The sequence below is a fragment of the Mobula birostris genome, chromosome 9 (assembly GCF_030028105.1).
Source record: "Mobula birostris isolate sMobBir1 chromosome 9, sMobBir1.hap1, whole genome shotgun sequence".
NCBI classification, from domain to species: Eukaryota; Metazoa; Chordata; class Chondrichthyes; order Myliobatiformes; family Myliobatidae; genus Mobula; species Mobula birostris.
In genome coordinates this window covers 65,887,210-66,121,691 of record NC_092378.1, presented here as the reverse complement: position 1 = coordinate 66,121,691, position 234,482 = coordinate 65,887,210, and the positions used below count along the sequence as shown (strand labels likewise).

At 47.3% G+C, this 234,482-nt stretch overlaps 1 protein-coding gene across 2 annotated transcripts; it reads left to right on the top strand.

Annotated features, from left to right (window-relative positions):
- Nucleotides 1-802: 802 nt before the first annotated feature.
- pawr (PRKC, apoptosis, WT1, regulator) lies at nucleotides 803-232,698 on the top strand. 2 transcript variants are annotated; one of them, XM_072268193.1, is made up of 7 exons: nucleotides 803-938; nucleotides 2,387-3,011; nucleotides 104,663-104,782; nucleotides 205,979-206,010; nucleotides 220,743-220,890; nucleotides 222,878-222,982; nucleotides 227,898-232,698. In XM_072268193.1, the coding sequence occupies exons 2-7, from the start codon at nucleotides 2,496-2,498 to the stop codon at nucleotides 227,982-227,984; spliced, it is 1,008 nt and encodes a 335-aa protein (XP_072124294.1). In that variant the 5' UTR covers nucleotides 803-938; nucleotides 2,387-2,495; the 3' UTR covers nucleotides 227,985-232,698. The 2 variants fall into 2 exon arrangements, with proteins under 2 accessions (XP_072124294.1, XP_072124293.1); XM_072268192.1 differs by lacking the exon at nucleotides 803-938 and adding an exon at nucleotides 2,148-2,280.
- Nucleotides 232,699-234,482: the final 1,784 nt, after the last annotated feature.

The window sequence follows — 234,482 nt, the reverse complement described above, 5'->3', positions numbered from 1 at the left end:
GATGAGATTTTATTAATCTGAAGCATGGAGCTTGAAAGGGTGATGATATCAGATTAATTAAAAAAAAGAATAAACAGCAATTAAATGCAGGGAATAGTCCTTTCAAAAGCAGGCTATGTGATCCTTTGAAAATGCACTGCCCATTTGTGAGAAGTAGTCCTTTGCTAATAACTACCTGTATACAGCCTAAAATAATTAATTAGACAATCAAATAAAGGGTATATGCCCAGTCAATGAAAGACCGCACCCAACAGGGCAGACAACAACCAATGTACAAAAAGAACACACCGTGCAAATACAAAAAGAGAATAATTATAAACAAATAAGCAATAAATATTGAGAACGTGAGATAAAGAGACCTTGAAAGTGTGTCCATGGGTTGTGGGAACATTTCAATAATGGGGCGAGTGAAGTTATGAAAGCTAAAATAAAATTGATTTAATTTGGAGATATCGAATCGCCAACAGAAACAGCGCGGCGCTCCCTCGGCAGTGCCTCTTTTAAATCTCCTCCATGTGAACTCGCGGCAGGCGAAAAACTCTCACTTCCCTGAATTATTGTTCCTGTGATCGTCCACGCCACCCTCCAGGGATACTTCTAAAGCGCAGCCCTGAAAAAGTTTTATTTTAACAGGAGTGCAAGAGAATTGCCTGAAACCGGATTTTAAAAATCGCCAGCTTACAACGTGTGCAGGCATTCCAGCACCGGAGAGCTGTTTTAGAGTTGGCCAAGTTCGATTGTTGTTTCAAAAACAGAGATTTAACACTTCCTTTTTTTTTCCTAAAGTTATTTTTCGTGGTGGGTTGGACCTACAGGGCAGGGGGAGGGAGGAAAGGAGAGAGAAACCCTTCGCCTTCCCACGGCAGCACCGGCTCTCAGCCGGAATCTCTTTGTCGACCCGGGCGGCACTGGTTCATCGGGCGTGCGGGTGCAATCAGGTAGGGAGGGAGCGCGGCACCGGCACTCCTTTCTCCCTCGGGGGGGGGGGATCCTCCAGTTTCCTCCCTCCCCCTCTCCTCACATCTCTCTCGACAGCACACCCTTAAAGGGAGGGGCTCCCCCTTACTCCCCCATCGACACGACATCTCCCGCCCCCACCACTAACCACATTCACTTCCCTCACCCCACTTCACCTGTCACCATCCACACACTCCACCCGCTGCCTTCCTGCCCCCACTCCCCTTCATCCCCTCCTCTTCCACCCCACCCCCACACACCCCTCCTCCCCACACCCTACACCCCGCCCGCTGTCTTCCTGCCCCCACTCCCCTTCATCCCCTCCTCTTCCACCCCACCCCCACACACCCCTCCTCCCCACACCCTACACCCCGCCCGCTGTCTTCCTACCCCCACTCCCCTTCATCTCCTCCTCCCCACACCCTCACCCCCCTCCTCCCCACTCCCTACACCCCCACCCCCTCCTCCCCACCCCCCACACCCCTCCTCCCCAAACACACCTCCCCCCCGCACACACACCTCCTCCCCACACCCCTCCTCCCCCCTCCCTCCCACACCCCTCCTCCCCCCACCCCCCTACACCCCTCCTCCCCCCACCCCCCCACACCCCTCCTCCCCCCAACCCCCCACCCCCCTCCTCCCCCCACCCCCCCCCACACACACCTCCACCCCCCCACACACACACCTCCACCCCCCCCCACACCCCCACCCCCCCCCACACCCCCACCTCCACCCCCCCACCCCCACCCCCACCCCCACCCCCCCACACACCTCCTCCCCCCACCCCCCACACACACCTCCTCCCCCCACCCCCACCTCCTCCCCCCAACCCCCACACACCCCTCCACCCCTCCACCCCCCACCCCCCCACCCCTCCACCCCCCCACCCCTCCACCCCCCCACCCCTCCACCCCACACCCCCCCACCCCTCCACCCCACACCCCCCCACCCCACACCCCCCACCCCTCCACCCCACACCCCTCCACCCCTCCACCCCACACCCCTCCACCCCACACCCCCCCACCCCTCCACCCCACACCCCCCCACCCCTCCACCCCACACCCCTCCACCCCTCCACCCCTCCACCCCACCACCCCTCCACCCCACACCCACACACCTTCACTTCTGCCCTCCTCCTCGGGGTGAGACGCTACTGCAACTGCCGCCTCTCTTATCTTCGGGGAGGGGCTGCCGGTCCTTGGGCTCCAGGGTGATGGGGCGGGGGGGTGAATGTTCGGTGAGGTGGCGGCGGCTCGGTGACCGGGAGCAGAGGGAGAGGGAAGGAGGGAGTTCGTAAACGGCACCTGCCGCGGCCCAGTACAGGTAGGCGGCGTGTCGCGGGGGGAGGGTTAGGGAGGGGAAAGGGGTGGGATATCCCGGGTAAACTGGCTCTGAAGGACTCGTCTCCTTATTTGTTTTGTCTCCTCAGGTTGCTCTGGGCCGCCAGAGGCGACGCTGGAGTTCTCCCCAACTTTTCCCAAATCTTGTGGAAGTTTTTGTTCTGTGTGCCAGCGAGAGGAACGTGCTTGTTCCAGACGATGGCGAGCGGGGGTTACCGGCCTCCCGGGAACACTACCGACTTCCTGGAGGAATGGAAGGCCAAGCGGGAGAAGATGCGCGCCCGCTTCGCTGCCGCCACCGGCGCGAATAATTCCGTCAACAACGCCGATGCCGGGTCCAGCCGTAACGGCTCCTCACCGCCGGTGGCCGAGCTGAACAACAACGGAGGCGGCGGTGACCGAGCTGCGGTCCCGCCGGGAACGGTGAGCACCGGCGGCAGGGCGGCAGCCCCGGCAGCGCGGCGCAGCGACGAGGAAGGGAGAAGCGGCGAAGGCGCCGCCAGGAATCCGGTGGCGGACGGTGTTGAAACGGAGCCTCCGCCTTCTTCTGCTCCGCCCGCCGCCGCCGCCGCCTCATCGCCTCCCGTTTGCCCAAAGAACAAGGAGAAGAAAAGTTCGGGACCGAGCGCCCGCAAGGGCAAGGGGCAGATCGAGAAACGGAAGCTGAGGGAGAAGAGGAGATCTACAGGGGTCGTCAACATCCCCTCGACGGAGGTAAGGGCGGCTTGCGGGTTCTCCCCGCGACAACCCCTCTGGCTCCGACCCCCACCCCCACTCGCCCCGGACCCCCGTGTTTCTCTAACTGCATCCCTGTGAGCAGTGATATTCCACAGGGACCTCTGAATATCTGTAAATTGCAGGAAAATATGGTTTGGTTGGTACAGGTTTTTAGCTGACACAGATATTGGTAAAGATGTAAATAGTGGGGAAAGTTGTCAAACGATGCATTGTGATGTACATCGTTTTGGAAATGAGGGCAGATGGAGCTTGGGCAAGGGAAAGGGATTGCGCTTGGGAGGAATGTGTGCAGTTGACAGCAGGGATGGATGGATGGATCTTGGGAGTTGAAGTCAATACTGTTGGAAATGGGTAGGATAGTAAAAAACTCTTCAGTCAGGGCATGGAGTTTCAGATCAACTTTATTCACCCCATATACACTTACATGTACTGTATTAGAAATTTGTTGTGTTGGTCAGGGTGGATGTGAAACAAAACACATCATTCCCTTGTTATAAAGAATTTTATAAAACATACTTTTCATTAAAAAAAAGTTAATAAAGTTAGTGGTTAAAGTACTATAAAGAATAAAATATGCATCAATACAAAAAGTAGTTTGTGTTTACAAACAAGAGAAAATCTGCTGATGCTGGAAACCTGAGCAACCCACACAAAAGGGGAACGAACTCAGCCGGCCAGGCAGCATCTATGGAAAAGAGTACAGTGACGATTCGGGTTGAAACCCTTCGACAGGACAACCCTTCGAGTTTCAGTCCGAAACGTTGACTCTGCTCATTTCCAAAGATGCTGCCTGGCCTGCTGAGTTCCTCCAGCATTTTGTGTGTTGATGTGTTTGCAGTGAGATGGGTAATTGATAAAGGGAGGTGTGGGGGCCAGCTAGATTAACTGTCTGGGGGAAGAAATAATATTTGGGAAGTCACATTGCAGTTGTATTAAGCTGTGGTTAGGTCACGTCTGGGGTAATGTGTGCAGTTCTAGTCACTGTATTACAAGAAGGTTGTAGAGGGTGCACAAGGGTATTAGTTATAAGGGTTGTTTTCTCTGGAGTGTCTAGGCTAAGGGACAACTTGATAGAAGTTTATAATGTTATCAGAGGCATAAATAGAATAGATAGTCTTTTTTGCCCCTGTGCGGAGATATTAGAAGACATGTATTTTGGGTGGGGGAGGGGAGGTTTAAAGGAGATGTGCAAGGCAAATATTTTCTACACAGACAGCGAGGAGGGACAGGAATGTGCTCTGCAGAAGGTACAATAACAACATTTCAGAGACTTTGATAGGCTCATGAACAGACAGCGAATGAATGGATATGAACCTTGTACAGGCAGATGGGTTTAGTTAAATTAGCATAATAGTTAGCACAGACATCATGGGCTGAATGGTGTGTTTCTTTACTGTACTGCCCTGTGTTTATGTTGGTTATGGTGTTCCCAGCTGAGCCCTGTCCTTGCACCAGGTGAGTTCCTTTTTAACACACACAAAATGCTGGAGGAACTCAGCAGGTCAGGCAGCATCTGTGGAGAGGAATAAGCAGTCAATATTTTGGGCTGAGAGTCCTTTCCGGATACATTGACTACTTAATCCTCTCCATAGATGCTGTCTGACTTGCTGAGCTCCTGCAGCACTTTGTGAGTGTGACTCTGGATTTCCAGCATCGGAGGAACCTCTTGTGTTAATGAGTTCCTTTTTACCTGTTTGCTGTGTTTTTCTGGGTTCATTCTAAAGCCAATGCCATGTATCCTGTTCCCAGTACTCTTTTTACAAAGCATTGCTCATGTGTCTTTTATAGCTATACAACTGTGTTCTGAAAGTTTGTGCTGATCATATTATTTCTGTTCACAGTGGGTCTGCACTTGGTCTTGACCACACACACTATTTAGACTAGCATGTTCTCTTAGATCCTGGGTGGTGGTCTTCCTGCTCAGCCTGTCTGTTACGCAGCCCCCCAAATCCAGCTGACTGGTTGAATTTACAACATATTGACTGCCTATGCATTACCCTGGCTGGTTACAAACTAAAGATTTAAAAATTACCGCTATTTGTCTGTCACATGTACATCAAAAAATACAGTGAAATGAGTCATCAGCGTCAATGACCAAAAAAAGTCCAAGGTTGTGCTGGGGGCAGCCCGCAGGTGTTGCCATGCTGCCAGCACCATCGTGGCGTACCCACAGTTTACTAACCCTTGTCTGTATGTCTTTGGAATGTGGGACGAAACTGGAGCACCTGGAGGAAACACGTGGTCACAGGGAGAATATATGAACTCGTTACAGCTAGTAGCAGGAATTGGACCCCAATCGCTGGTACTGTGAAGCAGTACGCTAGCGCTAGCTGCAGTATTTCCAAGGTGGTAGCTGGCTAATGTGCAGTTTGTTACACTCTGATTTGGAAAGATGTATAAATATCTGTATTAATTGAACTTTCAGCGTGGCAGGAATAATTTTGCAGCTTCATCTCTGATTGAAGTACGAGACTGCTGATGCTGGAAACCTGGAGCATTACAGAAAACGCTGGAGGAACTCAACAGGTTAAGCAGCATTTGTGGAGAGAAATAGGTAACATTACAGGTGGAGACCCTTTATCAGTCACAAAATGTACTCCCCTCGGTCCCCTCTTTCCTTTTCTCACTGACCCCCTCATCTTCTCTTCTTTCCTGCCCTCTCGTTCTGCCCATCACCCACATTATTTCTCCACCTCATCCCTGTTATTTCATGGTCCACTGTCCTTACCAGCTTCATCAGCCCTTTGTTATTTCCACCTATCACCCCTCACTTCGTTCCCACTCTTTCCCCTATCACCTGCTAGTCTTAGAGTCACAGAGCACTATAGCACAGAAAAGACCCTTTGGCCCATCTAGTCCATATCTAGTCCATGCCAAAATGTTGTTCCCATCGATCTGCCCTGGGACATAAATGTTGAAATTAAACCCGCATTTACCACTTCTCTTGGCAGCTCATTCCACGTTCGCACCATCCTCTGAGTGAAGAAGCTCCCCCTGAGCCTTTAACCTTTCATACTTGAGCCATGACCTCTAGTTCTAGTCTCACCAACCTCGGTTGAAAAAGCCTGTTTGTAATTTACCTGATCTATACCCCTCATTTTGCTTTACTCTTTCTCCCCCCCCTACCTCCTTGTACTGCCTGTCTCCCCTACATCTTTCCAGCCCTGATGAAGGGTCTCCACCCTGAATATCGACTGGCCATTCCCCTCCGTAGATGCTGTCTAACCTGCTGAGTTCCTCCAGCATGTCTTGTTTGCTCTGTCTTGGATTGGGGACTTAGGTTAGTAACATGGCAAATCCACGTTAGTGATCTGCTAATTCCTTGTTGGTGATGCTGCTCTTCAAGCATCTTTTGCTTGGTTATCTTCAATCCATCTATTTTTAAAATTAAAAGCAACGCAGATGGTGGAAAACTGAAATTGAAAACTGGACTTTGTAAATTGTTTATTATTGTCACATATACCAAAATACCCTGAAAAACTTGTCTTACTTTTATTATCACAACAGTTCATAATCATTTTATCCCAACAGTGCACTGAGGTAACGCAAAGACAAGTAACAAGAGAATGCAGAGTAAATTGTTATTCTGCAAATACGAAAGTTGCTGTGAAAGTGCTGTAGGTGTTGCAAATAAAAGACGCGAGGCATTTTATGTTTAAGAAAAGCCATAACAGCTCATTTTATGTACTCCAGATACTGAACAGAAAAAGCGCGGAAATAGAACTTAACGTAATATATCATCATGTCCAATCATCCTTTAAAACTGAACCCCAACTTAATGTTGGTGGTTGTGAATTCTGTACATTCCCACAGATTACATTCTACACAGGCCCCACCCCTCCCCAGAATTCATCAGCATTATGAGCCTATCTGGAGCCTGCATGAGCTGTCCAGCTCAAGTCCTATGTCAATGGGTGGAGGAATGGCAGAGGCCTCTGATTCGCCCAGAGGTGCATTGACATGTCATGGTCATGTCATGATGGCAGGGCTATGGTAGTGGAATCCTCCAAGTTCTTGTGTGCCAATCTACTGAAATATATTCGGATTTGCTTCTCTTATCTATGATAAAGGTTTTTTCTCTCTGTTCCAAAATGTGGAATGGGCCATTGTGAGGGGGGGCTTAAGGGGATGTTGATGTGTGTCATGACGGATGAAAACCAACGAGGTGGATTGTAGGTCAATAGGATCCCAAGAGTGCTGTACGCCATGATGGGAAATAGGAATATGTGCAAAGGAATTGAATTTACTGAGGCGTGTGGAACCCTGCTGAGATGCTGACCAGGCAGTCGGAGTGTCAGGAATAAAATCACGTGGCACTTGTAATGGCTACCCATATACCAACTCAATTGTGGCCGACTGGAAGGCCTCTTTTGGTGTGGTTCTGAGCCCTGGAGGGACCTATGGGAGATGATCATCCCAATGTTCATTCGATGAGGAAGCCCTCAGAGCAGCTTTTAAGGGGCGGTGATCCATTTGTATAGGCCATTAAACAGTGGGTGATACGCCTTGGTGTGATGTAGCCTAATGCTGAGGTTCTGGGTCATCGCAGCCCAGAGGTCTGAAATGAATTGATGACCGCGGTCAGGGGAAATATCAGATAAGGTACCAAACTGAGCAACCCAGGTGCTAATGAACGTCTGCAGTCTTCGCTGATGCTGCCTGAGGCCTGGTGGTATGGTCCACCATGGTAAGGAGGTGCGTGAGACTGTGAGAGGGGTGAAGAGGGCCAATGGGGTCCACATTGCCATAGTCAAACCATTGCTCAGGGACCACAGTGGTGACTGAACGTGACGTGGCACTCCACACGGGTGGCACTCCAATCACGCACATCTTCTCAAAGGCTGTGCCACACAAGCTTTAGTCCAACCAGTTGCTGTGAGACCTTCCGGCCCGGATGTGAAACTCCATGTATGGAGTCTGCTTCCAGTTTGCAGGCAATATGGGGCAAGGGCGACCAGTTGAGACATCGCACAGGAGAGAAACCCCCATTTCCCTGAACTTAATGTCAGCCACATGCCAGTGACTGCTGTTCGGTAAGCCTGGACCTCTGGGTCAGTAGCTTTGGTGGCTTCCATGCCGACATAGTCAACCCCTAGGTGTACAGCATCAATGGCTTCTGTGAGAGGCAATCGGCCACGGTATTATTTTTCCCCTTGATATGTTGTACATCAGTTGTGAACTCAGATATGTAGGCCAGGTGGTGTTGCTGCCGTGCAGACCAAGGGTCTGATATTTTGGCCATCGTGTATACGAGGGGTTTGTGGTCAGAAAATGCTGTGAAATGACGACCCATAGAAGAAAGCAAAAATGGCGGACAGCCAGATAGAGACCTAGAAGCTCACGGTCAAACGTGCTGCACTTCCTTTCGTGGGGACGGAGCTGCCGGCTGAGGACGGTGAGTGGCTGCCAGACACCTCCGAACAACTGTTCATGCACAGCACCCACAGCAGTCTGAAGCGTCAGTAGTAATGACTATGGGTGCATTGGGGAGCGGATGAACTATTAGAGTTGTATTGTTTGGTATCATCAAGTGCCTTGGTCATGTCCGTTGACCAGTCAAGCACTTGATTAGGGGTATTGCCTTTAAGTGCAGTATGCAGGGGGAGCATATGGAATGAAACGGTGATAGAAATTCACTATCCCTAAAATCTGTAGTTTTTTTAGTAGCGTGGGGTGGTAGGAAATCTATAGTACTGTCTACTTTTGATGGGAGGGGTTTCGCACCTTTTGTGGAGATGTGATCACTGAGAAAGTCAATGGTTGACAATTCAAACTGGCATTTAGCAGGGTTAATAATCAACCCATGTTGGCTTAAGCACTAAAAGTGTGCGGTGACGAGGTACATGTTCGGATTTGGGTGCACTGGTGACAAGTATATCATCCAGGTAAACAAAAAGAAAATCTAAATCTTTTAATACGGAGTCCATCAGCTGTTGGAAAGTCTGCGCTATATTTTTCTGCCCAAGTGGCACGTGCAGAATCTCAAAAGAGGTGAAATTGGGTTACCACAAATGGGATGTTTGGGAATATCCTCCGAGCACACAGGAATCTGGTAGTAGCCCCTAACTAAATCGACTTTGGAAAAAATTAACTTTCCGGCTAAACGTGTTGCAAAGTCTTGGATGTGTGGACCGGGCAACGGTTGGGGGTGGTGGCCTCATTAAGGCATCTGTAATCACCACATGGGCGGCAACCACCATCAGAGTTAGCAACTATCTGGAGGGGCAAAGCCCAAGGGATATTCAACTGGCGTACAATGCCAAGTCTTTCCATGTTGGCAAACTCAGCCTTTGCAGTTGCCAGCTTTTCTGGGTCCAGTCTCTGCACTCCAGTCTACAGTCTGTTTTGTGATTGTAGTGAAGAATGTGGGCTTGGTGTATTTGGGAGTTCACCCAACCATCGAGTAAACTCACGTATGGTGGTGCATGCGCTTGACAGAGTTGTTGTGGGGAACTCACTGGGGAGGCAGGGTAATGACCCAAAGTCCTTGACATCCACAAGTAAGTTGGTAAGTTCTTAAGATTGACCAACAGTCCTTTGGTGCACGGGAAATCTGCACCGAGCAGGGGTCTAGCCACTCTAGCGGGGACAAAGTCCCATGTGTAACGTCACCCACTGAAGCAGAGCATCGCTGGTTGTGTCTCATAAGCCTGGATCCTGCTCCCGTTGGCGGCCTCCAGTGAGGTTTCGTCACTGTGACTTCTCATCAATAGGTAATGCCTGAACCACACTCACTTGAGCACCCATATCACACAGGAAGTGTCACCTGGAACGGGTGGCCATAATGAACAGTAGACGACCCTGGCAGCTGGAACTCAGTGTTCACTGACCTCTGATGTCTCGATGTGCTGGCACTGTCGAAGCTGCAAGGCAGTTGGCACATCCTTGTGTTCATACCAAAGCAAGCTTGGTAAAAACATAGACCCGATGTAGTCTGTTTCGCAGCATTAGTTTTGTGTGCTTTTGTTGGAGGCCTTGCTGACTGGGCTTGTCGAGGCAGGGAAAAGAGGAGGAGTTATCACTGCTGCCTGGCTGAGTGTAGACTATCAGCCATTTTAGCAAACTCTCTATAGCCCTTCACAGGTGTATTAGTGAGGGCTGTGTGAACTTGATCAGGCATTGCTGCATGAAGAGTTCTTTAAAAATAAAACAAGAATGGTGATCTCCCAGGAGTGACAGCATGTGGTCCATTAGCACCGATGGCCTAGCAAGTAGGGAGAGTAACTGTTTGGCACGCTTAGACTGTGATAGTCCGAAAGTCTATAAGAGGTGAGTTTTCAGCGACCGGTATCTATTGTGTTCAGTCGGGTGTTCTGGTAGACTCTCCACTCTCACTGCCATGCTGAGCCATGCTACCACATAGAATTCTATGGCGTCGTTGGCGGAGATTTCTCACAGCGCAAATTGGGCCTCGGCTTGTACAAAGCAAGCAAGGGCATTTTGCTCCCAAAAGTTTTGGCAGTTTCAAAGCGACTGCATTGGCCGACTTGTTCAATAACTCCAGAGTCGCCCAAGAGCATTGGGGTCACCAATGTAGGTTTTCGCAAATAAAGCGACGTGAAGCATTTTATGTTTAAGAAAAACTGTAACAACTAGGTAATTTCTAAAGTAAGTACATATTCGGCACGGCATTATGGGCCTAAGGGCCTGTATTGTGCTGCAGGTCTTCTATGTTTTTTTACTAACTCATCTATTGTACTCCAAACACCGAGCACAAAAAAACACGGTGACAGAACTTCACACAATACGCCATAACGTTCGGCCAGTCTCTTACAGTGAACCCCAACTCAATAGTGGTGATTGTGAATTATGTCTGTTTCCTCTGATTACACTACCCTACAGTGCAATTTAGCTACGTGGACAGTTGCAGAGAAAGTGCAATGTAGCTATGTAGATAAGGTGCAACACTATAATGAGGTAGATTGAGGTCAAGAGTCCATTTTATCACTCTAGGGAACCATTTATTCATAAACAGCAAGATAGAAGTTGTATTTGAGCCTAATGGGACGTGATGGGCTTTTGTATCTTCCCAGTGGTAGAGGGAGGAAGAGAGAATGTCTGGGGTGGGTGTGGTTTTTAATTATGCTGGCTGCTTTACCAAGGCAGTGAGAATATTGTTCACTGTGCTTCTCTCTCCACAGATGTTGATTATTCTACAGGGTGCTTCCAGCATTTTTTGTTTTGGACACTTTAATTTGGTGAGACGAGTGATCATCAAACTCATCGATACTGAAATTCAAATAGTTTCAAGAGAGTGCTGTAGCAGTTGGATAATCTCCATCAGGGTTATCTTCAGGCTCCAGGAAGTTATTAACTTTTATCAGTTCTGTGCTGCAAACCACTACAGTTTAGGATACACAACAAAATAAGAGCTTTTCAGTTACTTTTCTATTTCCTAGAGCAGAGGATTGAAAGAAACCAGCAGAGAATAGGCAAAAAAAATGTAATAAAGCTGTGAGCAGTAAACGAGCAAGAATTCAGAGAAGATGCACATTTCCTGTGAATTTATGAACTCTCTTTGGGGAGAGATTTAGAAGGAACCTGACGGACAACTTTTTCATCCAGAGGGTGGTCAGTAGTTGAGGCAGATACAGTACATTAGAGACATTTAAAAGGTGCATGGGTAGTAAAGTTTGAGAGGAATATGGTCCAAATGTGGGCAAATGAGGCCGTCTTAGATAGGAATGTTGTTCAATAAGGATCCTGTTTCTGTGCTGCAAGGCTCTGTGATAGATCCTCTCTATTTTTAATCTTAATGATACAGCACAGTAATTTGCCCTTCTGCCCAATAAGCTTGCACCACCCAATTATACCCATGCAACCAATTAACCTACTAACCTGCACGTCGTTGGAATGTGGGAGGAAACCAGAGCATCTGGAGGAAACTCACATGGAGAACGTGCAAGCAACTTATAGATAGTGGCAGGAATTAAAGCTGGAATCACTGACGTTGTAATAGTGTCACACTAACCACTGCGCTACTGTGCCACCACAAAAATAAAAGAAGTGAAAAGTGAAGTGTCTTTTAGGAATGGGTAATGGGGCAGCTGTAATAGACCATAAGACATAGGAACAGAACTAGGCCAGTTGGCCCATTGAGTCTGCTGCCAGTATTGGGAATGAGGAGGTGCCTAGTAAATAATTTGTGGCTGTTTTAACATGTGCAACCTAAAGAGCTAAAGTAATAAAGAGCTGATGACAGAGCAGGGCATTCGTAATTGAAATTATCAGGAGAAAAAAGACTGGAGAAGAGGTTGCATCCTTGGGGATGCATCTTGTACACCACTATTAAATAATCTTTCATCCTCCTTGAAGGGGATTAAGTGGGTGGCCAGGGTGGTGATGGCTAATATAATGGGGGCATTATTTTAAGGTGATTGAAGGCAGATATCAGACAGAGCCATGTTACACAGAGAAAGGTGGGTGTGTGGAATGTGCTGCCAGGGTGCTGGAGGCAGATACATTAGGGGCATTTAAGAAGCACTTAGAGAGGCACATGGATGATAGAGAAATGAAGGGTTATGTAGGAGGGAAAGGTTAGATTGATTGTGGAGTAGATTTGAAAGTCAGCACAATACAGTGAGCTAAAGGACTGTACAGTGCTATGTGCTATAAAAACGTGCTCAATTTTGGAGCAGTCGCTGTAGGTCAAAATCTGACCACTGCTGTTCAAGACAGGAAGAAGAGAGGGAGGAAAAAAGGAAAGTGAGGCACTATTCAGAATAAGCTGTGGGAAGCCTTTCATCAAGAAATGGTGATAGAGTTAAAAAAGGATCTAGTGGTAGAGTACTTGGAAAATCACAACCTAATTTAAGCAACTTTGTTTATTGAAAGCAAAATTGTGTTTTAGTAAGGAGGAAGAACCTGGCTTGTGTGAAATGGAAGTCTTCCAAGGATGTGGCCAATCTGAATTTTTCAGGACCTCATTTGGGAGTAGAATTTCATTTGATTGGAGAATTGATGGAGGACAGAAAACTGAAAAGGATTGAATGTTCTGCTTGGTGGTAGCTGGCGGGAGTTAAGTGAGTGGGCTAGTAGGTGTTGGATGGGCCAAAATGCATTAAAATGTAAAAGCCAAGATAATATTGTACCTACCTCAATCACTTCCTCTGGTAGCTCATTCCTTATAGTCAGCACTCTCTGCGTGGAAAAAGTTGCCCTTAAGGTCCCTTTTAAATCTTTCCCCTCTCATCCTAAACCTATGCCCCTAGTTTTGGACTTCCCTACCCTGGGGAAAAGACTGTTACCATCCACTTTATCTATGCCCCTCATAATTTGAGAGGTGACATTACAGAATTATTCTAAATCTCCTATGTTCCAAGGAATAAAGACAGTGTCTGGCCAACCTCTCCTATGGCTCTGGCCCTCTAGTCCTGGCAGGGGAGGGGGGGGGGGCAACATTCTCCTAAATTTTACTTTTTAAAAGTTTCAGCTTTATTTGTCATGCGTACATTGAAACATGCAGTGAAATGCACCATTTGCGTCAAATCTAATCAACAAGGATTGTGCTGGTCAGCTCGCAAGTGTCACCACATTATCTGTGCCAACACAGCATGCCGACAACTCACTAACCCAAAATTGTCTGTTTTTGGAATGTGGGAGGAAACCGGAGCACTCATGGGCACCCGTGTGGCCACGGGGAGAATGTACAATCTCCTTACAGACAGCAGTGAGAACCAAACCCCAATCCTATAGCTGGTGATGTGAAGCTGTGCACTAACCACTATGCTACCGTGCCGTGCGGCCCATAATACTCATCGGGAGAAGCAAATTGAATCCCTTGAACCTTTTGAGTTGGTTTGATCGATTGAGCATGGAGGGTCTTGGTGAAGGTTGAGACTGTGGGGCTGGGATTGTAGTCCCAGGGTTAATGGTTGGCCATTGGAAATGTTGACTAGAAATTCCTTGACTTGATGGTTGTGGCAACTCAATAATTGGCTGTGTCTGAGGGTGAAAGTGATGTCATTTTTGAGGGAAGGGGTCAGATAGGATTATTCTGACAAGGCACTTAACATTACCAATGACCCCTCTCATCCATCTCACTATCTCGCTGACCCCTCTACCATATGGCAGGTGGAACTGTAGCATTAGGGCAAGGACTGTTAGGATGGGAAACAGCTTCTTCCCCCAGGCTGTGAGATACTGAACTCCTTGCCACCACTGTGTGCCCATCACATATGAAGTGCCAGTAGCTTTGTACTGTTTACTTTTTAACGTATTGCAAATGCATCTTATTCTAAATATCAATCTTCTGGTATTGCAATGTGGTCCCAAGGAATCTTGTTCCATTTGGCACTATACGAGTGTAAGGCTGAATGAAAATAAACTAATCTTTAACTTGACGTACACTATTAGCCGTGATCATACTGAAAGGCAAAACAAGCCTAAGAAGCTGAGGGGTCTAACTTCTAATTCTCATGTGGCCAGGGCTGAGTTATGGAGAGAGGTTGAGAGGCTAAGACTTCATTCCGTAGAGGGTAGCGGAATGTGAGGTGCAGAGATGTATGAAATCATGAGGGGCATCGCTAGAATGCGTGCAGTATTTTTCCAGGGGTAGGGGATCAAGAGGTAGCATCTGACATATAACTTTTCCTTTGACTAAGTATTAGTTTTGGCCTATTATTGTCACATGTACCAAGATCTACTTAAAATAGTGGTCGCTAACCAGTCGATCTTTGAGACTTTCCCAGTAGATCCTGAAAAAAAAAAGAAAAAAAAATACACAAATGCATTATGCCTGATAAACCTTTTGATGCAAAAGCAAATTTTACCCCTAGAGCACATATGTGAGTCATGTGTAGTAACTTCTACTTTGAAAAAGGACCACTCGACAACTTCATATCCAAAGGAACAACTTTATCAGGGATGGCAAAACCAATGCGGCAGAGGGGCTTATACACACATGCGCAGAAAAGACCGGAAGTAAAACCCTGCAACCCCAGAAACAACCTCTGTTTACAAACAGCTTTCTGTAGCGGGAGTATTGCTATATTACCATTATCCTAATTGGTATTAACTTATCTTTATAATGCTTGCATTACAACACCTTTAGTTCTAAGTTTCATTATTTAATTTTATTTCAACATGAAAAATAAATGAATAAAAATTGACCGTTGCACTCAGTGTGATGACTGGGGCTGAATACTTTCTGCTAGTTCCCTGAAATTTGGCTCATAACTACAGACAGCCAATCTGAGACAATCTGTGAGGTGTCTGTCAGTAAGATAGCTCCTGTACTTAGATTTAGTAATTTTCATCTGTGAAAATATAATTTCACCCAGATAAGTTGACCCGAAGTAGGCACTGACTTTTATTGCACATGTGGTGAGTCACCGTCCCTTGATTTTGCTTTAAGTTTGATGTCATTTTGCAAATCAATTATTTCCATTTCAATACCACTTGGCACACCAAATACTTGCTGGAATTTGGCTGCTATCTGTTCTATATTGAACGGCAGAAATGGGTTTGAAATAAATGCAACAATATCTTTCATGACGTTTAACTCCCCAAAACACCGATCGAGCTCTATTGCCAGTTTGTCTAGGTGAGCACAGTGCTGCTCAGGGCGAAAAGCATTTTTTTTTTCTTGTTGGCCTATAACAGTTTTTCCAAGTTGGGAAAGTGTGTCAGCCAACCGTTCTTTAAATTTGAAATCCAAACACCGAGCGTGGCCTTAAATGCATTTACTGCGCTTATCATGTGGGGCAGGTGTCAGTCTTTTCCTAAGAGCTCGCTGTCAAGTGCATTTAATTTAGCTGTTAGGTCTGTCAGAAAGCCTAAATCCAGAAACCATGCATCATCTGACAGTTCCTCGTGCTCCTTGTTTCTTTATCTCAGGCAGCAAGTCAACAAACCGTTGCAGCACAGCGCCCTCGCAAACCTCCTGACAGATTGAATATTCGAATGGACAGTTTCCTTTGTTAGACTGAATGTTGAATCTGCCACGTTTTTCGGGTGTTTTGTATTGGTAAACTGTTACTGAGACACTAGTATAAGTTTCAGGGGTATGCAAGCTAATGACACCACTGTTTTTTGTTTCCCAGTTCTTTTACATTTGGGGAGTGTTGGAATTTAAACGGGGAGAAGTATTGTAACGTGAGCGTGATAAAGATAAGTTAATACTAATTAGGATAATGGTAATATAGCAATACTCCCGCTACAGAAAGCTGTTTGTAAACAGAGGTTGTTAACGGGGTTGCGGGGTTTTACTTTCGGTTTTTTCTGCGCATGTGTGTATAAGCCCCTCCGCCGCATTGGTTTTGCTGTCCCAGATAAAGTTGTTCCTTTGGACGTGAAGTTGTCGAGTGGTCCTTTTTCGAAGTAGAAGTTACTACAAAAGGTATTGAGTATTGTAATATTCTTAAAGAAAGACAACTATGGCCTGTTTGATATGATAGTTACAGTGTTTTCTTGGTTGAATTAAGTTGAAAGTTTGACAAAAGCATTTTATGTAATTCAAATACAATTAGCCCTAATAAAAGGTCTCAAGTTGGAAGTACAATCTGAGTTGTTTTTTCTCTAAACGATTTAGTAGGTAGATCTTGCCTTTCACTAAGGCCAAAGTAGGGGATCTTGGGCTTAAAAAGGTTGGCGACCACTAATTTAAAAGCTTAGGTAACACAATATGCTGGAGGAACTCAGCAAGTCAGGCAGCATCAGGCGGGGAGTAAATGGTTGACATTTTAGGCTGTCACTTTACTAGGACAGTGTAAAGCTTGTCTTGTATACTGTTCATACAGATTAAATCATTACATTAGGCATCAGAGCATTACAGAGCAGTGAGCTAGAATAAGTTAAAACAATAACAACACAATAAAGCGCAAAAGCTACTGGAAAAAGTGCAGAGCAGGTAAACGATAAAGTGCAAGGTATAAAATTATGAGGAACAGAGATAGGGTGAGTGTGTGCAGTCTTTTTCCCAGGGTTGGGGACATCAAGAAATAGATGCCATAAGTATTTGGAATTGGTTTTAGGCCAAGGTACGGTGAAAAGCTTGCCTTGTATACTGTTCATATGATCAGAGCATTACATAGTACATTGAGGTAGAATAAAGTTAAAAATAAAAAAGCAGAATAAATTGTAAAAGCTACTGAAAAGTGCAGTAGAGTTAAATGACAAAGTGCAAGGTCAAAAGGAGATAGATTGTGAGGCCAAGAGTCCATCTTATCGTATAAGAGGTCTGTTCAAGAGTCTGATAACAGTGGGATAGAAGTTGTCCTTGAGCCTGCTGGTACGTGCTTTCTGCCTGATGGGACGGCTAAGCGAGAATATCCATGGTGGGTGGGATCTTTGGTTATGCTCAAACAACAGGAATTCTGCAGATGCTGGAAATTCAAGCAACACACATCAAAGTTGCTGGTGAACGCAGCAGGCCAAGCAGCATCTGTAGGAAGAGGTGCAGTCGACGTTTCAGGCCGAGACCCTTCGTCAGGACCTTCCTTCTGCTTGGCCTGCTGCGTTCACCAGCAACTTTGATGTGTGTTCTTTGGTTATGCTGGCTGCTTCACCGAGGCATCAAGTATAGACAGAGTCCATATGGGAAAGATTTAATAGGAACCCTAGGTGCAACTTTCCCACACTGAAGGCAGTCAGTGCGCAGGAAGAGCTGCTAGAGATGGTTGTTGAGACAGGATTTAAGATACATGGGAAAGTACATGGATTGGAAAGGTTTGGAGGGATATAGGCCAAATGCAGGCAAAATGGGACTAGTTTAGTCAAACAGAATTAGCGTCTTAATCAGAATTAGGTTTATTATCGCTGATGTATGTTGTGAATTTTTTTGTATATAGAACAGAGCAAGACATAAAATGTAATATAATTTAAGAAAAATAAATATTGCAGAAGAAGAGTAGCAGGGTAGTGTTAATGGGTTCACAGACCATTCAGAAACCTGATGGCAGAGGGGAAGAAGCTGTTTTTGAAACATCGAGTGTGGGACTTCAAGCTCCTGTACACCTACCCGGTGGTAGTAAGGAGAAGAGGGCATGTCTGGATAGTGGGGGTCCTTATGATGAATCCTCACCATCTAAGACATGAGGGAAACAGAGTTACAATTAATGGGTTACTATGAGAAATATCTGAAAATATAATAAGTGGTACCAAAAAAAAGTACAAAATATTGTAGTTTTTATGGACTGTTCAGAAGTCTGATAATGGAGGGAAAGAAGCATTGATGTGTCTTCAGGCTCCTGTACCTCCTCCCTGATGGTAGTAATGAGAAGAGGGAGTGTAATAAATAATAACACCTCCTCACATCTTGGTCGGCATGGACGGGTTGGGCTGAAAGGCATGTTTCCTTGCTGTATGTATATCTCTGACTCATGATGTTAGTTAATTATGCTGTAAATGCATTGTGCTTAAGAATATATATAAAAAAATTAATCACTGTTTGCCTGAAGCTGTCTATATCCTGGTGGGGCCGTGAATTCTGCATATTGTTTACCATTGTAATGTATAATTTCAGACTAGACTGTGTGCATGTATGGCTGTACAGCAGAAATGCACCTTCTCCTGGGGTTGTCATAAGCCAGCTTGGTACACTGCTGGATGGAACAAGATGTGGGAAACAAGTATCAGTGATGTGCCGACAAAGCCATACACTGAATCACCAGCACTGTGGCCAAGATGGCTGGCGTCTGGCAGACACGTTTGACTGAGTTGGTACTTGTTCAACACGTTATTGGTGGTTTGGCAGTCTCTCTTCAACAATACTTAGTTGTAAAGAGAAATGCAAAGATAAAGACGAGGAACCATTAGCTATATTTGATCACGTGTAAATCAAAACATGCAGTGAAATGAGTCATTTGTGTCAAAGACCAACACAGTCTGAGGATGTGCTGCGGCACCCTGCAAATATCAAACTAAATTTATTGTCAAAGTACTTGTATGTTACCATATGCTACCTTTAGATTCATTTTCTTACAGGCATTTACTGGGCAATAAAAGAAATATAATAGAATTGATGGAAAACTTTACATTTACAAACAGCCATGCTTCTGGCTGCAACACAGCATGCCCACAATTTACTTACCCCGACCTGTACATCTTTGGAATGTGGGAGGAATCTCTCTCGCTCTCGCTCATATTTGACGTTGGTCTTTTCATTGAATCTCTCCATCAGGATCTGGACGGTCTGTGGGAGAAACTTAGACCATAAGACATAGGAGCAGAATTAGGCCATTTGGCCCATTGAGTCTGCCCCGCCATTCCATCATGGCTGTTTACTTTCCTTCTCAATCCTATTCTCCTGCCTTCTCCTTTGATGCCCTGACTAATCAAGAACCTATCACCCTTTAAATATACCCAATGATGGCCTCCATAGACAATGAATTCCACAGATTCACCACCCTCTGGCTAAAGAAAAATTACCTTATCTCTGTTCTAAATAGGCGTCCCTCTATCCCGAGGCTGTGCCCTCTGGTCCTAGACTCTCCCAATAAGGAAGCATCCTTCCGACATCCACCCTACTTGGGTCGTTCAATATTTGATAAGTTTCAATGAGATCCCTCCTCATTCTTTGCAGATATGTGTGCCGATCGTAGGAATATTTTACTCAGCACGGCTGACAGGGTCTTTAATCTGTTGTGTCTTGAGGAAAGTGATTAAGCATTGACATTTGTCACATGTACATCGAAGCATGCAGTAAAATGTGTCATTTGATTTAACGACCAACACAATCGGGGGTGCGTTGGGAGCAGGCCGCAAGTATTGCCATGCTTTCAGTACCAAAGTAGCATGGCCACAACTTCCTACCTGTACATCTTCGGAATATACATGGGAGGGAACCCACGAGGTCACGGGGAGAAGGTACAAACTCCTTACAGACAGTGGCAGAAATACTGATCATTGGTGCTGTAAAGTGTTACGCCAACCACTGCACTTCTGTGTTGCCGGTGAAGCTGAGTACTGACACAGTTGCCAACCTGAGCCCATAACTGGTGTCCTGAGCAGTCTGGTTTCATCACTGTAGACTCTCACTGTCTGCAGCATGTTCTTTTCTCGTTATGACTGACTGCAGGGAGCTACAGGATACTAAAAACCCACACTCAGCATTGTTGGAACAGCTTCCTCCCCTCTGCCATCTGATTTCTGAACAGTCCTTTGACACCACCTCACTATTTATTTTTACTATTTATTTTGTAATTAATGGTAGTTTTATATCTTTGCATTGTACTGCTGCTGCAAAACAGTAAATTTCCCATTCTATGATAATAAACCTGATTCTGATTCCTATTCTCCACAGATGCTGCCTGGCTTGCTGAGTGTTACCAGCATTTTTGATTTTCAGTATCTGCAGTTGTTTTTTTTTTTGATTTCCACAGGACTTTTTTTTGCCTACCCACAGGTAGTTGTAACCTCTCTTTGAACCTAAACCAGGGTTGTGGTTGTTGCTACTTGTACCTTTATTAACTGGCTCCTGTTTCTCAGCCAGATTCTGTTCTGCAGAGACTGTGATTCTAAATTTTTGGGAATATGCTGGCATGTTATCATAGGGTATTGTCTCGACATTGTAGCTGAGGATTCAAGATTGAACAATTAGGTACTGGAAGAGACATTAAACAAAGTTCAAAGTAAATTTATTATCAAAGTACATATATATCACCGTATGCAACCATGAGATTCATTTTCTTGTGGGGATACTCAATAATTTTATAATAGAATAATAATCATAACAGGATCAATGAAAGACTGCACCAAGTTGGGTGTTCAACCAGTGTGCAAAAGACAACAAACTGCAAATTTGATAATAAATAATAAATAAACAATAAAATATCAAGAACATAAGATGAAGAGTCTGTGAAAGTGAGTCTATAGGTTGTGGGAACATTTCAATGTTGGGCAAGTTTGGATTAGATTAGATTATGAGGACACGCAGTCCTCCTTTATTGTCATTTAGTAATGCATGCATTAAGAAATGATACAATGTTCCTCCAGAATGATATCACAGAAACACAAGACAAACCAAGACTAAAAAAAACTGACAAAAACCACATAATTATAACATATAGTTACAATAGTGCAAAGTAATACCGTAATTTGATAAAGAGCAGACCATGGGCCCGGTTTAAAAAAAAGTCTCAAAGTCTCTTGAAAGTTCCATCATCTCACATAGGCAGTAGAAGGAAGAGAAACTCTCTTCCTGCCATGAAACTACAGCGCCACAAACTTGCCGATGCAGCACCCTGGAAGCACCCGACAACAGCTGACTCTTGAGTCCCCGTCTGAAAATTTCGAGCCTCCAACCAGCCCTCCGACACCGAGCACCATCTCTGCTGAGCGCTTCGACCCTGACCCCAGCAACAGGCAAAGCCGAGGATTTGGGGCCTTCCCCTCCGAAGATTCTCGATCGCACAGTAGCAACGGCAGCGAAGCAGGCATTTCAGAAGTTTCTCCAGATGTTCCTCCGTGCTGCTCATGTCTGTCTCCATCGAATCAGGATTGTGCACGGTGCCTACTTAACAAATACGATATCATTTTGGAGCGGCCGCGCGCGCTGCATCGTGCTGCCATCTTCTCCTCCCAGGCCAAGTGAAGTTGAATATAAAGGAGAACAAAATAATTGTTCCTCCAGATCCGATGCAGCACAAAAAACACTAAGATAAATAACACAATAAATTAAAAAAACACAAATGTACATACATAGGCTAGGTTATTTACATAGATTGATTTTATATCCATAAAGTAACACTAGGCACTGGAGTGTCTGTAAATCAGGTGACTCCGGCAGGAAATGATAAAGTGGTGGTTGGGGGTGTGGAGGGGTGGGTTGGTGACTGGAGGTGTTGATCAGCTTTACTGCTTGGGGAAAGTAACTGTTTTTGAGTCTGGTGGCCCTGGTGTGAATGCTATGTGGCCTCCTCCCTGATGGGAATGGGATAAACAGTCAATAAGCAGGGTGGGTGGGGTCCTTCATGATGTTCCCGGCCTTTTTCCGGCTCCTTTCTGTGTCTGTGTCCTTGGTGGTGGGTAGACTGGTGCCGGTGATGCATTGGGCAGTTTTGAATACCCGTTGTAGAGTCTTCCAGTCTGCCTCAGTGCAGTCTCTGTACCAAGCAGTGATGCAGCCTGTCAGGATGCTCTCTACTGCACAGCTGTAGACTGACGTGAGTGTGAATGTGCACATTGATGACATCTAGCTTTATTTTATATCACTCCTTATCATTGTTGAATGTTGTTTTTTGTTCCATGTCGTGTCCTGACCAACACACCACAGCAGATTCCTAAAACGTGTAAATGTATCTGGCGAATAAAGTTGACCCTTGATTCTACTGTGGATAAAGATACTGGATTCATCTGTAAGAACTGGTATCTATTGATAGACTGCATGCTATCTGTTCCAAGATTATCACTCTAGGTTAAGTATTCTGTCAGAGAAATGAAGTTTATTTTTATAATGGGTATACCATTGTGTACTTTATTTACCTTGGAAGTGATTTCATATTAACTTAATGCTTGCATAGCATTTGCTTTTTTGGAGGTGGTGAAATGCATTTACTTTCTCTGCAATCTTTAAATGGTTGTCATTAATAATTGTTTGGTGTCATCACAATTCCTGTGCTGCGTGTAATTGTCCATATTGCTGATGCTTCTCAATCGCACTTTGTGTGGTTTGAATGAGTGCACTGTGTATTGCTGTCAGCAGGAGGTAGATTAAGCCCAGATTTTGAAATGTGTTTTGAAATAGCTGCTTAAGATCTGGAAATATCAGTTCATTTTGTATGGTGTACTGTTACCAGGTGAATTGTATAAGGATTAGGCCATTCGGCCCCTTAAGCAGCTCCCCACTTCATCAAGTTGGCTGATCTCCCTCAGCCCCATTTTCTTGCCTCATCCCCTCATCACTTGATTCCTCTTTGGAGGCTGAATTTATTGAATCATCTGCCAAAGAATTCCAAACATTCACCACTCTCCTAGCTGTTGAATTAGAAAGTAGATTGACAGCGGTGTCGCAAGATGATAAGAGGCATAGATCGAGTGGATAGCCAGAAAGGAGGCAAAATGTGAAGGTGTTGGGAGAGAAGTATAAGGGAGGATGTCAGAGGTAGGTTTTGTCTGCACAGAGAGTGGAAGCTGGGTGGAATGCATGGCTAGGGTTGGTGCTAGAGACAGATACAAAAATTAAGGACATTAAAGAGACCTATATTTTATTTATTATGGATGATAGAAAAATAGAGGGCTATATAGGAGGAAAGGGTTAGATTGATCTTGGAGTTAAAAGGTCAACCGAAGCGCTTGTTATTTCAAGGTGGGCATTGATGGCGGACCCAAATGCAAGACACAGACACTGAAGAACTAGGAACAGGACTAGGTTTGTCGAGATAGCAAGGTGAGTAAGGAAGAAACGACGTTGGTCATTGACACAGGCCCTGGACAAGACTAGGATTCAGGGCCTGGGCTAGAAGCACGGGACCCGGACGTGGAACAAGGAACAAGGAGCCTGGACTAGGAACACAGAACTCTGGAACCAGAGCCTGGACAAGGACCCGGAACATGGGTCTTGGTTGGGACTCGGAACCTGGGTCTTGACTCTGAACCAGAACCCGGGTCTAGGCTAGGACTTGGGACTAGGATCTTGGCAAGGACAGGATGAGGTACTCCAGCACAGAATGAGGAATCTCTAGCGCTGGGCTGGGCGAGGCACCAGAATCAGATGAGGACATGAAGTCAGATTTGGACAGGGCTGGAACACGGCACCTGGACTTGGTCTTGGAACACAGGAACTCGGAGCCTTGGACGTGGGCAGGACGAAGCTCTTGGACTAGGTTTGGCTTGGCTCTTGGACTCGGCTTGGTTAGGCTCTTGGGTATGGAGCCGGGGCTCCTCCTTGGAGCGCAGGGCCAGGATGCTTTCTAGGATGCAGGGCCAGGATGACTGCTGAGGTAAACTGCCAAGGATTAGGATGGGGAATCTCCAGCACAGGACAAGGAATCTCCAGCACCGGGCTGGGCGAGGAACATGGACTGGAAGAGGTCACGAAGCTCAGACTTGGACAGGGCTGGAACACGGCGCTTGGACTTGGTCTTGGAACACAGGAACACAGAGCCTTGGACTTGAGCACCGGAACACAGAACACAGAGCCGGGACCCCTCCTTGAGGACAGGATGTAGGGCCAGGACTCGTACACGGAACACAGAGCCAGGACCCCTCTTTGGGAACAGGACTTAGGGCTGGGGCTCTACACAGAGTCAGGACCCCTCCTTGGGAACAGGACCTAGGGCCGGGACTCTTCTTTGACACAGACACTAAACACAGGCACACAAAGAGACAGTCCAAATTCAACGATAGATAGTTCCTTATCTTGGCGTGGCAAGGCTCCGGTCTCACTCCGGTGGTTGAACTAGATGGCGATGCAGGCGAGGACGCAGGGGAAGGTAACAGACGAAGATTACAGATGAAGGTTAGTGCCAAAGTAACTGTTGAGATAAACTGCCAAAGTAACTGCCAGGGATTCAGATGGGGAGGGGAAGTGAACAGTCCAGCCAGGAGTCCTTGGTTTGAGAGGTATTTGTGTGCCAGCCCAAAACGAGAATCAAGTGCCTCAATTAAGGCACCCAGTGGACCAAGGGAAAATAGGAAAACCCGGAATAAGGAATCGACGGACTGGACCGTGAACTGGCATGCGGACTTTATGGACCAGACCATGATACCTGTACTGTTATATGTTCTTGTAATTTAACTTTGTATCTGCTTGTTTTTTATATATATAAAATCACCTACATGTGTGTAATAGTGGTGTATTGTTCAGTGAATTTTCAATACTGTAGTATAGCTGATTCTGTAATTTTCTCTGAAGCCTGCATAATGCTACTAAATCTACTTCATAGGTTATTTCTCTCTGGCTTGTCTAAGATGAACACAACTTCTTTGTTCTTTCTTCATATAACATCTAATTCAAGAGCCGTAATTTCCAAGTGTTGTGCTTCATTCTTGGCTTCCAAGAAACCTCTGGATCACAACGTCTCCAGATCCACCAAAGTGAAGAAATTGGCTTGTCTGGGCCTGATTTGCTTGTGTTTTATTTTTGAGGCTTTGATCTGGACTCCCTGGCTGGAGGGGATATCCTTCCTGTCTGAGTAAGAGATCACCTCATGTGTTCCTAACTCCAGCAGTACAGCTGTAGTCCCCTTGGTTCTGGTCACCTCATTACAGGAAGCATGTGGAAACTTTAGACAGGGTGCAGAGGATATGTACCAGGGTGCTGCCTGGGTTGAGAGCATATCTTGTGAGGGTAGATTGAGCAAGCTCTAGCTTTTCTCTTTGGAGCGAAGGACGATGAGAGGTGACTTGTTGGAGGTGTACATGATGATAAGAAGCTTAGATTGAGTGGATAGCCAGAGACTTTTCCCAGAGTAGAAACGGCTAATAAGAGGGGTCATAGTTTTAAGGTGACTGGAGTAAAGTATAGGAGGGATGCCAGAGATAATTTTTTTTAACAGGAGATTGGTGGGTGCCTGGAATGTGCTGCCAGGAGTTGGTGTAAGGCCAGAGATAGGGGTTGGGAACTTGATGAGACTGGGAGTTGGCTTGGATGGTTTTGGAAGGTGTGCAACCCGGACTGAGACAGTAGACAGGAGCATGGACAAGTTGGGTGGGTGAGGACGGAGGCGGCAGGCAAGAGTTGCCTTATTGGATGAGGTATTAAATGTAGCACAGAAGGGTGGCAGGGTAGCGTAATGTCCTCATGGCCTGCCCATTGCCTCCCTCTGGTTCCCCATTTATTTCACTGTTCTCTTCCATCAGATTCCTCCTCCTTTACCTCTTTGATTCTTCCACCTATCCCCTCCCAGCTTCTCACATCATCACCCCTCCCTACCCACCTACCTTGTCTCATCAGCTTGCACATCCCTTCCATCCACTTTATTCTGGCCTTGCCCTCTTCCTTTCCAGTCCTGATGAAGGGTCTTGTCCTGAAACATGGACTGTTTATTCCCCTCCATAGATGCTATCTGACCTGCTATTCCTCCAGTACTTTGTGTGTTTTGCTCAAGATTTCCAGCATTGCAGAATCTGTTGTGTTTCCATCTTTTTCTGTTTTTGTTTCACACTGATCCCAATTTATTCTCTCCCACATTACATGAATTCTTCTCCTTCCCCCCGCTCCAATTCTACCACTCATCCACACACCAGGGCAATTTACAGTGGGCAGCTAACCCACTGACACGGATGTCATTGCAATGTGGGACTGGGCCGGAGTACCTATGGGAGAAAGTTCATGTCATCAGGAGAGTGTGCAAACTCCACACAGACAGTACTGGAGGTCAGGATTGAGCCAAGGTCACTGGAGCTGAGGGAGCAATGTTAATGGTTGTTCACTGTACTCTCCCTGCTGCATTTGACATCTTATCAGGTGACCATCCAGTATAGGGGCTCCCTGGGTCAGTAATGACTTCACTTACAGATATCCAAATTTGTACATATTTTCCTGTACGTTTTTAAAACATTTTGAAGCATATGATACTGTTTCATGGTACTCACTAATGATTGGATACAGTATATAATCAATTAGTCCAATTGTGGGTAGTGTTAGTTGTTGGAATCAGAAGGATGCTGAGATACATACTAGGATGCGCTGGGACACCTTGGATCACCGGGTGTTTTGGATCCTTCAACATCAGACACCCTCGCCCAGGTGACCCAGCCAGGGTCGATCAGGTCCCAGCTTGTGTCCCAGTAGAATTGATCCATGGGTTGCATCTCTATCCATCGACATCCGGAGGCTTGCTCAGCAGCCTCTGTGACAATGCTGACGGCTCTTTTCTTTGCAGCCCCCGTATACCAAGAAGAGTAGGTTCTGCAGAGCGAGCAACCAGTAAAACCTCTGCACCTGACATTACTTCTATGACATGAAACCTGTTGACTTGCGGCAGCACTGCAGTGCAAAATTACTATAAATTACAAAAATACATAGTGTAAAAGAAAGGAACAATAAAGTCAAATAACAGGAATTCTGCAGATGCTGGAAATTCAAGCAACAATAAAGTCATGTTGTTTGGTTTGTGGAGCCATTTAGAAATCTTATCGTGGCAGGGAAAGAGCTGTTCCTGAATCATTGAGCGTGTACCTTCAGGCTCCTGTACTCCCACCCCCCCCCCCCCCCCCCAAATGGTAGTGATGAGAAGAGGGCATGTCCTGGGTGGTGAGGGTCCTTAGTGACTGATACCACCTTCGGGAGCCACCAGCTCTTGAAGATATCCTCGATGGTGCGGAGGGTTGTGACTGTGATGGAGCTGGCTGAGACTACAGCCCCCTGCAGTCTCCAGCAAACCGGTGTATTGGAGGTTCCATACAACGCTGCGATGCAGCCATCAAAGTAAAGAGTCAGGGTAGTGCAGTGCTGAGAGAGAACACGGACATTTCTGACTCGTGGAAGAATTGGTTTATGAACAGTTCCAAACTGTTCATAAATAGAACAGTTATTTTGTTCTGTTCTACAAAGTAGCTGTAGAACAGAACTACAGTTCCACAGAAGAACTGTGCAACAGAACGCTTGTGTCACCTGGAGGCCTGACCACAGTTTGATAGCTTCAATCTTAATCACTCTTAGATTCTCCAGAATATAGATATTTTGTTGACTTAATTTGTAGCCAGAGTGTCTGTGTTTTGTGGTTCATGAATCTTTAAGCTAAAGCCCTGTTACAGCAGTTAGAAACTTCTGAAAATCCCTGGGACCACCTTAAATTCTGCAAACTTCTCTTGGGCTTCCAGCAAGGCCCAGGTGTCGATTTTAACCTTTTCAATGACAGACTCTGCCATCTTCATCAGAGATGATGCCTAGGCATGTCTAGTCTGGTAGCCTTGTCGTCTGTCCCTCCTGATTGGTTTCTGCTGTTGTGCCTTGTTTAAAGAGGAACCCATCACTACCACTTGTCTTCCCTATATTTCCACGGTTTCTGGAAGGTTTGCCAGGATCCTGAAGAAATACCGGATAAATATCATCCACAAACTGATAAGGAAGCTCAAATCCCAGTTTATGTGGGTCAGAGATAACCTGGGACTCAGGATGACTGGCATTTACAGGATTCCCTGTGAATGAGAGCAGCGTATATTGGCCCAAGGGGGAAACCTGCATCAAGGGCCATAGGAGGTTTATCTGTTTGGGTTACCCAGGGAAATTGGCGGCAGCAGAACATTGCATTCGCAATTACCAATGATTGACTTCAGCACAAAACTACTGTGCTATACCAATGGCTTTTGGGACCACCAGGTGTAGAAAGCCATTGAAATAAGACTAGAGAATAAGAATTTCAACAAAGACGAAGGTCTCACTCTAAGTAAGAAATGGTATATGATTGTAAACAAGGTGGGACAGTAGAAGCCTGATTGATTGACAGCTAACCAATCAGGAGGGACAGATGATGGGAGTTGTGTGTGTGTGTGTGTGTATATGTGTATGTGTATGTGTGTGTATATATATATATATATATATATATATATATACACACACACCTAGACATGCCTAGGCAACATCCCTGATGAAGATGGCAGAGTGTATCACTGAAGCATTATATACTGGGGAAGCACGAGATGCATTGTTTGCATTCCAGTTACTTTCCCCAAGTAAGGCTGATCAACACCTCCATCCACTAACCCACACTGCACACACTTTCCACTCCCGCCCCCGCCCTTCTTTATCATTTTTTGTCTGGGTAACTTTGCATATAGATACTCCTGTACTTAGCATCACTTCACGGGCATGCAATCAATCTATGTACATGAGGTATCTTCTGATTGTGCTTTTTAAAATTATTATTGTGTTCTTTACCTTATTGTGTTTATTTTGAGCTGCATCAGTTCTGGGGTAATAATTATTTTGTTCTCCTTTAGTGTACTGGAAATGACATTAAGCAATCTTGAAAAACCAACCCCATCTAAGGATGTGCTGGGGGCAGGCTGCAAGTGTCGCCACTCATTCCGCGCCAACGTTGCAGGCCCGCAGTGTTCAGCAGAACAACACAGGCAGCAACAAAACAACTTCAAACAAAATCCCTTCCACCCCCCCCACACACACACACACCCCACACCCCAGGACAGGCTGCCTCTGAGCCTTCAACTTCCCCAGTGGGCTCACAGACTTGCATAACTGTAATCCTCGTCCAGCTGATGTAGCACAACCCATACAAAGTGCTGGAGGAACTCAGAATGGCAGACAGCATCTATGGTTTCGGGCAGAGACTCTTCTTCAGGACTGGACAGGGAGAGGGAAGACGCCAGAATAAAAAGGTTGGGGGGAGAGGAATGGGGATAGTTAGCAGGTGATAGGTGAAGCCAAGTGGGTAGGAAAGGTAAGGGGCTGGAGAAGAAAGAATCTGATAGGAGGGGAGAGTGGACTATAGGAGAATGGGAAAGAGGGGGAGACCTGGAGGAGGTGATAGGTGGGTGAGCAGAGGCAAGAGGCCCGAGTGGGGAATAGAAGGGGGGGTGGAGAAGGGATTTTTTTTACTGGAAGAAGAAATCGATATTCATGCCATCAGGTTGAAGGCTACCCAGACGGAATACAAGGTGTTGCTCCCTCAACCTGAGAGTGCCCTTATCATGGCACAAGAGGAGGGATGAACTGATATGTCGGAACAGGAATGGACATTGGAATTTAAATGTTTGGCCATTGGGAATTACCGCTTTTTGTGAATGGAGCGGAGTTTTAAAGTTTAAAGTGGTGTTTCTAGAGTCAAGCTCTGGTTGTTTATATAGCAAGTTCTTACTGTTCTGGTTTAGAACATAGAACATAGAAAACCAACAGCACAATACAGGCCCTTCGGCCCAAACACGTGCCGAACACGTCCTTACCTTAGAAATTATCTAAGGTTGCCCATAGCCCTCTATTTTCCTGAGCTCCATGTACCCGTCCAGGAGTCTTTTTAAAAGACCCTATTGTATCCACCTCCACCACCGTCACCAGCAGCGCATTCCACGCACTCACTACTCTCTGTGTTTTTTTAAAAGAAAACTTACCCCTGACACCTCCTCTGTACCTACTTCCAAGCACCTTAAAACTGCCCTCTCGTGCTAGCCATTCCAGCCCTGGGAAAAAGCCTCTGAGTATCCACATGATAAATGCCTCTCATCATCTTATACACCTCTATCAGGTCACCTCGCATCCTCCATTGCTCCGAGAAGAAAAGGCTGAGTTCACTCAACCTATTCTCATAAGGCATGCTCCCCAATCCAGACAACATCCTTGTAAGTCTCCTCTACACCCTTTTTGTGGTTTCCACATCCTTCCTATAGTGAGGTGACCAGAACTGAGCACAGTACTCCAAGTGGGGTCTGACCAGGGTCCTATATAGTTGCAGCATTACCTCTCGACTCCTAAACTCAATCCCACAATTGATGAAGGCCAATGCACCGTATGCTTTCTTAACCACAGAGTCAACCTGCGCAGCGACTTTGAGTGTCCTATGAACTTGGACTGCAAGATCCCTCTGATCCTCCACACTGCCAAGAGTGTTACCATTACTACTATATTCTGCCATCGTATTTGACCTACCAAAATGAACCACCTCACACTTATCTGGGTTGAACTTTATCTGCCACTTCTCAGCCCAGTTTTGCATCCTATCAATGTCCCGCTGTAACCTCTGACAGCCCTCCACACTATCCACAACACCCCCAACCTTTGTGTCATCAGCAAATTTATTAACCCATCCCTCCACTTCTTATCCAGGTCATTTATAAAAATCACAAAGAGCAGAGTCCCAGAACAGATCCCTGAGGCACACCACTGGTAACCGACGACCATGCAGAATATGACCCGTCTACAGCCACTCTTTGCCTTCTGTGGGCAAGCCAGTTCTGGATCCACAAAGCAATGTCCCCTTGGATCCCATGCCTCCTTACTTTCTCAATAAGCCTTGCATGAGGTATCTTATCAAATGCCTTGCTGAAATCCATATACACTACATCTACTGCTCTACCTTCTTCAATGTGTTTAGTCACATCCTCAAAAAACTCAGTCAGGTTCGTAAGGCACGACCTGCCTTTGACAAAGCCATGCTGACTATTCCTAATCATGTTATGCCTCTCCAAATGTTCATAAATCCTGCCTCTCAGGATCTTCTCCATCAACTTACCAACCACTGAAGGAGATAGAATTGTGATCACTATCTCCAAAATGCTGTCCCACCTAGAGATCAGACACCTGACCAGGTTCGTTTCCCAATACCAAATCAAGTACAGCCTCTCCTATTGTAGGCTTATCTACATATTGTGTCAAGATACCTTCTTGGACACAAACTCCATTCCATCTAAACCCCTCGCTCTAGGGACATGCCAGTCCATATCTGGGAAGTTAAAATCTCCCACCATGACAACCCTGTTATTATTACACCTTTCCAGAATCTGCCTCCCTATCTGATCCTCGATGTCCCTGTTACTATTGGGTGGTTTATTTAAAAAAAAACACCCAGTAGAGTTATTGACCCCTTCCTGTTCCTAACTTCCACCCACAGAGACTCCATAGACAATCCTTCCATGTCTTCCTCCTTTTCTGCAACCGTGATACTATCTCTGGTCAACAGTGTCACGCCCCCACCTCTTTTGCCTCCCTCCCTGTCCTTTCTGAAACATCTAAAGCCTGGCACCCGAAGTAATCATTCCTGCCCCTGAGCCATCCAAGTCTCTAATGGCCACAACATCATAGCTCCAAGTACTGATCTACACTCTGAGCTCATCCGCTTTGTTCATAATACTCCTTGCATTAAAATAGACACATCTCAATCCATCGGTCTGAGCATTTCCCTTCTCTATCACCTGCCTATTCTCCCTCTTGCGGTGTCTCCAAGCTTTCTCTATTTGTGAGCCAACTGCCACTTCCTCTGTCTCTTCAGTTCGGTTCCCACCCCCTAGCAATCCTATTTTAAACTCTCCTGAGTAGCCTTAGCAAACCTCCCTTCCAGGATATTGGTCCCCCTGGAGATATTTGGAAATATCTCCAGTCTGGTGATGATATTGAAGTCTTCGACCTAGTAGCTTTTAAAAATGAACAACTTTGTTGTGTTCAATTCAAAACAGGAAGAAAGTTTGTAAACAAACTACTTTTTGTTTAGAAATGTGGAAAAGCAAATTCTTTGTCCCAACACACGCAAAATACTGGAGGAACTAGGCAGGTCAGGCAGCATTTATGGAGGGGAATAAACAGTCAGTATTTCAGGCTGAGACCCTTCATCAGGAATGGAAAGGAGGGAGGAAGATGCCAGATTAAGAAGAGGGGGGAAGAGAAGTACAAACTGGCAGGTGATACGTGTTTCACTTGAATCTGCCTGCCTGAGGCATGAGTACTTTTTTAAAAAAAACACTTATCTGTGTACCAAATAACCTTGATGGGGTGGGGTGGGGCAGAAACTTTTTTTTTGGATGGACTTTGACCTATTTTGCCAATCAGTCTTGTTAGCAACCAGAAAGACATGCCTACGGGTGCTTGTGGCTTCTCCTGACCTGCACATGGTATCCTTGAGGTGGGGTTGGTCTGCCTGCTCTCCTGTTGTTAGTGTCTCAACAACTGGGCTCCCTGCTCATCTTTAACCGGGCGTGATGCACGAGAGTGCAATACTGCTGTATCTTATCTGATAACATTACACTTTGGCAGCACACATGCTGAATGTGGTTTCCCCAGCTGTTAAGCTGTTGAAGCTCTTTTAATCTTGTAGTTAAGTACAAAATCAGTAATTGGTTTATCATTGTCATGATATCCATATTGATGATTTCATTACATAATTCATATCAAATACTGAAAGGCCTGAATAGAGTGGATGTGAAGAGGATGTTTCCTGTAGTGGGGAGTCTAGGACCAGGGGACACTGACTAAGAATAGAGGGACATCTATTTAAAATGGAGATGAGGAGGAATTTCTTTAAGCAGGGGGTTGTAAATCTTTGAAATTCCTTGCTGCGGCTGGCTATGGAGGCCAAGTCATTGAGTATATTTAAGGCGAAGGTTGATAGGTTCTTGACTAGTCAGGGCATCAAAGGTTATGGGGGAAATTGGGAGAATGGGGATGTGAGGAATAATAAATGAACCGTGATGGAATGGCAGGGCAGACGCAATGAGCCTAATTCTGCTCCCATGTTTTATGGTCTTATTACAGCAGTGCTTCAGAGTGGTAGATGATAAAATAATAATCAAATGCAAAATATACTCTCACGTATGCAAAGTCAGGATCAGGTATATCATTACTGACATAAGTCATGAAATTTGTTGTTTTATGGCAGCAGTACAGTGCAAGAAATAACATTTTATTACAAATTACAATAAAAAAAAGTAAATAGTTTGGGAATAGTGAGTTAGTGTTCACAGACTGTTCAGAAATATGACTGCAGAGGGGAAGAAGCTGTTTCTAAACCAATGACTGTTGGTCTTCAGGCTCCTGTACTTCCTCCCTGATCTGTTGGATGGCGATCCTCTGTCCTGAGGTGCCCTTGATGGTGGACAGAGTTGATAATCTGAGACTTGCTTAGTGGTTCTCCCTCATGAAGTAGGAAGAGGCCACTTGGCTCATTGCATCAATGCCGGCTGTCCCAGAATTCTCGTCAGACCTGTTCCCATCAGGTCTGACTTTCTGAATTCCCCCAGCACTTTGTGTGTGTGTGTTGCAGTGGGATAATTATCCTTCTTGTGTTTGCTGTTCTCCTTGCTGGAGATTCGGTCTCACTAGAAACTGCCTGTTTGATGCTGCTCACATTTATTACCCTTCTCCAGCTCCACTCCTCTTGGCTGTCATCGATTCTTTTTTGTGTATTTTATTTTTGTTGGGGTGGATGGGAATCCCAAGCATGGCTCAGGTACACCATCCACCCATTAAATTAAGCTTGTATGTAATCTGAAGCTAAATAGCTTTTGATATCTGTGGTTTTCTGTGGTCCCAGTTTGGGCCAGGGCTTGCTGGGCCCATTCTGGAGCATTTATTTACAGGTTCCTAAGATCATGGAAGTACTTTGTTATCTACAAGGATGCAGCATCCATCATCAGGTAACCTCGCCATCCATGCTCTCTTCTCACTGCTACCATCGGAAAGCAGGTACAGGAGCCTTAGGACCCACACCGCCAGGTTCAGGAACAGTTATTACCCGACAACCATCAGGCCCCTGAACCAGCATGGATAACTTCACTCACCTCATAATCTTATTGCATAATCTGTGAGTCCATAGAACTCTACAACCGATGTTCTCAATATTATTTATTATTTGTTTATTATTTTCATTTGCACAGTTTGCCTTTTGCACATTGGTTATTTGTCCTACTTTGTGTGTAGTTTTTCATTGGTTCTATTGTATTTCTTTGTTCTACTGTGAATGTCTGCAAGAAAGTGAATCCCAGGGTCGTTTATGGTGATGTGTACGTAATCCGGTAGAAATTACTTTGAACTTGAACATAATAAATTTGGACTGTATGTTTGAAATGTAGGACTTTCACTTCTGAGTTTTCAGATAATAAAAATGACCTATTGTTTGAAACTCCATGGTTACAAAATCACCTCTGTTGAAGCTTAAGTGTTTCAGGAACTGAGCGGCTACCATTGTGTCCCTGGACGTGGGAGTTAAGAGGCTTCTGCCGGCATCGCTTTTCTTCTGCTTACTTTGTGGTGTTGCCTCCATGTCTTGGCTATGAAGTACTTGAAGTCTGTAAGATCATAATACATAGGAGTAGAGTTAGGCCATTCGGCCCATTGAGTCTGCTCTGCCATTCCATCATGGCTGATTTATTATCCTCTCAATCCCATTCTCCTGCCTTCTCCCTGTAACCTTTAACATCCTGACTAATCAAGAACCTATCAGCCTGTATTTTAAATATACTCAGCTACTTGGCCTTCACAGCCGTTCATGGCAGTGGATTCTGCAGATTCATCACCCTCTGGCTAAATAAATTCCTCCTCATCTCTGTTCTAAATGGTCGTCCCTCAATTCTGGGGCTGACCCTTCTGGTTCTAGACTCTCCCCCACTATAGGAAACATGCTCTCCACATCTGTTCTATCTAGGCCTTTCAATATTTGTCCTGTGCAAAAGCTACACCTGATGTGGCTGAAGTCTGCTAGAGAAGAAACGCAATGGTTTGTTCATTCTTGTGTGCGTGTGGATTCCAGTGGTTGTGATAATGACTGCCCAAGTTGCTCTCTGGCACTGAAAACTAGCTGCAGCAAGCAGGAACCCCTGATCCTTTACATTTTAATGGAGTCGGCGTCACTGAGCATGTGGGGAGCCACATTAGCGTAGCTCTTGGTGCGATCCTGTTACACCATGGGGCATTGGAGCTTGGAGTTCAATTTCGGTGTCTTCTGTAAGAAAGCTTTTTGTTCTTCACATGTGCATGTAGGTTTACTCTGGGTGCTCCGGTTTCCTCCCACAGACCTACCGGTTAGTAGGTTAATTGGCCATTGTAAAGTGTTTGTGATTAGGCTAGGGTTAAGTTGGTGGGTTGCTGGGCAGCACGGTTTGTTGGGCTAGAAGGGACTGTTCCTGTAAATAAAATTTTAAAAAAAAGGTCCATCAAACCACCATGCACATGCTGAGCCATTGGTATTGCACTATTTTTCAGCAGAGAGAGAAGACACCGCAGATGCTGGAATCTGAAGCAGTGAACAATTTGCTGGCTGAACACAGTAGGCTGATCAGCATCTGTGGGTTATAGAGTCATAGGACTTGACAGCACAGCACCAGTCCATCCAGTTCTCGCTGAACTACTATGCAGCCAAGTCCCATTGACCTGCACCGAGCCATAGCCTTCCATCCATGTACCAATCCAAACGTCTCTAAAATGTTGAAATCAACCCTGCATCCACCACTTGTGCTGGCAGCTTGTCCCACACTCTCACCACCCTCCCAGGGGTTCCTAACCTGGGGTCCACAGATCCAATGCTTAGTGCTATTGGTCCATGGGAACCCCCCACATCTGAGTGAAGAAGTTCCCCCTGAGTTCTCCTTTGATGGTGATGGTTAAATGTGAAAAGGTGTTGATTGATTGTGTAAAAAGATCTGGTTACCCCACTTCACATGGGGTGTGTGAAATTTGAAGTTTCTTAATATGGAATGACCAAGTGTGCCAAAGGATAGTTGGAGAGTCTGATTGAACAGTAGGACTTGAATTGATCTGTGTGAATGGTCTACAAGACAAGTTTTTCATGCCTCAGTAGAGTCACATGTACATCAAGACATACAGTGAAATGCGTTGTTTGACTCAATGACCAACACAGTCCGAGCATGTGCTGGGGACAGTTGGCAAGTGCCACCACGTTTCCAATGCCAATGTAGCATGTCCACAACTTGCTAACACTAATCTGCACATCTAGGAAATGTGGGAGAAAACCAGAGCACCCAGAGGAAACCCCCGCAGTCAGAGGGAGAATGTAAAAAATTCCTTACAGACAGCGACAGACGATATGCTAACCGCTGCACAACTGTGTAGTGTCACGTGACAATAATAAACCAATTTCAATTAACCAGTTTGTTATTTTTGTTGATTCCCCTCAATCAATGCTGCCTGACCTGCCGAGTTCCTCCAGCTTTTTGTATGTGTTACCAATTTGTTTGGTATGAGTTTTAAGGATGTGGGGCAGGGAAGGATAAATGAGTTTAAGGGGCAGAGTCTAACAAAAGCATGAGGCCGAATGCCTGTTTTACAATCCCGACCTTAAGAAAGGGCTGTATTTTAATCAAAGCCTGCCAGCTTTTGGCAACTGAAGACTTGGAGCGAAGCCTCTCTTAGTCTCAATGTGGGGCTCATTTATTTTTAAAACAAAAGGAATGATTCTGTACAGAATGATCCTGTTGGATTTGTTGCAACCTCCATTACTCTGTCTAATTCCAAATCGGCTGCTATCCAAGTTTGTGGAGTTGAATTCTCCTCAGTTAGTTGTTTTATACACTGGTCCAACAAAAATACTTCATAAGAATTGTTCATCAGGCAGGAGCTAAAAAAAAATCACCATTATTCTCAGCTTCTCAGATTAGATCCCGTTCTTACTGAGCTAAATGTGCAAGCATTTTGACCTTGGCGGCAGATTTTCTTCATACAGTTGCTGGATCAGACTGTATAATTGTTATTTTCTTTGCAGCTTTACTTTAATGTCTGCTTGTATTTTATATAGCTACCCATGTACGTGTAACCTTTTAGTATGTTCCCTAGTGGTCACAATATGTATATGTAATTGTTCAGTCTGTCCCAAATGGTTACAGTTCTTTGTATGATTCTGGAAGCTTCTCTGGTATTGCATCATTTGAAAAGGAGCTCTCTGATTAACTCTTATTTACAAATTTGAATGAATGTCTCTTATCTGCCGTATAAAAAGGCTGTCCACGTTGGCCCACCATCTCTTCTTTGTCTTTTTCTGCTCTTCGTTCTTAGCTACTAGACATGCACTCTTCTACGTTTCCAATGCCTTTGTTCTATTTGCTCTTAATAAAATAATTGTGAAGCAACAAGTTTTTTAGATTATGAGGACACTCAGTCCTCGTTTATTGTCATTTAGAAATGCATGCATTCAAAAATGGTACAGTTTTCCTCCAGTATGATATCACAGAAACACAAGACAGACCAAGACTAAAACTAACAAAAAACACATAATTATAATATATAGTTACAACAGTGCAAAGCAATAACCGTAATTTGATAAGAGCAGACCATGGGTACGGTCAAAGTCCCGATAACCCCAACATCTCACGCAGACGGTAGAAGGGAGAAAATCTCCCTGCCATGAGCTTCCAGCGCCGCAAACTTGCCGACACAGCATCCTGGAAGCACCCGACCACAGTCCGACTCTGAGTCCGTCCGAAAACTTCGAGCCTCCGACCAGCCCTCCGACACTAAGCACCATCTCTGCTGATGCTTCGACCCCGGCCGCCAAGCAACAGGCAAAGCTGAAGATTCGGGGCCTTCCCCTCCGGAGATTTCGGATCACACAGTAGCAGCGGCAGCGAAACAGGCATTTCAGAAGTTTCACCAGATGTTCCTTCGTGCTCTCACGTCTACCTCCATCAAATCAGAACTGTGCATGGCCTCGTACTTGACAGATAACAGATATTCATCACCGGAGAGGCCGCGCGCGCTGTGTCGCACCGCGTCGCACCGCCATCTTCTCCTCCCACCTTTTGTGCCTCTTTCTTGCCTGCCGAAAGAACCTTGGATCAAAAGCATCAGAATCCAACACAGTAAAACTCCAACCATTCGGAAATGCTGATGGTTCAGCACCAGATAATCTTTGTTCTTTCCATTTGCTGCAACCCCATTACCCACGTTCTCTTTCACCCTCCTGGCCTGCAGCAGCCCCACTTCGTTCCTACTCACCCAGGCCCCTTTGCCCTATTTCCTTCTGCAGGCCGTGATCTCAGAAACGTTTCTGTTACGAATGCGCGGAGCAGTAGGATTAAACGTTTTTACAAAGTTATGTTGGTCATGGTACTCATGGCCAGGTAACAGTGGCGGAAGTGACAAACTGGGCCAACTGAATTTAAAATAAAGTGCATAATTTATGTTTTTCCTTGTGAACACTGCTTGTATAGTGTTTCTGCACATTGTTTACTACTTAAGCCCATGACCCCTACTGGGGATAGACCACAGACAGCAGCTCGCCAGAGTTCTCTGTCCTGGGCCAGTCTTGCAAGTTGTCCCCAGATGTAGGCCATCTTCGAAGATCCTTCCTCTCCCAGGGATGAGGTCTTCAGAGCTCCTGTTGGTGTTTCTGTAGCTCTGGGTTTTTGTGGGATGGGGTTGCTCGCCCCATGCCCAGCCCTCTCCCTTTCACAGCCAGGCTTGGGACCGTCCGTGGTGGTCCATGATCGTACATGTTTCCACACTGGTTATATGTCAGTCTTCGTCTATGTATAGTTTCTCATAAATTCTATTGTATTTCTGTATTTTCCTGTTAATGCCTGTAAGAAAATGAATATCAAGGTAGTATATGGTAACATATGCATTTTGATAATTTTAGTTTGACTTTGTCTGTGTGCCTGTGATGCTGTAAGTAAGCTTTTCATTACACCTGCGCATACCTGTCATTGTGCAGTTGAAAATAAACCAAACTTTGACAGCCACATACCCTGCACTGAAAGTTAAAAACAATTTGTGATTGACCATAGAGCACACCTTTGGAAACTAGTAAAGTGATTTATCATTATCAACGGACAGTGGAAAAACTTGTCTTCAACATCGTTCATGCGGATCAATTTATTACAACGGTGCATTGAGGTGGTGCAAGGGAAAACAATGTGGAACGATACTTTGATAATAAATTTACTTTGAACCTTGAATATAGGACTAGAGCTTTACTTGGAGTGAAGCAGGATGAGAGGTGACTTGATAGAGGTGTACAAGGTAAGAGACATATGTTGAGTGGACAGCCAGAGCTTTTTTCCCCAGGGCAGTAATGGCTAATATGAGGGGGGGGGGCATAATTTTAAGGTGATTGGAGGAAGATATCAGTATTCAAGATTGTTTAATGTCACTTGCTGTATACAAGTGAAAAAGAGAAGAAAATAATTTTTACTCCGGATCGGGTGCAGCACAAAACCCCCCCCACAAAAGATAAAGAACCTAATGATAAAAAAACAGTAAATATAAATACAATCTATGTATACAAGGTAACCTGTGTATGTCAATAAAGTGACAGTAGGTTGTACATAAGGTTTCTGACAGGAAGTAATAAAGTAGTGGTGGAGTTGGTGAGTAGAGGTGTTGATCAGCCTTACTGCTTGGGGAACGTGAATGGTTTTGAGTCTGGTGGTCCTGGTGTGGATAGTATGTAGCCTCCCTCCTGATGGGAGTGGGATAGTCTATGAGCAGGGAGGGTGGGATCCTTCATGATGTTACTGGCCCTTCTCTGGCACCTTTCTGTATAGGGAGAGTGGTAGGTGTGTGGAAAGCACTGCTTGGGGTGCTGGTAGAGGCAAATATGATAGGGGCATTTGAGTAACTTAGGCTCATGGATGATAGAAAAATGGAGGTTTTTGTGGGAGGGAAGTGTTAGAAGGATCTTGGAGTAGGGTGAAAGGTCGGCACAGCATGATGCTATACTGTTCTGTAGTGTTTAATGTGATAAGGAAAAAGAACATTATTTGGAATTCTTAGGAGGCATAGTAGAATGAGACAAGAGTAGAATGCTTATATCAGAGGTAAGGAGTGGCTTTGCAGGGTTTGGCTTGCAATGAGGAGCCACGCTCCAGTGATGGGTTGGATTGTGGGATCAAGTCTCTGGAATTTGCCTTGTGTACACAGCCAGATTGCTGGTGACCACAGATATTTGGACTTTCCCAGTGCACACTGTTAATCTGGCACAGCTGGTGATATCAAAGAGATTTCCTAGTCTATCAGATGTTATTTTGAACAGGAGGTAACTAATAAAGTGGCCACTGTGTGTAAATGCTGACCTTGGCTGTAATTCTACGCTCAGTAAGACAACAAGAAAACAAGTAGGTAGATAGGGTAGGTAGGCCCCCTGCATAAAACCACATCACTTCAGGATAAAAAGCAAAATCATATTAAGGCTACATTTTGCTGAGTGCAATTAAAACCTTTGGAAGAATTGTTGTTTTTAGTTTTAATTGAGATGAATGGTCAATAATTTTAGAGCGAAGGGGGAACGGATTTTGTATTTTTCCGCTGGGCATTTTCCTTCTGCAAGGTGCTTCTCGAGTGAGCAGTAACTTCTTCTGGTGTGAAAGGGAGAGAATGCTTGGGCGTTCTCGATGAATGCTTTTCGTTTTAGGTTTCCCTTTAGTCTATAATTTTGCAGTCCTTTGTATCTTGGGCGTACATAGATCCATTATCTCTGAGGAATGCGGAAATGAGTTCTGCCCATTATTTTCACTGAATATGTTCGCCCAGTGAACGTTCCACGTTATTGAACACATTTGAGTTTATTATACACCTTTCAAACGACTATCGTATTCTACCACAACACTGCTGGGTTTCAGTAATTAAATTCTCTTTGGCTGTTTAAGGCTCCTGTTTATGGGTCAGGCGTCCACGCTAGTTCAAAGCTGGTTAGCAAGTAAACTAAAGTACTGGGTGGGGGAGGGAGCTGGATAATTGGGAGTGTGCAAGTTTGCATGAAGTTTCTGCTCTCTGCTCACTCATGCGTCTTTGGGTAGTTGGTTGTGGTTCAATGAGGTTGGAATTTGATGTGGGAGCAGAGAATATGTCGTGCATTCCTCCTGCTTGGTTGCAGCTAGTCATTGTGTGGTTAAATGGCTCTATCTGCTTGCTGGTATCCAGTCCAGTAAATAACTTTGCTTTCTAAAAGCTGTGAGACGCTCTGAGGGAAGATGTTGATGTTCATTTGTACTTGGTCAATCACGGAATGTTCTGTCTGGAATGTGCTTGACCTTTCACTTACTCAAAATCCTTTGCCGTGTGCACTTCTACTTGTCATCCAGCTCAGAAACTGGCCCTTCACCCCATCAAGTTTGTGCTAAACATTAGGCACCCAGTAAGATCATAAGACATAGGAGCAGACTTGGGCTGTTCGGCCCCTCAAGTTTGCTCTGCCATTCCATCAGCACAGATTTATTATCCTTCTTAATCCCATTCTCCTGCCTTCTCCTTGTAACCTTTGATGCCCTCACTAATCAAGAACTTATCAACCTCTGCTTGAAATATACCCAATGACTTGGCCTCCACAGCTGTCTGGCAATTTCTATCTGAGGCTGTGCCCTCTGGTCCTAGAGTCCACCACTATAGAAAATATCCTTTTTATATCCACTCTCTCTAGGCCTTTCAACATTCAGCAAGTTTCAATGAGATGCCACCTCATTTTTTGAAACGCCAGCAGGTATAGGTCCAGAGCCATCAAACGCTCTTCGTATGTCAACCCTTTTATTCCTGGAATAATTCTCGTGAACCTCCTCTGAACCCTCTCCAATGACAGCACATCTTTTCTTAGGCATGTAATTATATAAAGTTATATCAGACATGGATACGATATTCTAACAATAATTTTATTTTTGGGCATGTGGGGTCTGTCAGCCTTGGACAGCAGCCCACCTAGGAGAAGGAAATCTCTGATTTTAGACCTCCGCTGTCTTGGGACCATACCACCCCCCTCCCCCCATAGGATAGGCTTTGGGAGTAAACCCCAAGGAAGAAATCCGGAGCTGGAGTCCCTAAGGCAGTTTGATGTTGTTTACAACTTCACTCTGGCAACCTCTGTGACAACACTGGTGCCAAGCTGCATCGGCTCTTGCCCTTCCCTTGGACTACATCAGTGACGTGGAGAGGGGGAACCCGCTGCATGGGCAACAGCCGGTTCTTCTAATTTTCCTGCCCAGGCTTGTGCCCTGGAGAGGACACGGTCCACCAGAGGCGCAAACTCATTGTTCCCTGGGATTGATGGCTGCCTACCTAATTCTATTTTATTTTGTCCACCAATTTGATGGTTGATTTCAGGGTAGTATATGGTAACATATACAGACTTCGATAATAGATTTAATTTGAACTTCCATGCTGTTTCATGACCCCCCCCCAAACCCATCTCTTCCTCTGTCTCCCTCAAGCTCCTGTCTTCAACTCCATGACCTTCCCTGTACCTCTCTCTCCCCCAGCATAGTTTTTCCCTCTCTCTGCATCCTATACCTACTTGGCAAACCCTGCTCTTCCCTTGCCCCCACTTCCCCACCCTTCTCTTGTGTGCCTCACCCTCCTATTTTGTCACTCCCTTTTTCTGAAGCAGTGTTACCAGCTTTAGCTAGATGGACCTCTCTGGATGTGGCAGGGGATTGCAGTGTTAAAGCGGCTTCAGTAATGTTGAGGTAGCTCATAGAAATCAATGGGGCTGATCCCACGACAGCCGTAGTAATCACAAGGGGCATTCTGTTCTGCGTACAAGGAGAATCGGGTTTATTATCACTGACATAATTCATGAAATTTATTTTGTGGCTGCAGTATAGTGCAATATGTAACATGCACTGTAAGTTAAAATAAGAAATGTATATTAAAAATTAAATATGTAGTGCAACATGAGAGGAAGCACAGTGTGAGAGTGTTCAATTATTCTTTGTACGTTCAGAAGTGTGGTGGCAGAGGGGAAGAAGCTGTTCCTGAAATGATGAGTGTGTGTCTTTGGGCTCCTGTACCTTCTCTCTGATGGTAGCAATGAGAAGTGGACATGCCTTGGGTGATGAGGATCCTTGATGACGGATGCTGTTTTTTTGAGGCATCATCTTTTGAAGATGTCCTGGTTGCTGGGAGGCTAGTGCCCATGATGGAGCTGGCCGAGTTTACAAAACTCTGCAGCTTTTTCCCGTCTTGTGCAATAACTACTGCATACCAGATGGTGATGTATCTAGTCAGAATGCTCTCCACAATGCATGTGTAGAAATTTGCCAGCGTCTTGAGTGGCATACCAAATCTCCTCAAACTCCTAATGAAATACAACTGCTCTCACGCTTTCTGTGTAATTGCATCAATATGTTGGGCCCAGGATAGATCCTCAGAGATGTTGACAGCTAGAAGAGCTAGCCTGGGCCAGCTTTTAACTCAGTGCGAAGAAGAGAGGCTCCATTTGGCCTTCCAGGCCTAGATGTGGTTGAGGGAGGAGTGATGACGCAAGGCAGATATGTTGGCTCTAAGACAGACCCTGGTTTGATCCCAACCTCAGCTGCAGCTGTCTGTGTGGAGTTTGCTCGTTCTTTCTCCCACCTCCTAGAGGCGTGTGGGTTGGTAGGTTAAAATAAAATATAACTGCAGATGTTGCAAGCAGGAAAATAGATTAATGGGCCACTGTCAAGTTGACCCCTTGTGTACAGGGGATTGGTAAATTATTGGGGGAATTTAGTCACAGGGCAAGTGGCATCTATGGAGGGGAATAAACACTGAAGCTCAATTTTTGGCCAAGACCCTTTATCAGGCACAAAATGTTGACTGTTTATTCCCCATAGATGCTGCCTGACCTGTTTTTGTGTGTTTTTCTCTGGATTTCTAGTGAAGCAGAATCTCTTGTCTGTGGTAGAATATTAAGGACAGCAGAGGTAGTAATTAGTGAGAATCTGTAGAGGATAAAATGCCTTTTGTGTAAATGGGTCCTTGATAGTTGGTACACACTTGATAGGCCAAAGGGCCTGTTTCTGTGCTCTATGCTTCATGGCTCTTTTATGAGGTGAAAACCACAGTAAGTGGCCAAGCATGTGTGTGGTAGAGTGTGCAGGGGAACTCAGTGTGAGAATGCATTGAATTACCTGAAAGCCACACAGTTTGTAAATCTGGCTTTCAGCGAGAGGCAATGTGGGCTGGGAGGCCCTCTCGCATGGAGGAGGTATTGTTCCCTGCATCGAACTTCCTGAAAGTGGACACCAGCTCCCTGCCAACCCGAGAACAGACCAGGCCAATGAGATTTTCCCCACTTTGGCCACACTCTTGTCACCAGGCTGATTGTAATCCAGAACTTCCTGCTGCAATGCAAATATCACTGAGCTTGGCACCAAGACAGACACATGTTTACGTAGCTGAATGATCCTCAACTGATGTAATGAAAATAGAATCTGCCTCCTTAAAAAAATTAAGGAATATATTTACCACCTCCTTGAAGATATTTAAGAACTTGGCCTCCTCTGTTCAAGGTTTATTAAACGAAACGGCCTTCCTCCTCTCCACAGTATGGTACATATAACTCACACAATGTATAAAGTAAATACATTAATAACAAAATATATTCTGGAAGATTGACATTTAGAATAAGGTGCACTTATGTCACAAGTCAAAAAGTGAACAGTACAAAGCTACTGATGGTTCATGCATGATGAGACCTCGGAGGTGGCAGGGAGTTCAGTAGTTCACGGCCTGGGGAAAGGGGCTGTTTCCTATCCTAACAGTCCATGTCCTGATGCTATTGTACCTTCTGCCTGATGGTAAAGGGATAAAGAGATTGTGGAACGGATGCCTTCCGTGTGTCTCTGCCTTCTTTGGAGTGAATTCCATAGGTTCATCCGTCTTCAGATGAAGAAAGTTCTCCTCATCTCCTGAGTTCAAGGGATATACAAGTCCAGTCCAGATTATTGTCATATGCACAAGTATGGTGAGGTACAGGTACTGCGGAAAAATTTACTTGCAGCAGTATCACAGCTACATAGGTACAGTCAACACAGAACATAAATTAGGCAAGGTAGTGAAGGTACTGGGACACTGCACAGGATTGGAAAAAGCTGCAGAGGCTTGTAAAGTCAGCCAGCTCCATCATGGGCACTAACCTCGCCTGCATCGGGTCACCTTCAATAGGCAATGCCTTAAAAAGGCGTCACCCATCATCAATAACCCCCATCACTCAAGACAATGCCCTTGTCTCATCACTACCATCAGAGAAGGAGGTACAGGAGCCTGAAAACCCACACTCAACATTTTAGGAACAACTTCTTCCCCTCCGCCATCAGATTTCTGAGCAGACAATGAATCCACAAACATTACCTGATGACTTTTGCTCTTTTTGGGTACTAATTATTTAAAATTATATATGTATTTCTTATTGTAATTTATAGTATATGTTATGTATTGCACTCTACTGCTGCCATAAAACAACAAACTTCACTGTGCATATCAGTGATAATAGATATGACTCCAATTCTGATTGTGCAAAACCTTAGTGTAAAAAACCACAGCTAGGGGAACGAATGGTTGTGCAAGAGGTGGTCCATAGTGTTCCAATGCTGAGAACTGAATAGTTCTTGAGGAATTTCTTCAGCCAGAGGGTGGTGAATCTGTGGAATTCATTGCCACAGATGGCTGTGGAGGCCAAGTCATTGGGTATATTTAAAGCGGAGGTTGATAGGTCCTTGATTAGTCAGGCTGTCAAAGGTTACAGGGAGAAGGCAGGAGAATGGGATTGAGAGGGATAATAAATCAGCCATGATGGAACGGCAGAGCAGACTCAATGGGCCAAATGGCTTACTTCTGTACCTATGTTTTATGCTCTTGTGGTCTATGGTTGAAGGAAATTAGCTGTTCCTGAACTAGGTGGGGTTAGTTTTCGGGCTTCTGTACTTCCTGCTCACTGGTAACAGTAGAGGAGGGCATGGCCTGGATGGTGGGGATCCTTGATGGTAGATGCCTCCTATAGATGTTGTTAATGGTGGGGAGGGCTATTTCCATGACAGACTTGGCTATGTCATTCTGTGACCCCTGGTTCTACACTGTCCAGTCCTTAACTCTATGTCATTCTGTGACCCCTGGCTCTACACTGTCCAGTCCTTAACCCTAATGCAGCTTCTGTGCATCTTATCGTGGAAGCTTATGATGGTGCAGGGCAGGAGAAGCTCAGGGCACTGGTGACCTGGGGAACACTTCACATTTGATCCCACCTGATTCAGACCATCATCATCATGTACTGTGTCCTATCATGTGGACAATCACTGTTTTTCATCTGTCTTTAATCTGCTAATAAGCTCTTTATATTATTTTCTCGATCCATGACCATGATTGTCCTTGGCAAATTTTTCTACAGAACTGGTTTGCTATTGCCTCCTTCTGGGCAGTGTCTTTACAAGACAGGTGACCCCAGCCATGAACAATACTCTTTAGAGATTGTCTGCCTGGTGTCATAACCAGGACTTGTGATACGCACCAGCTGTTCACCACCTGCTCCCAAGGCTTCACGTGATCCTGATTGAGGGTGGGGCGGGGTGCGAAGCAAGTGCTACACCTTGCCCAAGGGTGACCTGCAGGCTGGCAGAGGGAAAGAGCTCCTTGCATCTCCTGTGGTAGAGACGTACTGTATCTCCACCCCACCGCCCCTGATTCAGTCCAGGTAGCCAATGAGAGGTGGCCAAGGTTATGTGTAAACTGTGTGGGAGTTGGTGTGTAACTTAAGTACGACAGCATGGGTTTCCTCCCACATTCCAAGGTCAGGCAGGGTAGCATTAGTAAGCTGTGTGCAGGCCAAGTTGGTGCCAGAAGCACCGTGGCACGTGCGGGCTGCTCCCAGCACATCCTTGGATTTTATTGGCCCCTCGTGCAAACTGCACCTTTCACTGCATATTTCAATGTGCATGAAGATTCACTTTATTTATTTATTTGTCACATATACGTGACTAAACATGACAAATAAAGCTAATTTAACCTAATAGATCAGTACAGTACAGGAACAGGCCATTTGGCCCACAATATTATGTTGAACCAGCTAAAAAGCAGATCAAAGATAATAAGGCAGCAGTCCCTCCTACCTGCACAATGTCCATATCCCTTCATCTTCCTGACATCCATGTGTCTATCCAAACATCATCTCTAATATATTTACCTCTACCACTATGCCAGGCAGCACATTCCAGGCATCCACAACTTACCTCTCACATCCCCCTTGAACCTACCCCCTCTCACCTTTAATGCATGCCCTCTGGTATTAGACATTTCAACCCTGGAAACAGATACTACATGTCAACTCTATCTATGCCTCTCATAACTTGTACACCTCTATCAGATCTCACTCAGCCTCCAGCGCTCTAGAGAAAACAACCCAAGTTTATCCAGCCTCTCATGATAGCACATGCTCTCTAAACCAGGCATCATTCTAGTAAACCTCTTCTGCCTCCTCTCCAAGGCCTCAACATCCTCCTTATAGTGTGCGACTAGAACTATATGCAATACTCCAGGTGTGGCCCAACCAGAGTTATACAAAGTTGCAACATACCCTCTCGACTCTTGTACTCAATGCCTTGACTAATCAAAGCAAGCATTCCATAGCCGCCTTAACCATCCTATTGACCTGTGTAGCCACTTACAAGGAGCTATGAACTTGGATCCCAAGATCTATCTGCTCAGCAACACTGTTAAGGATCTTGCCCTCAGCAGTGTACTATCTCCTTTCATTTGCCCTACCAAGGTGCAACACCTCACATTTATCTGGGCTAAACTCCATCTCCAACTCCACCAATCTTGGTACCATCCACAAATTTACTAACCCACCCATCTACATTTTCATCCAGGTCATTAATATACATCACAAACAGCAGAGGTCCCAGCACAGATCCCTGAGGAACTCCACTAACTACAGACCTCCAACTCGAATAAGCCCCTTCAGCCACTATGCCCTGTCCTCTATCTGCAAGCCAATTCTGAATCCAAACAGCCAATTTTCTGTGGATCCCATGCTTCCTGATTTTCTGGATCAGCCTCCCAAGAGTGACTTTGTCAAAAGCCTTACTAAAGTCCAGCTGGACAACATCCTCAGCCCTACCCTCATCAGTCTCTTTTGTCACCTTGTCAAAAACTCGAATCAAGTTGGTAAGACACAATCTGCCCTGTACAAAGCCATGCTGGCTCTTCCAAATTAGGACATGGGTTTCCAAATACTCATATATCCCATAACTAAGAATTTAGTTAAGAGGAAGGAGGGGAAGATGGCGGCGCAACGCAGTGCGCGCAGCTGTTCCGAATGAATATAGTTCGTGTTAACTAGGGGGCCGTGCACAATCCGGATTTGATGGAGACTGACGTGAGAAGCACGGAGGAACACCTTGACTAACTTTTCAAATGCCCGCTTTGCTGCCGCTGCTACTGTGCGATCGACAAACTCTGGGGAGTGGGGGGGGGGAAGGCCCCAAATCCACGGCTTTGCCTATTGCCGGGGCTGGGGTCGAAGCGCTTGGCAAAGATGGTGCTCGGTGTCGGAGAGCTGGTCGGAGGCTTGGAGTTTTTGGACGGACTTGGAGTCGGACTGTGGTCGGATGCTTCCGGGATGCTGCATCGGCAAGTTGGCAGTGCTGGAGGTTTACCGTCTGCGTGAGATGATGGGACTTTCGAGAGACTTTGAGACTTTTACCGTGCCATGGTCTGTTCTTATCAAATTACAGTATTGCTTTGCACTGTTGTAACTATATGTTGTAATTATGAGGTTTTTGTTAGTTTTTAATTCAGTTTGTCATGTGTTTCTGTGATATCATTCTGGAAGAACATTGTATCATTTCTTAATGCATGCATTACTAAATGACAATAAAAGAGAACTGCGTGTCCTCATAATCTAATCTAATCTCCAGCAATTTCCCTACAATTGACGTGAAACTCACCGGTCTATAGTTCCCAGGAATTTCCCTTGTTTCCCTTATTGGAAGTATAACATGAGCCACTTGCCAGTCCTCTGGGACCTTACCTGTGGCTAGACAGGACACAAGGATACTGGTCAAGGCCCCAACAATCTTGTCTCTTGCCTCCGACAATAACCTGGGGTAAATCCCATCAGGCCCTGGTGACTTATCTACCTTAATACTTGACCTCCTTGACCTCTAAATGCCCTAACATATTTATACGCTCAACACTGATCTCCTGGTCCTCCATATCCTTTTCCTTAGTAAATACTGAAGCAAAGTACTCATTAAGTACCTCACTCATATTCTCTACAGCTAAGCAAATGTTCCCCTCTTTATCCTTGAGTGGTTCTACTCTCCCTAGTTATCCTCTTGCTCTTGTTGTATGCATAGAATGCCTTGAGATTCACTTTAATCCTACTTGCCAAGGACTTTTCTTGGCCCCTTATGACTTTCCTGATTGTCATCTTTAGTTCTTTTCTGGCTTCATTATACTCCTCATGTGCTTTGTTTGATCTTAACTTCTGAAACTTTGCATACTTTTCCTTTTTCTTGACTAAATTCATCACCTCTCTGGACATCTGGGTTCTCTTATCTTTCCATCCCCGTCCTTCCTTCTAACAGGAACATACCTTTCCTGTACTCTGTGCAATTGGTCTTTAAACAACCTCCTCATGTCTGATGTGGACTTCCCAGAGTAAAGGTGTTCCCAATTAACTCGTCTTAGTTCCTGCCTAATGCTCTCGTAATTTGCCCTACTCCAATATAAAACCATACCTATACATCTATAGCTACCCTGAAAGTTGAGGAGTTGTGGTCGCTGTTCCCTAACTGCTCACCCACTGAAAGGTCAGTCACCTGGCCAGGCTCATTACCCAACACCAGGTCCAGTACAGTCCCTCCTCTCGTTGGACTGTCTACATCCTGATTTAAGAAACCTTCCTGGGTACACTTAATAAATTCTGCCTCATCTAAACTCCTTGCACTAAGAGGGTCCCAGTCGCATCCGGAGTTTCTCCGGTTAGCAGACGATTTCCCTCCATGCCTCCATGAGGCAAGTTACAGCACTGGTTTGCCATTGCCTTCTGTCGGGTGAGTTTCCAAAGAGATCACCAGCTCGTAACCCAGCACAGATGGAAAGTGTGCAGGGGAGCTGGCTGGATTCAAACTCTGGACCTTTCATCCCGAAGTCCGACGCTGATGCCACTATGCCACCAGCCAGCTCCAGTTTATATTAGAGAAGTTGAAATCCCCCATGATAACAACCCGATTATTTTTACACGTTTCCTTAATCTGATTACATATCTGTTCCTCAATGTCCCGGTGGCTATTAGGGAGTTTGTAGTACAATCCTATCAGTGTGATTGTACTCTTCCTATTCCCGAGTTTCACTGAAATGGACTCAGTATCTGACCCCTCCATTATGTCTCCCCTAAGTGCAGCTGTAATATTGTCCCTGATTAGCCGTGCAACCCTTCCCACCCCCAACCAACCCTCTTTTAACCATAATACTCTAAGCATTAAAATATGCACACTTCAAACTACCCGACCCATCATACTTACTATTTCGATTTTGCCTTTCAATTCTTTCCCTGACTTCTACCTTCTGGTCTGGTACTTCCCTTACTGATCTGGGGCTCCGGTTCCCAGCCCCTGCAAAACTAGTTTAAGCTCTCTCGAGTAGCACCAGCAAACCTCCCGGCCAGGGTACTGGTTCCCCTCCAGTTCAGGCACAACCCATCCCTCTTTACAGATCACCCCTTCCCCAGGAAATCTTCTACATCATCTGCAAACCTTATCAGGCCACCAACAATTCCATTTAATTGTTTATCTATATTACATGGCTGAGTTCTCCAGTAAGAAAGGTTACAGGGAAGATAAATCAGCAATGTTTGAATGGCAAAGCATACTCGATGGGCTGAATGGCTTATGTTTTTAGTGTCTTATGGTCTTATTCTTTGTCTTATGTGGCCAAGCTAATTTTGAATACAACCCCACAATTGTGGATTGAATGTGATTTAGCATTATGGACTAGCTTACCGTGAGGGACCATGCATAACGCTTTACTCAAGTCCATAACCCTACCCTCACCAGTCATCTTTGACAGCTGCTCAAAAGGCCCAAGGTCCTGCTGATTATCCTTTGTGCAGCCAGCGGCCTCTTTATTAAGTCCACCTGTGCACCTGCTCATTATCCAAATATCTAATCAGCCAGTCATGTGGTGGCAACTCAATGCATAAAAGCATGCAGGCTATAGTCAAGAGGTTCAGTTATTGTTCAGACCAAACATCAGAATGAGGAAGAAATGTGATCTAAGTGACTTTGACCATGGAAGGATTGTTGGTGCCAGACAGCTGGTTTGAGTCAGATCATAGGATCAGAAACTGCTGATCTCTTGGGAATTTTATGCACAACAGTCTTTAAAGTTTACAGAGAATAGTGCAAAAAACCCAAAAGAAACATCCAGTGAGTGGGCAGAAATGCCTTGTTAATGAGAGAGGTCAAAGGAGAATGGCCAGACTGGTTCAAGCTGACAGGATGGTGACGGTAACCCAAATAACCACACATTCTAACAGTGGCATGCAGAAGAGCATCTTTGAACATACAGAATGCTAATATTGAAATGGATGGGCTTCAGCAGCAAACAACCACACTAGGTTCCACTCCTGTACCTAATAAAGTGGCTACTGAGTGTATATCCACGCTTTTCCAAATGTAAGCACATCCTATCCTTAAGAATCTAGCCAATAATTTCCCGACGACTAATGGAGGGATAGGATGGAATTTAGCCAAGTCCGTGACTGGTGTTAAATGAAACGTGACAGGACAAGACCTTTTTCAAAGGCTTTAAAATCCCTTTTTTTTTCCCAACTTTAGTTAATTTGTTTAAAAAGAAGTTATTTGTTTAATCTTGCTTTCATTGCCTGCAGGAGCAATGGAAACATTAAGCCGCACAGTTCATAAGGAGGTTTGGATATATACCCGAAAAAGGAAAGGAATTTGCAAGGTTTGGAGAAGGTGCAGGGGAAATGGGAGAACTGTGGAGGGCTTTACAAGAGATAGCATGGTTTCAAAGGGCTGAATGGCCAGGTAATTTGTGCCATACTATCAAGCACGGGGTGGGGGGGAGGGACAGAGAGACTAAAAGCGAAACATTAGCTATAATTCATGTTCTCTGTTATTTATTTGTTTTTATTATTTGCACAGTTTGGCTTTTGCACATTTGTTTTTTCAGTTTTATTTATAATCTTTAATAAATTCTATTGTATTTTTTTCCTGTAAATAGCAAGAAAATGAATCTCAGGGTAGTATATGGTGACATATACGTACTTCAAGAATAAATTTATTCTCACCTTTGAAACATTAATGCCCTAGTGCAACTGATGAATTGGGTCAGTTTGACATGCACTTAGGGGGCCAATGAAATTACTTAAAATTAACTTATTCTTGAGTACTTTTACTCGCTTTATTACAAGATATTTTAAATTAAGTGCAGTAAGTTCTTATAAAATCAGCATTAAGCAACTGACTGTTCAATACATTCTTACGTAAATTATGTCAGGCTGGATGCCAACAATAACCCCTTTCATTAGTACCATGGGAGAATATATACTCAATGGCCAGTTTATTAGGTACATCTGTGCACCTGCTCATTAATGCAAATATCTAATCAGCCAATCATGTGGCAGTAACTCAAAGCCTCAAAGCATGCAGACATGGTCAAGGGGTTCAGTTGTTGTTCAGACCAAACATCAGAATGGGGAAGAAATGTGATCCAAGCGACTTTGACTGTGAGTGTTTGTTGGTGACAGATGGGGTGGCTTAAGTATCTCAGAAACAGCTGATCTGGGGATTTTTATGCACAACAGTGTCTAGGGTTTACAGAGAATGATGTGAAAAGCAAAAAAAAACATCCGGTGAGCAGCAGTTCTATGGGCAAAGAGGCCTTGTTAATGAAATAGGTCAAAAGATTGATGCAAGCTTACAGGAAGGCGACAGTAACTCAAATGACCATGCGTTACACCAGTCGTGTGCAGAAGAACACTTCTGAATGTATAGCATGTTAAATCTTGAAGTGGATGGGCTACAGCAGCAGAACACCATGAACACGAACTCAGTGGCCACTGAGTGTATATCTATTTAAGAAGTTGGAAGGAGTGTTGGTCCGAAAGAAAGTGTGTTCATCGTTGCAGCATTCTTTCTAAACCGAGATGGGAGTATTGGGTTGGATTCTGTGCTTCTGGGATGGGAATTGAACCCACAATTAGACTTGGAGGGGAGTGGAAAGAGTCAGATTGTAGGTTTAACTTGGGGTGGGGGAGGGAGAGAACAACCAATGCACTGAACCACAGCTGGACAACCAATACTTGAAAGTTTTATAAAAATTTCTTGGTCTGCCGTGAGCATGTGCACTATAACATTCGTTCCAAAGTGAATGAGTCTGTTTAAGTTTAGAATTATGATTTATGGTGTGATCAGGTTATCTGCTTCTTAGATGCAGTATCTTTAATTCCCCACTCTGGCCTCTTCTCACCTGCCTATCACCTTCCTCTGGTGCCCCTCCTTCTGCCCTTTCTCCCTATCAGATTCCTCCTTCTCCAGCCCTTTATCTCTTCCACCTATCACCTCTCAGCCTCCTGCCCACACTCAACAGGTTTTACCAATCACCTTCTAGCTTGTATTTCTCCTCTCCCACCTTCCTATTGTGGCATCTTTTCCCCTTCCTTTCCAGTCCTGATGAAGGATCGACTGTTTATTCCTTTCTGTAGATGCTGCCAGACCTGCTTAGTTTGTCGAGCAGTTAGTGTGTGTTGCTCCGTAAATCTAATGTTGTGCCATAAAACATAGAAGAGTAGGGCACAGCAGCAGGCCATTCAGCCCACAATGTTGTGCTGAATCGGCTAAAAAGCAAAGCAAAAACACCCAAACACTAATCCCTCTGATCTACATCCTGTCTATGTCCCTCCATACTGTGTCATTTTAACCCTGGCTGCTGTCATGTGGGCGATGCAGATATCTAGCAATAGCTCTAGATCAAAAGTTCATTTCTCTTCACTGAGTAAAATCATACAGCATGAAAGCAGACCATTCAGCCCATCAGCTCCATGCTGACCAGTGGGCACCCATCTGTATTAATCCCATCTTTCAGGTGATGTATTTCCCAATGACTCTTGTTTCCTCCAGTCTTTCCATTCCATATACTCGCTGCTCACTGGGTGACAAAGACCCCCTCTCAATCTCTTGCACCCTACTCAATACCTATGGCCTCTTATTCACCTGCAATAACAGCAGAAGTTTCCTGCAGTCTACCCTCTCTATACCCCTCGTAATTCGAAAGAGGTTATTAAAGATTAGCTGTATTTGTCACATATGCGTTGAACCATCCAGTGAAATCCATCTCTGTTTGCGATATGCTGGGTTGGCCTGTCGCCACATAGCACGCCCACCACTCACTAACCCGACCCTGTACATCTCTGGGATAGAAACATAGAAAATAAGTGCAGGAGTAGGCCATTCGGCCCTTCGAGCCTGCACCGCCATTTATTATGATCATGGCTGATCATCCAACTCAGAACCCCGCCCCAGCCTTCCCTCCATACCCCCTGATGCCCGTAGCCACAAGGGCCATATCTAACTCCCTCTTAAATATAGCCAATGAACTGGCCTCAACTGTTTTCTGTGGCAGAGAATTCCACAGATTCACCACTCTCTGTGTGAAGAAGTTTTTCCTAATCTCGGTCCTAAAAGGCTTCCCCTTTATCCTCAAACTGTGACCCCTCGTTCTGGACTTCCCCAACATTGGGAACAATCTTCTTGCATCTAGCTTGTCCAATCCCTTTAAGATTTTATACATTTCAATCAGATCCCCCCTCAATCTTCTAAATTCCAACGAGTACAAGCCCAGTTCATCCAGTCTTTCTTCATATGAAAGTCCTGCCATCCCAGGAATCAATCTGGTGAACCTTTTTCGTACTCCCTCTATGGCAAGGATGTCTTTCCTCAGATTAGGGGACGAAAACTGCACACAATACTCCAGGTGTGGTCTCACCAAGGCCTTGTACAACTGCAGTAGTACCTCCCTGCTCCTGTACTCGAATCCTCTCGCTATAAATGCCAGCAAACCATTCGCTTTTTTCACCGCCTGCTGTACCTGCATGCCCACTTTCAATGACTGGTGTATAATGACACCCAGGTCTCGTTGCACCTCCCCTTTTCCTAATCGGCCATCATTCAGATAATAATCTGTTATCCTATTTTTGCCACCAAAGTGGATAACTTCACATTTATCCACATTAAATTGCATCTGCCATGAATTTGCCCACTCACCCAACCTATCCAAGTCACCCTGCATCCTCTTAGCATCCTCCTCACAGCTAACACTGCCACCCAGCTTCATGTCATCCGCAAACTTGGAGATGCTGCATTTAATTCCCTCATCCAAGTCATTAATATATATTGTAAACAACTGGGGTCCCAGCACTGAGCCTGGCGGTACCCCACTAGTCACCGCCTGCCATTCTGAAAAGGTCCCGTTTATTCCCACTCTTTGCTTCCTGTCTGCTAACCAATTCTCCATCCACATCAATACCTTACCCCCAATGCCGTGTGCTTTAAGTTTGCACACTAATCTCCTGTGTGGGACCTTGTCGAAAGCCTTTTGAAAATCCAAATATACCACATCCACTGGTTCTCCCCTATCCGCTCTACTAGTTACATCCTCAAAAAATTCTATGAGATTCGTCAGACATGATTTTCCTTTCACAAATCCATGCTGACTTTGTCCGATGATTTCACCACTTTCCAAATGTGCTGTTATCACATCTTTGATAACTGACTCCAGCAGTTTCCCCACCACCGACGTTAGACTAACCGGTCTATAATTCCCCGGTTTCTCTCTCCCTCCTTTTTTAAAAAGTGGGGTTACATTAGCCACCCTCCAATCCTCAGGAACTAGTCCAGAATCTAACGAGTTTTGAAAAATTATCACTAATGCATCCACTATTTCTTGGGCTACTTCCTTAAGCACTCTAGGATGCAGACCATCTGGCCCTGGGGATGTGGGAGGAAGGTGGGGCGGAGCACCGGGAGGAAACCCGTGTGGTCACGGAGAACACGCATACTCCCCACGGACAGCCGTGGGAATTGGTGACACTGTAACATGATTGCACTAACCAGTAGGCTGCCAAGCGGCCAACGTGTATTTTATGTACATCAATCTTGTGCCCCTTCAACCCCCTCGACTCCAAGAAGAACTCTGCCATGGACGGTCTCAAGCCTGGCTGTGAAAGGGGGAGGGCTGGGCATTGGGCTAGCAGCCCCACGCAGTAAAAACCCAGAGCTACAGAAACACCAGCAGAAGCTCCGAAGACCTTGCCCAACTGCCCATGTCACCGCGTAACCTGCTAATCCGTGCATCTTTGCAATGTGGGAGGAGATCAGAGCACTACAGACTCGGGGAGAACAACAGACGGCAGCAGGAACTGAACCCTGTCACTGGCCCTGTAATAGTGTTAAGCTAACCTCTCACTACCATGCCACCCCAGTTTAGAATGTTCCAGAAGGCATCATAGTCTCTACACAGTCTAGATGCACCAGTGACCTTCAGTCAGGTCCTGGCCCGATTCTGACCTCGGGCACCGTCTTCTGTTAACAGTGTGGGCCCCCCCAGGGTGCTCCACGTTCCGCCCACATCCCAAAGCAATGTAGATTGACTGGTCTCTGTAAATTGTCCCTGGCATGTAGTTGAGGGGGGTGTTGATGGGAATGTGGTATGAATAAAATTAATTATTGTCACATGTACCAAACACTTGGACTGAAAAGTTTTGTTTGTGTGCCATCCAGGCAGATTGTTCCAAGTGTAACCACATTGACGTTGGGCCCAGGAAAAGAATTACAACATGTCAGAGGCAAGTTCTTTACATGGAGCGTGGTGGATGCATGGAATGTGCTGCCAGGGCCAGATATATTAGGGACATTTAGATAGGCACGCGGATGGTGGAAAAATAGAGGGCAATGTAGGATCAATGTTAGCTTGATCATAGAGTATGTTGGAAGGTTGTGGGCCGAAGGGCCTGTACTGTTCTGTGTACTGATGTAGAACACAGTGTTGCAGCTGCAGAGGAAGTGTATGACAGGTTAGACCACATGGATAGTCAGTGTGGGCGCGGTGAGATGCGGGGCGAGTCAGTGTGGGCGTGGTGAGATCCGGGGAGAGTTGGTGTGGACACGGTGAGATGCGAGGTGAGTCGGTGAGATGCAGGGAGAGTCGGTGTGGACGCGGTGAGATGCGGGGCGAGTCGGTGTGGACATGGTGAGGTCTGGGGAGAGTCGGTGTGGGTGCGGTGAGATGCGGAGCGAGTCGGTGTGGGTGCGGTGAGATGCGGAGCGAGTCGGTGTGGACGCGGTGAGATGCGGTGCGAGTCGGTGTGGACGTGGTGAGATGCGGGGTGAGTCGGTGCGGGTGCGGTGAGATGCGGGACGAGTCGGTGCGGGTGCGGTGAGATGCGGGACGAGTCGGTGCGGGCGTGGTGAGATGCGGGACGAGTCGGTGCGGGCGCGGTGAGATGCGGGGCGAGTTGGTGCGGGCGCGGTGAGATGCGGGGCCCATTTCCATGTTGTATCACTCTATGACTCCACGTCTGCTGTGGAAGTGGAGTCATTGTGCTATGTGGGACACAAGCAAATCCCTGCAACCTGCCTCTGTGCGGTTCCCTTAGGACCTCGCAGGGCTTGCTGCCTCTCTGGTGTTGTGGTTTGTGAGGTGGCTGATGAGACCGTGTGGAAACCACCCGGGTGGGGCAGGCGGTGACAGACATTACAGCTGCACTGGTGGTTTGGGAAGTGACACTTGCCTGGGTGACCCAGTACCACAGCGGTTGGTGCAACGTACTACAGCACCAGAGGTCAGAGGAGTGGGGTTCAGTTCCTCTCTACAGGAAGCCTATATGTTCCCTGCGTGACTGCAGTGGGTTTCTAAATTCTGGAAAATGTTTATCTTCTAATTATGGTTGCGTAGCAGTTAGCATATCGCCTTACAGTGCCTGTGGTCACCGATCGGGATTACATTCCTGCTGCGGTCTGTAAGGAGTTTGTACTTTCTCACTGTGACCACTTGGATTTCCTCCAGGTGCTCCTGTTTCCTCCCACAGTCCAAAGATGTACCGGTTAGTAGGTTAATTGTTCACAAGGGTGTAATTTTGAAGGTTAGTTTTATTTGTCCCATGTACATCAAAATTTGCAATGAAATGTGTCAAATCAAATCAGCGTCAACATGGCATGCCCACAACTCATTAACCCTACTCGTATGTCTTTGCAATGTGGGATCTGTGACCGTAGACACTGTAAAGTGATGCACTATCTGCGCCAGTACCATGATCAGGAGATAAATATTTGCCAGAACTTGCATGCTAAATGCCCTTATCCATACCTGGAATGTTATCCAGAAATTATATAAATGGGCAGACAGATTCAGGAGATAACTAGTCTGGTGATGCTTCACCAGTTGATGTTGTCCTGTTGAGCTTTGCTGGAATTAGATTTGTACTCTGGGCCTTCTGACCTAGAACTGGTGATTAGGTATGTGCTGAATGCACATTTGGTTTTAAAAATAGCAAAATGCATCTAGTCTTACAATGGTTAAAAAGCACAGTCCTTGGATTTGTTTCCTTATTAGGACTTCTGTTCCCTGGCAATTTCTTCTGATCAATGCCAAACCCATTGATAGGAAGTTGGAATTATTTGTATTATTGAAGCATGCATGACTTAGGTTGGTGTTCTTCCAGGAATTTTATCCAGAGCAATGCTGAAAAATAAATTCCTCCTCAATTACAGTAGAATATTTTTAAATAAGCAGAAAATAATTTTATTCCCAAGTATTGGGATTGTAGAATTAAAGAGAAAGGAGAAAGACATGTACATCTCACGTGTACATCGAAACATTCAGTCAAGTGTTGTTTGCATCAAATCAAATCAGTGAGGATTGTGTGCTGGGAGAGCAGCCCGCAAGTGTCATCATGCTTCCAGCACTAACGTAATATGCCCGCAACTTACTAACCCTAACCTGTACATCTTTGGATCGTGGGATGAAACTGGAATATCTGGTCATGTGGTTATGGGGAGAACGTACGTACGCCTTACAGTCAGCAGTGGGGATCAAACCCTGATCAGTGATTGCTAGCACTGTAAAACAATGTGCTATCATACTGCCCTGATTGGTAAGGGTGTTAAGGATTTGTATTAAGCTCCCTTAGAGTTGTTTATCCTGATGTCAAAGTTGAGAGTTGTGGTTTATTGTCATATACAGGAAAATGTGTCTGTACAGGTGCAATGAAAACTTCACTTGCAACAGCATCACAGGCACAGAGCACAGGTAAGCAACATTCACAAGAAAAACTATTGATTAAGTGCAGATTATACACTATTTCTACAAGAAAGGGGCACAATTAGAACAGAAGTCCATTTTAGTGCAAAGGGTATTGCTAATCTGTGGAGGTGATCAGGGTTTTGCTGGTCGGTTCCAGAATCGAACGTTTGTGGGGAAGAAACACAAAATGCTGGAGGAACTCAGCAGGCCAGGCAGCATCTATGGAAAAAACGTCCAGTTGACATTTCAGGCCAAGACCCTTCGACAGGATTGGAGAAAAAAAGATGAGTAGATTTACAAGGTGGGGGTGGGGGGGGGTGGAAATGAAGTAAAGAGCTGAGAAGTTGATTGGTGAAAGAGATACAGGGCTGGAGAAGGGTGAATCTAATAGGAGGCATCCCCTTTTTCCTCTCGTGCTTTATTTCCTTGACTGACCATTACCTCCCTCTGGTGCTCCTCCCCACTTTCTTCTATAGCCTTCTGTCTTCTATTAGTTTTAGATTAGATTAGATTATTAGACTCAGTCCTCATTTATTGTCATTTAGAAATGCATGCATTAAAAAATGATACAACGTTCTTCCAGAATAATATCACAAGAAAACACAGGACAAACCAAGACTAAAACTGACAAAACCACATAATTATAACATATAGTTACAACAGTGCAAAGCAATACCATAATTTGATAAAGAGCAGACCATGGGCACGGTAAAAAAAAAGTCTCAAAGTCCCAATAGACTCATCATCCCACGCAGGCGGCGGAAGGGAGGAACCCTCCCTGCCATGAACCTCCAAGCACCGCTAACTTGCCAATGCAGCACCATTGAAAGCACCTGACCGCAGCGGACTCTGAGTCCATCCGAAAACTTCGAGCCTCCGACCAGCCCCTCCGACACAGACTCTCCAAGCACCATCCTCTGCCGAGCGCTTCGACCCCGTCCCGGCTGCCGAGCAACAAGCAAAGCCGAGGACTCGGCCTTCTCTGGAGATTCTGGATCACACAGTAGCAGCAACAGCGAAGCAGGCATTTCAGAAGTTTCATCAGATGTTCCTCCGTGTTCTCACGTCCGTCTCCATCAAATCAGGATTGTGCACGGCACCCTACTTGACAAATAACAGACATCACCACAGGAGTGGCCGCTGCGAGCTGCGTCGCACTGCCATCTTCCCTTCTTGACAGAGAACAGAGGACAGAGATGAGAGCAGGCTTGATGGGCCAGGTGGCCTACTCCTCCTATTTCTTATGTTCTTTGTGTGTGTTTCTCTCTCCCTTCCCCCTAACCTCGCCTTTTAAATCTACTCATCTTTTTTTCTCCAGTCCTGCTGAAGGGTCTCGCCTTGAAACGTGGACTGTACTTTTTTCCATAGATGCTGCCTGGCCTGCTGAGTTCCTCCAGCATTTTGTGTGTGTTGCTGGGATTTCCAGCATCTGCAGATTTTCTCTTGTTTGTGTTTGAAGGGAAGTAGAACTTGAACCTGGTGGTGTGGGACCTTAAGCTTCTGTACCTCCTGCCTGATGGCCACTGTGAAAGACTTGTCATTATTCTTTCAAAGTTCAAAGTAAATTTATTATTCAAGTGCGGGAGGAGAAGATGGTGGCGCGACGCAGCGTGCGCAGCCTCTCTGGTGAAATGATATCATATTTGTTAAATAGGGTACCATGCACAATTCTGATTTGATGGAGACAGCCGTGAGAAGCATGGAGGAACATCTAGAGAAACTTCTGAAATGCCCGGTTTGCTGCTGCTGCTGCTGCTACTTTGCAATTGAGAATCTCTGGAGGGAAGGCCCCAAAATCTTCGGCTTTGCCTGCTGCTGGCTGCCGGGGCTGGGGTTGAAGCGCTCGGCTGAGATGGTGCTCGGTGTTGGAGGGCTGGTTGGAGGCTCAAAGTTTTCGGGCAATTCAGAGTCGTACTGTGGTCGGGCATGGCAGGGAGAGTTTTCTTCCTTCTTCCTTCTCCCGTCTGCGTGAGATGTGGAACTTCCGAGAGACTTTGAACTTTTTTTACTGTGCCCATGGTCTGTTCTTCATCAAGTTATGGCATTGCTTGCATTGTTGTAAATATATGTTATAATTATGTGGTTTTTGACAGTTTTTTAGTCTTGGTCTGTCTTGTGTTTCTGTGATATGACACCAGGGGAATATTGTATCATTTCTTAATGTATGCATTACTAAATGACAATAAAAGAGGACTGCGTGTCCTCATAATCTAATCTAATCTAATAATACTGTGTAAAAATCTTAGGTACGTGTAAAAAAATTCTGTAAAATGAAAATGCTTTCAAAAATAAGTTTCTAAATATCAAAAAAAATTTACTGTAAAGAGCAGTACACAGTTTAAAAAAAAAACTAAAGTCAACATTTGGTGTGACCCCCCCCCCCCCCCGTCCCCCTTGTCTTTAAAACTGCATCAATTCTCCTAGGTACAGTATACTGTCATACAGTTTTATAAGAAAATTGGCTGGTAGGTTGTTCCAAGCATCTTTCAATAAGTTTCAGTAGGTACATTTAACGTCAGAGAAATGTATACAGTACACATCCTGAAATTCTTTTTCTTTGCAAGCATCCATGAAAACAGAGGAATGCCCCAAAGAATGAATGACAGTTAAATGTTAGAACCCAAAGTACCCCCCTGGCTCTCCCCACCCATGCATAAGCAGCAGCAACGCAATGATCCCCCCGCCCACCAGCAAAAAAAGCATCGGTGCCCCCCACCAAGCACTCAAGCATGCAGCAAAGCATCCATAAAGACACAGACTCGCAGTACCCCAAAGTCTACTTGTTCACCTAGTATTCGATATACCACAGGCGGCTCCTCCTCCTCCTCCTCCTCCTCCTCCCTCCTCCCTCCTCCCTCCTCCCTCCTCCCCAATAAGGGAAAAATAGGTTTCCCCGTTTCATAGCGAGAAGGGAGTCATAACAAAACAACTCGCTGATTTATGGTGTTAAAAGTCTGTTGCGTCGCTTTTTCTGAGCTCTGTGCAGCTGGGCACACAGCTAGCAGCCAGCCCGCTGCTTCTGATCTTCCTTGTTCTCCCGTGACACATCAGTCGACGGTACCAGCCTTGAATCAGCCTGCCTCCAGAGCCACAAAAATCCAGCACCCAGAAGGAGCGCTAGACCTCCTGGCTGCGCCCTTGGGATATCGAAAAGCGGTTGGTTGTGAGGCCCTGAGAGTGGGTCTCATTCCCGCAAAGAACCAAAGTCAGAGTGTAACTCCAGGTCAGGGTCCTCAAAAGAACCTTGAAAGGGAAAAAAGAGATATTAAAGATAGAAACAGAGCTGTTTCTGGAGATGCAAGCAAAGGAGACGCCACTTAGCACCATCATGACTAAACTCCACCCTCTTCTTGGAGAACTTGCCGCAGATCTTCTGCAGGCTTTGGCTGTGTCACCTCTTCTGTCTGTCCAGGTAATTCCACACAGTCTTGTTGTTGTTGAGATCAGGGCTCTGTGGAGGCCATACCATCTGAAGCCATACTATAAAAAAATCTAGGGTGCCCAAGTCACTTTTGCAGAGTACTGTATATGTCACCATACACACCCTGAGATTTATTTTCTTGTGGGTGTTCACAGTAAAGACTAAGAAACAAGATAGAATCAATGAAAAGCTTTACTCGACAAAGATGGACAAACAACCAGTGTGTGAAAGACAACAAGCTGTGCAAATACAAAAATGAAAAAATAAATAGATAAGCAAAAATATCGAGAGCATGAGTTGCAGAGTCCTTGAAAGTGAGGCCATGGATTGTGAAATGTGATCACTGTTGGAATGAGTGAAATTATCCTCTCTTTTGCCCATGTCAGGAAGATACTTCAGAATGAAAGTATTTATTCTGAAGTATTTTCTTCCCAGTTTATCATCTTCATCCCTGTGTTTATGTCAAAAGTCTCTGATTACAAAAGCAAATCTTGCATTTCTACAATTCCTTTGACAGTGAAATGTTTCCAAAGTGAAATCAGGCTATTCTGTACATAGTGTGCTCCCAACAACAATGGTAGAGGTGGAATAATGATGGCAGTACGTCACAAAGACATAAAAATTAGTATAATTTATAAGAATGAGTAAATGGTGCAAAGAACAATGAAGTCGTGTTCATAGACCATTCCAAAAATCTGGTGACAGAGTACGAAGCTGCTGCTAAATTGCTGCGTGTGTGTCTTCAGACTCTTGTACTCCCTCGCTGATGATAGTAATGAGAAGAGGGGATGTACTGGGTAGTGAGGGATGCTGCCTTTTGAAGGTGTCCTGAATGGTGAGGAGGCTCGTTCCGGTGATGGATCTGGCTGAGTCTACAGACCTCTGCAGCCACCTGTGCAATGGTACCTCTGCACCTGGATTAGACCTGCGTACGGGGTGGCGAGTCCTGGGGTGTGCCAGTCGTGTGCACTTGTGTGGCCATCAGATTCAACACCATGTTTAGTGTGAACAGTTGCATGTGTTTGTGTTCAGAATACAATGATTTTTGTCACAGAGAATTGGTGAGAATTAAGCAGTTAAGATAATTCAGAACTGTTTGCTCACCATGGTTTCAAGCATTCAGGTTTGGAAATGGTAGAAAGGGCTGTTAGACATTACGAGTGAACAGTTTTTAAATAGCGTCAGTTGCGTATACTTGTGTTGTTATCCATTTTGGCTGACAGACACTGATTCAAAAGACAGTGATATCTGATTTTGTTTTTTATTTTGACTGCATGCAGGAAGACAATGAAGACAATCCATTATCTGCACTAGGTGTCTGCACTGATTTTGCTCATTTACAGTCAATCAAAAGTTCACGGCAGTGATGAATTCTTCCATCAATAACTATTAGGAACTAATACACAGTTTTATAGTACTTTAGAAGTGTTCTAATTTGTTCTGAATTTCATTTAAATACATAATTTGTTACCCAGTCTTTATTATACCTTTTTATCTATTTCCACAAAACTTCAGCTAATTGGGACATTTGCTTAATTGGGCCAAAATGTACTGGTCTCAATGTGTCCCAATTAACTGGAATCCACTGTACATGCAAATGTATATGTGAATGAAGTGGATCCTTGATCAATGTGCAATTAATTAAAACAATGTTATTGTTTTAAGTTCTATATGCAGAATAGTATTTTCCTCCATATTCAGCACTGTTCTTGCTAGGGTTATACCTCCATTTATTCTGTGCATGTTTTGGATTCCTTAGAAATCTGCCTACGCCAGATTCTTCAATTTATCCAGATCCTGAACTGGTTAGAAACAAAAGACAAATAATCTGTTTCCATCGCTAAGATGCGAACTTGCATTTGCATAGCACTTTTAAATCACAGCATTCTTTGCAGCAAATAACAGAATTAGATTTGTTATCAGTGACTTGTATGAAGTAAAGTTTGGTTTGTTTTGCAGCAGCAATACAGTGCAGAGGTATAAGTTTGCTGTAAATGGCAAAAATAATTACTGCCAAAAAAGATTATTTGTACATTGAAACATACAGTGAAATGCGTCGTTTGGTTTAACAACATCCGACGATTGTAGTGGGGCCAGTCTGCAAGTGTCGGCATGCTTCCAGCGCCAACATAACATGCTCGTAAATTATTAACTCTCACTCGTACATCTTCGTACCGTGGGAGGATTCTGGCGCACTTGCAGGAAATCCACGTGGTCACGGGGAGAATGTACAAGCTCCTTACAGAGAGCAGTGGGGATCGAATTTCGGTTGGTCATCGCTGGCGCTGTAAAGTGATTGCGCTAGCCGCTGTGCTGCTGGAGTCACGAGAGTCTGGGTCACTGGGACCAGAGGACTCTGCGAGTCTGGAAGCTGAGGCCTGAAGCTCAAACCTCTGACTGGTGAGTCCTGGGGTGAAGTCAGAAGTTGGAGGTCTGGTCTGCAAGAATCCGGCGACTAACAGGGGGTTCATGGACCATTCAGAAATCTGATGGCAGGGGTAAGATGCAGTTCTTGAGATCTTCAGGCTCCGGTAACTCCTCCCCAACAGTGGTTACGAGGGGGCATGTCTTGCAAGGTGAGCGTCCCTCATGATGAACGCTGCCTTTGTAAGCCGCTGCCTCTTTGCAGGTGTTCTCACTGACGGGAGGGCTAAGACCCTGACAGGGCTGGCTGAGTCTGCAGCCTCTTGCGATGCTGTGCATTTCAGCCTCTGCTCCAGGCTGAGCTGCAACCAGTCAGAATGCACTCCACTGTACAGCTATAGGAATTTCGAAGCCTTTGGTGACATACCAAATCTATTCAAACTCCTAATGAAGTGGAGCTGCTGGCATTCCTTCTTTGTGACTGCATCCATATTTACATGATCTTTGTGACACACAGCTAGATTCTACAAGGGAGATGGACTGGTTTATAGAGAAGCTGGGACACTGTTGTTCATTGTTTACATAGGCAATTTGGACTGCTGAATCAGACAGTAATACTTCATCCTGCATTCTGTTACTGATTTCCCTTGTACTACCTCGATGACATGATCTGTACAGATGGCATGCAAAACAGATGTTCACAGAATCTTGGAAAATGTGATCTAAATAAATTATATTCAAGTTCAGGTTTAATTGTCAGTCAACCATATACGTGAATACAGCCAAACGAAACAGTGTTCCTCTGGGGCTAAGTTGCAAAATGCTGTACCAACTATTACTCAGCATACAGCACATATGATTATGATAGCAGAAAAGCATAGTGTTACAAAAAATTATTAATAAAATAATATATCCCAAGTTCCTGAGTCATGGTCTCTAGATTGCCGGTGTATGAATGTTGTTCTGCAGCCATGTTTCTGCATGAACAGCTCACAGCAGTTCCTCATATCATGCAAACAAAGGCAAACACTGAGCAAACACTGGAGAGCAGCACCCACAGGACGGGTCAGCCCGCAACCCAGTATGGAATCCAGCAGCGCACAGCCAGCTCTGGCATCATCTCCTTGGCAGCCGTAACAGGCCTGGTCTACACCACAGCCGAGGCCCTCACCGTCAGCCTCGCCAATGAACTGGTGAATTGAACTTGCATTATTCTGCATTGCCAATATCCAACAGGGTCTTATAATCAGAACAAAAACATCCTACACTGCTGCAGACACCTTCTTCCCTGGGTGGCTGAAGCAGGCTGCAATGCGGTGTATAATGACCAGCTCCACCACTGTTGAGCAACTTGCTGGATAACGGGCTAGACTGCTGTTCGGACAGACCTGTGGTAGTTGGCCTTCCGAATATCCAGCAGTGTCCTGTAATTGTGTAAAAGACATAAAGGATGAACAATCATACCTTTGACTGGACCCAGAGAGACAGCAGCGTCTGAGCACAATGCCGTCTTTTTGGAAGCATCAATTTACCAGTTTAGAACAGTGGATGTGTTCTACCAAGAAGAGAAGTTTAAATTGGCTGTTATTCAAATGGAGTATTATGTTTGGTCGTGGTTGCCTCATTTTAGGAAGGGAAGGAAGGACAGCACAGTAGCGTAGCTATTGGTGTAATTCTGTACAGTGCCAGTGACCCAGGTTCAATTCCCGCCTCTGTCTGCAAGGTGTTCGTTCACTTTGTGTGGGTTTCCTGTGGGTGCTCCGGTTTCCTCCCACGTTCCTCCCACAAAGATGCATGGATTAGGTTTAGTAAGTTGTGCCGTGCCATGTTCGGCTGGAAGCATGGCGACACTTGTGGGCATGTCGTTGGACTGTATTGGTCATTGATGCAAGTGGCACATTTTACTGTATGTGTTGATATTCATGTGACAAATACAGCTAATCTTTGATGTGATAGTATGACTTGGAGTTGTACAACATGGTTCCAGTCATCGTGATAGCATTCCATACTCCCTGTTTTTCTGCTTTGGGCTCCTGCCCCTCTAGTCCTTCCCTATCCAAGTATCTGTCCAAATGCCCTCTTCTCATGACTGGAGTCTGAAGACTCTTACTCAACATTTTGGGAACAGCTTCTTCCCCTTTACCATCAGATTTCTGAACAGTCCATCAACAGAACCTCACTGATTTTTGCACTACTTATTTTTTATATTTCTTTTTGTAATACAGTCTTTTTTATGTATTGTACTGCACTACTGTCCCATAACAACCAATTTTATGCCATGTCAGTGATAATAAACCTGATTCGGATTCTGCTGTTTTAATATCATAATTCCACCCCACCCCTCTGGCAGCTCATTCCTCACCCACCACCCTCTGTATGGGAGAGTCTTATTACTAAGATCTCTACAGTTCTCCCATCTTACCTTAAACCTGTCCCCTCTTTAAACCAACATACATAAAAGTTGCTGGTGAACGCAGCAGGCCAGGCAGCATCTCTAGGAAGAGGTACAGTCGACGTTTCGGGCCGAGACCCTTGGGCAGGACTAACTGAAGGAAGAGCTAGTAGAGATTTGAAAGTGGGAGGGGGAGGGGGAGGGGGAGATCCAAAACGATAGGAGACGACAGGAGGGGGAGGGATGGAGCCAAGAGCTGGACAGGTGATTAGCAAAAGGGATATGAGAAGATCATGGGATGGAAGGCCTAGGGAGAAAGAAAAGGGGAGGGGTGAAGCCCAGAGGATGGGCAAGGAGTATAGTGAGAGGGACAGAGGGAGAAAAAGGAGAGAGAGAAAAATAATATATATATAATAAATAAATAACAGATGGGGTATGAGGGGAAGGAGAGGCATTAACGGAAGTTAGAGAAGTCAGTGTTCATGCCATCAGGTTGGAGGCTACCCAGACGGAATATAAGGTGTTGTTCCTCCAACCTGAGTGTGGCTTCATCTTGACAGTAGATAAAACCCATGTTTTATGATGGATGTCTTGAGGTTTCGGCTTTTCAAGATGTCCTCGGTGATGGGGAGGCCTGTGCCCATGCTGGAGATGGCTGAGCCCACTACCTTCTACAGCCAGCTTTGATCCTGTGCAGTGGCCCCTCCATTCCAGGTGGTGATGCAACCAGTCAGAATGCTCTCCACTGTAGAAATTTGTTAGGGTCTTTGGTGACATGCCAAATCTCCTCAAACTCCTAAAAACACATAGCTGCTAGTATGCCACCTTCATGAGTAACATGTATCATTAAAGACTATCACCATCCTGGACGTGCCCTGTCATTGCTACCATCAGAGAGGAGGTACAGGAGCCTGAGAATGCACATGCAATGTTTTAGGAACAATGTGCAAAAACCTTGAATGTAATCATAGAGTTTTACAGAACATGGCAGCCACTTTGTCCCAGCTTGTCCATATTGGCTTGACCGGGTCCCTTAACTGGGCTAGTTCCATTTCCCTGCATCCTTCTCAAGCCTTCCCATTCTCGTACCTGCCCAGATGTCCTAATTGTACGTGCATCTACTACCTCCTCTGACATTTGTTCCAAATATCTGTCCCCCTTTGTGTGACTTGTCCCTCAGATCCCCTTTAGATCTTTGCCCCCCTCAACTTAAATCTGTGCCCTCATGTTTTAGACTTGTCTACCCTGGACAATTCACCTTTCTATACTGCTCCTCTGTGGGGAAAATGTTGCCCCTTGGGTCTCTTTTAAATAGTTCCCCTTGCACCGTCAACCTGGGCCCTCTAGTTTTAGACTCTCTTACCCTGAGAGGTCTTTTACCTCCAGACTTAGTATTAGTTTGGAGGCATGAGTAAGGTGAGCCTTCAGGCAAGAGGTCCAGGAGTCTCAAGACCATAGGACATTGAGTAGAATTTGGCAACTTTGCTCTGCCATTTGATCATGGCTGATTTATTTTCCCCTCTGTCCTGCTTTCTCCCTGTAACCTTTGATGTCCTTAAGTTCCTACACTGCCAGGCTCAGGAACAGTTGTTACCTTCAACCATTAGGCTCCCGAACCAGTGTGGTTAACTCCACTCACCTCAACACTGAACTGATTCCACAGCCCACAGACGTGCTTTCGATGACTCTACAATTCATGTTCTCAGTGTTAGTTATTTTTTATTGCACAATTTATTTTCTTTTCAGAGTTTTTCATGAATTCCATCGTATTTCTTTAGTTTCCTGTAAATGCCTACAAGAAAATGAATCTCAAGCTGTACTTATTAACATATACATACTCTGATAATAAATTCACTATGAATAGCAGAATCAGGTTTATTATCACTGGCATGTGACATGAAATTTGTTAACTTAGCAGCAGTTCAATGTAATACATAATATAGAAGAGAAAAATAAATAAAATAAAATAAATCAAATACAGTATATGTATATTGAATAGATTTTAAAAAGTGCAAATAAAGGAAATAACAGTACGTTTAAAAAAAAAAGTGAGGTTGTGTTCACGGGTTCAATGTCCGTTTAGGAATCGGATGGCAGAGGGAAAGAAGCTGTTCCTGAATCGCTGAGTGTGTGCCTTCAGGCTTCTGTACCTCCTACCTGATGGTAACAATGAGAAAAGGGCATGCCCTGGGTGCTCGAAGTCCTTAATAATGGACGCTGCCTTTCTGAGACACTGCTCCTTGAAGATGTCCTGGGTACTTTGTAGGCTAGTACCCGAGATGGAGCTGACTAGATTTACAACCCTCTGCAACTTCTTTCGGTCCTGTGCAGTAGCCCACCCCCCCATACCAGACAGTGATGCAGCCTGTCAGAATGTTCTCCATGGTACATCTATAGAAGTTTTTGAGTGTATTTGTTGACATGCCAAATCTCTTCAAACTCATAACGTACATCCAGTGAGTCACAGGAGGAAACGGTAGAAAAAGCGACCAAAAGCCTACTTTGGAGGTCAAATTTAAGGATCTGAAATGAAGGGGAAGCGATGGAGATGTTTAGGGAGGAGATTCCACTGCTTGGGCACCTAGGGGCAAAGGGGGAATGATTAAACTTGGTGACAAGTGAGAGTGTACAACTGTGGGAAGTCTTTTGGGAGGAGTTCTAGACTGGGGGACAATTGAGATGGAGGGGTGGATGGCAGGATGCCAGAGGTATTTGGAAACAAGGGTGTGAATTTTAAAATGATGAACATGGTTGAACTTGAGGCTTATTCAGAGTAAGCTGTGAAAGCCTTTGAGCAATTGCCCTGCCCAGGGTGTGACAATGACTAGCAGTGGAACAAGCTTACCTTCCCTGTCATCTGATCTCAACTATCACCTGCTAGATCCTCACACCTTATTTTGTTTTCTATCTCCTATCTTTCCAGTCCTGCTGAACAGTCTCAGCCCAAAACATCGACTGTTTAATCCCCTCCTTAGATGCTGCCTGACCTGCTGAGTTCCTCCACCGTTTTGTGAGTATTTCTCTGGATTTCCAGCATCTGCAGAATCTCTTATGTTTACGCTCTCTAATCTAGGCAGTGTCCTGCTAAGTCTCCTCTGAATCCTCTCCAAGGCTTCCACATCCTTCCTATAATGAGACGACCAAAACAGAACACAATATTCTAAATGTGATCAGAATGTACAATTATCCCCCATCAAGTGGAGGCTAGCTTCTTCCTGATGAGATAATGAGAAGCAAGCAGGGAGATTCAGCGTTCCTGCGGATTATAAGACTCTGTTCCTGGTATTGGAATGTTTCCCGATGTTACAAAATCATTGGCTTGAAGAAATCCTGAACTTCTAGTTGAAGCATTGGAATTCTGATACCTGGGCATTAGTCCAGATCAGAAAATCATTTTAAGATGTTGACAATATTTGTCCATGCAACTCTTTCCAATGCATGCATCCACATTTCTAAGTGTGGTTCTAAACTAACACACATAGGGCAAAAATCAAAGCACTGACAAAAGTTTTATGTGGAATCTGTCAGTACGTTTGGCTTGTGTGGCTTTTTTAAGCGCCAGTCAGGTATTCCCATTCTACCCTGCTCTTTCCCTGCAAACTTGCACAACTTGCTTTCGTAATTATTTCTGCTTCCTCTCAGCTGCCTTTTTCAGGAGGCGCATTCCAGATCGCAAACAACTCACTGTTTTTTTTAGTAAAATAAATCTCCTTTTGCAAATTATCTTAAATCTGTATCCTCTGGTTCCTGAGATCGCTGCCAGTGGAAACAGTTTCTCCTTATTTAGACAAAGGAAAACACAAGTGATTTTTGTAGCCTTGTTCTCTCTTCTCAACCCTTTCAAAGTTCAAAGTACATTTATGATCAAAGTACATATATCACCATATGCAATCCTGAGATTCGTTTTCTTGCAGGCATAGTCAATAAGTCCGTAATAGAATAATAACCATAATAAAATCAAGGGAAGACTGCACCAAATTTGGTGTTCAACCAGTGTGCTAAAGACAACAAACTGTGCAAATACAAAAAGAAAGGTGTAATATTAATAAATAAGCAATAAATATCAAGAACATGAAATGGAGGGTTCTTGAAAGTGAGTCCATAGTTTGTTTGAACATTTCGATGATGGAGCGTGTGAAGTTATCCCCTTTGGTTCAAGAGCTTGATGGTTGAGGGGTAATAACTATTCCTGAACCTGGTGGTGTGAGTGCTGAGGCTCCTGTACCTTCCTGATGGCAGCCGTGAGAAGAGAACATGCCCTGGTTGATGGAGGTCTGTGATGATGGATGCTGCTTTCCTGTGACAGCACTCCGTGTAGATGTTCTCAGTGGTGGGGAGGGCTTTATCTGTGATGGACTGGGCCATATCCACTGTTTTATAGGATTTTCCATTCAAGGGCATTGGTGTTTCCAGACCAGTCTGTGATACAGCCAGTCAATACACTCTCCACTACATATCTATAGAAGCTTGTCAAAGTTTTAGATGTCATGCTGAATCTTTACAAACTCATAAGGAAAAGGAGACTCCACCTACTTTCTTCATAATTGCCCTCGCGTGCTGGGCCCAGGGCAGCCCCCCCAAACTGGTTACTCAGAGAAATTTAAAGATGCTGACCCTCTCCACCTCTGATCCTCCGATGAGGCCTGGCTCATGGACCTCTGGTTTCCTCCTCCTGAGGTCAAAAATCAGCTCCTTGGTCTTGCTGACATTGAGTGAGAGCTTCTTGTTGTGGCACCACTCAGCCAGATTTTCAGTCTCCCTATATGCTGATTCATCACCACCTTTGATTCGGCCTACAACAGTCAGCAAACTAGAATACGGCATTGGAACTGTGCTTAGCTACACAGTCATAAGTGTAAAGCGAGTGGAGCAGAGGGCTAAGCACACAGCTTTGTGGTGCATCTGTGCTGATGGAGATCATGAAGGAAATGTTGTTGCCAATCTGAATTGACTGGGGTCTGCAAGTGAGTGAATCCAGGATCCAATTGCACAATGAGATATTGAGGCCGATGTCTTGAAGCTTATGATTGGTTTTGAGATGATGATAGTTTTGAATGCAGAGCTGTAGTCGATATAGAGCATCCAGATGTATGCACCTTTGCTGTCTAGATGTTCCAGGGTTGAGTGAAGAGCCAGTGAGATGGATATGTTGCTCTTGTAGGCAAATTGGAGTGGATCCAAGTCACTTCTCAGTCAGGAGTTGATGTGTTCCATCACCAGCCTTTCGAAGCACTCCCATCACTGAGGATGTAAGTGCTGCTGGATGATAGTCATTGAGGCAGGTCACCATGTTCTTCTTAGGCACCTGGATAAGTGAAGTCTGCTTAAAGCAGATTGCCAAAGCGAGAGGTTAAAGATCTCAGCGAACTGATCAGCACAGGTTGTTAGTAATTGGCCAGGTACCCCGTCTGGGCCATATACTTCTCGTGGGTTCACGTCGCACGTCGGCCTCAGAGACTGAAATCACAGGATCATCAGAGGCTGTGGGAGTTCCTCCATGTTTTAACGGTCAAAGTGAGCATAGAAGACACTGCTCGTCTGGAAGCTAGCCCTACTGCCACCCATGTCGTTAAGTTTAACTTTGTAAGAGGTGACATGGTGTAGTGGTAAGTTAATTAGCTGCCGTAGTGTGTAGGTGGGGGGTGCAATCTGAGGTGCAATGGAAGGATAGTTTCTCCCTGTGCTGTGCTGCTGTAGCAAAACAAAATTAGATTGTGATTGAAAGTAGCACCGTGGCTCAGGTTAAATTAGCCCCCCCCCCCCCCACTTCACCATTCCCCATTCCTGTTTGCCTCTCACCTTATCTCCTTATCAGCCCCTCACCTCCCCTGGTGCCTCCTCTCCTCTCCCTTTCTTCCATGGTCTTCTACCCTCTCCCATCAGATACCCCGTTATCTAGCCCTTTATCTCTTTCACCAATCAACTTCCCAGCTCTTCTTCACCCCTCCCCCCTCTCCTGGTTTCACCTATCACCTGCCACCTTCTGCTTCTGTCTCCCCTCTCCCCCACCTTTTTGTCCTCATCTTTTTTTCCAGTCCTGATGAAGGGTCTTGGCCCAAAATGTCGGCTGTTTACTCTTTTCCGTAGGTGCTGCTGGGCCTGCTGAGTTCTTCTGGCATTTTGTGTGTGTTGCTTAGATTGTGAGCAAATTTGACCAGAAAATATGTAATGTGGACGTGCCGGACACTGCTTGACAATAGCGTTATATCAGAAAGAGATAACTGTCCGAGTATATCTGAGGATAAACACTGGAAAATACTTGTGCTGTTATCTCTGCCTCTGCATCTATTGTGTGCTGATTCTCTGCAGCAGTGTGTGCGATAACATTGAGCCTGAACGTAGGTTTGGTTGATAACCTTCTGACTGATGAATTCACGTTCCATCTGAGGACAGAGTTCATGGCAGTGGCAGCATTGGGAGAGATGTCAACCTGAGACACAACTGAAGAGGCTAAAGATTGTTTGGTAGATGTATGCTGAAGATTCTAGTTTGACGATGGTGGGGAAAGATTACAGCATAGGGTCCTTTTGCTACTGGAGACGGAGGGGCTGGGTTGGGTGAGGAAGCCCCTCAATTATTGTAGTGGTGGCCCAGCCCTGGTGGGGGGGGGGGGGGCGACACCTGAGTGGCAACTGTGCTTTGGCTTTAAGAAATGTACCAGAACAGTACTGAAAGCATTGACTATGAATGTCAGTTCAAGTGTACGGTCATCTGAGTGTGCATATATACAGACATCCCACCTCTCCCGGAAGTTCCGGGATTCTCCCGCATGTTAATAGTTGCTCCCTGATGCCCACAAATCATATACAATATGCCGGAAATCAATTTTTTGAGAGCGAGAGAGAGCGCGCACGCGCTTCATGGCAGAGTGTTGCAAAAAGAAGAAAATATAAAACGTATGTCGCCCCAGACTACCCTAAAGTGTACCCTTGCCTAATAGGGGTCAAAAAGGTGGGAGGAGAAGATGGTGGCGCGACACAGTGCGCGCAGCTCTCCGGTGAAATGATATCGTATTTGTAGGTAGGGTGCCATGTACAATTCTGATTTGATGGAGGCAGACGTGAGAAGCACAGAGGAACATCTGGAGAAATTTCTGAAATGCCTGGTTCGCTGCCGCTGCTACTGTGCGATCAAGAATCTCCGGCGGGAAGGCCCCAGAATCCTCGGCTTTGCCTGCTGCTGGCGACCGAGGCTGGGGTCGAAGTGTTCGGTACTTGGTGTCGGAGGGCTGATTGGAGCTCAAAGTTTTCGGACGACTCAGAGTCTGACTGTGGTCAGGCATGGCAGGGAGAGTTTTCTTCCTTCTCCTGTCTGCGTGAAGAGAGACTGGACTTTTTTTTACCATGCTCATGGCCTGTTCTTCATCACGTTATGGTATTGTTGCACTGTTGTAACTATATGTTATAATTATGTAGTTTTTGTTAGTTTTTCAGTCTTGGTCTGTCCTGTGTTTCTGTAATATCACAACGGAGGAATATTGTATCATTTCTTAATGCATGCATTACTAAATGACAATAAAAGAGGACTGTGTGTCCTCATAATCTAAAATAACGACAGTGTTGCTCGCTGCACTGTTTGCAACAGTGACTTTTCTATTGCCCATGGTGGGTTAAGACTGTAAAAGACATGTTGAGGTGAGTTTAACAAGTGTCATTCGTTTATTAGCATAGCTAACGTAATTTAAACTAGCTGGCTAGCTGCTAAGGAGCTACTCTATTGCAGACATCCCACCTCTCCCAGAAGTTCCGGGAGTCTCCTGCAAATTGATGGTGCTACCTCCCTGAAATGAGCTTTTGCAGGGTGTGATGTCTGTATATACGACCAAATGAAACAATGTTTCTCCAGACCACCCTGCAACCACTGTACATAAATCACACACAGCACATAAAATAACATGACCACAAATAGGTTAATAAAATATAATTCAAAATGCATGAGAATTGTGCAGCACAGGTCAACAGTAAACCATGCAATAGACAGCTTGTTGTCCGAGTGATGAGAGCTCAGTGGTGGCGGGGTATTCATTAGTCTCACAGCCTGGGGGAAGAAGCTGTTACTCAGTCTGGCATTCCTAGTCCTGATGCTCCTGTACCTCCCTCCTGATGGTAGTACTTCAAAGAGATTTTGCGATAGGTGGTAGGGATCCTCAACAATACTTCTGGTCCTTCATATAAGAATGAAAATATGTCGCATGGCTTATTTTTGGAAATATTTTAAGTTATGAAAGTTTACTTTGATATAAAATATCTGTTTAGAAGATGAATAATATTTCCACTATCTGGCAAGTTTTTACTCCCCTACTGTCACTAATAAGCAGATTGCTTATGGGAGCTTGCTGTATGTAAATTGAATAATGATGGCAGAATTTCAGATGGTGACGAAGAGTGGTTGTTGTAAAAACTATTTTGCACACGACATCAGTAAGACCAAGGAATTGATTGTGAACTTCAGGAAGGAGAAGTCGAGGGAATGCATTGAGTGATCAGTAGTGGAAAGAATGAGCAGTTTCAAACTCCTGGGTGTCACTATCTCTGAAGATCTGTCCTAGGCCTGACATATTGATGAAATAATGAAGAAGGCACAACAGTGGCTATATTTCATTAAGAGTTTAAGGAGACTTGGTAGGTTACCAAAGACACTCGCAAGCTTATATAGGTGTACCGTGGAGAGCATTCTAATTAGTTCCATCACTGTCTGGTTTGGAGGGACCACCGAACAGGATCGGAAAAAGCTGCAGGAAGTTGTAAACTTAGCCAGCTCCATCATGAGCACTAACTTGCTCAGCATCAAGGATACCTTCTAAAGGCGATGCCTCAAAAAGGCAGCATCCATCATTAAGGACTCGCATCACCCAGGACATACCCTCTTCTCATTGCTACCATCAAGGAGGTGGTACGGGAGCCTGAAAATACACACTCAAATCCTTCAGAAACAGCTTCGCCCCCTCCACTATCAGATCTCTGAGTGGATGATGAATCCATGAACACTATCTCATTTTTTTCCCCTTTTTGCACTACTTATTTATTTGTTCTTTATATATATTTATTGTAATTTATATATTTTTATTATGTATTGCAAAGTACTGTTGCTGCAAAACAAGAAGTTTCACAGCAACACATGCAAAATGCAGGAGGAACTCAGCAGGCCAGGCAGCATTTATGCAGAAGAGTAAACAGTTGACACGATTTATATGCCCGTGATACTAAATCTGATTCTGTTTATCCTAAAGGCCTATCTTTGGAATGAGTCTTAGGAGTTCTGTTGGTGAAAGGTGTTATTGAAATGCGGTGTAACACACTCAAAATCAAGGTCAAGTTGAAGTTGAACTGTACACATGTACGCAGCTAAATGGAGCAACGTTCCTCTAGGACCTCTTCGGATGTCCGTCGAAATCCGATGATGACTATACAGTCCTATCCTGGACCCACAAGCTCTATTGCAGGTGGGACATGTATATGTGGTAGTGCAACCATGGCTGCATTTCTCCTGGCTCTCTTCTGCTGTCTTCTGGTTGTTCTTTCCATCTCCAGAATATGAACTCCGTCCCTACACAGCTGTCGCCTCTGGGACCAAGGTGCACAGCACAGTACATAAAGCACATAAAATAATATTAACATAATCATATTAACAGATTAAAAATATTCTGCAGGTGTGCAAGTTGACATAAAGTACATATACAATATATATAGTTAAATATGCGACATTAAGGATACCAGCACTGCCATAAATAATGTGTATTTTGTGGTAGCAGGGTGTTCAGAAGTCTCAGCCTGGGGGAAGAAACTGTTACCCAGCCTTACGTCCTTGTTTTTATATTGTGGTACCTTCTGCCTAAAGGTAGGAGGTTGGAGATTGTGGGACAGGTGGGAGTGGAACTCCCCTACTTCCATCATTTTGTGTGTGTTTTAGAGTCATGGAACACTACAGCACAGAACCAGGCTCTCCAGTCCATCGAGTCAATACCGAACCAATAATCTGCCTGGTTCCTCCAGCCTGTAACCTGGACCTTAGTCTTCCATACCCCTCCCATCCATGTACCTATCCAAATTTCTCTTACATGTTGAATCAAACCCTCATCCACCACTTGCTGTGGCAGCTCGTTCTACAACACTGGATTTTTGGCATCTATAGAATCTCTTGTGCTACAGAACTGCTGTTTTACTTTCCTCGGGTATTCATGGGATTAGTTAACAGAGAATAATAGGACCAGGGTTAAGATTGTATTATCTGCTCCATGATTTTTTTTGTATTTTTAATTGAAACTCTCTCTGTAAATGTCTTACTCAGTAATAACTGCACTTTCTCCGTAGCTGTTACACTTTATTCTGTGTTCTGTTATTGTTTTGCCTTGCACTATCTCAACATTCTGCAATGATATGATCTTATTTGTGTGAGCGGCATACGAGACAAAGCTTTTCACTATATCTTAGTACGTGTAACAATAATAAACCAATTCCAAAATGAATGCAAGTCCAAAATACGCTCCCACTGTCAGATAGCTATATGCATGTTTCTTTAGAACAAGGTAGGATAATTAATAGGAGCTTACATCTGGCAGATGAATGGATGAATGCAGTATTGAGGACTCAGCCATAATCAGTGAGACTCGAAAGAATCTCAGTGTAAAGCCTAGCAGCGCTGCGAATGGTTACTAATCCAGGATTCATTGTTCCTGCAAATTAATTGCAATCCCCTCTGGAATGTGCAGAATGCGCCACACTGCCAAATTGTTATCACATGGTGATTGATGGCAGTATTTACTGACAGCGGGCTATTTACTTCCAGCAAGTTAGCTCACAAATTGGGTTTTTTGTTTGGGGTGAGGGGGAGGTATAATTGTAAGAGATGAAAATAGAAAAGACTATAGAAACTGATGCTCACTCTGGCTTAGAGTGGAGCAGATCTGTTGATTGGCTTCTTGTGGCCAGTTACTGATGGATTGGGGTGACAAGATTAATTTTTAACTTTGGAGGCTTGAGAGATTCCAGCTGCTGGAAATAGAACAAGATTCTAGAAGGAAGAGCAAGATGTGAAGGGTCTTGGCCTGAAACTTTCCATAGATGCTGTCTGGGCTGCTGAGTTCCTCTAGCATTTTGTATGTGTTACCCTGGGTTTCCATCATCTCCAGAATCTTATTTTTCAAGATGTGTGAAGAGATGGGGAAAGGGGGAGATGGAGTTTTTTTTGGGGAGGGTACAAAGACATTAAAAAGGAGGATAGATGGAGATTAGGGTAGATGGGGGAGAAGGAGTAATGTAGAGAGATGGAGAGATTGAAGAAGATGGTCAAAGTTGGGAGACAGTGATGGGAGGACGTGGTTATTGGGAGCAATGAAGAGAAGATGGTTGTGGGGGGGTATGTTGGACATGGGGGAAGAGATGGTTCTTGAGAGAGATGGAAGTGGGAAGTGATGGAGCAAAGAGGACAGTGTCAGCAGAGAGGTGATAGAGGAACTGAAGAGGGAAGAAGAATAACTGAAGTGAATCATTAATATTGGGCACGTGTCTGATTCTGTGTTGTAATTACTTGTCTTCCGTTATAGACAGGAAGAGAGCAGCAATGCTTGTCATATTTTAAATTCAGACTCTGCAAATTGGGTAGCACTGTGGAAGGAAATGGACAGTGGACACCTTGAGTCTAAACCCTTCATTGGGACTGAAAGATGGAGGGGAGATGGCAGTAGAGGGAAGGGGTGGAGCAAGAACCAGGGGGCGACTGGTGATCCAGGTAAGGGGGGTGATAGGCTCTTTCATCTGACTGTCCAGATGAAGGTTCAGGCCACAAAACATCAACTGTTTCCCTCTGCAGATGCTGTTTAATCTGCTGAGGTACGTCCCTCCAGCATCTTGTGTGTTGCTGTAGATTCCAGTACCTCCAGTCTGTAGAACAAAAATTGTAGGGGTGGTGGGGAGAAGGAATTGTCGGCATTTTGTGTCAAAACTCGGCATCGGTGCTAATTCTGTCCCTAACCTTACAGTCCTGATGCAGGGCTTTGACTCGAAACATCGACAATTCCTTCAGCCCAATAGATGCTGCTCAACCCAATGAGTTCCTCTGGCAGATTGCATTTTATATTCAACTTTGAATTTTTAGCATGTGAGAGACAATTGCAATTTACCCACATTTGTTACTCTGCATTCCCTAAATGTATCTTTGATACATTCTTGTTTGTAATTTCCAAGTTAGTTTATCAAACAGTAGTGTATGGAAATATGAGACTGCCAATGCTGGAAATCTGAAGCAACACACACAACTTAGCACATCAGGGAGCATCTATAGAGAGAAATGGACTGTCGGCATATGAATTGAACATAGACCACTACAGCACAGTACCGGGCCTTTGACCAACAATGTTGTGCTGGCCTTTTAACCTACTCTAAGATCAATGTAACACTTCCCTCCTACGTAGCCCTCCATTGTTCTATCATCCGCGTGTCTGTCTAAGAGTTTTGTAAGTGTCTTTCATGTACCTGTCTCTACCAACACTTTGGCAGTGTGTTCCACAGTCCCACTCCTCACTGTGCAAAAAGAAAACTTACCTCTGATATTCCCCCTATACTTTCTCCAATCAATTAAAAATGATACCCCCTCTATTAGCCATCTCTGCCCTGGGAAAAAAATCTCTCGCTGCCCGCTCAGTCTTTGCCTCTTATCACCTTGTACACCTCTATGGTGAGAGGTTTTCACTGTATGTATAGACCATAAGACATAGGAACAGAATTAGTCCATTCAGCCCATTGAGTCTGTTCTGCCATCCCATCATGGCCGACCCTGGATCCCACTCAACTTCATACTTCTCACCATGTCCTTTGATACCCTGACCGATCAGGAAACTATCAGCTTCCTCCTTATATAGACCCATGAACCTGGCCCCCACCGCAGTCTGTGGCAGAGCATTCCATAGATTCACTACTCTCCGGCTAAAATATATTCCTCCTTACCTCTGTCCTAAAAGATCACTCCTCAGTTTTGAGGCTCTGCTGTTTAGTTCTGGATATCCCTACCATAGGGAACATCCACTCCGTATCCACCCTCTCTAGTCCTGTCAACATTTGGCAGGTTTCAATGAGATCCCCCTGCATTCTTCTGAATTCCAGTGAGTTCAGGCCCAAAGCTGCCAAACGCTCCTCATATGTTAACCCTTTCATTCCTGGAATCAATCTCGTGACCCTCCTCTGGACTCTGTCCAATGTCAACACATCGTTTTTGATATATGGGGCCCAAAATTGTTGGCAATACAATACTCCAAATGCGGCCTGACTAGTGTCTTATAAAGCCTCAACATTATCTCCTTGCTTTTATATTCTATTCCCCTTGAAATAAATGCTACATTGCACTTGCCTTCTTTACCACAGACTCAACCTGTAAATTAACCTTCTGGGAGTCTCATGAGGACTCCCAAGTCCATCTGCACCTCTGATGTTTAAATGGGTGTATGTTCTGTGTATCAGAGGCATAGACAGGATAAGCAGTCAGAACTTACTTTCCAAAGTAAACATGTCAGATTCCAAAGGGCATAGCTTTGAAGTGAGAGAGGGAAAGTTTAAAGGAGATAATGCAGGGTATGTTTTTCTTCCACAACAAGTGGTGGGTGTCTGATATGCACTGCCAGGGATGGTGGTAGATGGTGGTGTTTAAGAGGCTGTTAGGTGTATGAGCAGGCAAGGTACGGAGGGATATGGATCATGTACAGGCAAATAGGCTTAATATAATTTGGCACCATTGGCTGAAGGGCCTGTTCCTGCACTGTACTGTTTTGTGTTAGGTTCCCCTGTGGAATTGTGCAAATATTCCACAAGCACAGAAATCTAGCATTGAATTATATAGCTTTTCCTGTACTTTTATCTGCACCTACTAATGACTGACATACTTTGCTGAACATTGTAATCTCCCGTCATCTTCCCCCAATTTCCTCTGGAGAATTTCAAAGAGAACTCAGCACATCATACTTGATTTTAATCAGGTTACTGGGAAATTAGCTAGAGAAAGTCCGAATCCTGTTTTCCAGCTGGATAACATCACAGTAGAGAAAATGTCTCCACTTGGAAGGACATCCAAACCTGGCCCTTAAATATAAGTTGTGAATAAGTTAGTTCAGAATTCAGAGGAAATTTCTTCACCCTGAGAGTGGTTGATTGTGCAGGCACTGCTCAAGGTATCAAGTCATATTTAAGTGTGATATTTCGGTTGTATGTTTGTCTCAAAGTCAGAAGGTTATGGGTTTAAATCCACCTTCAGAATTGCCACATCAGTGCAGTACTGAGGGAGGGCCACACTCTGAGAGGTTGAACGTGGCTACGTGCCTCTGGGCCAAATGTAATTGCTTTCAAAGGACAAAGTCCTGACCAAGATTGATGCATGAATCAACACTGCAAACAGAGGCTGGTTGTTATCAGGTTGCTATTTGGGGAGCGAGCTATCTCCAAATTGGTTGTCTCCTTTCCTACGTGAACATCGAGACAACATTTCAAAGCTGTTGCATTGATTAACAAGTACCTGGTGATATTCAGATAAGATTGCCTTTATTTGTCACATGCCCATCAAAACAGGGTGAAATGTGTCATCTGTATCAAATTAACAAGGATTGTGTTGGGGGGCAGCCAGCGTCACCACACTTTCAGTGCCAACATTTCTAACCCTTACTAATGTACTACCTTTACCCTTACCACAATTTACTGACCCTAGCCCGTATGCCTTTGGAATGTGGGAGGAAAATGGTGGAGCACCGGGAGGAAACCCACTGGTCCTAGGGAGAATGTACAAACTTCTCACAGATAGTGGTGGGAATTGAACCCCGATCGGTTATCATTGGCGCAGTGAAACAGTTGTATTCCTGAGCTTCCAAAAGTTGGCAAAAATAATGCAAGGAGAAGCTGAGGAAGAAAGGACTAGAAGGAAGACTGGCATAAGGGAAGAGATTTGGGAGGATATGGGGGAAGAACATGATGGAGGGAGAGTTGGAGTTAGTGGGAGGGGGCAGTGTAAAGGGAGACATAAAGAAGGGGAGATGGAGATTAGGGTAGATGGGAAAGTAATGGGATTGTAGAGAAGGAGATGGTAACGGGGCGATAGGAGAAGATGGTCAAAGAAGGCAGGTGGTTATTGGTAGAGATCTTGTGGGGGCAAATGTTAGACGTGGGGGATCATAGACTATTACAGCACAGTACAGGCCCTTCAGCCCTCGATGTTGTGCTGACCTTTTGAAGGTCAATCTAATCCTTTCCTCCTACATAGCCATCCATTTATCTATCATCCATGTGACTGTCTAAGAATCTTTTAAGTATCCCGAATGTATCTGCCTCTGCCACGATTCGTGGCAGGGTGTTCCATGCACCCACCACTCTTTTTTTTAAAAAAGAAAGAAAAAATTACCTCTGACATCCCCCATTTTCTTTCCTCCAATCACCTTAAAATTATATCCTCTCCTGTTAGCCATTTTTTGCCCTGGGAAAAAGTCTCAGGCTGTCCACTCTATCTATACCTCTTATCATCTTGTACACCTCTATGAAGTCACTTCTCATTCTGCTTCACTGCATCTCGTTCAACCGATCCTCATAAGATGTGCTCATCCTACTAAATCTCCTTTGCAGCCCCCCTAAAGTTCCCACGTCCTTCCTATAAGGAGGCAAACATAATGCTCCAAGTTTGGTTTATCTAGGGTTTTATAGAGCTACATCATCACCTCGTGCCTCTTGAATTCAATCCCTCGACTAATGAAGGACAGCACACCATACGCCTTCTTATCAATGCTATTGCTTTGTGCAGCAATTTTGGGGGATCTATGAATGTGGACCCCAAGATCGCTCTGTTCCTCCACACAGCTGAGAATCCCACCATTAATCCTGTATTCTGCTTTCAAGTTTGACCTGCCAAACTGAATTCCTTCACATTTCTTTGGGTTGAACCCCATTTGCCAAGAGGGTGGCGAGAAGAGGATTGTGTTGGTGTGATGGTTCTTGAGGGAGATGGAACAGAGAGGATAGTGCTGGTGAGAAGGCAAGAGAGGAGCTGAAGAGGGAAGAAGAAAGACTGATATGAAGCATTAATATTGGACACGTTTCTGATTCTGTGTTGTAATTACTTACTTGTTTTACAAGCAGGTGTACCTAATAATGTAGTCACTGGGTGTATAGAAGAGTAGTGCAAAAATAGAGAGGTAATGTTCATGGACCAACCTGAAATCGGATGACAGAGGGGAAGTGTGTGTCTTCCCCTCCCTGACGGTAATCAGTAGTTAACCCAGCTGTTTGATTCACCCTGTGTCTTGAGGACACTTGTGAAAGCGCAGCTTGTGCTTCATGGTGTGCCGCTTGTTCTTTTGGAGGGGGTCGGGGGAAAGGTCAAGAATGCTGCTGGTCAATGGGCCACCTGCTCAATCCCCCAAAACTGTTGAGAGCTTAAGACAAAGATCCACAGCACTTTTTGTTGCTGCTTCTCCCCAGTTATTTTCCCGCAGAATAAATTCCTTCTCAAGTGCAGTGAGATCATTCAGGCTCTGGAATCTTATTTTGGTTTAGTTGCCAATGTGTTTTGGTACGGTGATGTGGTCATGTCCCTCTTAATGGTTTTTACATTCTTTTTAAAATAAACAAGTCCTGAATGCACGGTCATTTCACAAACTCTGTTGATGTGAAGATCTGCCCCTCTCGGGGGCGGCATGGTAGCATCGGTTCAATTCCCGCTGCTGTCTGTAAGACGCTTGTGTGTTCTCCACGAGACTGTGGGGGTTGCAGGAAGTTGTAAACTTAGTCAGCTCCGTCATGGGCACTAGCCTCCATAGTATCCAGGACATCTTCAGGGAGTGGTGCCTCAAAAGACAATGTCCATTATTAAGGGGCCCTATCACCCAGGACATGCCCTTTTCTCACCGTTACCATCAGGTAGGAGGTACAGACGCCTGAAGGCACACACTCAGTGATTCAGGAACAGCTTCTTCTATTGTTGTGTATTGCATTGTACTGCTGCCGCAGAGGCAACAAATTTCCGCCATGTGCTGGTGATATTAAACCTGCTTCTGACGGTCGACATTTCTGGCCGAGACTACTGGAAAGGGAAGGGGGAGGATGACAGAATAAGGTGGTGAGGGGAGGGAAGGAGGACAGGCTAGAAGGTGATAGGTGAAGCCAGGTGGGTGAGTGAGGAGGATGAAGTAAGAAACTGGGAGGTGATGGATGTTAATGGCAAAGGGCTGGAGAAGGATTCTGATAGGAGTGGAGAGTAGATCATGAGAGGGACACCATGGGGAGGTAATAGGCAGGTGAGGACATTTCATGACACATGTCAGTGATGATAAACCTAATTCTGATTTTGAAGTCTGTATCTCTCACACTATACAAAGCACAAGCTCGCTCTTCTGGGTGTTCTCCAGCTTGGTGACGGCAGAGTGGGGAGTGACAATGGTGGTGACCTTTCACACACATCTGGCTCCGAGCTGTGCCTTGTTCCCTGACCTGGCGCTGCTTGTTTTCTGATCCCACCCGCTGAGCGATGTAGCTTCACAACACTAATGCACGCAGGTCGCATGGCCACTGTTTCACCAGCAGCTCCCTGCGATCAACACTAGGTTTCATTCTCATCCTAATCCACAACTCGCACACCTTCTGTATGTTTCCCACCACCTCTCTTCCCCCCCCCCACCCACCCCATCCTGTCCTTCACATTCTATCTCAGTAAACTGCAAAACAACCTGGTCTTGGCCCAAAATGTCAAGTGTTTATTCCCCTCCATAGATGCTCCCTGAGCTGCTGAGTTCCTCCAGCATTTTGTGTGTTTTGGTCAAGATTTCCAGTATCTAATCTTTTTTTATTTGTTGAGGAAAGAGGTGTGAAAATGGAATTTATTGAGTTCAATTCAATGAGAAATGAGAAAAAGTTCACTTCTGGTGGAGGGTGAGAGTTTTGTTGAAAGTTAAATATTGTTTGTGCACAGTTTCCATAGGTGTCCCTGAAGCTGTTCTGTGATTGGCTGGTTGCTAACGCTGTTATCTGAGAGCAGACTCAGATTAACCCTTTCAGTGGTTCCCAATTTAACAAATGGGCTGCCTGACTCCAAACACAGGAGCTGGGGAACCACTGACCAGGGACAGCTCAACATCAATGGGTCTGGAACTTTGTTCTGTTGGAGGCTGCAGAATGTGGCTTGTTCTCTAAAGTTCAGAGTTCAAAGTAAATTTATTATCTCTTGTTCCATCTGGGTAGTCTTCAACTTGATGGCATGAAGATCAATTTCTCCAACTTCCAGTATTTTCTCCTCCTTCCTTTTTCCATTCCACTTTCTGGTTCCTGTCTGACTCATTCTTTTCTCCTCACATGCATCTCACCTCACTCGAGTGTCCCTTCCTCCCATGGATCACTGTCCTCTCCAATTAGATTTCTTTTCTTCAGCCCGGACTTGCTGAGTCCTCCTGCATTTTGTGTGTGTAGCATCATATAAGAAGCATACACAAGGAAAGCATAAATTAAATGTAAACTATACACCATTTTACCGGAAAGAATATAATTAGAACCAAGAAAAAAAGAATGAAGTCCATTTTGGTGCAAAGTGGTCATAGTGTCACTATATTGAGGTAGTGAACGGGGTGTGCCACTTGGTTCAAGAACTGAATGAATGAAGAGAAGTAGCTGTCCTTGAACCTGATGGTGTGGAACTTCAGGCCTCTGTGCCTCCTGCCCGATGGTAGTGGCAAGAAGATGCCATGGCCCTGATGGTGGAGATCTTACCCATGATATCATAACAAATAGGAGAAGAATTAGGCCACTTGGTCCATCGAGTCTGTTTTGCCATTTCATCATTGCTTCAATCTCCTGCCTTCTCCCAGTAACCTTTCATGTCCTGACTAATCAAAGACCTATCAACCTCCACCTTAAAGGTTCAAAGGTTCATTTATTATCAAAGTATGTGTGCAATATACAAGTCTGAGAATCATCATCTCCAGATGACCATGAAACAGAAAACACACACACACACACACACACACACACACACACACACACACACACACACACACACACTCACTCACAGACACTCACTCACTCTCACTAAAATATTGGCCCCCATTTCCCTTCCCCCACACACAAAACGCAGCAAGAGCATTGACCCCCAAATTCCCCTCACTGAAAAAACTAACAAAAACGCGACAAGAACATCGACCCCGAGCTTCCCTTCCTCCGCACTAAATGCAGTAAGAACATCGACTCACAAACCCCCCCTCCTCCTACACGAAAAAAAGGAAAGAATGGGCATAAACACAGAATGTTAAAACTGTAAGACTAAAAATAAGTCTATAGTCTTAAAAAAAAAAGTCCATAGTCTACATCCATAAATGTAGAACCTCAGTAACATCCTCTGACATCTTTGGAAGAGAGAGATACTACTCGAACGCAGAGCCTTAAATACATCCAATGACCTGGCCTCCACAGTTGCTTGTACCAGCGAATTTCACAGATTCGCCACCTTCTGGCTAAAGAAATACCATCTCACCGCCAATCAAATGGATGTCCCTCTATTCTGAGGCTGTGCCCTCTGGTTCTTGACTTATCCACTGTAGGAAACATCCACTCTATATAGCTTTTCCACATTTGATAGGTTTAAATGAGATGCTTCCTCATTCTTCTCCAACAGATCTAACGATCCTGCCTGCAAGAATATTGGTCTCCCTCAGGTTCAGGTGTAACCTGTCCTTTTTGTACAGGCCGTACCTTCCCCAGAAGAGATCCCAATGATCCATAATTCTGAAGCCCTACCCCCTGTACCAGTTCATCTGCCAAGTCATCCTTTTCTTGCCCTGATTGGCGCGTGGTACAGGCAGCAGTCCGGGGATTACTACCCTGGAGGTCCTGCTTTTCATCTTTCTATGTAACTCTCTTCAGGACTTCCTCCCTTATCCTACCTATGTAATTGGTGCCAATATGTACCAAAGCTACTGGCAGCTCACACTTCCCCTTTAGAATGCCATGGACCCGATCTGAGAAGTCCTTGACGCTGGCACCTCGGAGGCAACATATCATCTGGGTGTCTCTTTCATGTCCCCCGAATCTTCTGAGTGCTCCCCTGACTATGGAATGCTGATGGATGTCGAGGGTCTCCTGTTCTTGGCCCCCAGACTCTCAGATTTGCAGACATTGGGCCTCTAGCCCTGGGTCTGAACTCCATTCATTGAAGCAGAGAAGAACGAGCAGCGATATCATAGATTTATTTTATTATTTTGTTCAGAGGTACAGCACAGTATCAGTCCCTTCCGGCCCAACAGTCCTGTGCCACCCAGTTACTGCCTTTCAACCAATTAATCTGCTAACCTGTACATCTTTGGAATGTGGGACAAAATTGGAGCAACCCATGAGGTCATGGGGAGAACTCCTTACAGAGAGTGGTGGTGTTGAACCTGGGTCACTGGCGCTATCAGCTCTGTCTCTGACCTTCCCCTGGGCAGAGAATTCTACAGATTCTCTGTTGATACGGTCAGGGAAAAGCAGTTTCTCCTCCTCCTAGTCCTAAATCTACTACCTCAAATCTAGAGGCTTTGTCCCCTCACCTCCTGGTGGCAGATATGATGTTTATCAGTTCCAGCTTGTTTCAGTCAACTCTTCGGCAGGCTGGCCATGTCAGATGGCTTGGCCGTACATCCACATACATCTGTTGAGTAAATAAAATGCTGACTAGTCGAAGCCTGTGGTGTTTTCACAGCTAAAACCTGCTGCGAATCTACATGCAGCCTTTAACCTTGTCACATTAGTAAGTTGTGTTTGTGGCTGTTTTTTTAATCACTGTATCTCCGAATCAGGTTTACCAGGTATTACTGACATATGTTGTGAGATGTGCTGTTTTATGGCACCAGTACAGTGCAGTACATAAAAATATTGTAAGTTATAACAGGAAGTATAAAACAAATACTTTGTTTAAAAAGAGAGCAAATTGGCCGTTCAGAAATCTGATGGGAAGAAGCTGTTCCTAAAACGTTCAGTGTGAGTCTTCGAGCTGCTGTACCTCCTCCTTGATGCTGGTAATGAGAAGAGGGCACGTCCTTATTGATGGATGGTGCCTTCTTGAGGCATTGCCTCTGGAAGATGTCATTGATGCAGTGGGGTGGGGGGGGGAAGAAGCTGGAGTCTACAGCCTCTGCAACCTTTTCCAAAGCTGTGCATTGGAGCCTACGTACTAGGTGGTGATGCAACGAGTCAGCATTCTCTCCACAGTACACCTGTAGAAACTTGCTCGAGTCTTTGGAGACGTACCAAACTTCCTTAAGCTCGTAATGAAGTAGAGCCTCTTCTTGGTGATTGCAGCAATAGGTTGGGCACAGGATAGATCCTCTGAGATACCATCACCCAGGACCTTGAAGCTGCTCACCCTTTCCACTGCCGATCCCTTGGTGAGGTACACCCTTAGTTACTGAGTGGTGTTGAGTTACTGACATACAATGCAAGTGCCTCAGAGAATGACACAGTACAGTAGAAGGCCATTCAGCCTAGTTTGGTGCTGCTAGCTCATTTAGAGTAACGTAATGTGCCCTATCCTCATGAATATAAATACTTGCATCTATATAACCCCACAGTCAACGAGGCACTACTTGTATTTCCAAAAGTAAGTTATTGTTTGTTAATGGTCCTGTGAAATGCTTGGTATAATTGTGCTGTTTTACAGGTGGGATGATGGTGGTTTAGTGTCTCAGGCCTGAGTTTGCAGTGTGTGCCAGCAACTTTGTTAGAAAGAAAAGAATGTGCTGTTTAAATGCAGAGATTACAATGCACAAAACTATTCCCACCATGGTAATGAACATGGAGCATAAAGACCAGGAGTGTGAGTAGGGCTGGGGTGCTATTCAGTAAGAATATGGCAGAGTTGAACTTTGCTTCAGTTCCACTTTCATATCACTTGCCTCCTCTGTAGACCAAATATCCACATGTCCCTACCTTGAACGTATTCCATGATTCCACCCCCTAGCCGTCTGGGATAAAGGACTGCAAAGACTCTTGATTTGAGGAGAGAAATTCCTCCTTGTGGCTGTGTGAAATGGACTGAAACTATGCCCTTCCAATTCTACATGCTTTCAATAGGGGCAACATTCTCTCAGCATCCAGCTTGACTCTTGTGTTACAATAAGGTAGCCTCTCTTTCCTTCAAACTTCAGTGAGGTCACATCAGCCGTCTCTGTGTTTCTCCTTCAGACATCTCCTTCATTGAACATCCTGTCAACACTCTGAATCTTCCCTGAACTGTATCCAATCCAGGTAATCCCTTTATACCTAAGGACAGCCAGCGTCTTTTCCCAGAGCAACCATGGCAAAATTGTGAACACATAATTTTAAGGTGATTGGAGGAAAGTATAGGGGGGGATGTCAGAGATAAGTTTTTTTTACACCGAGAGAGTGGTGGGTGTGTGGAACATTCTGCCAGGGGTGATGGTAGAAGCAGATACATTATGGATTTTGAAGAGACTCTTAGGTAGACAAATAGATGATAGAAAAATGGAAGGCTATGTAGGAGGGAAGCATTAGATTGATCTTTGAGGAGGTTAAAAGGTTGGCACAACATCATGGGCCAAAGGACCTGTACTGTGCTGTAGTGTTTTATGTTCTAAAGAGACCAGATCAAGAAACAGCAATGTAGGTGTGGTCTCTCCACTGCAGTTTTAGCGTGACTAGCTCCATCTTTTTACTTCACCCAATTGTAATAAAGGCCAATGTTCTATTAAGCTTCCTAATTGCTTAGCGTTTCAGCATGCTAATAATTGTGTCCTGTGCCAAGACGCGATCCCTCGGTACTGGATTAGAGAACGAGCATGCTAATTTTGTGTTTTGTATAAAGACATCTTGATATCTCAGTTCTGGATTGGAATTGGTTTATTATTATCACATGTACAGAGGTCCAATGAAAATCTTGTCTTGCATATTGCTCATGCAGACCTATCATTACATGGTGCGTTGAGCTAGAACAATAGCAGATGCAGCATAAAATGTACCAGCTGCAGAGAAATTGCAGTGTAGGTAAAAACAATAACGTGAAATTTCAGAGTGGTTATGGTCAGAGCAGTTGCCATTCGATGCTGTGATGCATTGAGATAGGATGCTTTTTTATGCTGCATCAGTAAAAATAGGTAGATACGTGCCAAATTCCTTTAGCCTCCTGAGGAAGTAGAGGGTTTGCTGAGCTTTCTTGAGTATGGTTGGACCAGGATAGGCTACTGGCCCAGGAACTTGAAAATCCCAGCCCTGTCAACCTCCGCATCGTTGATGTAAACAGGCGTGTGCACTGACCTCATCCTAAAGTTGGTGAGCAGCTCTTCTGTTTTGGTGACATTAAATGTCTTCTGGATATTCAAATGCATTCTGTCTACTAGATCTTCCATGAAGAGTTCTAATATTTGTCAAGCAGTGAGCTCATGATTAAGAGTGCCAGATGGAGGTCAGGCGCTAAAACAGAGTTTTGTGAGCACTCTGTGAGCCTTAGGGAAGAATTGAATGAAAAACCAGTTCTGCCACATTGCAGAAAATGTCATCAGGGGCTTGGATCTGGATTTTGGGAGCTTTTGTCAGTAAGCCACTGTAAAATAAGGTTAAGAATCAGGTTTATTATCACTGATATATGTCATGAAATTTGTTGCTTTATGGAGCAGTACAATGCAATATATAAGATATACTATAAATTACAATAAAAATATATAATTATGTCATGCAACTATAGTGAGGTAATGTTTATGGATTCATGGACCATTCAGAAATCTGATGGCAGAAGGGAAGAAGCAGTTCATAAAATGTTGAGTGTGTGTCTTCAGGCTCTGATGAGAAGAGGGCATATCCTGGATGGTCGGGGTCCTTCATGATGGATGCTGCCTTCCTGAGGCATTGCTCTTTTGACCGTGGCCTCGACAGTGGAGAGGCTAGTGCCCGTGATGGAGCTGGCTGAGTTTACAACACTCTGTAGCTTTTTCTGTTCTTGTGCATTGGCACAGTGATGCAACACCCCAGTTAGAAAACTCTCCTTGGTGTATCTGTAGAAATTTGCTGGAATCTTTGTTGACATACAAACTCGTCATGAAATATAGCCGCTAGCTGTAATAGATCAAGATTAGCTTTATTTGTCGAAGGTGCATTGAAACATGCAGTAAAATGCATCGTTTGCATCGACAACCAACACAATATGAATCCGTGCTGGGCGCAGCCCACAAATGTTGCCATGTTCCCCCAGCAACATGGCATACCAGAACTTACTAGCCCTTACTATTCCATATGTTTTTTGGAATGTGGGAGGAAACTGGAGCACCCTTACGGTCACAGGGAGAACATACAGACTCCTTACAAATAACTGTGGGAATTGAACTCTGATGACTGGCACCGTAAAGTGTTACACTGCCACGCCGCCTACAGTGTCACAGCCCTACATGGGACCATCCTCAGGTGCCGACCAGATAATTAATCTTGGAGAACATTTGGCTAGTTCTGGTTGGCTTTGTTTCAAAGTACAAAGTAAATTTATGATCAAAGTACATGCTGTATATGTCACCATATACAACCCTTTCTTGTGGTCATTCACAGTAGATACAAAGAAATGCAAACTAATAAAGACCCGCAAACAATGTGCACAATAAAACAAACTGTGCAATTAAGATAATAGTAATAAATAATGTTGAGAACCTGAGTTATAGAGTCCTTGAAAGACGAGTCCATAGGTTGTTGGATAATTCAGTGTTTAGTTCAGTGTTATCAACGCAAACCAACTCATTCAAAATTCTGCTGTCCAATATTCCAACTCTTGCCTATTTAATAAACATTTATTATATTTTGAAAATTGGAGTACTGCAAAAACTTTGCCACTCCCACTTTGTTATAAGTAGGACATTACAGCACAGTACAGGCCCTTTGGCCCAATAGGTCCATGCCCCCCCCCCCCACATTGTCCACCTAGCTAGGTCCAATTTCTGTCATTTGGCCCATATTCCTCCAAGCCCCATCCCTCCATGTACCTTAGAAGATGCATGGTACCTGCCTTGGAGGGATATGGGCCAAAGGCAGGCAAACTGAATTAGCTTAAATGTGATTCTTGGTTGGTATGGATGAGTGGTCTGTTTCTGTGCTGTATAACTTTTGCAATCTCTAGTAAAATAACTTACAGGAGTTTCCTTAAGGGAGGCAGGGTAACGTAGTGGTTAACATAATGCTTTCACAGTGCCAGCGACCCCGGTTCAGTTCTGCCGCTGTCTATAAGGACATTGTATGTTCTCCCCGTGATTGCATGGATTTCTTCTGGCTGCTCTGGTTTCCTCCCATATTCTAAAAACATACAGATTTGGATTCATTTATTACGTATACATCGAAGCATACAGTGAAATATATCGTTTACGTTAACAACCAAACCAACCTAAGAACTTCATCAAGCCTTGACCTCTGGGCTTCTGGTTGACCTTTGGGCTTTGATTTTAGACAATAGGGTTTCTCAGATGTTAACAAATGAGGACCAGGAACTCCAGGCCTCGACCCCCGGACTCTTCAATCATTAGGACCATGAACTCCAGACCCCAGGGTTGTGGGGGGGGGGGCATGGTCAGGCCCTTGCGCCTCCTACCCACATGGGAACCCTGAAACTGAAATTCACAGATCTGGAGGGCCACCAGACAATGTCCTTGCAGGTCTTCTGGCCTGACATTTGACCACGGATGTCCTTTTACCCCACCGTTGGCCCTCAAATGCAGAGCGAAAGCCTAGACTCTGGTCTGACCGCTGACTCCCCCCACATTCCTGTCCTTAAACTTAACAACGTCCTTAACGTCCCTCTGTCTCCAAAACAGGTGCCGCAGGGGGTGTGTCAGTTCAGAGTTCAATTCTGATATGGTCCGTAAGAAGTTTGTACATTCTTCCTGTGAGAGCTGTGTTTCCACTAGGTTCTCTAGTTTCCTCCCACGTTCCTAAGATGTACTGCTTAATAGGTTAATTGGTCATTGTAAATCTTCCTGTGGTTCGGCTGGGGTTAAAATAGGCAGGGTGAGGCTTGCTGGGATGGATGGGCCAATTCCCTGTTGTATCTCTAAATAAAATAAAATTAGAAACCATCCCCATGGACCTAATAAAACAACTTGTGTCTGATCACAGCTCAGTGCCATCTTGACCGGGTTAGCAGATTAATTGGTCACATCGGTGTAACTGGGCAGCAGGGGCTCGTTGGGTCAGAAGGACCTATTATGGTACTATTTCTCTCTATAAAACAATAAAATGTCATGTGACCATTCCAGATGAAAATAACACCTCTCTTGCAAGAGCAGAGACAAGGACGAATTTCTTTAACCAAAGGGTGATGAATTTGTGGAATTCATTGTCTTGGATGGTTGTGGAGGCCAAGTCATTGGGTATAGTTAAAGTGGAGGTTACTAGTCAGGGTGTTAAAGATACAGGCAGAAGGCAGGAGAATGGGGTTGAGAGGGATAATAAGTCAGCCATGATTGAATGGTGGAGCAGAATAGTTGGTTGAATGGCCCAATTCTGCACCTATATCTCATGGTCTTACAGCACAGAGATGGCTGTGTTTGAGTCTTTTGAAACAGAGGCATTGTCTGTGAGACAAAGCGTTGAACTAAATGCAGATATCTGATAAACAGAGCTGCTTGATGGGGAAAGGTGACTAAACTTGTTTGCACAAGGCAACTGAGATTCTTTGTATATAAAAAAAATTCTCAGCCAGTATTTTCTTTGTCTGGTGATTAATGGAATGAAATGAGATGCCAGACTATGTTTATGTAGTGTAAAGTTGATTCTTCATACCATTATTAAGTACTTGAAAGATACTTCCTCTGGTGCCCTGTAAACATTGAACTGCTGGGCTCTCAGCTTTCTGTGTTACTGTCGGGTCCATGAGTTGCAATTCCTTCATTCATCAGTGTACAGTAATCCTGTCTGGTTAGTAGGCAAGTCTCGCCCACGCTCTCAAAGCCCTTGTCCGATGTTGAATGGGTGTGGCTGTCCGGCTGACTGGCTGCCAACATTAGTTAAGGAATAATCATCATCTGGATCACAACACTTTACAACACACACAAAATGCTGGAGGAACTCAGCAGGTCAGGCAGCTTCTATGGAGGAGAATAAACAGTCGATGTTTCAGCTCAAGATCCTTTTTTCAGGACTGGTTAAAAAGGTTAGGGCCTATGGGATCTGGGGCAAGTTGGCAAATTCAATCCTCCTCCCTCCCCTTTCTCTCTTTTTCCATTCCCCAATTTGGCTACCAATTTTTATTGATGCACAGTAGAAGGCAATCTTAACATAAGAGATTCTGCAGTTGCTGGAAATCCAGGGGAACACACACACAGAATGCTGGAGGAACTCAGCTGGTAAGGCAGCATCTATGGAGGGAAATGAACAGTTGACATTTTGTGCCAAGACCCTTTTATCTGGACTGAATTCCTCCAGCATTTTGTCCGGAATTCCTCAAGATTTCCAGCATCTGCAGAATCTCTGAGCATCACACACACAATGCTGGAGGAACTCAACAGGTCAGGCAGCATGTGTCTAAAGGAATTTCCCAACTCCCCTTTGCTTCGTCTGCCACAAAAGGCAGGACTTCCTGATGGCTACCCATTTTAATTCTACTTCCCATTCCCATTGTGATGTCAGTCTGTGGCCTCCTCTATGGTCACGATGAAGCCACTCTCAGGTTGGAGGAGCAACACTTCATATTCCGTCTTGACTGCCTCCAATCTGATGGTATAAACGTCAATTTCTCTAACTTCTGGTAATTTCTGAAGTCTATTTTGGTGCAAAGTGATCAAAGCAGGTCTAGTGTGTCTAAACTCTAGTGATTTGGTTCAAGAAGTGAATGGTTGAAGGGAAGTAGCTGTTTTTAAACCTTAATTGGGCTGAATGGCCAGTTTTTATGGACCTGATGTCACTTTGTATCTGAAAATCAATTGCAACATGTGAGTGATAGTGGCCACACAATAAGAGGAGGCAGTACATCCCTTCTGGCATACACACTCAAAGTTCAATGTCAAAGCACATGTATGTCACCATATACCCCCTTAAGATTCATTTTCTTGCAGACGTTCACAGTAGAACAAAAAGATACAATAGAATCAATGAAAAACTACACACAAGCACTGACAAACAACCATTGTGTAAAAGGAGACAAACTGTGCCAATAAAAATAAGTACATAAACAAACAAATAATACTGAGAACAGGAGTTGCAGAGTCCTTGAAAGTGAGTCCATTGGTTGTGGAATCAGTTCAGAGTTGTGGTGATTGAAGTTATCCACTCTGGCTCAGTGATTGTTGAAGGTAATAACTGTTCCCGAATCTGGTGGTGTGGGATCTAAGGCTCCTGTGCCTCCTTCCCAATGCCAGCAGGGAGAGGAGAGAATGGCCTGGATGGTGGAGGTCCTTGATGATGGATGCTGTTTTCTTGGGGGCAGCGCTCCTTGTAGGTGTGCTCATGGGAGAACTTTATTCACCACTATTTCTAGGCTTTTCCATTCCTGGGCATTGGTGTTTCCGTACCAGACTGCGATGCAAACTGTAAGGATAATGTGCATCTATTGAAGTTTGTCAAAGATTTTGGTAATATGCTGAATCTATACGCAAACATGAGAAGTAGAGGTACTGTTGTGCCTTTATGATGGTGCCTATGTGCTGGTTGCCAGGCATTCGAAGTTACTAACCCTCTCCACCTCTGATCCCCTAAAGAGGACTTTCTCATGGACCTCCAGCTTCTTCCTTCTGTAGTCAATAATCCCACAGCAGTGATCAATATGAGTAGGCGGGGTGGAGGAGGGAACAGAGGCAGCGTGGAATGAATTGAGCAGGTGGCTGTTCAGAATATACTCAGCACTGCTGCTGACTTGTGAAACAAAACAATTAGCAAGTGTGGACCTTTAGCTTCTGTGCCTCCTGAGGATGTGAGGCTTTATTTAGTGTCTGCGTGGCCCTTTGAGCAGTTGCAGACACAGCAACTCCACATCTCTGATTAACCCGAACCTAATTACGGGACAATTTACAACGACCAGTTAAACTACCTTGTACGTTTTTTGGACTGTGGGAGGAAACCGGAGCACCCGGAGAAAACCCAGGACCTCCACAGGGAGGAGGTACAGAGGCTCCTTACAGAGTGGTGCCGGATTTGAACTCCGAAATGCCCCAAGCTGTAACACCATCGAGCTAACCGCTACATCACCATGGCACCATTACTGTGGTTCTGCCACCCAGTTAGGCCCAAATGAATGAAAGAAGCAGTGCCTTCTGAATGCCCCGTCTTTGTGAGTATCATCCACCAAGCATCTGCTTTCCACCTTCCTTCAGTGGAGAAAGGGTGAATGTTGCTTCTTGGTTTTCCTCTGTTCGTATGCAGTGTATGGGCCCAGTAAGTTTACATAATTAGAATGTTTATCATTGATTGTTTTGTGCTTGATATTTTATCTTGGTGCCAACGTTCTCCTCTATTCTCCTGTCCCGAATTATAAATCTCTATTTTGCATTCAGCGGAGTAAACATCAAAAGTTCTCTGGGTAGGGAATTCCCAAGTTATGCGATTTCTTGAGGGGCGAGGGAATTTCTCCTCAGCTCACTCCTGTCTGTCCTATCTGGAGGATGATTCTCCTATTGAATCCTGTACATTTGCTTTCAGATCTCTTCTGCATGAGCAGGGTGCATCACCAAACCATAGGACAGCACAGTCCAGGCCCTTCAGCCCACAATGTTGTGCTGACCCTTAAGGTACTCTAAGTAATCTAAGCCTTCCCTCCTACATAACCCTCTGTGTGCCTGTCTTGCAGTCTCCTAAATATCCCTAATATATCTGCCTCTATCACCACTCTCTATGTAAAAGACCAACATCTGACATCCCTAAGATCATGGAGGAACTCTGCAGGCTGGGCAGATCTATGGAAAAGAGTGCAGTCGACGTTTTGGGCAGAGACCCTTCATCAGCACCCTTCCTGCTGAAGGGTCTTGGTCCAAATGTTGACTGTACTCTTTTCCATAGATGCTGCCTGGCCTGCAGAGTTCCTCCAGTATATTGTGAGTGTTTCTTGAATTTCCAGCATCTGCAGATTTTCTTTTGTTCGTGATCTAACATCCCGTTTCGTGATCTAACATCCCATACTTTCCTCCCAGCACTTTAAAATTAGACCATCCTGGGGAAAAAGTCTCTGGCTGGCTGTCCATTCTATCTATGTCTCTTATCAGGAGGCTCTAACAAAACATCTCTCATTCTGCTTCACTCCAAAGAGAAATGCCCTAACTCAGGGAAGGTTTGGGGGGTAATTTTGCAACTGAAACTAGGGCTGGACTGAAGTCAGTCCATGAGCCACAAGAGGCAAAAAGCTGGAGAATGGCAGAATGGTTGTTGACCTGGAGGAGATTATAGACTGACAAATGTCGTGAAATTTGTTGTTTGCAACAGCAGCACAGTGCAGGACATAAAATATGCTATAAGTTACAATAAGAAATATATATATAAAACATTAAATAAATAGTGCAAAAAGAGAGCAAAATCTAATGAGGTAATGTTCATGGACTGTTCAGAAATCTGGTGGCATAGGGAAAGAAGCTTCCTAAAATGTTGAGTGTCAGTCTTCAGGCTTCTGTACCTCCTCGATGGTATGAATGAGGAGAGCATGTGCCCTGGGTGATGGGGTCCATAATGATGGATGCTGCCATTTCGAGGCATCTCTTTTTGAAGATGTCCTCGATGGTGGGGGAGGGAGGTCACACCCATGATGGAGTTGGTTGAGTTTACAAACCTCTGCAGCTTTTTCGGATCCTGTGCAGTGGCCTCTCCATACCAAATGGTGATGTAACCAGTTAGGATGCTCTCCACAGTACATCTCTACAAATTTGCTAGAGACTTTGGTGATACACCAGGACTCTAGCAAATATTTAGGGGAGGCAGCCTGGAATAAATTGTGTAGGTGGTTGTTCTGACTCATAATAAGAAATAGGAGCAGGAGTAGGCCATCTGACCCATCGAGCCTGCACCACCATTCAATAAGATCATGACTGATCTGGCCATGGACTCATCTCCACCTACCTGCCTTTTCCCCATAACTTTCAATTCCCCTACTATGCAAAAATCTATCCAACCTTGTCTTAAATATGTTTACTGGGGTAGCCTCCACTGCTTCACTGAGCAGAGAAGTTGGCTACAGTGCAGAGACTTGCCGACTTGTGAAACAAACTAATTAGCAGCCAATATGGAGCTTTGGTTTCTGTGCCTCCTGAGGACATGAAGTTGTGGCTGCGGTTTCGCCTGAAGCAGAAAAAAAGAATATTGATATTCCTGTCAGTTTCAAAGGAGATGGGATACAGCAAATGGACTGTCTTTTGGAGATGATAATGAACCTCAGAACTGTCTACAGAGTTAATATTCAATCATAGAGTCTTACAGCATGGAAACAGGATCTTTGGCTCACGATGACCCATCCAAGCTAGTCCCATTTGCCTGTGTTTGGCCTTACCTCCTAAACCTTTCCCATCATGTACCTGACCAAGTAAGCTTTAAACACGAGATCTTGCAGATGCTGGAAATCCAGAGTGACATACACAAAATGCTGGAGGAACTTTGCAGGTCAGGCAACATCTATGGAGAGGAATAAAGAGTCGATGTTTTTTGCCTTGATTAGGACTGGCATCAAGTACATTCTAAATGCTATTAATCACTGGAATTGGCTTTTTTATGATATTAATGGCATGCTGAGCACTTTGTCCATCTCTAATTTAATTTTTAACCAAAATAAATCCATAATTTAAAAAAAATTACAAGAATAAACTGTGCAATGCTTTTTCATTCTTGCCTTTGTAGACAATGTGTTAAGTAGTGTTCAGTTACACTTCTTAAAACCTCTGGCACTATTGCCACACATGTGGCCCCCTGGGGTGGTACACTATCTCTGATTGCCCCAAAATGTGTGGCTTGCTGTTCAACTCCAGTGGGTATCTTTTATCCAGAATCGAAATGTCTGATACTAGACAGTCGCCGTTAAAGGTGAGAGGGCGAAAGTTCAAAGGAGATGTTTTTGTATGCAGAGCGTTGGGCACTGGGTGGAGGCAGATTCAATAGGGATGGGCTCTTCGACAGGCACATGAATGTGCAGGAAGCGGAAGGATATGGACATGGTGTTGGCAGAAGGGATTAGTTTAGCTCAGTATTGAATATTAATTTAGCACAGCATTGTGGGCCGAAGGGACTGTACTTGTACTGTACTGTTCTGTGTTCTGTGACTGCCACTACTTCAGCCTCTGTCACCTCTTCATTCTCACCACAGCCCTCCATTCTCCCACTATGTGTCCCCATTATCAGATGGAGGTGCCTGGGTGATGATGGAGGAACTCAGCAGGTCAGGCAGCGTCTATGGAGGGGAATTAACAGTCAACGTTTTGGGCCGAGACCATTCTGGCCCAAGGGTGATATTAACGGTGAAGTCTATCCTGATGAAGGGTCTTTGCCCTGTTTATTCTCATCCACAGATGATGCCTGACCTACTGAGTTCCTCCAGCATTTTGTGTGTTAGCTCTGGATTTCCAGCATCTGCAGAATTTCTTGTGTTTATGATAGTGGGGGTCGATACAATAGAGGCATTTAAGAAGATATTAGACAGGCACATAGATGTGCAGTGAATGGAGGGATATGGACCACGTGTAGGCAGGAGGGATCAGTTTAGGGTCTGGCACAACATCATGAACCCCAAAGGGCCTGTTCCTGTGCTGTACTGTTGTACAATCAAAACTTTTTGAAAAATAGTGTCACCTTCTGGATAAATTTTATTGGAACTGGTACACATTATCTTGCATTTGTTATCTGACCCTAATACAATGGAATACCCTAAGGCCCTTAATGGGACTGTTAGCAAGCTACAGATTCACAAAATGATTAGCCCACGGAGAGAATTAGAATTATGAAAGCGTTCCTTTTTGCTGCAGTGTTGTTCAGAATGTTGAGAAATATCTGAAGAATTTGGGTCAGACATTAAGTGATTGGGTCACTGCTTTATTTACTGTCGTTAGGATGGAATTTTTGTAGAGTTTCTGCTTCTTGACCACATTTTTGTGATATTAATGTTCAGGGAATGTGGTAAGCCAACTGTTTGGACAGGGTGAACAGTTGAGGAAGGTTGGAACATACCACAAGACATAAGAGTAGAATCAGGCCATTCGGCCCATTGAGCCTGCTCCACCATTCCATCGTGGCTGATTTATTATCCCACTCAACCCCATTCTCCTACCTTCTCCCAGGAGAGAGTTTCTAACCTCCTAGTCCCATTCTGCTTTTTGACCAACCCAGATCCATTCACCCCACTTGGGCTCCGGATCCAACACGGGCAAGTCTGTCCTGAGCAGTAACCATGCCTCTGATGTCGGTCGTTCATCAGTAAGATGAGGGTGACATTCATGGTGAGGTCTACCCTCTGATGGATGCTGAAAATTCTATGCCACCATTCTATAGAAGAGCACGATAGGACTTCCCTCTGCTCCCTTGCAATACCAATGCTCTTAAGTTTGGGGCTAAAGAAATTTCAGGAGGCTAAAGAAATTCAGCATGTATCATTTGACGCTCACCAGTTTTATCGATGTGCCATAGGATGCATCCTATCCTGGTGCAGCATAGTAACTGCTCTGCCCACGACAGCAGGAAGCCGCAGAGAGTTGTGGTCACGGCTCAGCACTTCTTGGAAATGAGCTTCTTTTCCGTGGACTTCTTTACTTCTCACTGTCTCGGGAAAGCAGCCAGCATAATCAAAGACCCAACCCGTACCACAAGATGGATTATTGACCTTCCAACCCACCTTGTTATGATCTTGCGCTCCATTACCTGCCTACACTGTACTTTCTCAGAATCAGGTTGGTTATCACTGACCAATGTCATGAAATTTGTTGTTTTGCAGCAGGATAGTGCAATACATTAAAATTACTATAAGTTACAATAAGAAATTATAAAAAAATAACTAGTGCAAAAAGAGAGCAAAATTGGTGAGGTGGTGTTCATGGACTATTCAGAAATCTGAAGGTGGAGAGAAGCTGGTCCTAAGATGTTGAGTGTGTATCTTCAGACTCCTGTACCTCCTTCCTGATGATAGTAATGAGAAGAGGGCATGTCTTTAATTCTGACTCGTTAGTCTGCATTCTGCATAGGTATGATTGTGCAGGCAGTGGGGCCTCGTTGGACCAAAAGGGGCTGTATTTCTAAATAAATAAACAGTGGAGAGGTTCTGAACTTGTCTCAGAGAGTGATGGAGACAGAATCTCACAGTGTTTAAATGTCCTGGAAGAACTGCTGTATGCATGGCTGTGGAGCGAGAGGTGGGTAGTGGGATTAGGTGGGGTAGCCTCTTCTGCATGTTTGCCCATTGTAATGCTACAAAAGCCAGCTGTGTTAACTGTATAAAGCATCCATTTTATCCCCACAATGTATGGAATTGTGGAGGAGTGGAGAATGGAAGAGCACTGGCATTGTCTGCATTCCTGCGTACTGGCCTCGCCCTTCTGGTGCTTAATGTCTGCAAACCAGGAGCGTTTCCTCAGAAGGAGGGGGCTGGGCCTCAACAGGCACCTGTTTCCAGATACAGATTAGTTTATTGTCATTCAGGGCGCACTTCCTTGCTCCTGTGAAACTCACAGAGTAAACAGTAGACATGGTGGTGGTGGTAAATACAGTGGCAAGCACAAAACAGCAGAATATACAAAGAGTAAGGTAGTCATACAGCTTGGAAGCAGGCTCTTCAGCCACTAAGATTCTCATTTGAGGTAATGCTACCTCGTCCAACATGCTGATATTTATGTATTTATGCACATTTTATTCTATATCTGTACTTTAACTTTATATTATAGTAAAGCTCTAACTTTGTATTTTATATAACTTTATAATTGTTGAATGTCGTGCCAATGCACCTCAACAAATTCCTGGTACTTGTAAATGTACATGGTGAATAAAGTTAATCCTTGACACTGCCTAGAGGTAGTTTATTTTTACACGGAGTGAGTGCTAGGTGCAAGGAGCACGCTGTTGGGTGGTGCTAGAGGCTGATACATTAGGGATGTGTAAGAGTCTCTTAGATAGGCACAGGGATGTAAGAAAAATTGAGGGTTATGGGCTATGTAGGAGGGAAGGGATCGATTGATTTGGAGTAGGTTAAAAGGTGGCAGAACGTTGTTGGGCCGAGGGACCTGGGCTGTGCTGTAGTGTTCTATGGTCTACCTTTTCTGTCCATGTACCTGTCCAAATGCCTTTTACGTGTTGTTAAAGTATCTGCCTCAACAGGTTCCTTTGGCAGCTCGTTCCTAATACAGATCACCCTGTGGGTGAAAAGGTTTCCCCTCAGATTTCTATTAAATCTCAACCTCTCTCACCCTATACCTATGCCCTCTAGTTCTTGATTCCTCAACACTGGGAAAAGACTCTGTACCTGTGCCCCTTGTAGCATTTCTTAATGCATTGTATGCAACACACAAACTGCTGAAAGAATTCAGCAGATCAGGCAGCATCTACGGAGGGGAATAAACAGTAAGCGTTTTGGGCCAAGACCCTTCAACGGGGCTGAAAAGGAGGGGACAGAAGCCAAAATAAGATGAGGGGAAGCGGGGGAGTACAAGTTGACAGGTGAAACTAGTTGAGGGAGAAGGTGATTGGTTGAGTAAGAGGAGGAAGTAAGAAGCTGGGAAGGGATAGGTGGAAGAGGTAAAGGGCTGAAGAAGAAGGGATCTGATGGGCGAGTGCAGTGATCTATGGAAAACCAAGTAATGGGCAGGTAAGGAAAAGAGAAGGGTAGAGAGGGGAGCTGGAATGAGGAATAGATAAACAGAGAAAGGGGTAGTTGAGGAGAAATTACTGGAAGTTAGAAAAAAATTGATGTTTATGCTGTCAAGTTGGAGGCTGAAATAATGCAAAAAGGAAATGTGACAATAACGGAAGATGTAGAATTCAAGGATTCGAGAATGTGCCAGCACCACCATGAAGGGGTGGTGAAAAAGATAATGGATTCAGCAGTGGCAAAGATGTTGTTTCCTGAATCTGGTTGTCCAGGTCTTCAAACACTTGTATCTTCTCCAAGAGGGAAAAGAGAATGGTCAGGGTGACAGGCACCCTCGACAAAACTATTAGACTTGAGAATGCAAAGTAAATTTATTATCACAGGATGTATATGTCACCGTATACTACCCTGAGATTCATTTTCTTGCAGGCATTCACAGTAGAACAAAGAAATACAATGGAATCAATGAAAAACTAAACACAAAGACAAACAACCAATGTGTAAAAGAAGGCAAACTGTGAAATTAAAAACATGCAAACTGTGAAATTAAAAACATAACAATAAATAAATAATACTGAGAACATGATTTGTAGAGTCCTTGAGAGTGAGTGCATAGGTTATGGAATCAGTTTAGTCGTGGTGAGTGAAGTTATCCATGCCGGTTCAGGAGCCAGATGGTTAAAGGGTAATAATTGTTCCTGATGCAAAGCACTGAGAGGATTAAGAGGATGAAAAGAAGTGACGAACGGAGAAAAGTTAATGAAGTAGGGGTAATATTGGGGTTGATGAGCAAGTACTTGGGCATAGTGCTTCCACAGAGGAGAAAGAGTTGTTGGGAGGGACATTTAGAGTAGAGTATACATGGTCCAGATAGCAGAAGATATGATCACCAGTGGTGGAATGGTTAAATTCAGTGAAGTACAGGAAGACAGAATTAGAGCAACACTGATACGTCATGCTTGTAGGGCTAGAGGAGATTGCAGTGATGGGAGAGGTGGGATTTATAAAATATAGGGTGCTTAATCAGGAGCCATTGTGAGTTCAATGGGCAATCTGGGCTTGTTTGGAGTCGGGAGGATAGGCAGCACTTTGCTTAGCCTCCAGTTTATGGAGGACAGAATGAGAGAGATTGGTTAGGACCAGGTTTTGTAGCCAAGTCCAGAGTTAGTGGAGATGATGAACTGAGCTGGAGAACTGAGGTGCTGGAGTCAGGCAACATCAGGGGAGGTGGGGTTGGAATGTGGATCCTTGGAAGCTTGTGTTGATGTGACACCAAGTTTCTCAAGGTCAGAAAACATTCATTCGTCTCTCCGCATTACTGCTCCCTGTGTTGGGGAACTCTACTGGGAGAAAGGATCATTCCTAAAGCCTCTGTGTTGTTGTTCCTTCAGAGCCCCGACGAGGACCATGACTCTTCAGAACAGAAGCTGCACCAGAGAGAGGATGCCACCACTCAGCAGAACACCATCCTGAATGAGTCCATTACATCGGACACAGGCAGCCCATATCCAGTAAGCTCAATCCCTGCTTGTAACTCTGTCTCTCCATGCTGTTACAATCATGTCATTATGAGCTTGTGTAGGCATTTAGCATATTTGCTTTTTAGAATTTTGATTTAAGTTTTTGATATGTGCTGGATATTAGCATCTTCTATTTTTATTGTCGATTATAATTGAGAGTGCATAACTTTGTTAGGTTTCTTGGTTCTTTAACAATAAGGAAGCGAGAAGTCTGCAGAAGTTCAAGTTCATGGCCTAGCCTGAGGATTGATGGTGAATGGGATGTTGTCCCGGAGCCATGTTTCCAAAAGAACAATCACACAGCAGTTCTTCATCTCGCACCAGGTCAGCCACAGACAAAGGCAATCCAGTTTGTCATCTAGGGAGCGAACACTGGAGAGCAGCCGTGATGGGCAAGCTGGCCTGCAGGGGCCAGTCCTCAATACAGTACTGGTTCCAGCATGTCCACCATGCCTCTGTTCTCCCACACCACCTCCTGTGCTTTCTTTCTTGGGTGGCTGCAACAGATGACACTGTGGCATAAGGGAAACAACCCAAGGCCATGGTTCCTCTGCTGTTAGTCTCGCCAATGAACTAATGAACCAGACACAGAGTATTGCCAATGTCCAACTGGGTCTTGCGATTGCAAGAAAGACATTTATGATGAACATTATGATGAACAATTGGATAAATTTCAAGAATGGACAAAGAAGTGGCAAATGGAATCAAGTGTAGGGAAATGTATGTACCAATGCACATTGGTAGAAGGATTAAAGGCATAGACTACTTCCTAAATGGGGAACGAATTCAGAAATCAGAAGTGTAAAGGTACTGGGAGTCCTTGTGTAGGATTCCTTAAAGGTTAATCTGCTGGTTGAGATGGTAGGAAGGAAAGCGAATGCAATGTTAACATTCACTTCGAGAGGATAAAAGCAAGAATGTAGTGCTGAAGCTTTATAAGACATTGGTCAGACTGAACTTGGCTATTGTGACTAATTTCAGGATGTGCTGGCATTGCTGAGGGTCCAGAGGAGTACACGAGAATGATCCTGGGAATGAAAGGGTTAACGTATGAAGAACGTTTGATTGCTCTGGATCTGTACTTGCTGGAGTTTGGAAGAATGAGAGGGGATCTCATTGAAACCTATTGAATATTGAAAGCCTATATACAGTGGATGTGGAGCGAGTATTATCTTTGTGGTGTGCATAGGAACCTGCTGTGGATGTCGAGCTTGTTGAATCTGATTGCTTCAGTTTTCTGTACATTGAAGAATAATTTGTGAGCATGGTGTTTTGGTGTGTCCTGCAGTGGTGAAGCAGGTCAAGTTTTACTGAAGGAGTCTGTCTCCATTCCTCAGTATAGACACGTGTCTGCTTCTTGCAAAATCCACTCCAGTGGAGCCAATGTAGGAAGCAGACTGTGACAAAGGTCACTGGGAGAATGTTTAACCCAAATGTTTTTCTCAGTCTTTGCAGTCCTGGAGTACAAACTGGATCAAAGTTCAAAGTAAATTCATTTTCAAAGTATGTATATAGAGTCACAGAAAAGTACATCACAGAAACGTGCCCCTCGGCCCATCCAGTTGGCTTAGCCATTTACGTCGACTGCTTCCATCAACCTGCAGAATAAGTTTCGGTACCATAGCCCTCTATAGCCCTATCATCCATGGATCTATCCAAATTTGCATGCACACTTGCACTGGCGGTCATTCCACGCTCTCGTGACCCTCTGAGTGAAGAAGTTTCCCCTCATGTTCCCCTTAAACTTTTCACCTTTTACTCTTAACCCATGACATCTAGTTGTAATTCCACCCAACCTCAATGAAAAAAGCCTGCTTGCATTTACCCTATCTATACCTCTCATAATTTTGTGTACCTCTTTTAAACTTCCTCTCAGTTTTCTACTTTCCAAGGAATAAAGTCCTAATGTATTCAATCTTTCCACATAACTCAGGTCCTCCAGACCTGGCAGCATCGTTGCAAATTTTCTCTGTACTGATTCAACCTTATTTACATCTTTTCTGTAGATAGTTGACCAAAACTGCACATAATACTCCATATTAGGCCTCACCAATGTCTTATACAACTTCAATGTAACATCCCACCTTCTGCACTCAATACTTTGGTTTATGAAAGCCAATGTGCCAAAAGCTTTCTTTCCTATCTACCTGTGATGCCATTTTCAATGAATTATGCACCTGTATTCCTAGATCTCTTTATTCTACCGCACTCCTCAGTGCCCTGCCGTTCACTGTGTAAGATCTACCTTGGTTGGTCCTACTGAAGTGCAACACCTTGCTCTTATCAGCATTAAGTTCCATCTGCCATTTTCCAGCCCATTTTTCCAGCTGGTCCAGACTCTGTTGCAAGCCTCGATAGTCTTCCTCGCTGTCCACTATACTCCCAATCTAGGTGTCATCCGCAAATTTGTGGATCTAATTAACCACATTATCATCTAGATCATTGATACGGATGACAAACATTGATGGACTCAGCACTGATCCTTGCAGCACTCTAGTCACAGGCTTCCAGTCAGAGAGGCAGTCATCTTCTATAACTCTCTGGCTTCTCCCACAAAGCTATTGTCGAATCTAATTTACTACCTCATCTTGCATGCCAAGCAATTGAACCTTCTTGATCAACCCCCCATGTGGGACCTTCCAAATGCATTGCAAAAATCCATGTAGACGACATCCACTGCCCTGCCTTCATCATCTCTCTTGGCAACTTCCTCATAAATTATAATATTGGTTAGACACAACCTACCATGCACAAGGCCACACTGACTATCCCTAAGCAGTCCATGTCTATCCACATACTCACATATCTGGTCGCTTAGAATACCTGACAATAACTTTCGCACTAACCAGGGTCACTGGCCTATAATGTCCTGGTTTATTTTTAGAGCCTTTCTTAAACAGCGGAACACCAGTGGTTATCCTCCAATCCTCCAGCTTCTCACATGTTGCTAAGGATGATTTAAATATCTCTCCAGGGCCCCTGCAATTTCTGCACTTGTCAGGCTCTGGGGATTTATCCACCCTAATTTGCCCCAAGACAGCAAGCACCTCCTCTTCTGTAACACACACAAAATGCTTGAGGAACTCAGCAGATCAGGCAGCAGCTATGGAAAAGAGTATTGTCGATGTTTCGGGCCGAAACCCTTCAATCTGGACTGGAGAGAAAAAGATGAGGAGTCAGAGTTAGAAGGTGGGGGTTGTGAGGAAGAAACACAAGGTTATAAGTGAAACCAGGAAGGGGGAGGGAGGAGTGTAGGTGCTTGGTAAAGTAGTCTCCTAATCTACATTGGGTCTCACCGATATACAGGAGGCCATACTGAGAGACTGGATACAGTAGATGGCTCCAACAGACTCACAGGTGAAGTGTCACCTCACCTGGAAGGACAGTTTGGGGCCTTAAGTGATAGTGAGGGAAGAGGTGTAGGGGCAGGTGTAGCACTTGTTCAGCTTGCAAGGGTAAGTGCCAGGAGGGAGATCAGTGGGAAGGGATGAATGGACAAGGGAGTTGTGTAGGGAGCGATCCCTGTGGAAAGCAGAAAGCAGCGGGGTGGGAAAGATGAAAATTGGTGGTGTGTTCCCATTGGAGATGGTGGAAATTATGAAGAATTATTTGCTGGACGCAGTGGTTGTTGGGGTGGTAGGTGAGGCCAGGAGGAACCCTATCCCTGGTGGGGTGGTGGGAGGATGGAGTGAAGGCAGAGACAAATATGCACAGGTGGAGCTTAAATTTTCCAAAAGCCATTGCATCTGATGTACTCACTGCACCAACTCATATTCACCGATAGAATTTCCCCTCTTGGGCTCCATTGGATTGTGCATTCCTGCTGGATCGAATTCTACAGCCAGTTCTCCCGAGCTGCTTCTCTCTCCATCTCTCGCCGAAAAAGACCTCGACTCACCTCAGTGTCCATCACGAAAACCTCTCCCCCAGCGTTCCCTAGAACCTTCTCCCAGTTTCCCCCCCTCCTGACTGGAAGACACAACATTCCCTTATCTTTAACGGTAACCCAAACACTGCCAGCAGAGCACACTGCTTCTACAGAAAACCATTCATTACATGAAATACCCTACAACATTAGCAGTAAAATCTTTACCAGGGTGTTACATTCTTCACGAATTTGAAATTTATCAACTCCTCATTAGTAACACAGTTTTCAAAGGAATTTCATGATGCCAGGACCTCTAATCCATTTGTAAATGGTAGTGACATATCTCACTTGGGAGACAGGCACAACACACTGCTCCCCCAGTGTGACATTGCCTAGCCTTTCCAGGGGTTTCTTGACTCTTTGAGACCTTCTTACCCTATCATCTACTACTTCAGTCTCAGACACTCACTGAGATCTTTCCTGTGTACGTGGAGAGGCCTCCCCCCCGTCCATTACTCGTGCCTTCTGGCAGCTCAGGTCTCCGATCACCTGACTGAGCTGAGCTTCATCCTCAGTTACTTTGGAGCCCAGTTTCCCTTCATTGTCTAGCCGCAAGCCTGCCTGTCCTCTGCTAGTCCCCCTCCCCCCCCCACTACATTTGCATCAGTGTGGGGAGGTTTGGGAATCTCTTCATCAATTGTTGGGGAGTTTGCAAAGGGTAACATATACCACACCTCTATTTCCTCATCCTCTGATTCCGTACACATTCAGCAATTAGGTCACCTTCAAATCCCTCCACTGACTGTCTTGTTGTTCTCCTACGTTGCCGCAGTGTCTTCCTACTAGGTGTAGGGTCCATAACAGGTTTGGGATCAACATGTACCTCTTGTCCTAGAGGTAAAAGGTAGTTCCGATGGAGAATTTTGACAGGTCCATTCCTGTCTTCTGGCTTCACCCAGAAAACTGGTACATTTGGCATCTGGATCTCCACCACGTGAGGCTTGGCCACCCAGCAGTCAGACAACTTCTGCTTCCTTGGTAGCCCCACATTCCTTGTGAGAACTCTTGTCTCCAGGCATCATTTGGGAGAACCTAATCATTTGATCATATCTCCCTTAGTTCTTTGATTCTGCTTAGTAGCAGAGACTTCTGCTTGTTCATAAGCCTTTTATAATTCTGTCCTCATGTCAAACACATACTGAAGATAAATCTTCTGTATGGCAAGTCTTCCCCACCAGTCCCAAAACAGAGGTCTACAGTCAATCTTGCTTTGTGCTCAAACATCAAACAATATGGCGATTATCCGGTAGCTTCATTTTGTGTACAGTTGTAGCAATGAACCAGGTGCCCAATAGGCTGACTCCATTTGTTCTTCTTGCGGAGATCCCGGGTTCCAAGCATGTCTAGTAATGTCCCGTTGAGCCTGTTGGGCTGTGAATCACCCTGAGGGTGATAAGGTACAGTATACACCTCCTCGACTCCAATCATGCTCAGAAATTCATGTATGAGCCTACTCTCAAAATCCCTTCCAGATCGCTGTGTATCTGTCTGGGAAAGCCATAATGAACAAAATGCTTTTCCCATAACACTTAGGCCACAGTAGACTCCCTCTGATCCTTTGTAGGGAAGGCTTGAGCATATCTGGTGTAGTGAGCGGTAAAAACCAAGGCGTTCGCTGTGTTTCTGGAATCAGGCTCTATGCAGAGGAAATCCATACAAACTAGATCAAGTGGCCCACATTCTGCAAATGAGGTAAAGGAATGGCCCACAGGCAGCATCTTTCTCCAAATACTTCGAACGCACAACTTACGTATTCTTCCATCTCCAGCTTCATTCGGGGCCAGTAGGACCTATCCTGGACCAATCCATAGATCTTGTCAAACCCCAAGTGACTTGAATCTTCATGAAGTGACTTCAACACAATCCTCCGATGCTTCTCAGGCAAAATCAACTGGGAATGGAGGAGACGTGACCCGGTACAGAACCTGGTTCCTCAACTCCAGTTTGTTCCTTTCTCTCAGCAGTAGAGGTATGGCAGGGTGTTTCGTCTTTTCAGCACGAGCCGTATCCCCTTCCACAACAGCTGTCCATACGGTGCCTATACAAGGGTCATCTCACTGAACGGCAGCCACTTCCCCAGAACTCAATGCAGGCAACTGCTTCATATTCAGAGCAGGTCAGGTTGCAATAAGCTTGTGGAATGGCACTACCAGTGGCTTTCAAATGATGTACTGCTCGGTCCTGCCCTCACCTTGCCTCTGGTTCCTCATGGCGGGAAACTGGCACATTGCTTTAACTCCAGGTGCAGGAACACTCTCCCACTCTCTGTCCACTTCCAGCCCTTCATTTGCACGTCGGGACAATGCATCTGCCTCAATGTTCCGACTCCCCTGCTGGTACTTCAGGTTGAAATCACAGGCAGACAACACCGCCAACCACTGATCGCTTGTGGCATCCAATTTTGCCAGGGTCAGGATATAAGGCAGTGGAGTCCATCCTCACCTTGAGTTTGGCACCATATAGATAATCACTTAAGTTATCTGCCAGAGGCCACTTCAATGCTGGAAACTCCAATTTGTGTGTGGGTAGTTTCGCTCAGTGGGTGACAGACTCTTGGCTGACAAAAGTAACAGGTCCTAGGGTAGGCTTACACCTTCTCAAAAAGAGCTCTGAACACCGAGTGAATGGACAAGATTTTCAGAAAGCTGTCTCCAATTCTCTCCTTTCAGGCGCTCTCACAATAAAATTATTTGTTCCCACAATAATTGAAGCTTTGCCCTTCTTGACTGGGTCCAGACAAACTAACACTAATATATCAAGGATCTCAGCTACTCCCACATCTGCCTCTGAAAACTCCAGCTTCAACGACAAGTAACCATCATACGGGTAGTCATTAGTGCTAAGGCCCCAGAGCTCTTGCACGCAGAGTGGCGTCAGTGGTAAAAGCGTCAAATACCAGTTGTTGAAGGATCTGTACAGCAGAGTAACCTGAGAACCTGTGTCAAGTATGGCTCTAGCATGAATACCCTTGATCCGTAGAGATACACTGGAGCTTGGCCCCACTAAGCCTTCAGGAATAGCATTTTGAACTTTAGTGTTTTCCTTGATACATTGATTGGAATGTGTTCCCCGGAGATGCCAGGCCATTCCCTCACTGGGTCACTCCGAGGTTTCCTGATTTCCCTTTCTGTTTAAATAACCATTGGTTCACTTTCCGAAGGATTTCCCATCTTTCACACTCCCATCTGAAATGTCCCACCTCACCACAGTTGTAACAGACAATATCGCTCGCTCCCCTTTGCAAGGGACCCCGTTCAATAGCAGCCCTCTGCTTAGTGTGTCCCGTCAAGGGGTCTGGCTCCCTATCGGCTTTGTTATGCTTGGTGACAGCACCTGCTGATAATAGCCGGGATATCTCAGCTCAAAAATCTTTCACAAACTCCTGTAAAACCCCCGCCTGTGGGTCATCAGGGATCACTTCAGCAATGGAAGCTACTACCGGGTTTCTGTGCCCTGCTGACGGAGGCCTCCCACTCCTCCATCGCATTTTCCTCCTCCCTTACTTCTCTGATCAGCTCAACAAACAAGGAAGACATTGTGAGAATGTCTTGTGAGACATTCGGAGGCTGAAGCAATCACATCACGTGACTGTGCACCCTTCACCACTTGGTGCATCGTTAATTGATTCACCTCAGCCAGTTGGATGGTCCCTCTACGCTGCAAGCAAAGTGACTCTCTCTATCTGAAAAATGCAGGCTGAAAGATCCTCCCCTTTCTTCTGGAACATGCACTTAAACCCCACCATAAACTCCACTGGGCTGCCTGTCATGCCAAAAACGCTTTCTAGCATTTGTTTGCAGCTCACAGAAGTAGCAAAGGGATCTAAGGACTCTGCCTTCAAGGACCTCACCACTTCAGCAGTCAGACATGTTAGACTCTCTTCCAGATGCTGTCTTTTCACATTATCAGAGCACTGCCACTCATCCATATCTGAGATGTCTGCTCCGCCCAAGGCTCATATTCCCCCTCCCCCAACAGGGGTGGACTTCACTCCCAAGAACCTCCTCAGCCTACGATAACTTTGACTTTCCACTAGTGCACTTTGCCATTTATCTGCCAGGGTCTTAAAGGCCAATACCAACTCAGAATTTTCACCCCTCGCTTGAGGACTCATTAGATCTCCCACATCAGACCACTCCTTCCCCTCACTCTGCAGAAGTGAGAGCAACTTGTCTTTAAAGTCTCTGCCCTCAGCTACAGGAAACTCGGCTACCAATTTGACATCCTTGCTTACACTCCCCTCTGCTCTGAAAGTATGGAGGGCCATGGTCCTGCCTTTCCCGGGACCCCATTGGTAACAGGCTGATTGACTCCCGTCATGGACTAGTCTGAACTAAAACCACATCTGTGTCTGCCATTCAGTCAAATTGCCGCTCCATGATCATAACTTTCCCTAATACTTCAACTCGACTTAAAACCCTGATCAACAATTCACCTGGGCTGCGGACATCCACCCCGCTCAGAACACAAGCATTAGTCTTGAATCACACCAACACTTAGTCCCTGTGGCGACCATGACCACGTATCTTAATCACTTTCCTGGACAATAATTTAACACAGGCTTAAACAGAAACTACTTAATCAATTCTTCGAGCAATCACAAAGTATTCAACGAATTCAATCCAAGACGATAGCTCCCACAACAAAGCCCCTTTTTACTGGGTGTGTCTAGAAATGCAGCTTGTTAGCCCGTTGCTAACAGCCTCTTGACTCCGTGGCGAGAAGGCCTCCTTTCTCAGATCCCTTTTGTCTAGGGTGTGTACAGCTTTGGTTCTGCCAAACCCATGAGGTTGGGATGTCTCACCCACCCAAACCCCGGATTGTGTGAATGCTATGTGATTTACTGCCCCATCCAATCACCCATCGGCAAGAAATAACAGATCATACACCACATACAATTATAAAGAAAGTATATTTATGAAAGTACACTTAATCAAAGAGTTATTAAAGAAAATAATAAAAAAGGGCTCATTATAATTAAACAGTCAAATGTGCAAATCTTCCAAAAGCCGGGCTGTATCCAATACACTCACGGCACCAACTCGTATTCACTGATTCCCTGTAGAATTCCCCCTCTGGCGCTTCATTGGATCACGCATTTCTGCCAGATCAAACCCTACGGCTGATTCTGTCGAGCTTCTTCTATCTTTATCTCCCGCCAAAAAGACCTCACCCACCTCAGAGTCCATCACAAAAACCTCTTCCCCAGCATCCTCTAGAACCCTCTCCCAGTTCCACCTTCCTGATTGGTGAAAACAACATTCCTAAGCATCTTTAACGGTAACCCAAACACTGCCAGAAGAACACACTACTTCTCCAGAAAAACCTTTACATGAAATGCCCTACAACATTAGCAGTAAAATCTTTACCAGGGCATTACTGGTTCTTGATTAGTAAGGATGTCAAAGGTTGCGGGAAGAAGGCAGGAGAATGGAGTTCAGAGGGATAATAAATCAATCATGATGGAATGGCGGAGCCGACCTGATGGGCTGAATGGTCTAAGTCTGCTCTGAATGTTATGGTTTTCATCTTAGAGGCTATCATTGTGGCTTGTTGTTAGGATGCTAGGAGGTGAGAACAGAGTTAAAAGAAATCACCCAGGTTGTGTCTGGAATGCGAGGAATTGCTATTGCACATGTGTCCTGGTTAGTAAATTAATCTGAAGGCAACCCAAATGCCCAACCTCCTGGGAGATTTCTTCCCGAGCACGGACCAGCAGGGAGGTACTTGGATCAAGTTCACTGAATGACACAGCAGAAATGAACACGAATCCAAGTCTCAAGAGTGGCTTCAACAAAAGAACTGTTCCCATCATAATCCAAAACTGTACAGCCTAAGACCCATCTTTACTGATCTGTTTCCCCCTTTCTCTTTACCTATTCATTGGTACCTTATTGATAATCAGTTCTATTTTACACCTCTTATTTTACATCAAGGTTGCTGTGCAAGTTGATAGGGTGGTTTAGAAGGTTCCTTCATTAGTCAGGATTGAGTTCCAGAGATGCGAAGTAATGTCGCAGCTCTATAAAACCCTGGTTAGACCACACCTGGAATATAGTGTTCAGTTCTAGTCATCTCATTAAATGAAGGCTAGGGAAGCCTCAGAGAGGGTGCAGAGGAAAATAACCAGGATTCTGCCTGGACGAGAGAGGGTGTTTTAAGAGGAGAGGTTGAGGGAGGTCAGGTTTTTCTCTTAGAAGTGAAAAGGATGACAGATGACTTCTTGGAGGTGTACAAAATGAGAAAAAAGATAGATCGAGTTGGATAGCCAGAGACTTCACAAGGATGGAAATGGCTAATAAAAAGGTGCATTATTCTAAAGTGATTAGTGGAAAGTAGAGGGGGGGGGGTTGTCAGAGGTAAGTTTCCTACACAGAGTAGTGGGTGCATGGAACACCCTGCAAGGGCAGTGGTAGAGCCAGATATGTTCGGGACACTTAAGAAACTCGAAGATAGGCACATGGGTGATTGAAAAATTGTGGGCTGTGTAGGTGCGAAGGGTTAGTCTGATCTAAGTGTACATTATAAGGTTGGCACAACATTGTGGGCTGAAGGGCCTGTACCGTACTGTAGTGTTCTATGTTTTATGTTCATCTACGATCTTCACCCTTTTCCCTTCAACCCTGCAAGAACTCCGCTATTTTTCTTTGTTCTCAAATTCCTTTGCCCCATTATTGCTGAAAATGCTTTAATCTCCCTCGACAGCACTGAAGCAAGGCCTTTGGCCTAAACTGTCCCAGATGGCAATCAAAGATAGTCCATTTGCCTGCGTTTGGCCCATATCCCTCCAAATCTTTCCTGGGACCGTACTTGCTGTATTATGTACAGTTTTGGTGACCCTTTGTGGGAAAAACATGGTCAAGCCAGAGAGGGTGCAGAAGAGATTTATGAGGGCACTCCCTGGACTAAAGGCCCTGAATTTTAGGAGGGGTTGGCCAGGCTGTGTTTTTATTCCCTGGAGTGCAAGAGAATGAGAGGTGACCTCATAAAAGTTCATAGAACCATAATGGGTATGGATGAGGTAGACAGTCATAGTCTTTCCCCCAAGGTTGGGGAATCCAAAACTAAAGGGCCCAGATACAAGATAATAGGGGAGAGATTTCAAAGAGACCTCAGAGTGCGGTGAATGCCTGGAATGAGCTGCTGGAGGTAGTGGTCGAGGTGGGTATAACTGCAACTTTTAAGAGGCACTAAGGTAGGTACATAGAAGGGAAGGACTTGTAGGGTAATGAGCCGAATATGGGCAACAGGGACTCACTGGCAGGATGTTGTGGTTGGCATGGGCCAGTTTCCATGCTGTGTGACTCTATCCAAGTACTTGACCAATTGAGCTATGGAACCCCTTCCCTGAGCCCTCGTATCCATCAAGGATGTTGGTGTCAGTGGCAATACCAGCATTTATTGCCCATTCCTGAACTGAGGAGGGACTGAACTAATTGCGGCTGGACTGAGGGGGTGGGAGGAGGGAGCATTGCAGTTATTATAACACTTCATAGTGTGACAGTGATTGAGGTTCAATTCCCATCCGGTTTCCTCCAGGTGCTCTGGTTTCCTCCCACCTTTCAAAGATGTTCAGGTTAGGGTTATTGAGTAATGGGCATGTTATGCTGGTAGCAGAAGCACAGCAACACTTCTGACTGCTTTCCGTAAATCCTCGGACTGTGCCGGTAGATGGTGCAAACAACATATTTCACGATATGGTTTGATGTACATGTGACAAATAGACCTAGTCTATCCAGTTTACTGAGCCACACTGGTGGGCTTGCGGTTCCATATAACCAGACCAGGTAAAGATGTTGGATTATCCTCCCTGAAGCATAATTCCAAAATAATCCAGTAGTTTCATTATTGTCCAGTGTTTAATCTATTACTGTCTGTACTTCCCACTGCCTTGGTAAAACAGCGAGCAGAATCAAACAACTCCCAATTTCTCACCCGGGGGGTGGGGGGCATCTTTTTCAGCAGGCTGCAGTCAATCTGAGGTCATTCACTGGTGATGCAGTGCAAGGTTTAAAAAGAGCTCGGGTGCTTTTCAGTACAGGGCCAATAATAAGAAAGAAGGTGTAAGCGGAGCGGCTATTGTGTGAGTAGGCAGTGTTAGAGTGGTCTGGCATTGGCACAACAGGCTTAGATGAGAGCAAGCTTGGGCAAGTACAGGCAGTGGTTCTAGGTAAGTTTCTATTAATTTTTTTTTCTGTTAGTACGTAGCTAGTCTGCTGAGAATGCATCCAGAGGTAGCAATATGTTCTTTGTGAGAGATGTGGGAACTTTGGGAGACCTCCAGCCTCCCTGATAACTACATCTGCACAAAGAGTATCGACCTGCAGCTCCGTAGAGACCACATGAAGGAACTGGAGCTGCACCGTGATGATCTTCTGCTCATATGGGAAAATGAGCTGATAGATAGGAACTACAGGAAGGTTGTTACCCCTAAGTTGCAGGATCAAGTACCTGGGTGACTTTCAGGAGAGGGAAAGTGAATAACTAGCCAGTACAGCGTACCCACTCCCCGTCCCCGGCCATTTTCTTCAGAAATATGTATGTAGCTTAAAATACTGGGGCGGGGGGGGGGCGAACTACCAGTGGGGCTGCAGCAACTGGGTCTCTAGCACTGAATCTGGCTCTTCTCAGAAGGGAAGTGGGAAGAAGAGAAGTGCAGTGGTGAAGCAGGGAAGCGGGAAGCAGATTCTGTGGACGTGAAAAAGCTGCCCAAAGTTCAGAGTAAATTTCATTATCAAAGTACCTATGTCTCACCATATACAGCCCTGAGATTCATTTTCTTGTGGATGTACTTAATAAATCTATAGAATAATAACCATAACAGAATCAATGAAAGGCCACCTGCCTAGAATGTTCAACCAGAATGAAGAAGACAACAAACAGTACAAATACAAAAATAAGCAATAAAATAATAAATAAATAAGCAATAGAATATTGAGAACATGAGATGAAGAGTCCTTAAAGTGAGTCTAGGTTGTGGGAACATTTGAATGAAGGGGCAAGTGAAGTTGAGTGTAGTTATCCTCATTGGTTCAAGATCCTGATAGTTGAGGGGTAGTAACTGTTTCTGAACCCGCTGGTGTGAGTCCCGAGGTTCCTGTACCTTTTTCTCGATGGCAGCAGCGAGAAGAGAGCACGTTTTGGGTGGTGGGGGTCCCTGATGATAGATAGTGCTTTCATGCGACAGTGTTTCATGTAGGTGCGCTCAGTGGTGGGGTGGGCTTTACCTGTGATGGACTGGGCCGTACCCACTACTTTTTGTAGGATTTTCCATACCAGGCTGTGATGCAGCCAGTCAATATACTCTCCACTACTCATCTACAGAAGTTCAGCAAAGTTTTTTAGAAATCATGCTGAATCTGCTCAAACTCCTAAGTAGAGGCACTGCCGTGCTTTCTTCGTAATTGCACTTATGTGCTGGCATCAGGAAGGGTCCTCGAAAACAATATCACCTACAAATTTAAAGTTGCTAACCCTCTGCACCTCTGATCCTCCAATGATGACTGGCTCGCTGACCTCTGGTTTCCTTCGGAAGTACACCCGGATGGTATGTTGCCTCCCAGGTGCCAGGGTCAGGGATGTCTTGGCATTCTAAAGGGGGATAGTGAACAGCCAGAAGTCATGGTACATGTTGATGCCAATGACATAGGTAGGAAAAGGGAGGGGGTCCTGAAGAGAGAATAAGGGAGTTGGGAATAAGGGAAAGCTGAAAAGCAGGACCTCTAGGATGGTAATCTCTGGATTGCTGCCTGTGGCATACACCAGTGGGGGTAAGAATAGGATGATTTGGCAGATGAATGCATAGCTAAGGAATTAGTGCAGGAGACAGGGTTTAAGATAACTGCATGATTGAGATCTCTTCTTGGGAAGATGTGACCTGCACAAAAAGGATGAATTACACCTGAATCCGAGGACGACTAGTGTCCTTGTGGGCAGGTTTGTCAGAGCTGTTGGGAAAGGTTTAAACTAATTTGGCGGGGGCTGGTGGGGGTGGTGGGAACCAGAGTGATAGTGCTGAGGATGGGGCAGTTGGTGTGCAACTAGATGCAGCATGTAATGATACTGTCATGAGGGACAGGCAGATGATAGGGCAAAATTACAGTCAGTCAGAGTTAAAGTGTAAAGGGGGCCAAAATCCAAAAGGGTGATGCATAGAGGACTGAAGGTGTTATATTTGAATGCACACTGTATACAGAATGGGGTAGATGAACTTGCAGCGCAGTTTGAATTTGTCAGGTACGATATTGTGTGCATCACTGAGTCTTGGTAGCTTATTATCCACTGATCCACATTGTATCGAAAGGACAGGCAGGTAAGCAGAGGGGGTACAGTGGCTCTGTTGGTTAAAAAAAGAAATCAAATCCTTGGAATGAAATGATTTAAGATTGAAAGATGTGGGATCCTTGTGGGTAGACTTAAGAAACTGCAGGGGTAAAAAGGCCCTGATGGGATTTGTGTACTGGCCTCTGAAAGGTAGCCAAGATATGGGCTGCAAATTACAAAGGCATGTAAAAGGGGTTACGGTGTGATAATCATGGCTGTAGGGGTGGGGGTGGGGCTTCAATATGCAGGTAGATTAGGAAAATCAGGTTGGTGCTGGATCCCAAGAGAGGGTATTTGTAGAATGCCCCGAGATGGCTTTTTAGAGCGGCTTGTGGCTGAGCCCACTAGGGGAACAGCAATTTTGGATTGGGTGTTATCTAATGACCCAGATTTGATTAGGGAACTTAAGGCAAAGGAACCCTTAGGAGATAGTACGCAAACACAAGGAATTCTGCAGATGCTGGAAATTGAAGCAACACACATCAAAGTTGCTGGTGAATGCAGCAGGCCAGGCAGCGTCTCTAGGAAGAGGTACAGTCGACGTTTCGGGCAGAGACCCTTCATCAGGACTAACTGAAAGAAGAGCTATTAAGAGATTTGAGAGGGGGAGGGGGAGATCCAAAATGATAGGAGAAGACAGGAGGGAGAGGGATGGAGCCAAGAACTGGACAGGTGATTGGCAAAAGGGTTATGAGAGGATCATGGGACAGGAGGCCCAGGGAGAAAGAAAAGGGAGAGGGGGGGAAACCCAGAGGATGGCAAGGGGTATAGTGAGACGGACAGAGGGAGTCCGTCCAGGTGAGGTGACACTTCACCTGTGAGTCGGCTGGGGTGATATACTGCATCCGGTGCTCCCGATGTGGCCTTCTATATATTGACGAGACCCGACGCAGACTGGGAGATGCTTTTGCTGAACACCTACGCTCTATCCGCCAGAGAAAGCAGGATCTCCCAGTGGCCACACATTTTAATTCCACATCCCTTTCCCATTCTGACATGTCTATCCACAGCCTCCTCTACTGTAAAGATGAAGCCTCACTCAGGTTGGAGGAACAAAACCTTATATTCCGTCTGGGTAGCCTCCAACCTGATGGCATGAACATTGACTTCTCAAACTTCTGCTAATTCCCCACCTCCCCCTCGTACCCCATCCGTTATTTATTTATATACACACATTCTTTCTCTCTCTCTCCTTTTTCTCCCTCTGTCCCTCTGACTATACCCCTTGCCCATCTTCCGGGCATCCACCCTCCCCCTTTTCTTTCTCCCTGGGCCTCCTGTCCCATGATCCTCTCGTATCCCTTTTGCCAATCACCTGTCCAGCTCTTGGCTCCACCCCTCCCCCTCCTATCTTCTCCTATCATTTTGGATCTCCCCCTCCCCCTCCCACTTTCAAATCTCTTACTAGCTCTTCTTTCAGTTAGTCCTGAGGAAGGGTCTCGGCTCGAAACGTCAACTGTACCTCTTCCTAGAGATGCTGCCTGGCCTGCTGCGTTCACCAGCAATTTTGATGTGTGTTCCTTAGGAGACAGTGATCATAGTATGATAGAATTCACTCTGCAGTTTGATGGAGAAAAGCAAAAGTCAAATGTATCAGTGCTACAGTGGAGTAAAGGGAATTACAAAAGTATGAGAAAGGAGATGGCCAGAGTTGCTTGGAAGGGGACACCACAGGGAATGAATATTGAAAGGCCTAGATAGAGTGGATATGGGGAGTCTAGGAACTGAGGTGCAGCCTCAGAATTGAGGGATGTCCATTTTGAACAGAGATGAGGAAAAATTTCTTTAGCTAGAGGGTGGTAGATCTGTGGAATTCATTGCCACAGACAGCTGTGTGGGCCAAGTCATTGGGTATATTTAACGTGGTGGTTGATAGGTTCTTGATTAATCACGGTGTCAGAGTTAGCGGGAAGAAGGCAGGAGAATGGGCTTGTGAGGTGTAATGTTTCAGCCGTGAGCAGACTTGATGAACCGAATGGCCTAATTCTATGTCTTACGGTCTGACTTCATTCCCCATGCCCCACCCGCCCACCTTCCTCATCACCTGGTCTCAGCTGTCACCTGCCAGCTTGTACTCTTTCCCCTTCCCCACCTTCTTACTCTGGCTTCTTTCACCTTCCTTCCCAATCCTGTTGAAGGGTCTCAGCCCAAAGTGTCAACTGTTTATGCCCCTGCATTTTACTGCCTGACCTGCTGAGTTCCTACAACATTTTGTGCAGGTTACTCTGGATCTCCAGCGTCTTCAGAGTCTCTTGTGTTTAGTCAAAGACCTCACGCACCCCAGGTATTTTCTCTTCTCTCCTCTCCCATTAGGCACATAGCGTCAGGCTCAAGGACAGCTTCCATCAGACTCTTGAATAGACCGCTTGAATGATAAGATGGACTCCTGGCCTCACAATTTACCTTGCACTTTATTCTTTATCTGCAATGCACTTTATATGTAGCTGTTGCACTTTATTATGCATTGTTAATAATGTTTTACCTTGTACTATCTCAATGCACTGTGTGTGTGTCATGATCTTTTCACTGTATCTTGGTATATGTGACAATGATTATAGCCAATGACAATAATAGATGTCACTGAGAAGAACTTTCTCCAGAATTTCCTGATTTAGTTAGTTTTGTTTAACTTAAGTTCCCAGTGGTGGGTTTGATAGTTGTATCTGTGGATCGGTACACCAGAAGTCTGGCTACCAGTCCAGTAAATCAACCGCCGTGTGACCAGCCCTGTTATGGCCTTTCCTCTGACCTCTGAGACCAAGAGTTTTGTCATTTGCTCCATTATCTCCGTTTGAGGCTTGGCGTCAAATTTGGTTTGACATCGTTGCACTGATCCGTGCTGGAATGTTGGGTTGCGTTAAAGGTGCCACGTAAATGAAGTCTGCTTTGTTTAAAATAGCTGACCCCATGCCTGAGCTAATCAGCACACCAATAAAAATAGCAATAATTAGATGTTGTTTCTCTCCATTAATCTGTCAGAACTCTTTAACAGGTGGTGCGAATTGGCAGCATGAAAAAGCCTCAAAGAGCAGCCCAGGACACACTAATGCTGTTCTCTAACCTCTCTGTCTGCTGTATCGTATTTGCATTTTTACAAAAGCCAGAAATGCTCTAAATAATGGGATGCCTTTTCCCTGAAGTGATAGTTTGGTACAAATTGTCTCAGCAGTGACCAAGCATAAATTCCCTCTCACTCCTCCTGTAGTTAAACCTTGGAGTTATCAGCGCAGAGAAAGACTTTCACTCTGCTCCCTTCAGTGCTGCTGCTCCCACTAATTCATAGAGTCATAGAACACTACAGCACAGAAACAGGCCCTTCAGCCCATTTGGTCCATTCTGCATAGTCCCATTGACCTGCACCAAGACCATAGCCCCCCATAACCCTCCTATCCATATACTTACCCCAGTTTCTCTTAAATATTGAAATCAAACCCACGTTCACCACTGCAAATGCTGAAGGAACTCAACAGATGAGGCAGCATCTGTGGAAAGGAAAAAGTAGTCAATGTTTCGAGCTGAGATCCTTCTTTAGGACTGGAAAGGAAAGGGGAGGAAGATGGGGCGGGGGAAGGAGTACAAGCTGGAAGGTGATAGGTGAAGCCAGATGAGTTAGGGGGAATGAAGTGAGAAGCTAGGAGGAGATGGATGAAAAAGGTTAAAGGGCTGAAGAAGAAGGAATCTGATAGGACAGCAAAGTGGACCATGGGGGAAAGGGAAGGATGAGGGGTACCAGCGGAAGGTGATAGGAGGTGAGGAGAAAAGAAGAGGTAAGAGGGGAGTGGGGAAAAATTACTGGAAGTTAGAGAAATTGATGTTCATGCAACCAGTTTGGAGGCTACCTAGATGGAATATGAGGTGTTGCTCCTCCACCCAGCAAGTGGCTTCATCATGGCAAAAGAGGAGGCCATGGATCGACACATCAGAATGGGAATGGGAATAGGAATTAAAATGGTTGGCCATTGGGAATTTCCATTTTTGGCAGATGGAGTGGAGATACTCAACAGAGCAGTTCCCCAATTTACGTCATGTTTCACCAATGTAGAGAAGGCTGCATCAGGAGCAACGGATATGGTAGACATCCCAACAGATTCGCAAGTTGCCTCACCTGGAAGGACTGTTTGGGACCATGAGTGGAGGTAACGGAGGAGGCAAATGGGCAGGTGTAGCATTTCAGTCACTTGCAGGGATGTGTATCAGGTGGGAGATTAGTGGGGAGGGAAGAATGGACAAGGGAATCACAGAGGGAGCAATCCCTGCGGATAGCGGAGAGGTGGGAGGAGGTAAAGATGTGCTTGGTGGTAGGATCCCATTGAAGATTGCGGAAGTTTTGGAGAATGGTGTGTTGAATGGGGTGGTAGGTGAGGACAAGAGGAGCTCAATGCCTGTTAAGGTGGCGGAAAGATGGGGTGACTGTGGATGTCCTGATCCATCATCAGTTGTTCAGTAAGGAAAACCCCATTCTCTGAAGAAGGAGGACATCTCCAACGTCCTGGAAATAGATGCAGCAGAGACTAAGGAACTGAGAAAAGGGAATGGCATTTTTACAGGAGACAGGATGGGAAGAGGTATAACTGTGGGAATTGGTAGGTTTATAGAAGATGAAAACAGAGAGATTGAGAAAGGGAGGTGTCAGAAATGGATCAAGTGAATTTAAGGACATGGTGGAAGTTGGAGGCAAAGTTGATGAATTGATGACTCAGCAAGGGTGCATGAAACAGCACCAGTGCAGTCATCAGTGTAGCGCAGGAGGAGTTGGGGAGCATTACTGGGGAAAGCTTGGAACATGGACTGTTCTACATAGCCAACGAAAAGGCAGCCATAGCTGGAGCCCATGGCTGTCCCCCCAAGTCTGGAGAAAATGGGAGGAGTCAAACAAGAAATTATTGATGGTGAGGACCAGTTCTGCCAGATGGAGTCGGATGGTGTTGGAGGGGAACTGCTTGGGTCTTTTGTTGAAAAAGAAGTAGGGAGCTTTAAGGCCTTCTTGATGGGGGATAGACGTGTATAGGGACTGGACATCCATGGTGAGATGAGGCGATAAGGACCAGAGAATTGAAAGTTAGTGAGGACATTGACGGCATGTGAAGTGTTGCGGATGTAGGTGGGAAGGGACTGAACCAAGAGGGATAGAATGGAGTCGAGGGATAGAATGGAGTCAAGGTATGCTGACTCGAGTTCAGGGGGGCAGGAGTGGGCAGACAAAAGCTTTCGTTTGTGTGCTATCTAGACAGATCATTCCATACCAAAGCGGATGAACTTAGAGCCTAGATCAGTACTCGGAGCTATGATGGTTGTGGCCATTACAGGGACTTGGATGGCTCGGGCAGGAATGGCTGCTTCCAGTGCCAGGCTTTAGATGTTTCAGAAAGGACAGGGAAGGAGGCAATAGAGTTGGGGGTGTGGCACTGCTGATCAGAGATAGTGTCATGGCTGCAGAAAATGAGGAAGTCATGGAGCGATTGTCTGCTGAATCTCTGTTGGTGGAAGTTGGGAACAGCAAGAGGTTAATAACTCTACTGAGTGCTTTTTATAGACCACCCAATAGTAACAGGGACATTGAGGAGCAGATAGGGAGACAGATTCTGGAAAGATGCAATAATAACAGGGTTGTTGTGGTGGGAGATTTTTATTTCCCAAATATCGATTGGCATGTCCCTAGAGTGGGGTTTAGATAGGTTGGAGTTTGTTAGGTGTGTTTGGGAAGGTTTCCTGACACAATATGTAGATAAGCCTACAAGAGGAGCGGCTGTACTTGCTCTGGTATTGGGAAATGAACCTGGTCGGTGTCGGATCTCTCAGTGGGAGAGCATTTTGGAGATAGTAATCACAATTCTATCACCTTTACCATAGCATTGGAGAGGGATAGGAACAGACAAGTTAAGAAAGCGTTTAATTGGAGTAAGGGGAATTATGAGCCTATCAGGCAGGAAATTGGAAGCACAAATTGGGAACGGATGTTAACAGGGAAATGTACGCCAGAAATGTGGCAAATGTTCAGGGGATATTTGCATGGAGTTCTGCATAGGTACGTTCCAATGAGACATGGAAAGGATGGTAGGGTACAGGAACTGTAGTGTACAAAGGCTGTTGAAAATCTAGTCAAGAAGAAAAGAAAAGCTTACGAAAGGTGAAAAAAACTAGGTAATGATAGAGATCTAGAAAATTCTATGGCTAGCAGGAAGGAGCTTAATGAAATTAGGAGAGGCAGAAGGGGCTTTGAGGAGGCCTTGACAGACAGGATTAAGGAAAACCCCAAGGCATTCTACAAGTATGTGAAGGGCAAGAGGATAAGACGTAAGAGAATAGGACCAATCAAGTGTGACAGTGGAAACACGTGTATGGAACCGGAGGAGATAGCGGAGGTACTTAATGAATACTTTGCTTCAGTATTCACTACGGAAAAGGACCTTGGCGATTATGGGGATGACTTACAGTGGACTGAAAAGCTTGAGCATATAGAAAGCATTAAGAAAGGGGATGTGCTGGAGCTCTTGGAAGACATCAAGTTGGATAAGTCACCAGGACTGGACAAGGTATACCCCAGGCTACTGTGGGAGGTGAGGGAGGAGATTGCTGAGCATCTGGCAACGATCTTTGCATCGTCAATAGGGACAGGAGAGGTTCTGGAGGATTGGAGGGTTGCAGATCTTGTTCCCTTATTCAAGAAAGGGAGTAGAGATAGCCCAGGAAATTATAGACCAGCGAGTCTGACTTCAGTGGTTGGTAAGCTGATGGAGAAAATCCTGAGAGGCAGGATTTTTGAACATTTGGAGAGGCATAATATGAATAGGAATAGTCAGCATGGCTTTGTCAAAGGCAGGTCGTGCCTTACGAGTCTGATTGAATTTTTTGAGGATGTGACTAAACACATTGAAGGTAGAGCAGTAGATGTAGTGTATATGGATTTCAGCAAGGCATTTGATAAGGTACCCCATGCAAGGCTTATTGAGAATGTAAGGAGGCATGGGATCCAAGGGGATCTTGCTTTGTGGATCCAGAACTGGCTTGCCCACAGAAGGCAAAGAGTGGTTGTAGACGGGTTATATTCTGCATGGAGGTGCCTCAGGGATCTGTCTGGGACCGCTTCTCTTCATGATTTTTATAAATGACCTGGATGAGGAAGTGGAGGGATGGATTAGTAAATTTGCTGATGACACAAAGGTTAGGGGTGTTGTAGATAGTGTGGAGGGCTGTCAGGTTACAGTGGGACATTGATAGGATGCAAAACTGGGCTGAGAAGTGGCAGATGGAGTCCAACCCAGATAAACGTGAAGTGGCTCATTTTGGTAGGTCAAATATGATGGCAGAATATAGTATTAATGGTAAGACTCTTAGGTGGTGGATCAGAGGGATCTTGGGGTCTGAGTACATAGGACACTCAAAGCTGCTGCACAGGTTTGACTCTATGGTTAAGAAGGCATAGGGTGCATTGGCCTTCATCAACTGTGGGGTTGGGTTCAAGAGCTGAGAGGTAACGTTACAGCTATATAGGACCCTGGTCAGACCTCACTTGGAGTACTGTGCTCAGTTCCGGTAACCTCACTACAGGAAGGATGTGGAAACTATAGAAAGGGTGCAGAGGAGATTTACAAGGATGTTGCCTGGATTGGGGAGCATGCCTTATGAGAGTAGGTTGAGTGAACTTGGCCTTTTCTCCTTGGAGTGACAGAGGATGAGAGGTGACCTGATAGAGGTGTATAAGATGATGAGAGGCATTGATCGTGTTGATAGTCAGAGGCTTTTTCCCAGGGCTAAAATGGCCAGCATGAGAGGGCACAGTTTTAAGGTGCTTGGAAGTATATATGTCAGGGGTAAGTTTTCTTACGCAGAGGGTGGTGAGTGCGTGGAATGGGCTGCGATGACTGTGGTGGAGGCGGATACAATAGGGTCTTTTAAGAGACTCCTGGATAGGTACATGGAGCTGAGAAAAATGGAAGGCTGTGGGTAACCCTAGGTAATTTCTAAAGTAAGTACCTCAGCACAGCATTGTGGGCCGAAGGCCTGTATTGTGCTGTAGGTTTTCTATGTTTCTATGCAACACACACAAGATGCTGGAGGAATTTAGCAAGTCAGCCAGCATCTATGGCAGGGATAAACAGTTGTGTATTGGGCTGAGACACCTCATCACAATAGACCTGACCATTAATGTCCCACTCGTCAGGATGAAGGGTCTCAGCCCAAAACGTCAACTGTTTATTCCCTGCCATAGCTGCTGCCTGGCATATTGAGTTCCTCCAGCATTTTGTGTGTGTTGCCACCACCTGATATTGTGGGAAATCAGGACTGGAAAGGAAGGGCTGGGAGGCAGACGAAGAAGGTGGAGGTGGGGGAAGGAGTACAGGCTGGCGGGTGATGGGTTAAACCAGGTGATGGAGAAGGTGGGTTGCTGGAGCAGTGGGAGTGGGGCACTTAGAAGTCAGAGAGTAGTTGTGGAGGGTTGTTAATGTGACTCGAGTTCTGTGACTTATATTATGAGACCATAAGGCATAGGAGGAGAATTAAGCCATTCGAGTCTGCTCTGCCATTCCATCATGGCTTTCATTTTCCCTCTCTTGCATCCTCCTTGTAACCTTTGATGCTGTTACTGATTAAGTGCCCATCAACCTCGGCTTCAAATTTATTGAATGACTTAGCCTTCACGGCCGCCTGTAACAATGAATTCCACAGATTCACCACCCTCTGACTATTGAAATTCCTCCTCATCTCTGTTCTCAAGGGGCGCCCTTCTGTTCTGAGGTTGTGCCCTCTGGTCCTGGATTGGACCACAATTGGAAGCTTCCTCTCCATGTCCACCCTTTTTAGGCATTTCAGTATTCTGCAGTGATCACTACTGGGACCTCTGCTTCTGATTTATATAAATAATTTGAAGGCAACATAAATGGGCTGCTCAGTACATTTGTAGATGACACGAAAATTGGTGGAAATTGCAGATAATGAGGCAAAACCCTATTCATTAGAATTTAGCACCGATTTTGTTGCAATTGTGTTCTTTCTTGTAAAAATTGTGTACAATTATAGCCTACGAACCAATGATTTCTTCTTTTTGTTATTTTATAATTTATAGATTTTTACACTGTACTGCTGCTGCAAAACAACAAATTCATGACATATGTCGATACTAAAGCCAGTGTTGATGCTGAATCCCATATATCTGATGCTTTGTGCCTGCAATGCTGATGTGAGTAAGTTTTTCACTGCACCTGTGCACACATGGACTTGTGCATGTGACACCAAACTCCAATGTGACGGAGGTTGCCATGATACAGCAGGACCTAGGCCTGATGGCTGAATCCCTTGGGCTGATGGTCTGGAAGTCAGAGGTGCAATGTCTGCAAGTCCGGGCCAGGATCCAACCCTTTGGTCTGTCAGTCCCAGGGGCTGGATGTCCATGCGGGTATGGAGTTCAAGGTTTGGAGTGCAAAGTCCTGTGATAGCCAAGTCCTGCGGTTGTTTCTTAAGGTCAGAGCCTGAAGTCGGCGAGTTCAAAGTCGAGTCCTGAAGTTGGCGTATCTGGATGTCAGAAGCCTAAAGTTTGCGAGTCTGGGCCAGGGACTGGAGGTTGGAGGGCTGCCTGAATGAATGGATGGGGGTTGCTGTTGAGATGGAGGAATGCCACTGTCTGTGTGTGAGTGAGTGGGGGGGGGCTGAGATGGAGGAAAGTCACTGTGTGAGTGAGTGCGGGGGGGTGAGATGGAGGAAAATCACTGTGTGAGTGGGGGGGGTTAGACAGAGGAAAATCACTGTGATGGGGGGTGAGACAAAGGAAAATCACTGTGATGGGGGGTGAGACAGAGGAAAATCACTGATGGGGGTGAGACGGAGGAAAATCACTGAGTGGGGTGTGAGACGCAGGAAAATCACTGAGTGGGGGGGTGAGATGGAGGAAAATCGCTGAATGAGTGGAGGGGGTGAGACAGAGGAAAATCACTGTGTGTGAGTGGGGGGGTGAGACAGAGGAAAATCACTGAGTGAGTGGGGGCTGAGATGGAGGAAAATCACTGTGAGTGAGTGGGGGCGATGAAACGGAGGAAAATCACTGTGAGTGAGTGAAGGGGTTGAGATGGAGGAAAATCACTGTGTGAGTGAGTGTGGGGGGTGAGACGGAGGAAAATCACCGTGTGTGGGGGGGTGAGATGGAGGAAAATCACTGTGATGGGGGGTGAGACGCAGGAAAATCACTGAGTGGGGGGTGAGACGGAGGAAAATCACTGTGATGGAGGGTGAAACGCAGAAAAATCACTGAGTGAGTGAGGGGGTGAGATGGAGGATAATCACTGTGTGAGTGGGGGGGTGAGACGGAGGAAAATCACTGAGTGCGGGGGGGTGAGATAGAGGAAAATCAGTGTGAGTAGGGGTGTGAGATGGAGGAAAATCACTGTGTGAGTGAGTGGGGGTGGTGAGATGGAGGAAAATCACTGAGTGAGTGCAGGGGGAGTGAGACGGAAATCACTGTGTGAGTGGGGGGGTGAGACGGAGGAAAATCACTGTGTGTGAGTGGGGGGTTAGACAGAGGAAAATCACTGTGAGTGGGGGAGGTGAGAAGGAGGAAAATCACTGTGTGAGTGAGTGCGGAGGGAGTGAGATGGAGGAAAATCACTGAGTGGGGGGTGAGACAGAGGAAAATCACCGAGTGGGGGGGGCGAGATGCAGGAAAATCACTGTGAGTGAGGGGGTGAGATGGAGGATAATCACTGTGTGAGTGGGGGGGGTGAGACGAAGGAAAATCACTGAGTGCGGGGGGGGTGATGGAGGAAAATCAGTGTGAGTGATTGGGAGGGTGAGATGGAGGAAAATCACTGAGTGAGGGTGGTGAGATGGAGGAAAATCACTGAGTGAGTGCAGGGGGGTGAGATGGAGGGAATCACTGTGTGTGAGTGCAGGGGGTTGAGACAGAGAAAAATCACTGAGTGAGTGGGGGGGTGAGATGGAGGAAAATCACTGAGTGAGTGCGGGTGGTGAGATGGAGGAAAATCACTGAGTGCGGGGGTGAGACGGAGGAAAATCACTGTGAGTGAGTGGGTGAGACGCAGGAAAATCACTGAGTGAGTGAGGGGGTGAGATGGAGGATAATCACTGAGTGGGGGGGTGAGACGGAGGAAAATCAGTGTGAGTAGAGTGTGGGACAGGGGGAAAATCACTGTGATGGGGGGGTGAGTTGGAGGAAAATCACTGAGTGGGGGGGTGAGACGGAGGAAAATCACTGAGTGAGTGGAGGGGGTGAGACGGAGGAAAATCACTGTGTGTGAGTGGGGGGGTGAGACGGAGGAAAATCACTGTGTGTGAGTGGGGGGTTAGACAGAGGAAAATCACTGTGAGTGGGGGGGGTGAGAAGGAGGAAAATCACTGTGTGAGTGAGTGCTGGGGGGGGGTGGTGAGGGAGGAAAATCACTGTGATGGGGGGTGAGACGGAGGAAAATCACTGAGTGGGGTGTGAGACGCAGGAAAATCACTGAGTGGGGTGTGAGACGCAGGAAAATCACTGAGTGGGGGGGTGAGACGGAGGAAAATCACTGTGTGTGAGTGGGGGGTGTGAGACGGAGGAAAATCACTGAGTGAGTGGGGGCTGAGACGGAGGAAAATCACTGAGTGAGTGGGGGCGATGAAACGGAGGAAAATCACTGAGTGAGTGAGGGGGTTGAGATGGAGGAAAATCACTGTGTGTGGGGGGGTGAGATGGAGGAAAATCACTGTGTGAGTGGGGGGGGGTTAGACAGAGGAAAATCACTGTGATGGGGAGTGAGACGGAGGAAAATCACTGTGATGGGGGGTGAGACGCAGGAAAATCACTGAGTGGGGGGTGAGACGGAGGAAAATCACTGTGATGGAGGGTGAAACGCAGAAAAATCACTGTGAGTGAGTGAGGGAGTGAGATGGAGGATAATTACTGTGTGAGTGGGGGGGTGAGACGGAGGAAAATCACTGAGTGCGGGGGGGTGAGATAGAGGACAATCAGTGTGAGTAGGGGTGTGAGATGAGGAAAATCACTGTGTGAGTGAGTGCAGGGGGGGTGAGACGGAGGAAATCACTGTGTGTGAGTTGGGGGGGTGAGACGGAGGAAAATCACTGTGTGTGAGTGGGGGGGTTAGACAGAGGAAAATCACTGTGAGTGGGGGGGGGTGAGAAGGAGGAAAATCACTGTGTGAGTGAGTGCCGGGGGGGGGTGGTGAGGGAGGAAAATCACTGTGATGGGGGGTGAGACGGAGGAAAATCACTGATGCGGGGGTGAGATGGAGGAAAATCACTGAGTGGGGGGTGAGACAGAGGAAAATCACCGAGTGGGGGGGGGGCGAGATGCAGGAAAATCACTGTGAGTGAGGGGGTGAGATGGAGGATAATCACTGTGTGAGTGGGGGAGGGGTGAGACGAAGGAAAATCACTGAGTGCGGGGTGGGTGAGATGGAGGAAAATCAGTGTGAGTGAGTGGGGTGGTGAGATGGAGGAAAATCACTGAGTGAGTGGGGGGGTGAGATGGAGGAAAATCATTGAGTGAGTGCGGGTGGTGAGATGGAGGAAAATCACTGTGAGTGAGTGCAGGGGGGGTGAGACGGAGGAAAATCACTGAGTGAGTGCAGGGGGGATGAGACGGAGGAAAATCACTGTGTGAGTGAGTGGGTGAGACGCAGGAAAATCACTGAGTGGGGGTGAGACGCAGGAAAATCACTGTGATGGGGGGTGAGACGCAGGAAAATCACTGAGTGGGGGGTGAGACGGAGGAAAATCACTGTGATGGAGGGTGAAACGCAGAAAAATCACTGTGAGTGAGTGAGGGAGTGAGATGGAGGATAATTACTGTGTGAGTGGGGGGGTGAGACGGAGGAAAATCACTGAGTGCGGGGGGGTGAGATAGAGGACAATCAGTGTGAGTAGGGGTGTGAGATGAGGAAAATCACTGTGTGAGTGAGTGCAGGGGGGGTGAGACGGAGGAAATCACTGTGTGTGAGTTGGGGGGGTGAGACGGAGGAAAATCACTGTGTGTGAGTGGGGGGGTTAGACAGAGGAAAATCACTGTGAGTGGGGGGGGGTGAGAAGGAGGAAAATCACTGTGTGAGTGAGTGCCGGGGGGGGGGGTGGTGAGGGAGGAAAATCACTGTGATGGGGGGTGAGACGGAGGAAAATCACTGATGCGGGGGTGAGATGGAGGAAAATCACTGAGTGGGGGGTGAGACAGAGGAAAATCACCGAGTGGGGGGGGGCGAGATGCAGGAAAATCACTGTGAGTGAGGGGGTGAGATGGAGGATAATCACTGTGTGAGTGGGGGAGGGGTGAGACGAAGGAAAATCACTGAGTGCGGGGTGGGTGAGATGGAGGAAAATCAGTGTGAGTGAGTGGGGTGGTGAGATGGAGGAAAATCACTGAGTGAGTGGGGGGGTGAGATGGAGGAAAATCATTGAGTGAGTGCGGGTGGTGAGATGGAGGAAAATCACTGTGAGTGAGTGCAGGGGGGGTGAGACGGAGGAAAATCACTGAGTGAGTGCAGGGGGGATGAGACGGAGGAAAATCACTGTGTGAGTGAGTGGGTGAGACGCAGGAAAATCACTGAGTGGGGGGGTGAGACGCAGGAAAATCACTGAGTGAGTGAGGGGGTGAGATGGAGGATAATCACTGTGAGTGGGGGGGGTGAGACGGAGGAAAATCAGTGTGAGTAGGGGTGTGAGACGCAGGAAAATCACTGTGATGGGGGAGTGAGTTGGAGGAAAATCACTGAGTGGGGGGGTGAGACGGAGGAAAATCACTGTGTGTGAGTGGGGGGTTAGACAGAGGAAAATCACTGCGTGTGAGTGGGGGGGTTAGACAGAGGAAAATCACTGAGTGGGGGGGTTGAGATGGAGGAAAATCACTGTGTGAGTGAGTGCGGGGGGGGTGAGACAGAGGAAATCACCGTGTGTGGGGGAGTGAGATGGAGGAAAATCACTGTGTGAGTGGGGGGGGTTAGACAGAGGAAAATCACTGTGATGGGGGGTGAGACCGGGAAAATCACTGTGATGGGGGGTGAGACGGAGGAAAATCACTGAGTGGGGGGGGGTGAGACGCAGGAATATCACTGAGTGAGTGAGGGGGTGAGATGGAGGATAATCACTGTGTGAGTGGGGGGGTGAGACGGAGGAATATCACTGAGTGCGGGGGGGTGAGATGGAGGAAAATTAGTGTGAGTAGGGGTGTGAGATAGAGGAAAATCACTGATGGGGGGTGAGACGGAGGAAAATCACTGAGTGGGGGGTGAGACAGAGGAAAATCACTGCGAGTGAGGGGGTGAGATGGAGGATAATCACTGAGTGAGTGGGGGGGTGAGATGGAGGAAAATCACTGTGTGAGTGCGGGGGTGAGACGGAGGAAAATCACTGAGTGAGTGGGGGGGGTGAGGTGGAGGAAAATCACTGTGAGTGAGTGGGGGTGGTGACACGCAGGAAAATCACTGAGTGAGTGAGGGGGTGAGATGGCGGGTAATCACTGTGAGTGGGGGGGGTGCGATGGAGGAAAATCACTGAGTGCAGGGGGGTGAGATGGAGGAAAATCAGTGTGAGTAGGGGTGTGAGATGGAGGAAAATCACTGTGTGAGTGAGTGGGGGTGGTGAGATGGAGGAAAATCACTGAGTGAGTGCAGGGGGAGTGAGACGGAGGAAATCACTGTGTGTGAATGGGGGGGTTAGACGGAGGGAAATCACTGTGTGTGAGTGGGGGGTTAGACAGAGGAAAGTCACTGAGTGGGGGGGTGAGATGGAGGAAATTCACTGTGAGTGAGTGCGGGTGGTGAGATGGAGGAAAATCACTGAGTGGGGGGGTGAGATGGAGGAAAATCACTGTGAGTGAGTGCGGAGGGGTGAGACGGAGAAAAATCACTGAGTGGAGGGTGAGATGGAGGAAAATCACTGAGTGGGGGGGGTTAGACAGAGGAAAATCACTGTGATGGGGGTGAGACAGAGGAAAATCACTGAGTGGGGGGTGAGACGCAGGAAAATCACTGACTGAGTGCTGGGGGGGTGAGACGGAGGAAAATCACTGAGTGGGGGGGTGAGATGGAGGAAAATCACTGAGTGAGTGGGGGTGGTGAGACGCAGGAAAATCACTGAGTGAGTGGGGGTTGAGATGGAGGAAAATCACTGAGTGAGTGGGGGTGGTGAGATGGAGGAAAATCACTGAGTGAGTGCAGGGGGAGTGAGACGGAGGAAATCACTGTGTGTTAGTGGGGGGGTGAGACGGAGCAAAATCACTGTGTGTGAGTGGGGGGTTAGAGGAAAATCACTGAGTGGGGGGGTGAGATGGAGGAAAATCATTGTGAGTGAGTGCGGAGGGGTGAGACGGAGAAAAATCACTGAGTGGAGGGTGAGATGGAGGAAAATCACTGAGTGGGGGGGTTAGACAGAGGAAAATCACTGTGATGGGGGTGAGACAGAGGAAAATCACTGAGTGGGGGGTGAGACGCAGGAAAATCACTGACTGAGTGCTGGGGGGGTGAGACGGAGGAAAATCACTGAGTGGGGGGGTGAGATGGAGGAAAATCACTGAGTGAGTGCGGGTGGTGAGACGGAGGAAAATCACTGATGGGGGGTGAGATGGAGGAAAATCACTGATGGGGGGGTGAGATGGAGGAAAATCACTGATGGGGGGTGAGACAGAGGAAAATCACTGAGTGGGGGGTGAGACGGAGGAAAATCACTGTGTGTGAGTGGGGGGTTAGAGGAAAATCACTGAGTGGGGGGGTGACATGGAGGAAAATCACTGAGTGAGTGCGGAGGGGTGAGACGGAGAAAAATCACTGTGAGTGGAGTGTGAGATGGAGGAAAATCACTGAGTGGGGGGGGTTAGACAGAGGAAAATCACTGTGATGGGGGTGAGACAGAGGAAAATCACTGAGTGGAGGTGAGACGCAGGAAAATCACTGACTGAGTGCTGGGGGCGTGAGACAGAGGAAAATCACTGAGTGAGTGGGGGGGTGAGATGGAGGAAAATCACTGAGTGAGTGGGGGTGGTGAGATGCAGGAAAATCACTGAGTGAGTGGGGGCGTGAGACGGAGGAAAATCACTGACTGAGTGCGGGGGGGTGAGACGGAGGAAAATCACTGAGTGAGTGGGGGGGGTGAGATGGAGGAAAATCACTGTGAGTGAGTGCAAGGGGGGAGGAAATCACTGTGTGTGAGTGTGGGGGGGTGAAACGGTGGAAAATCACTGAGTGAGTGCGGGGGGGGTGAGATGGAGGAAAATCACTGAGTGAGTGCGGGTGGTGAGATGGAGGAAAATCACTGTGAGTTAGTGCGGGGGTGAGACGGAGGAAAATCACTGAGTGGGGGTGTGAGGTGGAGGAAAATCACAGTGAGTGGGGGTGGTGAGACGCAGGAAAATCACTGAGTGTGTGAGGGGGTGAGATGGAGGATAATCACTGAGTGGGGGGGTGAGATGGAGGAAAGTCACTGACTGAGTGCGGGGGGGTGAGATGGAGGAAAATCAGTGTGAGTAGGGGTGTGAGATGGAGGAAAATCACTGTGTGAGTGAGTGGGGGTGGTGAGATGGAGGAAAATCACTGAGTGAGTGCAGGGGGAGTGAGACGGAGGAAATCACTGTGTGTGGGGGGGGTGAGACAGAGGAAAATCACTGAGTGGGGGGTTAGACACAGCAAAATCACTGAATGGGGGGGTGAGATGGAAGAAAATCACTGAGTGAGTGCGGGTGGTGAGATGGAGGAAAATCACTGTGTGAGTGCGGGGGTGAGATGGAGGAAAATCACTGTGTGAGTGCGGGGGTGAGACGGAGGAAAATCACTGATGGGGGGTGAGATGGATGAAAATCACTGAGTGGGGGTTGAGACAGAGGAAAATCACTGAGTGGGGGTGAGACGCAGGAAAATCACTGAGTGAGGGGGTGAGATAGAGGATAATCACTGTGTGAGTGGGGGGGGTGAGATGGAGGAAAATCACCGACTGAGTGCGGGGGGGGGGTGAGACGGAGGAAAATCACTGACTGAGTGCGGGCGGGGTGAGATGGAGGGAAATCAGTGTGAGTACGGGTGTGAGATGGAGGAAAATCACTGTGTGAGTGAGTGGGGGTGGTGAGATGGAGGAAAATCACTGTGTGTGAGTGGGGTTTAGACAGAGGAAAATCACTGAGTGCGGGGGTGAGATGGAGGAAAATCACTGTGAGTGAGTGCGGAGGGGTGAGACGGAGAAAAATCACTGTGAGTGGAGGGTGAGGTGGAGGAAAATCACTGAGTGGGGGGGGTTAGACAGAGGAAAATCACTGTGATGGGGGTGAGACAGAGGAAAATCACTGAGTGGGGGGTGAGATGCAGGAAAATCACTGAGTGCTGGGGGGGGTGAGACGGAGGAAAATCACTGAGTGAGTGGGGGGGTGAGATGGAAGAAAATCACTGAGTGAGTGCGGGTGGTGAGATGGAGGAAAATCACTGTGTGAGTGCGGGGGTGAGACGGAGGAAAATCACTGATGGGGGGTGAGATGGATGAAAATCACTGGGGGGTGAGACAGAGGAAAATCACTGAGTGGGGGTGAGACGCAGGAAAATCACTGAGTGAGGGGGTGAGATAGAGGATAATCACTGTGTGAGTGGGGGGGTGAGATGGAGGAAAATCACCGAATGAGTGCGGGGGGGTGAGACGGAGGAAAATCACTGACTGAGTGCGGGCGGGGTGAGATGGAGGGAAATCAGTGTGAGTAGGGGTGTGAGATGGAGGAAAAATCACTGAGTGCGGGGGGTGAGATGGAGGAAAATCACTGTGAGTGAGTGCGGAGGGGGTGAGACGGAGAAAAAATCACCTGAGTGGAGGGTGAGATGGAGGAAAATCACTGAGTGGAGGGGGGTTAGACAGAGGGAAAAATCACTGAGTGGGGGGGTGAGACGGAGGAAAATCACTGTGTGTGTGAGTGGGGGGGTTAGAGGAAAATCACTGGAGTGGGGGGGGTGACATGGGAGGAAAAATCACTGAGTGAGTGCGGAGGGGGGTGAGACGGAGAAAAATCACTGTGAGTGGAGTGTGAGATGGAGGAAAATCACTGAGTGGGGGGGTTAGACAGAGGGAAAAATCACTGTGATGGGGGTGAGACAGAGGAAAATCACTGAGTGGGGGGTGAGACGCAGGGAAAATCACTGACTGGAGTGCTGGGGGGGGTGAGAACGGAGGAAAATCACTGAGTGAGTGGGGGGGTGAGATGGAGGAAAAATCACTGGAGTGAGTGGGGGGTGGTGAGACGCAGGGAAAATCACTGAGTGAGTGGGGGGGGTGAGGATGGAGGAAAATCACTGACTGAGTGCGGGGGGGTGAGGACGGTGGAAAAATCACTGAGTGAGTGGGGGGGGTGAGGATGGAGGAAAATCACTGTGAGTGAGTGCAAGGGGGGGAGGAAAATCACTGTGTGTGAGTGTGGGGGGGTGAGACGGTGGAAAATCACTGAGTGAGTCGGGGGGTGAGATGGGAGGAAAATCACTGAGTGAGTGCGGGTGGTGAGATGGAGGAAAATCACTGTGAGTTAGTGCGGGGGGGTGAGACGGAGGAAAAATCACTGAGTGAGTGGGGGGGGGTGAGGTGGAGGAAAATCACTGTGAGTGAGTGGGGGTGGTGAGACGCAGGAAAATCACTGAGTGAGTGAGGGGGTGAGATGGAGGAAAATCACTGACTGAGTGCGGGGGGGGTGAGATGGAGGAAAATCAGTGTGAGTAGGGCTGTGAGATTGGAGGAAAATCATTGTGTGAGTGAGTGGGGGTGGTGAGATGGAGGAACAATCACTGAGTGAGTGCAGGGGGAGTGAGGATGGAGGAAATCACTGTGTGTGAGGGGGGGTGAGACGGAGGAAAATCACTGTGAGTGGGGGGTTAGACACAGCAAATTCACTGAGTGGGGGGGTGAGATGGAAGAAAATCACTGAGTGAGTGCGGGTGGGTGAGATGGAGGAAAAATCACTGTGTGAGTGCGGGGGTGAGACGGAGGAAAATCACTGATGGGGGGTGAGATGGATGAAAAATCACTGTGTGGGGGGGTGAGACAGAGGAAAATCACTGAGTGGGGCTGAGACGCAGGAAAATCACTGAGTGAGGGGGTGAGATAGATAATCACTGTGTGAGTGGGGGGGGTGAGATGGAGGAAAATCACCGAATGAGTGCGGGGGGGGTGAGACGGAGGAAAATCACTGACTGAGTGCGGGCGGGGGTGAGATGGAGGGAAATCAGTGTGAGTAGGGGTGTGAGATGGAGGAAAATCACTGTGTGAGTGAGTGGGGGTGGTGAGATGGAGGAAAATCACTGTGAGTGAGTGCAGGGGGGAGTGAGACGGAGGAAATCACTGTGTGTGAGTGGGGAGTGAGACGGAGGAAAAATCACTGTGTGTGAGTGGGGTTTAGACAGAGGAAAATCACTGAGTGCGGGGGTGAGGATGGAGGAAAATCACTGTGAGTGAGTGCGGAGGGGTGAGACGGAGAAAAATCACTGAGTGGAGGGTGAGATGGAGGAAAATCACTGAGTGGAGGGGGGTTAGGACAGAGGGAAAATCACTGAGTGGGGGGTGAGACGGAGGAAAATCACTGTGTGTGAGTGGGGGGGTTAGAGGAAAAATCACTGAGTGGGGGGGGTGACATGGAGGGAAAATCACTGAGTGAGTGCGGAGGGGTGAGACGGAGAAAAATCACTGTGAGTGGAGTGTGAGATGGAGGAAAATCACTGAGTGGGAGGGGTTAGACAGAGGAAAATCACTGTGATGGGGGTGAGGACAGAGGAAAATCACTGAGTGGGGGGTGAGACGCAGGAAAAATCACTGACTGAGTGCTGGGGGGGGTGAGACGGAGGAAAATCACTGAGTGAGTGGGGGGGGGTGAGATGGAGGAAAATCACTGAGTGAGTGGGGGTGGTGAGACGCAGGAAAAATCACTGAGTGAGTGGGGGGGGTGAGATGGAGGAAAATCACTGACTGAGTGCGGGGGGGTGAGACGGTGGAAAATCACTGAGTGAGTGGGGGGGTGAGATGGAGGGAAAATCACTGTGAGTGAGTGCAAGGGGGGAGGAAATCACTGTGTGTGAGTGTGGGGGGGGGTGAGACGGTGGAAAATCACTGAGTGAGTCGGGGGGTGAGATGGGAGGAAAATCACTGAGTGAGTGCGGGGTGGTGAGATGGAGGAAAAATCACTGTGAGTTAGTGCGGGGGGTGAGACGGAGGAAAATCACTGAGTGAGTGGGGGGGGGTGAGGTGGAGGAAAATCACTGTGAGTGAGTGGGGGTGGTGAGACGCAGGGAAAATCACTGAGTGAGTGAGGGGGTGAGATGGAGGAAAATCACTGTGAGTGAGTGCAGGTGGGGTGAGATGGAGGAAAATCACTGTGAGTGAGTGCAGGGGGGGTGAGACGGAGGATAATCACTGAGTGAGTGCGGGGGTGAGATGGAAGAAAAATCACTGTGAGTGAGTGCGGGGTGGTGAGATGGAGGAAAATCACTGGAGTGCGGGGGTGAGACAGAGGAAAATCACTGAGTGGGGGTGAGACTCAGGAAAATCACTGTGTGAGGGGGTGAGATGGAGGATAATCACTGTGTGAGTGGGGGGGGGTGAGGACGGACGAAAATCACTGACTGAGTGCGGGAGGGTGAGACGGAGGAAAATCACTGAGTGAGTGGGGGGGGTGAGATGGAGGAAAATCACTGTGAGTGAGGGGGGGGGTGGTGAGATGGAGGAAAATCACTGTGAGTGAGTGCAGGGGGGTGAGACGGAGGATAATCACTGAGTGAGTGGGGGGGGTGAGATGGGACGAAAATCACTGAGTGAGTGCGGGTGGTGAGATGGGAGGAAAATCACTGTGTGAGTGCAGGGGGGTGAGACCAGAGGAAAATCACTGTGTGAGTGGGGGGGGTTGAGATGGAGGAAAATCACTGACTGAGTGCGGGAGGGTGAGAAGGAGGAAAGTCACTGAGTGGAGTCGGGGGGGGTGATTTGGAGGAAAATCACTGTGAGTGAGTGCAAGGGGGGGAGGAAATCACTGTGTGTGAGTGCGGGGGGGGGTGAGATGGAGGAAAATCACTGACTTAGTTGGGGGGATGAGATGGAGGAAATTCACTGTGAATGAGTGGGGGTGGTGAGATGGAGGAAAATCACTGTGTGAGTGCGGGGGGGTGAGACGGAGGGAAAATCACTGTGAGTGAGTGGATGAGACGGAGGAAAGTCACTGAGTGAGTGGGGGGGTGACAGGGAGGAAAATCACTGTGAGTGAGTGGGGGTGGTGAGATGGGAGGAAAATCACTGAGTGAGTGCGGGGTGGTGAGATGGAGGAAAATCACCGTGTGAGTGGGGGGGGTGAGACGGAGGAAAATCACTGTGTATGAGTGAGGGGGGTGAGACGGAAGAAAATCACTGTGTGAGAGTTGGGGTGGTGAGATGGAGGAAAATCACTGTGAGTAGGGGGTTGAGACAGAGGAAAATCACTGTTGGGGGGGGGTGAGATGGAGGAAAATCACTGTGAGTGGGGGGGGTGAGACGGAGGAATATCACTGAGTGGGGGGTGAGACGGGAGGAAAATCACTGAGTGAGTGGGGGGGGTGAGACGGAGGAAAATCACTGAGTGAGTGGGGGGGATGAGATGGAGGAAAATCACTGTGAGTGAGTGGGGGGGATGAGACGGAGGAAAATCACTGTGAGTGAGTAAGGGGGTGAGACGTAGGAAAATCACTGAGTGGGGGGTGAGACGGAGGAAAATCACTGTGTGAGTGCGGGGGAGAGATGGAGGAAAAATCACAGTGAGTGGGGTGAGACGGAGGAAAATCACTGTGTGTGGTGGGTGTGAGACAGAGGAAAATCACTGTGAGTGGGGGGGGTGAGACGGAGGAAAATCACTGTGTGAGTGGTGGGGGTGAGACGGTGGAAAATTACTGTGAGTGGGGGTGAGACGGAGGAAAATCACTGTGAGTGAGTGGGGGGGTGAGACGGAGGAAAATCACAGTGAGTGGGGGAGGCGAGATGGAGGAAAATCACTGTGAGTGAGTGCGGGGTGGTGAGACGGAGGAAAATCACTGATGGGGGGGTGAGATGGAGGAAAATCACTGATGGGGGGTGAGATGGAGGAAAATCACTGAGTGGGGGGTGAGACAGAGGAAAATCACTGAGTGGGGGTGAGATGCAGGAAAATCACTGCGGAGTGAGGGGGTGAGATGGAGGATAATCACTGTGTGAGTGAGGGGGGTGAGACGGAGGAAAATCACTGACTGAGTGCGGGGGGGTGAGGAGCGGAGGAAAATCACTGAGTGAGTGGGGGGGTGAGATGGAGGAAAATCACTGTGAGTGAGTGCAAGGGGGGTGGAAATTACTGTGTGTGAGTGTGGGGGGGGGTGAGATGGTGGAAAATCACTGAGTGAGTGGGGGGGGTGAGATGGAGGAAAATCACTGTGAGTGAGTGCAGGTGGTGAGATGGAGGGAAAATCACTGTGAGTGCGAGGGGTGAGACAGAGGAAAAATCACTGAGTGAGTGAAGGGGTGAGATGGAGGAAAATCACCGTGAGTGAGTGGGGGTGGGTGAGACGCAGGAAAAATCACTGAGTGCGGGGGTGTGAGATGGAGGAAAATCACTGTGTGAGTGAGTGGGGGGTGGTGAGATGGAGGAAAATCACTGAGTGAGTGCATGGGGAGTGAGACGGAGGAAATCACTGTGTGTGAGTGGGGGGGGGTTAGACAGAGGAAAAATCACTGAGTGCGGGGGTGAGGATGGAGGAAATTCACTGTGGAGTGAGTGCGGGTGGTGAGATGGAGGAAAAATCACTGTGTGAGTGCGGGGGGTGAGACGGAGGAAAATCACTGAGTGAGTGGGTGAGACGGAGGAAAATCACTGTGATGGGGGGTGAGACAGAGGAAAAATCACTGAGCGGGGGGTGAGACGCTGGAAAATCACTGACTGAGTGCGGGGGGGGGTTGAGATGGAAGAAAATCAGTGTGAGTGGGGGTGTGAAACGGAGGAAAATCACTGAGTGCGGGGGGGGTGAGACGGAGGACAAATCACTGAGTGAGTGGGGGGGGTGAGATGACGGAAAATCACTGAGTGAGTGGGCGTGGTGAGATGGAGGGAAAATCACTGTGAGTGAGTGCGGGTGGTGAGATGGAGGAAAAATCACTGTGAGTGAGTGGGGGGTGGTGAGATGGAGGAAAATCACTGAGTGAGTGCGGGTGGTGAGATGGAGGAAAATCACTGTGAGTGAGTGCAGGGGGGTGAGACGGAGGATAATCACTGAGTGAGTGGGGGGGTGAGATGGACGAAAATCACTGAGTGAGTACGGGTGGTGAGATGGAGGGAAAATCACTGTGTGAGTGCGGGGGTGAGACGGAGGGAAAATCACTGAGTGGGGGGTGAGACGCAGGAAAATCACTGTGATGGGGGGTGAGACAGAGGAAAATCACTGAGTGGGGGGTGAGATGCAGGAAAATCACTGACTGAGTGCGGGGGGGGTGAGATGGAGGAAAATCAGTGTGAGTGGGGGTGTGAAACGGAGGAAAATCACTGAGTGCGTGGGGGGTGAGACGGAGGAAAATCACTGAGTGAGTGGGGGGGTGAGATGGAGGAAAATCACTGAGTGAGTGGGGGGGTGGTGAGATGGAGGAAAATCATTGTGAGTGAGTGCAGGTGGGGTGAGACGGAGGAAAATCACTGTGAGTGAGTGCAGGGGGGTGAGACGGAGGATAATCACTGAGTGAGTGCGGGGGGTGAGATGGAAGAAAATCACTGTGAGTGAGTGCGGGTGGTGAGATGGAGGAAAATCACTGAGTGCGGGGGTGAGACAGAGGAAAATCACTGAGTGGGGGGTGAGACTCAGGAAAATCACTGTGTGAGGGGGTGAGATGGAGGATAATCACTGTGTGAGTGGGGGGGGTGAGACGGACGAAAATCACTGACTGAGTGCGGGAGGGTGAGACGGAGGAAAGTCACTGAGTGAGTGGGGGCGGTGAGATGGAGGAAAATCACTGTGAGTGAGTGCAAGGGGGGAGGAAATCACTGTGTGTGAGTGCGGGGGGGGGTGAGATGGAGGAAAATCACTGACTTAGTGGGGGGGATGAGATGGAGGAAATTCACTGTAAATGAGTGCGGGTGGTGAGATGGAGGAAAATCACTGTGTGAGTGCAGGGGATGAGACGGAGGAAAATCACTGTGTGAGTGAGTGGATGAGATGGAGGAAAATCACTGAGTGAGTTGGGGGGTGACATGGAGGAAAATCAGTGTGAGTGAGTGGGGGGTGGTGAGATGGAGGAAAATCACTGTGAGTGAGTGCGGGTGGTGAGATGGAGGAAAATGACTGTGTGAGTGGGGGGTTAGACAGAGGAAAATCACTGTGAGTGGGGGGAGTGAGACTGGAGCAAAATCACCGTGTGAGTGGAGGGGTGAGACGGAGGAAAATCACTGAGTGAGTGGGGTGGGGTGAGACGGAGGAAAATCACTGTGTATGAGTGAGGGGGTGAGACGGAGGAAAATCACTGTGTGAGAGTTGGGGTGGTGAGATGGAGGGAAAATCACTGAGTAGGGGGTTGAGACAGAGGAAAATCACTGTTGCAGGGTGTGAGATGGAGGAAAATCACCTGTGAGTGGGGGGGGTGAGACGGAGGAAAATCACTGAGTGGGGGGTGAGATGGAGGGAAAATCACTGAGTGAGTGGGGGGGTGAGACGGAGGAAAATCACTGTGAGTGAGTGGGGGGGATGAGATGGAGGAAAATCACTGAGTGAGTGGGAGGATGAGACGGAGGAAAATCACTGAGTGGGGGGGTGAGACGGAGGAAAATCACTGTGTGAGTGCGGGGGAGAGATGGAGGAAAATCACAGTGAGTGGGTGTGACGGAGGAAAATCACTGTGTGTGGGTGGTGCGAGACAGAGGAAAATCACTGAGTGGGGGGGGTGAAACGGTGGAAAATTACTGTGAGGTGAGTGGGGGTGAGACGGAGGAAAATCACTGTGAGTGAGTGGGGGGGTGAGACGGAGGAAAATCACAGTGAGTGGGGAGGCGAGATGGAGGAAAATCACTGAGTGAGTGCGGGTGGTGAGATGGAGGAAAATCACTGATGGGGGGTGAGATGGAGGAAAATCACTGATGGGGGGTGAGATGGAGGAAAATCACTGGTGGGGGGTGAGACAGAGGAAAATCACTGAGTGGGGGTGAGACGCAGGGAAAATCACTGCGAGTGAGGGGGTGAGATGGAGGATAATCACTGTGTGAGTGAGGGAGGTGAGACGGAGGAAAATCACTGACTGAGTGCGGGGGGGTGAGACGGAGTAAAATCACTGAGTGAGTGGGGGGGTGAGACGGAGGAAAATCACTGAGTGGGGGGGTGAGATGGAGGAAAATCACTGTGAGTGAGTGCGAGTGGTGAGATGGAGGAAAATCACTGTGTGAATGCTGGGGTGAGACAGAAGAAAATCACTGAGTGAGTGGGGGGGTGAGATGGAGAAAATCAGCTGTGTGAGTGAGTGGGGGTGGTGAGATGGAGGAAAATCACTGAGTGAGTGCAGGAGGAGTGAGGCGGATGAAATCACTGTGTGTGAGTGGGGGGGGTTAGACAGAGGAAAATCACTGAGTGCAGGGTGAGATGGAGGAAAATTCACTGTGAGTGAGTGCGGGTGGTGAGATGGAGGAAAATCACTGAGTGCGGGGGTGAGACAGAGGAAAATCTCTGAGTTGGGGTGAGACTCAGGAAAATCACTGTGTGAGGGGGGTGAGATGGAGGATAATCACTGTGTGAGTGGGGGGTGGTGAGACAGAGAAAATTACTGAGTGAGTGGGGGGGGTGAGATGGAGGAAATCACTGTGAGTGAGTGCAAGGGGGGAGGAAATCACTGTGTGAATGCGGGGGGGGGGGTGAGATGGAGGAAAATCACTGACTTAGTGGGGGGATGAGATGGAGGAAATTCACTGTAAATGAGTGCGGGGTGGTGAGATGGAGGAAAATCACTGTGTGAGTGCAGGGATGAGACGGAGGAAAATCACTGTGTGAGTGAGTGGATGAGACGGAAGAAAATTGAGTGAGTTGGAGGGTGACATGGAGGAAAATCACTGTGAGTGAGTGCGGGTGGTGAGATGGAGGAAAATGACTGTGTGAGTGGGGGGTTAGACAGAGGAAAATCACTGTGAGTGGGGGGGAGTGAGACTGAGGAAAATCACCGTGTGAGTGGAGGGGTGAGACGGAGGAAAATCACTGTGTATGAGTGAGGGGGTGAGACGGAGGAAAATCACTGTGTGAGAGTTGGGGTGGTGAGATGGAGGAAAATCACTGTGAGTAGGGGGTTGAGACAGAGGAAAATCACTGTTGGGGGGGTGAGATGGAGGAAAATCACTGTGAGTGGGGGGGTGAGACGGAGGAAAATCACTGAGTGGGGGGTGAGATGGAGGAAAATCACTGAGTGAGTGGGGGGGTGAGACGGAGGAAAATCACTGTGAGTGAGTGGGGGGGATGAGATGGAGGAAAATCACTGAGTGAGTGGGAGGATGAGACGGAGGAAAATCACTGAGTGGGGGGTGAGACGGAGGAAAATCACTGTGTGAGTGCGGGGGAGAGATGGAGGAAAATCACAGTGAGTGGGTGTGACGGAGGAAAATCACTGTGTGTGGGTGGTGCGAGACAGAGGAAAATCACTGAGTGGGGGGGGTGAAACGGTGGAAAATTACTGTGAGTGGGGGTGAGACGGAGGGAAAATCACTGTGAGTGAGTGGGGGGGTGAGACGGAGGAAAATCACAGTGAGTGGGGAGGCGAGATGGAGGAAAATCACTGAGTGAGTGCGGGTGGTGAGATGGAGGAAAATCACTGATGGGGGGTGAGATGGAGGAAAATCACTGATGGGGGGTGAGATGGAGGAAAATCACTGGTGGGGGGTGAGACAGAGGAAAATCACTGAGTGGGGGTGAGACGCAGGAAAATCACTGCGAGTGAGGGGGTGAGATGGAGGATAATCACTGTGTGAGTGAGGGAGGTGAGACGGAGGAAAATCACTGACTGAGTGCGGGGGGGTGAGACGGAGTAAAATCACTGAGTGAGTGGGGGGGTGAGACGGAGGAAAATCACTGAGTGGGGGGGTGAGATGGAGGAAAATCACTGTGAGTGAGTGCGAGTGGTGAGATGGAGGAAAATCACTGTGTGAATGCTGGGGTGAGACAGAAGAAAATCACTGAGTGAGTGGGGGGGTGAGATGGAGGAAAATCACTGTGTGAGTGAGTGGGGGTGGTGAGATGGAGGAAAATCACTGAGTGAGTGCAGGAGGAGTGAGGCGGATGAAATCACTGTGTGTGAGTGGGGGGGGTTAGACAGAGGAAAATCACTGAGTGCAGGGGTGAGATGGAGGAAATACACTGTGAGTGAGTGCGGGTGGTGAGATGGAGGAAAATCACTGAGTGCGGGGGTGAGACAGAGGAAAATCTCTGAGTTGGGGTGAGACTCAGGAAAATCACTGTGTGAGGGGGTGAGATGGAGGATAATCACTGTGTGAGTGGGGGGTGGTGAGACGCAGGAAAATCACTGAGTGAGTGGGGGGGGTGAGATGGAGGAAATCACTGTGAGTGAGTGCAAGGGGGGAGGAAATCACTGTGTGAATGCGGGGGGGGGGGGGTGAGATGGAGGAAAATCACTGACTTAGTGGGGGGATGAGATGGAGGAAATTCACTGTAAATGAGTGCGGGTGGTGAGATGGAGGAAAATCACTGTGTGAGTGCAGGGATGAGACGGAGGAAAATCACTGTGTGAGTGAGTGGATGAGACGGAAGAAAATTGAGTGAGTTGGAGGGTGACATGGAGGAAAATCACTGTGAGTGAGTGCGGGTGGTGAGATGGAGGAAAATGACTGTGTGAGTGGGGGGTTAGACAGAGGAAAATCACTGTGAGTGGGGGGAGTGAGACTGAGGAAAATCACCGTGTGAGTGGAGGGGTGAGACGGAGGAAAATCACTGTGTATGAGTGAGGGGGTGAGACGGAGGAAAATCACTGTGTGAGAGTTGGGGTGGTGAGATGGAGGAAAATCACTGTGAGTGAGTGCGGGTGGTGAGATGGAGGAAAATGACTGTGTGAGTGGGGGGTTAGACAGAGGAAAATCACTGTGAGTGGGGGGAGTGAGACTGAGGAAAATCACCGTGTGAGTGGATGGGTGAGACGGAGGAAAATCACTGAGTGAGTGAGTGGGGGGGTGAGACGGAGGAAAATCACTGTGTATGAGTGAGGGGGTGAGACGGAGGAAAATCACTGTGTGAGAGTTGGGGTGGTGAGATGGAGGAAAATCACTGAGTAGGGGGTTGAGGCAGAGGAAAATCACTGTTGGAGGGGTGAGATGGAGGAAAATCACTGTGAGTGGGGGGGGGTGAGACAGAGGAAAATCACTGAGTGGGGAGTGAGATGGAGGAAAATCACTGAGTGAGTGGGGGGGTGAGACGGAGGAAAATCACTGAGTGAGTGGGGGGGATGAGATGGAGGAAAATCACTGTGAGTGAGTGGGAGGATGAGACGGAGGGAAATCACTGTGAGTGAGTGAGGGGGTGAGACGTAGGAAAATCACTGAGTGGGGGGTTAGACAGAGGAAAATCACTGTGAGTGGGGGGAGTGAGACTGAGGAAAATCACCGTGTGAGTGGATGGGTGAGACGGAGGAAAATCACTGAGTGAGTGAGTGGAGGGGTGAGATGGAGGAAAATCACTGTGTGAGTGCGGGGGTGAGACGGAGGAAAATCACTGAGTGAGTGGGTGAGACGGAGGAAAATCACTGTGATGGGGGGTGAGACAGAGGAAAATCACTGAGCGGGGGGTGAGACGCAGGAAAATCACTGACTGAGTGCGGGGGGGTTGAGATGGAAGAAAATCAGTGTGAGTGGGGGTGTGAAACGGAGGAAAATCACTGAGTGCGGGGGGGTGAGACGGAGGAAAATCACTGAGTGAGTGGGGGGGGTGAGATGACGGAAAATCACTGAGTGAGTGGGCGTGGTGAGATGGAGGAAAATCACTGTGAGTGAGTGCGGGTGGTGAGATGGAGGAAAATCACTGTGAGTGAGTGGGGGTGGTGAGATGGAGGAAAATCACTGAGTGAGTGCGGGTGGTGAGATGGAGGAAAATCACTGTGAGTGAGTGCAGGGGGGTGAGACGGAGGATAATCACTGAGTGAGTGGGGGGGTGAGATGGACGAAAATCACTGAGTGAGTACGGGTGGTGAGATGGAGGAAAATCACTGTGTGAGTGCGGGGGTGAGACGGAGGAAAATCACTGAGTGGGGGTGAGACGCAGGAAAATCACTGTGATGGGGGGTGAGACAGAGGAAAATCACTGAGTGGGGGGTGAGATGCAGGAAAATCACTGACTGAGTGCGGGGGGGTGAGATGGAGGAAAATCAGTGTGAGTGGGGGTGTGAAACGGAGGAAAATCACTGAGTGCGTGGGGGGTGAGACGGAGGAAAATCACTGAGTGAGTGGGGGGGTGAGATGGAGGAAAATCACTGAGTGAGTGGGGGTGGTGAGATGGAGGAAAATCACTGTGAGTGAGTGCAGGTGGGGTGAGACGGAGGAAAATCACTGTGAGTGAGTGCAGGGGGGTGAGACGGAGGATAATCACTGAGTGAGTGCGGGGGTGAGATGGAAGAAAATCACTGTGAGTGAGTGCGGGTGGTGAGATGGAGGAAAATCACTGAGTGCGGGGGTGAGACAGAGGAAAATCACTGAGTGGGGGTGAGACTCAGGAAAATCACTGTGTGAGGGGGTGAGATGGAGGATAATCACTGTGTGAGTGGGGGGGGTGAGACGGACGAAAATCACTGACTGAGTGCGGGAGGGTGAGACGGAGGAAAGTCACTGAGTGAGTGGGGGCGGTGAGATGGAGGAAAATCACTGTGAGTGAGTGCAAGGGGGGAGGAAATCACTGTGTGTGAGTGCGGGGGGGGTGAGATGGAGGAAAATCACTGACTTAGTGGGGGGATGAGATGGAGGAAATTCACTGTAAATGAGTGCGGGTGGTGAGATGGAGGAAAATCACTGTGTGAGTGCAGGGATGAGACGGAGGAAAATCACTGTGTGAGTGAGTGGATGAGATGGAGGAAAATCACTGAGTGAGTTGGGGGGTGACATGGAGGAAAATCAGTGTGAGTGAGTGGGGGTGGTGAGATGGAGGAAAATCACTGTGAGTGAGTGCGGGTGGTGAGATGGAGGAAAATGACTGTGTGAGTGGGGGGTTAGACAGAGGAAAATCACTGTGAGTGGGGGGAGTGAGACTGAGGAAAATCACTGTGTATGAGTGAGGGGGTGAGACGGAGGAAAATCACTGTGTGAGAGTTGGGGTGGTGAGATGGAGGAAAATCACTGAGTAGGGGGTTGAGACAGAGGAAAATCACTGTTGGAGGGGTGAGATGGAGGAAAATCACTGTGAGTGGGGGGGTGAGACGGAGGAAAATCACTGAGTGGGGGGTGAGATGGAGGAAAATCACTGAGTGAGTGGGGGGGTGAGACGGAGGAAAATCACTGTGAGTGAGTGGGGGGGATGAGATGGAGGAAAATCACTGAGTGGGGGGTGAGACGGAGGAAAATCACTGTGTGAGTGCGGGGGAGAGATGGAGGAAAATCACAGTGAGTGGGTGTGACGGAGGAAAATCACTGTGTGTGGGTGGTGCGAGACAGAGTGAAACGGTGGAAAATTACTGTGAGTGGGGGTGAGACGGAGGAAAATCACTGTGAGTGAGTGGGGGGGTGAGACGGAGGAAAATCACAGTGAGTGGGGAGGCGAGATGGAGGAAAATCACTGAGTGAGTGCGGGTGGTGAGATGGAGGAAAATCACTGATGGGGGGTGAGATGGAGGAAAATCACTGATGGGGGGTGAGATGGAGGAAAATCACTGGTGGGGGGTGAGACAGAGGAAAATCACTGAGTGGGGGTGAGACGCAGGAAAATCACTGCGAGTGAGGGGGTGAGATGGAGGATAATCACTGTGTGAGTGAGGGAGGTGAGACGGAGGAAAATCACTGACTGAGTGCGGGGGGGTGAGACGGAGTAAAATCACTGAGTGAGTGGGGGGGTGAGACGGAGGAAAATCACTGTGTGAGAGTTGGGGTGGTGAGATGGAGGAAAATCACTGTGAGTGAGTGCGGGTGGTGAGATGGAGGAAAATGACTGTGTGAGTGGGGGGTTAGACAGAGGAAAATCACTGTGAGTGGGGGGAGTGAGACGGAGGAAAATCACTGAGTGAGTGAGTGGGGGGGTGAGACGGAGGAAAATCACTGTGTATGAGTGAGGGGGTGAGACGGAGGAAAATCACTGTGTGAGAGTTGGGGTGGTGAGATGGAGGAAAATCACTGAGTAGGGGGTTGAGGCAGAGGAAAATCACTGTTGGAGGGGTGAGATGGAGGAAAATCACTGTGAGTGGGGGGGGGGTGAGACAGAGGAAAATCACTGAGTGGGGGGTGAGATGGAGGAAAATCACTGAGTGAGTGGGGGGGTGAGACGGAGGAAAATCACTGAGTGAGTGGGGGGGATGAGATGGAGGAAAATCACTGTGAGTGAGTGGGAGGATGAGACGGAGGGAAATCACTGTGAGTGAGGGGGTGAGACGTAGGAAAATCACTGAGTGGGGGGTGAGACGGAGGAAAATCACTGTGTGAGTGCGGGGGAGAGATGGAGGAAAATCACAGTGAGTGGGTGAGACGGAGGAAAATCACTGTGTGTGGGTGGTGTGAGACAGAGGAGAATCACTGAGTGGGGGGGGTGAGACGGAGGAAAATCACTGTGTGAGTGGGTGGGGTGAGACGGTGGAAAATTACTGAGTGGGGGTGAGACGGAGGAAAATCACTGAGTGAGTGGGGGGGTGAGACGGAGGAAAATCACAGTGAGTGGGGAGGCGAGATGGAGGAAAATCACTGCGTGAGTGCGAGTGGTGAGACGGAGGAAAATCACTGATGGGGTGTGAGATGGAGGAAAATCACTGATGGGGGGGTGAGATGGAGGAAAATCACTGGTGGGTGGTGAGACAGAGGAAAATCACTGAGTGGGGGTGAGACGCAGGAAAATCACTGCGAGTGAGGGGGTGAGATGGAGGATAATCACTGTGTGAGTGAGGGAGGTGAGACGGAGGAAAATCACTGACTGAGTGCGGGGGTGTGAGACGGAGGAAAATCAGTGAGTGAGTGGGGGGGTGAAACGGAGGAAAATCACTGAGTGAGTGGGGGGGTGAGATGGAGGAAAATCACTGTGAGTGAGTGCGGGTGGTGAGATGGAGGAAAATCACTGTGTGAGTGCGGGGGTGAGACAGAAGAAAATCACTGAGTGAGTGGGGGGGTGAGATGGAGGAAAATCACTGTGAGTGATTGGGGGTGGTGAGACGCAGGAAAATCACTGCGTGCGGGGGGTGTGAGATGGAGGAATATCAGTGTGAGTAGGGGTGTGAGATGGAGGAAAATCACTGTGAGTGAGTGGGGGTGGTGAGATGGAGGAAAATCACTGTGATGGGGGTGAGACAGAGGAAAATCACTGAGTGCGGGGTGAGACGCAGGAAAATCACTGACTGAGTGCGGGGGGGTGAGATGGAGGAAAATCAGTGTGAGTGGGGGTGTGAAACGGAGGAAAATCACTGAGTGCGTGGGGGGTGAGACGGAGGAAAATCACTGAGTGAGTGGGGGGGGTGAGATGACGGAAAATCACTGAGTGAGTGGGGTTGGTGAGATGGAGGAAAATCACTGTGAATGAGTGCAGAGGGGGTGAGATGGAGGAAATCACTGTGTGAGGGGGTGAGATGGAGGATAATCACTGTGTGAGTGCGGGGGTGAGACGGAGGAAAATCACTGAGTGAGGGGGTGAGATGGAGGAAAATCACTGTGATGGGGAGTGAGAAAGAGGAAAATCACTGAGTGGGGGGTGAGACGCAGGAAAATCACTGACTGAGTGCGGGGGGTTGAGATGGAGGAAAATCACTGAGTGAGGGGGTGAGATGGAGGAAAATCACTGAGTGGGGGGTGAGACACAGGAAAATCACTGACTGAGTGCGGGGGGTTGAGATGGAGGAAAATCACTGAGTGAGTGGGGGGGGTGAGATGACGGAAAATCACTGAGTGAGTGGGGGTGGTGAGATGGAGGAAAATCACTGAGTGAGTGCGGGTGGTGAGACGGAGGAAATCACTGTGTGTGACTGCAGGGGGGTGAGACGGAGGATAATCACTGAGTGAGTGGGGGGGTGAGATGGAGGAAAATCACTGTGTGAGTGCGGGGGTGAGACGGAGGAAAATCACTGAGTGGGGGTGAGACGCAGGAAAATCACTGTGATGGGGGGTGAGACAGAGGAAAATCACTGAGTGGGGGGTGAGACGCAGGAAAATCACTGACTGAGTGCGGGGGGGTGAGATGGAGGAAAATCAGTGTGAGTGGGGGTGTGAAACGGAGGAAAATCACTGAGTGCGTGGGGGGTGAGACGGAGGAAAATCACTGAGTGAGTGGGGGGGGTGAGATGACGGAAAATCACTGTGAGTGAGTGCAGTGGGGGTGAGATGGAAGAAAATCACTGTGAGTGAGTGCGGGTGGTGAGATGGAGGAAAATCACTGAGTGCGAGGGTGAGACAGAGGAAAATCACTGAGTGGGGGTGAGACGCAGGAAAATCACTGTGTGAGGGGGTGAGATGGAGGATAATCACTGTGTGAGTGGGGGGGGGTGAGACGGAGGAAAATCACTGACTGAGTGCGGGAGGGTGAGACGGAGGAAAGTCACTGAGTGAGTGGGGGGGTGAGATGGAAGAAAATCACTGTGAGTGAGTGGGGGTGGTGAGATGGAGGAAAATCACTGTGAGTGAGTGCGGGTGGTGAGATGGAGGAAAATCACTGTGTGAGTGGGGGGGTGAAACGGAGGAAAATCACTGTGTATGAGTGAGGGGGTGAGATGGAGGAAATTCACTGTGTGAGAGTTGGGGTGGTGAGATGGAGGAAAATCACTGAGTGGGGGGGTGAGACGGAGGAAAATCAATGAGTGGGGGGTGAGACGGAGGAAAATCACTGAGTGGGGGGTGAGATGGAGGAAAATCACTGTGAGTGAGTGGGGGGGATGAGATGGAGGAAAATCACTGAGTGAGTGGGAGGATGAGACGGAGGAAAATCACTGTGAGTGAGTGAGGGGGTGAGACGTAGGAAAATCACAGAGTGGGGGGTGAGACGGAGGAAAATCACTGAGTGCGGGGGAGAGATGGAGGAAAATCACAGTGAGTGGGTGAGACGGAGGAAAATCACTGTGTGTGGGGGGTGTGAGACAGGAAAATCACTGTGAGTGGGGGGGTGAGATGGAGGAAAATCACTGTGTGAGTGGGTGGGGTGAGACGGAGGAAAATCACTGATGAGGGGTGAGATGGAGGAAAATCACTGAGTGGGGGGTGAGACAGAGGAATATCACTGAGTGGGGGGTGAGACGCAGGAAAATCACTGACTGAGTGCGGGGGTTGAGATGGAGGAAAATCACTGAGTGAGGGGGTGAGATGGAGGAAAATCACTGTGATGGGGGGTGAGAAAGAGGAAAATCACTGAGTGGGGGGTGAGACGCAGGAAAATCACTGACTGAGTGCGGGGGGTTGAGATGGAGGAAAATCACTGAGTGAGTGGGGGGGTGAGACGGCGGAAAATCACTGTGTGAGTGCGGGGGTGAGACGGAGGAAAATCACTGAGTGAGTGAGTGGGGGTGGTGAGATGGAGGAAAATCACTGTGTGAGTGCGGGGGTGAGACGGAGGAAAATCACTGTGAGTGAGTGGGGGGGATGAGATGGAGGAAAATCACTGTGAGTGAGTGGGAGGATGAGACGGAGGAAAATCACTGTGAGTGAGTAAGGGGGTGAGACGTAGGAAAATCACAGAGTGGGGGGTGAGACGGAGGAAAATCACTGTGAGTGCGGGGGAGAGATGGAGGAAAATCACAGTGAGTGGGTGAGACGGAGGAAAATCACTGTGTGTGGGGGGTGTGAGACAGGAAAATCACTGTGAGTGGGGGGGTGAGATGGAGGAAAATCACTGTGTGAGTGGGTGGGGTGTGACGGAGGAAAATCACTGATGGGGGGTGAGATGGAGGAAAATCACTGAGTGGGGGGTGAGACAGAGGAATATCACTGAGTGGGGGTGAGACGCAGGAAAATCACTGCGAGTGAGGGGGTGAGATGGAGGATAATCACTGTGTGAGTGAGGGGGGTGAGACGGAGGAATATCACTGAGTGGGGGGTGAGACGCAGGAAAATCACTGACTGAGTGCGGGGGGTTGAGATGGAGGAAAATCACTGAGTGAGGGGGTGAGATGGAGGAAAATCACTGTGATGGGGGGTGAGAAAGAGGAAAATCACTGAGGGGGGGGATGAGACGCAGGAAAATCACTGACTGAGTGCGGGGGGTTGAGATGGAGGAAAATCACTGAGTGAGTGGGGGGGTGAGACGGAGGAAAATCACTGTGTGAGTGCGGGGGTGAGACGGAGGAAAATCACTGAGTGAGTGAGTGGGGGTGGTGAGATGGAGGAAAATCACTGTGTGAGTGCGGGGGTGAGACGGAGGAAAATCACTGAGTGAGTGGGTGAGACGGAGGAAAATCACTGTGATGGGGGTGAGACAGAGGAAAATCACTGAGTGCGGGGTGAGACGCAGGAAAATCACTGACTGAGTGCGGGGGGGTGAGATGGAGGAAAATCAGTGTGAGTGGGGGTGTGAAACGGAGGAAAATCACTGAGTGCGTGGGGGGTGAGACGGAGGAAAATCACTGAGTGAGTGGGGGGGGTGAGATGACGGAAAATCACTGAGTGAGTGGGGGTGGTGAGATGGAGGAAAATCACTGTGAATGAGTGCAGAGGGGGTGAGATGGAGGAAATCACTGTGTGAGGGGGTGAGATGGAGGATAATCACTGTGTGAGTGCGGGGGTGAGACGGAGGAAAATCACTGAGTGAGGGGGTGAGATGGAGGAAAATCACTGTGATGGGGAGTGAGAAAGAGGAAAATCACTGAGTGGGGGGGTGAGACGCAGGAAAATCACTGACTGAGTGCGGGGGGTTGAGATGGAGGAAAATCACTGAGTGAGGGGGTGAGATGGAGGAAAATCACTGTGATGGGGGGTGAGAAAGAGGAAAATCACTGAGTGGGGGGGTGAGACGCAGGAAAATCACTGACTGAGTGCGGGGGGTTGAGATGGAGGAAAATCACTGAGTGAGTGGGGGGGGTGAGATGACGGAAAATCACTGAGTGAGTGGGGGTGGTGAGATGGAGGAAAATCACTGAGTGAGTGCGGGTGGTGAGACGGAGGAAATCACTGTGTGTGACTGCAGGGGGGTGAGACGGAGGATAATCACTGAGTGAGTGGGGGGGTGAGATGGAGGAAAATCACTGTGTGAGTGCGGGGGTGAGACGGAGGAAAATCACTGAGTGGGGGTGAGACGCAGGAAAATCACTGTGATGGGGGGTGAGACAGAGGAAAATCACTGAGTGGGGGGTGAGACGCAGGAAAATCACTGACTGAGTGCGGGGGGGGTGAGATGGAGGAAAATCAGTGTGAGTGGGGGTGTGAAACGGAGGAAAATCACTGAGTGCGTGGGGGGTGAGACGGAGGAAAATCACTGAGTGAGTGGGGGGGGTGAGATGACGGAAAATCACTGTGAGTGAGTGGGGGGGATGAGATGGAGGAAAATCACTGTGAGTGAGTGGGAGGATGAGACGGAGGAAAATCACTGTGAGTGAGTGAGGGGGTGAGACGTAGGAAAATCACAGAGTGGGGGGTGAGACGGAGGAAAATCACTGTGAGTGCGGGGGAGAGATGGAGGAAAATCACAGTGAGTGGGTGAGATGGAGGAAAATCACTGTGTGTGGGGGGTGTGAGACAGGAAAATCACTGTGAGTGGGGGGGTGAGATGGAGGAAAATCACTGTGTGTGGGGGGTGTGAGACAGGAAAATCACTGTGAGTGGGGGGGTGAGATGGAGGAAAATCACTGTGTGAGTGGGTGGGGTGAGACGGAGGAAAATCACTGATGGGGGGTGAGATGGAGGAAAATCACTGAGTGGGGGGTGAGACAGAGGAATATCACTGAGTGGGGGTGAGATGCAGGAAAATCACTGCGAGTGAGGGGGTGAGATGGAGGATAATCACTGTGTGAGTGAGGGGGGTGAGACGGAGGAAAATCACTGACTGAGTGCAGGGGGGGTGAGACGGAGGAAAATCACTGAGTGAGTGGGGGGGTGAGATGGAGGAAAATCACTGTGAGTGAGTGCAAGGGGGGAGGAAATTACTGTGTGTGAGTGTGGGGGGGTGAGACGGTGGAAAATCACTGAGTGAGTGGGGTGGTGAGATGGAGGAAAATCACTGTGAGTGAGTGCGGGTGGTGAGATGGAGGAAAATCACTGTGTGAGTGCGGGGGTGAGACAGAAGAAAATCACTGAGTGAGTGGGGGGGGTGAGATGGAGGAAAATCACTGTGAGTGAGTGGGGGTGGTGAGACGCAGGAAAATCACTGTGTGTGGGTGGTGTGAGACAGAGGAAAATTACTGTGAGTGGGGGTGAGACGGAGGAAAATCACTGTGAGTGAGTGGGGGGGTGAGACGGAGGAAAATCACAGTGAGTGGGGAGGCGAGATGGAGGAAAATCACTGAGTGAGTGCGGGTGGTGAGACGGAGGAAAATCACTGATGGGGGGTGAGATGGAGGAAAATCACTGATGGGGGTGAGATGGAGGAAAATCACTGGTGGGGGGTGAGACAGAGGAAAATCACTGAGTGGGGGTGAGACGGAGGAAAATCACTGCGAGTGAGGGGGTGAGATGGAGGATAATCACTGTGTGAGTGAGGGGGGTGAAACGGAGGAAAATCACTGTGTATGAGTGAGGGGGTGAGATGGAGGAAATTCACTGTGTGAGAGTTGGGGTGGTGAGATGGAGGAAAATCACTGAGTGAGTGGGGGGGGTGAGACGGAGGAAAATCAATGAGTGGGGGGTGAGACGGAGGAAAATCACTGAGTGGGGGTGAGATGGAGGAAAATCACTGTGAGTGAGTGGGGGGGATGAGATGGAGGAAAATCACTGTGAGTGAGTGGGAGGATGAGACGGAGGAAAATCACTGTGAGTGAGTGAGGGGGTGAGACGTAGGAAAATCACAGAGTGGGGGGTGAGACGGAGGAAAATCACTGAGTGCGGGGGAGAGATGGAGGAAAATCACAGTGAGTGGGTGAGACGGAGGAAAATCACTGTGTGTGGGGGGTGTGAGACAGGAAAATCACTGTGAGTGGGGGGCTGAGATGGAGGAAAATCACTGTGTGAGTGGGTGGGGTGAGACGGAGGAAAATCACTGATGGGGGGTGAGATGGAGGAAAATCACTGAGTGGGGGGTGAGACAGAGGAATATCACTGAGTGGGGGGTGAGACGCAGGAAAATCACTGACTGAGTGCGGGGGGTTGAGATGGAGGAAAATCACTGAGTGAGGGGGTGAGATGGAGGAAAATCACTGTGATGGGGGGTGAGAAAGAGGAAAATCACTGAGTGGGGGGTGAGACGCAGGAAAATCACTGACTGAGTGCGGGGGGTTGAGATGGAGGAAAATCACTGAGTGAGTGGGGGGGTGAGACGGAGGAAAATCACTGTGTGAGTGCGGGGGTGAGACGGAGGAAAATCACTGAGTGAGTGAGTGGGGGTGGTGAGATGGAGGAAAATCACTGTGTGAGTGCGTGGGTGAGACGGAGGAAAATCACTGTGAGTGAGTGGGGGGGATGAGATGGAGGAAAATCACTGTGAGTGAGTGGGAGGATGAGACGGAGGAAAATCACTGTGAGTGAGTGAGGGGGTGAGACGTAGGAAAATCACAGAGTGGGGGGTGAGACGGAGGAAAATCACTGTGAGTGCGGGGGAGAGATGGAGGAAAATCACAGTGAGTGGTGAGACGGAGGAAAATCACTGTGTGTGGGGGGTGTGAGACAGGAAAATCACTGTGAGTGGGGGGGTGAGATGGAGGAAAATCACTGTGTGAGTGGGTGGGGTGAGACGGAGGAAAATCACTGATGGGGGGTGAGATGGAGGAAAATCACTGAGTGGGGGGTGAGACAGAGGAATATCACTGAGTGGGGTGAGACGCAGGAAAATCACTGCGAGTGAGGGGGTGAGATGGAGGATAATCACTGTGTGAGTGAGCGGGGTGAGACGGAGGAATATCACTGAGTGGGGGGTGAGACGCAGGAAAATCACTGACTGGAGTGCGGGGGGTTGAGATGGAGGAAAATCACTGAGTGAGGGGGTGAGATGGAGGAAAATCACTGTGATGGGGGGTGAGAAAGAGGAAAATCACTGAGTGGGGGGTGAGACGCAGGAAAATCACTGACTGAGTGCGGGGGGTTGAGATGGAGGAAAATCACTGAGTGAGTGGGGGGGTGAGACGGAGGAAAATCACTGTGTGAGTGCGGGGGTGAGACGGAGGAAAATCACTGAGTGAGTGAGTGGGGGTGGTGAGATGGAGGAAAATCACTGTGTGAGTGCGGGGGTGAGACGGAGGAAAATCACTGAGTGAGTGGGTGAGACGGAGGAAAATCACTGTGATGGGGGTGAGACAGAGGAAAATCACTGAGTGCGGGGTGAGACGCAGGAAAATCACTGACTGAGTGCGGGGGGGTGAGATGGAGGAAAATCAGTGTGAGTGGGGGTGTGAAACGGAGGAAAATCACTGAGTGCGTGGGGGGTGAGACGGAGGAAAATCACTGAGTGAGTGGGGGGGGTGAGATGACGGAAAATCACTGAGTGAGTGGGGGTGGTGAGATGGAGGAAAATCACTGTGAATGAGTGCAGAGGGGGTGAGATGGAGGAAATCACTGTGTGAGGGAGTGAGATGGAGGATAATCACTGTGTGAGTGCGGGGGTGAGACGGAGGAAAATCACTGAGTGAGGGGGTGAGATGGAGGAAAATCACTGTGATGGGGAGTGAGAAAGAGGAAAATCACTGAGTGGGGGGTGAGACGCAGGAAAATCACTGACTGAGTGCGGGGGGTTGAGATGGAGGAAAATCACTGAGTGAGGGGGTGAGATGGAGGAAAATCACTGTGATGGGGGGGTGAGAAAGAGGAAAATCACTGAGTGGGGGGTGAGACGCAGGAAAATCACTGACTGAGTGCGGGGGGTTGAGATGGAGGAAAATCACTGAGTGAGTGGGGGGGTGAGATGACGGAAAATCACTGAGTGAGTGGGGGGGTGAGACGGAGAAAAATCACTGAGTGAGTGGGGAGGCGAGATGGAAGAAAATCACTGAGTGAGTGGGGAGGCGAGATGGAGGAAAATCACTGTGAGTGTGGATGAGATGGAGGAAAATCACTGTGTGTGAGTGGGAGCGGTGAGACGGAGGAAAATCACTGTGTGAGTGCGGGGCTGAGACAGAAGAAAATCACTGAGTGAGTGGGGGGGTGAGATGGAGGAAAATCACTGTGAGTGAGTGGGGGTGGTGAGACGCAGGAAAATCACTGAGTGCGGGGGGGGTGAGATGGAGGAAAATCAGTGTGAGTAGGGGTGTGAGATGGAGGAAAATCACTGTGAGTGAGTGGGGGTGGTGAGATGGAGGAAAATCACTGAGTGAGTGCAGGGGGAGTGAGACAGAGGAAATCACTGTGTGTGAGTGGGGGGGGTTAGACAGAGGAAAATCACAGAGTGCGGGGGTGAGATGGAGGAAATTCACTGAGAGTGAGTGTGGGTGGTGAGATGGAGGAAAATCACTGTGTGAGTGCGGGTGTGAGACGGAGGATAATCACTGAGTGAGTGGGTGAGACGGAGGAAAATCACTGTGATGGGGGTGAGACAGAGGAAAATCACTGAGTGGGGGGTGAGACGCAGGAAAATCACTGACTGAGTGCGGGGGGGTGAGATGGAGGAAAATCAGTGTGAGTGGGGGTGTGAAACGGAGGAAAATCACTGAGTGCGTGGGGGGTGAGACGGAGGAAAATCACTTTGAGTGAGTGCAGAGGGGGTGAGACGAGGAAATCACTGTGTGTGAGTGCAGGGGGGTGAGACGGAGGATAATCACTGAGTGAGTGGGGGGGTGAGATGGAGGAAAATCACTGTGAGTGCGGGGGTGAGACGGAGGAAAATCACTGAGTGCGGGGGTGAGACAGAGGAAAATCACTGAGTGAGTGGGTGAGACGGAGGAAAATCACTGAGTGAGTGGGGGGGGTGAGACGGAGGAAAATCACTGAGTGGGGGGGGTGAGATGGAGGAAAATTACTGTGTGTGGGTGGAGAGCTTGAGACGGAGGAAAATCACTGTGTGTGAATGGGGGGGTGAGACGAAGGAAAATCACTGAGTGAGTGAGTGGGGGGGTGAGACGGAGGACAATCACTGTGAGTGAGTGGGGGGGATGAGACGGAGGAAAATCATTTAGTGAGTGGGGGGGATCAGACGGAGGAAAATCACTATGAGTGAGAGGGTGAGACGGAGGAAAATCGCTGAGTGCGGGGGTGAGACGGAGGAAAATCACCGAGTGAGTGGGGGGTGAGACGGAGGAAGATCACTGAGTGAGTGAGTGGGGGTGATGAGATGGAGGAAATTCACTGAGTGAGTGAGGGGGTGAGACGTAGGAAAATCACTGAGTGGGTGTGAGACGGAGGAAAATCACTGCGAGTGGGGGGGTGAGACGGAGGAAAATCACTGTGTGGGGGGGTGAGACAGGAAAATCACTGTGAGTGGGGGGGTGAGACGGAGGAAAATCGCTGTGTGAGTGAGGGGGGTGAGATGGAGGAAATTCACTGAGTGAGTGGGGGGGTGAGACGGAGGAAAATCACTGAGTGAGTGGGGAGGCGAGATGGAGGAAAATCACTGAGTGAGTGGGGAGGCGAGATGGAGGAAAATCACTGTGAGTGTGGATGAGATGGAGGAAAATCACTGTGTGTGAGTGGGAGGGGTGAGACGGAGGAAAATCACTGTGTGAGTGCGGGGGTGAGACAGAAGAAAATCACTGAGTGAGTGGGGGGGTGAGATGGAGGAAAATCACTGTGAGTGAGTGGGGGTGATGAGACGCAGGAAAATCACTGAGTGCGGGGGGGGTGAGATGGAGGAAAATCAGTGTGAGTAGGGGTGTGAGATGGAGGAAAATCACTGTGTGAGTGAGTGGGGGTGGTGAGATGGAGGAAAATCACTGAGTGAGTGCAGGGGGAGTGAGACAGAGGAAATCACTGTGTGAGTGGGGGGGTTAGACAGAGGAAAATCACAGAGTGCGGGGGTGAGATGGAGGAAATTCACTGTGAGTGAGTGTGGGTGGTGAGATGGAGGAAAATCACTGTGAGTGAGTGCAGAGGGGGTGAGACGGAGGAAATCACTGTGTGTGAGTGCAGGGGGGTGAGACGGAGGAAAATCACTGAGTGAGGGGATGAGATGGAGGATAATCACTGTGTGAGTGGGGGAGGTGAGACGGAGGAAAATCACTGACTGAGTGCGGAGGGGTGAGACGGAGGAAAATCACTGAGTGAGTGGGGGGGTGAGATGGAGGAAAATCACTGAGTGAGTGCAAGGGGGGAGGAAATCACTGTGTGTGAGTGCGGGGGGGGGTGAGACGGAGGAAAATCACTGAGTGAGTGGGGGGGGTGAGATGGAGGAAAATCACTGAGTGTGGGTGGTGAGATGGAGGAAAATCACTGTGAAGGTGGGTGAGACAGAGGAAAATCATTGAGTGGGGGGTGAGGCGCAGGAAAATCACTGAGTGGGGGGGTGAGACGGAGGAATATCACTGAGTGGGGGGTGAGACGCAGGAAAAACACTGAGTGGGGGTGAGACTGAGGAAAATCACTGAGTGGGGTGTGAGACGCAGGAAAATCACTGAGTGGGGGGTGAGATGGAGGAAAATCACTGTGATTGAGTGGGTGAGACGGAGGAAAATCACTGTGTGTGGGGGGGTGAGACAGAGGAAAATCACTAAGTGGGGGTGAGATGGAGAAAAATCACTGTGAGTGGGAGGGGTGAGAGGGAGGAAAATCACTGTGGAGTGAGTTGTTGGGTGAGACGGAGGAAAATCACTGTGAGTGAGGAGGTGGGACGGAGGAAAATCACTGTGATGGGGTGGTGAGATGGAGGAAAATCACTGAGTGGGGGGTTGAGACGGAGGAAAATCACTGTGTGAGTGAGTGGGTGAGACGGAGGAAAATCACTGAGTGAGTGGGGGGGTGACATGGAGGAAAATCACTGTGAGTGAGTGGGGGTGGTGAGATGGAGGAAAATCACTGTGAGTGAGTGCGGGTGGTGAGATGGAGGAAAATCACTGTGTGAGTGGGGGGTTAGACAGAGGAAAATCACTGTGAGTGGGGGGGGTGAGACGCAGGAAAATCACCGTGTGAGTGGGGGGGCGAGACGGAGGAAAATCACTGTGTATGAGTGAGGGGGTGAGACGGAGGAAAATCACTGTGTGAGAGTTGGGGTGGTGAGATGGAGGAAAATCACTGTGAGTAGGGGGTTGAGACAGAGGAAAATCACTGTTGGGGGGGTGAGATGGAAGAAAATCACTGAGTGGGGGGGGTGAGACGGAGGAAAATCACTGAGTGGGGGGTGAGACAGAGGAAAATCACTGAGTGAGTGGGGGGCTGAGACGGAGGAAAATCACTGAGTGCGTGGGGGGTGAGACGGAGGAAAATCACTGAGTGAGTGGGGGGGGTGAGATGACGGAAAATCACTGAGTGAGTGGGGGTGGTGAGATGGAGGAAAATCACTGTGAGTGAGTGCAGAGGGGGTGAGACGGAGGAAATCACTGTGTGTGAGTGCAGGGGGGTGAGACGGAGGAAAATCACTGAGTGAGTGGGGGGGTGAGATGGAGGAAAATCACTGAGTGTGGGTGGTGAGATGGAGGAAAATCACTGTGAGTGCGGGGGTGAGACAGAGGAAAATCACTGAGTGAGTGGGTGAGACGGAGGAAAATCACTGAGTGAGTGGGGGGGGTGAGACGGAGGAAAATCACTGTGAGTGGGGGGGTGAGATGGAGGAAAATTACTGTGTGTGGGTGGAGAGGGTGAGACGGAGGAAAATCACTGTGTGTGAATGTGGGGGTGAGACAGAGGAAAATCACTGAGTGAGTGAGTAGGGGGGTGAGACGGAGGACAATCACTGTGAGTGAGTGGGGGGGATGAGACGGAGGAAAATCACTAGTGAGTGGGGGGGATGAGACGGAGGAAAATCACTGTGTATGAGTGAGGGGATGAGATGGAGGATAATCACTTTGTGAGTGGGGAGGTGAGACGGAGGAAAATCACTGACTGAGTGTGGAGGGGTGAGACGGAGGAAAATCACTGTGTGAGTGAGTGGGTGAGACGGAGGAAAATCACTGAGTGAGTGGGGGGGTGACGTGGAGGAAAATCACTGTGAGTGAGTGGGGGTGGTGAGATGGAGGAAAATCACTGTGTGAGTGGGGGGTTAGACAGAGGAAAATCACTGTGAGTGGGGGGGGTGAGACGCAGGAAAATCACCGTGTGAGTGGGGGGGTGAGACGGAGGAAAATCACTGTGTATGAGTGAGGGGGTGAGACGGAGGAAAATCACTGTGTGAGAGTTGGGGTGGTGAGATGGAGGAAAATCACTGTGAGTAGGGGGTTGAGACAGAGGAAAATCACTGTTGGGGGGGTGAGATGGAAGAAAATCATTGAGTGGGGGGGTGAGACGGAGGAAAATCACTGAGTGGGGGGTGAGACAGAGGAAAATCACTGAGTGAGTGGGGGGGGTGAGATGACGGAAAATCACTGAGTGAGTGGGGGTGGTGAGATGGAGGAAAATCACTGTGAGTGAGTGCAGAGGGGGTGAGACGGAGGAAATCACTGTGTGTGAGTGCAGGGGGGTGAGACGGAGGAAAATCACTGAGTGAGTGGGGGGGTGAGATGGAGGAAAATCACTGAGTGTGGGTGGTGAGATGGAGGAAAATCACTGTGAGTGCGGGGGTGAGACAGAGGAAAATCACTGAGTGAGTGGGTGAGACGGAGGAAAATCACTGAGTGAGTGGGGGGGGTGAGACGGAGGAAAATCACTGTGAGTGGGGGGGTGAGATGGAGGAAAATTACTGTGTGTGGGTGGAGAGGGTGAGACGGAGGAAAATCACTGTGTGTGAATGTGGGGGTGAGACAGAGGAAAATCACTGAGTGAGTGAGTGTGGGGGTGAGACGGAGGACAATCACTGTGAGTGAGTGGGGGGGATGAGACGGAGGAAAATCACTAGTGACTGGGGGGGATGAGACGGAGGAAAATCACTGTGTATGAGTGAGGGGGTGAGACGGAGGAAAATCACTGAGTGGGGGGGTGAGACGGAGGAAAATCACTGACTGAGTGCGGGGGAGTGAGACGGAGGAAAATCACTGAGTGAGTGGGGGGGTGAGATGGAGGAAAATCACTGTGTGAGTGCGGGGGTGAGACGTAGGAAAATCACTGAGTGAGGGGATGAGATGGAGGATAATCACTTTGTGAGTGGGGAGGTGAGACGGAGGAAAATCACTGACTGAGTGTGGAGGGGTGAGACGGAGGAAAATCACTGAGTGAGTGGGGGGGTGAGATGGAGGAAAATCACTGAGTGAGTGCAAGGGGGGAGGAAATCACTGTGTGTGAGTGCGGGGGGGTGAGACGGAGGAAAATCACTGAGTGAGTGGGGGGGTAAGATGGAGGAAAATCACTGAGTGTGGGTGGTGAGACGGAGGAAAATCACTGTGAGTGGGGGGGTGAGATGGAGGAAAATTACTGTGTGTGGGTGGAGAGGGTGAGACGGAGGAAAATCACTGAGTGAGTGAGTGGGGGGCTGAGACGGAGGACAATCACTGTGAGTGAGTGGGGGGGATGAGACGGAGGAAAATCACTGAGTGAGTGGGGGGGTTGAGACGGAGGAAAATCACTGTGTATGAGTGAGGGGGTGAGACGGAGGAAAATCACTGAGTGGGGGGGTGAGACAGAGGAAAATCACTGAGTGAGTGGGGGGTGAGACGGAGGAAGATCACTGAGTGAGTGAGTGGGGGTGATGAGATGGAGGAAATTCACTGAGTGAGTGAGGGGGTGAGACGTAGGAAAATCACTGAGTGGGTGTGAGATGGAGGAAAATCACTGCGAGTGGGGGGGTGAGACGGGGAAAATCACTGTGTGGGGGGGTGAGACAGAGGAAAATCACTGTGTGTGGGGGTGTGAGATGGTGGAAAATCACTGAGTGGGGGGGTGAGACGGAGGAAAATCACTGTGTGAGTGGGTGGGGTGAGACGGTGGAAAATTACTGTGAGTGGGGGTGAGACGGAGGAAAATCACTGAGTGGGGAGGTGAGACGGAGGAAAATCGCTGTGTGAGTGAAGGGGGTGAGATGGAGGAAAATCACTGAGTGAGTGGGGGGGTGAGACGGAGGAAAATCACTGAGTGAGTGGGGAGGCGAGATGGAGGAAAATCACTGTGTGAGTGAGTGGGGGTGGTGAGATGGAGGAAAATCACTGAGTGAGTGCAGGGGAGTGAGACAGAGGAAATCACTGTGTGTGAGTGGGGGGGGGTTAGACAGAGGAAAATCACAGAGTGCGGGGGTGAGATGGATGAAATTCACTGTGAGTGAGTGTGGGTGGTGAGATGGAGGAAAATCACTGTGTGAGTGCGGGTGTGAGACGGAGGAAAATCACTGAGTGAGTGGGTGAGACGGAGGAAAATCACTGTGATGGGGGTGAGACAGAGGAAAATCACTGAGTGGGGGGTGAGACGCAGGAAAATCACTGACTGAGTGCGGGGTGGTGAGATGGAGGAAAATCACTGTGAGTGAGTGCAGAGGGGGTGAGACGGGGGAAATCACTGTGTGTGAGTGCAGGGGGGTGAGATGGAGGATAATCACTGAGTGAGTGGGGGGGTGAGATGGAGGAAAATCACTGAGTGAGTACGGGTGGTGAGAAGGAGGAAAATCACTGTGTGAGTGCGGGGGTGAGACGGAGGAAAATCACTGAGTGGGGGTGAGACGTAGGAAAATCACTGAGTGAGGGGATGAGATGGAGGATAATCACTGTGTGAGTGGGGGAGGTGAGACGGAGGAAAATCACTGACTGAGTGCGGAGGGGTGAGACGGAGGAAAATCACTGAGTGAGTGGGGGGGTGAGATGGAGGAAAATCACTGAGTGAGTGCAAGGGGGGAGGAAATCACTGTGTGTGAGTGCGGGGGGGTTGAGACGGAGGAAAATCACTGAGTGAGTGGGGGGGTGAGATGGAGGAAAATCACTGAGAGTGGGTGGTGAGATGGAGGAAAATCACTGTGAGTGCGGGGGTGAGACAGAGGAAAATCACTGAGTGAGTGGGTGAGACGGAGGAAAATCACTGCGAGTCGGGGGGTGAGACGGGGAAAATCACTGTGTGGGGGGGTGAGACAGAGGAAAATCACTGTGTGTGGGGGTGTGAGATGGTGGAAAATCACTGAGTGGGGGGGTGAGACAGAGGAAAATCACTGTGTGAGTGGGTGGGGTGAGACGGTGGAAAATTACTGTGAGTGGGGGTGAGACGGAGGAAAATCACTGTGAGTGGGGGGTGAGACGGAGGAAAATCGCTGTGTGAGTGAGGGGGGTGAGATGGAGGAAAATCACTGTGTGAGTGGGGGGGTGAGACGGAGGAAAATCACTGAGTGAGTGGGGAGGCGAGATGGAGGAAAATCACTGAGTGAGTGGGGAGGCGAGATGGAGGAAAATCACTGTGAGTGTGGATGAGATGGAGGAAAATCACTGTGTGTGAGTGGGAGGGGTGAGACGGAGGAAAATCACTGTGTGAGTGCGGGGGTGAGACAGAAGAAAATCACTGAGTGAGTGGGGGGGTGAGATGGAGGAAAATCACTGTGAGTGAGTGGGGGTGGTGAGATGCAGGAAAATCACTGAGTGCGGGGGGGGTGAGATGGAGGAAAATCCGTGTGAGTAGGGGTGTGAGATGGAGGAAAATCACTGTGTGAGTGAGTGGGGGTGGTGAGATGGAGGAAAATCACTGAGTGAGTGCAGGGGGAGTGAGACAGAGGAAATCACTGTGTGTGAGTGGGGGGGTTAGACAGAGGAAAATCACAGAGTGCGGGGGTGAGATGGAGGAAATTCACTGTGAGTGAGTGTGGGTGGTGAGATGGAGGAAAATCACTGAGTGCGGGGGGGGTGAGATGGAGGAAAATCAGTGTGAGTAGGGGTGTGAGATGGAGGAAAATCACTGTGTGAGTGCGGGGGTGAGACGGAGGAAAATCACTGAGTGAGTGGGTGAGACGGAGGAAAATCACTGTGATGGGGGTGAGACAGAGGAAAATCACTGAGTGGGGGGTGAGACGCAGGAAAATCACTGACTGAGTGCGGGGTGGTGAGATGGAGGAAAATCACTGAGTGAGTGCAGAGGGGGTGAGACGGAGGAAATCACTGTGTGTGAGTGCAGGGGGGTGAGATGGAGGATAATCACTGAGTGAGTGGGGGGGTGAGATGGAGGAAAATCACTGTGAGTGTGGATGAGATGGAGGAAAATCACTGTGTGTGAGTGGGAGCGGTGAGACGGAGGAAAATCACTGTGTGAGTGCGGGGCTGAGACAGAAGAAAATCACTGAGTGAGTGGGGGGGTGAGATGGAGGAAAATCACTGTGTGAGTGCGGGGGTGAGACGGAGGAAAATCACTGAGTGGGGGTGAGACGTAGGAAAATCACTGAGTGAGGGGATGAGATGGAGGATAATCACTGTGTGAGTGGGGGAGGTGAGACGGAGGAAAATCACTGACTGAGTGCGGAGGGGTGAGACGGAGGAAAATCACTGAGTGAGTGGGGGGGTGAGATGGAGGAAAATCACTGAGTGAGTGCAAGGGGGGAGGAAATCACTGTGTGTGAGTGCGGCGGGGGTGAGACGGAGGAAAATCACTGAGTGAGTGGGGGGGGTGAGATGGAGGAAAATCACTGTGTGAGTGAGTGCGGGTGGCTGAGATGGAGGAAAATCACTGTGTGAGTGGAGGGGTTAGACAGAGGAAGATCACTGAGTGGGGGGTGAGACGCAGGAAAAACACTGAGTGGGGGTGAGACGGAGGAAAATCACTGAGTGGGGGGGTGAGACGGAGGAAGATCACTGAGTGGGGGGTGAGACGCAGGAAAAACACTGAGTGGGGGTGAGACGGAGGAAAATCACTGAGTGGGGGGTGAGACGCAGGAAAATCACTGAGTGGGGGGTGAGATGGAGAAAAATCACTGTGACTGAGTGGGTGAGACGGAGGAAAATCACTGTGTGTGGGGGGGGTGAGACAGGAAAATCACTAAGTGGGGGTGAGATGGAGGAAAATCACTGTGTGAGTGGGAGGGGTGAGAGGGAGGAAAATCACTGTGAGTGAGTGGTGGGGTGAGACAGAGGAAAATCACTGTGAGTGAGGAGGTGGGACGGAGGAAAATCACTGTGATGGGGGGGTGAGATGGAGGAAAATCACTGAGTGGGGGGTTGAGACGGAGGAAAATCACTGTGTGAGTGAGTGGGTGAGACGGAGGAAAATCACTGAGTGAGTGGGGGGGTGACATGGAGGAAAATCACTGTGAGTGAGTGGGGGTGGTGAGATGGAGGAAAATCACTGTGAGTGAGTGCGGGTGGTGAGATGGAGGAAAATCACTGTGTGAGTGGGGGGTTAGACAGAGGAAAATCACTGTGAGTGGGGGGGGTGAGACGCAGGAAAATCACCGTGTGAGTGGGGGGGTGAGACGGAGGAAAATCACTGTGTATGAGTGAGGGGGTGAGACGGAGGAAAATCACTGTGTGAGAGTTGGGGTGGTGAGATGGAGGAAAATCACTGTGAGTAGGGGGTTGAGACAGAGGAAAATCACTGTTGGGGGGGTGAGATGGAAGAAAATCACTGAGTGGGGGGGTGAGACGGAGGAAAATCACTGAGTGGGGGGTGAGACGGAGGAAAATCACTGAGTGAGTGGGGGGGGTGAGACGGAGGAAAATCACTGTGAGTGAGTGGGGGTGATGAGATGGAGGAAAATCACTGAGTGGGGGGTGAGACGGAGGAAAATCACTGTGTGAGTGCGGGGGAGAGATGGAGGAAAATCACAGTGAGTGGGTGAGACGGAGGAAAATCACTGTGTGTGGGGGGTGTGAGACAGAGGAAAATCACTGTGAGTGGGGGGGTGAGACGGAGGAAAATCACTGTGTGAGTGGGTGGGGTGAGACGGTGGAAAATTACTGTGAGTGGGGGTGAGACGGAGGAAAGTCACTGTGAGTGAGTGGGGGGGTGAGACGGAGGAAAATCACAGTGAGTGGGGAGGCGAGATGGAGGAAAATCACTGTGAGTGAGTGCGGGTGGTGAGACGGAGGAAAATCACTGATGGGGGGTGAGATGGAGGAAAATCACTGATGGGGGTGAGATGGAGGAAAATCACTGAGTGGGGGGTGAGACAGAGGAAAATCACTGAGTGAGGGTGAGACGCAGGAAAATCACTGCGAGTGAGGGGGTGAGATGGAGGATAATCACTGTGTGAGTGAGGGAGGTGAGACGGAGGAAAATCACTGACTGAGTGCGGGGGGTGAGACGGAGGAAAATCACTGAGTGAGTTGGGGGGTGAGATGGAGGAAAATCACTGTGAGTGAGTGCAAGGGGGGAGGAAATTACTGTGTGTGAGTGTGGGGGGGGGTGAGACGGTGGAAAATCACTGAGTGAGTGGGGGGGTGAGATGGAGGAAAATCACTGTGTGAGTGCGGGGGTGAGACGGAGGAAAATCACTGAGTGAGTGGGTGAGACGGAGGAAAATCACTGTGATGGGGGTGAGACAGAGGAAAATCACTGAGTGGGGGGTGAGACGCAGGAAAATCACTGACTGAGTGCGGGGTGGTGAGATGGAGGAAAATCACTGTGAGTGAGTGCAGAGGGGGTGAGACGGAGGAAATCACTGTGTGTGAGTGCAGGGGGGTGAGATGGAGGATAATCACTGAGTGAGTGGGGGGGTGAGATGGAGGAAAATCACTGAGTGAGTACGGGTGGTGAGATGGAGGAAAATCACTGTGTGAGTGCGGGGGTGAGACGGAGGAAAATCACTGAGTGGGGGTGAGACGTAGGAAAATCACTGAGTGAGGGGATGAGATGGAGGATAATCACTGTGTGAGTGGGGGAGGTGAGATGGAGGAAAATCACTGACTGAGTGCGGAGGGGTGAGACGGAGGAAAATCACTGAGTGAGTGGGGGGGTGAGATGGAGGAAAATCACTGAGTGAGTGCAAGGGGGGAGGAAATCACTGTGTGTGAGTGCGGGGGGGGGTGAGACGGAGGAAAATCACTGAGTGAGTGGGGGGGTGAGATGGAGGAAAATCACTGTGTGAGTGAGTGCGGGTGGCTGAGATGGAGGAAAATCACCGTGTGTGGGGGGGGTGAGATGGAGGAAAATCACTGTGTGAGTGGGGGGGTTAGACAGAGGAAGATCACTGAGTGGGGGGTGAGACGCAGGAAAAACACTGAGTGGGGGTGAGACGGAGGAAAATCACTGAGTGGGGGGGTGAGACGGAGGAAGATCACTGAGTGGGGGGTGAGACGCAGGAAAAACACTGAGTGGGGGTGAGACGGAGGAAAATCACTGAGTGGGGGGTGAGACGCAGGAAAATCACTGAGTGGGGATGGAGAAAAATCACTGTGACTGAGTGGGTGAGACGGAGGAAAATCACTGTGTGTGGGGGGGTGAGACAGGAAAATCACTAAGTGGGGGTGAGATGGAGGAAAATCACTGTGTGAGTGGGAGGGGTGAGAGGGAGGAAAATCACTGTGAGTGAGTGGTGGGGTGAGACAGAGGAAAATCACTGTGAGTGAGGAGGTGGGACGGAGGAAAATCACTGTGATGGGGGGGTGAGATGGAGGAAAATCACTGAGTGGGGGGTTGAGACGGAGGAAAATCACTGTGTGAGTGAGTGGGTGAGACGGAGGAAAATCACTGAGTGAGTGGGGGGGTGACATGGAGGAAAATCACTGTGAGTGAGTGGGGGTGGTGAGATGGAGGAAAATCACTGTGAGTGAGTGCGGGTGGTGAGATGGAGGAAAATCACTGTGTGAGTGGGGGGTTAGACAGAGGAAAATCACTGTGAGTAGGGGGGGTGAGACGCAGGAAAATCACCGTGTGAGTGGGGGGGTGAGACGGAGGAAAATCACTGTGTATGAGTGAGGGGGTGAGACGGAGGAAAATCACTGTGTGAGAGTTGGGGTGGTGAGATGGAGGAAAATCACTGTGAGTAGGGGGTTGAGACAGAGGAAAATCACTGTTGGGGGGGTGAGATGGAAGAAAATCACTGAGTGGGGGGGTGAGACGGAGGAAAATCACTGAGTGGGGGGTGAGACGGAGGAAAATCACTGAGTGAGTGGGGGGGGTGAGACGGAGAAAAATCACTGTGAGTGAGTGGGGGTGATGAGATGGAGGAAAATCACTGTGTGAGTGCGGGGGAGAGATGGAGGAAAATCACAGTGAGTGGGTGAGACGGAGGAAAATCACTGTGTGTGGGGGGTGTGAGACAGAGGAAAATCACTGTGAGTGGGGGGGTGAGACGGAGGAAAATCACTGTGTGAGTGGGTGGGGTGAGACGGTGGAAAATTACTGTGAGTGGGGGTGAGACGGAGGAAAGTCACTGTGAGTGAGTGAGGGGGGTGAGACGGAGGAAAATCACAGTGAGTGGGGAGGCGAGATGGAGGAAAATCACTGTGAGTGAGTGCGGGTGGTGAGACGGAGGAAAATCACTGATGGGGGGTGAGATGGAGGAAAATCACTGATGGGCGTGAGATGGAGGAAAATCACTGAGTGGGGGGTGAGACAGAGGAAAATCACTGAGTGAGGGTGAGACGCAGGAAAATCACTGTGAGTGAGTGCAAGGGGGGAGGAAATTACTGTGTGTGAGTGTGGGGGGGGTGAGACGGTGGAAAATCACTGAGTGAGTGGGGGGGTGAGATGGAGGAAAATCACTGTGTGAGTGCGGGGGTGAGACGGAGGAAAATCACTGAGTGAGTGGGTGAGACGGAGGAAAATCACTGTGATGGGGGTGAGACAGAGGAAAATCACTGAGTGGGGGGGTGAGACGCAGGAAAATCACTGACTGAGTGCGGGGTGGTGAGATGGAGGAAAATCACTGTGAGTGAGTGCAGAGGGGGTGAGACGGAGGAAATCACTGTGTGTGAGTGCAGGGGGGTGAGATGGAGGATAATCACTAAGTGAGTGGGGGGGTGAGATGGAGGAAAATCACTGAGTGAGTACGGGTGGTGAGATGGAGGAAAATCACTGTGTGAGTGCGGGGGTGAGACGGAGGAAAATCACTGAGTGGGGGTGAGACGTAGGAAAATCACTGAGTGAGGGGATGAGATGGAGGATAATCACTGTGTGAGTGGGGGAGGTGAGACGGAGGAAAATCACTGACTGAGTGCGGAGGGGTGAGACGGAGGAAAATCACTGAGTGGGGGGGTGAGATGGAGGAAAATCACTGAGTGAGTGCAAGGGGGGAGGAAATCACTGTGTGTGAGTGCGGGGGGGGGTGAGATGGAGGAAAATCACTGAGTGAGTGGGGGGGGTGAGATGGAGGAAAATCACTGAGTGTGGGTGGTGAGATGGAGGAAAATCACTGTGAGTGCGGGGGTGAGACAGAGGAAAATCACTGAGTGAGTGGGTGAGACGGAGGAAAATCACTGAGTGAGTGGGGGGGTGAGACGGAGGAAAATCACTGTGAGTGGGGGGGGTGAGACGGAGGAAAATTACTGTGTGTGGGTGGAGAGGGTGAGACGGAGGAAAATCACTGTGTGTGAATGGGGGGGTGAGACGGAGGAAAATCACTGAGTGAGTGAGTGGGGGGGTGAGACGGAGGACAATCACTGTGAGTGAGTGGGGGGGATGAGACGGAGGAAAATCACTGAGTGAGTGGGGGGGATGAGACGGAGGAAAATCACTGTGTATGAGTGAGGGGGTGAGATGGAGGAAAATCACTGTGTGAGAGTTGGGGGCTGAGACGGAGGAAAATCACTGAGTAGGGGGTTGAGACGGAGGAAAATCACTGAGTGGGGGGGTGAGACGGAGGAAAATCACTGAGTGAGTGGGGGGTGAGACGGAGGAAGATCACTGAGTGAGTGAGTGGGGGGGATGAGATGGAGGAAAATCACTGAGTGAGTGAGGGGGTGAGACGGAGGAAGATCACTGAGTGAGTGAGTGGGGGGGATGAGATGGAGGAAAATCACTGAGTGAGTGAGGGGGTGAGACGTAGGAAAATCACTGAGTGGGTGTGAGACGGAGGAAAATCACTGCGAGTGGGGGGGTGAGACGGAGGAAAATCACTGTGTGGGGGGGGGGTGAGACAGAGGAAAATCACTGTGTGTGGGGGTGTGAGATGGTGGAAAATCACTGAGTGGGGGGGTGAGACGGAGGAAAATCACTGTGTGATTGGGTGGGGTGAGACGGTGGAAAATTACTGTGAGTGGGGGTGAGACGGAGGAAAATCACTGTGAGTGGGGGGGGGTGAGACGGAGGAAAATCGCTGTCTGAGTGAGGGGGGTGAGATGGAGGAAAATCACTGAGTGAGTGGGGGGGTGAGACGGAGGAAAATCACTGAGTGAGTTGGGAGGCGAGATGGAGGAAAATCACTGAGTGAGTGGGGAGGCGAGATGGAGGAAAATCACTGAGTGTGGATGAGATGGAGGAAAATCACTGTGAGTGGGAGGGGTGAGACAGAGGCAAATCACTGAGTGGGGGGGGTGAGACAGAGGAAATCACTGTGTGTGAGTGGGGGGTTAGACAGAGAAAAATCACTGTGAGTGGGGGGGTGAGATGGAGGAAAATCACTGTGTGTGAGTGGGGGGGTTTGACAGAGGAAAATCACTGAGTGGGGGTGTTTGACAGAGGAAAATCACTGAGTGGGGGGGTGAGATGGAGGGAAATCACTGTGTGAGTGAGTGCGGGTGGCTGAGATGGAGGAAAATCACCGTGTGTGGGGGGGGTGAGATGGAGGAAAATCACTGTGTGAGTGGGGGGGTTAGACAGAGGAAAATCACTGTGAAGGGGGGTGAGACAGAGGAAAATCATTGAGTGGGGGTGAGGCGCAGGAAAATTACTGAGTGGGGGGGTGAGACGGAGGAAGATCACTGAGTGGGGGGTGAGACGCAGGAAAAACACTGAGTGGGGGTGAGACGGAGGAAAATCACTGAGTGGGGGGTGAGACGCAGGAAAATCACTGAGTGGGGGGTGAGATGGAGAAAAATCACTGTGACTGAGTGGGTGAGACGGAGGAAAATCACTGTGTGTGGGGGGGTGAGACAGAGGAAAATCACTGTAAGTGGGGGTGAGATGGAGGAAAATCACTGTGTGAGTGGGAGGGGTGAGAGGGAGGAAAATCACTGTGTGAGTGAGTGGTGGGGTGAGACGGAGGAAAATCACTGAGTGAGGAGGTGGGACGGAGGAAAATCACTGAGTGGGGGGGTTTGACAGAGGAAAATCACTGTGTGAGTGAGTGCGGGTGGCTGAGATGGAGGAAAATCACCGTGTGTGGGGGGGGTGAGATGGAGGAAAAATCACTGTGTGAGTGGGGGGGTTAGACAGAGGAAAATCACTGTGAAGGGGGGTGAGACAGAGGAAAATCATTGAGTGGGGGGTGAGGCGCAGGAAAATCACTGAGTGGGGGGTGAGACGGAGGAAGATCACTGAGTGGGGGGTGAGACGCAGGAAAAACACTGAGTGGGGGTGAGACGGAGGAAAATCACTGAGTGGGGGGTGAGACGCAGGAAAATCACCGAGTGGGGGGTGAGATGGAGAAAAATCACTGACTGAGTGGGTGAGACGGAGGAAAATCACTGTGTGTGGGGGGGGTGAGACAGAGGAAAATCACTGTAAGTGGGGGTGAGATGGAGGAAAATCACTGTGTGAGTGGGAGGGGTGAGAGGGAGGAAAATCACTGTGTGAGTGAGTGGTGGGGTGAGACGGAGGAAAATCACTGTGAGTGAGGAGGTGGGACGGAGGAAAATCACTGTGATGGGGGGGTGAGATGGAGGAAAATCACTGAGTGGGGGGCTGAGACGGAGGAAAATCACTGAGTAGGGGGTTGAGACGGAAAATCACTGAGTGGGGGGGTGAGACGGAGGAAGATCACTGAGTGAGTGAGTGGGGGGGATGAGATGGAGGAAAATCACTGAGTGGGGGTGAGACGCAGGAAAATCACTGAGTGAGGGGATGAGATGGAGGATAATCACTGTGTGAGTGGGGGGGGTGAGACAGAGGAAAATCACTGACTGAGTGCGGGGGAGTGAGACGGAGGAAAATCACTGAGTGAGTGGGGGGCTGAGATGGAGGAAAATCACTGAGTGTGGGTGGTGAGATGGAGGAAAATCACTGTGAGTGCGGGGGTGAGACAGAGGAAAATCACTGTGTGTGGGTGGAGAGGGTGAGACGGAGGAAAATCACTGTGTGAATGGGGAGGTGAGACAGAGGAAAATCACTGAGTGAGTGGGGGGGTGAGACGGAGGACAATCACTGTGAGTGAGTGGGGGTGATGAGACGGAGGAAAATCACTGAGTGAGTGGGGAGGATGAGACGGAGGAAAATCACTGTGTATGAGTGAGGGGGTGAGACGGAGGAAAATCACTGTGTGAGAGTTGGGGGGCTGAGACGGAGGAAAATCACTGAGTAGGGGGTTGAGACGGAGGAAAATCACTGAGTGGGGGGGGTGAGACGGAGGAAAATCACTGAGTGAGTGGGGGGTGAGACGGAGGAAGATCACTGAGTGAGTGAGTGGGGGGGATGAGATGGAGGAAAATCACTGAGTGAGTGAGGGGGTGAGACGTAGGAAAATCACTGAGTGGGTGTGAGACGGAGGAAAATCACTGCGAGTCAGGGGGTGAGACGGAGGAAAATCACTGTGTGTGGGGGGGTGAGACAGAGGAAAATCACTGTGTGTGTGGGTGTGAGATGGTGGAAAATCACTGAGTGGGGGGGTGAGACGGAGGAAAATCACTGTGTGAGTGGGTGGGGTGAGACGGTGGAAAATTACTGTGAGTGGGGGTGAGATGGAGGAAAATCACTGTGAGTGGGGGGGTGAGACGGAGGAAAATCACTGACTGAGTGCGGGGGAGTGAGACGGAGGAAAATCACTGAGTGAGTGGGGGGGTGAGACGGAAGAAAATCACTGAGTGAGTGGGGAGGCGAGATGGAGGAAAATCACTGAGTGAGTGGGGAGGCGAGATGGAGGAAAATCACTGTGTATGAGTGAGGGGGTGAGACGGAGGAAAATCACTGTGTGAGAGTTGGGGTGGTGAGATGGAGGAAAATCACTGTGAGTAGGGGGTTGAGACAGAGGAAAATCACTGTTGGGGGGGGTGAGATGGAGGAAAATCACTGAGTGGGGGGGGTGAGACGGAGGAAAATCACTGAGTGGGGGGGTGAGACGGAGGAAAATCACTGAGTGAGTGGGGGGGGTGAGACAGAGGAAAATCACTGTGTGAGTGTGGGGGAGAGATGGAGGAAAATCACAGTGAGTGGGTGAGACGGAGGAAAATCACTGTGTGTGGGGGGTGTGAGACGGTGGAAAATTACTGTGAGTGGGGGTGAGATGGAGGAAAACCACTGTGAGTGAGTGGGGGGGTGAGACGGAGGAAAATCACAGTGAGTGGGGGGGTGACATGGAGGAAAATCACTGTGAGTGAGTGGGGGTGGTGAGATGGAGGAAAATCACTGTGAGTGAGTGCGAGTGGTGAGATGGAGGAAAATCACTGTGAGTGGGGGGTTAGACAGAGGAAAATCACTGAGTGGGGGGGGTGAGATGCAGGAAAATCACCGTGTGAGTGGGGGGGGTGAGATGGAGGAAAATCACTGTGTATGAGTGAGAGGGTGAGACGGAGGAAAATCACTGTGTGAGAGTTGGGGTGGTGAGATGGAGGAAAATCACTGTGAGTAGGGGGTTGAGACAGAGGAAAATCACTGTTGGGGGGGTGAGATGGAGGAAAATCACTGTGAGTGAGTGGGGGGGATGAGATGGAGGAAAATCACTGAGTGGGGGGTGAGACAGAGGAAAATCACTGTGTGAGTGTGGGGGAGAGATGGAGGAAAATCACAGTGAGTGGGTGAGACGGAGGAAAATCACTGTGTGTGGGGGGTGTGAGACGGGGAAAATTACTGTGAGTGGGGGTGAGACGGAGGAAAACCACTGAGTGAGTGGGGGGGTGAGACGGAGGAAAATCACAGTGAGTGGGGAGGCGAGATGGAGGAAAATCACTGAGTGAGTGCGGGTGGTGAGACGGAGGAAAATCACTGTGTGAGTGGGTGGGGTGAGACGGTGGAAAATTACTGTGAGTGGGGGTGAGACGGAGGAAAATCACTGTGAGTGGGGGGGTGAGATGGAGGATAATCACTGTGTGAGTGAGGGAGGTGAGACGGAGGAAAATCACTGAGTGCGGGGGGGTGAGACGGAGGAAAATCACTGACTGAGTGCGGGGGGGTGAGACGGAGGAAAATCACTGAATGAGTGGGGGGGTGAGATGGAGGAAAATCACTGTGAGTGAGTGCAAGGGGGGAGGAAATTACTGTGTGTGAGTGTGGGGGGGGTTGAGACGGTGGAAAATCACTGAGTGAGTGGGGGGGTGAGATGGAGGAAAATCACTGTGTGAGTGCGGGGGTGAGAGAGGAAAATCACTGAGTGCGTGCGGGGGTGAGACAGAGGAAAATCACTGAGTGAGTGAGGGGGTGAGATGGAGGAAAATCACTGTGAGTGAGTGGGGGTGGTGAGACGCAGGAAAATCACTGAGTGCGGGGGGGGTGAGATGGAGGAAAATCACTGTGTGAGTGAGTGGGGGTGGTGAGATGGAGGAAAATCACTGAGTGAGTGCAGGGGGAATGAGACGGAGGAAATCACTGTGTGTGAGTGGGGGGGGTTAGACAGAGGAAAATCACTGAGTGCGGGGGTGAGATGGAGGAAATTCACTGAGTGAGTGCGGGTGGTGAGATGGAGGAAAATCAGTGTGAGTGGGGGTGTGAAACGGAGGAAAATCACTGAGTGCGTGGGGGGTGAGACGGAGGAAAATCACTGAGTGAGTGGGGGGGGGTGAGATGACGGAAAATCACTGAGTGAGTGGGGGTGGTGAGATGGAGGAAAATCACTGAGTGAGTGCAGTGGGGTGAGACGGAGGATAATCACTGAGTGAGTGGGGGGGTGAGATGGAGGAAAATCACTGAGTGAGTACGGGTGGTGAGATGGAGGAAAATCACTGTGTGAGTGCGGGGGTGAGACGGAGGAAAATCACTGAGTGGGGGTGAGATGCAGGAAAATCACTGAGTGAGGGGATGAGATGGAGGATAATCACTGTGTGAGTGGGGGGGGTGAGACGGAGGAAAATCACTGACTGAGTGCGGGGGAGTGAGACGGAGGAAAATCACTGAGTGAGTGGGGGGGTGAGATGGAGGAAAATCACTGTGAGTGAGTGGGGGTGGTGAGATGGAGGAAAATCACTGAGTGAGTGCAGGGGGGGTGAGACGGAGGAAATCACTGTGTGTGAGTGCAGGGGGTGAGACGGAGGATAATCACTGAGTGAGTGGGTGGGTGAGATGGAGGAAAATCACCGTGTGAGTGGGGGGGTGAGAGGGAGGAAAATTACTGTGTGTGGGTGGAGAGGGTGAGACGGAGGAAAATCACTGTGTGTGAATGGCGGGGTGAGACGGAGGAAAATCACTGAGTGAGTGAGTGGGGGGGTGAGACGGAGGACAATCACTGTGAGTGGGGGGGTGAGATGGAGGAAAATCACTGAGTGAGTGGGGGGGTGAGACGGAGGAAAATCACTGTGTGAGAGTTGGGGGGCTGAGACGGAGGAAAATCACTGTGAGTGAGTGAGGGGGTGAGGCGAAGGAAAATCACTGAGTGGGTGTGAGACGGAGGAAAATCACTGCGAGTGGGGGGGTGAGACGGAGGAAAATTACTGTGAGTGGGGGTGAGACGGAGGAAAATCACTGTGAGTGGGGGGGTGAGATGGAGGATAATCACTGTGTGAGTGAGGGAGGTGAGACGGAGGAAAATCACTGACTGAGTGCGGGGGGGTGAGACGGAGGAAAATCACTGAATGAGTGGGGGGGTGAGATGGAGGAAAATCACTGTGAGTGAGTGCAAGGGGGGAGGAAATTACTGTGTGTGAGTGTGGGGGGTGGGTTGAGACGGTGGAAAATCACTGAGTGAGTGGGGGGGTGAGATGGAGGAAAATCACTGTGTGAGTCCGGGGGTGAGAGAGGAAAATCACTGAGTGCGTGCGGGGGTGAGACAGAGGAAAATCACTGAGTGAGTGGGGGGGTGAGATGGAGGAAAATCACTGTGAGTGAGTGGGGGTGGTGAGACGCAGGAAAATCACTGAGTGCGGGGGGGGTGAGACAGAGGAAAATCACTGAGTGAGTGAGTGGGTGAGACGGAGGAAAATCACTGTGATGGGGGGTGAGACAGAGGAAAATCACTGAGTGGGTGGGTGAGATGGAGGAAAATCACCGTGTGAGTGGGGGGGTGAGAGGGAGGAAAATTACTGTGTGTGGGTGGAGAGGGTGAGACGGAGGAAAATCACTGTGTGTGAATGGGGGGTGAGACGGAGGAAAATCACTGAGTGAGTGAGTGGGGGGGTGAGACGGAGGACAATCACTGTGAGTGGGGGGGTGAGATGGAGGAAAATCACTGAGTGAGTGGGGGGGTGAGACGGAGGAAAATCACTGTGTGAGAGTTGGGGGGCTGAGACGGAGGAAAATCACTGAGTGAGTGAGGGGGTGAGGCGAAGGAAAATCACTGAGTGGGTGTGAGACGGAGGAAAATTACTGCGAGTGGGGGGGTGAGACGGAGGAAAATTACTGTGAGTGGGGGTGAGACGGAGGAAAATCACTGTGAGTGGGGGGGTGAGATGGAGGATAATCACTGTGTGAGTGAGGGAGGTGAGACGGAGGAAAATCACTGACTGAGTGCAGGGGGGTGAGACGGAGGAAAATCACTGAATGAGTGGGGGAGTGAGATGGAGGAAAATCACTGTGAGTGAGTGCAAGGGGGGAGGAAATTACTGTGTGTGAGTGTGGGGGGGGTTGAGACGGTGGAAAATCACTGAGTGAGTGGGGGGGTGAGATGGAGGAAAATCACTGTGTGAGTCCGGGGGTGAGAGAGGAAAATCACTGAGTGCGTGCGGGGGTGAGACAGAGGAAAATCACTGAGTGAGTGGGGGGGTGAGATGGAGGAAAATCACTGTGAGTGAGTGGGGGTGGTGAGACGCAGGAAAATCACTGAGTGCGGGGGGGGTGAGATGGAGGAAAATCACTGTGTGAGTGAGTGGGGGTGGTGAGATGGAGGAAAATCACTGAGTGAGTGCGGGGGTGAGACGGAGGAAAATTACTGAGTGAGTGGGTGAGACGGAGGAAAATCACTGTGATGGGGGGTGAGACAGAGGAAAATCACTGAGTGGGGGGTGAGACGCAGGAAAATCACTGACTGAGTGCGGGGGGGTGAGATGGAGGAAAATCAGTGTGAGTGGGGGTGTGAAACGGAGGAAAATCACTGACTGCGTGGGGGGTGAGACGGAGGAAAATCACTGAGTGAGTGGGGGGGGGTGAGATGACGGAAAATCACTGAGTGAGTGGGGGTGGTGAGATGGAGGAAAATCACTGAGTGAATGCAGTGGGGTGAGACGGAGGATAATCACTGAGTGAGTGGGGGGGGTGAGACGGAGGAAAATCACTGAGTGGGGGTGAGACGCAGGAAAATCACTGAGTGAGGGGATGAGATGGAGGATAATCACTGTGTGAGTGGGGGGGGGTGAGACGGAGGAAAATCACTGACTGAGTGCGGGGGAGTGAGACGGAGGAAAATCACTGAGTGAGTGGAGGGGTGAGATGGAGGAAAATCACTGTGTGAGTGAGTGGGGGTGGTGAGATGGAGGAAAATCACTGAGTGAGTGCAGGGGGGGTGAGACGGAGGAAATCACTGTGTATGAGTGAGGGGGTGAGACGGAGGAAAATCACTGTGTGAGAGTTGGGGTGGTGAGATGGAGGAAAATCACTGTGAGTAGGGGGTTGAGACAGAGGAAAATCACTGTTGGGGGGGGTGAGATGGAGGAAAATCACTGAGTGGGGGGGGTGAGACGGAGGAAAATCACTGAGTGGGGGGGTGAGACGGAGGAAAATCACTGAGTGAGTGGGGGGGGGTGAGACAGAGGAAAATCACTGTGTGAGTGTGGGGGAGAGATGGAGGAAAATCACAGTGAGTGGGTGAGACGGAGGAAAATCACTGTGTGTGGGGGGTGTGAGACGGTGGAAAATTACTGTGAGTGGGGGTGAGATGGAGGAAAACCACTGTGAGTGAGTGGGGGGGTGAGACGGAGGAAAATCACAGTGAGTGGGGGGGTGACATGGAGGAAAATCACTGTGAGTGAGTGGGGGTGGTGAGATGGAGGAAAATCACTGTGAGTGAGTGCGAGTGGTGAGATGGAGGAAAATCACTGTGAGTGGGGGGTTAGACAGAGGAAAATCACTGAGTGGGGGGGGGTGAGATGCAGGAAAATCACCGTGTGAGTGGGGGGGGTGAGATGGAGGAAAATCACTGTGTATGAGTGAGAGGGTGAGACGGAGGAAAATCACTGTGTGAGAGTTGGGGTGGTGAGATGGAGGAAAATCACTGTGAGTAGGGGGTTGAGACAGAGGAAAATCACTGTTGGGGGGGTGAGATGGAGGAAAATCACTGTGAGTGAGTGGGGGGGATGAGATGGAGGAAAATCACTGAGTGGGGGGTGAGACAGAGGAAAATCACTGTGTGAGTGTGGGGGAGAGATGGAGGAAAATCACAGTGAGTGGGTGAGACGGAGGAAAATCACTGTGTGTGGGGGGTGTGAGACGGGGAAAATTACTGTGAGTGGGGGTGAGACGGAGGAAAACCACTGAGTGAGTGGGGGGGTGAGACGGAGGAAAATCACAGTGAGTGGGGAGGCGAGATGGAGGAAAATCACTGAGTGAGTGCGGGTGGTGAGACGGAGGAAAATCACTGTGTGAGTGGGTGGGGTGAGACGGTGGAAAATTACTGTGAGTGGGGGTGAGACGGAGGAAAATCACTGTGAGTGGGGGGGTGAGATGGAGGATAATCACTGTGTGAGTGAGGGAGGTGAGACGGAGGAAAATCACTGAGTGCGGGGGGGTGAGACGGAGGAAAATCACTGACTGAGTGCGGGGGGGTGAGACGGAGGAAAATCACTGAATGAGTGGGGGGGTGAGATGGAGGAAAATCACTGTGAGTGAGTGCAAGGGGGGAGGAAATTACTGTGTGTGAGTGTGGGGGGGGTTGAGACGGTGGAAAATCACTGAGTGAGTGGGGGGGTGAGATGGAGGAAAATCACTGTGTGAGTGCGGGGGTGAGAGAGGAAAATCACTGAGTGCGTGCGGGGGTGAGACAGAGGAAAATCACTGAGTGAGTGAGGGGGTGAGATGGAGGAAAATCACTGTGAGTGAGTGGGGGTGGTGAGACGCAGGAAAATCACTGAGTGCGGGGGGGGTGAGATGGAGGAAAATCACTGTGTGAGTGAGTGGGGGTGGTGAGATGGAGGAAAATCACTGAGTGAGTGCAGGGGGAATGAGACGGAGGAAATCACTGTGTGTGAGTGGGGGGGGTTAGACAGAGGAAAATCACTGAGTGCGGGGGTGAGATGGAGGAAATTCACTGAGTGAGTGCGGGTGGTGAGATGGAGGAAAATCAGTGTGAGTGGGGGTGTGAAACGGAGGAAAATCACTGAGTGCGTGGGGGGTGAGACGGAGGAAAATCACTGAGTGAGTGGGGGGGGGTGAGATGACGGAAAATCACTGAGTGAGTGGGGGTGGTGAGATGGAGGAAAATCACTGAGTGAGTGCAGTGGGGTGAGACGGAGGATAATCACTGAGTGAGTGGGGGGGTGAGATGGAGGAAAATCACTGAGTGAGTACGGGTGGTGAGATGGAGGAAAATCACTGTGTGAGTGCGGGGGTGAGACGGAGGAAAATCACTGAGTGGGGGTGAGATGCAGGAAAATCACTGAGTGAGGGGATGAGATGGAGGATAATCACTGTGTGAGTGGGGGGGGTGAGACGGAGGAAAATCACTGACTGAGTGCGGGGGAGTGAGACGGAGGAAAATCACTGAGTGAGTGGGGGGGTGAGATGGAGGAAAATCACTGTGAGTGAGTGGGGGTGGTGAGATGGAGGAAAATCACTGAGTGAGTGCAGGGGGGGTGAGACGGAGGAAATCACTGTGTGTGAGTGCAGGGGGTGAGACGGAGGATAATCACTGAGTGAGTGGGTGGGTGAGATGGAGGAAAATCACCGTGTGAGTGGGGGGGTGAGAGGGAGGAAAATTACTGTGTGTGGGTGGAGAGGGTGAGACGGAGGAAAATCACTGTGTGTGAATGGCGGGGTGAGACGGAGGAAAATCACTGAGTGAGTGAGTGGGGGGGTGAGACGGAGGACAATCACTGTGAGTGGGGGGGTGAGATGGAGGAAAATCACTGAGTGAGTGGGGGGGTGAGACGGAGGAAAATCACTGTGTGAGAGTTGGGGGGCTGAGACGGAGGAAAATCACTGTGAGTGAGTGAGGGGGTGAGGCGAAGGAAAATCACTGAGTGGGTGTGAGACGGAGGAAAATCACTGCGAGTGGGGGGGTGAGACGGAGGAAAATTACTGTGAGTGGGGGTGAGACGGAGGAAAATCACTGTGAGTGGGGGGGTGAGATGGAGGATAATCACTGTGTGAGTGAGGGAGGTGAGACGGAGGAAAATCACTGACTGAGTGCGGGGGGGTGAGACGGAGGAAAATCACTGAATGAGTGGGGGGGTGAGATGGAGGAAAATCACTGTGAGTGAGTGCAAGGGGGGAGGAAATTACTGTGTGTGAGTGTGGGGGGTGGGTTGAGACGGTGGAAAATCACTGAGTGAGTGGGGGGGTGAGATGGAGGAAAATCACTGTGTGAGTCCGGGGGTGAGAGAGGAAAATCACTGAGTGCGTGCGGGGGTGAGACAGAGGAAAATCACTGAGTGAGTGGGGGGGTGAGATGGAGGAAAATCACTGTGAGTGAGTGGGGGTGGTGAGACGCAGGAAAATCACTGAGTGCGGGGGGGGTGAGACAGAGGAAAATCACTGAGTGAGTGAGTGGGTGAGACGGAGGAAAATCACTGTGATGGGGGGTGAGACAGAGGAAAATCACTGAGTGGGTGGGTGAGATGGAGGAAAATCACCGTGTGAGTGGGGGGGTGAGAGGGAGGAAAATTACTGTGTGTGGGTGGAGAGGGTGAGACGGAGGAAAATCACTGTGTGTGAATGGGGGGTGAGACGGAGGAAAATCACTGAGTGAGTGAGTGGGGGGGTGAGACGGAGGACAATCACTGTGAGTGGGGGGGTGAGATGGAGGAAAATCACTGAGTGAGTGGGGGGGTGAGACGGAGGAAAATCACTGTGTGAGAGTTGGGGGGCTGAGACGGAGGAAAATCACTGAGTGAGTGAGGGGGTGAGGCGAAGGAAAATCACTGAGTGGGTGTGAGACGGAGGAAAATTACTGCGAGTGGGGGGGTGAGACGGAGGAAAATTACTGTGAGTGGGGGTGAGACGGAGGAAAATCACTGTGAGTGGGGGGGTGAGATGGAGGATAATCACTGTGTGAGTGAGGGAGGTGAGACGGAGGAAAATCACTGACTGAGTGCAGGGGGGTGAGACGGAGGAAAATCACTGAATGAGTGGGGGAGTGAGATGGAGGAAAATCACTGTGAGTGAGTGCAAGGGGGGAGGAAATTACTGTGTGTGAGTGTGGGGGGGGTTGAGACGGTGGAAAATCACTGAGTGAGTGGGGGGGTGAGATGGAGGAAAATCACTGTGTGAGTCCGGGGGTGAGAGAGGAAAATCACTGAGTGCGTGCGGGGGTGAGACAGAGGAAAATCACTGAGTGAGTGGGGGGGTGAGATGGAGGAAAATCACTGTGAGTGAGTGGGGGTGGTGAGACGCAGGAAAATCACTGAGTGCGGGGGGGGTGAGATGGAGGAAAATCACTGTGTGAGTGAGTGGGGGTGGTGAGATGGAGGAAAATCACTGAGTGAGTGCGGGGGTGAGACGGAGGAAAATTACTGAGTGAGTGGGTGAGACGGAGGAAAATCACTGTGATGGGGGGTGAGACAGAGGAAAATCACTGAGTGGGGGGTGAGACGCAGGAAAATCACTGACTGAGTGCGGGGGGGTGAGATGGAGGAAAATCAGTGTGAGTGGGGGTGTGAAACGGAGGAAAATCACTGACTGCGTGGGGGGTGAGACGGAGGAAAATCACTGAGTGAGTGGGGGGGGGTGAGATGACGGAAAATCACTGAGTGAGTGGGGGTGGTGAGATGGAGGAAAATCACTGAGTGAATGCAGTGGGGTGAGACGGAGGATAATCACTGAGTGAGTGGGGGGGGTGAGACGGAGGAAAATCACTGAGTGGGGGTGAGACGCAGGAAAATCACTGAGTGAGGGGATGAGATGGAGGATAATCACTGTGTGAGTGGGGGGGGGTGAGACGGAGGAAAATCACTGACTGAGTGCGGGGGAGTGAGACGGAGGAAAATCACTGAGTGAGTGGAGGGGTGAGATGGAGGAAAATCACTGTGTGAGTGAGTGGGGGTGGTGAGATGGAGGAAAATCACTGAGTGAGTGCAGGGGGGGTGAGACGGAGGAAATCACTGTGTGTGAGTGCAGGGGGTGAGACGGAGGATAATCACTGAGTGAGTGGGTGGGTGAGATGGAGGAAAATCACCGTGTGAGTGGGGGGGTGAGAGGGAGGAAAATTACTGTGTGTGGGTGGAGAGGGTGAGACGGAGGAAAATCACTGTGTGTGAATGGGGGGGTGAGACGGAGGAAAATCACTGAGTGAGTGAGTGGGGGGGTGAGACGGAGGAAAATCACTGAGTGAGTGGGGGGGTGAGACGGAGGAAAATCACTGTGTGAGAGTTGGGGGGCTGAGACGGAGGAAAATCACTGTGAGTGAGTGAGGGGGTGAGGCGTAGGAAAATCACTGAGTGAGTGTGAGACGGAGGAAAATCACTGCGAGTGGGGGGGTGAGACGGAGGAAAATCACTGTGTGTGGGGGGGTGAGACAGAGGAAAATCACTGTGTGTGGGGGTGTGAGATGGAGGAAAATCACTGTGAGTGCGGGGGTGAGATGGAGGAAAATCACAGTGAATGGGTGAGATGGAGGAAAATCACTGTGTGTGGGGGCGTGAGACAGAGGAAAATCACTGAGTGGGGGGGTGAGATGGAGGAAAATCACTGTGTGAGTGGGTGGGGTGAGACAGTGGAAAATTACTATGAGTGGGGGTGAGACGGAGGAAAATCACTGTGAGTGGCGGGGTGAGATGGAGGAAAATCGCTGTGTGAGTGAGGGGGGTGAGATGGAGGAAAATCACTGTGAGTGAGTGGGGGTGTGAGATGGAGGAAAATCACTGAGTGAATGGGGAGGCGAGATGGAGGAAAATCACTGTGAGTGGGGATGAGATGGAGGAAAATCACTGTGTGTGAGTGGGAGGGGTGAGACGGAGGAAAATCACTGAGTGGGGGGGTGAGACGGAGGAAAATCACTGTGTGTGAGTGGGGGGTTAGACAGAGGAAAATCACTGTGAGTGGGGGGGTGAGATGGAGGAAAATCACTGTGTGTGAGTGGGGGGTTTGACAGAGGAAAATCACTGAGTGGGGGGGTGAGATGGAGGAAAATCACTGTGTGAGTGAGTGCGGGGGGCTGAGATGGAGGAAAATCACCGTGTGTGGGGGGGGTGAGATGGAGGAAAATCACTGTGTGAGTGGGGGGGTTAGACAGAGGAAAATCACTGTGAAGGGGTTGAGACAGAGGAAAATCATTGAGTGGGGGGTGAGGCGCAGGAAAATCACTGAGTGGGTGGTGAGACGGAGGAAAATCACTGAGTGGGGGGTGAGACGCAGGAAAATCACTGAGTGGGGGTGAGACGGAGGAAAATCACTGAGTGGGGGGTGAGATGGAGGAAAATCACTGTGTGAGTGCGGGGGTGAGACGGAGGAAAATCACTGTGACTGAGTGGGTGAGACGGAGGAAAATCACTATGTGTGGGGGGGTGAGACAGAGGAAAATCACTGTGAGTGGGGGTGAGATGAAAGAAAATCACTGTGTGTGAGTGGGAGGGGTGAGAGGGAGGAAAATCACTGTGTGAGTGAGTGGTGGGGTGAGACGGAGGAAAATCACTGTGAGTGAGGAGGTGGGACGGAGGAAAATCACTGATGGGGGGGTGAGATGGAGGAAAATCACTGAGTGGGGGGTTGAGACGGAGGAAAATCACTGTGTGAGTGAGTGGGTGAGACGGAGGAAAATCACTGAGTGGGTGGGGGGGTGAGATGGAGGAAAATCACTGTGAGTGAGTGGGGGTGGTGAGATGGAGGAAAATCACTGTGAGTGAGTGCGGGTGGTGAGATGGAGGAAAATCACTGTGATTGGGGGTGTGAGATGGAGGAAAATCACTGAGTGAGTGCGGGGGGTGAGACGGAGGAAATCACTGTGTGTGAGTGGGGGGGGGGTGAGACGGAGGAAAGCTGCTTGCTTTGCCATTGTTGTTGCTGAAGAGCATTGTGGACACGCTATGTTGGTGCTGGAATGTGTGGTGACACTTGTGGGCTGACCCCAGCACATGATTGGGTTGTGTTGGTCATTGATGCAAATAACGTTTCATGTTATGTCTCGATGTGGTTGTGATAAATAAATGAACCTGAATCTGATTTGGAAATAAGGGTGGAGAATGGCTGAGAGAGCTCAGTGAAAACCAAAAATGATGGAAACACTCAGCTGGTCAGGCAGCATTAGATGGGGGAGGGGAAGGACGGTGGGGAGAATTGGTACTTGCTTTGTTTTGATAAAATATATTTATGGGAACCAGGGGAGTGAGCTTCCTTTGGAAATGAGCTCTACAGTTGGCCTCAGAGCTGCACGATAGCATTGCTCTACAGCAGCAGCTGGAAGGTTGGGCTTCGATTACCGCCACTGCCTGTAAGGAGTTTATCTGTTCTCTCCATGATCATTTGGGTTTGATCTGGCTGTTGCAGTTCCCTCTGAACATTCCAAAGACGCACGGGTTAGGGTTATTGAGATGTGGACACGCTGTGTTGGTGCCAGAAGTGCCCAGCACAATCCTGGCTGGCTTGCTTTGATGCACGCAATACATTTCACTGTATGTCTTGGTGTACGTGTGGCAAATGTCAAGGGGATGTGGGAGTGGTATTAAAGCTGGTCCCTTTAATCCCCTCACCACAGTTTGTACTTCCTACCAGACACATGAATCTTGACAACACCCAGTACCAGATACTGCAGCCATTTGCATGTCATCTCCACTGCGCTGGGTCATTTCCCTCCACCGCTCACTGTGGCATCTGTATGTACCTCTTTCAAAGTACACTGCAGCGGTCACAGTTACTCAGCTGCAGTTCGTGTGCTCACAGACAGATCATTCCATACAACAGATCATTCCATACACAAGTACAACAAATAAAACACTGCAGCGTAAAATGTTCAGTTACAGAGAAAGTACAGTGCAGGAAGGCAATAAGGTGCAAGCACCACGACAGGGAGATTGGGAGGTCGAGAGTTCATCTCTTTGTCTACACAAGGCCTGTTCAAGAGTCTAACAGTGGGATAGAAGCTGTCCTTGAACCAGGTGGTACGTGCCTTCAGGCCTTTGAACCTTCTGCCTGATCGGGGGGGGGGGGGGAATAGCGTGAAGAGAGAATGACTCACATTGGAAGGGTCCAAGGTATCGGGAAGGGGAGACAGAGTCCATGGAGGGAAGGCAAGTTTGTGTGATGGACTGGGCTGTGTCCATAACTCTGCCTTTTCTTGTGGTCTTGTGAATATCAAGCTGTGATGCATCTGGTTAGGATGCTTTCTATGGTGTATCTGTGCAAATTGGTGAGGAATGTGCTGAATTTTCTAACTTCTGAGGAAGTAGAAGTGTTTGAGTTTCCTTGGCCATAGCTTTAATGTGTCTGGACCTGTAATGATCTTTTCGGACCTGTGCGGGGTGCCAGAGAGCATTGGGCTCTGAGGTTTTTAGAACACCTGCATTGGTTAATTGTTGTTTATCGAGAGTTGTTAATCATTTAGTGTTCCTTGTGTTTTTCTCAAGCAACCCACTCTTTGTAGTGCAGTCTCCCGGTGCTTCCTCCTGGTGTCACAAGCCTGAACCACCGGTGTTCCTGTAGAATTATTATGAATGAACTCTCATCACCGTCTCTATTTCGGTGTCTGTCTTTCCTCAGTGCACATAGTGACAGGACCAGGATGATTTGTTGGTGATATTTAACACCTAGGAACTTGAAACACTCAACCATCTCCAGCTCAGTGCCATTGATACAGTCGGCGTTGGGCGATGGTGTACTCCACTCTGCCTCTCCAACAGTTCATTACTCTATACCTCAATAACAAGACACCAGGTGTGTGAGAACATCAACCCCTGCAGGACCCTCTCTTGCCTGTGAAAAATATTACTGATCCTTCACTGATTCAGATTCATTTATTTATCACACATTTCAGAGCAATGTAGTGTGCTCACTCTGTTCAGCGGAATAACAGAACGTCAAAACAAAATTAAAACAACCCCTTTCCTCCCAACACATGTAGTTAGTCCTCCACCCCCAGAACAGGCCTCCAGCCTCCAGTTGGCTCAGGGACAATGGGCCTCTGACTTCCCTAGTGCAGTGGTCCCCAATCTCTGGGCCGCGAAGAATGCAGCAGTACAGCAGTAGCCGGAATGCACCTAGCACATCTTTAAGAAAAAAGCAGAAATAAACAAGCTAATTAATTAGGTGCCGCCCGGCACGTAAATGTCGGCCCAGATCAGAGGCGATTGCCGATTGTGTCACCTCTGATCTGGGCCGACATTTACGTGCCGGGCGGCACCCAATTAATAAGCTTGTTTATTTTGAATTTTTTCTTAAAGATGTGCTGGGTGCGTCCTGGCTACCGCTGAACTGCTGTATTCTTCGCGGCCCGGAAGTTGGGGACCACTGGTCTAGTGGACTCACAGACCCAGGATTTTGGCCATCGGCCTTCAACTTCCAGACTTCCGATTGAGCTTCGGTCTTTGATCCTTGGTATGGACCCCAGGACTCGCTGATGAAAGGACCTCGAACTCCAAGTTTTGAACACTGGGACTCAACAATGCCAGGAACCTGAACTCCAATCCTTGAACATGGGATTCGCCGACTCGCGTACCCGGGGTGTCAGTATAATTGAACCTCCTCTGCAACACCATAGTGGGAACACCTTCCCAGGAAGACAGCAGCAGTGACTCCTTCCCAACTCAACTGGATATGGGGACTGGCCATACCAATGAGATACACATCTATTGTTAATAAAAAGTTCGTCCCTAGAAATCTTACCATCTAGTTGTGTTAAACCTGTAGGCATTTTAAAGCAACTCAGTTTAAAAATTAGATGGGACGGAAATCTTCTAGAGGATATCTTATCAGTATATCTAGTGAATTTAGATTGAGCAAGCTAGGGCTTTTCTCTTTGGAATGAAGGAGGGTAACATGCAGCTTGATTAGAGGTGTACAAGATGATAAGACCATAAGATATAGAAGTAGAATTAGGCCATTTGGCCAATTGAGTTGGCTCTGAAGCATAGATCAAGTGGATAGCCAGCACCTTTTTCCCAGGGCAGAATTGGCTAATATGAGGGGCATAGCTTAAAGGTGATTGGAGGAAAGTATGGTGGGGGGGAACATCAGAGATATTTTTACGCAGAGTTGTGGATTCATGGAACACACCGCCAGGGGTAGTGTTAGAGGCAGATACGTTAGGGACGTTTAACAGACTCCTAGACAGACACGTGGATGATAGAAAAATGGAGGGCTATGTAGGAGGGAAGGATTAGATTGATCTTGGGGTAGGTTAAAGGTCGGCGTAACATTGTGAGCTTAAGAGCCTATATTGTGCTCTATGTTCTTGAGGGCTGACACTGGGCTTTCTATTTTTGTGATGTATGTTCTGGTAGACTTTCACCATTGAACTTGGATGGAATATTGAATGGAAGTGTCTGAATGGCTTTATAGAGTTTGATACTGAAAACCATTGTCCCTCTGTGAAATTGTCACTGAGGCCCCCGCCCCCCCGTCCAACTTCTGTGGATTTTGCCTGCTGCTTGTTTTAAGATGAAGTCTTAAGTCTTGACTTCTGTCTCCCAATCGGAATGCTTCTGTATGTATCCACACTTTGAATCCCTGTCTTGCTTAACATGTGTTGTGAATTAACTGTTTTGATTTGTGTACTGATGAAAACCAGAATGTATTAATAACTGGGAAGTATTTCCGCCCTCCCTAGTGGTGCAGACTGGAAATCATTCTAGTATCTCATCTGTACTGAACAGCATTTTTGAGTAAATATAAGCTTCCATCCACAGCAGAACTCTGTTGAAAGCAATCGGGTTTTCAAGTCTGAGTCAACGTTTCCTAGTTCCCGATACTTACAGCTTTGCTTCTCAGGATTGCCTGGGATGGAGAGCTCAGCAAGGTTCACAGTCAGTTATCTGTCATGTGTACATTGAAACATACAGTGAAATGAGTCATTTGCGTTAACAACCACCACAACCTTAGGGATGTGCTGGGAGCATTCCAGAAGTGTTGCCACACATTCCGCCGCCAATATCGCATGCCCACAATGCTCAGCAGAACAACACAGAACACAGCAGTAAATCAAGCCCATTTCCCCCCTTCCAAGCTTTTCACTGTATCTTGGTACGTTACAATAAAAAAACAGTGCTAATCCCAATTATCCTCCCCCAGTTTAGGTAGATCGAACATATTTACGAAGTATGTGGACAGCTGTATGGATGACAGAGTTCAGAGGGATATGGGCAGCGAGCTGGGGAATGATATTAGTTTGAATTCCTATCCTGAGCAGCATGAACACGTGTAGGCTGTGGGGCCTTTCTCCATGCTGTACAAATCACTAAAATATTATCTAGTCATGAAACATCAATGTCTCTAATTTCTGGTAATTTCTCCCCCCTCCCCTTCTCTCTTCCATTCCCCGTTCCAGCTCTCCTCTTACCTCAACTTCTCACCTGCCTCTCACTTCCACCTGGTGCCCTTCCTCCTTCTCTTTCTCCCGTGGTCCTCTCTCCTATCAGATTCGTTCTTCTTCAGGCCTTTAGCTCTTCCACCTATCACCTCTCAGCTTCTTGCTTCATAGCCCAGCTCTCCACCTACCTTCCCCCTCACCTGGTTTCACCAATCACTTGCCAGCTTGTAGGCCTCCCCCTTTCTCACTTTCTTATTCTGGCTTCTTTTCAGCTCTGATGAAGGGTTTCAGCATAAAATGTTGACCGTTTTTTTCCCCACCATAGATGCTGCCTGACCTGCTGAGTTCCTCCATCATTTTGTGTGTGTTAATCTGGTGTTTGCTAGTTGTTGGGACTGCGCTTCTACAGTGTAACATGGGGGCTGATGTGTTTCTTGGTCCTGGACAGTGCTGTAGAAGTGAAAGGCCTTGGATGGTGGGCTGGATTATTGTTTTCCATACCAAGGTCAGGAACTCCATCCATGGTAAGGTCTCATTTTCCAGCATTGCCAATGAGACCATGGTCTCCTCCACACACTCTGTGCTCTGATACTCCTGAGTAAGCAATAGTTTTCTCTGGACTCACATCAATGTCATCAGCCCTTCAATGCCTTTTGTACTGGCCTGGCAAGGAGAGATTGGACAAAATATTGGGTTAAAATTGCGAGCAGCAGATGGGATGCACAGTGAAACCTGTATCAAGGAACACAGGAGGTGTATTCGTTTGGCTTATCTGGAGAAGTCGGCAGTAGCAGAACACTGCATTTGCAGTGGAAATAGGGTTGACTTCAGTGGCACAAAACTACTGTGCCATGCCAATGGCTTTTGGGACCGCCTGGTGAAGAAAGCTATTGAAATAAAACCAGAGGAAAAGAATTTTAACAAAGATAAAGATCTCGCTCTAAGAAAGAACTGGAATTCAATTATAAACAAGGTGGGAGAGTGGAAACCTGATTGGATGAGGATTAACCAATTAGGAGGGATGGGCTACAGGGGTATAAATATCACTGGACTAGACATGCCCAGGCATCATCCCTGATAAAGGTAGCAGAGTTTGTCATCAAAACGTCGGTTATAATCGCTACCTGTACCCGGTTGGAAACCCAAGAAGGGTTTATTTGTCATATAAACCGAGAAAGTACTAGGTCCCTTTTTCAAAAAATTGGGTTGTTTCCTCTGGAATGTCAGAGACTAAGGGGGAGACCTAATAGAGATGTGTAAATCTACGACAGGCATAGATAAGGTATCTTTTTCTTAGGGTAGATAAGTTATATCCTAAAAAAAGGATTAGCTTTATTTGATGCATGTATATTAAAACATTGAAACATTTAGATTTACAAGGATGTTGCCTGGATTGGGGAGCATCCCATGAGAATCAGTTGAGTGAACTCGGCCTTTTCTCCTTGGAATGACAGAGGATGAGAGGTGACCTGATAGAGGTGTATAAGGTGATGAAAGGCATTTATTGTGTGGATAGTCAGGGGCTTTTTCCCAGGGCTGAAATGGCTAACACGAGAGGGCACAGTTTTAAGGTGCTTGGAAGTAGGCTCAGAGGAGATGTCAGGGGTAAGTTTTTTACGCAGAGAGTGGTGGGTGCGTGGAATGGGCTGCTGGCAACTGTGGTGGATGTGGATGCAATAGGGTCTTTTAAGAGACTGCTGGATAGGTACATGGATCTCAGAAAAATAGAGGGCTATGGGTAACCCTAGGTAATTTCAAAGGTAAGGACATGTTCGGCCCAGCTTTGTGGGCCGAAGGGCCTGTATTGTGCTGTAGGTTTTCTATGTTTCTATATGTCGTTTTGTGCTGAGGACCATCATAGTCTGAGGATGTGCTTGGGGGGGGGGGGGCAGCCTGCAAATGTCGCTATGATTACAGTGGCAACATAGCATGCCCACAATTTAGTAATCCTAACCCTGTACGCCTTTGGAATGCGGGAGGAACCTGGATTACCCGGAGGAAACACACGCAATCTCGGGGAGAATTCACAAACTCCTTACAGGCAATGGTGGATTTGAACTCAGGTCACTGTTGCTGTAAAGGGTTACACTAATCGCTACGCCACCGTGCCGCCCTCATGCATTTAAGGTGAGAGGAAGGAAGTTTAAAGAAGATTTTTTGGCAAGTTTTGTCTTAACAGAGAGTTGTAGGTGCCTGAAATGAGCTGTCTGGGGTGATGGTGGAAGCAGATACAGTTGTGACATCTAAGTGTCTGTATGATGGAGAGAGATATGGATGATGTGCAGGCAGAAGAGATTTGATATAATTTAGCCTTGTGTGCTGAAGGGTCTGTTCCTGTGCTATACTCTTCCAGAGCTGGTGACAACTGTACACCCTTTTGTTAGTGCAAGTATCTCATCAGCCAATCGTCTGGCTACAATTCAGTGCATAAAAGCATGCAGACATGGTCAAGAGGTTCAGTTGTTGTCAGACCATCCATCAGAACGGGGAAGAAATGTGACCTAATTGATTTTGACCGTAGAATGATCGTGGGTGCCAGACAGACTGGCTCGAGCATCTCGGAAACTTCTCATCTTCTGGGATTTTCGTGCACACCGTCTCTAGAATTTGCAGAGAATGTGCAAAAAAAACAACAGAAAAAAATGTAAAGGAATGACATTTCTGTGGGCAAGAATGCCTTGTTAATGAGAGAGGTCAGAGAACAATGGCCAGATTGGCTTAAGCTGACGGGAAGGCGACAGTAACTCAAATAACCACGTGTTACAACTGTGGTGTACAAAGGAGCATCTCTGAATGTACAACATGTCAAACCTTGAAGTGGATGGGCTACAGTCGTAGACGACCAGGCCGGCTGCATCCAGTAAAGTGGCCACTGAGTTCCATGGCTCAGGGATTGGGATGGTCAATAAATACTGGCCTTGCCAGCAATGGATTATTAAAAACCTACAGTACATTTAATCGTGTGCACCACAAGCATTCCTCATGTAATGTTTTCTGTTGAGTTCCCCGTTCCAGTTGAAATGAAAGAAATTTATTCCACCCTGCTCTAATGAAATCCAGGGATAAGTAGCTGGTTCCTAATATGGAAATGAACAGGCAGTAGAATTTCGACTTGCTTCCAAGAAAATAATTCCATCAATTACATAAAACATGTTCTTCTGGGAACATTGCTTGCGGTTCCGTAACTGATTATCATGTACTCTGTAGCCTCCAGATGTTTCACAACCAGTAGATTAGTTTTTGATACACCAGTATGTCAATGATATTAATATCCAGATGTGCTGTCCGTGCCAGAGGTTGGTGGGCAGATATCCACCAGTATACAGTCAAACACGCAAAATGCTGAAGGAGTTCAGTGGGTCGGGGGCATCTATGAAAATGAATAAACAGTCGTCGTGCTGGGCTGAGACCCTACATCAGGACCACATGGGGTAAGTTCTATTTTATAGAGATCAGTGGGTGCACTCTGCACAGTGACAACTTCTTTTCCCTTCTTCAGGTGGGACTTTGTCTTCACAGGTGGGAGACTTCAGGGAGGAGAGCTTCAAGATCCAAATTCCACAGTACCAGGATGGTACAGTAGCATAGCTGTTAGCATTTGTAGTCTGAAGCAGAAGATCGGGGTTCAGTTCCTTTCACTGTCTGTAAGCAGTTAGTGTACATTCTCCCCATGACCACATGAGCTTCCTCCAAGTGATCCAGTTTCCTCCCGCATTCCAAAGGCATGTGGTTTAGGGTTAATAAGTTGTGGGCATACTATGTTGGCACTGGAAGCATGGTGGCACTTGCAGACTGCCCCCAGCGCATCCTTAGTCTATGTTGGTCATTATTGCAAATAATGCATTTCACTGTATGTTTCAATGTTCTGATGCACATATGACAAATAATGTTAATCTTTCATCACTTCAGTGAAAATCCAAACAAAAAACACACATAATGGAAATCTGAGATAAAATGCAGGAAACACTTAGCAGGTTGGGCAGCGTCAGAAACAGGAACAAGAAACAGTTATTTTAAGTCAAACTGGGGAAAAAGGTGATTTTCCATTGGAGAAAAGTTCAAAGTTCAATGCACATTTAGGTTTCAATAGGTACATTTAATGTCAGAGAAATGTATACAATATACATCCTGAAATTCTTTTTCTTCGCAAACATCCACAAAAACAGATGCCTCAAAGAAAGAATGACAATTAAATGTTAGAAACCGAAAGCCCCCCCCCAGCTCCCTCTCTCATGCATAAGCAGCAGCAAAGCAATGAACCCCCTCCCCCACCAGCAAAAAAGCATCAGCACCCCCACCAAGCACTCAAGCATGCAGCAAAGCATCAATAAAGACACAGCCCCTAAAGACTACTTGTTCATGTGGTAATTTGACTTACCACAGGCTGTCTCTCTGTCTCCCTAATAAGGGAAAAAGAGATGTCCCTGTTTCACAGTGAGAGGGGAGACATAACAAAACAACTCGCTGATTTATGGTGTTAAAAGTCTGTTGCGAGCTTCTTCCGAACTCTGTGCCCAAAGATCTTGGGTCTCTGGGCACACAGCCAGCAGCCAGCTCACTGCTTTCAATCTTCCATGTACTCCCACGACACATCAGGCAGTGGCACCGACCTCGAGTCCGCTTGCCTCCAGAGCCATGAAAATCTGGTACCCTGAAGGCGCGTTAATCTTTCAGGCCGCGTCCTTGGTATATCGAAAAGCGGCCAGTTGTGAGGCTCTGAGAGTGGGTCCCATTCCTGCAAAGAACTGAAGTCAGCGTGTAACTCCAGGTCAGGGTCTTTAAAAGAACTCTGAATAGGAAAAAAAGAAATATTAAAGATGGAAATAGAGTTGTCTCCAAAGATGTAAGCAAAGGACTCACCATTAGGTGCCATCAACACTAAGCTCTGTCATCCGTCTCATTATCAAAGTATGTGTACTATATGCAACCTTGAGATTCGTCTCCTTACAGGCAGCCACAAAACCAAGAAACCCAATGGAACCTATTAAAAAAAAGACAGTCAAACACCTAATGTGCAGAAAAATAACAAATCATGCAAACAATAACAGTAAGCAAATAGCATTCAGAAAGTGAGTCCACATCCATGAAACCAGTCACAGCTGATCCAAGAGTCTGTTAGTGGCAGACCACAGTCTCAGTTCAGTGCAGAGATGAGTAAACTTCGCCAAGCAGCGAACTCAACACCAGCCCATCCCTGCCATACTCACCTTTTTAATCTAGTCCACTGCTTAAATCATCCAAACAGGTTGTTTTACTGCTCTCAGACCTAGGACCTGCTGTTTCAATATGCTCTTGGGCCTGGAACCCACCTCCTTGATTTGGACTGTATCCAACCTTTCCAATCTGGCCCAGTGCTTAACTCGATCAAACATTGGCTTGTTCCTCACTATCGGGACCAGGCGTCGGCCATCTCAACTCTGCCTCTCCTTGGTTCTGGCACTTCAAATTGCCTCTAAGTCTGCTCCAGTGGTCAAACATGTGTTTTTTCCTTGTTCTTTGGCCCGGTCCTTGCCGCCTTGATTCAGCCTGTGCATGTCACGTTGCAACTGTCCCGTACCTTCGAGACTTCAGTTCACACCGCAAAAATGCCAGATGGTATAGGTGGTTCAAAGGCTCAAAAGGAAAGTTCTGGAGGGGGATGGAGAATCAGATTTAGTATAACAACATGACGTGAAATTTGTTGTTTTGTAGCAGCAGTACGGTACAATACATAAAATATACTATAAATTATAGTAAAAGATATATATAAAAGATGAAATAAGTAGTGCAAAAATAGAGAGGTAGGGTTCACTGATGAGAAATCTGATGGTGAAAGGGAAGAAGTTGTTCCTAACGTGTTGAGTGTGTGTCTTCAAGCTTCTGTGCCTCCTCATTGATGGTAGCAATGAGCAGATGGCATGTTCTAGGTGGTGGGGGTCCATCCATACCAGACAGTGATTCAACCAGTTAGAATGCTCTCCATGGTACATGTGTAGAAATTTGCTGGAGTCTTTGGTGGCATACCCAAAGTGCTGGTGTGTTCTTTTTATAACTGCGTCAATATGTTGGGCCCAGGATAGATCGTCAGAGATGTTGAGACCCAGGAGCTGGAAACTTGAAACTGCTCACTCTTTCTGTTGCTGACCCCTTAACGAAGACTGGTGTGTGTTCTCTTGACTTCCTTTTCCTGATAACCACAATCAATTCCTTGGTCTTAGATTGTTGTGACACCACTCAACCAGCCAATCTATCTGACTCCTAAACACCACCTCATCACCATCTGAGATGCTGCTAACAGCAGCTGTGTTATTGGTGAATTCATAGATGGCCTTTGTGCTATTCCTAGCCACACAGTCATGAGTACAGAGTAGAGTAGGGCAGTGGGCTAAGCATGTATCCTTGAGGTGTGCCAGTGTTGATTATCAGAGAGGAGAAATGGTTGGCATAAAGAGAGGAAAGATGAGTTGAACAGAGAAATTTTCCCTGAGAGTGAGATACTGAGGGCAGTTCCCAGTACTTTAAGCTTCTATGTTATAAAATGTGGGCTAGACGATACACAAACAATAAAATAAACCCAAGCCAACATGATGACATTGCCTATACTGTAGCTCTTTCTCTCTCCACAGATGCTGCCTGACCTGCTGAGTATTTTCAGCACATTGTGTTTTTTGTCCATTGCCCATAACATTGAGCTTGGTGCATCTGGATGGATAAAAGTCCAAGGTTTTTGGAGTGGACCTTGAGCATGTGACCTACAGGCACAGGGAGATGAGGTGGTGGCCCAGCAAAGTTGATAATGCAGCTATTGCTCTGAGTACTTGGTGAAGAATGGGATTAAGTTCAAGAACAAAGGAATACTTGTGTTGGAAAGCTTAATGCCTGTATTGATCCTGTTCCCACAAGGTGTGTGTAGGCCCAGTTAACTACTGCCTTCAAAAGAGACAACATTGATTCTGTTATGGTTATTATTCTATAGATTTATTAAGTACATCCACAAGAAAATGAACCTCAAAGTTGTATATGGTGACATATACAGTGGCATGCAAAAGTTTGGGCACCCTTGATCAAAATTTCTGTCACTGTGGATATCTAAGCGAGTAAAAGATGAACCGATTTCCAAAAAGCATAAACTTAAAGATGACGCATTTCTTTAATATTTTAAGCAAGATTACTTTTTTATTTCCATCTTTTACAGTTTCAAAATAACAAAAAAGGAAAAGGGCCTGAAGCAAAAGTTTGGGCACCCTGCATGGTCAGTACTTAGTAACACCCACTTTGGCAAGTATCACAGCTTGTAAATGCTTTCTGTAGCCAGCTAAGAGTCTTTCAATTCTTGTTTGGGGGATTTTCGCCCATTCTTCCTTGCAAAAGCCTTCTAGTTCTGCGAGATTCTTGGGTCATCTTGCGTGCGCTGCTCTTTTGAGGTCTATCCACAGATTTTCGATGATGTTTAGGTCAGGGGACTGTGAGGGCCATGGCAAAACCTTCAGCTTGCACCTCTTGAGGTAGTCCATTATGGATTCTGAGGTGTGTTTAGGATCATTATCCTGTTGTAGAAGCCATCCTCTTTTCATCTTCAGCTTTTTTACAGACTGTGTGATGTTTGCTTCCAGAATTTGCTGGTATTTAATTGAATTCATTCTTCCCTCTACCAGTAAAATGTTCCCCATGCCACTGGCTGCAACACAAGCCCAAAGCATGATTGATCCACCCCCGTGCTTAACAGTTGGAGAGGTGTTCTTTTCATGAAATTCTGCACCCTTTTTTCTCCAAACGTACCTTTGCTCATTGCGGCTAAAAAGTTCTATTTTAACTTCATCAGTCCTCAGGACTTGTTTCCAAATTGCATCAGGCTTGTTTAGATGATCCTTTGCAAACTTCTGATGCTGAATTTTGTGGTGAGGACACAGGAAAGGTTTTCTTCTGATGACTCTTCCATGAAGGTCATATTTGTGAAAGTGTTACTGCACAGTAGAACAGTGCACCACCACTCCAGAGTCTGCTAAACCTTCCTGAAGGTTTTTTGCGGTCAAGCGAGGGTTTTGATTTGCTTTTCTAGCAATCTTACAAGCAGTTCTCTTGGAAAGTTTTCTTGGTCTTCCAGACTTTGACTTGACCTCCACCATTCCTGTTAACTGCCATTTCTTAATTACATTACGAACTGAGGAAACGGCTACTTGAGAAGGCTTTGCTATCTTCTTATAGCCTTCTCCTGCTTTGTGGGCATCATTTATTTTAATTTTCAGAGTGCTAGGTGGCTGCTGATTGTTGGGACAAGGTTTGAGGAGTCAGGGTATTTATGAAGCTTTGAAATTTGCATCACCTGGCCTTTCCTAACGATGATTGTGAGCAAGCCATAGCCCTAACAAGCTAATGAAGGTCTGAGACCTCGGTAAAAGTTATCTGAGAGCTCAAATCTCTTGAGGTGCCCAAACCTTTGCATGGTGCTCCATTCCTTTTTTCACTCTAAAATTGTACAAAACAAAAATAATACACTAATCTTGCTTGAAAAGTATGTTTCATTTTTAACTTTATGACGTTTGGAGATCAGTTCATCTTCTACTCACTTAGCTATTCACAGTGACAGAAATTTTGACCATGGGTGCCCAAACTTTTGCATGCCACTGTATATATATTACTGTAATTGATAGTATATTTTACATATTGTACTTGATCACTGCGGCACAACAGCACATTTTGCGACCTCTGCCAATGATATTAAACCTGATTCTGAGATGGGCTGAATGACCTGCAGTGCTCCATGACTCTGAGCTTCTTGATCAGTAAAGGTGTCAAAGGTTATGGGGAGAAGGCAGGAGAATGGGATTGAGTGAGATAATAAATCAGCTTTGATTGAATGGAGGAGCAGACTTGGTGATTTGAACAACCTAATTCGGCTCCTATGTTTTATGGTCTTCAGGCAGTCAAATGATTTTCAGATAGCAACTTAGTTATTAGTAATGGTCAGAGCCAATTTAGCTCAGCTCGGTGAAGCATTAAATGCACATCTGGTGGGAAATGTTTGCGTGACGGGTGATTGAGAGTTAACGTTGACCCAGACACGTGACCCCGTATCCTTGAGCTTTTGATTTTTTCCATCATCAGTGGATTATTTAAAGTTAAGAGATAAAGATTAGCTTTATTTGTCAAATGTACATTGAAATATACAGTGAAATGCGTCATATGCGTCAACAGCTAACACAGTCTGATGCAGGGACACGATGCAGGGTTTCGACCTGAAAAGTTGACATTTCCCTTCCCTCCCTCAGATGTTGCTCAACCCACTGAGTTCCCCCAGCAGGTTGTGTGATGCTCCAGATTCCAGTATCTGCCATCGTTTGCATCTCTCTTGGTTACCTGAAGGCCTGTTGCCCTGGTCTATGCCTCTGTGACTATAATATCAGCACCAGGTTTATCATCACTCTCATGTTTGACATGAAATTTGTTGTTGTGGCAGCAGCATGGTTTAAGATGCAATAAATAGAAAAGGAATAATGAGGTAGTGATCACAGATAATTCAGAAATCTGACCACAGAAGGAAAGGAGCAATTCCTGAACCACTGAGTGTGGTTCTTTAGGCTCCTGTACCTCCTCCCTGATGGTAGTAACGAGAAGGCATTTCCTGGATGGTGAAGGTCCTTGATGAAGGATGTCATCACCTTGAGGAACTGCCTCTTGAGGATAATCTCGATGGTGGGGAGGGTCATGTTCATGATGGGGCTGACAAGTCTACAACCCTGTTGTGATCCCCTGCTCTGGAGCCTCAATAACACATGTTTAAGGCAACCAGTCAGAGTGCTCTTCACTGTACATCTGTAGAAATTGGCAAGAGCCTTGGTGAGATACTAATTCTACCTTGTTGTTTCTAACTCTGTGGTTGAAGTCTATTCTCCCAATGTTTCTGGGCAGAGAGTTGTAGGTTCACACTGCCCCTACTGTCTTAGAAGTTTGCGCAGAATCGCCATGTCATGAAAAACTTCAATAGATGCATAGTAGAGAGTATCCTAACTAGTTGCATCATGGCTTAGTATGGAATGTGGCTTAGTGATGGATATGGTCCAGTCCATCACAGGTAAAATGTTCGCACCATTGAGCACATTGACGATTGAGCAGTGCCACAAGAAAGCAGCATCCATCATCAAAGACCCCCACCAACTACACCATGCTCACTTCTCACTACTACTATTGGGCAGAAGGTACAGGTCCTATACCACCAGGTTTTAGAACAGTTATTCCCCTACAACCATCAGGCTCCTGAACTGCCGTGGATAACTTCACTCAACTTAACACTGATCTGATTCCAGAACCTATGGACTCACATTCGAGGACCCCATAGCTCATGTTCTCAGTACGTATTATTTATTTATAGAGTCATAGAGAAGTACTGCACAGAAACAAACTCTTCGTCCCATCCAATCCATGCCGAACAGCCATTTAAACTGCCTACTCCCAACGACCCGCACTGGGACCATAGCTCTTCATATCCCTACTCTTCTCGTGGCTATCCAAACTTCTGGGCGTTGCAATCGAGCTCACATGGACCACTTGTGCTGGCAGCTCATTCCACACTCTCACAACCCTCTAACTGAAGGAGATTCCCTTCATGTTCCCCTTAAACTACTCACCTTTCACCCTTAACCCATGACCCCTCCCCACCCAACCTCTGTGGAAAAAGCCTGTTTGTATTTACTCTCTCTGTACCCCTCTACCCCCCTTATTTGCACACTTTTTCATTTGCACATTGGTTGTTTCTTAGTCTTTGTTTATAGTTCTAAAATATTCTATTGTATTTTTGATTTTCCTGTAAATTCCTACAAGAAAATGAATTTCGAAGTAGCATGTGGTAACATATATGGACTTTAATAATAAATTTTACTTTGACTTTGCCTCTGTTTGGAAAAAGATGCTTCCCAGTACCTTCTGGACTCAAGCACCATATCCTCGAGTGCTGAGATGAGCATTGTGGCTACTCTTTACCTAGTCCTCACCTGCTGCCTCGGGTGGGCATTGCAGCTTCTGAAGTGTGGCTCTGAAGAAGACTACTGTTCTCTCGTCCCTCACCTGGAGATGCTCTTGCCTGACTTTCTCCATGTGACCTTCACCAGTCCCACCCTTTCCACTGTCTCAGCAACACCCCCTGATCACTCCCCACCTGTCACCCGCTTCTCTGTTCTCTCTGCCACCCGCTCTTCTGTCCCCTCTTATCATGCGCGAAAGGGCGTCATGTTGGCACCAGAGTCACGGTGACACTTGCAGTCTGCCCCCAGCACACCCTCGTACTATGTTGGTTTTAGATACAAAATGATGCATTTCACTATGTTTTGATGTTTATGTTACAAATAAAGCAAATCTTTTAAAAGAGGGGAATCAGATTAAAAGAGGTAAGCACAGACTCAGTGGGCTGAAGGGCCCTTACTCTATTTGAATGATTTATTGATGCTTTTTTATATCCATTCCCCTCTTTTTTCTCTCTCCCTTTTTCTTTTGCCCTTGCCCTCCCTCGACTTCCCCACCTCCCCACCTCCGCCTACCCTCTCCCTCGCTGAGTGTATAACTTGCACCTGAATCCTGTCTCCATCACTGGTGCACTGTCCCCACACAGTACATCTGTCATCGTGGATTCTTCTGAAACTACGACCCCCTCAGTCTAGACAGAGCCTCCTACCTTGTTTCTGTGAAACCAGAAGCCATCATCGTCGCTACCTTTCACTAGTTTTGCCAATCTCATGTTTACATAAGTAGTACAGGGCAGTACAGGCCTTTCGGCCCACGACGTTGTGCCGACCTGTTATAGATCCACTCCAGGATCAATCTACCCCTCCCTCTTACACAGCCCATAACCCTCCATTTTTCTTTCATCCAGGTGCCTATTTAAGAGTATCTTCAATGGGAGGGAGGGAGGAATGGAGCTTGCTTTGCTGTTGTTGTTTTTTGTTTTATTGTATGTTGTGTACTGCATTGTATATTGTGTCCTGTGTTGTGTGTTGTGTTCTGTTTTGTTCTGCTGAGCATTGTGGGCTTGCTATGTCTGCACTTGACTGTGTGGTGACACTTGCGGCTTTGCCCCCATTTTATCCATATAGGTTGTGCTAATTGTTAATGCAAATGTTTCAATGCACATCTGATAAATAAATGAATCTGAATCTTAAATGTCCCTATTATATCAGCCTCTGTCATCACCTTTGGCAGTGCATTCCAGGGAACCCCCCCCCCCCACCCATTCTCTGTAAAAACCTACATCTATTATCTCCCCTAAATTTTCCTCTATTTGCCTTAAAAGAAAATCCTCTGGTAATGGCCATTGCTGCCCTGGCTGTCCACTCTATCTACGCCTCTTATCAATTTTATCATCTTGTGCAGCTCTCGTAAATTGTTGCTCATTCTCTGTCATTCCAAAGAGAAAGGGCCTAGCTTGCTCAATCTTTCTTCTTGAGAGATGCTTTCTAATCCAGGCAGCATCTTGGTAAGTCTCCTCTGCACCCTCTTTAAAGCTTCCAATTATTCCTGTAATGCGGTGACCAGGAATGAGCACAATGCTCCAAGTGTAGTCAAAATGGTTTATAGAGCTGCAACATTAACTCGTGGCTCTTGAACTCAATCCCCTGACTAATGAAGGCCAGCGCACCATATGGCTTTTTAACTTTCTTGGCAACACAGAGCATTTTCTGACCTTTTCTTGTAAAACATTATTGGCTTCACACGACGCTCCTCCAGATGTTTTTGTTTAGGAGGTTAAGGGTTCGAATCTCATGTGAGATGTTTTGCACACTGAGTAATAGATATCAGGGGTCTTAAAATACTTGTAATCTGATCCACAGTTTTATACATTTGTATAAATTGGGAAGGAACTTCAATTAGAGTTCAATCCTTCAAATCTCAGATCAGTTACACCCTGAGTTTTTCTTGGTTATCCATTGTGGGTATTGTTTTAAAATAAGACCATAAGATGTAGGAGCAGACTTAAGCCATTTGGTCCATCAAGTCTGCTCTGCCATTCAATCATGACTGATTTTCTAACATCTGCATCTTCTTCTCTACTACTGAGCAATTGTTTTACGGTGCCAGTCTCAGCCTGTGTTTGGCCCCATAATGGCAGTAGTGGAGGCCGTGGACAGACATGTTGATTGCTATTTATTGTCAAAGGCATAAGTGCCCAGCGAATAAATGCCATGAAAGTTGCCTCTTTTGTAGCAGCAGCGCAGTATATTACAAGACAATGTTCAAAGTAAATTTATTATCAGAAGTACATGTATGTCACCATTATACAACCCTGAGATTCATTTTGTTGCGGACATTTACAGTAAGTACAAAAAAACACAACACTCACAAGACAGGTAACCAATGTGGAAAAAGCAACAAACTGCAAATACAAAAAGGAAAAATAGTAAATAACTAAGCAGTAAATATCGAGAACCTGAGATGAAGTGTCCTTGAAAGTGAGTCCATAGATTGTGGAACCAGTTCAGTGTTGGGGTGAGTGAAGTTGAGTGAAATTTTCCCTCTGGTTGAGGAGCCATAATGTCCCTGAGCCTGGTGGTGTGGGTCCTGAGGCTCCTGTACCTCCCTCCCGATGGAGCGTCAAGGAAAGAGAATGGCCTGTGTGGTGAGGATCCTTGATGATGGATGCTCCTTTCCTGTGACAGCACTCCTTGTAGATGTGCTCAGTCAAACAAACTTATATAAGTTAACATAAATTATATGTAACTAATAAGTGAAAAAAATAAAATAACAAAATAAACATAGCAACTGTCTCAATCTGAGAGACAGGAAATAAAATTATAGTCCGATGTATTGTTCAGGTTTTCGAGGTGGGTTCAAGAACCTGATGGCAGTGGGGAAGAAGGTGTTGTTGAACCTTGAGGTGTGGACTCTCCAGTTGCCTGGTCCTCCTGCCCGATGACAGCATCAAAAAGAAAGCATAGCATGGATGGTGGGGGGCTGATCGTGGGTGTCATCTTCCTGAGATGGTGGGAAGGTTGTACCTATGATGGAAATGCTGTAGTACTGATCAAGTAATTCAAGCCTTTGGGTGGGTAGTGAGTGTAAAGTGTCTGAGATAATTAAGTAACTCTTACCTTTTGTTTCTCGTTTTAGGAAACTTCCAGAACTACAAGTCGATGGAAAAGGTAAGGAATATTGTTTTTCTGATCTACCAGTTGTGTTGGCTAATTCGGGCCTTAATCAAGGTGTGCTGCAGTATCAAACCTTTAACATAGTTGACTGAATAGTTTGACCATTCCTGGCCCTCCACCCTTTTCTTACACAGTTCCCAGTGTCTCCATCTTCCTCCCACCTGTTCCTGGGTCCTTGCACCTCCCTTTGTTCCCTTCCCTTCCCTCCCAGCCATTTCCAGGTCCTTGGATCTTCATTCCCTTTCCATCCCTATCTCCCAGAGCCTCCACCTTTCATCCTGACCATTCCGGGGTCCTTGGATCTTCCTTGCCTCTCCACTCCTGCTCATTCCCAGGTTCTTGTTTCTTCATTTGTCCTCTTCTCTCGAGGCTATTCCGAGATCCTTTGATCTTCATTCCCTATCCTCTTCACCCGCCCCCAGAGTCCACTCTTGTCTTTCTGGAATCATTGCATCCTCCTTACTCCACTGCCTCCAACCTCCTGCCCATTCTTAAATCCTTGGATTATTGTTTCCACTCCCCCGCCCCCATTTCCGGGATCTTCGTTCCCTCTCCACCTTCCCCCCTGACTTATTCCAGGGCTTTTGGATCTTCCTGACCTCCCCCACCCATTTCTAGGTCCTAGGATTTTCATTCCTCCCTGACCCCCCCCCCCCATCTCCAGGAGTCTCACCCTCCCACTAGGACATTCCCAGAACCTTCTCCTCCTAGGGTCTCCGGACTGAATCTCATCTAACCCTAGGGCTGTTCACTGTTTTCTCAGCAGACTCCATAAACCAAACCAGTAATCTCCTCAGAGTGAAGCAGTCAACACAGTGCACAAAGCAATGGGTAATTAAAAATAAATTGAATCATTTAGTTGGCCGAACAAAATGGCTTTGAAACAGAATAAAGTATTTGATGTTGTGGTGTTCTTCGCGCTTGGCAGTTAGCTTGCAGACGTTTCATCACCAGTCGAAGTGGCATCCTCAATGTGCAGATGTTGGTGTTTCTCTTTGGGAGTGCTCACGTTTATGTAGGCCCGATTTGCTTGCCTCGTCCTGATTGGTTACCCCTTCAGTTGACCTTTGAATTCTATTGGTTCATGTTTCTTCGGCTCTTAGGGGTTCTATTTCAGTATGTGTGTTTATAGAGTTATTGGAAGAAAACCACGCTTCTAAAAATTCTCGTACCTGCTTCATGTTTGCCTGTGCCAGAGATTCCGTGGTGTCCCAGTTAAAGTGGTGTTCATGTACCGAGATCAGCGACAGTGAATCATGTCTCTGTACTGTCCATTTGTGTTCTCAGGAACACAATGACAACGTCAAACGCATCAACCCGAGCTACCAATATTCACCACCATTCTAGAATAAACATGTTCATGTAATTTAGAAGACGAAGGAACACATACCAATCCTTATATAGAGGGATCAGAAGTGGAGAGAGTGAGCAGCTTCAAGTTCCTGGGTGTCAAGATCTCTGAGGATCTAACCTGGTCCCAACATATTGATGTAGTCATAAAGAAGGCAAGACAGCGGCTATACTTTATTAGGAGTTTGAAGCAATTTGTCATGTTAACAAATACACTCAAAAACTTTTATAGTTGTACTGTGGAGAGCATTCTGACAGGCTGCATCACTGGTATGGAGGGGCTACTGCACAGGACTGAAAGAAGCTGCAGAAGGTTGTAAATCTAGTCAGCTTCGTCTTGGACACTAGCCTACAAAGTATCCAGGACATCTTCAGGGAGCGGTGTCCCAGAAAGGCAGCGTCCATTATTAAAGACCTCCAGCAACCAGGGCATGCCCTTTTCTCACTGTTACCATCAAGCAGGAGATACAGAAGCCTGAAGGCACACACTCAGCGATTCGGGAACAGCTTCTTCCCCTCTGCCATCCAATTCCTGAATGAACTTTGAAGCTTTGGACACTAGCTCACTTTTTAAAAAATATACAGTATTTCTGTTTTTGCACATTTTTTAATAATCTATTCAATATACATAATTGATTTACTTGTTTATTTATTGTTTTATTTTTTTTTCTATCTGCTAGATTATGTATTACATTGAACTGCTGTTGCTAAGTTAACAAATTTCACGTCACATGCCGGTGATAATAAACCTGGTTCTGATTCTGAGCATTACCATAACTAATCAAAATTAGTATTATTTTTCTGTAACTTTGTCCGTCTCGTCCACAATTTAACAGCAACTGCCTTTGCTGTTACAGAGCAGAGGAATGAAGGGTTCTGGGGAAAAGGCAGGTAGGTGGAACTGAGTTCACGGCCAAGTCAGCCATGATCTTATTGAATCTGTACAGGCCAGATGGCCGTCTCCTGCTCTTAGTTCTCATGTTGTTAGGTCAAACATTGTAAATTCAGTTTGACCCACACTGCTGATATTTTTTATATATCAGCGTGTTTCCCATACCAAAGGTCAGCTCCCACCCTGATCAAAGTCTCACCCTTTTTCTCCTTGATTCTCCTATGCTCTTGGTCCAACCATCAGTTCAGTATGGAGATAGAGAGTCATACAGCATGGAAACTGGCCCTCCAGCCCAACCATGCTGACCAGTACATTCCATCAAGGCTAGTTCCATTTGCCAGGATTTGGCTCATAACCTTCCAAACCTTACCAATCCGTGTACCTGCCTGCATTTTAAACATCCTTTGTGTAAAAATCTGCTCCTCGAGTTTCTCTTAAATCTCTCCCCTCACCTTTAAACCTACGCCCTCTAGTTCTTCATTGCCCATCCCTGGGGAAAAGACTGTGCTTTCACCCTATCTACGCCCTCATAATTTTATACACCTCAATAAGTCTCTTACGCTCTATGGAATAACGTTCTAGCTTGTCTAAACTCTCGCTGCAACTCCTGGCAACATCCTTGTAATTCTTTCCTATAACAGAGTGACCAACACTGAACACAGTACTCCAAGTATGACCTCACCATTGACCTGTACAACTGCACCATGAGCTCCCAACTTTTATACTCGGTGCCCTTCCTGATGAAGGTCAGCGTGCAAAATGCCTTCTTCGCCAACCTGTCTACTACCTCTGTCCCCACTTTCTGCCCAATTACACCCATGTGACCAATTAATCTACTTGCCCAAATAATAAGGGATGAAACCAGAGCACCCAGAGGAAACCCATGTGGTCATGGAGAGAACATACAAACTTCCTGCAGACAGCGGCAGAAACCGAACTCGAGTTGCTTGCGCTGTGATAGCGTTTTGATAACCGCTACACTCATCCATGATCTGGGATTATAATTATAATCTTTAAAAACACGCTTGAACAGATACATGGACAGTAAAATGCCCGCCAGTGGTGCAGTGGCATCCACACAGGGCTTTGAGGCAAGTGGTCCCGGGTTCGAATCCTGCCAGCTCCTTGCAGCCTTTCCATCCGTGCTGGGTTGACCATCAAGCTGACAACTCGGCCTCGTAAAAAACAGACAAGAATGCCAAAGAAATAGCGAGGTTGCTGCCTGATGTGGCACAAGGTGTGGAAAGGAACAACAACATAGATAGTAAAAGCCTCGGGGGACATTGGCCAAGCACAGGCTAAAAGATAGGCATCTTTGTTGGCATGGACAAGTTGGACCAAGGCTTCTGTTTCCATGCTGAATAACTCTGAGACGTTCATCAGCATCTTTTTAAGAATACAGAGTCTGTTCTGTAATCCTGAAGGAGATCATTTCTGGTTTATTTTCTGGTGTAACTACAGTCATGGGTTAAGGGTGAAAGGTGGAAAATTTAAGGGGAACATGAGGGTGTACTATTTCAACTCAGGGTGGTGGGAATCTGAAATGAGCTGCCAGCCAAAGTGGTGGATGTGGGTTCAATTTTAACATCTAGAAGTTTGGATACGTACATGGATGGGAAGGTGTACGGAGGCCCAGGTGCATGTTGATGGGACTAGGCAGATTCATCTCTGGATTGCTACCTGTGCCACACATCAGTGAAGGTAAGAATAGGCACAAATTAGCGGTGTACCAGTCTGTGACTATGAGAATACCAGCACAGCGAAAGCCAGTCGTTGTTCCCCTTGCTGATTTTTGCCTCATGCTAGAAAATGAGGAGGTGATAGATAGGAGTTACAGGGAGGTAATCATCCCCTAGGTTGCAGGAGGCAGGTACATGGGTGACTGTCAGGAGAGGGAAAGAAATTGGGCTGCCAGCGCAGAATACCCCTGTGACCATTCCCCTCAAAAATAAGTATACCACTTTGGATACTGCTGAAGGGGATGAACCACCGGGGGGAGATGCAGTGCCCAGGTTGTTACACCCAGGATACAGGAAGAGAGTAGGAGGATGACGATGAGCAAGGAAAGGATGCTTGAAGTACAGGAGACCCTGGGAGATGTGCCTCTCGTAAACAGGTTCTCCCTCTTGGAAGCTGTCGGGACAGAAGACAGTGCCAGTCTGAGAGGCGGACGGGTCTGCAAGTCAACAATTGGCGCTGAGGCAAAGCTGAGGAGACAGATGTCAGGCAGAGCTGTGGTAGTAGGGGACTCCATAGTGAGAGGTACAGAAAGGGGTTTTTGTGGCAACAGGCGAGATTTAAGGATGGTGTGCTGCCTCCCTGGTGCCGGGATCCAGGATGTCACAGACCGATTGCAGGGAATCCTCAAGAGTGAACGTGAACATCCGGAAGTGGTGGTGCATGTCGGCACAAATGACGTGGGGAAGAAGAGGAAAGACATTCTACAGCGTGACTTCAGAGAACTCGGAAGAAGGCTGAAAAGCAGGACTTCCAGGGTGGTTACCTCCGGTTTGCTTCCAGTTCCCCGTGCTGGAGTGGTCAAGAACAGGGAGATAATGGATCTGAATGTCTGCCTGAGGAACTGGTGCAGGAATCAAGGATTTACATTCTTGAACCACTGGGGTATGTTTCGGGGTAAGGATGAATTGTACAAAAGGGACGGGTTGCACCTTAATAAGCGGGGCACCAGCATTCTGGCAACCAGGTTTGCCTCTGCAACATGGGTGTGTTTAAACTAAGTAGTGGGGGGAGGGGACAAACTGGAAACATAAGGATGGAGATAAAGGGAAAGTGAGAATAAGAAAAGTTAAGAATGACAGCAGAACCAACAGAGCAGAAAGCTCAAGAAGGGATCGTACAGTATGGCCAAGTGGCTAACATCTGCCGGACGATGCTGAGGATGTTCTACGAGTCTGTGGTGGCCAGTGCTATCATGTTTGCTGTTGTGTGCTGGGGCAGCAGGCTGAGGGTAGCAGACACCAACAGAATCAACAAACTCATTCGTAAGGTTAGTGATGTTGTGGGGATGGAACTGGACTCTCTCACGGTGGCGTCTGAAAAGAGGATACTGTCTAAGTTGCATGCCATCTTGGTCAATGTTTCCCATCCACTACATAGTGTACTGGGTGGGCTCAGGAGTACATTCAGCCAGAGACTCATTCCACCGAGATGCAGCACAGAGCGTCATAGGAAGTCATTCCTGCTTGTGGCCATCAAACTTTACAACTCCTCCCTTGGAGGGTCAGACACCCTGAGTCAATAAGCTGGTCCTGGACTTATTTCATAATTTACTGGCATAATTTACATATTACTATTTAACTATTTATGGTTCTATTACTATTTATTATTTATGGTGCAACTGTAACGAAAACCAATTTCCCCCGGGATCAATAAAGTATGACTATGACTATGAAATACGAATTGATATGGGAGGTGAGGGGAGTAATGAATTAAAAGTATTATATATGAATGCACGGAGTATAAGAAATAAAGTGGATGAGCTTGAGGCACAGTTGGAAATTGGTAAGTATGATGTTGTGGGAATAACAGAGACATGGCTTCAAGTGGACAGGGCCTGGGAAATGAATATTCAAGGGCATACATCCTATCGAAAGGACAGACTGATGGGCAGAGTGGGTGGGGTGGCTCTGTTGGTGAGGAATGATATTCAGTCCCTTGCGAAGGGGGACATAGAATCAGGAGACGTAGAGTCAGTATAGATAGAACTGAAAAATTCTAAGGGTAGAAAGACCCTAATGGGAGTTATCTACAGGCCCCCAAGCAGTAGTCTGGATGTAGGGTGTAAGTTGAATCAAGAGTTAAAATTGGCATGTTGCAAAGGTAGTGCTACAGTTGTTATGGGGGACTTCAACATGCAGGTAGACTGGAGGAATCAGGTTGGTACTGGACCCCAAGAAAGGGAGTTTGTGGAGTCCCTCCGAGATGGATTCTTAGAACAGCTTGTACTGGAGCCTACCAGAGAGAACACAATTCTAGATTTAGTGTTGTGCAATGAACTGGATTTGATCAGGGACCTCGAGATAAAGGAGCCATTAGATGGTAGTGACCATAATATGATGTTTTAATCTACAATTTGAGAGGGAGAAGGGAAACTCGGAAGTGTCAGTATTATAGTTGAACAAAGGGAACTATGGTGCTATGAAGGAGGAGCTGGCCAAAGTTCAATGGAACAATACCCTAGCAGGGATGACAGTAGAACAGCAATGGCAAGTGTTTCTGGGAATAATGCAGAAGGTGCAGGATCAGTTCATTCCAAAGAGGAAGAAAGATCCTAAGGGGAGTAAGAGGAGGCCGTGGCTGACAAGGGAAGTAATGGACAGTATAAAAATAAAAGAAAAGAAGTATAACATAGCAAAGCCGAGTGGGAAGCCGGAGGATTGGGAAACTTTTAAAGAGCAACAGAAGGTAACTAAAAAGGCAATACGTGGAGAAAAAATGAGGTATGAAGGTAAACTAGCCAAGAATATAAAGGAGGATAGTAAAAGCTTCTTTAGGTATGTGAAAAGGGAAAAAAATAGTTAAGACCAAAATTGGGCCCTTGAAGACAGAAGCGGGTGAATTTATTATGGGGAACAAGGAAATGGCAGACGAGTTGAACAGGTACTTTGGATCTGTCTTCACTAGGGAAGACACAAACAGTCTCCCAGATGTAATAGTGGCCAAAGGACCTAGGGTAATGGATGAATTGAAGGAAATTTATATTAGGCAGGAAATGGTGTTAGATAGGCTGTTGGGTCTGAAGGCTGGTAAGTCCCCGAGACCTGATGGTCTGCATCCCAGGGTACTTAAGGAGGTGGCTTTAGAAATCGTGGACGCATTGGCAATCATTTTCCAATGTTCTATGGATTCAGGATCAGTTCCTGTGGACTGGAGGGTGCCTAATGTTGTCCCTCTCTTCAAGAAGGGAGGAAGAGAGAAAACAGGGAATTATAGACCGGGTTAGCCTGATGTTGGTAGTGGGAAAGATGCTGGAGTCAGTTATAAAAGATGAAATTACGACACATCTGAATAGTAGTAACAGGATTGGTCCGGGTCAGCATGGATTTACGAAGGGGAAATCGTGCTTGACTAATCTTCTGGAATTTTTTGAGGATGTAACTATGAAAATGGACAAGGGAGAGCCAGTGGATGTAGTGTACCTGGACCTTCAGAAAGCCTTTGATAAAGTCCCACATAGGAGATTAGTGGGCAAAATTAGGGCACATGGTATTGGGGACAGAGTACTGACATGGATTGAAAATTGGCTGGCTGACAGAAAACAAAGAGTAGTGATTAACGGGTCCCTTTCGGAATGGCAGGCAGTGACCAGTGGGGTACCGCAGGGTTCAGTGCTGGGACCGCAGCTATTTACAATATATATTAATGATATAGTTGAGGGAATTAAAAGTAACATTAGAAAATTTGCCGGTGACACAAAGCTGGGTGGCAGTGTGAAATGTGAGGAGGATGTTATGAGAATGCAGGGTGACTTGGACAGGCTGGGTGAGTGGGCAGATGCAGTTTAATGTGGATAAATGTGAGGTTATCCACTTTGGTGGTAAGAATGGGAAGGCAGATTATTATCTAAATGGAGTCAAGTTCGGAAAAGGGGAAGCACAACGAGATCTAGGTGTTCTTGTACATCAGTCACTGAAAGCAAGCATGCAAGTACAGCAGGCAGTGAAGAAAGCTAATGGCATGCTGTCCTTCATAACAAGGGGAATTGAGTGTAAGAGCAAAGAGGTCCTTCTGCAGCTGTACAGGGCCCTGATGAGACCACACCTGGTGTACTGTGTGCAGTTTTGGTCTCCAAATATGAGGAAGGACATTCTTGCTATTGAGGGAGTGTAGTGTAGGTTCACAAGGTTAATTCCCGGGATGGCGGGACTGTCATATGTCGAAAGATTGGAGCGACTGGGCTTGTATACTCTGGAATTTAGAAGGCTGAGAGGGGATCTTATTGAAACATATAAGATTATTAAGGGATTGGACACGCTGCAGGCAGGAAGCATGTTCCTGCCGATGGGTGAGTCCAGAACCAGAGGCCACAGTTTAAGAATTAGGGGTAGGCCGTTTAGAACGGAGTTGAGGAAAAACTTTTTCACCCAGAGAGTGATGGATATATGGAATGCTCTGCCCCAGAAGGCTGTGGAGGCCAAGTCTCAGGATGCTTTCAAAAAAGAGATGGATAGAGCTCTTAAAGATAGCGGAATCAAAGGTTATGGGGATAAGGCGGGAACTGGATACTGACAGTGGATGATCAGCCATGATCACAGTGAATGGCGGTGCTGGCTCGAAGGGCCGAATGGCCTACTCCTGCACCTATTGTCTGTTGTCTCTGGCACTGAGTCTGGTGCTGTGGTTTGGAAGGGAAAGGGGAGGAGGGAAGGAGAGGACTGCAGTAGTGATAGGGGGTTCCATAGTTAGAAGTGTAGACACAAGGTTCTGTAGACATGAAAAAGACTCCTGATGCTATGTAGCCTTCCAGGTGCCGGGGTCAGGGACATCTTGGATCAGGTCCGTGGCATCTAATGGGGAGGGTGAGCAGCCAGAAGTCTTGGTACATTTTGGCACCAAAGGCATGGGAAGAAAAGGGAGGTGGTCCTGAAGAGAAAGTATAGGGAGTTATGTAGAAAGCTGAAAAGCAGGACCTCCAGGGTGGTAATCTCTGGATAGCTGCCTGTGCCACGCATCGGTGAGGGTAAGAATAGGATGATTTGTTGATGAATATGTGGCTGAGGAACTTGTGCAGGGGCAAGACTTCAGGTTTCTGGATCATTGGAATCTCTTCTGGAGAAGGTATGACCTATATAAAAGTGACGAGTCACACCTGAACCCGAGGGGGATCAATATCCTTGTGGGCAGGTTAGCTAAAGCTGTTGGGGAAGGTTTGAACAAAATTGGCGGGGGGATGAGAACTGGAGTGATGGGGCTGAGGATGGGGCAGTTGGTATACAAGCAGTTGTAGTTGTAGTGAGGCTTGTCAGGAAGGTCAGGAGGAATAGCAAGCTATTAAAAACAATTAGAAGGCAACTAAAAAAGCAATATGAAGGTAAGCTCGCCAATAATATCAAAGAGGATAGGACAAAATTGCAGTCAGTGGGATGAGTTGCAGTGTAACATAGGGACAAAATCAAAAAGGATGACAAATACAGGGCTGAAGGTGTTGTATTTGAATAAGGTAGATTTTGTAGCGCAGTTAGAGATTGATAGGTGTGACGTTGAGGGCATTGCTAACTTGTGGCTGAAAGAAGATTATAGTTGGGAGCTTAACATCCAAGGATACAGGTTGTATCTAAAAGTCAGGCAGGTAGGCAGATGGGTGGGGTGTCTCTGTTAGTAAGGACTGAACTCAAATCCTTAGAAAGAGGTGACATAGGATCGGAAGATGTAGAATCCGTGTGGGTGGAATTGAGAAACTGCAAGGGTAAAAAGACCCTGATGAGAGGTATGTATATAGGCCTCCAAAAATTAGCCAGAGTGTGGAGTATAAATTACAATGGCAGATAGAAAAGGCATGTCAAAAGGACAATTTTCGATAGTAATAGGGGATTTCCAGTAGATTGAGAAAATCAGGTTGGTGCTGAATCCCAACAGAGGGAATTTGTAGAATGCCTATGAGATGGCTTTTTAGAGCAGCTTGTGGTTGAACCCACCTGGGAGAAAGCTGTTTTGGATTGGGTGTTCTGTAATGAAATGGATTTGATTAGGGAGCTTAAGGTCAAAAAACTCTTAGGAGACAGTGATCATAATATGACAGAATTCACCCTGCAATTTGAAAGGGAGAAGCTAAGTCAGATGTATCAGTATAACAGTGGAGTAAAAGGAATTATAGAGGCATGAGCGAGTAGCTGGTCGATATTGATGGGAAGGGAACGCTAGCAGGGTTGACGACAGAACAGCAGTGGATTGAGTTTTTGAGAGCAATTCGGAAGGCATAGGATAGATACATCCCAAAAAGATGTAGTGCTCTAAAGTAGGCTGATGTGCTGATAAGGGAAGTCAAATACAACATAAAAGCAAAAGGGAGGGCATATAATAGAGCAAAATTAGTGAGAAGCTAGGGGAATAGCAAGCTTTTAAAAACAATTAGAAGGCAACTAAAAAAACAATAAGAAGGTAAGATATGAAGGTAAGCTAGCCAATAATATCAAAGAGGGTACTGAAAGTTCTTTTCAGATACATAGAGTGTAAAAGAGAGGCAAGAGTAGATATTGGACTGCTGAAAAATCACACTGCAGTGGTAGTAATGGGGGACAAGGAAATAGCGGACAAACTGAATAAGTATTTTGCATCAGTCTTCATTGTGGAAGACACAAGCAGTATGCTGGAAGTTTAAGAGCGTCAGGGGCCGATGTGAGATTCTGGCATGGTTCCAGAGGACTAAAAATTTTCAAATGTCTCTTCACTCTCCAAGACTTAAGGGAGGCAGAAGAAAGGCCTGTTAGCCTGACCTCAGTGGTTGGGAAATATAGGAGTCGATCATTAAAGCTGTGGTTTCAGGGTATTTAGAAGCACATATACCCCTCAACAATGATGTGGTAAGGTGAACAACTGGAGTGCCACGTGGGTGGCCATAAATATGGATATGTACAGACGAGAATGGAAACGTATGTAAAGGATGGAAAGTTATTGAATGGTTTAGTGTATATATTTATTTTTGAATAAAGTATATTTTGAAATTTAAAAAAATTTAGAAGCACATGATAAAATAGGTTGAAGTTAGCATTATCTGTTGTAATTCTTTGAGTAAATAATAAGCAGGATTGACGAAGGAGAGTTGGTGGATGTTGGGTACTTGATTTTTCAGAAGTGCTGCACATGAGGCTGCATCACAAGTTAAGAGCCCATGTTATTATAGGAAAGATACTAGCATGGATAGAGGATTGGTTTATTGGCAGGAGGCAAAGAGTGGGAACAAAGGGAGCCTTTTCTCGTGTTAGGACTGCTGCTTTTTATGTTATATGTTAATGATTTGGATGAAGGAATTGATGGCTTTGTCTTTGTAAGTCATGTTTATGGACAGTACAAAGGTTAGTGAAAAGACAGGTAGTGTGAAGGAAGCAGGGAGGCTTCAGAAAGACTAAGATTAGAAGTGGCAGATAGAATACACTGTTGGGAGGTGTCTGGTCATGCACTTTTTTAGAAGGAATAAAAGCGTAGACTATTTTCTAAATCTGGAGAAAATTAAGAAATCTGAGGTGCAAGGGGATTTGAGAGTCCTCGTACAGGATTTCCTAAAGGTTCACTTGCTGGTTGAGGTGATAGTGGTGAAGGCAATTGCAATGTTAGCATTCATTTTGAGTGGACTAGAATATAAAAGCAGGGTTGTAATGTTGGGCCTTTATAAACACTGGTCAGACTGCAATTCAAGTATTGTAAGCAATGTTGGGCCCCTTATCTAAGAAAGGATGTGCTGACATTGGAGAGGATTCAGAGGAGGCTTGTGAGAATGATTCTGGGAATGAAATGGTTATTGCTGGAATTTAGAAGAATGGAGGGGGGAGGGGGAGAGAGGGAATTCTCATTGAAACCTATCGAATGTTAAAAGGCCTAGATAGAGTGGATGTAGAGAGGATGTTTCCAGTAGTGGGAGAATCTAGGACCAGAGGGTACAGCTTCAGAATAGAGGAATGTTCATTTAGAACAGAGATAAGGAGGAATTTCTCTAGCCAGAGAGTGGTGAATCCGTGGATTTCATTGCCACAGGCGGCTGTGAAGGCCAGGTCATTGGGTATATTTAAAGCAGAGGCAGATAGGTTCTTAATTAGTCAGGGCATGAAAAATTACGGGGAGAAGGCAGGAGAAATGGGGTTGAGAGGATAAGTGGATCAGCCATGATGAAATAGAGCAGACTCAATGGGCTGAATGGTCTAATTTTGCTCCTATGTCTTATGGTTGTATGGCCCTTCCACATTGTGACAGACTTTGTTCATTTGAGAAGGTAGTCAAGAGCTAACGACTATTATATACCCTGGTAATTATATTTGTGTATGGTTTTACCAGTGAGTTAAAAGCCATGTCAAACACAGTCATTCTGCATTTAACATTCTTTGTTGGTGATGTCACCTAATCGTATAGTTTGTGTTACCAATGATATCAGGTAGAACTGACTGCAACAACTTGTGACTCTTCTAAAGTGCTGAGTCATAGCAAAGTCATGCATTACTCTTCTAACCTGAAAGTCCAGGCCACTCTGTGGCTGCAGGTTAATGTTCACATGACTGACGTTGGCTGTCAAAACAACTTTCCTGTTCAGTAAAACTCGACTAATTTGCTTCCTGGTGCTGACCAGGATTATAATGATTCTCTTATTATTAGTTTAAAGGCCTTCCTGTGTCATGATAGCACCAAAATTGTCATTGATGCAGTGGAAACAAGACATCAAAGCGTGTCAGCAGCTTCTGTAAAATTGCTGTTTAAAGTCATGGAGTCATTCAGCACAAAAGCACACCCTTCTGCCCAACTGATCCATGCTGACCAAGGTGCCCATCTAAACTATTTGAGTTTATAAACACGAGGAAACACATCTGCAGGTGCTGGCAATCCAAAGCAACACACACAGCAGGCCATGCAGCATCTATGGGAAAGAGTAGACAGTCGACGTTTCGGGCTCTTTTCCATAGATACTGCCTGACCTGCTGGGTTCCTCCTGCATTTTGTGTGTTTTGCTATTCAAATTTATCTGTGTGTTTTGGCCCATATCCATTTGAACTTTTCGTATCCACCTCTGTTAGGTGTTGTTAATGTAAACACAAGAGTTTTTGCAGATGTGGAAATCAAAAGCAGTACTGAAAATGATAGAAGAACTCAGCAGGTCAGGTGGCATCTATGGAGGGAAATAAACACAATGTTTTGGCTTAAGCATCATCTGTTTATTCCCCTCCAGACGGCGAGACAGTGCCTGACTCGCTGAGTTCAGCATTTCGTTTGTTCTTAATATACTTGCCTTAACTACTTCCTCTGGCAGTCCATTCCAAGTATTAACCATCCTCTGGGTAAAAAAGTTATACCTCAAGTTCCTATTAAATCCCTGCCTTACCTTAAACCTGTGCTCTCTTCTTGATTCCCCAACTCTGGGAAAAGACACGTTCACCCTATCTATGGCTTTCATGATTTTCCATACCTCTGTAAGATCACCTCATTCTCCTATGCTCCAGCGAAGAAAAAAGTGCCCAACTAGCTCTGTCCCTTGAGATTTGGCAACAGCTTGTGAATCTCCTCCCTGTTCTTTCCAGCTTGATCGCAACTTTCCTATAGCAGGGCAACTAAAACTGAACACGGTCTTCCCCCAGTGTAGCAGTTACTGCAGTCACTTTACAGCACCAGCAATCGCCGATCGGGTTTCAATTCGCACCACTGTCTGGAAGGAGTCTGTACGTTCTACTCATGACTGTGTGGGTTTCTTCCAGGTGCTCCAGTTTTCTCCCACGTTCCAAAGATGTAAGGTCTAGGGTTAGTGAGTTGTGGGCATGCTACGTTGGTGCTGGAAGCATGGTGACGCCAGCACAATCCTCACTGATATGATTTGATGCAGAAGATGCATTTCACTGTATGTTTTGATATACATTTCATTGTATGTTTCGATGTGCATTTCACAAACAAAGCTAATCCAGCATCTGGTACATTGCAACATAAGATCCCGACTTCTGTGTTCCATGACCAATGAAGGCCAACGCTCCAATGGTTCTCTTCACCACCCTCTCAAAGATATTCCCTCAGAACTGGAGGAAGGTGGGCAGCTTTATACCTTCACTAGTGGCAGTCAGTCAAGTTGTTCTCTTCCCTTCAGGTTGGTTGAGGGTTCAGAGCACCTTCTCACAGCCTCTCCAAATTAGTGCTATGGGTAGCCACCAGAGAGGGGAATCCTCTGCTCAGAATGAGGGCACATCTGGAAGTGTGTTGTCCCTTGTACATGCTGGTCATGGTGTCAACCTCGACATACACTCAGATCTAAACCGACAATCCTGCAGTCAGAGGAAGAGTGTGGCCCATTTTACTGCAGCAGACTCAGCAGCGAGATTAAAGATTAGCTTTACTGCATATTATCTTTATTTGTCACATGTACGTTGAAAGGTGCAGTTCGAGGGTGTGCCGGGGCAGCCCACAAGTGCATGTCCACAATTTACTAAGCCTAACCCTTACGACTTTAAAATGTGGTGGGCATTGAGCCAGCGTTGCTGGTGCTGTAGAGCATTACGTTAACCTCTACGGTACCTTGCCGCCTAGATGTGCGAGACAAAGCCTGATATATTCACCCACCATTCACAGGACACTGAATGCTTTTCATTAATTCACCTGCACTTGCTATATCGAATCGCTCTCATCATCTCGGCATTCTGCCACAGTTTTTGTTCCCCTTCAAGTTTAAAATCACATGTTTGTTAAGATTGATCTCAGAGACAGTTAAAGGGTCTGCACAACTTTGTGGGCTGAATGGCCTGTACTGTGCTGTAATGTGTTTATGTTCTGTGTTCTTCCTCAGCTCCATGGGTGCTCCTGAAGAAGACATCCCTACGTACTCAACCAATAATCGATACTCTGGTCGAGGTGAGAGGATGGGCTATGGTCGCTATGGCAACTCTGCAAGCTATGGTGGTTCATTAGAGAAGAAATTGGAAGAATTTGAAAAGGTATGTTCTGCAGAGGAGATTTATCAGAATGTTGCCTGGATTAAAGAACAAGTCTTACGAGTATAATGCCCTGGTTAAGATTTTTACTGCTAATGCTTTAGGGTATTTCATTTAGTAGCTTTCTGTAGAAGAGCTGTGACATGCTGATAGTGTTTGGGTTTCCGTTAAAGATAAGGGGCTATGATGTTCAACTTAGGAATGTTGTGTCAGCCAATCAGGAATTTGGAATTGGGAGAAGGTTCTAGAGAAAGCTGGACGGAGAGAGATTTGTGAAGGACACTGGTGGGGTTTATGTTCTGTTTGGCGGGAGATAGAGGGGAAGATGGGGAAGGATGGCTGTAGGATTCGATCCAACGGGAAGGCGCCATTGCAAGGAGTGCTTCGCGAGTCGAAGGAGTCCAAGATGGTAAGTTCTACTGGTGATTGGCGAGAAAATTCGGCACCATGAGTAACAGACACACTTGGCTTTTGGAAGAGACGAGCTCTAGACTGGTTTAATTGTAATGGGCCTTTTTATTTTTTTTCTTTTCCTTTTCCTCTTAATAACTGGTTGATAACGCTGAAATTAGTAAATACATTTTCTCTGTAATTGTATGTGGTGTAGGATCTGTTATTTCTTGCTGATGGGTAATTGTTTATGGGCAGTATTTACACAGCATTTGCTCAAATCGGGGTCCAGTTAATCGAAACATCCCAACTTTCCCATTTGGTTGGACTCAAACCATACTGACCCTAGACGTACATTGTTTGAGAAATGTGGCTTTCTCACCACCGAGTCCAGTGGCTGTTAGCAGAGCCAAGTTTCTGTACAAGCCCGGTGAGGGGGTTTCCTGAGGAAAGGTTGAACAAGTTAGGGCTTTTCTCTTTGGTGTGGAGGATGGGGGTGACTTGATAGAGATGTACAAGATGATAAGAGGTGCACATCAAGTAGATGGACAAAGACTTTTTCCCAGGGTGTAAATGGGTACTATGAGGGGGCATAACTTTAAGGAGCTTGGAGGAAAGTATAGGACTTTTACACAGAGCATGGTGGGCATGTGGAATGCGCTGCCAGGGGTGGTGATTGAGGCTGATACATCAGGAGCATTTAAGACGCACTCAGATAATAGAAAAATGTAGGAAGGAAGGGTTAGGTCACAGTAGGTTAAAAGATTGGGCACAACATCGTGGGCTGTAGGGCCTGTACTGTGCTGTAGTGTTCTGTGCTGTATGAGGGTGGGGAGGGGAGGCTGAGGGGGAATGAGAGGGGCTTGTTTCACTCTCTGCTCCTCTCTCCTCTTTGTAATGTACTGCCTGCCTGTACTTCCCAAGTTACAAAGCTCCCAGTGCAACCTTCCACCTGGACTTTGCATCTGGAGAGGGAATGACGCTTGGTTCTATATTCCAGTGGTGCTGGGTGGAACTCTTTGGAAGTACATGCAGGAAAAGAAGGCACTGCAGTAACAGATCTGTGCAAGTGGAATAAGGAATTATTTCACTGTTTTGAGGCCTAGAGGGGATTTCTGGGGAACCTTTCTCATGAGGAGAGTGGTGAGTACTTGGAGCATGCTGCCAGAGAGAGTGGTGGACACAGCAATGTTTTAAGAAGTGTTTGAATAAACACTTGAATCACCTGGGTTTGCAGGGTACCAGTCAAGTCTTGGGAGATGGGATTAGTGTGGATGGGTATGTTGCTGGTGAGCATGGATACCGTGGGCTCAATGGGCTATTTCTACAAGCACAAGAGGGCAACACACAGGCACAAAGTGCTGGAGATGTTCAGCAGGTCAGGCAGCAGCTATGGAGGATCTCAGTCTGAAGTGTCGACTCCTTCTTCCTCTCTGTAGATGCTGCCTGACCTGCTGATTTCCTCCAGCATTCTGTGTGCGTTGGTCTGCCCAGCTCTGTGTTTCTAAGACTCCTTGACTCCCTGACTCCATATTCAGCTGGGGAGGTTAGATTAATCACTCAACATCACGGTTGATGGGCGATCTCTGTCTCTCAACAGGAACTTGCCAAGGAGAGGCAAGAAAATCAGAAGCTGCTGAAACAGCTACAGGATCGGGACGATCTCATTGGGAAACTGAAGGAAGAAATCGACCTTCTTAACAGAGTAAGAATCACTGGTTAGACCCTAACCATTAGAGGCAGTTCAAGTGGAAGGAATGGAAAGGGGCAAATAAAAATAATAAATCCTTAAAATACGGGAGCAGAATTAGGCCATTTGGCCCATCAAGTCTACTCCCCCGTTCTGTCATGACCGACTTAGTACTCTTTGAGGTTGTGTAATAATTATTTACTGTTCAGCCTCATTCTTCTGCCATCACTTGCAGGGATAAGTGCTAGGAGGGAAGTTAATGAGGAGGGAGAAATAGACAAATGAATCCCTGCCGAAAGAGGAGAATGGGGGGAAGGTGTTGCAAGAGGAAGAAATGCTACACCTGCTGATTCATGTCCTCTCTCACCTCTATTCAGGGCCCCAAAGAATACTTCCAGGTGAAGCAATACATCACCTGTGAATCTGTTGGGGTCCTTCTCCACATTGATGAGACCTGGAGCAGATTGGGAGACCACTTTGTCAAGCTCCATCCACAAAGGGCAGGATTTCCTGATGGGCAACCATTCTAGTTCCAATCTCCGTTCCTGTTCCTGTTCCCACATGTTGCTTCATGGCCTCCCCTACTGTCACGATGAGGTTGGAAGAGCAGCCCATCATATTCCACTGGGTACCCTCCCAAGCTGATGGCATGAACATTGATTTCTCTAACGTCCGGTAATTTCTTCTCCTTCCCCTTCCCTCTTCTTCAGTTCCCCACTTTGGCTCCCTCTTACCTCCTCACTTGCCTATCATGTCCCACTGGTGCCCCTTCTCCTTCCCTTTCTCCCAAGGTCCACTCTCCTCTTATATCAGATTCCATTTTCTCCAGCCCTTTCCCTTTCCCTTTTCCTCTTATCACCTCCCAGCCTCGTACCATAGTCCTCCCCGCAACCCCTTCCCACCAGCCTGGCTTCCTCCCACCAACTCCTTATTCTGGCTTCTTCCATCTTCCTTCTAGTCCTGAGGAAGGGCCTGAAACATCAACTGTTTCTTCATTTCCATAGATGTTGCCTGACCTGCTGAGTTCCTCCAGCATTTTGTGTGCATTACTCTGGAATTCCCACATCTGCAGGATTTGATTAGATTAGATTAGATTAGCTTCACTTGTTACATGTACATCGAAACTCCAGACTCAGTGAAATGCTTCGTTTGCATCAGTGACCAACATAGTCTGAGGATGTGCTGCGGGCAGCCCACAAATGTCACCATGCTTTTCCAGCACCAACGTAGCATGCCCACAATTTACTAACCTTTACTAGTCTGTACGTCTTTAAAATGTGGGAGGAAACTGGAGCACCCAGAGGAGGCACACACTGTCAAGGGGGGAATGTACAAACTCTTTATAGACTGCGGGGGAATTTAACCCAGGTTGCTAGCACTGGAATAGTCTTATTCCAGTTGCTGTGCTACTGTGCAGCTCAAGAGTGGTGTTGGTTCTGCAGTCTGAAAGTATGAACTGCAAACTTAATAAACTTAATCTACATCCCATCGTGTATCAACCCCATGCGAGAAGTAACATTTAATCTTTCCTAGTAACATCTGCTCAGTTGGAATTATTTGCTCTGTTGGGTCTATTTAATTGGCCACATGACTGGAATTGTGCTCACTTGTCTAGCCTTGTACGCTGATCACAGACGTTTCTCCCTGACAACAGGATTCCTCCTGAAAGTACGACTGAAAACCTTACATTAACGCTTGCATGCACCATGTGTTTCAAATGATTAAGAGCAGGTCCAAGGGCTTAGTTCTCCTGAGGAAACTATTTTAGAATGTGTTTGTTCAACAGCCAAGCTGAGTCCTGGAATTTCCAGAGGAGCCTGGAGATCAAGCCTTTTTGATCTTTTGATCGCCCTACGCTTGCTCACAGTAATCTCAGTTTGGTTATGTAACAAGCCTAGAGGGAAAAAAATCACCCTTCAGAGCTGCTGAATGGGGAAGGTTTGGGCTGGCAGCTTGTCTTAAAATCAAAGACTTGGACAAGAAGGTCTTCCCTGTTACAGAGTCCTGAAGCACTACAGCGCAGAAACAGGCCCTTTAGCCCATTTAGTTCATGCCGAACTGTTATTCTGCCTAGTCCCATTGACACACGCACTTGGACCGTGGCCCTCCATACCCTTCCCTTCCGTGTACTTATGCAAATTTCTGTTCCCTTTCTCTAACCTCCAATAATCCCCCCCCACCCACCCACACACGCACATTCCTTCCTCCTCCCTTTCCTTCCCCCATTCTGGTTCCCCTCACACCTCTTCTCTTCTCCTCACCTCACCTGCCCATCACCTCCCTCTGGTTCCCCTCCTCCTTCCCTTTCTTGCATGGTCCACTGTCCTCTCCTATCAGATTCCTTCTTCAGCCTTTCATCTCTGCCACCTATCACGTCCCAGCTTCTTGTTTCATCTCCTCTCCCCTGCCCACCCACCTTCCTCCTCACCTGGTCTCACCTATCACCTGCCAGCTTCTATTCCTTCCCCTCCTTCCACCTTCTCATTCTGACTTCTGCCCCCTTCCTTTCTAGTCCTGATGAAGGGTCTTGGCCTGAAGCATTGACTGTTATTCCCCTCCATAGATGCCATCTGACTTGCTGAGTTCCTCCAGCATTTTGTCTGTGCTGCCATTCGACCCGTCTTGTCCCTACTAACTCCTATTAGAGTTTTCCCACATGTCTTCCTCACTTGTTCCCTGAAACCACCACATTGTCCTGTCTTTAAAACCTCTTCTGTCTCCTCTCAATGGCCCTGACCAACTCAGTTTTGTGCTCCAACCCCACAGCTTGTGAGTTCCTCAACATCTCCAAAGTTTATCCTCATCTGCCCTTTGTGTCTTTTGTCTGATATTTTAAAACAGTGCCCCCAGCACATCTTTAGGGTGGTACGATCATGTAGCGATTAGTTGAATATTTTATGGCGCATGCTCTCCCCATGACTGCATGGGTTTCCTCCAGATACTCTGGTTTCCTCCCACATTCCAAAGACATACGGGTTATTGTTCCCAAGTTGTGGCCATACTGTGTTGACGTGGTGACACTTGTGGGCTGCTCCCAGCACATCCTCATACCATGTTGGTCATTGACACAAACAACGTACGTATTTCACTGCGTGTTTCGATGGCGTGTAACAAATAAAGCTAATAATGATCTCAGTCTTGGGTTGTGTTGGTTGTTAATGCAAGTGACACATTTCACTGTTTGTTTCGATGTAAAGGAAAGGTACGTCGCATCCGGAGTTTCTCCGGTTAGCGGACGATTTCCCTCCACGCCTCTCTGACGTAGTGGGGAACCGCGTACGAGGCAAGTTACAGCACTGGTTTGCCTTTGCATTCTGCCGGGTGAGTTTCCAAAGAGATCACCAGCTGGTAACCCAGCACGGAGTTACGTCCCGACGTCCGACGCTGATGCCACTATGCCACCAGCCGGGTCTGTTTCGATGTACATGTGATAAATAAATGAATCTGAATTTATTCCCCAGCCAAGCAACAAAGAGATCCGTGAGATCTGGGGAAAGTGGGAATAGTGATAGATAAAAGAGAGCTTTATATGTCACATGCACATCGAAACATACTGTGAAATCCATCTTTTGCGTCAGTGACCAATACAGTCTGAAATGTGTGCTGGGGGCAGCCTGCAACTCGCGCCACGCTTCAGGCACCAACGTGACATGCCCACAACTTACTAATCTTAACCTGTATGTTTTTGGAATGTGGGAGGAAACAGGAGCTTCCAGAGTCACATGGAGAACGTGCAAACTCTTTACAGACAGCGGCAGGAATTGAAATGCTAGCGCTAACCACTAGGAGGAGGTGACAGGGGGCTGCAGGTGGTGGGATCTGGTAGGTGCCTGGCCCTCTCGGTTCCTCCAGCATCTTGCAAGTTGCTCCAGATTTCAAGCATCTGCAGCCTTTTGTAAGTCCACCCTGACTAGTGTTCTTACTGTTCCAACGAGATGTGTGCAGGCTCAGTCATTTGCTGTATTCAAACGAGACAGTAATACGTTACCAAATATGAAAAGAACCTTCGATCATACAAAATGCAGAGGGGTTATCGCTAGGATAAAAGCCAGTAGGCTTATTCCATCAAGGTTGGATGAGACTAAAACCAAAGATCATAGGTTAAGGGTGAAAGGTGAACTATTTAAGGGGAACCTGAAGGGGAGCGTCTTCACTCAGAGGGTGGTGGGAGTGTGGAATGAGCTGCCAGTGAATGTGGTGGATGCAGGTTTGCTTGCACCATTTAAGTGGAGTTTAGGTAAGTGCATTGATGGAAGGGGTATGGAGGGCTGTGGTCCAGGTGTAGGCCAATGGGACGAGGCAGATTAATAGTTTGGTGTGGACTCAATGGCCTAAAGGACCTGTTTCCGTGCTATGGCGTCCTATGATTCTATAAATCAGGGTACATGGGTGAGGGTTGAGCAGAGGAGGGTCTGAGTTGGCCTGTATCTGCTTGACCTGTCAATTAAACCTAACAGAGTGGCACAGGAGGTAGAGCCTCTGCCTCACAGCTCTGGAGACCAGAGTTAATCCTGGCCCTGGCCACTGTCTTTGTGGAGTTTGCAAGTTCTCCCCATGACCATGTGGTTTTCCTCTGGTTACTCCGGTTTCTTCCCACCTCTCAAAGACATGCGGGTTGATTGGCCACTGTAAATCTCCTCCAGTATGTGGGTGCTTGATATGTGGCTGAATGATGAAGTCTGGGAGCCTTTCTCCTTCTGCTCTTTGCCCTGATTAATAAACTCATAAAGATAAAAGATGCTGGAAATCTGGAGCAGCTCACATAAAATGAGGAACTCAGCAGGTCAGGCAGCCTCTATGGGGAATATGTAGTCAGGCTTGAAACATTGACTGTCTGTTCTTCTCCACTGATGCTGCCTGACCTGCTGAGTTCCTCCGGCATTTTGTGTGTGTTAACACAAGCTCATGCTGCCTTTGTTTCCCGTTCAAGGATTTGGATGAAATTGAAGACGAGAATGACCAGCTGAAGCAAGAAAACAAGACACTGCTGAAAGTAGTCGGCCAGCTCACCAGGTAGAAGCTTGCCTTCTCCTACAGCACACCACTCCGTGTCAGCCTGACTGATAACATTGCCTTCCTGGACTGCGCTTTGCAAACGAAACACAAGGGCCAGACTGTGAACGAGAATGCCCAAGTTCACACCACCCCTCAGTTGAGAATATTACACACCTTTTCAAAGTCCTCTATCACATACAGATGTATCGCATCGGGCTCCATTGACCTTCTGTAGCACCTGCTGGATTAAATAAAATTCCCGATGTATTTCCTTAGACGACCTGCAAGAACCTCTGTTGCAGAGCCGTTTCTGAGCAGATCGACAGGTTGAATCATGGCTGCTGTCTTGTTATCCACACAATACAAGTCCAGTTCACCCCATGGTGGTTTCTGCTATGTTCAAACATCACAAGAGGAGCATACGTGTCAAAGCTGCAAATGGTTTCAAGAAGTGAGATTTCACTGCTGCAAGCAAGCCCTCACTTTAAGATGTGACTAAAGCTTCAAACCGTACAACTTCTACGTGCACAATATTTTCTCAGCTCATCTATTCAAAACTTTGTTAAAATGTACTTTGCTCGAGAACCTTGAAAGGCATTGATCCTGTAGTATCAGTCTCGTGCTTAATCTGTGACACGGAAGTGTAGAACTTCTCTTTCAAAATTCATTCCATTTCAACAATTAAAAGAAGTTTGGTAGGTGCATTGATGGGAGGGATATTGAGAGCTATGTTCCTGGTGCTGGTCAATGGGACAAGGGAGGATAACAGTTGGTATGGACAAGATGGGCCAAAGAGCCTGTTTTTTATGCTGTAGTCCTCTCTGGGTAAAAGTTGTAACATAAACAGCAGGAGGAGCCATTCAGCCTTTTGAGCTTGTTCTATTATACATTAAGAATGTGGCTGACCTGACCCACATCTTGACTTCCCTCCTTGATCCTAGCAACCATTGATTTCCCTGCCAATCCTCTGTGGCCCTGAACACACCTAAGGAAATCAGAGGAGTAGCCCGCTCTGTCCCGCCATTCCATATGATTATGGCTGATCTGCCATAGGCCGCGTCTGCTCTCCTGTTCCTGTTTCCCATTGCCTTAATCCCCTGGTACAACATGGAACATGGAACAGTACTGGGCAGGAACAGGCCACAATGTTGTCCTAAGTACTTAGACTAAAAACACTAATCCTTTCTGCCTGCACAAGGTTCATGTCCTTCCATTCTCCGCGCATTCACGTGCCTAAGTATCCCTTAATCACCTCTATCATATCTGCCTCCACCACCACCCCAATGAAGACACCCACCACTCTCGCTGTAGAACATTGTCTATGAAATTACTGCCTCTCCCCTCTCCTCTAGTACTGAACTTTGAATTTTCCCCCTCTTAGATATCCTCTAGTATTAAACATTTCAAACCTGGGGGAAAAGATTTCGGCTGCCTGCACAATCTACACCTCTCACAATTTTATAAACTTCTACAGGTCTCTACTTGGCCTCCACTTCTCCAGAGAAAACAACCCTTGAAATCTTTCAAATATTTATCTGCCTCCACTTCAAATTCCCCCAATCTTTTAGTCTCCACATCTTCAGGCGGAGAATTCCATGGATGGTGCAGACTCCATATTTCAAGGATTCGCACATTCTCTGAGGATTGGAGGGGCGGGGGGGCGGTGGGGTTGGTGGTGGAAGAAAACCCAAACTGCTGGAGGAATTAAGTGGGTCAGGCAGCATCCGTGGAAGTAAGACGTTCTTCTGACTCTCAGTGTCTGAGAAGAACTTTGTCTCAAGCAGTATGCCTTCATTCTGACACCATGGCCCCTAGTTTTATAAGAGAATAGACCTCTCAGTTAATTGCCCTCAGAATCTTGTGTGTTTCCATGGGATCATCTCTTAAAGCCTAAGTGTAGGCCCCACTTGCTCAATCTTACCTCTTGAGCTCATCCCAGGATTCAGTGAACTGTTGATCACAATCAGGTTTATTATCACTGTCATATATGATATGAATTTTGTTGCTTTACAACAGCGATAAAGTGCAAAAATAAATAAATATTGCAAAAAAAAAAGGAATACTGAGATATTCCTGAACCGTTGAGAAATCTGATGGTGAAGGGGAAGAAGTTGTTTCTGAGTTGTTGAGCGTGTGTTTTCAGCCTCCTGTGCCCTGCCCCCTGATGGTAGTAATGTGAAAAGGGCATCTCCTGTGTGCTGAAGGTCCTTGATGGTGGATGCCAGCGCCTTGAGGCATCACCTTGTGGAGATGTCCTCGATGGTGCAGAGGGTTGTGCCCATGATGGAGCTGGGTGAGACTACAACCCAGTGCAGCCTCTTTCATTCCCGTGCATGGGAGCCTCCGTCCCAGATGGTGATGCAACCAGATAGAATGCTTTCCACCATACATCTTTAGAAATTTTCCAGTCTTTGGTGACGTACTAAATCTACCCAGACTCTTTATGAAGTAGAGCCACTGGTGTGCCCATTACATCAATGTGTTGGGTCCAGGATAGATCCTCTGAGATGCTGACACCCAAGAAGTTGAAACTGCTCAGCCTTGCCACCACTGCTTCTCAATGAGGACTGGTGCTGGTTCTCCTGACTTCCCCTTCGTGAGGTCCACAGTCAGTTCCTCGGTCTTATTGATGATGAGTACAGGACAGCTGTGATACCACTCAATCAGCCAATCTATCACCGTTGGAGATTCTGCAAACACCAGTGGTGTCATCTATGAATTTTTAGCCACACAGTCATAATTGTAGAGAAAGTAGATTAGTGGGCTAAGCATGCATCGTTGCTGAATGTCAGCAAGGAGGAGATGTTATCCCTGATCTGTATTGTCTGAGGTCTCCAAATGAGGAAGTCCTGGTCTTTTCCACCTTTCCTTAACCTGGGTTGTGGAAGCTAACTTCAACAGTCAGCTCGTAGGTTTCCAGATGACTTCAGAGAGTTAATGACCTGTTGTTTTGTCACTGTGTTGTGAGACTGTTTTTCTGGTCATAGATGCAGGGTGGACGCAGCCTGCTGTGTTGTCAGTGCAATAAACTGGCATTGTCACTAGGTGTGAAATGCACTGTGTGAGCCTCTCCCTCTTCCCCTCCCACTGACACTCCCGTCTCCCAGTCCCATCTGACTGCATATATACAACCAATCGAAATAACTTCCCTCCAGGCCGCGGTGCACCCACAAAACATATTTCACACAACACCTAAACCGAAATATTACCATATACAAGTTAATAAAATATAATTCAATGTGCATGTAGTGTGTGGTACAGGTAAACAAACAGTAAACAGCTCACTGTTTTGGTGATGAGACTTTGGTGGTGGCAGGGTATTCATAAGTCTTCACAGCCCTGGGGAAGGAGCTTTTACCCAGTCCTGATGCTTCTGGACATCCTTCCTGAAGGTAGTGGGTCAAAGAGATTGTGTGTCTCTCTCTCACACACACACTCTGAATCAAGCTCAGACCTTTGAATTTATGCTTCACAGTTTTTTTCTCGCTAATCATTAAAAAATAAAAAAAATCTGCAAAATGGTGCACAAAGAGGCAGACAGTACACTACTGCCTATTGGGAATGACTCAATAAAGACCATGTTGTTCAAATGTTATTACATAAACATTACAGCACAATACAGGCCCTTCGGCCCACAATGTTGTGCTGACCTTTTAACCTACTGTAACGTCAATCTAACCCTTCTCCCCTACATAACCCTCCAATTTTCTATCATCCTCAGAGTTTTTTTATATATCTGCCTCTACCGCCACCCCTGGCAGGGCATTCCATATACCCACCACTCTCGGTGTAAAAAAAACCTACCCCTGACATCCCTGCTATACTTCCCTCCAATCACCTTAAAAATATGCCCTTCCACCCTGGCTCTCCGCTCGATCTAGGCTTATATTTATCGTACCTTTGCCTGTTTGAACACCATCATATTCTTAATCGTTTTCATTTCTTGCATTGCGTTTTCTGTTTGATTGAAGAAACAATCCGTGTGATGGAATCAATTTCAAATAGATTTGGTGTGGATTAGTTCTCTGTCGTTCTTCTTCTTAAGCCCATCACCACTACTGGGGCAGAGGCTGCCGACGGCAGCTCATTAGAGCCCTCTGTCTTGGGCCAGTCTGGGCAAAGATCCTTCCTCTCCCAGGGATGCGGTCTTCGGAGCTCTTGTTGGTGTTTCTCTAGCTCTGGTTTTTTACGGGATGGGGTTGCTAATCCCATGCCCATCCCTCCCCCTTTCACAGCCAGGCTTGGGACCGTCCGTGGCAGAGTTTCCTCTGTGGCTGGTGTGTGCTTAACCAGCAATGCGGGTCACTGAATTCAGCCTCTGGACTTTGGTACAGTCGAACTAGATTATGGAGGTGGGACCTATAAATTGAATGGAATAACATAATCTAGTGAGGGCAGCCGAGTAAAGGGCACACTTCTGTCTTCACGACATTTAGAATATTCATAACTATAAATCACGTTTGGTGTTAGTTGGCTTGCAGCGCATCAAGATTACAGCAGAAAATGTAAAAAAAAAGTATTTTCAATGAATCCACTTAAAAATATTAAAAAGCCTGGAGCTTTGAACTTTACAGAGGCCAGCATACATAAGAAATGAGTTCTGACTGTTGCTAATTCTTGTGACTTCTGACATGCATTTGATTTCCTTCTAGGTTAGATTAGTGCATCAGGAAGAATGGTACATTGTAAAACTGTGCTGTTGCAGATAGATTTATGCAAAATAAACTGACGCATGTCACAACTAAAACTTGTTCTGCTGTTGGTTTTATTTCCTTCAAACTGAAGTCAATGATGAGTTTATTGTCACGTGCACAATTCCATGTGTGCACAGGTGTAATGAAAAACTTACTTTCCACAGCATTGCAGGTACAGAGAATCAGATAAGCAACATTCGCAAATAAAATATAAACAAATTATACACAAATTAGCATTTACAAGATAGAACATAATTGGAACAAAAACGACCATTTCAGTGCAAAGTGCTAATAGTGTTAAACTTTTGCCGACTGGTTCAAAATAAATGAATGGTGTGGGACTTGAGGCTCTGTATCTCCAGCCTGACGGTAGCTGCGAGAAGATGGCCCAAATGGTGATGATGAATGTTGCCTTCATGAGGCAGCACCTCCTGTAGATACTACCAATGGTGGGGAGGGATGTTTCCAGAGAGTGGGCATTCTCTGGAGCTTCCTGTACATTCAATTTGCTATACCAGACCAGGATATTTTCTACAGTTCATTTGTAGAAGCTTGGTCAAGTGTTCATTGGCATCCAAACAACACACACAAACTGCTGGAGGAACTCACAGGCCAGGCAGCATCTATGGAAAAAGAGTACAGTTGATGTTTTGGGCTGAGAGCCTTCAGCAGGACTGGAGAAAAAAAAGATGAGTTAAAAGTTGGGGGGAGATGAGGGAGAAACAAGGTGACGGGTGAAACCAGGAGCTGGAGGGGAGAAGTAAAGAGCTGGGGAGTTGATTAGTGAAAGAGGTACTGGGCTGCAGAAGGGGGAATCTAATAGGAGAGGACAGAAGGCCATGGGAGAAAAGAAAAAGGGGGAGGAGCACGAGAGGGAGATAATGGTCAGGGAAGGAGATACGGTGAGAGACAGAAAAGGGGATGGGGAATGCTGGGGGAGGGGTGTTGGCATTACTGGAAGTTCGAGAAATCGATGTTCATGCGATCAATTTGGAGGCTACCCAGATGGAATATAAGATGTTCTTCCAACCTGAGTGTAGCCTCATCATGACAGTAGAGGAGGTGATGGACTGACATGTTGGAATGGGAATGAGAATTGGAATTAAGATATGTGGCCACTGGGAGATGCCGCTTTTTCTAGCAGACGGAGCGTAGGTGCTCGGCGAAGTGATGTCCCAATCTACGTTGGGTCTCACTGATATACAGGAGGCCACACCAGGAGTGCCGGATACAGTACTGTATATAACCCCAACAGATTCACAGGTGAAGTGTCACTTCACCTGGAAGGACTGTTTGGGGCCCTGAATGGTAGTGAGGGAGGAGGTGTAGGGCAACTGTAGCATTTGTTCAGCTTGCAAGGATAAGTGCCAGGAGGGAGATCAGTGGGAGGGACAAATGGACAAGGGAGTCACATTGGGAGCAATCCCTGCGGAAAGCAGAAAGTGGAGGGGGGGCGAGGAGGAAGGATGTTCTTGGTGGTGGATCCAGTTGGAGGTGATGGAAGTTTTGGAGAATTACATGTTGGATGTGGAGGCTGGTGGGGTGGTAGGTGAGGACAAGAGGAATCCTACCCCTAGTGGAGTGGTGGGAGGATGGGATGAGAGCATATGTGCTTGAAATGTAAGAGATGCGGTTGAGGGTAGTGTTGATGTTGGAGGAAGGGAAGCCCCTTTCTTTGAAGAAGGATGACATCCCCTCCACCACCATTCAGGGCCCCAAACAGTCCTTACAGGGGAGGTGATGCTTCATCTGTGAGTCTGTTGGGCTCATATAAAGTGCTCCTGGTGTGGCCTCCTGTGTATCAGTAAGACCCGACATAGATTGGG

Coding starts and splice junctions, on each gene's coding strand:
- pawr (XM_072268193.1), top strand. CDS start 2,496: ATGGCGAGCGGGGGTTACCGGCCTCCCGGGAACACTACCGACTTCCTG. Junction 3,012..104,662: donor TCAACATCCCCTCGACGGAG/GTAAGGGCGGCT, acceptor TTGTTCCTTCAG/AGCCCCGACGAGGACCATGA. Junction 104,783..205,978: donor ACACAGGCAGCCCATATCCA/GTAAGCTCAATC, acceptor TTCTCGTTTTAG/GAAACTTCCAGAACTACAAG.